General features: G+C 45.1%; 1 protein-coding gene across 3 annotated transcripts; it reads left to right on the top strand.

Moving 5' to 3' along the window:
• The first annotated feature begins 66,176 nt into the window (after positions 1-66,176).
• Positions 66,177-199,510, top strand: Knockout (Stork-head domain-containing protein knockout). 3 transcript variants are annotated; one of them, XM_076830263.1, is made up of 8 exons: positions 66,177-67,149; positions 128,490-128,744; positions 148,569-148,764; positions 193,702-194,157; positions 195,984-196,190; positions 196,893-197,056; positions 197,344-197,817; positions 198,112-199,510. In XM_076830263.1, the coding sequence occupies exons 2-8, from the start codon at positions 128,544-128,546 to the stop codon at positions 199,291-199,293; spliced, it is 2,880 nt and encodes a 959-aa protein (XP_076686378.1). In that variant the 5' UTR covers positions 66,177-67,149; positions 128,490-128,543; the 3' UTR covers positions 199,294-199,510. The 3 variants fall into 3 exon arrangements, with proteins under 3 accessions (XP_076686378.1, XP_076686376.1, XP_076686377.1); XM_076830261.1 differs by having other exon boundaries at positions 196,872-197,056; XM_076830262.1 differs by lacking the exon at positions 66,177-67,149 and adding an exon at positions 111,326-111,465 and having other exon boundaries at positions 196,872-197,056.
• The last annotated feature ends 3,574 nt before the right edge of the window (positions 199,511-203,084 follow it).

Here is a 203,084-nt window from a genome sequence, read left to right as displayed (position 1 = left end):
CGCGTTTCTCGCGAGACCCGCCGGGTATGCTCGCCACGTGTCCCGCGGCCATTTGTTAACGCCGCGATCCTTATTGAAAATTCCCCAATAAGACGAGAATCGTTAAGATCGATCGTTGCCCGAGCACGGGCCCGCGGATCGTGGTCACGACTTTTACCTTTAAGCGGCTCTCCTACGTTTAAATTCACTGCAGGATCGTATCGAGCACGAACCCGTCGCTATTTTTTCCTTTTTCTCTATGCCAACGTACTCGCCGCCCTTCCGCGCGTCTCACGGCGGAAACCAGAAATTCGAGTCCCACTGTGACACTGTTTTTCAGTTTCAGGCTTGATTGTTCGGCGACGGACAATCGCACGAAACGGATACGGGGCGATTGCTCGCCTGAATCAACGCTGCTCCGAATATCCTAAGGTGTAATCTCGTGGCGAGGTTCTTTTGGTGCCGTGAAGGAAAATGTTTGGAAGATGGAAGAGATATTGACATAGGGTAGACCGGGGGCGATAGTAACAGGGGGGCGATTTTAACATGTTAAATACCTCAAAACATCGAGAGACGCGGTAGCGTCTCGACGCCAAGTACATGAAAGACACCATGTGTATGTCGACTGTCGCTACCGCTATCATTTACTCGTCGCACGGCTATTCCAACCTAATATGGAAGTTATTTCATTAATATCTCATCACGCCTGCAATATTTTCTAAATTTAAAGGCATTTTTCTCATGTAAACCGCGTATAAGCTTTCGATCAAGACCAAATTCAATAAAATCGGTCCACGCATGACAGAGATATCGTAATATCGTCCTGTGGATCTGTCAGAAACGGTAAGATTTTTCTTCTGATTCTTCTTGTTCAAGAAATTTTTCGTCAGTGTAATACGTATACGCGATACACGCACACTTTCAGCTAAAAAGAAACTAACACATGTTTCGTTAGTCAATCGCTATCTTCGGTGTGCAATCTACTCCAAATTTTGACAGCTTACCGTCAAGTTAAAACCAAGTTATAAATGTGTTTTTACAAATATGTATCGCTGTACCATTGTATTGCAACCAAAATGCAGTCCCAAACACGAGGTAAGTTGCCGAAATTTGAATTGCGACATATTTGAATATCGTCAAACTGTTTTCTATTTGTAACTAAACTGAGGATTTTATATATATATATATATAGATAATCGAAGCGTAAAATGCTGTGACTGGATTTATCCTTAATTCTGTTCCGTGATAATTTGTAAGTTGTAATATTAAAAATTATCTGAAGTCATTCCCTATGCAAATTATCTTTGTAAAATGATATGAGATCCCCATAAAAAAACCTCGAAAAAGTAAAAAAATTACGCCAAGTACATACATAAACAAGTCGAGGACGAAAAAAAGTATTATCAAATAAATCACTAAAAATAGAAGATAAAAAATATAATATTAAAAATGATCTGAAGTCATTCCCTATGCAAATTATCTTTGTAAAATGAAGTGAGATCCCCGTAAAAAAAACTTCGAAAAAGTAAAAAAACTGCGCCAAGTACATGAAATCAAATAAATCACAAAAGAATAGAAGATAATAATAATTAGCATATAAAAAAAAATGTGAAATCAAAATGACCTGCAAGTACATAAAGATGCTTTCCAACTGCGCTTAAGATGACACAACTACATATACACAGCTAAAATACTGTGTTCATACATTCCATTACCCATATCGCGGACATTTTAATATTGTGAAGATAAAATGTAACATCTAGACATTTGCCTAGATGTCCGCGGCCTGGAAGTCATATACTTGGCGTGGCCAGGCAAAAATGGGTGCTATTTCTGCCACAATGGCGACACCGCATAATTGGTTATAAATTTTACTATTCTCGTTTATAATTATAATTAAAATCAATAAATATTTTAATTTTGTAAAGTTAAATTTGTGCTACTACGGACTCCATGCGATGTTACAACCGTCCCTGACCCCGGGTCGGTTGTAACACTTTCTCCGCTTCTCATCTTTTATTAATAACCGGAATATTACTTGACACACAGCGAAACTGTTGTGGCTCAAATAATCTCAGATAAGCAAGTAACATTTTCAACAAAAAAAAAAAAACTGTCGTTGTAACTGTAATAGTTTTTGCGTAAGCGTATTCCAAAGTCGAAGTGTTACTACCGCCCCCGGTCTACCCTACTGTGTGTCCATTTTCTGCAGAGACCCAGGTTAACATTTTCATCAGTCAGCGAAGTTCTAACGGCGCGACAGGAGCACCCCTTGAATTCGCCACCAGAAATGATCGATTCGAAGACGCGTCGCTACCAATCTGTCACATCGAGAACCCCAGCGTCGCTGGGAATCCCGCTCCATATGATTCCCACGTGCAATCCATTAGGTTAGGCGAGAGTCCCCTTTCTTGTCGCGCGAAGTGTCAAATTTCATGCGGCAACTATCAGCAAATATATATCACGATGCATCGCGAGTGCGAGCTCACGCGAGGGGCATTCGCAAAACGAAAATATCGTATCCACTATCTGCTGAATGTTTTGGCCCTTTTGTCCAGCGTTCCCCCCCATAATCGTCAGAGCTCCTCCGCGGCAAAAGAAAAAGGCGACCAGCGAAGAGTTTACTGCTTCGCCGGAGACAGAACGAAAACGAAGAGTTGGACGAAAGTGAGAGGGATTGAAAAATAACGGCCCACTCAAGGGAACATTGAGATCGCTCGCGGAACTATTCCGCGTGGCGGATGAAATACCTCGTTCGGAGTTGGATGAAGCGGCGAGTACCATAAGAAAGGGATAATGGTCGCCGTAAATCGTGGAGCCTATAAATTTACCAAGCGAGGAACGTCTGGTGTCGCCGTGGAACGGTTAGCGGTGAGCCGTCGATCGTTTTCCAGGGAAGTCGACGCAATATTCGCAAACGAATTGTTTAATTAAGGAACACGTCTAGCAATTTCAGTGGATGCACGCTAGGGTTCGCAGTCGCGGGTTAAATTGTCAAGCGACGGCAGAAAACCTGGAGAGCACATCGAAATCGGGAGTGAAAGTTTCTAAAGGCGCGCTAGGTAACAGATTTTCCAAGTTGCTGGTACCCAAGAGGCTCGCGCAAGTATCTACTTCTATTAATTCGGAGAGGGACTCGCGATTGCGATGAAAATTCGCAAGTGGCGAGTCGGTACGTTGGATCGGCCTACGGGCAAGCGACGCGAAACGAGTTTCGTTTAGTTTTGCGGTTTCTGGCTCGATCATTACGCTGATGAGCTGCGGTTACATAATCGTGACTCCCCCTGCATCCATCATTGTACACTACGAATTCGACAAAGCACTGGCTGCGCGTTCGTTTCTTCCACCGTGTTCCACACCAATCTAACATCTCGAGCACCAAATCGTTCCACGTTCACCCAAGGAGTCATCCCTCATCTCTAAATCCTTAGACACTTGGCAAAGTGTTAATGCCCCACGTAATCACGATAAATTGTAGCCCCTTTTTAGCCACGATTTTCTCCAAGCAAGCGGATTTTCCAGTATCGTTAGTTTAATCGTTTCCACGCCATTGAGTACAGTCGGATCGACGTCTCACTGTTCTAGATGAGAGTTAGTCCTCTAAGGAAGAACCCCTCCTTCGCCCTCCGTCCACCCTTCCACTAGGTTCACCCCGCGGAGGGTCGTAACTCATCGAAATCGAGTCTGGAACACTGAAATCGTGGAGCTCCTTTTCAGAATTCCTCGTGGTGCGCGAGGCCACCCCCGGCACGCTCGGAGCCGCCCCGTACCCTCCACCTCTCCGGGCACCGACAGCCGAAAAAGAAGAGGACCGAGGGCGTGGGTGGACGCTGGAAGGGAGTTTCGCGGAACTGCCGAGAATTTCGGCGTCCTGGAACTTTCTCATATTGATCCTGGGGCGAGTCCGTGAACGGCTCGACGTCTGCGTCTAAAGATGTCTCTCTGCGTAGAAGCAAGTCGTCCCCGCCCTTCCTATCCGCTACAGAATGATGCATTGCGGCAGCCTAGACGCCTCGCCGTGATCCCAGCGAACCACTTCGCTCCGGCCGTGAGTTTTATGTGTCGAGGCTAGGTGCCCGTGGTAATACGAGAACCCTTGCCATTGGAAAATATGCACGCGTCTCTCAGTTTTAGGTACGCGGCTGCAGAATATCCGAGGAAATAAACGGCGTCGCGCCACTCTCGATCCGTCCGCGCAGCAGAACCATATTTCGCGGCGATAAAGGATCGATGGGGGCCGCGGCCAACGACCGGTATCTAAATCGCTCCACCTCTTTCTCATCCTGACAACTTCTTTCGCGTCGAGCTAGCGTTTGCGCAACGCTCGGGGCAAGATTTACGGGAAAGTCGCGAATCCGCCGTGACGATAAAGGGCGATAACGAAGCGGTCGTTAAGCAATCTTCGAGATGCACGGGCAAGTGCACGGTCATATTTACGACGGTGCGTAAAAGTTTCTTCGCGAGGCAGCGCGGTTTACGATGCCCGGCGCGCAACGTAATAGCCGACCGTTCTCCCAAAAACAGCCTGCCGATCGACGAGCCGCTCGAAAGCTTATGCGAACGTTCCGCGCGAATCTTTTCCACCTTATAATGGATCGGCGCGCTATCATTGCCCGTGCTGTCGATATTTATCGACGAACTTACTCTGGTGTCGGCCACTAATAAAGAACTGTCGACAATAATCTAGCTGCAGATTTTATAGGACATACCTACATCCACTTTTGTGCTGAACAGGACTGTGTTGGTGGTCTTTTACTTAAGGGGTTATGCCTAGTCAGGCGGTCGAAAAGAGGCGAATTTTTGTGAATTTTTTTTGAAGAAGCGGAAGCGTATAATTTTACAGAACTTTTTGCGTTTAAAAGAGCAACATTTAAAGAACATTTGGTAATTTTTTCGTAGAAAAATATTTACGTTTATATTAAAATAAAAAGCGACATCCAAGAAGCATTTTTAAAAATTTGCTTTCGCGGTGAGCACTGCCATTCGGAACCAGATTATCTAAAATCAAAAAACAAAAAAGATTTCGTTAGTATATTAATGTATCCTTAGGTTGACGGAGAGAATTTTCCGAAATATTAAGTTAAAACAAAATGGCGACTATTTAAAGTTGAAATCCTGATTTTTTCGCGGGATTTTTGCACGGAAAAATCAGGATTTCAACTTTAAATAGCCGCCATTTTGTTCTAAATCAATATTTCGGAAAATTCTCTCCGTCAATCGGAAGATACATTAATAATCTAGCGAAATCTTCTTTGTTTTATGATTTTAGATAATCTGATTCCGAATGGCAGTGCTTACCGCAAAACCAAAATTTTAAAAATGCTTCTTGGATGTCGCTTGTTATTTTATTATAAACTTAAATATTTTTCTACGAAAAAATTACCAAATGTTCTTTAAATGTTGCTCTTTGAAGTGCAAAATGTTCTGTAAGAATATATGCTTCCACTTTTTCAAAAAAAATTCACAAATATTCGCCTCTTTTCGGCCGCCTGGCTAGGCATAACCCCTTAAGGGGACTAGGCAGTCTAGGTTTTTTCTTTTGTTGCATTTTTCAAAAGTACCACCCTTCCCGAGTAAAATGCCGTTTGGTTTATGTAAAAATTTGCAAAATTAAGGATTTTACAGCGGAAAAAATCGAGCGCGTCGTAAACCGTTTCTGAATGTACGCAGGTAGACTAATTCCTCTTTCGAAACTTTAAACGCGTTTTTCTCGGAATTATATTTCCTCACATCCTCGCCGTCAGAATGGACTGTTGGTGACTGATCCTCCACGAAAATGAGGCTAACTTATTCGCGAAACAGTCGGCGTGATTGTGGTAGAGAAAGGGGTTGTTGAGTTTCCCGACGGCGGGATCGTTCGTCACGTGGGATCGGTTCAAGGTTGAGATTTTCCTCGGCGGTGAATCTGCTGGCCGAGGTGTTCGGCGAATCGGTATTCCAGGATGGGACGGGTTGCGTGGCGGGCAGTCAGACAAGTTTTAAAAATACTTTACCAAACCTGTGCCGTCGTGTCGGAGACTTTTTGCATGATTTGGCGCCAGTTACCGATTCGCGCTGCCGAATCTGGACTTGCTCGGCGCAACACGGCCACGGGGAGGTGCAATGAACTCCTTCCACCAGCTCATTGCGCTGCTAATGTGCAAATACTCTGTTTTGCAAGAGCAACATTAACGCGCACGCTCGGCTGCAAGCATGCAGCTCTACACATTCCCCCGAGAATTTATATCCTTTCGGTATATATTCATTATCGAATTTTTGCCAGGCCGCGTGCGAGTTAAAGACATTAAAGGAATTATCGGCGGTAAAAGAAAGTACTTGAGGTAAAAATTGAGAGAACCAAAAGTCCGCCGTTACATAACGGGCGTAATTTCTTTGCAAGGTGGAGACTTGTACAGTATTTAATTTTCAGTCCGTTTTACTGCGCTGTCGAATGTGAACGTGGGGATGATTTAGAAGACGATGGCCCTCGGAACCGAAGTGGAGTCATGGTGAGGTGAATGTCCCAATTTCTGCTCATGTCTCCATTTCTGATCATTTCGTATTTTTCTTATTATTATATGTGTTACGTTTGTAGTATAGTTGCAACAGAATAATTCTAAACTATTTAAACATTTACGCGAATGTCGCACGAGCTTGGGGTAATACGTACATCGCTATTTTTCATGAGCAGAAATACGGAAATTTCTAATTAAATATATAATGCTCTAAATGTAGAAATAGGTGCTCTGAAGGATTATGCAAAAATAAGTGAGAGAGGTACATAGCTTCCAAGGTGAATGTTCCAATTTCTGCTCATTTAAGAGCTAACTCGTCATAAAGAAGGTGTAAAAAATTTGTTTGTGATGAAAATTTGCAGAGTAATTGATTAATTCTTTAGTAATAAATCAACCAATTCAAAAACTGTTTAAGAAAGATATTTCAAGATTATTAACTCTAAATGTAGAGCATTATATATTTAATTATAAATTACTATTAGTTAACAATCTTGAAATATCTTTCTTAAACAGTTTTTGAATTGGTTGATTTATTACTAAGGAATTACTCTGCAAATTTTCATCACAAACAAATTTTTTTTATAACTTCTTTATGACGAGTTATCTCTTAAATGAGCAGAAATTGGGACGTTCACCTTAAAAGCTATGTACCTCTCTCACTCATTTTTGCAGAATCCTTCAGAGCACCTGTTTCCTCGAATGAAGCAGACCCGCGCCGAAAATCCTGCGAAGCCGCGTGGAAAGAGACGACCCGCAGGAAGGATCGCCTGCTGCATTCAAATTTCAGAATACATTAAGGGGGGAACCTTATGTAAATGGTCTGTTTTTCAAGAATTTTTTTTTGGAAAATGTAATGCGCAGATTGATTTAAAATTTGAAATACCATTTATTAACGTTATAATGTAAAAAAATATATTTTTTATAAATTTTAATTGTTAATAATAATGGTGCAATGGCGGCTTGAAAATGGCATCCTGTAAATTCGCCGTGCAGTGTACAATGCACAAAAATGATCTGAAACAAAAAAATCAAAATGGAATAGTTACTTTATGCAAAAACGCTCAGCATGACATTTTTCTTTTATTAAAATTTTCAAAATTGCAAAAATGGCGAAGTTTTGAAGAAAGAAACGGATTTTCGGTTATGAACAATTGTTAATAACAATATTTTACATAAAAAATAAAGAAATCGGAGCTCGTCATGCTGAGGCCAATTATTTATAGAATATATATGCCAAGTTTCATAAAAATCGAGTAATTAGTTTTTGAGCTACGTTGCACGGCATGCGAAATTTTGCGTTTCGAGAAAAATGCGTTTAAAATTTGAGTAACAGAAAAATCGTAATTCATTTTGACTTACCGCAGTTTTTTGTTAATCTGCGATTCCAGGGCCATAAAATAGATCTTCCTCTTCTTCAAAAACTTGTAACTCAGCCGTTTTTTCTTCTTTTCGAGAAGCACAAGCCTCTTTGGCCCAAGGAAGGCTGCGGCGCTCCTGCTGTTGAATACGGCGTTTGTCCTCATTTTCGGCAAACCTTTTGCTCTGCTGTCCAATTACTATGCTAAGTTGTTGCATTGTTTGAAGGACAAACGAAAATCCTTCGTTAAACAGGCCGGCAGCCAAAAAAGCAGCTATTTCAACAATTTTAATACCGCAGTTGAGATGTTTAGGTGCTAAACGCCAAACGATAGCGTTAAAGCTCTCGTTAGCATTTTGCGTATGTCCACCTAAACATCTCTCTAACAAATCATCCCGTGACAAGTCTTCATAAATTGGGCGAATATGTTTTTGTACATCTTCGTGTAATGGAGGTGGATGATCAAATTCTTGCCCCGAGGCTTGTGCGACGCGCCACTTACACCACGAATCGGCGCCGGGGGGACAATCGTCGTGCTGCGGTTTTTTATTTGTCGAAGATAGGTGATGAAATGTTGCCATTATCGCCTTTCTCATCTCAATCACAGAATCACTGTTACGCCTAATAGCGAGACCGTAGTATTTTGTTAATTTTTTTATTAACACGTCTGTCAGTTTTCCTTTTCCTCCTAATTTTGCACTCTTTTTTACATTGCGCAACCGACTGCCCATCCTCTTTTCCACATGTCCAATGCACTCGTTCTTTTTAATTTTGAAATTATGACCATACGGTTCAATATCGAGTATAGCCTTGAACGTCTTAGCGTCACCGTCTCCTATATAATTACTGTAGCGTACTCCGTGTAATTCTTCAGAGCGAAGAAACATTTCAACTACAGCATCTACTTCCATCTTACCCGAAGACCCACTGTGATTTACTGCACAATGCCCATCTTCTTTGTGCTCTAAATATTCGGGATTCTTTTTATCGTTTTTATAAAACGTACATATTTGGCAGTAGCTACTTTTCACCAATAAATCGATGACTTTCCCCGTGTTATAACCGATGAGCGTCGTTACACCGTAGTGTGAAGAAAATCCTCGCTTTTTCCAAGAGCCGTCTCCAGATACTTTGAGTCTTGTCAAGGGTTGTTCCTTTTTTTCATTCAATTGTTTTTCTTGTTCAACAGCTTTGTGACACGTGTCATTATACATTTTTTGCGCTGCGGTATGTATATGCTGTATAATGCCGTCATAAGCACTTACACTCAATTCACAGCCTAAATCCATCATGCCGCAAAATATATTTATTCCTTTACGTGCCACGCCTAGTAAACGCATCACAAACACAATTCTGCGGTTAATTTCGAAACTATTATTTAGAAATGGTCCCGAATTGATTAAAACAGTTCCACACGCACATGTAACGGCGATTTTAAAACCTAATCCACGGCTGCCTGTTTCTCCATATGTTTGTTTTTGTTTACACGTTTTGCACACAGAAATATCTGATATTGCACTAAAAACACTTATGAATTCTATAATTCGGTAACAATGTGTAAAATTAATAATTACATCTGCCGACGTAGCTTTTATTTTCTTAGCAGAAGAGCTCGTTCCTTCGCCTCCGCTCGTCTTTTCACTTTCTATCTCAGCACTCTTAAATTCGAATTTTTTAGGAGCTTTTCGCCGTCTGGGACGATTCGGACGATAATTTGGATTATTATCTTGCAGCTTTCGACTCATTTTCAATTTATTCGTATATATTCGTATAAGGCTCTGTAAACGACCGATTTCACTCAAGAGACGCTGCTGAACTGACAATGAGCGAGGACCCCTCGCCGAAGGGGCATCTTTTTCAAAACCGTTATACACACAAATGTACACGTATAGACGCCGAAAAAGGCAGTGCTATGGTGGGTCTAACAACTGGTGTACATTAGTATAGGTTTTAACACAGTTAGAAGGGACAGAAAGGCCGAGCGCCCGACCCCGACGAAGGCCGACTACCTGAGCCGCTCCGCCCAATACAACCGTTCACTTTATTTTGAAAATAACGTACAAGAACATCTCTGATCACTTTCTAACTTTTCTACCGTATTCCTGAGGAAATTTCCTATCGATTTAAACAAAAAAAAAAAAATGTTCAAAAATTTCATTTTACACAAGGTTCCCCCCTTAATACAAACTGGCCCCACGATTCAGTGAACGCGACTTTGCTTTCTTAACTCCAGCAGACGCGTTGTTTATAAAGCACGACTCCGGTATGCGCTCTGCGTCCGCGCATTCTTTCTTCCTCCTGAAACGCACGGGAAACTTTCGCGAGTGTGCAAGAGGACGGCATATTTCGCTGTCGCGATTCTTCCCTTTCGTTGCCGTCATCGAAAGAATGCGACATCGTTCAACCTTGCCCCTTCGATGTCGCGTTTAAGATGCCGCTTAAAAAGAAGAAACACCAGTTTCGCTGGCGCTTCGACTCGTCCCTGTCCCCGGCGATAAATTATTTAACATCGCTTACGTAAGTAATCTCGTCGTCACGTTCAGTGGCTAAACGCTTTGAAAGGCAGAATTTTCGTGACGATAAAAATTAATTAAAAATTTGAACAACAGAATATTCAAACGATGCAGAAAAAGGTATGCAGGAGAAAAGTGTGCGTCGAAAGATGAAGATGCAACACCGCTGTCGCAATGGCTGTTAGAATCCCCCAAGCGAGATCGTAAAGCCGTTTCTCGCCCCATTGCCGTGCGTCGCAGGGATTGTCAAAGTTGGAGCACAAGCTGGAGATCAGCTGCGACAAAAGGCCGAGAGGCGAAGTCGCTGGGAGTGGCGCGAGCACATTCGCGAAAGTTGTCGGCCGGTGTCGCGCGCCTGTCCGAGGGGGACGTTCTTTATTTTCGCTGTCGCGATACCGCGCACGAAAACACGGCGAACGAGCCCCCCTCCCCCTCCCCCCCCCCCCCCCCGATAAAAGAGGGGCCGCGGAATTTCGCGGGAAGTGACAAATTAGCCTGGCCGCGCGCAGCGGCTCGTAGTGCAGCGCGGCCACTTATTTATAGAGCGTCTCGCCGCTAATGGTAATCCAGGTGTATCCACGGCGACTCTATTTTCGTCCGGCAGTTTATCTCCGCGGCCCACGGCAATCGCCGCGCCACCTCTTTTTTTTTCCCTCCACTCCGAACCCGGCCGAATAAATATAAGCGTGGACATTACCAGATAATGGCGTGATTGTTAACCGCAATTCATTTCACTACCCACGTTACACGCCGCGCCGCTCCGCGTACACGCGCTGCCGAGATTTATCGTTAAATAAACGCTCCGCGGAAAGAGGGACGCGATGTGCCGCGGCAATCTGGCCTCGCGAGGTTGTTGCGATTTAATTACCACTCGTGGCCAACGAGCATAATTATCGAGTCCGCTGAGAAGGTAGGGGAGACTGAGGTAGGGGAGACCGGGGCTAAAAGTTCCGGGGGTAAGTTGTCCCGACGGCGCTGTCTTCAAAATGAAAAGACCGTTTTACTTTAAATTATTTTCTCCGCGTGAGTTGACCACGCCACTCTGTCGCCCACTTTAAGGGGTTATGCCTAGTCAGGCGGTCGAAAAGAGGCGAATATTTGTGAATTTTTTTTGAAGAAGCGGAAGCGTATATTTTTACAGAACTTTTTGCGTTTAAAAGAGCAACATTTAAAGAACATTTGGTAATTTTTTCGTAGAAAAATATTTACGTTTATAATAAAATAACAAGCGACATCCAAGAAGCATTTTTAAAAATTTGGTTTTGCGGTGAGCACTGCCATTCGGAACCAGATTATCTAAAATCAAAAAACAAAAAGATTTCGTTAGCATATTAATGTATCCTCAGGCTGACGGAGATGTTTGCTGCCCAAATTCACTCTAAGGGGATGTAATTGACCACTGAATATCCGGTTATTTTCCGATTTTGAGTTATAACTCGTGAACTGTAAAATATTTTTTTTACCAAATCATAGATCTAATTAAAAGAAGTAACTTTTGTCTTGAAACTTTTTTCCTATCTCCTACAGTTTGCAAGTTACAAAATAAAATCGGAAAATAGCCGAATTTTCAGGGGTTAATTCCACCCGCTTAGAGTGAATTTGGGCAGCAAACAAAAATTACGTTGTAATCAGGAGGAAATCCCCTACATATTCACAAAGTTTCAGAATTTTTTGAATTTTCGGGTTCGGGATCTTCCCTTGTTAGTAACAACTTACCCCAATGCGATAACAACTTGCCCCATACGAAGTTCCGCTTCAACCAGCCACAAATAAATTACATTTTATGAAAAACCTAATACAATATATTAAATACAAGCTTAAAATCATAAAATATAATAAATTTAACAAGAAATTAGTCAACAGTGAAGAGAATAACTACATTACCATCTAGTTATTTTTTATGTTTTATCGAAATCGGAACTTTTAGCCCCGGTCTCCCCTACATAAGAGTGAAAGATTGCGTTGGTTTGCTAAGTAAGCTCGTACTTTCGGAAACTAATTGCTTCAGACAGAATAAGTCCTTCGACTTGTATAATACGGGTAACCGAAGTAAGAACTTGAGGGAATGAAGGGCAATACGAGTTGCTCCACGAGCGAGTGGACTAATAGGTAGTAGACCGAACAAAGGAAAGTCAAATCGATCAGAAATCCCATGCGAATCATGCGCGAGCCCCGACTCCAGCCCTGATTCCTCAGCTGCTCAGATTCGCCAGCACGATTCCCAGACGACCACGTCTGGTGGTCTCGAAAGTACGGTCACGCACCGGTCGTGATTCGGGTTCGGTGACCCCGATGCCGACGGTCAGAAATGGTCCTTGCGAGGTGGCCGAGACGCCGGGCCGCTCGAAAAAGGTCCTCGCGCGGGCTGAGTCACCGCGCGGGTTAGCCTGCACAGGCGTAATTCAGCGGTGGAACGTGTCGCCAGCCTTATGGGTGTGCGAACGCGTCGAACCGCGGTGCGTAATATCATGTAGGTGGCACTAAAATGGGTGAAGGTAGCCCCTGGGCACAATGGCTGCTGGTATACCGATATCTCGCGACGCAACAAGTGTTAGCCCACGCGTTTCATCGAGCACACAGTGGCGCAGATACGCAGGTAAGAAACCAACGATGGCGGACGCTCGACGAATCCGTGATATTCGCCGAGGTGTCTCACCCCCTGGCCATGTATCAACGAACCTTTCCTTGGATCGCCGTCTGTTTGCCCGTCGACGGAGAAAGGCTCCCCCAAACCAACGCGAATTTCGCGGCGCGGAGCGGATCCGCCGCGGATCAGATAACACTGCCCATAAGCTGCCACGTATAAAAAAAACTGCTGCCCTATCTGATCCGCGGCGCAGAGCGGATATTCGCGTTGGTTTGGGGGAGCCTTAAACTCGGCGTGCAAACGCCAGAAACACGGTGGCCGCGTCGACGAAACCGCCGCTCGCATTTGCATAGAACCGCGCGCGTTGCCATCTCACCTTGGAGCCGTTTCTCGGATTTCTAAGCGCCGCCAAGGTGACTCCAGGCTCCCGTTCTATCTTTTGCCTTCCGGATGGATTGCGATCGGAGGCTGTGGCGTGAGAAACGCCGGAGCCTGCGTTGCTTCTTTGACACCGACACCTACGGAGGCTTTCGGAGCGACGTGTTTTGCCCTGAGAGAGAACTCCCGCCCTTTCTACCCGCGAACTCTGGAATTTAACGCGCGCTGGTAGAGTGACGTACGGTCATAGCTGCTTTCGCGTCTCGAGTACTTGCACCTGCTTAGCTTTCAATAGAGAGTTTCCAAATTTCAGTGGCATTTCGACACTTGTTTGTTTACTGGGGGTTGCCGTTTGACGTTACAGCGGTGTCTGAATTACTCTTCCTTTATTATCAACTTCCGAACTTGTTATACTGCTCGACACTATTTTTTGCCGAATATATGATTGTGTATACATTAAGGGGAGGTTCCGGTCTAGAGCCCCAAAAAATAGGTGATTTTTAGGAATTTATTAAAGGAAAACTACTAAATATAATTTAATGGGACTTTTTGCATTGTATTAAGGATATCTTAAATTATAGAAATATATTTTTTGTTTTATAATTAATCATTACAGACGGCACGGGGGAGTCGTTAAAGTCAAGGCGTCAAAGAATTGATCAAAATCGGTGGGACCTGTATCCCCAAAAGTTATTATCCGATTCGACTGAAACTTTTCTTATTTTGAAGCATATACTTCTAGCTAGGGGGGAAACCAGAACAAATTACAAAAATAACATTCTTATTAGAAAATAACGACACTTGAAGTTTGAAATCACTTTTTCCCTATATTTTTCACCCTTTCAACGCCTTTGAAATTAATAAATTTTCAACTTTTTGTATTTTTTTCTGGTATTCCTCCTAGTCAGAAGTATATTCTTCAAAATAAAAAAAAGTTTCATTCGAATCGGATAATAACTTTTGGAAATACAGGTATCTTCTTAAAAATCCTGTAAGTAGTAAATCAGATAAAGAAAAGAACTTGAATACACATTTATTCTGCCTGTCATTTAAGAAGGAACCCGTTTCGCGCATGTAGAATGTGCTCATTGGCTCCGAAAGAAGCGTTGGCGGGGGTACAGCCAATAGTGGCTTCTCCCGGCGCCAATGAGCGTCAACCTGCGCAGAACCGATCTAAACTCGTCGGTCGGCAGGTTCCTTCTTAAACGACAGGGAGAATACATACATTCTTAGAAAACTTAAAACAAGGGCTAATTTATTGTTGCACATTTTTTGACGATAAAGTTAGTCGCTTTGAATACTAACGTGACTATTACCTAACTTTAGTTATTTACTAATCCTTAAATTTGAAACAATACGCCATGTTCGTCTAACTAATAATGGATAATTTAAAACAATGCCATCACTTTACATGAATTTAGTTTAACTTTTCGCCACACCGCTCGGCAAAAAATATTCTCCAGCAGCACAAGTGTCTCATGTGAATAGAATACTCTAATTTCCATCGTTTTAGTCACAAGTATGAAACAAATCCTCCGCCTCGCAATTACCATCGTTAACCACCTCTTCGACCACGAGCCAAGGTTAAACACCACCCCGAGTAACTCGTGATTAATTTCCCCGCGCTGAACGCCCGCTACTCAGTGAATTATTCCTCCCATCTGGAGACCTGCGCAAGCACAGATTCGGCCCCGCAGACTCTCGATAATCCATGCCGGATTTTCGGAATGACTCTTCGTTTCGGCTGGTCCACGAGAATTAATGGCCTGCCGCACTCCCTCCACCGCCCCATGGGCCCGTATCATTTTCACGACGGTGAAACTTTCACCTGAGAGCTCGGCAAAGAGACTCCTTTTGTTATGGGATCGCGTGCTCTCGTCGCACTCCACCGTTCTCACGTGTTTTTCGTGCCACCACGCGTTACTCGCGAACAGAACCACCACGACCATGCGCAGTTTAATTGTTTCCACGCTTTCGTCGCGCGTGCACGCGCTGAGAGTCTTTGTAAATCGTTTCCTTTACGCGCAGACTGGTCGAAACTACGAACAGAGCAATAGTAAGTTGCGTGATCTTGCACTGGTGATCGACGGCGCAATTTTCGCACGAAAGGGAAGCCCGAGGTCCCCGTGGAGGCTGCGCCGAGAGTTTGATTAAACGTCCCCATTATTCCCAGTTAGGCATGGTTTGTGTAACGCAAACAAACAAGCCGACGCGGCGTTAAACGCGCAAAAACGATATTTCGCGGCATTAGAAGCGGCAGAGTGGCGCTGCGGTGGCTCCGCGCGGGGAAAAGATCGCGCGAGCCGCCGTTTAAACCGGTAAAATTAACCACAGCAGGTGTAATTTATACTGGTAAATTGCTGTCTCTATACGCTTCACGATCCCGCGCGTGTAATTAGACGTCTCTGTCTATGCGCGCGTTTAAACGTCCGCGAGCGCGCGCCCGACAACTATAGGTACATCCAATGACGGCTCTTTAGCGCGGCCGCTTCCGCGCGATTAACATTTTAATATCTTATTTAGAATCTGACCATTCACGATCCACCGTGGAAACTAACGCCTCAACGTCCAATTACTCCCAGTTGCGGGAAGAATTATGGATACGCGGAGATAATTCTTAATCGTTGGATCGACGCTCGCGATAGGAAAGCTTCACGCGGGTGATAAAGCTGAATTCTTTTAGTGGGAATGAATGAAGAGGATTCGAATTAAATCCAAGCCCACGGTGTTACACTGTTTCCAGGATAAATTATGGGGTAAGGCGAAACATGCAGTTTCCGTGCATCGAAGCAGATAAAAAAGATATTACCACTATGCAATCTGTGGTTTCGCCTGCAGACGTCGTCTTTTAGTGCGCGCTACTTAAAGGACTGTGACACGCAGGAGCAACACAAACGAGTGCACTTTCACGGGCACTAGTCCGTTAACAGTAAATATAGTAATACGTTGCGCAGAATTTCGACTGGAAATTTGGAGTAGGGGAGATCGGGGCTAAAAGTTCCGATTTCGATAAAACATAAATAATGACTGGAAAATAATAACGTAGTTATTCTCTTCACTATTGACTAATTTTTTGTTAAATTTATTATATTTTATGATTTTAAGCTTGTATTTAATGTATTGTAATAGGTTTTTCATAAAAAGTAATTTATTTGTGGCTGGTCGAAGCGGAACTTCTTACCCCTTTATGGGGCAAGTTGTTATCGCATTGGGGTAAGTTGTTTCTAAGATATAAGAGTTGTAGTTAAATGAAATATTTCATTTTCTAAGGAAATAAAACAGAAGTTTATTAATAATGTTTATTTATGAAGGATCGGATCAACAAAAATGTATTAACTTTAAAAGAAAACCAAAACAATATAATAACCAGAAACATTACGTTTGCTATAAAAGCTAAACTCTACAAATCAGTCTTACATTCAACTGTTTGTGGGTACCTATTTACAAGGGAAGATCCCGAACCCGGAAATTAAAAAAATTCTGAAACTTCGTGAATATGTAGGGGATTTCCTCCTGATTACAACAGAATTTTTTTTGCTGCCCAAATTCACTCTAAGCGGGTAGAATTAACCCCTGAAAATTCGGCTATTTTCCGACATCAGTTAATAATCAGGAGCGGATTGGGGCGAAATAAATTGAGAAAGATAGCAAAATGCTTTTGACTCTAACTTTTTATTTTTATTTTTAAAATAAAATGTCCATTTTCGCTGACACCGAAAGTGAGGGGTGATCTTGCAATGCAGAGGCTTGAGGCAACTTGAAACAATTCACTTCTTCTTTCGTGCAGCGAGTTGTCATATTGAAATCGTAAATATTATAATTGTCTGCTGAAACATTAAAATTGTCTCAACTGTTTTAAATTAAAAATTTGATGGTCTTTCACGGAAATGACGGTAGACGCTTGTTGTTGTATGATATTATTTTACGGTTTGCTTTTGTAGTTTTCAATATCTATGCAATGTAATTATTATTCACCATATGTGATGTCATTATTAATCACAGTACACGTAATTGTTAAATCCCGTTAACCGATTTTATGGCGGAAGGTGTTGCATACCTACGCCACTTAAATTTATGTTTCTCTAGTTTTAGTCATTCCTTTACTTCTACAGATAGCAATAGCAAATATCCTAAATTCCTTTTCCTGTGATTTCATCCGTCCCTTATTACTCACCCTTGCACCTTGATCTCTATGCCTCGTCCCTTTCAACCCCCACCTTCTGAACCACCGAAACCACCTGCACATAACACGCAATATCTCTTTCAAAACACTCTCGTTCCGAACAGTCTCGACATCATAGTCTAGCTCTAAAATCTATTAAGCTGTATTTCGTCTAAGTTTCCGTAAATTGTATTTTCATATTGTTATACAAAATAAATGGAAATATTATAATTACGGAACACAACATTGTTAGACTAGATGCTCCAAATCTCCAAATCCGCTCCTATTAATAATTCTAAACTCTAAAGATTGCCGAACACTAAAGAAACATTGAACTTCTCTTGGTATATAGAATTTGCATGAGTCGACTTGTTCTTCAACGCAGGGACATCCTGCAGGAATTCAATGAAAATCTTTAAGGTTGCAGAATTTCTCCCTTTTGATACTCGAAATACCCCCCTCCCCCCGCCCTCCCCCTCCTCCCACTTATTTAACGCCGTCTCATCTCAAGCAAACGCAATTACGAAGAACTTCTGTTGGCGACTGAATGCAACGAAGTGGGACATCCACTTCGTTCAACAATGCAATCGCAAAGGGTCGAGCTGAATCGGAGTCGCATTTCCGTTTCGCAGCGAGAGGCAAAAGGCGACCGCGGTGCATAAAGACGCAGGCCTGACGTTGTGTGTCATCGCTCCTATCCCCGTCCCCCGCGACAACGCATGAAAGCACGGCATTGTTTCATTAAAACAACGTTGCAATCCGCCGTGAGTGCGATTCTGGTCGAGGTTACGAGGATCCCAGCCTCCTCCGCTTTCGCAACCATCGATTCTTTCTCGCGACGTCCGCCTACATCGGCTCCTCCCTTCCTCGATCGTGACCTTAGGCATCGTGGGTGGAAGGAATATAGTGAGTGAGGTCGTTTCGGCAGTGGAGGATGGAAATCTTTCGACCGTTTGACTCTTCAGAGCCAAGAGACCCCAGGGATGGATTCTGCATAGATTTTCAATACCTCGTTAAACAGCGTTAGACTTAAAAGAGATCGCTGTATCATTATCCAAGTATGCTTTATGCAATCACGCACACCCCAATGTTTCTTCCATACTCGATACGTGCGAGATTGAAACGCACAGTCATCTAAGCGGAGTTCCTAAGGCGAGTCACCAATGATGGCGACTATCGCAGAGAGTCAAGTTCAAGGAAAACCTCCGGTTACTCTCCTGATGTTACTTACATACCTCGCCCGTTCCCATGAAACTGCCGGGAGAAAGGCGCGAAATGTTGCAGCAGATGGAATAGTTTTTCGACCACGAACTTCTGCCTGCTGGATCGATGCTGCTGATTAAAGACGACTCTCCTGGAATTTCAGCAAGACTCCCGCGGCTGCATCTCTCTCTAGCGTGGCTGTCAATATAACAGACAAGTCGATGTTTCTTAATTCGAAGTTACGAGGGTATTGTGCGGAGAACGTGGGAATTAGTGGGCGTGTAAGCGGCTAACTGAATCGTTATTGAAATTAAACGTGTTTCAATGGAATCGGTGTATCAGTTGGTGTATAGGGGAGAGTGGGGTAAACAGGAACGCGGGGTAATCGCGATGGTTACGGCGTTTTAATAAATGAAAGCTGATGTTCCCTCTCCACTATCTAATAGTTTAGGGGAAAGGAGGACGAAAAATGTTGATAAAGAAGTTATATATATCTGTATTTATTGTGATGAAATATATACACACCTACCCTCTGAAGACTGGATAATGTGTCAAGGTACGCGTCCACTTGACAGAACTCGCGCAAGTTACTCTCGATAGTTACTCTCAAATTGTGTGTCCACTTGAGAGCAATTTCGAAAATTTTTACTCTCAGGCAGGCGACAGAAAACTCGTCGAGAGCTTACTATCCGATAGAACTCTCAGAACCGTGTCCACTAGAAATTGGTCTGCGCCTAGTCTCAGCAGATTCTCTCAGCTTCTTTTAAGCTACGAACGAAGTGAGGCCGTGATTATGGATGTGTAAAAACTTAGTGCTTTGATTATCGCTTATAATACTTTAAGAGAAAGAAGCAGCGTAGAAAGTGAAATTGCTGGGTGGACGAAAAGAAATAGTTATATATTTTGAGTTGATTACAATAAATGGCGTACATAAAATGTGTCTTGCCACTTGGCTGGACGCAGACTGCGTAGACCGCGCAGTCCTCGCGGCTAACCGCCTAGCAGCACTTCTCTGGCAACCCCGTGCCTCGCAAGTAGGGAATTCATTCCCGGGATCCCGGCTGTTTTTTGGATTCCATTTTTATATTTTTCAGTTGTTCGTAAAGTAATTTACGTTTGTAAAAATTCTCGAAATTCTCGGGATAAGTTATAACTTGATATATCAAATTCCGGGAGTGTCAGAATCCGAAAAACAGCCGGGATTGAATTCCCTACTCGCAACGCCTATCTGGCAACGTCGTGTCTGCCGCGACGCGAGCCTGCTACATAACCCAGTAGACCTACTATCGCGACAGCACTCGCAGAATACGAACCTGGTTCGTATTTCGGAAGCAACTGTCGGATAGTAATATATTATGTATCCACTCGAGAGCAAGTTGCAACGCGTCCGCTGTCTGAGAGTTGAACGTCGCTCTCCGACAGTCACTCGCGGACGTAGTGTCCACTTGCGAGAAATACTCTCGAGAGCTTCTCGCGCGAGTTTTACTCGCAAGTGTACACGTACCTTTGCGAATGTAACTTATGGGCACACGAAAGATGCAGCGGCAGCAGTGAAAGCACATCTAGAGGCTTTCTGTGCAATTTCTGCGATATATAGCCCTGTTCGAGATTACCCCATGCAGTGTTCGCGATTACCCTACGGCAGTCGGGTAATTACGAACACCAAGGGTTCGGTTTTTTCATTATAAAGTTAATTTTCGTTAAAAATTTTCCAAAATTCGTTACAGTAGTCTATAGAGGAATAGTTTCGGTATGTTTGTAAATGAAAAAACAAATTCGTGTCTCACATAGTTTTTGTTCTGTTTGCTTTTTTGCTTAGGTGTTCCCAGTTACCCGACTCTCCCCTAGATAAGCTGTGACTCGATACAATAATAATAATAAAGAATCGTCCTATTCCACACAAGATACAGAAGCAATAACAATTAGTACAGGAAATAATTAACGGAATGGGCGAGGCTCAGCGTAGCTGCTATTATTCCTGACCCGAAATAGAATAGGAGAAAGAAGAAGGAACAAGAACGAGAGAGGGGGTAGAGAATAGAAATAAGACGTTATAGGGACTCAGGGGTAGGTCGCATCAGTCCGGTTAGTCCTAGGTTATGCGAGGACGATTGAGAAGAAATAATATCATTTTTGAAAGAGTGTAGAGCGGGAAGTGAACAGGTAGCATCGGGAAGAAGATTATAGAAATGAGATGCAGCGCAGTGAAATGAACCGGAGGATTTAGCGGAATGGGAAATAGGAGTGGAATATTACTTACGAAACAGAGCACTATGGTAATAAGATCGAGCAAAATTTCGCTGCAGTTCACCACCAAATTAGTCAACTCTGAAAGCACGAACTGCGGCGGTGACCGCAGGTTACGAATCGAACGGACTGTAAATTTCATCGCGACGCCCTCGAGTGTTACGATAACCATATATAAAATCAAAGGACGTTAAGTGACATTACGCAACCGCGGCGCGTCGCGTCACGCAATATTTGCATACCAATCGCACTTCCTCCTCGATCGCTGTTTTTGCAATGACATAACGCTTCTCGCCGAAGCGTTTTCTCGCGCGACCCCATCCAGGGGATTCTTTCTCGGCCCCCTGCGCCCCCTCGTGCAGTTTCTCCTCCCCCGACAAAGAAGGATAGCCACGCCTTCGCAATGCTCTTCCTCCTTTGCGTCATTATTTCGCGATAATTATTGCACAGTCCCCGATTTCCCCACTCGTCTTACTTTCGTCACATTGGGAAAAGATCTCGGGTAAAAAGCGTAATTACACGGTGCCGATATTGCTTTCTCGATGCTCACCTCTCGGCGCGCTGCCCTTTTCGTGCAACAGCGGAGTCGTATAATTGTACGGTTCCCGTTAAATTGTTTATTAACGCGTTCGCCGCCGACAGGGATTAACCGTGACGTTGATGCACCGGAAAGTACGCGATCGCCGAACATTCCGGCGATGTTTAAAGTCAGTGGGAACGAAAGGGGGGTTGCAGATTCGATCGATGGGGTCCGTTGTGGTTTTAATTTTTAATTTATTTAAGTTTCTTTAAAGATATCGCGTCGCGCAATGGAATAAAAAAAAATGGTAGGTACGTCGGACCGCTAAAGATTAAGGAAAAAGTGATTATACAATTGCATCGAGCGTTTTGTTGCTACGTTATCGCAGAGGACGAGGATCCTTTCCACGCCACGCAACGATAATATAAATTGCCTCATCGTATATGGAAACGATGAAAGTTAACGCGTATTGTTATACCGTGCGATAGCGCAGCCGCGTAGTTGAACGACTGGCCGATATTAATCGTGGTTCAGTCAAAAATGAAATCACCTTTCTACGGGGACAAGCGCGAGCAGCAAACAACTTTCCCGCCCACAGTTTCGCGTTTACCTCGTAATTACTCGTATGATAAAAGTGATGAGGATGTATGGTATCGGTGTGCAGATCGCAGCGTCTAGCACCAGGCGGATTAGAAACGAGCCTCACGGACATGATTTCGTCCATGATCCTTTCGATCGCTCTCTATACAGCGGATCATCCGTAAAACATCCACGGCCGAGGGGATATTTCCTACTACCGCAGTTTTGCCATTATTTTCGGAGGGTAACGTTGTAATCGGAGTTGGACATTATTCGTAGAAACGTTTTATTGGGAATAAAAGTTTATTCGAGGCGAATAAGGGTTTCACATGGCATGAAAAGTTAGTCCAATAACAGAACGTTTGTTCTGATAGAAAACCATGGAGATGGCAGGGATAGGGTAAAGAGTACAATGGTTGGCCACTTAAGGGGTTATGCCTAGTCAGGCGGTCGAAAAGAGGCGAATATTTGTGAATTTTTTTTGAAGAAGCGGAAGCGTATAATTTTACAAAACTTTTTGCGCTTCAAAGAGCAACATTTAAGGAACATTTGGTAATTTTTTCGTAGAAAAATATTTACGTTTATAATGAAATAACAAGCGACATCCAAGAAGCATTTTTAAAAATTTGCTTTTGCGGTGAGCACTGCCATTCGGAACCAGATTTCATGATTAGAAAATAGTTGCCGGCAACCCGGCCAATTATTGCTATTCAACATTATTCATATGGCAGTTGTTGGCCTCCTGTAATTTTCATAATATGTGTATAATTTTAACAAATAAATAATTTTTTTATACAGTTTTGACCGTTATTTATCAATATACACAGAATATGAGAGATATAGTTATCACAAATACATTAAACTATTCGGAAACTTTCAACTGTACTCTTATGATTTTTTTATCGAATCGCTGTAATTTTCAAGCTGTAAAGCTGAGTCTCCTATCTGCTTTTAAATATAATCACAGTATACAATGAGTGAAGAAATATTGATTACATTCGAAGCAAAAAAGTACAAGGAATATGAATATGTTCATTTAAAAAAAAAAGCATAACATTGACATTTCTTTATATTTTTTAATTTCTCAAAATATGGCCAATCACTGTCAGGTGGCCAACCACTGTACTCTTTACCCCTATTTCGTACTTAATGATACTTTTCAAAGGAAGAATACGTTATTGAAATCTCTGGAATCTTTTCGAAGGAACACAGCCCTCGTGAAGCACAAAATTGACGACCACCGACTCCGAAATCCAGACTGCAGTGCCTACCTTCTGGCGTCGCAGGATTCGAGGAACCCAACACCAGCGATCTCTGACTCGTAGGGCTCGATGCAGACATCTCGGTGCTCGGAGGGATCTGATATCTCGTAATAAGAATTCACGATAAAGTCGTCAGCAACGTTTCGACGGAGCACGCATTACCCTGATAAAATTGCAATCTTCGTTGCAGGGACACCGGTCGTAAGAAAGTAATTTAATTCGTTTCACTCGGCTGCACGGTAATAAAATTCTTTCGAAACTTAATGACCTTATATAACAGCCCCCGAAGAAGATATCGACGCGGCTCTGTTCCAATCAAATCTCTTGCGCCAGAAATAATTGCTTCATACTTCGTCGACTTTTAATTCACAATATTTGCGCCGGGGTTATTTAAAATTAATTAACCCCGCCTCCTTTCGGCGGCCTACTTCTCCCGTCGCTATTTTCGCGAAATTTCACAACCGCCGGTATCAGAAGTTCCATCACTTTCCCCGGAATTCGACGACAATATTCCTACCCGCCCCAACGAAGATACTCGCGCGTGATTCGCGGTGACGGAGGGCGAAAGTGACGGCCCGCAATCTAAATCGACCTGTTTGATCGCGGCGGCCGATTCGCAGGACGAAATCGAGTCCACGCGAGGATTCAACGATGAAATTGTATATTTGAAACGTGCTACGCGTAGCTCGCCACAGGTGCAACGATATTTAATTTTAGCACGGTAGGCGTTATCCTTGACTAGCCGCGCATGCCACTTGAAAGGTGTGTCTACACAGGTTTCGCATACGATCGCTAAACGTATTCCAAGCATTCCACGGCGTCTCATTAAAGCGTTTGACGGGAATAATGGAAGAGACGTCCCGCGAGTACGACCGAGAAATTTATGCAATACGCCGCTCGTTAACGGTGACTCGGCCATTCGAACACCCAGTCGCACGAGTTATTCGAAAAATCCATGATTGACTCACGGGCGAAAGAAACACATGCCACGGGCCCAGGCGAAATCCCATCGAGCCCGATCGCTAACGAGACATCGCGGGTAAATGGTGCGCGTTGTAATTAGGAATGTTCTATTTCATTCGCGCAGGTAATAATTGAAGTTGCACGGCGCATTCATCGTTCATGGATCGAACACTTAAGTCATAGTAATTACACGACGTTCGGTATGCGTTTAAGCATTTAATCGCGCAGTAGATAATAGGCATCCACTCAGGTTTTCGTTCGAAATCGTTGGTTGGCTGAAACGATTGGCGATATTCATCGTTCAATACCCAAGAAATGTGTTACTATCGTCTTTCAATGCAGCGAACTCCCGCGCATCGAGTCATCTGAAAAAAAAGTATCGAATGAAAGAGAAAAATTGAACATTCGAAAGAATGGCGGCACTTTGAAGTTTGACTATCGGTTTTTTCATGTTTTTCTTTTTTATCTTTCGCGGACTAAAAAGTGAGAAAAATTTTAATTAAGAATCACTTTGCTTCGTCTATTTCAGATGAACAGAATAACTGGAATCACGGACACAATGGAAAGACATTTTTTTTGCACTGAATGCATGCAAACGCTTGCACTGGCATAGATTTTCATTATTTCTCTATAATAAAATTTACTGAAACATGAATAAATATATGAACCAAATTGTGACAGAAAAGGTTGTATAGATGCTTCATAAAAAAAATACCAAAAATTCTGTAACAAAAGCGTCGTGTTACGGTAGAATACCCCTGTAAGGGGGTAGGTAACCCTCAACAGCCCAAAATGAGGCCCTTTTTCAAACGCATATTCCGAAGTAATAAATGAATATAGAGTTAATTTTGCTTTTAACTTTGAATCGTCATTTCGTTGACTTCAATGCACAAAAAGAAAATTTTAAATATATTTACAGGGAAAAAAGTTATAAATATAAATGTGAGAGCGTGTGCGCGATGCACCGTCTGCTGGCGAACACGATTCCGGACAAGTGAATTACCTAAAACACAAAGTAAAGGCATTTTTCTAATCTGTAGAGACAATCCCCATTTTGTGTCGGAAGCAAAATTCTGATAAAACAATTAATACAATTTCTATGTTGATGTATATGATTTTATCATTTTTGTGGGAAAAATATTTTGTATCTTTTTTTTTAAGAATGTATATTGAAAATGTGCTCCCGACATATCGCGGGGAATAGTTTTCTGCACCCCCCTGTAAATTTCCATTCAAATCGTTGGAGCGGTTTTCGAGATTTTACGTTCACCATGTTGGAAAACGTAGTTTCTGGGAAATCACTTTCAAAGTTGGACAAGCAGTTTTATCTACAAGCGATCACATATGCAGGCTCGTAAATTTTTGGCAGTAATTCCTTCAACTTTTGGAATTTATCCAACGGTATATGCAAACCTCCCAAAATCGAATTTTCGAAAATTTGGAGGGTTACCTACCCCCTTAATATTCGTGACGTTAAATCGAAGAGTTACTAATAGCTACCCTGTTCGCTGCGTTCTTATAAAGAAGATAGAAAAACCCTGCAACAGACGATACCAGCATAATTTGGAAGAATGAGCGTGATTCCTCCGCGGAGAAACCTGCGAGCCACTGAATATTCCGTTAATTTACCCTCAATCCAGAAATCCACCTTCATCCGCGTCCCACTGGCTGTCGCAATACGCTTCGAATTTATTTAAATCCGCCGCCAACGCGACCGGGACTGCGCGCGTCGCCCAGGGAGCGTGGTTTATCGCGGCATCGCGATTTCTACAATAGCTGGCCAGCCTCCTTATATTAGGAAAGCGGCGGGCATCGATCTTTACCGTTTTGCACGGTGGGTGTGCATATCTGGGAAAGGGGGCGGAAGGAGGGTAACGGCGACACGAGCGTAACTCGTCCGTTGTAAAACGGCGCATTAGTGAAAGTGGCGCGGCCGATTACACCGATAACACCGTACCGGTCCAACGTACGGACGTACCCTGCTCGAACGATGCTTTATTGGTGCGATCGCCTTCCCCGATACTTTCCTCATGCTCCCCTCGTGACCTTCCGCAGCCGATCCACGAGAGCCGAGTCTTTTCTGGCGACTTCTCCGCTTATCCACGATCGTGGGTGCTCCCTCTGGTGGGACATGGCGCGAGGTTACGCACCTAAGTAGTTCGGTGAAAATTCGCAGGTGAGTGGGAGCTGAGGGAACACTTGGCCTCCGATAGAATTCAGAGAGCTACATAGCTTGAGCCGGCAGGGCAGGATTGGTGAGAGGCCTCTGATCTTTCAAAGGATCGGAATCTACATAGGTACGCACACTGGTGGAACGAATCAGAACTCCTGTTTGATGGATTCAGAATCGGATTACACTGTCTGTCAAAAGTGTTAATCCAACGGGAAGGAATCTTCATTAGCGCTGATGCGCCGCTGGTAGCCAAGGGAGGATTGAAAGTAAAAGCGCTAATAAAGGCCTGCGCACACATATCCGTTCCGTGTCAGTTCCGTGGACGTACAAGGTATCGGTTGCTCGTTTTGGAATGGAGCAGCGCACACTTGTCAGTTCCGTGAAATTCGATGGTATCTCCGTATCCGTCAGGTCCGGGCCGTCAGGATCCGTGTTAGAAAATATCGTTTGCGTGCTTTACAACGGAGCAGCGCACGCTTGTCCGTGTCAGGGCTGTCAGCAGATGTCAGTGTAGAACCCCTATCCGTTCGGTGAAACTGAAATTCGGTTGCCAACGATATTTGGGCATTTGGACTGACGGAGTCCGGAAATCACGGGAAGGTCGACCTTCTTTTATGACCGTGAAAGGATCTCGGGTCGAAGCTCTCGCACCACGCGCTTCAGGGGTCCTAGACCCTAGAGTCATAAAGACAAGGACAGCAATAGGCCAGTCAGTAATGAAAATGGTAATTTCTATAATTAATATTAGATCTCCATAGAAATGCCACCAATGGACTGCTGGAGTTTTTGCAATGAAAATTACACCAAACATGATATAAGTCTGATCATTATTAATGATTGTAACGAAAAGATTGATTTTTTTCGAAAGGACGAAACACGCCACCTACTTAGGAAACTAATCCTTCTAGCTTCTAAAAAAAATCACATCGTTTGAACCAATTTTAATGTTGTTATTCTGTTTTAAAGGGTGTCCGAATACTTTTATAGCTCGAAGCAACGTTAACCGATTTTGATGAAATTTTAGGCACGTATACAACTTACTGTAATCTACAAACGGTTTCTTTTTTAATTTTCATTACAAGCTCACAAAAAAAAAGTTTAAAACTCGACCTTTACTATTCTTTTCGCTATTCCAACCAAATACATTTTTTTTCAAAACGACGGAACGCGTCAGTTAGCAAACTAATCCTTCTAGCTTCTCAAAAAAACTCAAGTTGTTTGGACCAATTCTAAAAAAGTTATGCGATTTTAAAAAGTGTCCGAATATTAATGCGAGCCACTGTACATTGTATACAAAATTACAAGACGACGCCAGTAAATTCTAGTCACTGTAGCAAATTCTCCTTCACCGCCCCTTTTCGTCCACGCTTGGTGGATCCACAGCCTTCTCCTCTTTTCTACACTTTTTAGTCTTCGCACATTTTCTTCGTCTTCATCTAAAATTAGCGCAAGTATTGCTGATTCTTCCGTATCGTTCCGCGCCATAACTTTAATGCACTACCGACACAAAGTGGTGTTTCCAATACGACAGGTGTCACGCTACTGACTGAAAGAATTGCACAGCAGGCTTGCAGAAACGGCTGAATTGGGACTTACCGGGCCAGAGCAGGCCCCCTACACAGCTGTCAGTGAAGTTAGGGACACCGCAGGGAGACGGAACGGACACGGAGACGGATACGTGTGCGCAGACCTTAACTGTCCGCATTGCGCTCGACAGTTAGAAAGCCATGGAAACATAAACGGACGAATGATTGATTCGGTATTACTCAATCGTCCCGCCGAAGCATACGCGTGGATCGTTAACAGATTCCTCCATCGACGCATCTATTAAGCAGCTATCAACGTCCCCGGTGGTTGCAGCCGCGCGAAGCGTTACAGCTCGATCGGACATCTGTTTCAGCGCGGCGCGGCGCGCGAAATCGATTAAAACGAGCCCAGTGACAATCGTAACAGAAACGTTAACGGGCTAGCCGGCCTAAGCGGCTAGTTAAAACGAGCAATTCGGAAGGAGGGAGCCGCGCGACCGACACGCTTCGCGAGCGGACGCGCGGCCAAAAGGAAAGCCGCGAACGGGGTGGTTGCTCGATCCGTTGGAAGAAGCAAAGGCGAACGACGACGCTGCAGTGAAAGTAATTACGTAAACTCGCAGCGGCCAGCGACGACGACGGCGACGATGACGACGGAAGCCGAAAAACCCGCGACAATCAACGTGACGGTGCAGCGACGCGGTGAATGTCCCCCATTGTCTGTACTTCGGCGCGATCTTCGGCGGAGAGGGTCGTCCAGGCGGAGCTGTCGACGGAAAATCAGCGGGGCTCTCGTTGTTTCCAGCTGGTGGCGAGTTTCCTATTAGCGGCCGCGGACCTTTCACCGCGAGCGGGCGAGCACGATCACGCTCGTTTTTCTCTTTCGCATGAAATTGTTACATCGCGTCTCTCTGTTATCTGGGTCTCCCAGCCGTTCCTGGGTTTCACCGCCTTGAAAAGGTCGCATCGCTGCACGATAAGCGTCGGGCCTAGCGCCGGTAATTGCGCTCGCGCTGCCCGCTCCTGAAACCGTGAAAGAGAGATCGAGCGTGCCTCCTCCGGGTGGCGGAGGAGGTCTCTGCGTCGGAAGCCGACGAATTTTAAACTTCGGCCGAGCTTAGAAAGCGGTGCGCCGGGAATCGAACGCGTTCTACCTGCCTCGGACGTTAATAATTCTTTGACGACTTTCGCGGCGGCTGCGAGTGGACTGTATCTCGCAGCCGGCAATATCGGCGTTTACTTTCGACGAATTTCACGGTGATTCGTTTGCGACGAGATTAACGAGTTGCGGGGCCCGCGCCAGAGGTGGCCGGCCGATTCCCACGTAGAGCGACGAGCGCTCGAAAATTCTGCGCAGCCTGCCGAGTGAGATCTGACGCCGCATTTTCACCGCTGGCCACGCTACAGGGTGCGTCAAAGTGGCAGTTCTCAGTTTCAATTAGACCGTTCCCTCTGTCAGATGTTTGAGGAAGCTTCTTTAGTCTTTATCGTACATTTACGAGGTGAAGGTTCGCGTGCCTCTGGCAGCGATGCTCTAAAAGTTAAGCTCGACGAGCTTTATGTTACTTCGCCCGCTACAGACCGTGGAACCTCGGGCCCTAGCTTTCGGGGCAAAAGAAACGGATTCTCGTGACGCCGGTATCCATTCCGGAAGACAGGCTGCCCGGTCGCGTCCGAGATTAATCGCCGGCATTAGCGGGATTTATCGGGCGTGCATCGTTTCGTTCACGATGCACGGTGGCCCCCGGCGGCACTTCGATATCGTCTCGTTATTCAAAACGGCGTTTCGACCGTTTCCACGCTTCTAGGCTCGCGACGATGCCCACTCGGGCCGCACGAAATCTCACGCTCCTGGGCTCCTCGATGTGACATCCAGATGAACCCTCGCCACATGGGAACGCCGCGGAAATATCGTGTCGCACGTTCGGCTGTGTGCACGTGTCCTCCTTATTTATAATAACGAGTGTCTTTATTACACCATTTCAATTGCAGATTATAATGGTGAAGGGGCTGTGTTTAGCGTAACTGCTGCTCCACCTACCTAACTCGATGAGACGTTTAAGACAATAAAAAAAAGTAGAAAGGCAGGTTAGAGGAGAAAGGAAGGGAGGATTAAGGATGTCTTAAGGAGACCGTGGGAGGATAACAGAATTTCTTTCGGGAAGTGAAATTTTTGGAGATGGCACGTTGGTTTGTAGCCATTGAATGCTGAGAGCAAAAGGTTCTCGAGGAGAGGGGAACTTTGGGAGAGATTGCTTCCGTAAACCAAGATGTCCTCGGGAAATCACTTCGGGCTGGTGGGATGAATGGAAAGTAGAGACGATCGATTTTGCATCACCCTGTACTTGCACGTTGCCCACTACGTATATCTTCTCCCGCGTTCAAGCAGAGTTTCATTAAGCATATCCTGACTCTGCTTGAGAATGCCACATTGTTTCGGAAGTACACCCTTAAACTCTGAATTAAACGACGAACGGATGATTCAGCCTGAGAAAGAACAGATATATCTACGCGGCAGAGAATGCACCACTCACTGTGCGACCGCGGCAATCTCCCGCCATCATCCCCCATTCACGATTTCCCTCGATAAGAACATTCACACCGCTCGTCGACGCGTCTACTGCGCTATTCAAGAAATTGCTCTGCAGACCATAAACTTCGCCCTCGCTGTATGAATATTTGAAGCAGAAAGAGCGACAATCGGAAGAAATGTTTGGTATAGATGGGGTAGCAAAGTCCGGGGAGATTTTTCGTAACTCCCCAGTTTCCAAATTTCTAAATAAAATTGTATAACTTGAGAAATTCGACTAGCCCCTGCGTCTTCATCCACCATATCGACCACCTGGCTGCATATAGCTTCGCCAAATGCCCCGGGATCATTACTATGCACCCTGCTGTGGGATATTCTACATGGACTTAAACAAGCAGAAAATTTATTCGAATAATTCATTTATTTGTTTATTCATTTAAACGGGATAACAACATTGGAGATTAATCTATTCGATTGCTCTGAACTCATGTGCCTTAAAGCGCCTATTAGGGACCTGAGGATTCGTCCATTATTTAATTCCACGCTGCCGCAGTACAAGCATTACTCACGAGGGAACATCTCGAACCCGGAAATTCGAAAAAATCTGACACTTTCTGAATATGTAGAGAATTTCCTCCTGATTACAACGCAATTTTTGTTTGCTGCCCAAAATTCACTCTAAGGGGGTGTAATTGACCACTGAAAATCCGGTTATTTACCGATTTTTAGTTATAACTCGTGAACTGTAAAATAAGTTTTTTACCAAATGCTAGATATAATTAAAAGAAGTAACTTTTGTCTTGAAACTTTTTTTCTGTCTCCTACAATTCGCGAGTTATAACACAAAATCGGAAAATAGCCGAATTTCCAAGGGTTAATTTCACCCCCTTCGAGTGAATTTGGGCAACAAACAAAAGTTACGTTGTAATTAGGAGGAAATCCCCTACATATTCACAAAGTTTCAGAATTTTTTGATTCGTCGGGTTCGGGATCTTCCCTTGTCAGTTGATCCGCTGAATAGGGCCATGTTAGTTGCGAATTCACTTTTGGATCACATTGATCTGTTCCCATGCTCATTAGACTTCTTGCGCATGCAGCTGTTGAAACGATTGACTGCTTAAGGGGTTATACCTAGTCAGGGCGGTCGAAAAGAGGCGAATATATGTGATTTTTTTTTGAAGAAGCGGAAGCGTATAATTTTACAAAACTTTTTGCGTTTAAAAGAGCAACATTTAAAGAATATTTGGTAATTTTTTCGTAGAAAAATATTTACGTTTATAATAAAATAAAAAGCGACATCCAAGAAGCATTTTTAAAAATTTGGTTTTGCGGTGAGCACTGCCATTCGGAACCAGATTATCTAAAATCATAAAACAAAGAAGATTTCGTTAAAATATTAATGTATCTTCCGATTGACGCAGAGAATTTTCCAAAATATTAATTTAGAACAAAATGGCGGCTATTTAAAGTTGAAATTCTGATTTTTCCGTGCAAAAATCCTGCGAAAAAATCAGGATTTCAACTTTAAATAGTCGTCATTTTGTTTTAACTTAATATTTCGGAAAATTCTCTCCGTCAACTTGAGGATACATTAATATGCTAACGAAATCTTTTTTGTTTTTTGATTTTAGATAATCTGGTTCCGAATGGCAGTGCTCACCGCAAAACCAAATTTTTAAAAATGCTTCTTGGATGTCGCATTTTATTTTATTATAAACGTAAATATTTTTCTACGAAAAAATTACCAAGTGTTCTTTAAATGTTGCTCTTTTAATCGTAAAAAGTTCTGTAAAAATATACGCTTCCGCTTCTTCAAAAAAAAATCACAAATATTCGCCTCTTTTCGACCGCCTGACTAGGCATAACCCCTTAAATATTGGGAATCAAACTGATAGGCTTGTTATGTAATTTTTTTTCTTTGTTTCGTTATCATTGTATTCCAATGGGGTTATCCTCTTTAAATAAATAAATAATGCCCAACTGTGACAACAGGGTAGCAGTTCCGTAAACGAAGACCCGCAAGTTGAAGGCTAAGAGGCACGGACGCGAGGAAGCAGGACTTCACGATGCACGAGGGCGGAACTCGGAATCGCCGCGCGTTTCCTGGGTCGAAATTAATGAACGGCGCTGTACGGACACGGGTCGTGGCGCAAAGTTTTAGGCAACCCGTGGCAACATCTCTGTGGAATACAGGTAAACGAACCCCGCGGAACCACCTGTAGACCGTAGACCGGATAAGGCAGTAACGAGTCGTACCACTCGGTTATAATAAGGGAGCTGGTGCACGGTACACTGAATACGAAACATCCGGCGGCGTCGATTTCCCACACGCGCGCGCGCACACAATACACTCGTCGGCTTTTGTCCCGCGATGGCCCCCGCGAAACGCTCGGGGACCTTAAAGCTCGCTCCGAGGATCGACTAATTAATCGACGTTCGATCGGAGTTCGCGGCGAGTCAAGGTCGCCCGGGTTGCGCTGCCGCGCGCTTCCGGTGCTTACGGTGAAAGCGGTGACGATGAATTAATTCGACAAGCGGCGCGTAATTGCGAAAATAATGTTGATTTATGGCGCGACAGAGGGAAAAACCGGACACGGGGCGAGTATCGGAGCGGTGGCCGTGCGCCGATCACCTTTCTCTACCCCGGCTCGACTGTATGCTAATGATATCAAGCGCGAAAAAGCCGCTGTTAATGACGGCCGAACGCGCGTCTTGATTTATCAGACGGTAATTGGATTCTAAATAGGCTTTACCGGCTATTTAGAATTCACCTTCGTCCCATTAAATCCGAGCGCGAGGATGTGCTCGCGGTGGCCTCCTCGACCGGCCTCGCTCTTAGATAAAAGGATATGCATGGAAAGCGCCAGGGAACGCGGATGTCGCGCACCGAACGCGCCGGTATTAATGTCGCCGCGAGGATTTCTGACCTACTGACTGCATGAAAACTGGCAGACGCCAGAGAGCAAGTCCCGCGGTAAATCAATTTTACCGCCCTCCTATTATCCGCATTCTGCGACGCTGCAGGCGTAGATGTTTTATTACCGCCTGCATCTTTTCTATTTTAATTGCACGATTCTTGCCTCGTGGTAGGGGAGACTGGGGCTGGTAGGCCAGTTTTTCAGTTTTTGATTTTTAATAAATTATGCAGACGAAATATCATTAAACCGGTTAGTATATTTGATAAGGCACACATTTGGCTATCTGATTAAATTATTGAGGTTGACTCAATGTGACAACAATTATGGTACCTACTGTAATGTTTTTCAGAACACCTTCCATACTGGTGAATCAGCCCCATGATCGGGGTAGGTAGACTTACGGTATGGGGTAGGTTGACTAAAGGTACATTAAGTTAAAAAAATGTTATTAGCAACTTGTCTTAGAAAGGAACATCCGGAACCCGGAATTTCAAAAAATTCTGAAACTTTGTGAATATGTAGGGAATTTTCCCCTGATTATAACACAATTTTTGTTTGCTGCCCAAATTCACTCTAAGGGGGTGTAATTGACCCCTGAAGATCTGGTTATTTTCCGATTTTCTGTTATAACTCGTGAATTGTAAATTACTTTTTTTACCAAATGATAGATCTAATTAAAAGAAGTAACTTTTATGTTGTAACTTTTTTTCTATCTCTTATATTTCGCGAGTTATAATACAAAATTGGAAAATAGCCGAATTTTCGGGGGTTAATTTGACCCCCTTCGAGTGAATTTGGGCAGCAAAAAAAAATTGCGTTGTAATCAGGAGGAAATCCCCTACATATTGACAAAGTTTCAGAATTTTTTGAATTTTCGGGTTCGGGATTTTCCCTTCTCAGTGGTAATGCAATAACACAATGTCACAAGAGTTGTTTCATTATAAAATATTAATTATCTTTCTTTCATATTTTAATACTAAACTGAAAATGTTTTCAACTTAAACATAAATTATACTGTATTTATAACAGTGAAATTTAAACAAAAAATAAAAATCGCTTTCTAAATAAGAAAATAACAATTTAAATCTTATTAACATTATTAGTCCACCAGCCCCGACCTATCATTTTAACTTCAACAATATATATAGCCTTCAATTATTTATGTATAAACAAAAATACGTCGTGAATAGATCGCCTAATAAACAAAGTTTAAAATAGTCCCTTAACATTCATTCTGTTGTAACTATATAGAGCGTGAAAAAATAAAATCTTTAAGAAAAAATCTTTACTTACGTAGTCAATTTTTCGACAAACGCATATAACTGTTAAGGATGTATCGGAGGTACAATATTAGACAAAAGTATATGAAATTTGAAATACTTGAATATCTACGTCTTATGCATATTAAACTAGGTATAAGGAACTCGAACACCAGTTGAAGTCTTATTCTTACTCCTAGAAAGTTATTTTCCACTTTACAAATGCTTTTTCAAGCATTATTTGCTAAACTTTTGGTGAAAATGCCCTGAAATGACCATTTTCTCAAGTTATAATTTATTTCTTTAAAACGGTGTACTGAAAACAATTGAAACTCGGCAGGTATTTTCATCTATCCATATACCACATGTACAAAAAAATTGAAAACATTAGTCCCATTTCTTCAACACTTTATCAGCTGTTTTATCTGTCAAGATCGTCTTTTTCCATAAGATTACGTGTAAAATCAGTGAGAATTAAAATCGTTATAACTCAGCAACCGTTTAGTGAATTCGTTTAAATTTTTTGGAGCACATTAGGAAGATTAAAAAGACCAATTTCACAACTTTTCATCAACTTGGTGCCATTTTGAAGTTAAGTTCGATACATCCTTAAAAAACGTGCGATCTTGGGGTCGGACATAAATGCATGGCGTAGTAGAAGTGACTTCTGTCTACAGTGAATCGTTCCGCAGTAGAGCGTACGTCGGTGCAAAGTGATTAACAATTAGTCAACCTACCCCTTGGGACAACCAGCCTCGGTCTCCCCTAACGAAGCCGGAGTAGCAATGTGAAGAACCTCGCCGTAAGCTTCGCAACTTTGCGGAACCGATACCTTCTACGTTCATTCTTCTACCACGAGGCAACTACGTTTAACTTTGCACCACGATGAAGCTATGGAATTAACATCCACAGGCTTAAGGCCGAAGTTGCGGATAGGGGAACGACAGGATCACGTCGAATCCGAGCAACCGCTCAGTTTCAGTTGCGTGAACGTAATTGCGGGCAACCTTGGCATTGGAGTCCCTCCTTCTCGGCACCCTGGTCCCGTCTCTCTTCCTCTTTCTGTGTGAACGGGTTCCATTCATTTACGTGGCCGGCGTTCCTCGAGCGTTACGAAGGCACACGTTCCCTCGCGCGCGTGTTAAGCCGCGCGTAGATCCCAGCACGGCGAAATTCAAGGGGACGGAAGTGGCGAACGGCGGTGGCCGACGGTGAGGATGAGGACGGGACGATGGCCCCTGGGACCACCGCTGACAAAGTCGCTTTACGAGCGCGCGGCTTTTACGACGTGCTTTCGCGACCTCCACGCGACAACTTCCAGTTCCACCTTGAACTTCCTGCATGAGGTAACCGCTTCTTGCGTATCGTCGCGACCATCGTTTCCCTGGAACGATGCCATTTCGCTGCGCGTGACTTTATCGCGATTGCACCGCCAGATAATGAGCTGCAACGCGAGCTTTTTGCGACACGCTAGATTAGTTGGATCGGCATGTTCGGTTAATCGGGGATTGATTCGAACGAATGGGAACTATTGTTTATTAACGGGCCATTACTCTTTGGCTAATATGTTCTAATCTTTCGTGTTGCTTCTGCAGGTGGAACATTGTTCTAAGTACGGTAAACTCGGGTAAGTACGTGATAGTTTTAGAATTTGTCTATTAACTACTAATGTTTACATGTTCTGAAAGTGAGTCTAGGATATTATGATAGGTCAGACATCAGAGAAACAAATACTAGGTTAACAGAAATTTACTAACAAGAGAAGATACCGAACCCGAAAATTCCAAAAATTCCTTAAACTTTGTGAATATGTAGGCGATTTCTTTCTGATTACATCGAAATTTTTATTTGCTGCCCAAATTCACACGAGGGGGGTGAAATTAACACCTGAAAAATCGGATATTTTCCGATTTTGTATCGTAACTCGTGAACTGTAAAATAATTTGTTGACCAAATGATAGATCTAATTGAATAAAGTAACTTTTGCCTTGAAACTTTTTGTCTATCTCTTACAGTTCGCGAATTAAAACACAAAATCGGAAAATAGCCGATTTTCCAGGGGTTAATTTTACCCCCTTCGAGTGAATTTGCGCAGCAAACAAAAATTTCGCTCTAATCGGGAGGAAATCGTCTACATATTCACAAAGTTTCAGAATTTTTAGAATTTTCGGGTTCGGGACCTTCCCTTGTAAGTAGATTTAATTGAAAATATACAAAATTACGTCATGACATACTCTGGTAACTCCGTGATAATTCTCGCTAACCCGTGATATGGCCATCAGCTACTTTCTTTTAGATTATTTTAGATTATTTTATATTAGTTTATATTAGTTTATATTATTTTATATTATTTTTTATTATTTTATATTATTATTATTTTGTGTATAATCAATCGTTTCAGGATCGTTAGATGTCTGAGGCGTAAGGAAACATTGTTTCTGGTATTGAGCATCCAAATTTCTCAATAAGCGCAATCGGAAACGCAGTCTCAGGCACACGAAAAACAAGAATGTAGTCACTTTTCATAAGCAAAAATAACACTGATGCCTTATTGTATGACAATTTCAAGAGTGAGACTTGTTAAAGTGTCATTTTACCATCACTTACCTGCAGTTTGAACTTTCCATTTATCTTCTAAAGCACATATAATACATAAAAGATCGTCCACAAGTAGCCCGAAAAATTTCACGAATAACGCGCTGCTGGAACAAAATGCTCTCTCACTCTATCACCCTACCTTCAATTGACTAATTATTTTACCACAACATAAACTAGAAGATCAACGCCGTCCGTTAGTGTTTGTTCCATCTAAATTCAGTCGGACAATTTAAAGTTACAGATAAAAGAAGAATTATCACGGAGTAACCTGTACCACGAACTTACCCGAGTTTACCCTATGCAGAACCGTTGACCCGTACTTGGCAACGATTATAATACAGAAATGTGGTCGATTACCGGGAAAGTTGTCCCGGGTGCGTGAGAACGTCGAGAACGCTGCCTTCGGACGACCGATCTTCGTTCGGTTATTTGGAAAATTATCCCGATTATGCAGGGATATCGGACAGCGTTCCTTAACGATTGTATCGATAAAGCGTCACCGCTCGATTATTTAGAAAGCTGTCCCAATTGCGTGCGACCGTCGAAACGTGCGCCCCGAGGAACATCGTACGTATTTGGCTGTTCAGAGAATTATCCTAATCGCATAGAAACGTCGGTCAAAGTATCTGGGAGATTACATCGAAGATAGAGTTGCCAATTTTTTTCGGATGCTGTCCGAATCGTTAAGAGATATCGAAAGGATCTTATCGGGGCGATCGTTTCGGAAATACGAAATTCCAGACGACTCATTTAGTCCGAGATTTGCAATTTCACTTGGCCGATACGTGTTCGAATAGGAGGCGTTACTTCATTAATCGCGATTGTACGTGCTGATGACGTTATGTGCGCCGAGAGAGACGTTCCACTCCTATTGACCCGAATTGCACGATTAAATTCAAATTATACTTTGACCGCGTTTTCCATTTCTCAGCGTGGCGCGACGGAGCCGGCGCAAAAAGCAGCCGCGAACGTATACGCAAATAGACACACGGGGGAGAAAGTCCTCGCCTAACAATAAGTGGCACCGTTGAGGCAAATTAGCCGGATGGATAATGGACTAATACACCAGTTCTTTTCACGCTGGGAACGGTAATTATCGCCGGCACGCAGGAAGGTCGTGTAGCCGCAATCGTTTCGCCCGGTCATTGCTGCGTTATACCGCAGTTGGTGGAGCAGTTTTCCACGCGACCGTGTCGCCGTATACGCGAAAGTGTTAAGACACTTAACCGGATCGCGATGTATCTCGATGATTCGAATCCGCAGGCAAACGCCCAGGTAAGCGTAGAAATCTCAAGGAGAACCGAATGATCCTTCGAGGAATCAGGAAGCAGCGGCATACTTCGCTCGGAAATAATAATTACAGAGCCAGATGCGATAAATCCAGAAGAATCGTTCGCTCTAAATGGAAATATATTCTGAGACCTGTTTCAACATCAACGATGCATCGATTAGCGCCTTATTTAGACTCCTCATCGCGCAAACAACGGCTGCGAACGCTTGAATATTTCATTACGACGCTAAGAATAGTCGCCGCGACTATAAACCGACTATTCAGCATCACCAGCGCTACACGAGCGTGTCCAAGTGCTAATAAAAAGTACCGCGGCAGGCGAAACTGCTGTATTATCGTTAATCAAAAGCGACGTTTCTTCGTGTTGCATAAAGGTAGAATGCTGGCCGCGGGGGGGGGGAAGAGGATCGGGCTCCCTGAAAGGACACGATTTCCTAAATAATTGCCGACGGGGTCGGGCCGCCGCCCATAAATTACCGCGGGAAGACGATGCAAAAGAGGACGGCGAGAAATAATTTTAGCGCGGACGCGGTTTTTCATCGTCGACGGACGCCGAGGTGTTGCGCCACGCCTCAAGAAAGTCATCAAGGAGTCCGTCGAGGGGATCGCGGACGGCAAAAAAATAGTCGCCGTTACGGCAACGAGCCGCGTTGCAAATCGTTTTTACCCCACCCCGGCCCGACGTGTGTAATTGCTAGTTACGATCGAGGAAGATCGGTAGATCGTACGCCGCGGATGGTATCCGCGAGAGCGGAGAGCCGGGGACGCGTGGCTGGTGCCGCTGACTACGGAGGCTGCTGATGATTACCTTATCAAAACGTATGGGCGAATGCCTGTGTTGCTATTATTTATGCGTGGTATTAACGCGAAAGGCATAAAATCTGCTTAGAACGAACGTGGGTACAAGATAATTATTAATAGGCTTCTAGGTCAGAACACATACCCACGTACATACACTTGGACCGTCGTCAGAGATTATCACAGAGATGTTTGCGAGTTCAATGCATGCGTTTCTATTAAAGGATAGAAGAGATAAAAGTGGTGCTCTTAATAAAAGTTGAGATGTTGGTTGTGCAGGCTTTCTGCAATCAAAGAAACCGCAGTTCGCTGATAGTAATTCTGAACTTATTCGACTTGCTACTTGATTATTATCGAGGCCTTTTTCTCGGCTGTTTCGCCTACAACTGGTAAAGAGGTAATTTGTCGGATGCGCTGTGCACGTAACGAGCATCCATTTCCCGGTGGAACGAGACGATCGGTTTAATTATCGTTCCTGCCACGTCCAGGTCTGACGTAACACCTGACAGTACTACTCTGTATGCGCCGCTAATGCGATGCGGATCGCGAAATCCATAGTTGGTAAACAGAGTTGGTAGACGGTTTCCTATTTCTTTAGCGAGAAGCCTTTTCGGCGCTGCTGATGCGCAGCAGAGTTTTACAGGAGAAAAAAAAGGATAAACACAATGGTAAACTACACTGAACAACAAAACTCCAATCGCAAGCAAACCGGATCTACGATTTATATTTCCCTTGAGGGGTTATGCCTACTTACTTACAAGGAAACATATCGAACCCGAAAATTAAGAAACGATTTTTTTTCTGCGGAAAAACACTCTGAGGGGGTGAAATCAGCCCCCAAATTTTCAGCGATTTTTTTGTTTTTCGAGTATAACTTTGTAACGGTGCGAGGTAGAAGAAAACCGTAAATGGACAAAATGTTCAGTGTTTGATGCCGTATAACGCGCTGCACAAAAAAATGTTTGTACGTCCAACAGTCAGATCGCTCGAAAATCAAGTATTTTTTGCGAATTAATTAGAAGGAGATGAGTACAAATTGTGACTAATACTTTTGGGTAATGTTTGTGAATACTATAAACAGTAAAAAAAAATGATTTGAATAATATATACATATGTATGACAGCGCTATAGTTGCCTGATATATACGTTTTTTTCTGGAGCCGCTGTTATTTTGCAGTGATTCTCGCCGCAAGAAATTGAATTGTGAAATATCCTCTGAAATTGATACTTTTCCCTGACCCTCATTCTGCTCTGAACGTATTGAAAGAGAAAAAAATTCAAAATTATTAAAATGGCGGCTGTAAAACGGAATACTTTAAAGAAATTTGATTTTTCGCCAAGGAAAAGAGCCATTTTATTTTTTTTTTTTTTGTCAAAACAGAAGTTTTCACAGACTTAAGCTTAGGTTCAGGTCGTAACTAGACATGTTTCACATATGCTGAATTTTTTTCAAATCGACTTGTACCTCCGTTTTTTCGCAATTACTGCAAAACGAAGAGGAAATATGATTCTGAGAAAAACACGTTTAAAGTTTCGAAAGAGGAATTAATTAGTCTACCCTTTTCGGCTGTAAAATCCTTAATTTTGCGAATTTTAACATAAACCAAACGGTATTTTACTCGAGAAGGGTGGTACTTTCGAAGAATACAATAAAAAAAAATCGAGTTTCTGACTGCCTATTCCCCTTAAAAGAACGTGCGCAAATTAATAAGCAGCCCTTCCAAGAGCAAATTTAATTGATTATTAACCCCTCTCTCCTCCTCGCACCGCAACGCGTTATTTTTCGTGCAACTTCGTGTTCATCACAGTAAATGGGCATATACATTCTTCGCCCCTTTTTTAACAGGCGACAAGGAATAAAGTATCGACAATTTCTATCAACTATGTCGTGCATACTTAGACTCGATCTCCAATATCTTTTGCATGAATGCCATACTCATGCACCGATCAATGTAAGTCAGTCGAGTTTTACGACACGCTCCAGGTCATTCGATTTAATTTTGCCCGCAATCAAGATCGTGCTGGTATCCTGATTTTCTCGCCTTACGCAACTCCTCTCGAGGCCATTCAGAGTTCGAAACGTTTCAAAAGGCTCGCGTCTTCTCGGCCAGCGGTCCGGGTACCCTTTCGAGACGCCCAATTTCACTCGGCGCGTCCAGAGTCGCAAAAAATTCGTCGGTCCCGTCGTTGCTGAAGAGCGAAGCGAGTGTTTGGCCACCGCGAGTCCTACGACCGCCTAATCGTATGAAACGAATCGGGACGAGAGCGTGCTCGAAGATCGACCCACGGCAGACAAATGCCGCGGCGCGACGGCGACGTGCCGTACGAGGGTTCAGCCCGACCGTCGGAGAAACACTCCTCGACTTCCGTCTCGAGCTGAAACAGCTGGCTTAATTGTACAAAGGAGAAAGCTAATTAGTAAAATCCAATTAGCCACGGCATCGCTTTCGCGCGTCCCGCGGCTTACGGTCCCTAATGCGCGGTGCGATTTCGGCGGTGCCAGTAATTAGCTCGATCATCCTCGTTGACACCGCAGACCATCTTCTCCGAGTGAAATTCTTGTGAAATGGTACGAGATTCGAACGATCCCACTTATGGCCCCCTTCCTTCGTTACCAGGCTAATTAGAACTGCGCGAAAATCCTTTCAAGATCTTTCCGATAGTGGAAAGTCACTGTAAACTGAATTCGTCATCGATCTGGAAGAAGTTACCGCGGCACCATTCGAAAGATGCTGCCGTATCCAAGGATTCCCACGGGACGGCTAAAGAACTTTCGAATCCCAGGACGAAAGAGCCTCGGAGGGGCGAGCGCGCGGTGCACCAGCCGCGTTCCTTGATCCTGTAAGTAAGCGCACACGCCCTTCCCATAATTTTTCCTCCGGTAGTGTCGCTGACGTACGCGCGGCTGGAACCCGACGTCCTCGCTGGAATGCATTTCAGGTACCAGCGGCGCTGTACCGGGAATTGGGCCCGTCGCCCTCCGTGGAATGCAACCGCCGCTCGGTAATGTCGTTTCGCGATTATGCTCTAGCACATTTTCTCCGGGACAAGTACGTGCCTCCCCGTGGGCACCGCGTTATCCCACGTGCCGTGGAACTTCATCGCCACGTTGGCGCTACGAGGCACGCAGATCGTGCATCCAGATACCGAATGGCATACGTGCCCGGGCCCGCTTCCACATGGCCGATCTCCAGTTTCGTTACCATGCAACCCTACGCTAACCCTGGACGCCTCATCTCGCCAGGGCATCCCCGGTTTCGTCCTCGCGCGGGACCGTTCCCGACGTACCGGGCGAAACTCAGCCGACGATCAATCCAGTCCCGCTCGATCCACAGATAAAGCTTTCTTTTTCTTCCCGAACGCTTACTGTCGCTTTCTAAGATACCGATGCAAGGCGAAATTACTCGTCTGCTTCTAGTTATCCTAGATTTCGTACGATAAATAACGAGTTTTAGCTTTCTTCTGGCCGCCATTTTACCGTCTCGGAGACTAATGTATGTAAGCGAACTGTTACTTATCCGGGAACGGTTCGTTGCGATGTATCGGCCAAGCAGGATGTTTGCGAATGCAACTTAGCTATATCGCTGGTGTCGGGGCTGTTTAATCGGTCCAATTCGTTTTGGGCTTGTTTCGGTAAAAACGGGTAGGAATGTTCCTAAGCTAGTGTTACTTTCTCATCCGGACTATTGGCGAATCGATTTCTTATGCTGCGCACAGGAGTCTCGATTAACCGATACAAAACGATACCGTCCCGATCGTGTTCAGTCGGCGCACGTCTAACAATTGGAATCCCGCTGGCGAATAAGCGAGCTCGCTGAAACGGGAGGAATTTAAAGCCGAGCGGTCCCAGCGCCCCCTCGGAAGAAGAGTCTCGAGGCGGGGCTAGAGAAAAAGGATGCAAGAGCAGCGGGAAATTAGATGCGGTTCTTGCGCCTGTCGATTAACAGCGATACGAGCGGACACGTGACGAAGAAACAAATTCGCGTCTACGTTGTCCCTCCAGCTGATCAGCTGTTTCCTCGAGGCGTCGAAGCGACGGTTCAGTTCCGCGAGGTGGGTTCTTTTTTCCTTCGCTGGTAATAGTACACGCCTCGTTGCTTCGACTCGCGGGTCGGTCAAACGGTGTCTACAAGCTGGGATTTCTTTGCGCGGTACTTTGGTGTTGCGTTTGCGGTGATCGAGAGAGAAATTCTACTTCTTATCTCAGACCCGTAACTTCAGGAATCAGCAGTTGCAGCGAACACAAGTTACAGCGAACTCTGACTCTATGGGAAATCTGGGATAAACAGGAAAAGCCTACTCAGTGGAAATGGCATCAAAAGGGAAACCAATATCTCCGTAATAAAAATTGCTACAGTAGCAGGAAACCTTCCAATCAGCTCAGCTTCTTTAAACTCTCTTCCACGTGGAATTCCTTTTAAAGGCACCCGTGTGTCTCTTAGAATTTCTCTAGAATTGGATTTACAAGTATGGCACAAGCGTCTAGGATACCTATTCGCGGAAAAATCCACCGTTTACCTGGCGTATGCGAAAGAGGCGAGGATCCAGGAGGAGCGCGCTAACAATATCGACCTATCGACAGAGGTGGATGGTTCGACCTTTCGTCCAGGTGACACCGCGGAGCTCCGGGGCACGGCCCGTTTAATCGAGAAAATAATAAACGAGGGGAAAGTTCGGACGAGTTATCCCCTGCACGATTATGTCTCTCGGCTTGCCTTCTGACTCCCACGTTGTGCAGCGGCGAGGATTCGCCTCGGCTGTAATTTACGGCCGCTTGACATTATCCCGTGGCCCTAGCAGGCGTGACCCGTGTGTTCAGCGTCGGCTACACTGTCACCGCACCAACGACGCCCGTTAGATCGGGCTAGGAACCCTAGGCCGGCTGAGTATTACGAGCGAACGCTTGACAGAACTGCCGAAGTTCAATCGGGCTTGCCTTCGATAGAGATGAATTCGCACGGTTAAGGGAGACCGGGGCAAAGTGAACCTCGGGGTAAAATGAGCTTTCTTAATTTATTCTTTAACAGTAGAATATATTTACAAATTTTGGTGACGTAATAAATGTGCGTAAGACCACAATGATAATTATGCACATTCAGATATCGAAAAATGGAAATTCATTTAAAAAATTAAAAATCAAGTTTTAGAGACTTCCAATTGGTTTTCTTTTCAATTTAGCTTTTTGGATAAATGAGTCTTAAATGTGTTATTTCAGCTCACTTTTTGAACTTTGAAGTCGAATAAAATTTTTCCCTTTCAATAAAAATGTGTGGAAATAGATTTATAATATAATTTGAACATTACTATTGATAAATTACGAATAACAATACTTAAAATAAACTTAAAGTATATTAAAATTCAGCTTGAAAAAAAATGCCAGAACGACCACTTTACCCCATATATTAAAATTCAGCTTGTAAAGAAAATGCAAAAACGACCACTTTACCCCATATATGGCATTTTCTTTTCAAGCTGAATTTTAATATACTTTAAGTTTATTTTAAGTATTGTTATTCGTCATTTATCAACAGTAATGTTCAAATTATATTATAAATCTATTTCCACACATTTTTAATGAAAAGGAAAAAAATTTATTCAACTTCAAACTTTTTTCGCGTCACTTTGCCCCGGTCTCCCCTACAGAATATAGCGTTCCCCTTTCACCCTTTGCAGAAGCATCACACTCACACTTTGTACAAGCGTCTCTGTCTCTAAGCTCCGTCTATCTGATCTAATGATTCTATCCTGAATTTAACAGCCGAATATTCTACAGTACATTCTCGGAGGCCTCTTCAGCTTCTCCACGCAACTCAATCAGTCGCTGTCACTCAACAACAGTTCACAGAGAAAGCAGGAAAACCCTACCAACCGTCAGTCAGAAACCAGCAGGATTGAAACTTCAATTTTTGCTAACTGTGCACTTGCAGTCCAGCTTCCAATTTAACCATAATGCAATCAGACTTTCTAATTAACCCTCGATACCCGTGAACTTTTGACACGTCGTGACGCGTGGGCATCCATCCTTGCGCCGTGGAGATCCCTCTCCAACAATGCAGGACTAAGAGGATACCAGCGGGGAAGTCGCGCGGCTCGTCACCCGTGGGTCACGCAAGGTAACCAGAAGAGGACGATGCCCCCCGGAGATAAAAAGTACACTTTCGTCTGCTAGCTCCCCAGGACGGCCAACGACCAAACGTGCAATTAAAACGTAACTCGAGCGTTCCTCCGCGGCCCAGGGAACGCGTAATTTCTAGGGGTCTCGCCCGCGTGCCGGAGCTTCGTACTTCTCGTGACGTTGTAGTCCTCGCGCCACAGAGACATCCAGGCGTCGATGACTTCGGATTATATCACCAACGACCCAACTCTCACTTTTACGAGAACGGCCCGAGCCTTTCGCAACGGCGTTTTGGGAATTAAGGTCCTCCGCGTCTACGGCGGGAGGGTATCCAAGGAGCGGGGCGACATCGGGCCATAAGTTTCGGCCCCGCTCAGCGAGAATTGAAAAACATCGTTGGCCCCCCCTGTTTACGAGCTCTTAAACGAGCAATAAACCGACAAATTTATTCGCTTAACAGCTCGAGTCCATGGAATGAAGCGGTCTGCGAGTGGACGTTAACCGTGGCGAATATTAAGCCTGCTCTCGGCTCCAGTCGGGTCGCCGGGGTCTCTTGCATGATCTCATGAACGATCAATTTGTAACGATAACGAATACGTACGTCGACACGGCTCTATTGGCTCTTCTTGTAAACCGGAGCACTGCCCTACAGGATTCCCTCGTAAATCTGTTGCAACGCTACTTCCTCAACTGCAATAATTAATAGCTGAAGCGCATTCGCGGCCGAAGCTGAAGCTTCCTCGCGCCTGTTCCCGGGCAGGCTCGTTGAAGTCCAAATTAGAAAGTGCCGCTGTTCCCGTGTCGCGTGGAGGAAAAACTCGAGGCACTTTTGCGCGGTCGGCGCGCGTTGCCCGTGACGAGGTGACGAACGCTGCCGCCAGCTCGCCTGACGCGAGAGACGCGAAGCGATCGCCAGCAGGAACGAAGCGTCGAGGATGCAGTGGAGGTCGACTCTCGGCACTCGGGAAGCGGAAAGCAAACGTGTCTGCCCGACATTTCTCCAGGTAAGCCGGGCGTCTCGCTGTCGATGTAGGTGACCTCGTCTCTTAATTAACATGGGGCCCTCGCTCGCACGTAAGAGCGAGTTTAACTAACTTTTACATCGGGCCGCCGCTGGTTCGTACGGAGAGATAGCTTCATTAGCGCCGCTTCATCCGCGCGCCGTTTAGAAAGTGGCCGATGAACGTGCAATATGTAGCAGAGCCGCCAGCGGCGAGCTTTCCTCCTCTAAACCGGGAAAATCCTGACCGAGCGGGCCTAGCTGACATCCGAGCTTCCTGGCGGAGGGCGCCGCTGACAGATAGAAGCCGCGAAGGTGAGAGACGATCCTCCTCCTCGAGCATAGCATTTATCGCGGATTTTCTACCGGCTCGCGGTTCTTTACCGCGTGGAAATAGACGTGTCGCCGGTGACTGGCAGATAAGCGTGCGCTAGCGAGGGAAAGTTTCGCTAATTGTCCTTGCGACTGAAGGAACCGCGGGTTTCAGAACCGAACCGTGCAGGAAGCGTCTACGATGTCCAGTTAAGTAAGTAAAGAGATTTCGGAGGTGCTGAAGACTTTTGTGGACTCCTTCGAGGATCAGCTTGCGCGGCAATAATAATTGCATCACCTTGCAAATGAACTGTGCTCTCAGCTTTACGATGCCACGGCTGATGTCCGCAGACCTCGCGCCGGTAAGCGTGTCAGACGTTGGGCGTTTCTCTGTCAGCCTTTGGGCTTTCCAGATGGACCAGAGGATTTACTAACACGTGCAGGGAAGAAAGGACTTTTAATCGGATTGCTGGTTGGGGGTTGTATATCCTGCTTGCTGGACACCTGTTCCAAGCGACGACGGGGAATTCTGCTCTGCTAAGCCTAATGCTCCAAAATGGCCAAAGCCTACCCACCAAACTGGAGGACGCGGTCAGTTCTGCGCACTTTGAATTTCGACGAACATTTTTGGGGCACGGGATAGTAGGTACTGTAAGACTCTCTGTTTCCTCGAGAACAATTCTCTGACACTGTTCCTCTAATTGTACACTTTAAGGAGAACCGTTGAAGCGAGCACGGCTGCTAATGACCATACGCGCAGCTCGAACGGGGGCCCTCTATTCTCGATGCGATTAGCTCACAGTTTCTCTTTCCGGTCGACCCCTTTCCCGTCGATTTCCTGAGGCACCTGCGTCTGTCCACGCCAAATAAGCCGAATAAGGCCGTACACCCATCTGCGTAGCGGACTCTCCGCGCGCCAGCCACTTCCAAACGGGAAAAACGAACACGAGCTGCTTCTCCGAAACGCGATTTCGATTCGACGACGGCGGGTCTTCGATCGAGACTTTACGGGTAGCCGAGCAATCTGTCGCCGCATTTCCTTCGTTTGCTGCCCTCCTTGTTCAGCGTATCGTGGAAAATATTGAACGAGAGGACGCGCTTTGCAGGAATGTTAATGCACCGCGTCGATACGAGACAGATTTATCGAAAGCCTGACTATCTCTTAGCCTAATAACATTTCTTGCAGAGACAGTTTACGCCGCTCCATAGATAGGTACTAATGAAAAACAGCACGGCGCACCGAAGAATATGGAGCTCGATTTAAAAAGGAAGCTCGTAAAGGTGATGCGGTTGCAATTGAATGTCATGGAGGACATTTTTGAAAAGAGGTTCTTATCAATCCAGTGATTGCGAGTGAACTGGTTTTGTGAGATGTTCTTATATAGAGCAATGCTTGTAAAAGAACCATCTGTAAGCTGAGAATCATAGTAAGATCAAGGATACAGGCAGGCACATAGCAGCACGCTGCTCATTCTTGCAGAAACCGTCAACATAGCCAGCTCTCTTCCCTCTCTCTTAAATAGCATCGTATATCTTTGCAACAGGTACGATCGTAACGACCTTGATACGATGATACTCCTTTACTACACTCTTGAGAAACTGCGCTTTAAATTTTCGAAGAATGGCGAACGTATTATTAGGACTTGCCTCAGGAATCTCCGCGAGATGCTGATGAAACCCTGTCACGCAACACAGTTTTACGATTTTGGGATATGCCCACGCGGATCGAGGCTATTTTTAATACGAATGCTAACAAAGAAAGTTCGCGTCGATAATTCAGCGATCTGAATGAATCTGAAGAACATGTATCGAAGACAACATGTTATTTAAAGAATATGTATAATCCTCCACAGGAGTCTTGCAGAACAGTCCACTGTAGCGGTTTGAAAAATTAAGCTATTTTTAAAGAATTTTTCTCCGAAGATACAATATATAATGCAATAAATCTTTTTGGTATTTATTAAGCTACTATTATATTATACAACAAAAAAATTAAAAGAATTTTTTTAATTTGTTTTAAAACTTTAAACGTGTTCTGTATACTCTCCATCAAAATATACGCTGCGGCAAAATCGTGTTTGTCGAAAAGTTGTGTTAATCCCAATTCAAAAAAACAAAAATATTTAGAAACTATAAGCCTACCTCTGTTACATGACGATCAAAATTAGTCAAAATCGCAAAAAATTACAAAATGACGGACCACTGCAAAAAATTCATGTTTTGGGAGTGCAAAATTGGGGAAATGTTGATAACAAAATAGAAGGAGGTAGTTAATTAAAAAAAAAACTGATCGTCAGGTAATAGAGACGTGTTTTTCATACCATAAATGCCCCTGCTCATGTCAATTGGACGTATAGTTCTCTGTAGACCGTCAACGCGGTTGAAAAATGTCATTCTGAGGAAACCGCGTTCAAAGTTCCGCGCAGCTCAGTCACGCGCTTGACACCGCTTCATCGAAAACACTACATCTCCCTCAGTTTTGCGAATTTCTTCATAAAATTTGGATAGAGCATTCTTGAAACCTGCGTCTTTCAGAAAATGTGAAAAAGAAAAATCTTTCCCATTTTTCCGATTTTTTACAGTGGTCTACCCCCTTAAAGGTAGATTCTCACTGTCTGGCTGGCAGGCATCAGGCTACCGTCCGTCGAAATATTCTCCAATCGGTTTTATATGGGGACGGTAGACGGTCGTCGGGTGGCACAATGTGAATGTCACCGTACAGAACCCATTGGAGAATGTTTCGACGGACGGTAGCCTGCCGCCGGCCAGACGGATAGCGAGAATCTACCTTAACTCCGCAAAATATTCCACGTTCGATGGGATCCTCGACACAGAGCAGCGCCAGCAAAGATGGGATTCCAAACATCTTTTATTAGTCTTTCGTATTACTTCTCGGTTGCTGAGCACTCGAGACGTCACCGCTCCTCAAACAGAACATAATCAGGTCGAAACCGTGTCAAGAGCACGATAACGAGAGGGACAAACCGAGCAGCACGCAAACGACGACGCGACGGTGACGCCGGAGCGTTGGATCCTGCATCGTAAAATTCACCAGGCATCTATCCGCTCCGTTCACGAGGCAATTACGTCCTCCAGATCGCATCCGTAATTTCTCGGAACCCCTGCAGCCGTCGGTTCCTCCGTGCTTCTACGTTAATTACCCTGGGCTGGTATCCTCTTTAATCGGGGGAGTTGCACGCTCGCGGAACGCCGGCCAAGCATGTGAATAGAACCGTAAATTCGTGTACCTACGGGTAACTTCTTTTCCCCCGCCTAGAAAAGCCTGTTACGCAACTCCGGCCTGTCACCGCGGGCAAAGAACCAGGATGTCGAACGGCCGTAATCACGCGACAAATAATGGTGGCTGGGATAATAATAAATACGCAAGCGAAAATGTCCTGCTTCTGGTAATCGCCGGGGAAAATGTTGCTGGGGCTGGCAATTACACGGCAACACGGTGAAACGAACACGTCGAACGGGATCAGGTCGAGGCTCTATCGAATTGTTGACGGAAATATTTGTACGTTGATCAGCGTGATCGAAGGATTTCATATCTCGAATGGGGTGGTTAATAGTCTAGCTACGTTGCAGTAGCTTCTACTGAGCAAAGAGTTTGGAAGGACCGTTGTAACCCATCAGCCACGTCCTCGCTCCTGTTGCTCCTAATATTTCATCAAACTTCGCGAACAACCCTCTCCTGAATAATCGGCATTCCAGTTTTCGCTCCTTTCCCTCCCACCCAACGTCATCGAGAACTTTCATCGAGATACCAAAGCGTCGCGTGGACAGTTCACACGGAACCTAGCCATTATCCTCGCTCCTCGAACCTCGAAAACGCCTGGGCTCGGCTATCAGCGCGGCTATCGGTGCCCGAGCTTTCTTATTCAAGGCGTACGACTCGCACAGAAATCGACCCTGTCCCCGTGTAATGGTCCGACCTAAATCCTATTGTCGACGGTGCCCGAGCACCGCTCCTCTTCAGCCGCAGAGCCCGCGCGGGGAACGAGCTAAAAGATAGCGAGACACAATGTAACACGGCCGCGCTGCCCTATGTACAACATCAGCGCAGAAGAAAACACTTGTTCCCTATTGTTCCGCCGATGGCACCTCGCCGAGGTAGGATCACCTACGGCCTGGCTTCGCTTCTCTTCGGCTATCTTCTGCCCGGCGCGCCTCTACAGCCCGTGCACGCTCTCGAGAAGCCACGAAGGTCACTCTAAAGAGAACCGCGGCACCGTGTATCCTATCTTGTGACGCGTGTCACGCTCCTTTGAATGCGGAGGGACGCGATTATGCTCGTCGGCCGTTTTGTCACCTGCGAAAATAGACGCGGCGAGCGGACGCGGAGGAGAAAAAGAATCTGGCCACGGCCGCTCGTCGAAAACAACGCCACCAGCCGTGCGTTTTCCTTTCATCCTCTGTTCGCCTCTTCTTCGGACGAAGAATAGTAGGATTATGAATTGGTGAGGTCGCCCCTCGCAGGCAAGTGACGTCAATGTTTTTCTCTCGAGCAAGAAAATAATTGTGCAGGCAGTGAGACTCGCTGAGTGAGTTCAGAGCGCTGCTAGGGAATAGTAATGCTTACGTACATACGTAATCCAATGCACTTAATCAGATTCAAGATGCTTATGCGCTTGTAATGAAGTCGGCCGTGGGGAAACCTCCTTTTAATGCGTGCCATTATCCAGTTCAGTTACTGCACGACGATTCTGAAACACTCCGCACAGCTTCTTGCAAGCACAATTAACGTTATCTCCCAGAGTGAAAGCGATATTGTACTTATTATAGCCGTGCCAATAATCAGCAAACCGTAAGCCCGCAGATTTTGCAGGATCGCCGGCGAAACGAACGAGTCGCGGAACGTGCGCGCCTGGCAGACCTGCTCGAATATCATTTATGGCATTCCAGCGGGCCCGGGGAACAGCCTGATTAATAAACTTGTCCGCGGGGAAGACAAAACGTTGCCATTTCGACCGAACGGAACGGACATTTCGCGTTTTACGACCGAGTGGCCACGGCGATTTCACGGCGGGGCATTTTCGCGTGGCTTTTCGTGCGCCCGAGGGCTCCGCGGGGAAAGAGTCTCAGCGCAGAGCGGCATAACTCGCGATCGGAGTAATTCGTTTCAAGCGAATTGACACCTCGTAACGAGGCGTATCGGGCTACGTTGTTGCGAGCTATCGATACACCGGCAACCCTTCCATCGGACGTTAAAGTATGACAGAAGTAATTGAACGCGACGCCGGAGATTTATAGGCTGGCCGATCGGTAAGAAATTCGCTAATAATCGTTCGCCAAGAATGGAGTCGTTTGCGTAAATATCGGGCCCGCGTTCTTGCAAGCCAATTAGCCAGAAAGATCGTTGCCGGCGTTGCGACGCGTCCGTTTCTTTCGCGCCGTTTCGCCACACTTCACCGTGCACCGTCGACAACGGCCGCTAATTGGCATTAATAGTAATTCGAGCCAAAAATGAGAACCCGTTCCCGGGCCGGTGCCCCGTTACTCCGAGCGGGCACCGACGGACCCTTTAAACGGAGTTGCGAAATCGAGCCTGGCCATCATCCTCCGCGCGCTTCGGCCTGCGCCGCAGAAAAAGAAGCGCTCGCTCACAATGCAGGCGCGTTTCAAAGAACGAAGAAGCGAGCGAGGCTGTGCGCGAGGCGCTCTTTCGATTTCCATGTCGGTGAGGTCGACCGTGTATCGCAATGTGTCACGAGGAGTTGAAGTCACGTAGACACGCCTCGGGTCTACGTAAATGGTTACACTTCTAATTAACTTATGTCTACGTTGTGCTTAAAAGTAGGACACGGTATTCTAGAATAGACTATTTGCCGGCTGTTGAGAGGCAGAAAATCGAGGAAACTGCTTACAGACACCGGTGGAGTTGCCACAAAAGCTCGGGGGAACAATCCGTGGTTCGAGTGATGGAGGTCGCGGACCTTAACGGTCGCCAGCCATTTCGGGAACGATATTTCTGGGTGACGGTGTTTGGCTACAGAGGAGGACTTGAATCGAGCATTGAAATTTGGCGTTTTAACGCTTGTCGCTACAAAATACTTTCAATTCTCTGCAGTTTATGATTCCAACCGGGACAAGAGATCTGACGCTGGAACCAGGTTAAAAGGAAACAAATAGGGGAGACCGGGGCAAAGTGGGACGAAAAATGTCTGAAGTCGAATTAAATTTTTCCCTTTCAATAAAAATGTGTGAAAGTAGATTTATAATATAATTTGAACATTAGTATTGATAAATGACGAATATCAATGCTTAAAATAAACTTAAAGTATATTGAAATTCAACTTGAAAAGAAAATGCAAAATCGACCACTTTACCCCATATATGGGGTGAAGTGAGCTACTCTCTGGGGTAAAGTGAGCAGAAATAAAATACGTGTTTTAATGAAGGATATAATTATAAAATCAACTTTATTAGAATTTTTAAACTATTTAAACTATTTTTTTTTAAATATATTTCATTAATACAAGCTTAATGTTAATAATTTGTACTTTGTAACTTTGTACTTTGTGTTACTAACCTAAACTCATTTTTTTTTGAAAATGTGTTTTTAAAGGAACTTTGTTTACATGAACAGTCTGACATATTATAAAGAAAACAAATACATACATAATTTTTAATAAAATACGTACTTATAATATCACATCACTCGCACATCTTTCCTTTGCAGCTCAGTTTACCCCGGTCACTTTGCCCCGAACGTATACTCAGTGGAAAATTAATTATTTAATAATGTTAGGATTAATATTTTCTCAAACGCGTGTACGTGTATGTTTATAAGCTTGTTATAAACACGCAGAAAAAAATTGGAGTTAAAATAACACATTTAAGATTCATTTATCCAAAAAGCTAAATTGAAAAAAAAACAATTGAAAGTCTCTAAAACTTCATTTTTAATTTTTTAAATGAATTTCCATTTTTCGATACCTGAATGTGCATAACTATCATTGTCGTATTACATACATTTATTACGTCACCAAAATTTGTAAATACATTCTACTGTTAAAGAATAAATTAAGGAAGCTCATTTTACCCCGGCGTTCACTTTGCCCCGGTCTCCCCTATTGTGCTCCGTGAAAAAATGGCCCAAGTGAAAAGCAATCTCGTCTGGCTCTGGTTGATTAACCAGTTCATGGGATAATTACGGTTAACGAATGGAAGAGGAGCTGGTCGCCGCGAATTCGACTTTCTTCTGCCAGCGAAATTGTTGTGACATTCAGAGACGACCGATAATAATTTTAAACGCCAATCCGCGCTTGCCCCATAAATGGATCGCCGTGATTCAGCCGGTCTGGTTTCGAGCGACGCAGAACTTGACCTGCTCGTCTTCCCGTCGCAGCTTGTCCTCGACTCTTGGACTTTCTCAGCCAGCGTTTATGTTTTTGCCCGCTCGCAAGGCTGTCCTCGAAAATTAACGAAAGCGTGGAAATCGTTACACTAATCAGGCAACCTATCCTCTACCACAGCAATATCATCTTTGTTCAGCTTCTGCAGCTTTTTCAGAACTTTCTTTTAAACAGAAAGTCCTTTGACATTTGTTTACGCTTCTGCGGGTTAAAACAAGTAAAACCTCAGGAAACTAACAAAGGCAGTGGCGCACCCAAAGTGGGGGCCATGGGGCTCTGGCACCTCCAAAATAAAAGGAGATTAATGCAAAAAAAATATTAATTGTAAAAAGAAAAAACTGTACTTTATTCCTTAAAGAAATTTGTATAGTCACCGATTGAATCTCATTGAATTTGCGTTACAAATATTTTTATCCGTTCGACTCGGCTCCCCCGAGATTTAACCCTGAGGGCGCCACTGAGGAAAGGATTCCAGTGCAAAATACACAGCGTGGAATTTGACACAGAAGACCTCGAAACTGTAGCATCTGTCACACAGAAATGGAGTCGACGAAGCTCGGTATAGACGAACAGGAAAGCTTGTTAGAAATTGATGGAAACAAGTTTGTCGAAGCAGAAGTAGGTATTCCTAAAAACTGCGAATACTTTGGGGCATACGACACCGACACTGCTACTCGATTATTCAAACGGAGAACTGTTATCCCGGCCTTAAGTCATATATTACGCAGATGTCCGCGTGTTTCGCGACCGAACCCGTGCCACCGAGTTCGCAGCTAAGCCTGAAGAATTGGAGAGAAATCGCAATGACGGAATGCAGCTTTTGATTTATACACTTTATCGTGTCTAACGGTCGCCACTTCCACCGCGACTGGTCACATTATTATTAACAATTAATTACCCGTTTAACGCCGCGGCCCCAACGTCCAGCTCCTTCTTTTGCGCGCGGGAAACATCCTACCGTGTGAGATTTGCATACGACTCCGTTTCGTTTCCAGGACGAGACGAGTTACGGGATTGCAAAAAGAAAAAAAAACACGCGCGACGATTTGTTACTCTTGCATTCGCTCTACATGTGAATGCATCCCAAAGAAGAAGCGATGCCTGCGGGTCGTACACCTGCAGGTGTACAAGGATACTTCCTTATCACTTGCAGTCGCCCCATTCGATCAACGATTTCCAGCATAAAGAATGAAGGATCGAGAACAGACGAAGGGAGAAGCCACGTAACCTAACACCCCCATCCAGCATTTCAGCTTCCACTCCGTATCCTCGGATTTCCCAGTTCCAAAAATTGCAGCATTCGTAAGATTTCCCGCGGACGTTCCGCGAACGCTGCACCTCGATAGCGTCGAACCGCCCCACGGTGGGACGAATCGCCAATTTAGGTGGAAAAAATTCAAGTCGTCAATATTTATAAGAATCGATATGTTGGCTCAAAAATGTCTAATTACAGCAAATCCAGCATATTATCTTTTTAATGTACACCGTTTTCGAAAATCGGTTCGTTCAAGTTCATGTGTTTGAAGGCAAAAGTCGATCCTGAGGAAATTGCTTCGAAATTAGAGCTTTTTTCGCATTAAGGTAAGTGTAATATTTAAAAACCTTTTTATATTATAAAAATTTAATATGTATTCTTAATTTAGCATATTTTGGTTACTTGGAAAAACCTCTATTAATGGTAGATATGGGGCACTGACTATGCAAAATTTACAAGGTCTTTTTTAAAAAAAAAAACTTAATTACTAAATGCCACAAAATGCCACTGTAATTCCATTATAATTTGTAAGGTTATTACGGATAGTTTCGATTTATGCTAATTTGAACTGCTAATATGTGCTAATGGATTGAAAATATAATTATATGCAAAAGTATCACAAGCTCAAGTTAATTCGCGCGGCGCTTCTTTTAAATATTACCATGTTTCATACGCTCGTATTAACTTAAAGATGAAAAATAATTATGTACAAAGCTATCTGCGTAAAGTGTATGTCAGTATACGTTAGAAATTTAGTTTTGTTGTAATAACAATTTAGGGATAGGTCGAGTAGTCAACTAGACTGATAAATTTGTATTCGTGGTATTTTATGCCTGTGACTGTACACAAAATACTGACACACAGTGTAGATGTCATAAAGTCTTGTCTACTGCCAATAGGGATGTTATCAGAGGAGGCTCAAGAAGCTCGCAATAAACACTATAAGCGATACAGAGAATGCCACACCAGAAAAATGTCAAAGGTTCTTACAAATAGGGACATATTAAACGCGTTACTACTTTCTTCAGATCCGCTTATTAATACTTTCAGGGAATTACCATATAAAAAGAAGGAAGCTATTCCAAAAGGTACATTGCATTTGCTGAAAGGACTAGAAATTATAAACAATCCCTATTCTAATCAAAATGACGATAGTTTAAATAGACTTTCAGAAGACTCGGATTCTAGTGCCAGCTCATCGTACGAGTTATAACCCTCTATCTTTAATTCGTTAATTAAACTGTTATGTGAAAATTTATTAACATGCGTTTGAAACAATAACAATATGTACATACACTTCTGTATTCATAAAAAAAATATCGCTCGTCTTTTTCAACCTGAAAATTATAAAAATTGGCCATTACTTATTTTTTTCCACCCAGTTTCGCGATCCGCCCCACTGTGCGCCCGGCAGAGAATTCGTCGGCCGCCGTCCGTGAAGCCGAGGGACGCCGGCGAGGCGCGCTTGCTTCGATTCATCGGCGTGCGTGCGAGGAAATTCGCGACAGCCGTTAAAAAGCCAAAAGGTACAAACGAACGGGGGAAGCTCGCTGGAGCGTGGAGACACGAGCCTCGGGCCAAGTCAACGCACTCCCCGTTCAAATAAACGCAGGCCGGATATCTATGTACCCGGTGTGTATCTGGACAATCCGTTGTTGCGCAAGACGCGCGCGGAACACCGCGATCGATTCAGGATTCAGAACTCTCGCGTCGAACGCTCGCTCACGTTGACAAGTTATGCATTGTGAAACCCCATCGGGAGCCTTTCCATCGGCTTTATCGCCGGCCGTTTCCACTCGCGATTACATCTATTCCCTTAATTGCTCGTTAGATGCTGCTTCTTGTACGCGCGACCGTGCAAATTTCCCGGCGATCGACCAGCCCATACGGAACGCGATTAATTGACCGCAAAACAGGGTGATTCCCCTTGACAAAGGAGATTAATGAGTTTCAGCAGCGGCTTTTAAAGTCCTGCACCTTGCGTTAACACGTTCACAGTCACCTGACCCATTTACGCGGTCATGAGTCTAGGGGTGAAGTTACCAGGCTGAAGTAAAGAAGGACGCTGCTATTAGACTCGCATAAACCTGTATGAAGAGCTTTATGATCCTATAAGTCGGCGAATGGTGTCTCGCAGTGAAGGTAGTTTACTGGTACTAGAAGCTTATCCTCCGTCTAAAGGTGCAAATGGATGAAACCCTTAGTAGCCAGTATCGTGGGCACGTTAAATCCCATTCAGCAAGCAAGCTTTTTGCCTTCCCGTCGGGATAAAGAGCTCAATGTCGTTGCTCCAAGTGCGAAGTGATTTCATCCTCCTCCCGTCTAAAACGTGGCGCAGCTTTGCCGCCAATAGATCGCTCATTAAACGCCCGGCAGATTATTATAATAATTATGCAAATATCCCTGCTAACCTTGGGCAGGGGCTCTAGGGCGCGGCGAGAGTGCGTATTACTCTCGCTGGTTAAGGAAGCCGTTCCCTTCAAGACTTTCGTTGGTAATTAAAGCACCGTGGAAGCCCGCGACGCTGAAAACGGTAATTTATCTCCTTGTTTCTGAATCGCCGGGGCCGCGCTAGTTCCACGATCCTTTTTCCCCGCGATCGTGACATTAATCACTGGCTGCTAGAGCTCTTCCTCCCTGAGAAGTGCGCGTCCACACCCAGGCCTGTTAACAGGCGAATGTAAAATCACCCCTGCAACACATCGCGTCTTCATCTCCCGATTTATCAATTACCGCCTCCTCTATTTTCATCGGGCAACATCGTTTCGCTGTCACGCCGCTGCGCCGCTCTGAGGTGCATTCAATTTCGCTTTCCTTTTTAATTCGCCCGAGACGAGGCTCCGAGAAACTCGGCTACCGGAACGGCGGCAATTACCAAGAAAATTCTGAACGCCTTGGCAATAAGACAGATATAGAATATCTGGGTGTGACATAACTAGATAAGCTTCGTTCTACCTACTTCGCGCAGTCTATTTTTAGTCCCAAAGATACTAGTTGCTGGACGTTGCGGGAGTAAGTGATAGAAAGGGTTTTCCTCAAGGCGAGCTACTCGGGACTGTGGCGGATGCTGCGGAGCGTAGAATCAGCGGCGATAATCTTTCCAAAGAAGATTCTATGGCTTCGGTATCTAATGCACCTAAGTAGTCTCTTCCTCGTCACGTTTCTCTCGACTTTACTCTGATTATATTATCCCAGTTACGAGGCATTCCCTCTGGCTCCTCAGTGTTACCACCGTTCTCCGATACGTGCCACCTCTAACTCTCCGACTCGACGACAGCGCCATTCCTCAAGTGGTATTTGAGTTGCAGTGGCATCGATGGAATCCTCAAACGCTCGCCTAATGCACGGATACGTAAAGCGGCCGTCGTTGTTACGGGGTCAAACGGGATACATACCGTTGCCTCTGTTAACTTAACCCGCAGCCTCTTGCGCAAAGCCGGCGCGGCGTATTTGAGCGGCGGCCTCCTGCGCTTTCCTAATAGCGCGGTTTTTTTTATCCGTCGGTTCACGTGGGACACTCGGACGACGAAGCTCGTAGCCGGATTGCATTCTAATCTTGATACAGGCGGCCACTTATCGCCGGACTTGCGCAGGGTGGTCGAACGGTGTCTTGATTGGTTCAGCGTCCTGTGTAGGCGCGCGTAGACTTCGCGAAGTAGTAAGTGGTTTATCGAGGCGATCGACTTCTGGGACGGCTGCGCGCGGCAATTCTGCGAAAATGAAAACGCCAGCGAGACGATGGCAAGTTTCCTTAGTTAAATCGAGGTAAATGGACCGTCATCGACGCGCCATCGACTGCTGGGTCTACAGTCCCGCGTCGTAGACGGCGTTCCGGTAAGAAAATTGAATGGACGTTGATTTCAAGATCATCAGCACCTGATTCATACCATCAGAAGCTTGGATTTAGTACAGTGAATCCACTTTCCAAAAGCGCTCCTCGCGAATGGAGAGTTTCTTTCGCAAATCCCCGCGGATTCACCCGTAGAAGCCATGACTATTACCTTTTTTTTTACCACCCGTGCAGAATCTCTTCCTACCACTTTGCACGGCCATAAGAGAGCTCGCGTTCCAGAGCACCGCGAGATGCTTATGCTAATTCCTCCAACGAGTCTCGCCGTTTCAGGAGAGTCCATCCCGTAAATAAGGCTGTGCAGCCTAGTCCCGTGGCCGTTGTATTCATATAAAGTCGTTCCCCCGCGCCAGGGGCGGGGGGGATTAAATTTCCCGCGTTTATGGCGCGTTACGCGTGTTCCGCCGAGGAGTTTCCCCGCGGAACCGTGCCGAGCCAGCGCGTAAAAGGCTCCGGCGAAATTGCGCGACAGTCGCCGTCGAGCCGAGTGTTTTCATGGCGCACTAAACAGACAATGATGCTGCACGGGCTGCAGGATCGTGCGAGAAACTCGTACGCGCCGCAAAAAGTCCTGCCAGCCTCTTCCTGACAATTTCTCTGGCTGACGTAAGATCGCGGCGGGCGAGAGAGCCGCAATTAAACGAAACGAGCCCGGGCCGCTCGGATATGGCGAAGCCAGGGAAACTGTGTGAAATCGTGATCGCTGGCATTTGAATCAATACGGATCGGCCGGGAAATCTGCGTTTCCCCGGCGTTCTCACCCCCTTTCCCGGCTAATTGGCGGATTTATTCGGCGGCCGGCGCCGAAACCGAGGAAAAGTCGCCTCGTTACGATTGTTCGGCGAACAGTGCCGCTTTCGTACGAGCGACGCCGCGGGACCGTAATGAAATTTAGATATCCGAGTGGATAAACGCCGCGTAATAAGCTGATAAATTTAATACGGAGCGCCGCGGAGCGCCGCGGAGCGCCGCGGAGCGCCGCGGAGCGCCGCGGAGCGCCTCGCCCCATTTCCCACGCGTTTCTGGAGCGACGCGCGAAATTAATGCCGGGTGTGCATAAATGTATTATTCACGGACGGCGAGCGGCATCGCAACAGATTCCTCAAATATTTGAAAGCGGTTCGGTTTCGTTCGCGGATTAATAGGCCGCGAGTGTTTGTTCAGCTGCCACCCCGTTTGGCTTCCAACCTTTTTTCGACGGCGAGCGGCCGATCCGCGTGGGCCGGCAGCGTGTAGCGAGGAAAATTTATCGGCGCTGCGTTGCGGTGTTTTCGAATTCCCAGGGAGGAACATTGCAGAGGAATTCGCAGAGTAAACAGGCCGAACAAGAGGCACGTGGAAATTTTTCGCCGCGATATGTTTCTGCGATGTGCGCAGGGATTTATGGACGTCCGACTCCTGTTTCCACGCAAGTGGGGTAGCTGGGATCGTCGGGAAGTTAAATATTTGTGGAGTACTATTCATAGATTTTAAGGGTGGCTACTTAGACGACCTCGGCGCGTGATTCGAATTAGTTGAAGCTCATAGAGTAGACGGTCGTCACGGAGTGAACTTTCCGACTGACACAGTCGATCTGTAAGAACGTGTAACCCAGCATGTTCCTGCAAAACCGATCAAGCAACATTTATTTATTTATTTATTTATTTATTTATTTATTTATTTATTTATTTATTTATTTATTACGGGACAAGCCCAATTTGTACAATAAAGAAAAACAGTGGCATACGTACAAGAACTAGAAAAAATAAAACAAATAAAAAAAACTAAGTAAAGTTAAGTACTGCCCCTATCTTAATCTATGACAATTTGGTGCAGATTGCTTTTGAATGGCATACCGAATCAAAGGCTTTGCTGAAACCGGTGAAAATGGTGTCCACCTGCGATAAAGAGTCAAGGGAGGTCGTGATGTAATTGCAGTAAACAGCCAGGTTGGTAACAGTGGATCGACCAGACATGAAACCGTGTTGCTGATCGCAGATGATATCAGAGAAAAAGTGCCCCAATCTTACAGTCATAATGTCTTCGAACATTTTAGGCATCACATTGCTAATGCAGATGGGCCTATAATTAGGGGAGACCGGGGTAAAGTGAACCTCGGGGTAAAATGAGATTCCTTAATTTGTTCTTTAACGATAGAATATATTTACAAATTTTGGTGACGAAATAAATGTATGTAATATAAGAATGATAATTATGCGCATTCAGATATCGAAAAATGTAAATTCATTTAAAAAATTAGAAATTAATTTTTAGAGACTTCCGACTGGTTTTCTTTTCCATTTAGCTTTTCGGATAAATTAGTCATAAATGTGTTATTTTAACTCCAGATTTTTTCCGCGTGTTCAAAACAACCTTATAAACATACACGTACACGCGTTTGCGAAAACATTAATCCTAACATTAATTAAAGAATTAATTTTCCTCTGAGTACATATTCGGGGTAAAGTGACCGGGGTAAACTGAGCTGCAACTGGCTGCTAAGAACCGATGCGCAAGTGATGTGCGCAATATCCTAACCTATCAGCTGGATAATAAACCATGCGGCGTAGTGGAACAGAAACTAACCTAAAAAATAATGAAAAATCTGCCACAGTTTTTGACAACCACGGTGCAAAAAAGCAAGAAGCTGCCGTGCCACACATGTTATTCCAGCGCAAGGGGTTAATATTTACCTGTATCCTTAATTAAAGTTCTTATTTTGTTGCATCTCACTTTACCCCGGATAGGAGTATGGGGTAAAGTGATACAACTTACATCATTTCTTTCAAGTTGAAATTTAATACACTCTAAGTTTATTTTAAGTATTGCTATTCGTCATTTACCAACAGTATTGTTTCAATTATATTATAAATCTATCTCCATGCATTTTTATTGAAAAGCAAAAATTTTATTCGACTTCAAACTTTTTCGGGCTCACTCTACCCCGGTCTCCCCTACTAACTTCAGTCGCGCTCCCGGATTTGAGAATGGGAGTAATCAGACTGACTTTCCAGCGCGCAGGAAAATAACCAGCCTTTAAAGAACGATTAAAAATAATCCCCAAAGGACGTGACAATATAAAGCAGCATGATTTGAAAAATATTGGAGGAATACCGTCTGCCCCAGGGCCCTTGTTCACATCCAAAGAGTTAAGCCTATTGAAAATGCCACTAATATTAATGCGAAGGTCAGCTATACAGGCACTATACCCATTCTCAGATAAGGGATTGTCAACATGTACCGCGAACCCGTAACCTCGCCGTTTTACCGCTGCAATTACCCCAAGCATCGTTTCCGGTTTACAGCGCATCGCGACCCGTCTACAGGCAGGAAGTCGAGCAGTTCACATACTAATCTCGGCCAATTAAAATGCACCAGGCGTACGCTGAGTCTTTTTTAGCGGCGCGATGCGACGCATTGAGTCACGCTCGCGCGACTTACCGAACGGCAGAAGATATCGCACGATTTTTAACGCGTCTCTGTCCGGGCACTGTGCTAAATAATATGCTTAGAAACCACCCCGGAGCCTAATCGCCGAAGCGAAACGCAGAACTGCCCGAATGCGCTCATCTAGCTCGATGAAGATCGTCAGGATCCAGAATTTGACAGAACCGCCGCACGACTGCCGTGACTTTCATCGCGATAGAATGCACGAGGTACCGTTCCCTCGTGTCCAGAAGAATGTCCGCTATCTCGCGGAACCCTGAAAACCGCGGCGGAAAGAGTGTCCGCTGAGAGCACGACAGGGTACCGGATTAAATCGCGGAGCGAAGCCAGGAACGAGCCTCCACATGCGCGGGGTTGTACCGGCGCGGATAGGCGGACGGGGACGGCCGCGATCCGCGGATTCGTAGCGGGCCAAAGCAGGAACAGGCGGCCGGAGCGAAACAGGTTCTGGCGGGCTGGCAGAAACCGTAGATCCCCGAGATGTCATTGAGGGCGAATGGTAACCAGCCTCGGCCCCGGGATCTCACCGTAAATGTCAGGCGACGGCACGTGAAACGTCCCGGCCAATTTGATGGAAAGCCGTTCGTCCTGGAGAGGAGCGGGGGCAAGTTTGGCGCCGCGACTCGCGAATTATCCGGCCACTCGTGAAATCGCCGGGACGTTTTCGATCTTTGCGCCGATAGCTGCGCGAAACAAGTGCAACTGGCCGATAAGTCGCGGGCGGCCTGCATCGCCGAGTGCGAAAGTTATAAATTCCTTTGGTCGCGCTCAGGGGGAATCATTTCGCTCCCCCTTTTCTCTCTTCCTCTCTCTCTCTCTCTCTCTCTCTCTCTCTCTTCCCTCTCGTTCAACCTCTTTTTCTGTCTGTCCGCCTGTCTACCCCTCCCTCTTCACCCGCCTCTACCTGTCCACCTCTGCCTCCCCTCTCCCTCTGGGCGAATACCTTCGCCCAGACGTTAACGCCTTGAATGAAGTACGGTTACTCCGGCTCTGGTTCTTTGGTATTTTATCAGGCGACATTATTATTCCCGCGTCGCCGACACTATGTCGAATTTATAGGCCGCCAGAAATGCCACGGCTCGTTTCGCAATCGGCATATTTCCCTGCGACGAGGAGGGGCTTCGGCGGATGTATCCGAGCGACGCGTTCTCTGCTCGAGGGGGGCGCAGATTTTCGGGGCGTTGGATCTTGAACGCCGGGGCAGCTTTGAGTCAACGGCGATCATCATCTCCCGTGTTAGGAGAGGGTCTTCCGCGAACCCTCGTCGGGATTCTTCCCCCTTGAAATCTCATGGAAATCCCACCCGCACACTCGCAGGCACACGTACGAAGGAATAGTCTGTTTAGTGGACCCAAGATGGTGTTCCCGGTTCGCGCTGCTTGGAACAGCTGTCGACGCATGGTTCCTTTATATCTCGCTTCCCTCATCGTTGGTGGGGATCGGACTTTAGGATATTAAGAACGAAAGTTGGGGAGAGGTTGGTATCTACTAGAGGTCGTGGCTTTTCACGTGTATTTAAATACACGTGTACACGTGTCCCGTGTAAGGTGTGTTGAGGAATTAAAAGTCTGTGTTCTAATACACGTGTAAGTACGCGGATTATAAGTACACGTGCACTTCTGTTCACGGATACCCGTGTAGTTCTATTACACGTCTGCACGTATATTTAAATTGGTTCATCGCGATTAATTTTGCGATTGCTTAGTTGGTGTAGGGTATACCATCCAGTAATTGACCGCATACCAGTGAATGACCATTAGGCAAAGAAATGTCAATTATAAATTTAAACATTATTATATGTTTATAAATAGAGTGTAGTTGCACTTTTAATATCCTATATTTTTAGTTACGCGTATTAAGCAAACATTAATAAGTACAATTCTTATTAAAATTATGCGGTCATTTACTGGGCTTCTACACGTTTTGCATTTTATAATTGTTTTTCTTTTTAAATTACGATAAGAATACTTAATTATATTTATAGAAATTTCAAGAAAAATAAATTTAAATGCAATTTCAACAGATGTTTTGTTGTTATACATAAATATATTCAAGTATTAATCTCAAAGGTCCATAGATTCAACAGTTCGGTCATTCACTGGTTGGTTTACCCTATCTCTTTTGTCTGTTTAGCATTATTGTACGAATGGTCTCACAGATCTAAACACTGCAGTCTGCACGCACCCAAATACTTACTACATACCTCCATCGCATCACACTGAAAGATGCGCGCGGTCCTGAGTTCGACGCCATCGATAGTTAGCGACGTGACAACAGAGTATGCACATATTTCTAATTAGTCGATTGTACGAGGCGGTATTTGGCCACCATGCTATTTCTCTGCACAACTATACCTACGCGTATATTAATTTTTAAATAATTATTCGATTTGTGTAATTTTCGACGTGTGAATATCTGAGTATCTAAATACATTGGCCCGCTTTTGCAAAAAACAAACTAATCTTCAGGTTACAGTTAACAATAATCAACACATAATCAAATTTCATAATAAAATTGAATCTATTAATTTTCTATTTTGGTACAAGAAAACTGAAGTATCGACATTTTCAAGTAATAAAGTAAAAAAAAATTAATTATTTTAATTAAATAAAATTTCAGTGTGATGCGATGGAGGTATGTAAGTATTTGCGTGCGTGCAGACTGCAGTGCCTCATATTTAGATCTGTGAGACCATTCGTGCAATGCTAAACAGACAAAAGAGATATACAAACTAAGCAATCGCAAAATTAACTACACGGGTATCCGCGAACAGAAATACACGGGTATCCGTGTATTAAAAATTACACGGATTGAAGTTCGGATACGTTTACTACACGTGTACACGTGTATGTAAATGCACGTGAAATAGGGACCTCTAGTATCTACCGATTGCTGTGGCTAGCATCCTGCGATTGATGAAGACTATCGTATCCCTGAGTCGATGAATCTGCTCCGTTCGACGCGTCGTTGGAGAACCTTCGAAATGACAGCTCGAACCGCTGTACGCGCGTCCCGAAAACTCAGCAACGATGGAAGCAGTGCTCGCGCGTCCAGACGGCTGCGGTAGGCATTTTTCCAGGTCTGGGAGGCCGTGTGCCGGCAAGCAGGGAGCCCGAAGCGTTCTCCCTCATCTCGAAACGCAATGGTTTTTGCAGCCGGTCCGGTTCTGCGGCGGCACCGACCTACCGGAACGCGTGGAACTCGCCCGGCATCCATCGAGGACCGGCTACGAAGTGGCGGGATATCAGCAGGATCCCCGTGTGCTGTCCATGAGCAGAGAACTCACGGCTCCACGGCTCCTCGGCTCGCAACAGCGCGCGGAGAATGAATCGAGGGGAAAGGAGTGGGCGAGCAGTGATCAGGCTGGGAGGGGTTTAAAGAGGGGGCTCGCAGGGGGACAGCGGACCCGTCAGACTGTATGCCGTGCACGGGCGTCCGTTCCCCCACTATCGTCCAGCCAGCGGAGCGGCCGTTGGGAGAGGGTAGCGCGAGGGACAGCGGCGGAGAGCAAGCGTAGAGTGAGCGCAGAGGCTGCGCTGGCTGCGAGTTTTCGGTGCCGTCGCCAGTGGTAGAGCCAGTTTCTCGTGTAGCATCGTCGGCCCGGCGGCGTCGAGGCGCCCCTTCAGTATGAAGCCGACGACCGTGCCAGCTGCAGCTGCTGCACCTGTCGCCCCGTCACACCGCGACAACTACGCTGGCCGCTCGCTCGGATCATCTGCCCGGACGCTCATCCTGATCGTGGATCCTTGTTACGCGCGACGACACCGATACTCCATGGATACCGTGTTCTCAGCTCCGATTTCGTTCGCCTCAGAAGAACCGAGCGCGTGAGATACGCGTAGCTGGCACCGCTCCTCCTCCTCTGGATAAACGAGGATCGCTCGCTGGAATATAGGTAGGAGGATCGAATCGAGCGAGTCCTCGAGAGATCCCGAGTTCCCGAGACGCCGCGAGCCCAGCGAAAAGCAGAGAGAGACAGAGAGGATCGCCCGTCTCCCCGTGAAACCCGTTCTCTCTCTCTCACCCCGTCTTCCTCCTTCGTCCTTCTTTCACCCGGTTCTTCCTGGACGTGATCGGTGATCGGCTTGTGTTCCTCCAGTGTTTCTTATTTCCTTACCCACGCCGGGTAAGGTTGCTACTTCTTCTTCTTCTTCTTCTTCTTCTGCCTCTTCTTCGTCGTCGTCGTCGTCGTCCCCGTCACGGTTGCCCTCCGCCCCCTTCGTCTTTCTGCCCGTCGCGAAGAAACTGTGATACGCGGCAAAGAAAGAGGAGACACGCGTGCGGGACTCCGTATAAAAGTGAAAACTCGTTCCTCCGGTGTCGTGGTTTCGGAGCTGCTCATCCTTCGGAGAACCCGCAGCCCTTCCCCTTTACTGGATATTTCGGAGTACCTGGAATTCGGGTTGCTCGGGCACTGGAGACGGCTGGATCGAGTCCTGCCGGCGACGCCGACGGATCGAACGACCGCAGCGTATACGTGCATCAGCGGCGAGGTGAGTCCTTCGAACGATAAATTCCAGCACCCTGCTACACTCGAGGGTCAAGAGCGGTCAGGCATCTCGCGCGTCGACTGGTTTTCGAGTTCTGAGGCCCTCGATCACTTTACATATCGCTTTCTTCTTCCAACTCCGGCGCTCTCATCTCCTCCCCCTCCCCTACTTTCCATTCAGAATTCCAGGAATTCCTTTTCGAGTTCCACATGATCCTGGGTCGCTGCTTTAGCCCCGCACCCTTGAATTTCACCGAATCTGTCGAACGCACCGATGATAAATCTACGCGATCGCCCTGACCGTTGACTGAGCAAATTACCACCGTCATCCTTCATCCTCCCATTATCGGGCAGGCACGACAACGTGGGGGATTATCCTGTCGCGCGGCCGTGGGACGATGGGGTTGCTGGGATCCAGTTTTGAAAAGTGAACGCGGTGATAGGTTCGCGAGCGTGCTCGGACGCCCGGCCATTGGAACGAGCTCCGCGGAAATTGGCACGATGAAATTAACGAGGATCAACAATGTGCCCGCGATCATTCGATTATCGTGTGCTTGAGCTGCGACGCGGCTGAGCAAATAACTGCGGGAAATGTATGGATCGACGGACTGCTCAGCTGTCATGCGATAATGCTCATAAAGTAATAGAAATAAAAAATAAAAAACGCAGGTTCTCTATGAAATATTCAGACAGCATCGATTTCTTCCACGTTAACTACTTTCTTTCTGACTTTTTTTTTACGCTACATCAATTTTTTCCTTTGTGCTTTACCACTCTACTGAATTCTATCAGCATTTACCTAACGACGTAGCGAAACCCATAGACTTTAGATGCCCGCACGAGTAACTGGCAAGAAGATAGCCAAAGTAGTCCATTCAAGTCTTATCGTCACTCAGGTGTGCTCCGTTTAACCCTGAAATTTCGTCCGTGTTCCATGGAACACCTTGTATCCCATTTATCTCGCGATTACTTTCGTTCTGCGCCCGCCGGCTCGAAGAGTTTCTTAATTAACTTTCTCGATAATTTGGAGAAACGAAGGTGCCGACATAATTCGAAAGTATCCGTAACGCGAATTTGCGCGGTGTCAAGTTGCACGGTTACTTTTGGGCAACTTTTGCCAGCGCCAGAGGTCCTGCGGGGCAGAAACGAGCGCGTCGTAGGATCGATCGTAATAAATCATAGTGACTGCATTAAGGAGCAAGGAAAATTGCCCGGCGTGATCTTTCATCTTCCCATTATCGTTCGAGTAGCACGGTCAGGATCACGTTGTTCCTTGTTCTACCGCTGGCACGATTCAATTGGCTTCGAGAATTACGCGACTCGCCAGTTCGCTACACGCAACGAGGACCTGTGGGTGCGCGGTAACGAGACGTTCGATCAATTGGATAATTTTTTGAAGACACCATTGGCCTTGGCAACTTTAATGGGAACTTCCAATGACTCTAATTTTAAATTCTAAGCATTCTGAGCTGGCAGTCACTCGTGACCTCTGTGGAACAGTTGCTGAGGGAAACATGGTGCCCCAACTTCTGAAACTACCACTGGTAGTTTATGTAGGCGAAGGATGGTTATCGAGCATTCGAGAAATCGTCGTGAACGTTACTGCAGAGAGATAGTATCCAGAAGCATCCTAATTATCGTTTCAATAAAAGTGGAACGACATTCTCCTCGAAGGCCGATGAACGCAACGCACAATCAACCATTTACAAGCCACTCGTCGTTCCATTGGATCTGGCCTGAACAACAACGCTGGCGCGGGTCAACGTTTTCAATTAGTCAAGTGAGAATCGATCCTTCGAGAGCTCGCTGAGCCTGTGCCCGTCTCGTCAACAGCTTCGCGTTCGATCGCTCTGATGACTCCGCGTCTGACCCACATAAACGTCCTCGAAGCCGCTGCAATCTTTGCGAATTTTTCCGGATTACGTTTCACCAAAATAAAAACTGTCCTGTCTAACCGAAATTCGCAAATTTATCACGCTCCGTGCTTCTATAGCTCCGTTTCACCTAAGAAGATGGACGTTCTGCGTTCCAAGGTCCAAACAACTCGAAACACTTCTTCATAGAATGCATAGGCACAATAAAGGCACTTTGCCAACTGCAGCAATGTTCCTAACAAACACCTTCGAGCACCTCATGATTTCCAAAAACTCTGAAGAATACAGACAAGTGTCCGCCTAATCATCGTCCTCTACCACTTGATTGCACATCGGACAATGCTCGTCACCCAACTGGCACTGTGCACGTCGACGCGCCATGGGAGAGCACGCCACTACCAAAACGACCTAGGATGTCTGATTCAGCAGAAGAGTGCAAAGGGTTAATCGATCGCGATCAGGAACGGACCAGCGAATCCTTTCGCGTATTCTCGCCGCGTTGAAAGAGCCGGTTGGATCAGCTTCTTTAGATCGCTCTTCAACGGAGGTGAATGGCCTCTTTTTCTACGCGAGCCCACGAATCCCGGTGCTTCCCCGACCTCGACCTCGGTATTATAACGCGAGATTGAGAAAAGAGTGGACGTAACGCGGCGGAAGGTCTCAGAGGAGATCGCGTTATGATCGGTAGCCTCGAATCTGCATCGGCATTCCAAGCGAATAGCAACGATTCCCTCCAACGACTCTTTCTCCTGGTTGAACAATGTAACAAAGAGTTACGGTCCCCGGGCAAAAGTCGGTCCCCGGTTAGGTACCGAAGCAGCCGCGCCTCCGCGGAGCTCCATTTAAAACCTATTTACATTGTTCCATGCTAGCGAGCGTCATAACAGTAATTAAACGCGATCTACGCTCGGAACGTCTCCTGGGAGCGAGGAGACCGAGGACGAGGGTTATTAACTCGAAGCTGACAATAATTAAGCCCGATTGCGCCCCTCCTCCCAGGAAAGCGGCCTAATCTACTTTTCGTCTCTTTAATTACCCATTGCCTATTACTCCTCGGGTGGCTGGCACGTTTCAAAGTTTCGATGCGGGCCTTTTCTTTCCCTCGGCGGGACGTTTGTCCCGGTAACGCGGGAGATCGAGGAAAGTTAAATGAAGCGAGGGTGAACGGAGGCAGTTGGGAGTACGCGTTAGGGCAAAACGCTGGAGGCTGATGAGAAGGATCGGCCGTGGTCTGGTGCGAAGCAAGTTCACGGGGAAACGGTGACTTAATGTCGCGGTGTGATCGGTATCGAGGAACGCCGTTGCTACCCTGCAATCTTCGTCCTAATCGACGATTCGTCCGCGAGGCGGAAGAGGAATGCAAATGATAGATCTGCAGTGGCGGGTGGCGTAACGAGCGCACGCGTTTCGCGGTCAAAACGTGCGACGCATCTATGGAGGATGAAAGTCATCAAGACGAAGACGAATTGGGTCTTGCGATATCTGCAAAGGTGGCTCGAAAATTCTCCGGTTATTTGACGGTATTTAAATCGGTAGCTGACGAGGCATAGCTTCGCAAGGATCTTGCCCGCTAAAAGCCTCTCCAGCCTGCTGAAGGAGGCTCGCGATTCGAGTCCACAGAAATCGATCGTCAGCGATACCTAGGCGAAACGTCGTAAAAGATTAGCGCTGCTCGAGCGCCATCTTCTCCGATGGTAGCAAAGAAAATTACCGTTCGCGTTGAGCACGTCGTTTATACCTTTTACGCTCCGGGACGCGAGTCGCCGTTTAGGCGCTGTTTACAACGATCCTTAAGGCAGCGAGCGCAAGAGCAGGGCCGGCGGGAGGACACGGTTGTAATAGAGCCGCCGGAGATCGGCTGAAAGTAAGTTAATCCGAGGGTTACCGGTTGCCGTCGTCATTCACGCGGACGGGGAGAAAAACCGCGCGAACTCGGGCGTGAACGCGTGATCTGTCTGCGAAGGCTGATTCTAAGGTTCCACAACGATCGACCTTCGCGATCGACTTGTTTCTTTCACGGTGCATGCAGCCACGTCATGCGACTGCGACCCCTCGAGCCCCAGCGAACGCCGCGCTGCTCCACAGTCACTAAATGCAAGCGTAGTGAAGGGTATTACGAAGACGGCTACAAGGAAGCGATCGAGCTTTGGGTATCGAAGAGCAGAGAAAGGGAAAGGATAGATGTTCCAAGCTCCAATTTCTGTTGACGAACGAACGAAGCCACCATCGGAGGAGCATAAACGCGAACTGAAGCAGCAAAATTGCCGGCAATTGGTCCCATTGTGCGGCGAAAGAAAGTTTACTGTCTGCCGACAAGAAAGTTTCCCGGCGAAGGTCACCGCGCGTGTATGCGCAGCGACACGAGGCAGATTTTAAGGGTTGCTGGAGAAAGGCAGACCAGGAAGATTGGAGACGTTAGAGGCCAGTAAGCCCAGAGTAAAACGGCAAAATCGCCCGCAATTAATTCAATTATACACAGTGAAAGGAAGTTCAATGTCTACTAACAAGGCTCCTAGCGAACGTCATCCTGCACGCGTTTATCCCTCCTCCTTTTAACCCGGGAGTAGGCGCATGTCGGTCTTATCGACCGACGATTTCATATGTTTTGAAACATGTTGCATAGCGTTCGACTGTTTACTCTTTCCGTAGAGCCATTCCTCTTTGAAGGAGTTCTTCACTTATTTATGTTACGAAGCGACACTTACCAGGGAACACCGCGAACCCGGACTCACCGATTGTAACGCAGCTTTGTGGGTTTTTAGAGTGATTCAAAACAAGAACAACGGTGTCCTTCATTTGGGCCCTATCGCCCTTTAAGGGGGTGAACACTAACCTCAAACTCAAATTGGCACTTCCACTTTTTCGCGTATAACTCCTAAAGTACAAGAGACAGAAAAAAGTGTTTTGAACAAAAGTTTAACGGTGCAATAAGCGCTACAAACTGCCGTTCGCAAAATTTTGAAAAGAGTTTTTTCGTCAGTTATATATTTTTTTTTAACTCTTTTCAAAATTCACGATACAGATTCGGATATTGATTCTGCGGATATAGAGATATCAGATGTAGAGGAGGCGTGTACTTTGAGCGAAGGAAACGTAAGTATTTATTCTTTATTCTCAAGTAGCAGTTTCTAATCCGAGGAAAATATAAATATTTAATACGTTTATGAAACCATAAATTTATAAGTATAATTTATGAAAAATAAATATAAATATAAAATATATTAGATAATTGCTATTATTGAAAATTAAAAATCAAGTGATAAATTCAAATTGACAAATAGACAATGTAATTTTATATTCTGCATTCGCACAAATTTGTATATAACATTTTATTTTTAAAATCAATTACAATGCATCATTTGTATAAAAATAAATTTTCCAGAGCTCATAATATTATAATAAGATTAATCGTTTTATCATAAAAAATGAAAATTATTTACGTATAACGATTCTGAAGTAAGTAAAATACAATGTTATGCATTATTTATATTATATCAGTCCTTTTATTAAGTTATTTCTGATTACATTATCATCGTTCGAAATGACCGACGTGCGCCTACTAACGTAAATTATTTGGCGCGCCTACTCTTTTTTTTTTAAAGATGTTTTTATTGAAAAAATGTGTACATTATAAAATAAAATTGGTAATAAAAACAAATAAGAAAAAACATAAACCATACATTCTAAATTAAGAGAAAACTAATTGTTCCACTTGTGGAAACTCTTAGTTACACAAATTCGTCAAAAAAAAATTTTCTTTGGTGTTACAATATGAGGTAAAAAAAAATAAATTCTCAAGAGAATTGCACGTAGCACATCAATTCTAATTCATTGATGATTATTAAAGAGGGGAAAAGCCCTTCCGCCAGAAGGAAGGTGGAAAAACCCCCCCACCCAGGCGCGACTACTCTCGGGTTAAGGGGGTATACCCGTTTGAACCCTCGGAAAATGTATACATTTTGTGGATTTTTTTACAAGTCAACGGTTTGATGCAGATTTCCCGTTTTTTAACTATGTTTACATAGTATTATGAACTACTTATAAAAAAAGTTTCAGTTAAAAAACTATTGTTTTTCGGAAGTTACGGATACATGTCCGAAAGTCTCTCGATTTTAGACGGCTAAACGGTGGCCCTAAAAACTCGCGCTACATTCAACCAATTTACTTCAAATTTTGCATGCAGAATCATAATAAGATTCCGCATCGTCCAACGAAGGCTTTTTTTATTTCGATTCCCCGTTTATTATTTATAAAGGAAAAAGGTGGATTTTTCTCTTAGAAAAATTTAACTTTACCTTTGATCTCTCACCATTTCTTTATTTTTCAAAATTTTCAAAATCGCCTTCGTTGGACGATGTGGAATCTTATTATGATTCTGCATGCAAAATTTGAAGTAAATTGGTTGAACGTAGCGCGAGTTTTTAGGGCCACCGTTTAGCCGTCTAAAATCGAGAGACTTTCGGACATGTATCCGTAACTTCCGAAAAACAATAGTTTTTTAACTGAAACTGTTTTTATAAGTAGTTCATAATGCTATGTAAACATAGTTAAAAAACGGGAAATCTGCATGAAACCGTTGACTTGTAAAAAAATCCACAAAATGTATACATTTTCCGAGGGTTCAAACGGGTATACCCCCTTAAGCAGCCCAGCGCCTCGGTGCCCGCTATCTACGAGTGGCGCGTGAGACAAATCTGCCAGTGAAATGGTAGTTGGCTGAAAAAGCCGCGGCTTCCACGTTCGGCCTGGATCTCGTTGGGGCACACAGACTCCCCCGTGTCTGCCGACTCGTTTCACTTCAGTCATCGTGGGGAAAAAAGGAGAAGTGGACGGAAACTAGTTGACGTGCCGTGGCGGATCGAATTTAATATTCCAGTATGCGTCACGAAGCGTGACGTAACGCGATTAGATGCAAACGGCGAAACAAAATTCCCAGCCAAGGTTGCCCAGCCACGATCGGCACTGTTTTCGTGCTAACGCGCCGTGTCGCAATAGGATTTCACGCAAATGACGGTGCTCGCCACCGTTCGACCTCCGCGAGGAACGTCCTTGATGGCCGTGCGCGACGAACACGAATAGTTACGAGCCGAGTACGCGTCGCCCGCGTATTCAATCTCGAATCCCCCGTTTCCCGTCGCCCATTGATCCGCCATTCCGCTGCGCTATCCGGCCGATCGCGACAGCGTTGAAATTTAACGATGCGTCCCGGCTGACAAATAAAGAATAATTGCCGCGCGGACAAATCCGCGCGGGAGGGGCCGGTCGTTTATCATTTTTTATCGATTTCAACGCCGCGGAGACGTGGACAAAGCGCGCGATAATTGACGGGATCGAACGGCCGCGGCGCGGATCGGCGGCGATAAGTTATTTTCTCCGATCGCGGCGGATCGACGCGGTGACGGTGATTAATAAAACGCGGCGGCGTAAAAAGGCATTCCGAATGCTGCTTTTCCAGCCCCGAGGGGGGGCAGCTGTCGCCGCAATTACTTCTAATCGGTTTAGAAAATCCGCGTGCCGAAACATCGCATCGGCCGTCCAATTAAGGAGCATCCTCGGACGATCGTAATCGATGGCCAGTTCTTTCGCCGCGGCCCGACTGGCTACGATTCGGCCCTTGATTTCACCTCTCACTCGGTAACAAGCGGCACTGAATGCCTATTATAGATTGACCAGGATTATGGGCGAAGGGGACACGCGGGCCCTCCTTTTCGCTAGACGGTTGCTGCACGGGAAAGGAAGCTCGCCGGCTCTTGTGACAGCGGGGCAGAAAGTTTGCGCTTCATTGTTCCCCGTGCAGTTTCCTAGGTCTGACGAGTAGAGGCTCGTATCTACTGAAACGCTCGCCCTTCGCTGCCATTTATTATGGATTATCGAATGGTTTAGGTGAACGACAGGATAATATATATCACAGCGAGTCCTCGTGGCTTGATCTTCCTCTTCCTTCGTCATATTTCAAAGTCGAATGGAAGATGTTTGCTTTTTTACCCTTGACCGGTGATGTCCCGGTTTGTGACATACGCGGGGACCTGGAGTCCCAGTGATTGCTGTTTAATAATTTGACATTGCCAAGCCTAAATTTAGTTTTAACATATACTGGAGTTATTAGTTACTTTAGTACATATTTGCAGTGGCGCACTCAGAGGAGGGCCCAGGGGCACTGGCACCCTCAAAAGAAAAGGGAAACAGGGGTTAATGTAACCACGACTGGAGTAATTCAAGAGCTTTGTGAAAAGAAAAGAAAACTGGATTTTATTCTTTGAATAAATTTTTATAATCGCCTACGGATTTTTATTGAATTCGCATTAACAATATCTGTATTTCTTTCAACTCGGCTCTCCCTAAGGTTAAATCCTGAGCGCCTGTAGATTTGAAAATATGCGCATTCAAAACCACTGAAAGCTGTCTTTATGACACGGCACATTGTGAAACAAGGTCGAATGAAAAGAAGGAAAGTAGAGGAAAAATAATTCTGCAAGAGTCTCAGAGACTCCATGTTACCAGTTAAGGGGAGGTTCTGGTTTAGAGCCCAAAAAAATAGGTGATATTTAGGAATTAATTAAAGGAAAACTATTACATATAATTTAATGGGACTTTTTGCATTGTATTAAGGATGTCTTAGATTATAGAAGTATATTTTTTGTTTTATAATTAATCATTGCAGACAGCCTTGGGGAGTCGTTAAAGTCAAGGCGTCAAAAAATTCATCCAAATCGGTGGGACCACTATCTCCAAAAGTTATTATCCGATTCGACTGAAACCTTGTTTATTTTGAAGATTATTCTTTTGGTTATAGGGGGAAACTAAAAAAATGACAAAAATTACATTGTTTTTAGAAAATAACGACACTTCAAGTTTGAAATCACTTTTCCCTGTATTTTTCGTCCTTTCAACGCCTTTGAAAATTATAAATTTTTGATTTTTCGTAATTTTTTCTGGCCCTCCCCCTAGCCACCGTTTTGAGAACACTGTTTCGATAAAAACGCATTTGAAGTTTTACGTGAGCGCCGGAGTGGACGGTTGTTGCCCATGCATTTGCCGCTACTCAAATGCCTATAACTTGGGGAATTTTACGAATTTCAACAAATCCTTTTGAATACGTATTCCTAAAAGGTTGAACATTCGAAAAATGAAATAAAAAAAAATCGACATTTAGACCAGAACCTCCCCTTAAGGGGGAACACCACTGTGACGGCCGGAAAAGTAAGCCATTCTTAAGAATTTTTTTTCAGGAATAATTTACAGTTTTCATAAAAAAAAATGATTACCTACCTTAAGTACGCTGTCTTAAGAAACTATACAAAAAAAAAATAGGAAAACATCCATAAATTTTAATATATATTAATTAATCTACTAGACCCCCCCAGGCGAGCTGGTCGAAGGTATAACTATGGAACAGCAGGTCCGAAATCAAATTTGATTTTTTTTTTATAAACTATATGAGTGTAGTTTCCGTTGTACGTGCCGATTTCTTAAACAAATTATTTTTTGTAAAAATGGTGCGCTTTAGAAGAAAAGTTTCGAAAATCCGCGAATAAGATGGACAGTTTCTCAAGCATATTTTAAAAAATTTGTTTTCAATCAAAGAATCCGTACGTACAACGGAAACTATACTCATATAGTTTATAACAAAAAAATGAAATTTGATTTCGGACCTGCTGTTCCATACTTACGCCTTCGACCAGCTCGAGTGGGGGGTCCAGAAGATAATTAATACATTAAAATTTATAGATGTTTTTCTATTTATTTATTTGTTGTATAGTCTCTTAAAACAGCGTACTAAAGATAGGTAATAATTTTTTTTATGAAAACTGTAAATTATTCCTGAAAAAAAATCTTAAAAGTGGCTTACTTTTCCGGCCGTCACAGTGGTGTTCCCCCTTAAAGGTTAAGTAGTCTTCATGCCCAATTTCCGGGGAGCACCTCGGATCACCAGAGATCCGCGCAGCGCAGGACATGTTAATAAATCTTCCTTACGCTTCGCAGCGAAACATGCCACGCACCTTCCACCCGTAATTCGCACACTCATTACGCTACTTGCAGGTGGAAAGTGCCTACCAGTCAGCCTTCCTGTTACATCCTTTACCAGAGCCTCCGCGGATGGTAGTTCTAACCGTTCAAAGATAAAGCTCCTCGAAACCGGACAGCTGACAATCGATTGCCGGATCTGTAATCTGAAAAGTCTACTTCCTTCCCCCCTGGAAGGGTTAATATCCTTGAACGGCGAAAAGGAATCCATCGACATCCTCGTAGAAAGCAACGGCCGGAGTGTCTCCACCTGCCTCTCTCTGGCGCACCGATTCGGTCGCGTTTCATTTCCCGAACGTAAGCTTAATGTATGCCTGCGTTTTAGTCTGTGTAATTACCAGCGACCGCGCAAAAAGCCGCCGCACGGTGGATCGTTAATAAGACGCGGCTCGTGGCTGGGAAAAGTCTCCGCAGGTTGGCGTTTCGTGCGCGCCACCGGTGTCGCCGGTGAGCTCCGTGGCTGAGATAATTAGCAGGCTCGGCCGATTAATAAAGAGACACACGATCGAGGCGGGCTTCCGCCGTCCCAGAAGAGTCGTTGCTTTTTCAGCTCGCGCCAACGCAATTATTTCTAATCGCTTTAGAAAATCCACAAGCACGGCCTGCGCCGTTGCTGGCGGTTGTTGGCTGTCGACTCGGCTCCGCTCGGCTCGAGTGTGACTAAGCCGTCCTTCTGGTTTCTGGCCTCGTACATGGTTTCTTCGGCGCGTCTGCCTTAGCCATATCTGGCCAATAATGTCTCCCGGCGGTTATGTAGAGGAGGAGGGCATCGCCGGTGCCAGGGGAAGGAGGGATTCGCCGATCGTTCCTCTTCCTGCAGCCGGTCTTGTTTTTCCCGCGGAATCGAGCGTAGGAGAAATTACCCGACTCGCCACTTCGAAAAGCCGACCGACGATCGTTCTCCCATTAGCCTCGTTACCGTCGAGAATGGGTCGAGGAACTCTCTCCCTCTTTTCTCTCAACTCGTTGTCCCTCGTCCTCTTTCTCCTCCCGATGCCTCGACCTCGTGTTACGATAGCACCGATAACGACGATAGCCGTGTAGACCGGGCTCTGGTCGCAGGCGCTGTAGGTGGTACAGCCAGGACGGCCCGAAATATGTAAATCAAAGTAGTTGGAACCGGAAGGAGCGTATAATTGCGAGGGGCTGTAGGTGTACAGGAAATCAACCGTCAAGTTTCTTCCTCACTTAAGGGGGAACAACACCTCGAAGCCCGGAAAAAAGTGCAATATTTTGAATTTTTTGTTAGACATCCATACTTTGTAGGAAAGTCATTGATATGGGGTTTAAGTGTGACAGAATATACAGTTTTAATCAAGTTATAGAGGTCGCTGTAGAGCGCGACGCGTCGAACACGATCTGATGGTTTCCCACTTTATTCACGTCGCCTTCATCTGAGAAAAAAAGGAGAGCATTTTTTTAATCTGTATTAATATAGTTACAGTTAAGCGTGCGGAAATTTAATTACAATAACTTTTGGAGAAATGGCGGAGCTTAAAGGGAAAAGTTCTAAAATTTCGAGTCGGTTTAAGGAATAAGTCAATATATTTTGGGGTGGAAAAAATAGTAAAGATAATTTATTTTTAATTTCCATACGCTTAACTGTAACTATATTAATATAGATATAAAAAAAATGCACTCCTTTTTTTTTAGATGAACGCGACCTGAATAAAGTGGAAAACCATCAAATCGTGCTCGACGCGTCACACTCTAACGGCGACCTCTATAACTTGATTAAAACTGTATATTTTGTCACGCAAAAATTCTAAAACACTGTCCACTACATGCACATTTAAACCCCATATCAATGACTTTCCTACGAAGTATGGATATCTAACCAAAAAATTAAAAAAAATTGCACTTTCTCCGGGCTGCAATGTGTTGTTCCCCTTAAGCTATTTTCAGCTACGAACAATTCTTGAAAAATCGTCGAACTCCGTTCCAAAGGACCTGGTGATCGTTAGGTAGATGCTCCAAGTTGATGTTCTGGAACGCATGAAATTCTGGGCCAGGATCCTTTGCCTTTATTCGGCTAGCTAGTTGAAGGCAGTGCTTTCAGGTTCAATTGTTCCAGAAGCAATTCAAAACTCCCGTATATCGGTGGATATTGTCGAGAGAGTTGGGAGATTTTTCCGCCCCGGAGCGAGGAAAGTTTCTTCGCCGCGGAAACTTCTCCCCTCCGATAAGAATGGCAAATCTCGTGCGACGCGAATACTTCGTTAAGAAGCTCGCCGGACCGTGTGTTCCCTGCGAACTCGCTGGATCGCTAAGCGACCTGTAAAGTTCGCGGATTCGTCCGCACGGTTCCCAAAATGAAGAAGAGCAAAGAGCCGCGCGCGTTTATCCAGCCGCCAATCGGTAGACCCTGCTATTTATCACCGGTACCGTAAGCTGGTGCACCTTCACCCTCAAGCAACGACCCGATTTTTCTGTCGTCCATCGGCGCTCTGTAATGCCAGTAATCGTTTGTTTGCACGTACACCTGCGAGGATCGTTCGCGGAACAGCCAAGGGATACGTGATTTGACGGATTTGAAAGTTTCAGTTAAACGCGATGGCGATACCCGCCGATGCTTCTGAAGTTTCACTGTGATCGATCACGTATTTCGTTGGAATTCACGTGTCCTGGAGCGGGATGCTCGTTATCCCATCACACTCCGGCAAGTAGAAGTGGAATTCTTCTTACATCCATGTACGGTCCACTTTGTACCGTAAGTAACAACTTAATCGTTGCTCGCTTTTCAATCACTACGATCCGAGATTTCTCGTGCTCGCGCCTTTGATCCTCACGGAGGCTTTTCGAATTCTGCGGCAGTTCCGTTCCGCGGTACTTGAAGTAGACCGAGGTCTCCTTGTTCTCTTACGAACTCCGGCGATAATTTAGTCGCCGCGAAATACAGGGCTCGGTGTCTATTTCGCACGCGGGGGCTCTTCTGATTCGTTTTTCCAGTTGCGGTATATAGTCGGGGAATCTTCATCGAGCGGAAAGTGTAATAAAGCGTCCACGGAACCGTAGCAAAGTTGTAAATCGGAGATTTACTAACTTTCTCGGGACATCGTTACTATCGATCACGCGTAGTACGATGGAACTGTTTGCGTGCCATTTTACGAGACCCACGCTCGCTCTATTCTCAATGTCCGCGAGCCCGTACATGGAAAGTGCGTGAAACGTGCTCGCACACGTACGCAATGGGACGTGCGCATCGATCGAGAATAGAGAGAAACGTTTTCAACTGTTTCCTTGATTAAATTCCGCGTCGCCTTTGACCTTACCGTATACAATTACCGACCACGCACTTTTTAATTAAACGGGAAACCAATTCGTGCGACTGATTTCCCACGGTACTCTCGACGCAGATAACAACGTCACAGCGCTCAAAATCTCTATTCGACTAGCGTTTGTCGTTTAAGGGGTTATGCCTAGTCAGGCGGTCGAAAAGAGGCGAATGTTTGTGAATTTTTTTTGAACAAGCGGAAGCGTATATTTTTACAGAACTTTTTGCGTTTAAAAGAGCAACATTTAAAGAACATTTGGTAATTTTTTCGTAGAAAAATATTTACGTTTATAATAAAATAAAATGCGACATCCAAGAAGCATTTTTAAAAATTTGGTTTTGCGGTGAGCACTGCCATTCGGAACCAGATTATCTAAAATCATAAAACAAAGAAGATTTCGTTAGTATATTAATGTATCTTCCGATTGACGGAGAGAATTTTCCGAAATATTAATTTAGAACAAAATGGCGGCTATTTAAAGTTGAAATCCTGATTTTTCCGTGCAAAAATCCCGCGAAAAAATCAGGATTTCAACTTTAAATAGCCGCCATTTTGTTTTAACTTAATATTTCGGAAAATTCTCTCCGTCAACCTGAGGATACATTAATATACTAACGAAATTTTTATTGTTTTTGTTTTTATTCACTTTTAACTTTTAAGGGTGGTAGAACAATTCAACAAGGGTGGTAAATGGTGCTTTCCAAACAAATAATAAACATTTCCACCTAACCGATGATTTACGTACGACCTGCGTCTTTTCTCCCGCTAGATTGTTATTGGACAGACCACTGTGCACCGCAACGATATCACTAAAATTCCCTGACCAAACAGAAACGTGAATACGTTCGTGCAGAACGCTAGGAAACTGTTCCGCGACAACAGAATCGCAGGAAAAGGTGCCAAGAGTTTTCTTCCCAACATAAAGTCCCACTTCCGTGGATCTAAATCCCAAATAGAGAGTGGCGCGATTTCTACGGTGCGCCATTCACAGCCACCCCGCGATTTCGGTCGAGGACGTATTAATCGATGGCGCGTCGATTCGCGGACGGGTGAAAAAAGAAATGGGGGACGTAAATCTCGCGGAGCCGCCTGCGAAGTAAAGGGGATGGAGGCGCATGATTTGTGGCTGCTCCTAACAGCGGTTCTCGTAGAAAGCCAGGAACCATTTATAACCTCGCCGGATAGAAAATCCCAGGTCGCTTTTCGCGAAACGTCCAATCACGTCGATCAGTTGACGCGCTCGAGCGCCGACCACCGTCAAGTGTCGCGTGTCTGAACTTCCGTCGCGATCGCGATGGGACGCGACTGGAGGTGGCAGTAAATCCCGCGGAATTACGTATAAACAACCCCGAAGGGAGGGGGACGGGCGACGCGACAATCGAGAAATCGAGCCGGCGAATTTACGACCCGGCTCGCGCGACTCCTAACGCTCGTTGTTCCTTGATCGTCGCATGAAAATTGTGACCGTGGAATTACGGTAAATCATCGGTTACCATCGCGCTTCCTGACTCGAGGTAACGTGTCCTTTAGCCGCGAGGAAAGTGCACGCACGTCGACGATAATCCCGCCGTCGACTGGGCCATTTTAGAGGGTATACGTTTAACCGGCATAATCGGGCGTGATCGTTTGGAAAAGCGAGTGGCGACCCGCTGTCGGCGCCATGGCGGGACGTAATTTACCGGGTAAGCACGGCTCTCATAGAAAGTAAGGGAGCAAGTGTGATACTCCATTTGCTTCCGTGCCGATGTTCTGAAAGCTTCGTTTTGCGTGGAAACGGGTTTCGCGGACTCTTCAACAGCGCCGATTTCTTTTGAAAATCGCCACCCTTGCGCGCTTCGTTGCTTTCACTGCAGTAGAACTCCATCGTAAAGGGTGGTTGACTCAAAAGTTAAAGAATCCTTTTCCCTGAGTTGTTTACATACTTCCTATTAAGGGGAGGTTCCGGTCTAAATGTCGATTTTTTTTATTTCACCTTTCGAATGTTCAATCTTGCAGGAATACGTGTTTAAAAGGATTTGTTGAAATTCGTAAAATTCCCGAAGTTATAGGCATTTGAGTAGCGGCAAAACTTTAAACGCGTTTTTCTCGAAACAGTGTTCTCAAAACGGTGGGCGCTGTATCTCCAAAAATTATTATCCGATTCGACTGAAACTTTTTTTATTTTGAAGAATATACTTCTGGCTAGGGGATGAACCAGAAAAATTACGAAAAATTAAAAATTTATAATTTTCAAAGGCGTTGAAAGGACGAAAATACAGGGAAAAGTGATTTCAAACTTGAAGTGTCGTTATTTTCTAAGAAAAGTCATTTTTGTAATTTTTTCTAGTCCCTCTCCCTAGACAGAAGAATAATCTTCAAAATAAAACAGGTTTCAGTCGAATCGGATAATAACTTTTGGAGATAGTGGTCCCACCGATTTGGATCAATTTTTTGACGCCTTGACTTTAACGGCTACCCAGGGCCGTCTGCAATGATTAATTGTAAAACAAAAAATATATTTCTATAACTTACGACATCCTTAATACAATGCAAAAAGTCCCATTAAATTATATATAGTAGTTTTCCTTTAATTAATTCCTAAATATCACCTATTTTTTGGGGCTCTAGACCGGAACCTCCCCTTAAACGCGCTGCTTTTTCAAACCTGGAGCTTGAAGTTCCTCTGAAGAATATGGGAAATTGTGCCCATCCACGAGATTCGCCGTTTTCGGCAGCCTATCCGTGCGTTTGCCTACACTTTCGCTGCTTTCTCTCGCGAGAGGAAGGACGTTCGTTCTGAAACCTAGAATGTTGCACGACAGAGCTTTCATCGGCGATGCGCAAAGTTTGAGCGCAGCTCGCTCGGTGTTTGCTGCTCGAAAGTCCGGTTCCCCGGTGAAAAGCAACAACAGCGAGGAGCGGATTTGCGGCGCGGTTCGTAATTTGTTTCGACGTACGCGCGAACACCCACGTTCCGCGAGAGTTTCGTGGGGGGGGCTCTCGAATTTCATGCTTTCTCCTTGGCAAAACGGAATTCGAGATCCTGGTCGGCGCGGCGTGAATAGACCCGAGAGACTTCCGCCGATCTTTTCGGCCTCTTTGAGGCCAACTGCCGGCAATCCCCGGCAGCTTTTAGCTTTACGGGTCCCCTGACGTGTCGCTAAGTCATTTCGCGTCGGCTTGCGAATAGAAATGCAGACGTCGAGGTGAATTATGTAAGATTGTCAGGTCGCGTGTACACCGCTCAAAACTCTTGATTAGGGAATTACTTATTCGGATGACTTCATCGCTCAGCAAGACATATGCAACGCGAGACCTTGTTGTGCCGCGCGTGTAATTCATTTCAGATAACCAATTGATTCTCCTGGGCTATCCAAGCGAGTGATCTGTTAATTTTCACCTGGCTACTGCAGAGGTTCAGAGTAGGAGAGACTGGGGTTAGTTGACACGCTTTTCAGTTTTCAATGTTTTTAATTTTTGTTTGAATTAATTACTTGGTAACAAATTTGCTAAAATATACTTTGGTCCTTCCTCTTTAATATATTGTAAATGAAAAATTGAGAAAATGCACACAAAATGAATGAAAAAATGTTATTTTGGACGATCAACTTGGATGTATGAAAACTATATACTTTTCCTTTATATAAACGAAAACAGTTGAAAAACGATTGTTAACGTCAATGTACACACACGTACGCTGCCCTCCGTAGTTAAACTGTCCTATTTAGCATTTTTTCATTTCTTGAGATATGTTGAAATATTTAAACTTCCACGCGTCTTTTACCTTTTAAGTAAAGTTAGAAAACTCTACGTGCTTTGTAAAGATTTATAAACAGTATAATGTATTTAACCTAACTTCTTTGCAAATGGTTATAATATCCTATATAAAACAATTAATTAATTGGTACGTTAATAATACATCACCTAGCGGTACACCTATTGCAAAAAATTATATTAGCCTGTTACGAAATAGTGACAACATGTTTTAATTTGAATGAAGGAAAATAAGGACGGTACAAAGTAAATGATAAAACTTCAGTTTTCTCGGTTGTTTCAAAATGTTAGATAGGACATTTTAACTAAAGCGGGCAGTACGCTGGATCGTAGGAAAGAATTGAACAACAATTTTCACATATCTCGCTCAAATGGTACATACATATATACGGTGACGGGATAATTCGTCTGCATCAACTTGCCCCCTGTATCAACTAGCCCCGGTCTCCCCTAATTTGGAGACTTTCCACTGCTACGGGCCGAGGCTGAGGGCAATGAGAGTGGCGGCTGCGAGGCCGAGGATTGAATTTGTTTTTTAGAGTTTGTTAGTAGCGGACGAACCGGGGTCTGGTATCCCCGGGAGCCGCTAGAAGGAGGTTGGATGTCGTGGACGAACCGGGGTCTGGTATCCCCGGGCGCCACTAGGAAGGTAAAGTTTCACGGACGAACCGGGGTCTGGTATCCCCGGGAGCCACTAGGAAGATGGTTGTTGTGGACGAACCGGGGTCTGGTATCCCCGGGAGCCACTAGGAAGGTGGATATCGTGGACGAACCGGGGTCTGGTATCCCCGGGAGCCACTAGGAAGATGGTTGTCGTGGACGAACCGGGGTCTGGTATCCCCGGGAGCCACTAGGAATGTTAGTTTAGCCTCGTAACTTTATAATGTGATACCCCTTGAGCGGTAAAGAGGTATCTCTGTGGGTTGGTCTCAAAGAGGAAATTCGGATGGTGATTGAAGAGAATACTGAATTTATAATTACTAATTATATTCTGTATATAATAACAGTCTTTTACAGATGTTTACGTGTTTTTTGTCGCGGTACCTAGGCCCACCTCTCGGTTTTGACGCACTGAGAAATGCGGGGGTCTCAAAGAGCTTAATAGTTACAACACCTATCAGCAACTCTACCGTATGGTTTAGGTTGAAATAATACTCGAAGGAGAATGTTACTCGATCTCGCAAGCCTCTTTCGTCTAAACGTACTAGACTGGAAATGAGCCCCCGAGTATTGATTCGTGGTCCTTTTTATATCGTGAAATTCGGCTAAAAAGTAGCGGGGATATGAATACCTTCATTGAATATTAGGTTTCCCGGGAAAACTCGGTTGCATCCCACCACTGCAGGAAACTGTGACCCCGCCGGGTCACGCGCATTCCGGACACCCGAAAGGGTTTAAGAGTTCAAAGATAGGGCTGCGTACGTAACACCACCATTTAGTGGATTCGGAGTAAACTGTGATATCCAAGCTAACCGCTCCATTTCTCTGTGACAGGGGTGTCTTCGCTTGCGTTATCTCGCGGTTACCGCTTCTTCGCGACTGCGCGAGCAAAAATAAGGCCCGGGCACCGCGCAGCCACAGACCTTCCCCCCTCGATGGCGTATTTAAGCGCAACTCGCCCCGAGGGCATTGCCAGATAAGCATCGGCTAATCGTGGCTTCGAGGGTCGATAAAAAGCAGTGCAATAGTATCGCGAACGAGAGCCACTTCCCCTGAACGCAGCTCTCTTCAGCAATGACGTCATAAGCGTCGCAATGCGGCTTTCCTACTTGACACGATTGCGTATTCGGACTGGTTTTTCCATGGCGAGTGGAGCTTGGAAAAAAGCCGGGGCACGCCACTCCAAAGGTCAAAGCGTTACACGCGCGAAACGCCGAACGTTAATATTAATGACTGCGGCGGTAACGTTCGTGTCGAACTATGAGTAATTAGTAATAATAAGCCACGATCGTCTGGCACTATGCGTGCAGGTTAACGATCTGGAACAGACGGAAGTTGGGCAATTACGTTGTAACGTATACCCCCGCGGCATGCTCGAAATGATCTCGCAATGATACGCGCGATATCGATCTTTGAATGCTCGGGAGGGGGGAAGGTAAAGAACAAGGAAAGGATTGTGGGAATCGTGATTTCAGGACAAAGCGCTCTTCGTCTTCTTTCGCTGATCGTGAGACTCGTTTTGGGGGGGAATTACACGGCATAGGGCATTGCATATGCTGGCTATTCAGCGACTAGTCGTGCAGGCTTGATTATAGCTTTTTCGAAGCTCCGGTGACTTCTGATAGACAACTATATTGCAGGGGGCATCTTCAACGCCGCGCATGGAGTCGCCGGAATATCCTGTCGACAATAAAAAGCCTGTTTGAAGGGTTGCGCGGTACTAGAGGGAAGAATGTATCATCAAATGCACGGAACGCGTCATAATTGAAGAGCTGCGTGAATGTGAGAACGTCGGGGCTATGACAGATAGTAATCAACGGGGGAACGCAGCCACGGAAATGGTACTTTACACCGAAAGTTTTCAACGGCAATGGAGATGCTTAACACCGAACGATTACGAAAGATTTCTGTAAATTGCTCGATAACCCTGAAGCCCTTGGTTATCTCGTCACTTGCCGCGTAACTCGGAGATAAACGTCTGCGAAGAGAAGGCTCGCGTGAAAGCGGCGTAGGCACGTCAGAAAAATTTGAGCACGGACGAGTCGCTACAGTTTTACGTAACACGAGATAGTCAGCCTAAACGCGTCCCCTTTACCGTCTCTTAGGTAATTCTAATTAATTTTTACGGAAGAAACGGCGATTGCGCAAGACAGTTACGCGGGACGAGGAGTCATTACGCGTTAGCGTGATCCCACCAGATGGATTCTAATTAGTCCACCGGCAAATTTCTCGCGACTATCGAGCGCTAAACATTTACATAGAAAAATCACGGAGAGGAAATGGGGGTCTTGCGCAACCCCCGAGACTTCCACGCGTTGCTCCGAGTGATAAAAGTGTATAATTAAACCGACGATTAACCGTACAACGGACACGTATGCATTACTTTCTTCTGCGCGAGTAGCAAACGACACGAATCCAGAGAGAAAAAAAGAGCGACTGCAAAAGTGCGAACGGTAACATTAACATGTTTCCTGTGCAACTCGCGACCTATTTTATACGATAATAAACGTCGCTTTATGCTTTGCACAACGCCATTCACGTTTAGACATTCGGCGCTCCATTGGGTGCGGCTTTTTACTGTTCTCATTAAGCGATAAGTAATTGACGAATTCATAAATTCTCTGCTACGCACACCTAAGCCTTGCCTCGTAACTCTACGCGCTGCCTACTGGCGGGGTAGACAGTCTCCTTTCAACCGACTGCCCAGTATGTCTCAGGAGGACAGTTACCATTTTTCCTGAGCCCTAGCTGAGCAATCCTTCCAAGCAGCAGCGGCAAAGATTTTCCGATCGGTGTCCACTCATGTCCCATCCTATGTTCCGTGTACGAGTAACCTTTCCGCCTAGGTGACACCTATCGCTGCCCCGAGGGGCAATTAAACGCGCGCGTCTCATCGAACAGATTCGATTTCTGTTGGTGGCACGAAGCCACCGCGAGGGAACCGGTCGACAAAGAGCGTCGGCCATTGACTACCGGTAATCCTTGACGATCCTTTCTCGTCCTGGGCATCGGATGGTCTCCGCAAAGTAATTCACGCGGCTCGCTTGCACGCGACACAGGATATCCTTGAAGCCTCCTAACGGTCCTGCCGGGACCGCCCTGCGCCTCCTTTAGCAGTTGCACGGGAACCGCCACGGAAATTTTCCCATAGGCGAGCGGGCGATCGCTGGCGTACACGGGCCCCGCGTACACGCGAGAGCAGATAATATTCAAACGCGAGCCTTGTCGTTGGCACGCTCGTGCACCTATACACCTGCCACGGGGGGGCACCTATTCCAGGTAACGGTCGACACACGGGCCTCGGTTTCGACCACGCTCTGGTAGTGTATGCACTCAGCGAAGACAGCGTATGATTTTTCAAATCAACATCTTCGTCACACGTTTAAGGGGTTACCTGCCGTCAGGGGGTAGAAAAAGAATCGATTCTTTGGGGATTTATTTCAGGAAGTACATGCATATTTTTATGCAATGGCTTTTCTATTCAGATGAGGGACACTTTAACAGGTTATTATATTAAGTTTTGGTATAAAAATATTTAGTGCACAATTACAACTGATTTCCCGGAAAACAAAAAAGATTTCGTTAGTATAGAGGCGAATATTTGTGAATTTTTTTTGAAGAAGCGAAAGCGTATATTTTTACAGAACTTTTTGCGTTTAAAAGAGCAACATTTAAAGAACATTTGGTAATTTTTTCGTAGAAAAATATTTACGTTTATAATAAAATAACAAGCGACATCCAAGAAGCATTTTTAAAAATTTGCTTTCGCGGTGAGCACTGCCATTCGGCACCAGATTATCTAAAATCAAAAAACAAAAAAGATTTCGTTAGTATATTAATGTATCCTCAGGTTGACGGAGAGAATTTTCCGAAATATTAAGTTAAAACAAAATGGCGACTATTTAAAATTGAAATCCTGATTGAAATCCATGAAAATCAGGATTTCAACTTTAAATACCCGCCATTTTGTTCTAAATTAATATTTCGGAAAATTCTCTCCGTCAATCGGAAGATATATTAATATACTAACGAAATCCTTTTTGTTTTTTGATTTTAGATAATCTGGTTCCGAATGGCAGTGCTCACCGCGAAAACAAATTTTTAAAAAAGCTTCTTGGATGTCGCTTGTTATTTTATTATAAACGTAAATATTTTTCTACGAAAAAAATACCAAATGTTCTTTAAATGTTGCTCTTTTAAACGCAAAAAGTTCTGTAAAAATATACGCTTTCGCTTCTTCAAAAAAAATTCACAAATGTTCGCCTCTTTTCGACCGCCTGACTAGGCATAACCCTTTAACCTAGCGATAAGCAGAATGCAGTACCTACTCTACTTTCTCACCACTCCGCACAACTTTATTTACTTTACTTTCTGTTATCGTTTTTTCCCCGCATTTTTAATCTACCCTCCGTTATAGCTATGTAATAAAGGTTTTTGACAAGGCCGTTGATATCAAGTAAAATAATAATAATAATAATAAAAAGTGACGCTCCCGCACATAGAAATGACAAGTAACAACGGCACGCCTGCAGCAAGAAAAATGAGGGTAACGGCACGAATCGTACAGGATCACTGGTACGCGTGCACGTGGACGTGTTTGTTCAAGGGCACGAGCCTACGTTTGATTCCCCGCTATGAATCTCCAGGGCTTAAAGGGACCCTTGCCGTTTTCATATCCGACCTATGCACGTTCCACAGCGTCCGCCGAGGATTTTCTCCGAACGTATATTGCTTGCCTGCATTTTACGACGCCTTTTTTTTTAATTGATTCGTGCATTGTGCTGGCTGGAGCCCAGTAGTCATTTGCATTGCGTATAGAATCAGCTTGCATTAACGTTTCCTCGCGTCTTAAATAATCGAGGAATGTATAATTTCATCGTTCCCGGCGTCGCACAGTGGTTCGAGCATACTACATGCTAGCTGGACAAAATTATTTTTTCGCGGTATTGGGTTTATATGGAGTTGAAATTGTTAGAAACAAACCTGATTCGTACCACAGTTTATTATTTCACTAAAAATATCAATAAAATAAAAATATGACTAATTCAATAAAGGAAAAAGATCAAAACGACAGTATTGTATTTTAACTATAATTATCAGTTACAACATTATGTTTATTCCTGTAATTTCTGAGTTTTCTGTGGAGTTTTAAAAAAATTTCGAGCCACAGTTGACTCGCCTAATATAAAATGGCTATTAAAACAGTGTTTTACTATATGTTCCACGTCGTTCCACGCAACAAGGGTTGAATGTACGGAAAGTATAGACTTTCCAGTTTTTTTTAATCACACGATCGATTTGCAAAAATTTGTAAAACTATATTTTGTGAATTTTTTTCGAGTGCGACGCTCGGCAGAAGAGATAGCACTGTTGTTATATTTCAGACTCTATAATGTAATGTAATGTAATTAACAAGAAATTAATAGTTATAAGGCACACTTATAGTTATAGTTAATCTATAATACGTATAGAGTCTGAAACATAACAACTGTGCTATCTCTCCCGCCGAGCGTCGTACTCGAAAACAATTCACAAAATATAGTTCTGCAAATTTTTGCAGATCGATCATGTGATTAAAAAAAAAACTAGAAAGACTCTACTTTCCGTACATTCAACCCTTGTTGCGTGGAACGACGTGGAACATATAGTAAAATACTGTTTTAATAGCCATTTTATGTTAGGTGAGTCAACTGTGGCTCGAAATTTTTTTTAAAATACCACAGAAAACTCAGAAATTACAGGAATAATCACAATGTTATACCTGATAATTATAGTTAAAGCACAATATCTACAGTCGTTTTTTTCTTTTTCCTTTATTGAGTTAGTCATATTTTTATTTTATTGATATTTTTGGTGAAATAATAAACTGTGGTACAATTTGAACCCCACATAAACCCAATCCCGCGAAAAAATAATTTTGTCCAGCTAGCATGTAGAATACTCGAACCACTGTGCGTCGACGCGTTGCATTAACAATTTCCTCTCGCCTCGGGGAGGAGGGGAAATTTATTCGTTCCACAGACGGACGATTTCGTACGAAAATAAACGGCACGGCCGAGAAAGTGTTTGGGCGGTTTTCCAGTCAAAAATATAGCACGCGCTGCACGCTACGGCTGTATCATTTTCCACGTGGGCGCATCTTACATCCGGAATAGGGGAATATTAATAGAAACGCCGGCCTTGATAGTCTTAGAGTCTTCGGTACACTTTGTCTGTTAATTACTTTAATAGCAACCGTTCGTAAACCCTGCGAGCTCCTTTCCTAGTCTGCTTGCATTTAAACGACTCGCGGCCGCACGTTACGCAAGAGCGGAATGTAAAAAGTGAAAGAAGCGTGTATCCCAGTGCTCCAAATTTGAGCTTCGCTGCAATTTCACTTGGAAATACAGAAGAGATGGTAATTGACGCGCGGCTAGTGGGACCATTGCGTAAGATCGAACTCGTCGTTCTCGCCTTTCTTTCGACTCGCGTCGCCTCTCCTATCGTGCAATTAAGTAATTATTATCGCCTATTCCACCCGTGGGAACGCGTACTCTTCTATCAAAAAGTCATTACGATTTTTAGCGGAGATAGCGTGACGAAGCGGCGCGTACATTATCATTTCCTGCGCAGCCATCGATTTCACGAAATCCCCCCGTAATTTGCAAAACAAATTCGTCCAATTACGAACTCTTGCTCTAATTAGTATCATCGATTGCCACGTTATCAATTACCCTAATGCTTCATTCAATTAACATTCCTGCTTTGCGTGCAAAACTTGCGAGATCCTTCGGGAGATACCGGCCACCACTTTATACTTTCTACCTTTTTCCTTTCTCTCTCTTCCTCTGCTTCACACTTTCACGGTATTTCGCATTCCCCCTGGATTTTCCAATATCCAATGGCAAGGCGAATCCCAGCCCCTGGAAACTGTGCCGCTTTCCTCTCATTCAGGAATACCGGCGTTTCGAGCGTTTCCTCCTGCTTTACGCAACGGCAAGCTCCCATATAAACTTGATTGCGAGAACTGGCTTTGTTGCGGCCGGCCATTACAGTCACCGAGAAAGACAACCACCAGTTTGTTTCCCCCTTGTCATTCCTCATGCGTGCACGTACTTCGTCCACGTCTCCATTGTGTCTCCGGAGCGATCCAGTTGGTGATTTCATCCGGATCTCGAAAGTGAACACTCTATTGCTTCATCAATTTCGAAGCGTCGCCTAGCTTCCAGCCTCGGGGCCGCGCGCAAACTCACGTAAACCCGCCGCTCCGGCGTGAACGGAGAAGAGCAAGCAGTTGGTCCATTCTGTTGGCGATAAATCGACGATTAAAGCCCGGTTCACGACCCAGCGATCGCTCGGCGGAGGTACCCCTTTAGCCCGCGGCCAACGTCTTGAATCGGGGAGTGACGGTAGGCGGAGGGAGGCGAGAAGAGACGACGACGCTTGCCTCCGACTTCCGGGAAAAGGGAAAATCCGCCACGGCGTTGCATTCCCCTCTCCGTTATTTCTCCTGCGGACATCGTCCACCGTGATATTAATTGAGTTAGCGCTGCACCTCTGCAGAGTAATCGAGAGCTGAGAGTTCTCAGTCTCTCGTACCCTCTTGCGCGGGGTTGAATGCTCGCCGCGATGCGGGAGGATTCCTCTTCCCCCATTTTCTCGGCTCGCGTCTCAATTCCGCTCGATGTGGGTCAATCGTTCCCTCGCAGGTTTTAAGCATTCGTCCACGGAGTTGACTGCTTTCGCGCGGCGCTCGACTTTCAATATTCTCCGCTCGACCGTTGCCAAACGGCAGGTTCAATCGACTTTCGGCCAAACTGCCCTCGACACGCGCAACGGCTACCGCGTCGGTGTATTTTCTTACTGGGTCCCTTCCCCCCGGGCCCGACGTGCCCAATTTCGATGATCGAGGATGATCGAAAGCGGATCCGTTTCGGGGGCCAGACCGTGGCCCCGAATTCTGGAGAATCCAGTTCAGGACAGGCATGGGACACACCGAGTTCCGCGGCTGGCCGGCTCCGAAGCGTCCGCGCGGATCTCGGTCGCATGCAAATTACATTTCATAACTCGTTACCCGTGGCCGCGTCCGCGGCGAGTTTATCGGCCCAATCTTCGGCCCCGAACTCGTCGCGGTCTTCCCTTTGCATTTTTCCACGGGGGTTTACGCGCGTGCGTGTCGACACGTCCCATTGGCGCAACGTTTACTCCCCGATCGAGCTGCTGCTCGGCGAACGGTTTGGTGAACGAATGGCGACCGATTCTCGGCAGAGGGACGCGCAAAGTAGATTGTAATTCACCCGGTATAATATGTACGTAGGATTCTTTTTGTAGTTTAAGCTAACTCACAGGGATCGCAAGATGAAAAGACAGTTTATTAATATGATGGGAAAAAATATAATAGAATAAAGTAAAATATGCGCAATGGTTCATGCTTCGGAGGCTTCCGATCGACGACTGCCTAAGCACGCCACCGTCGACGCCGATCGCCTCTTGTCGCCGTTGCGATCTTCTTTCTCTTTCACCATGGGCTTCTCGACTCACTCATCTCAATCGCTCGATCCTTCATGTATACGTATATCACTTGGGGGAGTGATTAGCAGAATCTAATTCTAGCACAGTCACGACGATGGAATTCAGTGCGCCTACGACGGTCGCGGGACATCTGAATGATAATGGCCCCGTAAAGACGTTCAGCTGCATCCGGTCCCCTCAATTATTGCCACGGCTGACCCGCATACCATTAATTAGGTCGGTGGATCGTGCAAGATCAAAGATCCGCTCGGGAGAAGCTTCATCGCGCGCATCTATAAGCCGCGCTCTCCCCGTCCCGCTCCTTATCTCGCGATACTGTACTCTCACGACTGTCCTAGGGTTCACCTCCGACCTCCCGTCCCGGCGCGAATGAAACCGTTGAAAATCGATTAAACGGCGAATCGATTCTCCACGGTGCGCCGCGACCACGCGAGCGAGTAACGATAAGAAACTCGGGCTGGCAAGTAACGGAAACCGTGTCAGAGCCAAGAATCATACGTCCCCTCCGAAATCTCCAATATCCCCGAGCCTAACCTTACCCGGACACAGTTTCGCATTCTTCGAAAAAAATCCTCGTTCCCCGAAGCGCCTCGGACCTGAACGAAACTGCAGTCAGCTGTCCAGCCCATTATTCAGCGGGCTCGGGTTGAAAGAATTGCCTTCCAGCGGCGTGCCAAGGAGCAGAGACCCAAGGTCACCGGAAAACGAAACTCCTCCGCAACTTGAGCAGTCAGCGCAACAAATCTTTCGGCCCCTCCTAAAGGAACCGCCTTCTAGTCCCTGAATAGACTATCCGCGATCGGTATCGTTCCGAAAAACTACCTTCCCTTCGCTCTCTGCCTACCATTCGCCACCCTAGAGCACCGAACCTGTCCTAACTTCGTCGATCGGCCAGGCGCTACAGGCCAACCTGGGCTCGTGAGAATCGTGATTAGGCCGGCGAGTAGCCGCGGGTGTCCGAGAAGGTTGCCCGGCTATGCTGGAGCCGCGTATACGATCTTATGGAAACAAGTCCAACCCGGTGCGGTTTCGCGCGGTGAGAATCTAGCCAAGAGGAGCCTGGATCTTGGGCGATGTTAGGTTGGGTTAGCATAGGGCGCGACCACCGCACTCTCGTGCCACCCAAGACTCTCCGCTCTCTGTCGGGTCGCACCGGGTAGAACCTGAATCTCAAAGGTTCTCAACCGGCTCTCTTCTCTTTCTCTTCGTCAACGACCTCACCAGAAGGCTGTGTATAAACGCGCCACGAACAACTTCTTCGCGTTATTAAACCGACGTGGACGCGAGCGCGTTCGACGACCGGGTGAATGGAAAGCAAGTTTCGGCTACCATTTTGACCGCGAGGACGGGCCTCTGAGGTAAGGAGGACGTTCCACGCGTTTCATGGGAGGCACGCGGTTTTGGATAGAACTTCTGTTGTTATTCTTGGTGTTTTGGGGATCAATGATGAATGCTTAGGGCGGGATGAGAGGGACTAGGGGATCTAGAGGAATAGTAACCAAAAGATATTAGGGAGAGACAGATCTTTTACTGTTCTATGCGTAGGAGTAATTATGGTGTTCGTGACTCCATGAGTCGCATTATTTCTACTGTTAACCGGTACTTTGAAAAGTACTGCTCTGGGATAGGGTAAGGTTAAATCGGCTCGTTAAATAAATCTAATAATAATAGCATAGGTGTCCGGATTTATATACTATTAGAGTTTGTACCTAGCACTGTACACTCCAGAGCTCTGAGTGTTTTTGGAGCTCGATGTGGGACTGCATTTTGATGGATGATTGAAGCTCGAATGGCTAGAATGACGGAGGAGCCGCGGAGAAAGTTTGATATACCGTTTGCTTTAAAAGAAAGCGTTTAGGTAAATATCTGAAATTGGTACGTTACTACCGGCCATAAATCTGTGCACTTGAAGGCCAAATTACACGATTTCATCCTGTATAGGAGTTTAAGTAAAGTGAATTGCCTGTAAGTTGTAACTGGCCGCTGCTCGTTGCTTTACGAGAATATCGCGCGCTCCGAAATTCCTGGCAAAACAGATGCCGGGGCATAAACAATGTTTACCGCGACTCGTTAACCCGAGGTTTTTCTTTTTTTTTTCTTTCCACGGTGTACCGAGAATTTTTATGGGGCGTCGTTTCGTTAAGTGGAACGGCGACTGACTTTACCTCGCCGTGAATTTTTCGTCAACGGCCCCTCGGTGTCCCGCATTACCGCCACACCTCGGCTCGGTCTGCGCACCGCGGGCGAAAAAGAGGCAGAGCCGCGCAAAAAGAAGGATAATTAACGACGGGTGTGCGATTCTTCGCCAAAAATGGACGCGTGTGTGGTGTAACGCGTCCACGGTTACATAAAACGTCGCCGCTCCGTAAAAGGACCGTGTCAATTTGAATGAGAAGGATTCGCGGCAGACGAACGCGCTGAGGAACGTGTTACAATGATACAAAGCGTGATAATAAAGTATATATATATATGTATAATGTCGTAACTGCATACTCGAACGAGGAACTGTGTTTTCAATGAACGCAGAGTTGGAGGACTCGACGTGGCTTTCTTGTAAATGAAAAGAAACTGGCAAAAGTTGTCGTTCACTGTTTTATTAGGCTTGATAAAATTGGAAATTTTGTAGGGTATGTAGGGGAGACCGGGGCTAGTCGATACAGACGAATTATCTCGACACCGTATATGTGTACCTCCATTTGAGCGAGATATATAATAATTGTTGTTCAATCTTTTCCCACGATCCAGTGTACGTATGTGTACATTGATATTAACAATCGTTTCTTTTAACTGCTTTCGTTTATACAGAGAAAAAGTAAATTGTTTTGGTACCTACATCCAAATTGATCGTCCAAATAACATTTTTTCATTCATTTTGTATGTATTTTCTCAGGTTTTCACTTACTATATATTAAAGAGGAAGGACCAAAGTATATGTTGGCATATTTGTTATCAAGTAATTAATTCAAATAAAAAATGAAAAAAATTCAAAACAGAATAACGTATCAACTAGCCCCGCAGTGGGGTAAATTGATACATTTTACCTTCGTCCGAATAACATTTTTTCATTCATTTTGTATGTATTTCCTCAACTTTTCATTTACAATATATTAAAGAGGAAAGACCCAAGTATACTTTAGCATATTTGTTATCAAGTAATTAATTCAAACAAAAATTAGAAAAAAATTCAAAACTGAAAAACGTATCAACTAACCTCGGTCTCCCCTAGGGACGAATGCCACTCATCTGACGATCAAAGCTTCATGGACGAAAGTAATAATTCAAAAAGGATTTCGTTCACTGATTTCCCGCGTGCCAACGTGAAATTCGATGAACTCGATTTTATTTAAATGGGTAGTTGTATATAGATGACGGATCCAGCGTAGGAATGTGTTCCCCCAATCGATCGGGGTAGGTTTAACATTTAACCGACGCGTCCCACATAATTGACGAATGATGAGTATGTATTAACGACGGCTACCTTCTGCGGTCAGGTGATTAATGAAGCCCGCTAATTTTTCTTACTCATTCAGTTTCGTCCATCACCGATGTCTGTTCTCGATACACGGTGCATCGTCTTGTGCAACACTCGCACCAAGCGGCCCGTCCGATTTTGATTGGACTCTCAGTGTTGCGACCCGATCACCCGCTTCAACGTCTCGTTACGGATGAGATTTCACGTTTCATTAGGATACCTCGCAAGGTCTGCCGCGTATACAGTAATTAATCGGAGGCTACGGCACTTTCATCTTCGACCTTTGACTGGCTGTTGTAAGATCGACGTTTATTAGAGCGATTCATCGATGATATTTAATTAAATCCTATAGAACACCTTCATTCCCTTCTCGACAACCTCTGATTTGCGAAATTCGTAATGACAGAATTCAACCAGTTAAAAAAGAAAGTGTAACCGGACGACTGTGAAAGGCCACCGAGTCCAGAATTACTCGCACAGGCATCTGATTGGCGCTACCTGCAACCCCTTCTAACCCAAAGACGAATGTGCCAAACGCATAGTGGGTCAAGTCCCTCGGAGGTGCCTCAGGGGTGGCTTTCCAGAGACCCTTTCAAAGACTCTCGAGCCGCACTATCAAGAGCACAACCACGGCAGAAGATCGTCGTCCCAGGGGCCTGATCTAATTTCCAATCGAACGATTCCTTCGAAGGTTCGGCGTCTGCTCGACTCCTACTTTCCTTCCTGCATTTAGGCACGCGTCGTCCGGCAGCTGGACATATCTCACTGCTGCACGGTCGCGTGTCCACCGAGACGGATAGAAAGTGTACGTCTCTGCGCGGAACCAACCTCGAAGACTACCTGCCACGACATCGCCGAGAACAATGCAGCCGGCGTCGAACAATGTGGGCTCGATGCTAGAGGAAATCCTCGGCCGTCCGCGTGTCGCTTTTCACTTGGATTTTGCCGGTGACGCCTAGAACGTTGCTTTTGGATATCAATGGAGAGCGACGTGAATGGACTTGGCTCGGCGAGCGTTCCTGACTGACTCCCGAAGGGAGGCAGCCAGCATTCTATGGTAATCTACTATTCTTGATAATCCGCTATTGTGAGAGGTGGATTACTATTTGTTACCTGCCATTCTGGCGGCAGCAGAGCCATTCGTCACTCCGCCATTGTAGGCAGATTCTGAGATTGCTGTTGCAGCACCATCGCTAAAAGTCCAATGACTCACAAGGAATGATCCCCAACCCGGAAATTCAAAAAATCACCAAACTTTAGGGATGTGTGGAGTATATTACGGAAGTTTTTTGTCCCCCAAATTCACTCTAAGAGGATGAAATTGGCCCCTGAAAATCCGGCTATTTTCCGATGTCCTGTTATAACTCGCGAGCTGTGATAGATAGAAGAAAAGTTTTCAGGCAAAAGTTACTTCTATTAATTAGGACCACACATTTAGTAACTCGCAGTTCTCACAGTTCGTGAGTTATAACACAAAACCGGATAACAGCAGAATTTTCAGAGGTCAATTTCACCCCCTTCGAGTGAATATGGGCGGGAAAGTTTGCGTGACACATATCTATATATCTTTTACATATCTCGCAAGTTTCATAATTTTGTTAAATTTTCGGCTGAGAGATCTTCCCTCTAAAAGATCCGCCGCGGGAGGAACTGGAGCATCGGACATCCGTCGCGGAAATCTATCATGGACAAGTCGAGCTGTCCATTAACCTTAATCAATTCGATTCATTGATTCGACGTGTCGATTTAATTCCCGCGCGAGCAAGTGGCACCGTTTAAATGTCAAGCGACGTCTGGCACCTGCAGCCCCGTGCCTCGAGGGAGGATCAAAAGGTTACCCCCCGTTCCTGTCCCGCGGCTTCCTCGTTCCTCCGATCGGCTTATATGGCAGAAACGTTCGACGTACCGGCATGTAGCTGGAAGCATCCCGGCGCACTTGCGCGCGGGCCTTTGGTCGCGGCGTAAACACCGGCGGCTCATGACACCTACGTTATCGAGTAAATGGTGCTAGGAGCTTCTTTGATTCGACTCGGTGGCCGTGAGTGGCACAATGATTGACGCTAAGAGGTGACTTTCTGAACGATGCACTCGCCGGCGTGTTTTCTCTTTGCGATATACGTTCATCGAGAAGCGCTTTTACCTGTTTTTACAGCCGCGCGTCTGTTTGATTTTCCAGCCTCCCGTCGCCGTCCAGCTGGCCGCAAGAACCGCGATCAGGGTCCAGATTTTCTCAGAAACATAGATTTCCTTCGAGAGCACGTCCTCGCGACGTTCGGCGCTCCCCGGTTTATCGGAGCTCCCGACGCTTACTCGTCTCCTTGGAGCTAGCGAGCCCGGCGCGGCCGAGGAACACTTTCACGAATTCTATTCGCAGCGGCTTCCTTCCTGCTTTCTCGATAACGACCCTAATCTCCAGGATAAAGCCAGCATTGTTCGATTTAATTGTTGTTTAATTAGTCATTGTTGCGGCTGCCCGGCCGAATGGATCACGGTTCTCTCCGTCGAGATCAAGGCGCTCCTCGACCTCTGACGCAGCCCTCGGAGCATCTTCCAATCGATATCGATCCCGCCCCTGATACCGCGGGACGATCGAGCGTGCCGATAGAAACGCGCGCGCAGGATCCAACTGTCCAGGCGCAACTCGTACCTCCACTGCGATTTTCAAACAGGCCTACGCGCGATGGCCTGTCGGACCATGTGTCCACGGTTTAAAATCTGTTCCTAGTAAGAATCGCGGCACCGCGATTGCCCGCCACGAGGCCAATCATCCGTAAGCAGAGGCAAGCAGCTATAAATTGAAACTCAAGGTGCAGGCCTTTGCTGCGGAGGATAAACGCGGTGAGCGGGCTCTTCCCGGAAGAGGAGATCGGAAAGACGCCGGTGGAAAGAAAATCCGAAAGCTGGGTACGCGTGCGTGGATATTACATCGCCCTGGGGTGGTTGGATGTGGCTGATCATAGGATAATGGTCGTGAGAAGTTGAGCAGGAAAGACGAACGAGGAAGATAGTTTTCTCCCCCGATGCGTGGAGCGTCACGCGAGCCTCCAGCTAGATTATGAGCGTCGAAACGGAGCGTTACGAGGCACGGCATCGAAATAAAGGGATAACGGTAGCAGCCTGGTGGGGTATTATGTGGCCGAGCCGGTGTTTCATGTCAGCCCGATTCCGCAAGAGAGACTCGAGCCGAAACACTGCCAATCTAGACCCTGAGAATGGCACCGCTCATAGGTTCGAAGTGACGTGCCCCGGTATATTGTTAATTACTTTTTCTTTCGCAGTAGGAAGGTGTAACTATTCTCCAGGCGGCTGCCTCTGGTGTCGTTTATCGAGGGCTCATCGCCGAGCGTAATCGAACGGGGAAGTGGACGTTAACTAACCGTGGGTGACGACCAGGAATCTTTGATATCTGGCTCGGCCACGTCCGCCAGGAGGAAAAGCAGCGGGTGAGCCTGGCCACGAGATATCTGCCACTTCTGGCGAAGCCTATCGTTGCGAGCATAGCAGGCGAGCTCGTCTCGCCTTTGGGCATCGATCTCGGCGAGCTTCCCTCTCGTATCTCCTCTTTCGTCTACGGCGCAGGCATTATCCTACGATCGACCACACCCGAGCCCTCCAGCGAAATCCGTCGTGGAATCGCAAGCGCGTACATCTTCCTCCCGAATTCCTCTTTCGGTCTGGCACCGCCACCCGTCGCTGCACGCCCTCGCGATCGAACGCGCAGGGGATCCTCCTTCCCGTGCCTTTTATTCACAGCCTTTGTTGCGTGAGAAGCTGCTCCTCTCACCCGCTGCGCAATCGCTCGGCGGGGACGTTTGTCGCAGGACTTCCGTGCGAGAGAAGTTTGGCTTAAGGGAGATTGCGCCTCATTGGGCCGAGAAATAGGTAATCCTTTATGAATTTTTTGTAGAAAAACGGTTCGACAAATTAATTTCAGGTTTGGCAGGCTATTTTATTAAATCTTGAACTATTGTTCTGAATTTTTGTGTGACAGTGAAAAAAAAACATGGCAGATTCAGAGAGAGCTTTGAAATATAATCGAGTGGCCCTCGCATTGACGAAAAGTACTGTAAGGGTTATTCGAAACAGAAGAAGGAAAAGAGATTCCTAAACCAGAGATTGTAACCCGCCCGGACCGGGTTACTAGTAACATAAGACAGTCTGGTTTCAATATTTATGAATTTTTTACTCAATGAATAACAAATATAATCGTGGAAAACTTTTTACATAATACTCAACCAATTGTGTTCTGCTCATTTTTTCGGTCAGGTGACCAGAGTACTCCCTTAAGTGCTGTCTGGACTAGACTGTCTTATGTTACTAGTAACCAGCTCCGAGCGGGTTACAATCCATGTCTTAAACTATATGAATGTGGCTATGGGTGGTAGTAGATTTATTGCCGTATCTGTTACCGTTACTTTTTTATTTAAAGAAGGTTTCCCGATTTTGAGGCAAAATCTTTCTTAGACTCAAATCAGGGTGCTGCATTTTCTTCAAAAGGCTGCCATTTTAACATTTTTTTTATTTTTCTTAATGCTTCTACTACCACCCATAGCCACATTCATATAGTTTAAGAATCTCTTTTCCTTTTTGTGTTTCGGATAACCCTTATAGTACTTTTCGTCACCGCCAGAGCCACCCGATTATTTTTCAAAACTCTCTCTGTTACTGTCATGTTTCTTTTTCACTGTCACACAAAAATTCAGAACAATAGCTTAAGATACAATAAAAGAGCCTGCCAAAGGTCAAATTAATTTGTCGAAGCGTTTTTGTACCAAAAATTCACAAAGAATTACCTGTTTTCGGGACAAGGGGAGGACACCATGTGGTAGATACCGATTTTGATGAGCCTTGGCACGATGGATCTATGTCGAAAATAAGTAAATAGGTGCCCGAGCATTTCTACCAATGGGCCTTAATAATAGAGATATTAAAAATTTCATAGTGACCGTGGGGTTTTAATGGGTAAAAATCCCACACTACCCTGGCACCCGCGGGAGATTCCCTTCTGCAGGCGTCGGGGTGCCTTTTGAAGATGTTTCCACATTAAAAAAAACTTTATAATCTTTTTTTATAAATTATATTTTTTATAAATTATTTTTTTTGTAATTTTTTTTAACTTAGGAAAATCTTCAGTAGGCACCCCGACTCCTTCAGAGGGGAATCCCCGCGGGCGCCAGAGTAGTGTGGGATTTTTACCCATTAAAACCCCACGACCACTATGAATTTTTTAATAATTTCCATGCAAACATCTCTATTATTAAGGCCCATTGGTAGAAACGCTCGGACACCTATTTACTTATTTTCTACATAGATCCATCGTGCCAAGGCTCATCAAAATCGGTGTCTACCACATGGTGTCCTCCCCTTGTGAGTTCCAAAGTCTGTGGGGAAGGACAAGCTAACGGAGTCGAGGACATCAATGGAGATGTCTATGAATTAATACGTAATGCTTCATTTAGTGCTGCGCGATGAAGCACGCAAATGGAGTGAATTGTATCTCGAGAAAGATGGCACAGACAACTCAATTTGCCATTCTTTAACCGTTTCAAAGTCGTTACTGCTTATTCCAATTCGTAAAAAAGGAGCCGCTTACTTGCTGCAAGGCGATTGTCGTGACGATCGAACCGTTTCATCCGCTTGGAAGCGAACCACAGACGTTGGCGGGGTATCCGCAAGATGTGGATTCCCGGTGAAAAATCGGCAAAACGGCTGGAGCCGTCGGCGCCTATAAGCAGACAAGAAGCCACCAGGGGAAGAGCTCGTTATCTTTTCTTTGAACGTCCGTGCTAAACAGCGGCTCTACATAATTGAATGGCCGGGTCCATTCAGGACCCAAGGATCTGGGATCATCAGGGAAGAACGGCGCACGGTTTTTGCCCCGTTCTGCTATTCTAACCTTCCATTGGAGCTGCTGGCACGTTAGAGGGAGAGAGAGGGATGATGGAGGAAGATCTTTCCCCAGCCGTCAGCGCTAATCCGCCGAAAGGAAGGCGCGTTTCGCCGCTCGCCATTCCGCGGGCCTGAGGAGGCAATAAGGCCGCGTCTGTGTGCTCAGCTGCTTTCAGCGTCCGCTCCGCGTGGGCGGGTGTAATGAATGGACGTGTCAGATTTGTAAACATTTGACATGCGCCCGAGCGATCCGCATCGCGCACTCCCGTCCAGTTAACGAATGAATTGATCCGCTGCCGCGCGGAAGAAAACAACGCGACGTTGTGAAACGCTGCGACCCCTTTCGCGTCCACCACCGTTTGTCTTAATGCCGATTTAATTCGCCGGCCAAGAGGGACATCTGCGCCAGTCGTTAGACGGTGTCATTCTATTATGAATATTCCGCTCCAATCGTAAAACTTTCCCCGGCAAGTGTCCCCCCGAGTAAAAAACGGCGGGCAAAGTCTTATAGTAATTCCGTAGCATCATCCAGCCGAGTGATGGAAGATTAATGCAGCCGGGGTGTCACTTTAGCCAGATAAAGTCAAACTGATCCCACGCTCGACGAGAGGCCACTCGCAGAAATAGCTCGTGGCTCCATGACTTCCTCTGTCATAACAAAGCACTTGATATATTGCGCGCCTCCAAGCTCACGATTTAATATCGATACATCAACGATAAAGTTGTCTGCGAACTGACGAAACTTTTACTCCACCCTGGCCGATCGAGATAGGAGTCTCGCTCGATTCCCGAGCGTTCCGACGAACATATTCGTCGCGGACGTTCGTGTGATCGATCACGGGTGGAAGGACGACGGAGAGCCACGGTCGCTCGCCCGTTTTCACCGGATCTTTCCCATCCGCGGCGGCAGCCCGTTCCGCCGCTAATCTTTGTTGGTCGCCTCCTTCGTGCCTTCCACTGGCTCTCTGTCGCATGTACGTGCGTGCACACGCTACCCCTGCTCGGCTATAAGGTTACAGGGGAAGGCCAACCGCACGTCAGACAAGAGTCAACTAGTAGTGGAAGTGAGGCATATTTGGAATACTGTTGGTAATTTGGAATACCGAAGGGGAAGGTAATTTGGAATATTCCAAAGCTTAGCGAAGCTTTTGTTTCACGCGTAACGGGTACCGCCGCGTCGGTTTGGGCCAGCTCTATCCATTTATATTTACCTAAGATTGTTCCTATACGGTGAATGTCCCAGTTTCTGCTCATTTAAGAGGTTACTCGTCATAAAGAAGGTGTGAAAAATTTGTTTGTGATCGAAATTTGCAGAAGGATTGATTAATTCTTTAATAATAAATCAACCAGTTCAAAAACTATTTAAGAAAGATATTTCAAGATGCTTAACTACTAGTAATTTGTAATTAAATATAATGCTCTAAATATCCGTATTTCTGCTCACGAAAAATAGCGATGTACGTATTTCTATTCACCGTTTGAACCAATTTCGGCTCACATAATGTGTTGCCTTTTCAGGTAAAAATAAGTTACATCTTTTATGGAGATGTTTTATAGCACAACAGTAAAGGATAAAATAATGATTAGCAAGAAATAAAATGCCTTCGAATAGAAATAGAGGTTACAGCATATATTGAATTGTGAGATTGTGTTACTAAAATTTTGGTGAGTAGAAATGCGGACGTGACGGTGCTTCAGTTGATTCTAAACCTAAACCCCTGTTTTCTACTTAAAAAAAAATAAAAATAGTAAAAAATTTACATCCAGAACACAATACGGTATCTGTTTTCGTTATTAAATAAGAACTTTTACTGCAAAAAATATTTTCTGCCCAATTATCGAATACCAATAGTGACGCTGTTCCTTAGTACAACCAGCTAGAACACGATCGAAAAATCCTGAGTCTCTCATTTTAAAAGTTTTTCGTTGCTTATGCTGCTAAAATACGAAATGATCAGAAATGGGAACATGAGCAGAAATTGGGACATTCACCTTCTTGTGATTTTTCAGTCTGATTAGATCATAAAGGAAATAATTTTATTATCTACATGTTTTTTTTTTTGAAGTTTATAAAGTGAAGGTAAACTGGAACACCGGTATTCCAAATTACCTGCACCTCAACGAAATCGATACTTGCTGTCATTTTTCATCTAGACCAAAGTTTCAGCTACTTTTTGTTCTTTATTATTAAGATGACTGTCCCAATTTCTGCTCATGTCCCCATTTCTGCTCATTTCGTATTTTTCTTATTATTATATGCGTTACGTTTGTACTATAGTTGCAATAAAATAATTCTAAATTATTGAAACATTTACGCGAGTGTTGCACGAGCTTAGGGCGATACATACATCGCTATTTTTCAGGAGCAGAAATACGGACAATTAGAGCATTATATATTTAATTACAAATTACTAATAGTTAAAAATCTTGAAATATCTTTCTTAAATAGTTTTTCAATTGCTAGATTTATTATTAAAGAATTAATCAATTACTCTGCAAATTTTCATAAAAAACAAATTTTTTACACCTTCTTTATGACGAGTTGCCTATTAAATGAACAGAAACTGGGACATTCACCTTACTGAGAGTTTGAGATACAAAAGTTTATTAGTTTCCCTATGATATTACGCAGAGTATGGATTCGTTCCCATCTTCTGCCGTAATTTTGTATTCCTCTTAAACAAACTGGTATTCCAAATATACTGCAGTTCCTCTAGAAATCTCATCGACGAATATCACACGGCGGGCGTTAATCGCGCTCGACGTACGTGAAGCGTCGGCGTTAAGCAGGGAAATCGCTCCGCCGTTCCTCTCCTTCTATTTTGCTTTCCACCACGGTCCCGTCGGCCTCTTTGACGATCCCGTTCGACCAGCGTCCGATTCAATCTGGCAGCTCCGCTTGACTTCTCCTCCGCTCCCTCAAAACGCGCCCGCCACGGCAAGAAAGCGAGGAGGATGAGCACGGCGAACGGCACCGGCGATCACCGCTGTTGCGTAAGACCGCGGGGAATTGTGTACGAAAGTGTGACGTGGCGTAAACCAACGGTAATTAACAGTAATCACCAGGCTCAGTGTTACGATTTGTTGGTTGCGAGCAAAATGGAAAACTGCTCCTTGAAATGGGTCAGCGGCCCAAAGCGAGACTTCGCGTGAAATTTAGAAACCAAAAAGGGGACCTGCTCCGATAAATTTCGCGGATCAGCGTTCGCCAGGCGTTCTTGCCTCCTAGAAACCCGCTGTTCCGCATAACCGACCAATCTGCACGCGTTTCTTTCACCCCAGCTGGCGAACATTCCACGAAACGCGATGTTTCTAAACGCGCGTCGAAGATTGCCTCTGGACACCTACCGAGCCTTCTCAGTTCTCCATTTCATCCCTAAATACACACACACGTACCCAGAGCCAGCGCGGAACGCTGCCGCGACTGTCTGGCGCGCGGGTAATTTTCACTTTTCCCCGCGAATTCCAGCCGTCCAAAACGAGAAAGGAGAGGTCGAAAATAATAACGGTGCGGCTGGAAACACCTGGGTACTCGTATTCCTGGTATTCGTCTGGCAGGAGAAAGAGGTCTGGGCCCGACCGCCGCGTCGGAGAAAGGCTTCTGGGGGCCTGTCCTTGCGATTCCGCGCGAAAAAAAAAGTAAAAAGGAAGAGTGATTCTAACCGAGAAACTCGCGTGTTCCGCGTCTATCAAGGTCTTCGCCCCGTTTCGTTCGCACAGCTGCCAGGCTTAATGCGGCTGGGTCTCGTGGATCAATTACCTTGTTGAAAAGAAGGGCAATATATAACGCGATGAGTCTGTAAATGGGATTCCCCGCTGCTGCTGTACCGGGACCGCCGTCGTGCACAGCCGTCGGGACGCTTTCAGTCGGCGTTAAGCCGCGTATCCACCTGCGCATTCGCCCCGAATGTGCATTCGGCGCGCACCGATTTTTTGCTCGTTCGGAGCTCTGCGCGCGTTCGCCGCGCATTCGGCGCGCGTTCGGGGTTGAGGGAAATTTGCGGCGTCCATTTCATGGTATTGTTCGGACCCGAATGCGCGCTTTGATGGACCGCCAACACGCGGACCGGCCCGAATGCGCGCCGGGCCCCGAACACGCGCCGAACACCGGACGAGTAAAAAATCGGTACGCGCCGAATGCGCAGGTGAATACGCGGCTTTACGCGGCGAACGCGGTGCTCAGCAACGATACCGTCCCGACGTTGGGTAACGTAATTTAATTACAGCTCAATTTACCATCTCGCGCCGGTGTCGCGTTTCATAAAGCGACTTTTTTCCAACGGGCCGGGCAGCCGATTCGATCCGCCTCCCACGGAACGAAACGCGCCAAGGTATCGCTCTGGCGCTGGAGTTCCGGGCAGGTAAACTCGGCCGTGGCGGATCAGCCGTCGATCGTTCGCGTAATAAACTCATTTCGCGGCCAACCGGGCCCCGTAATTAGTAGTGACGAACGCCGGGGACAGCGCGCAACTCGCCGTACGTTTAATGGCAATAAGGATCGCGGGATCCCGCGGATTATTTTGCGAGCCGGCAGCGGGGCTCGCTCTATAAATTTCAGGGGAGGACAATCCGTGATAAATCATTTTCTGGCGGCAGCGAGCGACTAACGGTAATTGGTCTAGTCGCTGCATAAGCACTACCTGGTCCGGGAGGTAGTGATATTAATGATCGGCCAGCGGACGTATAACAAAGACCCGTTGCTCGTTTTGTGGCTATCGTCGTGGATAGTCGGCGCTCCGAGGCCTGTTTTCCTCCTACGAGCACTTTCTTCTCTGAAAAGCTAACGGCAGCGCGAGGAAAAGGCACTCGACTCTCTTACGTGACGTTATTACGCTCCGCGGGAGGGGGGGGGGGAAACAATGGCATTTAATCGGCCGCGATTCACTCGATGCCGGGATAAATTTAGTAATTACGGCTACTAATTTCAACCGGTTCCACGTGTACGTGTGCGTTCGCCGTTCCGCCGCGGTGCAATTAATTATTTCACCGGCGGTTGCCGGGGTAATTTCAGCGGGACGACTTTGTGCCGCGTCTGCTTTGCGTCTGCGGCTCCGCTGGCGGGAAAGCGATTTGGAAACAAAGGCGGAACGCTGTCGTGGGAAAAATTGCGATACGGATTCTTCGGCCGCGCGGTGCTTAATGCTGTGTGACCCCTCGAGCTAACTACCATTGCAAACTCGTTGACAAGGTACATATTGGGAATTAGCATTGTAGAGGTTAGAAGCGGTGTACACACTCTGAAATATTCTAACAGGGGAATTAGGTAGGTACGGCAGTAGTCGAGGGCACTAAAGTCTATCAGTCGATCGATCTAATAGATATGTCACGAAATCAACAAGAAAAATTAAAAAAATTAAAAAACCCACTTTACGACTGCTTAAAAAAACATTTAAAAAATTAATTTTTAATTTAATTTTTTTATTAATTTAATTTTTTAATGTTTTTTTAAGCAGTCGGTTTTTTTTATTAATTTAATTTTTTAATGTTTCTTTAAGCAGTCGGGTTTTTTAATTTTTTTAATTTTTATTTAATTTTTTCATTCGCATTGCGAATGCTTGCAGTGACTCGCATTAATATTCGGACACTTTTTAAAATCATATTTTGTATTATATAATAAACAAAATTCTTAATTATTTTTGGTGCTTTTACTTTAAAATAGACCAATTTAACATTACCACGCGTTTCATATATATACCGTTGCGTATTATACATAAAAAATATTGGTGTTTCTCGTCAATTCGTATTTTTGCGTTTGGTTCCAAACTTATTGCGAGGGGTTGAATATAATCATCTTTGGGAGAAAAAGAAACCTGCAGACACGAATACTTTCCAAATTTTTTTTACAGTTGTGTTTGGTTAATCAAAAGACAACTATCCCTCAGCCAGGTCAACTGAAAATTCAAATTTAAATTTTCGCCTGTACAGTATCGCTCCGCCCTATTATACACGTCGCCCCTTGAAGCTTCTCCTCAAGCAAAGAGTGCACGCACGAAGTAGGAAGAAAAGTTCAGCATCGAGGCTGTTGATTGTTCAACAGACATGTGAGGTCATGAAAGATAAGCATCGTACAAGAGAAGCAGACAGGAGATTTCAGCTATTAATCGCAGCTCCGTGGATGGTGATCCTCCTAGCTGCGCAAGTTCATCGCGCGCGTTGATTCCCGGCCTCGTTTACGCGATCGTCGCGCGGCCGATGGAAAGTGAAAACGGCCGGAGCTCCTGTTTCCGTCCGGCTAGCTTGTCACAGCCGTAGGACCACGACGCGTACGACGCACCGATAATGATCCACGCGCCTATAATTAGCCCCCGTGGCTGTACAACGTCGATTAATCGCGACGAAGAAACGAAGGAAGAGGCCGGCGCGGATGATGCGGCCGCGTAATGATCGGCGTGCACGCGCGAGGCGCGCTCCCGCAATTAATAATGTATAAGCCGCGTCTACACGATTCTCAGGCATTTTAAAGATCCCCAGCAACGATGAACTGCGACCCCCGCAAACCGACGAAGCTTTCTTCTCTCCCGTCACGTCACACTTATTATTCCCCTCTACCCGCCACGATAAACTAATGAATCCGCCGCGTTTCCGCGTTCGACGGCAACTCCGGGAGTCGCTTAGGCTTCCGTGCAGGAAAAAGAACGCCTTCGATTTCTTGGTATCGCGCCATCGTCGTCCAGTCGTTTGACGAGAACATCTTACAATCTACCTCGTACGTTTCCCATCGCGGTCTTTCCAGTCCTGGAGTTTTCATCGGCACTTTCATCTTTCATTCCTCCGTTAATTTGCCATCAAGCGACAGGTGTAATTAGTCTCTGTCCGCTGCTCGAGATTTTAGAATCACGTTCGAGAAACGTCCTTGGATGTCCAAAAGACTGCAGCGGTTACCTTTACCTTCCAGGCCCGCGTTAGCGTTCTATCTGGCTTTTATCAATGTTATTCGGGCCGAGGAATCTGGAGCTAGGGAGCAGGTCACGCCAGCGTGGTCAGAGATCTCGCCTCTCCTTGGGCCCGACGCAATTTATCCTTCCAGCTAGTGTTACTCCCCTGACAACCGGTAGTCACACTCGACTGCAGTTGACATCCTTTACCTGGATACGTTTCTGCTTCATATTCCTCGATTTACGTCTGTTCGTTAGCGAGTCGCAGAACCTGATCTCCGCGATGACATTTTCTAGCTGCGCAAAACCTACGGTCGGAACGGGGTACATCCGCGAGGATCCGCGAGTTTCCTTCGCGCACCATTTACCCCGCTAACGATTCGCCCGATTACAGCCGCGGTTTAATTCTTCTCGCGTCTTCTTTCTTTTGTTGTTCGCCCGTCCGGAGGAATCCGTCTTCGTGTCTTAATGAAAATTCCAGGAGCGCATCCAGCGCGCCTCTGCTTCGGCCGACCTTCGCGTGAGCAAGCCGCATAAAGTTTACCGCGTTCGGCAGAAAACCGCCGCGGCACAATGCCGACGGGGGGATAATTTTATGGTAATGGCCAGGCAATTAGTGCCTAGCATCGCTGGCGCGTATTACCCGGCGACTTATAATATGCCGCGGCGGTACCGCTACGTTCGCCTATCGCCGATCAAAGACCCAGTTCCATAAATCAACGCATTAACGGCCGAATTGAGGCTGGCTCACACGCGATCCTTGTTTTCTTCACTGTGCTCAGAATCGATATCGCGATCCGCTCCGGCGATAACAGTATGCACGAACGAGGATCGATCGCTGTTACTACGGCAGATTTATCAGTAAACTCAACCTTTTCAGCGGAACGTCCATTCGTTGCTCGGGCAAACAATGTCTGAGTAGCGAGATCTTTCCGTTCAAGGCTGTATCCTAGACCTCCTGCGAGGCCCCACAATGCCCACGATACACCTCAATGGCGCGGCGAAGAAAACTGCGCCCCGTATTATTTATTGTGCCTTGATCTATCAAACACCTTGCACGCTCCAGCCATGCCTACCGCCAGTATCAATCTCGGCGTGCCGATACAACGCGATCCATCAAGCTCGCGAGGCGGAAGGTCTGCGCCGAGTTTCCGCGGAGAATCGTAATCGATTTTCGCGGTATCGTCGACGCGACGAGCAGAGACCTGCTCGTTTACGCCAGCGACGACGCGCGAACCCTCCTCCTGGCGAACCGTGTGTGCAGGAGTACGCGGCCAGGGAAAAATTGAGGAAGGCAGCGACCGGGGTCACGAGGGGATACCACGGTACCCGGGGCTCCGTATCTCCATAATGACAAGCAACGGTAAAACCACGGATGACGAGGATGACGCCGGGAGAGGAGCTGATGCATTCCCGACTAAAGGATGTCAATTGCGCCGTAGCCGCTAGCGCGCGGGTCATCGCGGGGATGTGGCTCGACAGTATAAATTGCAGCGCACGTGAACATTATTGAAATAACGAGAGAGCGAGAGGAAGGCTCACCGGAATCGTTCGAGGTTGTCATAGGAATCAGCTTTGCTCAATCAACTCGAAGGCGTGTCAGGAAGATCGCGTAGGGTTTAGGTTTAGACCGTGAAGATGCGCAGATTTTTGGGAACATCGGTAGAAGGAAGAAACTGTGATGGAAAAATGTCGCGCGTAACAAATGGCCCGACAAGTCTAAAAGTGGCGTTTGATCGTTCGAAAGGCAAAGAGAGGAATAGAAGGTGAATGGAGACTAATGGTGACGATATATCCACGCCAATTGCGAATAATCTATGATACACGGCGTAAGATATGGCTGGGATGATGAATATTTTGCACAAATCCAATCCTCTACCGATCAGAGAACTTTGGATCGATAAAGGTGGAATGTAGAAGTGACTCGGAAGATGACGGGAACTTATAGACCGTGAAGGAGAGAGCTTGAGAGAATTGATCTGGCAGGTATGTGTATCTAGCAAAGGAGTCCTATCTTTTATTGATACAACTGTACGTATGTGCATTGGAATGTACATTTGAATGTTTGTTAATAATTCCGGCGCCCTTTCGCACTTCTTGCGTCCCATGGGATCTGTACGTAGGGTAAAGTGTAATGGACACAAGGATAATTTAAACTATCGCTTTTACGAATAATACTTATAAAGATATTTATTCAATTTAAAGTAAGAATATTGGAGATTGAACTGTTTTAATTTGACTCCGTGACTGACACTGGTGGCTTTTGGAATAGTAATGCTGTAGGACAGGCCTTCCCAAGTAGGGGAAATGCACTCCTAAAACAGATGTTTCGGTTCTCCCTCCACCGGTGCGCCTTCAGCTAAGGTGGGACGACTCCTACAACCCTCTCTCCGAGGAGACGGTAACGTCGCTGGGAAGCATGTTGGGCGCTTTAGGGCGAAAGTACCAAATGTGTCAAATTTTTATAGGAAATTTCATAATGACTTAAAAGCAGTAGGAAAAATTAAAATTTAAACTAGCATTTCAAAATGACGTAAAAAGAATTACAAAAAATGTATTACATACATTGTTAAATTAAAATTTAAACTAGTTTAGATTTTAATTTTTAAACTACTTTAAATTTTAATTTGTAAACTAGTTTAAATTTTAATTTGTAAACTAGTTTAAATTTTAATTTTTAAACTAGTTTAAATTTTAATTTTTAAACTAGTTTAAATTTTAATTTTTAAACTAGTTTAAATTTTAATTTTTCCTACTATTTTTAAGTCATTATGAAATTTCCTATAAAAATTTGACACATTTGGTACTTTCCAGCGACGTTACTGTCTCCTCGGAGAGAGGGTTGTAGGAGTCGTCCCACCTTAGCTGAAGGCGCACCGGTGGAAGGAGAACCCAAACATCTGTTTTAGGAGTGCATTTCCCCTACTTGGGAAGGCCTGCTGTAGGATAAGGGACTGTGCTGGGTTTTAAAGGTTTCTGAATGTAAGAGAGGGGATGACGGGATAGGGCAGAATTGCAGGATTTTGGATAGGTTACGCATTGGCTAACATAACGATGGGTAGCAGGGATAACGCAGTGTTTACATTTACGCAGCATTTGGGTAATTAGTGTGAATCATGTTTACAGAGAAAGTCGGAGAAAAACGATAAGAAAGGGTCAGTACATTACAAAAGTATCGGAATATGACGACCTCAGCTAATATGAGACCCCAGCTTATCTCCGTTACAGAACTCTTGAATGTTATAACGATGCTATTTCTTTACTAACTAACCGTGTATTTGTTGTTTTGTCTCGCTTGACTCTAAAGTGGTATAATGATTTTCACAAATACTGTTACTGTTTCACAAATAAAATGATGAAGACTTAACTTCGAAGCTACTTAATAGTTATCGTGTTATAGTTACCGAATCTGAGACCCCGTGAGAGTTCAACTGATGAGAGTGAAGAAGAAATTCGTTCTGAATGATGAAAGTGATTGAGAAAGAAAATTATGATACAGAATTCTTGTTTTGCACAGGTCTTTACTCCTCAGGCAAGTGTTCTGTCGGGCGTGGTGGGCCCGTGAAGACTTCGCTGGTGGGCCCACGAAGATTGCGGTAGTGAAGAAATAGATTTCACATGCCGTATTTATAACAAAAAAAAAAGAAAGAAAAAATAAGTTTCAGGAAAAACAAACTGGGTCTCACATTAGGATAGTACTTTCCAGTAGTTTGCTAAACAGTACAAGTTCTACTTTTAAAACGTAAAATTTTAATAAAAGTGTTCTTAGTCAAGAGTTATGACGTTTTTAAGAAGTGGGTCTCATATTCGGCTAATTTACCCTACAGAGTTCATCTCGATCCTTTTGAAATTCAAATAGCTTCTTCGCTGATAAATCGTAGGTCATAAATTTTCGCTCGTCTCGACGTAGGAGACCCACCTGGACGTTAATTTCCCCGCGACCCATCGGACAGCCTCCCACGATTTTTTACGTAATCCGCAAAAAAAAAACGTGAAAATCGTAGGATTACCGATTTCCATTAGCGGAGGTGCGTGAACACGCTGGAACGAGCCATTTGCGCTAATCGTTCACGGCACTCCGCAAATTACGAGAGATTTTAACCTTCTTTTAGCGTCTGCTCGCGAGCCCAGCGTACGTTCACGTCTAGCGCACTCGATCGTTCATCGATACCGTGGCCATCGCGGCACGGATAAAAGCCGAACGTCTCCGGAGCCCGGGCACAATATAGATGATAATTAAATCCCGATAGACGCGACGGTGTCGTTTTACAATTATTTACCTGGCGGGTTTAATGGCGCCGCAGCTTTCCCATGTGGACGTATCGTTAACGAGGGAGCCTAGCCGTGGCACTCTTGCGCGCAAAAGCGTTAAGGATAAATAAAACAACAAATGAAATGAAAGTAAATGCATAATGCATGCAGTAAGAGTAACGATAACGCCGCGCTCTATTTCGCCAACGAGGACGACCGTTTCAGCGGACAATCACAAGCAATTTCGCGGCAACAGAATTATGCCGCGCTTTTGCACGTTTAATGGGAGAAATTCCCAATGCCGCCGCTAACAATGAGTCGAAACGGATAGGAAATCGATTAACGGGCCAGAAGGTTGCGGAGTTGTCGGGGCGACGCGAACGCGAGGTACGAGACGCACGGCCGGCGATGAGCTAGAAAAGTTTTGTCATTAAACAGAGCCAGCCTGCCGCGTAGCTGCTAAACAGGAAAACGTAAATCCACATTAATTGAAAAGTTCCTGGAAGACCGGCGCCGATAGCACCGACAAGTGCAAATTAGTCCGCGAGGAGGGGCGTAATAAATAGGAATTCCTGCCGTCTCTCTCGCGGCGATGCTAAACGGCGCCGATAGGTGCGAAATTATTTTCATAGACGGGTGTGAAACGCGCGGTTTCTCGACGCTCGCCGCGGAAGTGAATAGCGCACGCATCAAGGCCCATTAAGCAATGGAAAAGGACAGACAGTAACGTCAGCGCTTAACGATGATTGATTCGCATTCCACATTAACGAATAATCAAAATCCCGAGTTACTCTGGAATTTCAAGATCCCTGTACCCTATCGCTTTCAAATTTCACGCCGGGTTTCCTTCATCCAAGTGAATAAATAATCTGAAGATTCAAAATTCCATCTACCAAGCAAATCCACATTAACCCTTAACTGCTATACTGTTTTTTTTTCAAACGTAACTGGTATACTGGGGTCGTGGCAGACCCGAAATAAAAAAGGACACAGAAATTTTGTAGAGTCGAAAATAGAGCAACCGCTGTGAATATTTGTTCTTACACTACATTCCCCCTTAGAGCGGACTCGTTCCGCGCAGGGAAATACTGTTGATTGGTAGGAAACCGGCAGGGAAAGTGCTACGACCAATCACAATAGTGCTACGGCCAATCGCGTACGTCAGATCCGTGGGAGCTGCGCAGATCGGTCGCAAATCGGTAGGGGCGCAGGTCCGCTCTTATATGGAATGGAGTGTAGGTAATGTATAAAAATAATAGAAACGTAGGAAGTTAAACTGTTATTATGAAATTAATTAGAAACTCAGTTTACAAACTTAGACAACCAGCAATTTTGCAGCGAACTTTGCGTGCTTAGAGTCACGACCGATACCAGTTAAGGGTTAAGAAACCTCTACACTACAAAAATACCAGCACCCCTCTTCAAACCACTAAAATCCAACTCATAAGATTCTTCCAACTCTTCCACCTCCTTAGATCTTAAGGGGAGGTTTCGGTCTAGAGCCCCAAAAAATAGGTGATCTTTAGGAATTAATTAAGGAAAATTACTATATATAATTTAATGGGACTTTTTGCATTGTATTGAGGATGTCTTAAGTTATAGAAATATATTTTTTGTTTTATAATTAATCATTGCAGACAGCACTGGGGAATCGTTAAAGTCAAGGCGTCAAAAAATTGATCCAAATCGGTGGGACCTGTATCTCCAAAAATTATTATCCGATTCGACTGAAACCTTTTTGATTTTGAAGATTATTCTTCTGTCTAGGGAGGGGGGACTAGAAAAAATTACAAAAATGACGTTTTTTAGAAAATAACGACACTTCAAGTTTGAAATCACTTTTCCCTGTATTTTCGTCCTTCCAACGCCTTTGAAAATTATAAATTTTTAATTTTTTGTAATTTTTCTGGTTCCTCCCCTAGCCAGAAGTATATTCTTCAAAATAAAAAAAGTTTCAGTCGAATCGGATAATAACTTTTGGAGATGCAGCGCCCACCGTTTTGAGAACACTGTTTCGAGAAAAACGCGTTTAAAGTTTTACGCGAGTGCCGAGTGGCCGGGTGTTACCCATGCATTTCCCTCCACTCAAATGCCTATAACTTCAGGAATTTTACGAATTTCAACAAATCCTTTTAAACACGCATTCCTAAAAGGTTGAACATTCGAAAAATAAAATAAAAAAAATCGACTTTTAGACCGGAACGTCCCCTTAAAAGACCTAAGCCTCGCTCTTCGATCTTCCAATCGCCATCAGCGAATTACCCCCAACTGCCGCGACCCCCCAGCGGAATAATGGCCGCAGAAAACATTCAGCCGCGTACACCTGCTGGTCGCGACGTCAGCACGAAGATGAACAGAGGGAACGAAGGATCGAAGACGAGGGATCGAAGTGCCGAGGGTGTCCATAAGGAAGCATTGAACGAGGCCCCGTGTTCCTCGGCCTCCTCTGGCTCCCTGGCCGGCCAGGCGTACGGGCGTAATGGACGAATGGGCAGCTGCTGGCAAGGATTTAACGCGCGGGCCTGGGTGGTCCAACGGATAGATACGTATTCACGAGCGTTATATGTGCTCGCGGCGCTACGTATTCATAACCTTATCCACGCTCCGCAGAAAATAATACAGCCTCGCTATTCATTATGTATACGTATGCGGGGTGCGCGTCCCAGGGTCCGCCTGGCGGATCGCACGCGGCGCGACTTTTCCTCCGGTGCCGCCGTCGAAAGGGAGCGTGTGTACGTGCACGCTGGCTCCGTGTATTCGACTTCATTGACGGGCATCGCGACGCTTACAATGAGGCCCCGGTGAATCGATGAATGCTAGATAAAGCCAGTCGACTTAATCAATCACGAGCGGATTTTTACAGACGCGCTGGTTTTTACTGCCAGCCCGGCGGCTGGATTCCCACGAGGAGTTCGATGAAAGTGTATTTTTTTTATTTTGAGTCGTTCCGTACGGGAGCTGGACGCCGAGGATGTTCAACCGCGGTAGGCTTTGTGCATCATTAGTCTTCTTCATTGGTCATTCTTATTGGTGGATTCGTTTGGTACTTGGCGCGAGGTGTCTTGGCGCCTTGTTGTATAAGCATGAAGTTATCTCCGGACGCTGAATCTTTTTTTTCGACGAAGAGAGATGGCACTGGCAAGCTGTAGACTTTGATGATGGTTTCACTGAGGATAGGAAGTGCAAGTGAGATTGTGCATTGCCGCACTTGCGCTAGCAAGGATATCTCAGAAAGCCTTTCAACAATTCCTCCCAGCAGTATCTCGCTTATAAGATCTCTGAAAGAATCGCTCTGAATGGATTCTTTTCCCGGGGCCTTGTCTTCCCAATCAGTTTCGCTTCATATCCCCCACGTTCCGCTGCCATTCGTTCGCCGAGACCCACGTATCTGGCGAATTTGTCAGGTATCGCCGCAGGGTGAACTCGAGCGTAATTATACACCGTGCCGTTCATCGTTATATAATTACACAGTCGTAGATACAAATTTCAACCGTAAATACGTACGGGCAGCAGCTGGCCGCTATCTGCGCGTGCACTCGTCCGCACGAGTTGCACGCGGCTCTGCAGGTTTTTCCGCGGCCGCCAGGGGAGAGGGTGGATACACGGTCGTGCACCGAGTAGACAGCCTGGACTTCATTGTTGTCCCTCGCAGCGCTTACAATGAAGTCACGTTGAATCGATGAATGCAATATAAACCGGCGTCGTCGGCCTGTTATCTGCTATCCGATTTTAATAAACCACGAAGGCGCGCATCAGTCCCATCAATAATAACGATACGCCAATGTACCAACCCTCTGGGAGCATTAGGTACTCCGCAAACGATATACCACGCCGTGGCTAATGGAGTAGCAATAACCGATAGAATCGTGAATATCAAAAGCATACGCTTCGTTTCTCCTTTAACGACTTACGAGGCGATCTGGAAAAAAAGGCTACGCTGAATAGAGATGGAAAAATGAGCGAAACGAACAATGACCAACTCGGGCGGTCACAATGAACCCGCCTAGTAAAATGAGAATAATTTTCGCGAGCCGATCGCGCTAACTCGGCCACTCTCGATACCGAAGCCTTCCGCCCGCGAGCAGATCCACCCTGCAGCCAGGCGAGCGGCGATCCTTCAAAATTACAGCACCGAACGTTCCCGCCGACTCGCTTTTAATTACCTAATTTCTCTTCGCGAACGTCTGGCTTTATTTGGCGTTCCATTAGCCCCGCCGTTGCTCGATCGTGCCCGTTATACGCGGTTTACGAGGAATACCGCCGCAGAGTGCTTTCTAGACGCTCCACCGGCTCGGCGGAGCTCGCTCGGCTCGCGAGAGTGCCGGTGCTACATCAAAGGTCCGTTGGCAACAGTTAAATGTACGTGTACGCGAGGCTCTCGTCGCGTACTTGCCAGGAACGCGATTCGACACCGTTCGAACAGATGGATGAGCAAACGACAGAGTGGCAAATTGATGTTACGGCGGGACCGAAGTACCTGCGAGTGATTCATTCCCCTCGTAAAAATGATATTTCCGCGAAACCCGCGTAGAGTAGCTCTCTGGGTCACTGTGAGGATACAAGAATGGATAGCGAAGCGAGCGAAGTGTTTCTATAGCGCATGCCAAGTGCAACTCAAAGGCTGTCCCCTGATAATTGATATTGGTGTGCTCATTATGTTATGATAGAAAGGTTAAACAGCGGAGGAATGAAATCCACGCCGCCAGTTCGAGATTTCCCTTGCCAAACTCGTTACCTACTTCATACAAATTGATGCCTGGGAGTTTATAATATTGTACAATTTCTTTTCACTCACCGACTTCTGGGTGCTGAACCCTGCTCTGTCGCACCCTGGCCGCACCAGAGTTGGGCAAAGTGTGATCTAATTACAAATTGGAAATTACGATTAAACTGTAATTGTGTAATTAATTACAGATTATTTTCTGTAGTCGTTCGTTTAGGTAGTTGATCACTTGGTTTTGTCAACTATCTGAATGAACGATTACAGAAAATAATGTGCAATTTATTACATAATTACAGTTTAATTATAAGTTGCAATTTGTAATTAGATTACATTTTGCCCGACTCTGGGCCACACCCTCTCCACCGATCTTCTTCGTTCTGTAAGACCAAATAAGCTTGCGTCAAATCAGCACTAGATTCTTCGCACTACTGCTAGAATTCTGTTGCTGTTGTGGCGACAACAGTGGCGCACCCAGAGGGAGGGGAGGCAAGGGGCCCAAGTACCCCCAAAGAAAAAGGAAAAAGAGGATTAATGTAACCACGACTGAAGTAATTCAAGAGCTTTGTAAAAAGAGAAGAAAACTGGGGTTTATTCTTTAAATAAATTTTTATAATCACCTAACGAATTTTGTTGAATTCGCATTAAAAATATTTCTATCCGTTCAACTCGGCTCCCCCAAGATTAAATCTTCACTGCGCCACTGGGCGACAGCCTTGGGGATTGGGTGGATTCAAAAGTTTTGGGGGTCGTTAATATTTCGTTACCGAATTTCAGGAGTACTTTTTATATTTAACATCCTTGTGTGCGAGAGCTTCTAACGCATTCGACCACGATAGACCATCGAATATTCGTTACGCGGAGGTTATCGCGCGCGTCCTTGAAGAAGCATACGGCGAACGTGTGTCGAACGTATTAAAAAGCCAGCTGGTAGCGTTCGTGCGCGGCCAGCAATTAAACGCGTAATTATCCTGTTGAATTTTTACGTGTTACAAGCAAGATAGAAATTACGGGGCTTATCCTGCCGCCGATCCATCCTCGCGTTTCCCAAGCCACGGCAGACTTCACCGTGGAAGATGAACCGGGCGGCCTACTTTTTCACCGTACCATGGAACACCAGAAGCGATCCAACCCACCCACCCACGATACGCTCGAATGTGGGGCTCGTGAGATCTCCCGATCGTCCCGTTATTATAGAGCAATTAATCGCGAGTTCACCGTGGCACCTGGGTCGACAGCCGCCGTGCCTCTCGTGATCGATATGGGAAAACATCGCGCGAACAAAAACGAACGGAACCAGAATGCTGGAGGAAAGGTGCAGGAAAGTAACTGCCAGTTAAAGGTCGTCGTTAATAGCAAGCTGGTGGGTTCATGGTCTCGTTTTTTTTTTTTTCAAAGAAACGGGAGATGGATAAATGTCAGGGACACCCGACGACTACCATCGAGACCGTTTCACGAAATGATGCAATCACTTTCTTCGATAAGGCGGGGTATCCTTCCGGAAAGGCAGGTACCTGACGTAAGGAATGCATTTAAATCGCTCCATTGTGAGAAAATCCCCGGTTCTACTCCCGCCGATCGAATAAGCGGCTCTACCCAGCTTTGGGACTGCAAACGTATCGTCTGGGACGTTATGCTGATAAGATTGTCAAGCCACGCGACAGCCGGGGAACGTGGGAGGAAGTTTTATCGCGAAATATGCTTCTTTCTGTGACTATCAATAGATAGTGTGTTTTCTCTCCGTACCTTTCGGCGTCGCACAGTGGTCTGGATACCTACTTTTAGCGGCCAAAAGTCTAATTTCTCTCAAGCTTGGTGATCAAGGGTTTCTGAGGTGACTGATAACGAGTCTGACACCAAAAGTGACAAATTGAAGATGAAGGATTCAAATTTATAGCCAGAATTTAAAACACCTTTATATCGATTTTTTCCAATGCAAATTCATTTTTGTATCATATAATTCGACTATTTATCGCAAATTATTATTAAAAAAACACTATTATCACTAACAAAAAAAAATTCGTGGCGAAAATTAAATATCAATTTTTCCCGCACAAAGTATTATTTTATCACGGAATTCAATTAAATACTTATATTTTTGTAAAAAGCACGTCTGCACTAGAGAAGACAAGAGGAGAAAGAATCAGTTCTAACACTATCTTTAACTAACAAGGGGAGGACACCGATGTTGATGAGACATGGCACAATGGATCTATATCGAAAATAAGTAAATAGGTTGTCCGAGCGTTTCTGTCAATGGACGTTAATAATATAGATACTTACATGTATTATTATTAAAAATTTCATAGTGGCCGTGGGGTTTTAGTGGGTAAAAATCCCACACTACCCTGGCGCCCTGGGGGATTCCCCTCTGAAGGAGTCAGGGTGCCTTTTGAAGATTTCCTCAAGTTAAAGAAAAAATTATAAAAAAAATTTATAAAGTTTTTTTTAACGTGGAGACATTTTCAAAAGACACCCCGACGCCTCCAGAAGGGAATCTCCCGCGGGCGCCAGGATAGTGTGGGATTTTTACCCACTAAAACCCCACGGTCACTATGAAATTTTTAATATCTCTATTATTAAGGCCCATTGGCAGAAACGCTCGGACACCTATTTACTTATTTTCGACATAGATCCATCGTGCCAAGGCTCATCAAAATCGCTGTCTACCACGTGGTGTCCTCCCCTTGTAAATAAATACAACTAAACAAATAAATAAGTATTGTACATATACACGCAATGAAAACATCTGGCAATGTCTATGCAGCTAGACGCGTCTAGGACGCCCAAATACCTCGAGCGTGATTTCTAAAAGTCTGCATAGAATTGAAGACTGCAGGAGACTGCACTGGAAATTTGCGTGCACTTGTTAGCAATTGTGTAAGCTTTCATGTAATAAATGTCCGGCGTTAATCACTCTTAATCATTTTTTTATAAGCCTTCTCAAAAATCTCAATTGATATAATCATTGCACTCTTTGTACATCGACTAAAAAAATCGTATGGCGCATATAAATAAGTGAAATATACTTCTTTACCTCTATAACTGCATAACATAAACACGTATTTTAATGTTCTATAATGAAAACAATTAAAACAATTAGATTCACATAAAATCTCATGATTTTGTCTTCGTAATATTATATCTAATCAAAGAATCATCTGAAAAAGGAAAGGTACGCGGATTTAGAAGCTCCGGAACGTTGTCAACTCGTACAAAAAGAAAAGAATTACTTTGTAAAGTTGAAATTGACAGATTGAATTTTGGCCTCCCTCCAGACCACTGTGCGTCGGCACGATTAAGTAGGTACACGCTTCTTCGATGAGGAAAAATATACCTCGGTTGTATATCTCGTTTGCAATGGGTCACCGTGTGTCGACGGTGATTTTCATAGAAGCAATAAAACTTTATAAGACCCGGCTTGAAAATAACGCGTTTGCTGAACGCTTTCACTCGACACGCGCGGCACCAAATGAATAAACGAACGGAACGAAATTGGGTAGCGGCCTGAGGAGATCGTTGAACGCTTCTGGGATCAATCTATTGGCAGATCTAGATGGCCAGCTTCAGAGACGTGCGGTTTATAGCGGAGCCGGCATGACTGACGGCAAGTTAATGAGATCCGTCGTGATGTAAAGAGACACTGGTGACTCACGCCGCAGGAAGTCTCCGGTGCGCGAGCCGAGAGACCGGATGTCTTCCGTTCTTTTAAAATTGGCACGAGGTGAAACGGAGTCAGTGACATTGCCGGCGTTCGCCTTTTTTTCCACTGAATTTCTGATACACCGCCGCCATTATCATTCGAACCTCCGTTACTCGAGGGCTCCGTTAATCGAACGTTCTTCTCTCCAAACGGAGGATGTCCTTGTAGCACACTCGCTTTCACAGTCAAACTAACACGGGAACACCACGAACACGCACTCGCCGATTGGAACGCAACTTTGTGGGTTTTTAGAGTGACTCAATACAAGGACAATCTATCGCCCTTCAAGGGGGTGAAAACTAACCTCAAAGTCAAATAGCCACTTCCACCTTTCCGCGTGTAACTCGCAAACTACTACAACAGGCAGGAAAAAATGTTTCAAACAAAAGTTTAATGGTGCAATTAGCACCGCAAACTTGCGTCAACAAAATTTTTTCTTCAGGTATTTTTTATTTAAACTTTTTTCAAAAATTTGTTAACACAAATTTGCAGTGCTCATAGCACCATTAAACTTTTGTTTGAAACGTTTTTTTCTGTCTGTCGTAGTTCGGGAGTTATGCGCGAAGAAGTGGAAGTGTTTATTTGACTTTGAGGTTAGTTCTCACCCCCTTAAAGGGCGATAGGGCCCGAACGAGACACACCGTTGTTCTCGCCTTGAGTCACTCTATAAACCCACAAAGTTGCGTTCCAATCGGTGAGTGCGGGTTCCCGGTGTTCCCTTGTAAGTGGTAGATGCCTCCGATCACGAAAAATTCGGTTCGACTGAACTTCAGCGCCCATGACGATGGAAACAGTCGGCATAATTCGATTAGAACGATTCGAAAGCAGCCCAACAAAATCACGACCTTCGAGTCTGCAATCCCTGAAGCTCGATGACGGTTCACGGCTGTATTACAGACTGCGCTACTTAAATAGAGCGGTGAGTGTCGCGGGACAGATCCGATCGGTCATAGTCTCCGACATTCGTCGATGAATCACACCGCGACGAATCCATTCACCCCGAAACATCCCGACGTCCTTCAATTACCCGGCTCGTATAAATTCGCGAGATCCTATCGGACGGGTTGCGTCGACCGTTTCATTTTCAGCCCGCCTTGCTCGAGCCGCGCGACGGCTGTTTGTATTTCCTGCCTTGTCGATCTCCGATAGATCGTTTCCTCTTACACCACGAGGAATACCGTCGGCGCGTTACACTCGCCAGGAAAGTGCATACGCGCCGATGAGTCACGTCGGAGGAAGTGCCCTCTTTCCCTTCATCTTTCCCTCCTTTCCGCGATTTTTAGCCCGGCGATCCCCGGCCCGGCGAACTGGTACAAGGTGAAACGGAGGAAATTAAACGACCACACGAACAAAAAACAAAACGGAACAATTTTGCCCCGGCACGGATCGCGTGTCTATCCACCGTTTACATCTACGTTTCTAGCATTCAATACACCGGCCCCGCGGGAGAAAAGTTTCGCTGGTTCTCAAGATCGCCATGATAATAAAATATGACGAGCGACCCGCTAATTGAATACTGAGAAAGTTACATTATTGTTCTATCAGAGACGCCCGTAGCCCTCTTCCGTGGAAAAGTACGAGCGCGGTGGGCGTTCAGAGGGATACTAAGTGTTCTAGATGTTTTATTTCACGCTGACAATCGAAAGGTCGTTTCGAAGGCCATTGGCTTAACGCCGTCTATTCTGATCGAAATACGCAGCTTACAAGTTGGGCCAACTGATGTCTTTTTTAGATCATGATTACACCCTCATTATGGTACCGCAGAATGGTCGCAAGCCTGTCTTTTCTATCTCGAATACTAAAAGGCCAAGTTGATTGTCCACCCCTGCTGGAACTCATAAAACTATATGCTCCATCCAGATCGCTTAGAGAAAAACCCTTATTCTATTATATCGTGTACAAAACGAAATATGGATCTTCTGACCCGATTAACCGGCTACTACAACAAGCAAACTTATATGCTGATGCAGTTGATTTCTTTCGTGAATCTGTTGACGTATTAAAGAGTAAATTGCACAGAATGCTAAGAGCGAACGATCAAAATACCTGGTAATCCGTTAACGCGACAAAACTAAAATTAATAGTATAGTATACACTTTTAATTCCACCCCTCACTTTTCACTTCTATTCTATTTTCTATGTATTTCTATTTTCATTTTCGTCCTCATTCTTATTTTCATTTTCATTTTCATTCTCAATTCTCAATTCTCAATTCTCAATTCTCAATTCTCAGTTCTCAGTTCTCTCAGTTCTCTCAGTTCTCTCAGTTCTCTCAGTTCTCTCAGTTCTCTCAGTTCTCTCAGTTCTCTCAGTTCTCTCAGTTCTCTCAGTTCTCTCAGTTCTCTCAGTTCTCTCAGTTCTCTCAGTTCTCTCAGTTCTCTCAGTTCTCTCAGTTCTCTCAGTTCTCTCAGTTCTCTCAGTTCTCTCAGTTCTCTCAGTTCTCTCAGTTCTCTCAATTCTCAATTCTCAATTCTCATTCTCATTCTCATTCTCATTCTCATTCTCATTCTCATTCTCATTCTCATTCTCATTCTCATTCTCATCTTCATTTCCATTTTCATTGTACATTTTTCATTTCTCATTACTCATTCTTCACCTCTATTTTTTCATTTTTCTCTCCATTGTTAAGTATAATGTGATATAGTATGCATATATTTAGATTTATTTTTATTCAACACGCATAATGTTATGTATCCTTGCTATATAATGGGTTCTAACCCGTTTATGATAAATAAATAAATAAATAAATTGCCTAAAATTAATGCTAAATAAATCGTTCATTTCAAATACTTACTGCACAGACGTTGCCCAGGTTTCTGTGCCACTTTTCTTCATTGACGTACGGACAGCGAAAAGTTTGCAGGACCGTCTTCGAATTCCAAGGAACATTGGAAGTTCGAAGACCAAGCGAAAGCTCTCCCCGGAGCGAAATATTCGCGGACGAATACCGGCGTCGCTCCAATTTCTTCGGGCAGCGTGCAAGCTGCAACACTATATTAGAGAAATTGTCTGCATCGACCGCGCGGTGGCAGGCCGCCAAAGGGGCGAGATTACTTCGTTGATTCCTTCCGGGCCCCACAATTCGATGCGACCGTAATTGCCCAGCTTTCGTGCCAAATTTACGGTCGCTCCATTCTCCCCGAAAAAGGACTAGGCATTTTACAGCGTGTACCTTGGCACGTTGTAAAGCAATGCAATATTCAACGGCCTACGATCCTCGCGCTATCGCTGCGCCTTCTGGCAATATCGTACCCTGAGGGATCGATGTCGCGACAGCCGAAATATGTGTGCAGCCTACCATCAATCTAGAGTCACCTCAATTTATGATCCTTTAGCACTGCTCGAGATATTATAGTTCGAAGTAATGTTATCGTTGACGATTTCTGGGTTAAGCATGACCAAACAGCCACCGTAGCAAATTTTGTTGTTATTGTTTGCCAAACAATGCTCCTCACCTAAAACACCGTTCTGTGAGGTTTCAGATCTCCGAGAGGCTTCTCGTGTATAGGGTCACTCCACTGTGACGGTTTGAAAAATTAAGCTCTTTTTAAAGATTTTTTTCTGCGTAGATACAACATATATTGCAATAAATCTTTTTGGTACTTATTAATCTACTCTTATATTATACAAAAAAATTTAAAAGATTTTTTTTTTAAATTTGTTTTAAAACTTTAAACGCGATTATCTCAAAACGACATTTTTTCGACTGGTGCAGGTGATTGCAAAAAAACTATTTGACTAATCAGTCTGACATTTTTACACGCTATTCAGCACATCAGTGGCTATGGCTGGGAGTAGGATTATATTTACTGATAAAAAATTAACAAAATGGCGGACGTTTGAAGTTTAAGTGTCGAAATACGGTGAACTTTACAAGCATTTTGCCTTGTAAAAAGTATGATATATTTAATCAAAAAATGTTTCCGTAGTTCCGGCCATAGCCACTGATGTGCTGAATAATGTGTAAAATTTTCAGACTGATTGGTCAAATAGTTTTTTTGCGATCACCTGCACCAGTTGAAAAAACGTCGTTCTGAGATAATCGCGTTTAAAGTTTTAAAACAAATTAAATAAAATTCTTTGATTTTTTTTGTATAATATAAGCGTAGATTAATAAATAACAAAAAGATTTATTGCAATATATGTTGTATCTACGCAGAAAAAATCTTTAAAAAGATCTTAATTTTTCAAACCGTCACAATGTTCCCTTACGAATAATATAGAGGTAAAAGTCCTTAACATTATCATTTTTTCCCTCGGTTATTATTTAAGATAAATAGCTGAAACAAACGAGGAAAAACCACATATTAGCTGTGCTTCGTATATTTTTTTTTCGGAATGGGAAATCAATTATTACGAGTGGAAAAAAATAATTTATGCTTTTAGCTAACACGTAACTATCTGTCCTCTTTCGTTTCATCTATTTATCTTAATCAGTAACCAAGAAAAAAATTGATAAAGTTAAGGGGTTTTACCCACACATTATTCTTAAACGAGATGGTGAAGATCTGAAACTTCGCAGAAATGGTGCTTCAGATGAGGAGCACTGTTTAGCAAACAATAACAACCAGAAACATCCTCTGGTTCCTACGTCAGTGCAATCTGGATAGTTTTGGAGGAAGAAATATCTTGAAAGAGACAACCCCTTCTGCCAATTTCTGCGTCAGAACCTTCGCCCTGATGCAATCATGTGCCCCTCGCACATAATTCATCCGAGAGACGTCTTCTCCCCTTCATCTCGCGCCTTTTTCCCCGAGACACGTCCCAGCGGCCACGTGGATTTTCGTGGATGAGATTCCACCGTCCTGCTGATGACTGAAGGGGAGGGCGTAAATCAATTAGGCGGCCGACGTAGGAGTTGTTGATACAATAAAGAGAAACCTGACGTTGCCTTATGGCCTGCAGGAAATGAGGAGCGTAGCGAGAAGCAGAGGGTGGATCGAACGTGTCTCAACGGGAACGAGCGTTTCCGCATCACTCGATCGACTTTATCCTCGCTCGGCCCGTGAATTCCTCGAGGAGGCTGTATTCCGCGACGTTCCATTTCCTTTAAAGACCAGATTTCGTTCTAGAAGAACTGAATCGGAAACGAAATCCCGCCGATAATCATCATCGGGGCTTAGAAACCTGGAAGAACTGGCGGCTGGAAGTTTAACGTATCGGAACACCTCTGCTATTAAAAACTTTTTTATCAGGCCGATTAGCGCGTAAAGTATCTCGCGAAGGAGCCTAATTAATTTCAAAGAGCATCGATTACTGCCCGTTAACGACGTGGATCTGCCAAGTGGCTCGAACCACTCGGCATAATGTAACCAACGCAAAGTGGTGCTCCAACACTCCCCCTTGACTATTCCGCTCAACCGGGCGATGTACTTGCCGCATGAAACTTTTGCGAACGTGGATAACGGTACGGTGAACTCTGCGGCGTTATCTTTCCGCCACGTAATCGTAGATAAGCGTCGTCGCGAGAAAGTTGCGCGCAGAAAAGTATTCATATCTGCCCAAACTTTGCGACACAGTTAAACGAGGAGAAAAAGAATCGTCCGAAGAACAAACGCCACTTTTATAGTACATACCTAGATACATACACCCTGTCTTGCCTGAATTCTTTATCCTCTTTTCTTTGCCGGACTACACTTAACACTTTGACTGTGGAGAAGGTGATCGCAAGGTGTGAAGGTAGGGTCATTCCGGGAGAGACGCACCTAGCGGAGAGATGCACCACTTCCTATTCCGGCCACACTACATAAGTGGCAGCACTGTTTCAACCCTTAAGACGCGTGTTCTTATCTACAAACATAACCTTATTAAACGAATCACATCGATCGTGTGGTTTAAGTTCATTAAAATTGAAAAAACTTTTCGTTGCGTTGGATTTCAGGTGAAAAATTTGTGCGAACGGTTAGTAAATTGGATTCGTTGCCCGGAGTGCTCAAAGTGGCTCCACGAAACATGTACTATGTATCCTCCCCTCTGTAATATGTGTAGAAGAGAAAAAAATGAATGAGAGTAGGGAGAAGAGGGTAACAATAAGTAGATGCATCACCCCCGAATCTGAAGTGCATCTCTCCCTCAGGTCTGGGGTTAGATGCACTTTTTCGAAGTTTTTTAGAAAGCGTATTTTAATATTAAAATAAGGTTTTCATATATTTAATATGTTATTATGTGAAAGAGATTGAAATAAACAATCAAACTACATTTACCTAATTTTTCAGTTGTATTTATTTAAGACTTTATAAGCAACCGAAAAAAAGTGGTGCGTCTCCCCCCGAAATGACCCTATTACGCGAAAGTGCCATTACAAATTCTGTAACACCTCTGTTCCGTGTTTTCCAGGACTCGTGATGCCACCGCCGAGTCGTCGGGATCGTTAGCAGCTGGCCAGGAAAAATGGCCTCGATCTTGGGAGACGGGACGGGCCCGGGGGGCTCAGGGCCCTCCCGATGCCTCTTGCTTCTTCAAAGGTCCCTGGCGATTCAGCTGACCAGGGGTCCGCCTCCTCAGGTTCTGAACCCTGGCCAACGGGAGAGTCCCAAGGAGCATCCAGCCGACGAGATGTGGATGTACGATAAAGGTTACAATTTGTTTCAGGTGAGTCGACGCGCGCTGCATTATCGTGGATTATCTAGGTTGCACATAGGCGCGACGTAGCGCTGAGCATTCCTCTCTTCCAGAACCGGAATTTTTCCATGTAACGATCTGTTACAACCGTGACTACCGTCCACCCATTATGCCGCGGTAGTTTCTCATTCGGGGGCAAACGCGAGTGGTTGCACGCCGGTTGTCGGTTGTCCGGCTTAATCGGGGCAGCTTCGTCGCGGGCTAGCTAGCGGGGCTAGCGTTCTGTGCAGGTCAACGGACAGCGGAGGCGGCCGCTAATTTTCGAAATAATCCACCGAAACGCCGCGACTTCCCTTCGCGGTGACGCGAGAGAGCGACGGAGCGGAAACGTACCTCCCCTCCCTCCCTCCCTCCTACCCGGCCGGGCGCTCGCACGTTTTTGCAACTCAGCGTTTCCGAAGATTGGCGTTGATTGGACGCACCGTTATTGCGGAATGAGACAATATGAATTACGAGCAATTTCGCGAAGCAACCTTGACGGAGGGATAGGACCGAGCTAAACGGCGGATGTTCCATAGTCCTGCCAGCTCTTCGACGTGTCGCAATCCTTCTTCCTCCTCTTTTCTGTCCGTTTTAATTTCACGCGGGACACCAGCCGCCCGTTGCAGCAAACCGCGGACACGTGGAAGTTGCGTAAAAATGATTTGTGGAAGTCTTAGTCTCCCTCGATCCGGAATTTACGAAATTCAAAGTTTGCGGCCGCAGTCGTCGACCACCCAGCGTCGGTACCTTTCTCCCTGGATGCTTTGTCGGGGGTTAGATACTTGGATAGGGATGCTCGCGTTGCCGGCCAAGGGAAACAGAATTGGGACACGTCTTTCGACGGGAGAGCGCCCTTCAGTTTCAATGAGCACTCGTTTCCGAGCACCCTCCGAGGGAAAGTTAACCACCACTGCCCCGCGCGGGGCAAAGAGACGGGATGATACGTAGTTTACGGAGCCCACACACTAGGGATTGCAAACCGGTAAATCGGTAAATCGGTTTGAAGTTTTTTTTTACTGATAACGTAGTAGATATCGACGGAATTATGCGCTACATATATGCGCTACATTGCTATACGTAAAATTTTTACCGGTAATTCGCCAAATTTCTCGCGATCTACCGGTAAATATCGAGAAATACGTAATTTATCGAATTCCCGGTAAAAATTTGGCGAAGTACCGGTAAAAATTGTATGTATAACAATGTAGCGCATATATATAGCGCATAATTCCATCGACATCTACTACGTTATCAGTGAAAAAAAAACTTCAAATCGATTTACCGATTTACCGGTTTAGCATCTTTGTGCAACCGAACTGGCTAGACTACTACTTCTCCGTAGCTGTGACTCTCACTGGCCCGCTTTAAGGGGTTATGCCTAGTCAGGCGGTCGAAAAGAGGCGAATATTTGTGAATTTTTTTTGAAGAAGCGGAAGCGTATATTTTTACAGAACTTATTACGTTTAAAAGAGCAACATTTAAAGAACATTCGGTAATTTTTTCGTAGAAAAATATTTACGTTTATAATAAAATAACAAGCGACATCCAAGAAGCATTTTTAAAAATTTGCTTTCGCGGTGAGCATTGCCATTCGGCACCAGATTATCTAAAATCAAAAAACAAAAAAGATTTCGTTAGTATATTAATATATCTTCCGATTGACGGAGAGAATTTTCCGAAATATTAATTTACAACAAAATGGCGGCTATTTAAAGTTGAAATCCTGATTTTTCCGTGTCAAAATCCCGCGAAAAATCAGGATTTCAACTTTAAATAGTCGCCATTTTGTTTTAACTTAATATTTCGGAAAGTTCTCTCCGTCAACCTGAGGATACATTAATATACTAACGAAATCTTTTTTGTTTTTTGATTTTAGATAATCTGGTTCCGAATGGCAGTGTTCACCGCGAAAGCAAATTTTTAAAAATGCTTCTTGGATGTCGCTTGTTATTTTATTATAAACGTAAATATTTTTCTACGAAAAAATTACCAAATGTTCTTTAAATGTTGCTCTTTTAAGTGCAAAAAGTTATGTAAAAATATACGCTTCCGCTTCTTCAAAAAAAATTCATAAATATTCGCCTCTTTTCGACCGCCTGACTAGGCATAACCCCTTAAATGGGTACTCTTTTAACACCTGCTCCGGGGATAAATTCTCTAAGTGACGGCAGGACTCTTCGTGCGAGTACAAGGTCGTAGAAATGTGAACCCTGAGAGAAAGGTTTTCGACTCCCAGGGTTGTCAAAGCGTGGAGGCTGATCCACGAGGGAAAGTAGCGAAAATTGAATCTTTGGAATATTTCTTTTCCTTTGACTGATATTAGCTAGAAGCTTTTACCTTTGGGAACCTTTGCGGAAGGTAAAGGAGTCCTGCTTCTGGGAAGCTTTCTGCTTGGGAGGTAATGAAAACGTCAGGCAGATAACGAAATACTTAGCGAATGGTTTTTTGATTCAACTACTGATACTAAACTGAATTTTTCTATTTAAGTAAATTTTTATAATCACCTAATGAATTTTATTGAATTTGCGTTAAAAAGGTATTTCTATCCGTTCAACTCGGTTTCCTCCAAGATCAAATCCCGAGTGAATCACTGAAGTAGATAGTACATTTTGCTTAATTCTTTCGTCTAAATGGAAGGAGATCGTGAAGATGAATGCCACTCGAATACCAATGGCAGCGTAACGATGGTCGACGCGATATAGCCGGCAGTAAACGTCTCGAAATAGTGCGAAACGCATCCACGTTTGTTCGCTAAGGAAGCATAACCTCTGGGGAGCCAGTGAATTGGATCAACGCGCCATAAACGTCAGACTAATTAGAGTTACCGTAGGAACTGCTGTACTTACAGCCGGCGTTATCGTTTCACAATGCGGTGACCAGCTTGTTTATTACCACGGTTAATTATCGTTCGCCACAATTGACTTCACGATATTATCGGCATCCGACGAGCGAGCCGCCTGGAATGGTTCCATCTCGTTCGCGTTCCTTTAGGCTCTCCCCCCACAGTTTCCCTTGCAATATTATCTATCATTGCGAGCACGTTTAGATAGATATCGAGTAAATCTAATTACGCTGTTGCTCGTGAGCGCGGTTAATCCGGCGGACCGAACTTTGGGACAATTAGCGAGCAGCCGCCCGATTAGGAGAAGGCATCCGGCTCGTTTCGATCGAACGGGACCGAGACTGCGCAACTGTAACTGAAGTCGCTCGGATAATTGGAAAAACGAGGGCGTATTATAATTAGTAATATCTGTGAAATGATCAGGTATGAAATTAAGCCTGTCTCTCGCGGAGTGAAAGCGCGATACGCGAGCGCGACGGCCGGCACTGCGTGCAATAAACATCATTGAAACGCAATGAAACTTGAAAGGAAACTGGGGCTCTTTCGAATCCAATTGGAAATTGAATGTTTACTTCGCGGTGCAGGTGAATGGCTCGGTGTAAACATTGGTATTATAGTAAACACCGTGTCTATCTCATAATTACGTCGCTCTTAATATCCCGCAACAAGGGAAACGTTCCTTCTCCACGGTACACGAGAAAGATCAGAATCTGCGGTTTACATAAGGGGTGAACGGTTTACCCAGGGTGACCGTAGTCAAGATAACTTTTGCCGATCAATACCGAGACGTACTTTATCGGTTACCCCCGACAGTGCCATCAGTTTTATTCAAGAAGGGAATCATTTCGTGGCGGGGTAATACTTGAACCGGTGCGCCTAGCTTCCGCCGGCGATGTTTTCCCGTTTCGTTATAAACACGTTGAATTTCAGTGCATAAACAAGGCGCGTGCACGCGTACCTGCTCCGTTCCGTCTTAGGAGTGAAACCTTGCTTCGTTTTATTGCGGATATTATGCCAGGAGCACACATATTTGCAATACATTTTCCGCTGCAGCGTGAAACACGATCTCGGGGCGGACACCGTTGCACACACAGCCGGGCGCGGCGTGTGCATCGCTGGATGTGCCGCGGAATCGTGTTACTCCGCGGGCTTTACGCGGAAATGGATTGCGAATCGAGATAAAGCCGTTGATTAATAGAAATATTGCGGTATCGAGCGATCTGGAAAATAGATCCCCCTCGGAAAACATAGCCAAGTATTTCTCCTATCGGATAGAAGGGGACGCTTCATGTCCTTGCATTATAGAAGCGCGTCTCGAGCAGACTAACCGCGAAAAAGGAGGCAGCAGCCCGAGCGCCGGCTAGTCCAGCGATATACAGTGGCTCGCATTAATATTCGGGCACTTTAAAATCGCAAGTTGTATGGACCAATTCTAAAAAAGTTATGCGATTTTAAAATGTGTCCGAATATTAATGCGAGCTACTGTAATTCTGGGACGCCTTCGTTATTGATCTAATCAAATCCATCGGTGTCTATGATCCTGTGGTTCCGGTACGAAAATGCCGGCTAGCCCGGTTCAACGATAAACGCCCAAGACAGTGGAGCGATGCTAGGGCGCACCATTGTTTTTGCATTCGGATAACATCCTGCAACGGTAGTTGGGCTAAATTAAACCGCGCCGGGTATGGAGTAATGCTCAAACCTTGACGCGTGATAGATGTCCCATGGTATCGCTGATACTAGCCGCGCTAAGAACAAACCAGTGTACACGGGGCCCATTACGTAACAGCGCCGCATGCCCGGCATTACGCATGCAAGACGCGCGTAGATCACATTCCACTTGTGCCCGGCATCTGAAATAAGCTGTCGAAGCATGGCGGAGGGACGACGTTGGCCACGATTCCGACAACTTCTAACCATCTAAACGGTCTACGTGCATACCGTATTAACGGGCGATCAGATAAGCGGCTCTGTACTTTCCAGGGACTGCCTGGCGTTTCGTAAAATTTCGCGACGAAGCATCCTTGACCGACTGAGCGGCAAGCACACGGGGAAATTGGGTTCTTTTGGCCAGCGTTGCGACAGCCGGGCCTTGACTGACGAATTTATCCCTATTAAAGCTTCTGGCAATTAGCCTCGCGGCCACAGGCGATGTGAAAGCTTGAGTAGCGGCCCTGGGTTTGGAGTATGGTGGATGGGAAACATAGCGGGATCCCACGGGTCTAGGTCCTGAACATTCCAGAAGCGGGATATGCTAAGTTTACAGAACGATAGGGGCACTGTACGCTGTAGAGTCACGGAACGTTGGGGCTTCTGTATGCTGGTCAGAAAATGTTGGGGTTACCGCGTGTCGGAGAAATGCTGGGTCTACTATATGATATATCTGTGTACTGGAAATAAGTCACAGTTAAAACCAGAAGATCGATCAAAATGTTAAGCGAAAAAGATTTCCTCGACCGATGGGACTTGGACCCAATATCTGTGGGTCTTTCGTGGCCTGGCCAACCGCGTTACCAATTCCCCCATCGCCGACTCGCGGACCCTACTCTTTTCCGAACGCTACGCATACCCAAACTAACGGGGCGCCACCTGTGTGCCAATCGCGCCGTGGGCCGTTCCCAAACGCCAAATGCCTACGCAAGTGTTCGCCTCCGATAACTCCCAAATCTTCTTCCTTGAACCATCAGTGGCAGATTTAAAGGGGGGATTCTCGTCTAACAGCTCCAAAAGTAACTGATGTTTAAGATTTTTTTTTTAAAAACTGTGCGTCATATTGGATTAAACTCTTTTGGGATGTAAGGAGGCATCTTTAAACTTGCAGAAAATATTTTTTTATGTCGATTCTTCTTATTATTTATTAATTATTGTGGATTCTTGTCCACCTCTTCGACGATGTAACCCCTGTTGGCGTAGTGTGTAGCACCCATCAGACTCATCTGATTGCAATAAAAATAGAAGTTTCTTAATAGTTAGATAGTTTACGCTGGGGTTGGTCCACTATAAAGAAGAGAAATTGAAAGAGTTATAGCGTTTGAAAGAAAAAATAAGTTTTTTCCTTAGACAACCTGTTCACATTCTTTACGTCGACGAAACAAGTAATATAAATAAAAACTAAAATTAAAATGTTATGTCCAGTCCCAGCGTAAATTATTTAACTTTCAGAACATTTCCTCCTTTTTGCAATCAGATGACTGTGACAGGTGCTATACCTGCCGCCAACATCGTCGCAGAGGTTAACACGATTCCACAATAATTAATAAATAATAAGAAAGATCGACATAGAAAACAAGATTCTACAAGTTTAAAGATGCCTCCTTATATCCCAAAACAGTTTAATACAATATTAACAACAGTTTTTTTAAAAAAAAATCATATATTACGGGGGCTGTTACACGAGATTCCCCCTTTAAGGTAAAAGGCCCAGGTGGCAAACGTTCTGATGGGCCCATTTTATCGGGAAAGTTAAGAGGTAGCTTACTAAAAACGGGCTCAGTGTATTAGTACAGAAAAAATAGTGTTTGGATTAAATCATAATTCTTTCTTTGAAGCAGTGGCGCGCTCAGGATTTTATAATTTTATTTTGGGGAGGGGGCCGAAATAGACGACGCGCGACGCGTTGCTACTTTGTCTCGCTCCGTCTTTCAGGCGCTTGATACAACTCCGTTCCTTCTTCCTTCTTTCTCTTTTAGTTTCTGGACCCCCTGCGTGCGTCGCTGCTTTGAAAATGGGGCTTTCTGGCTAGCGGCACAGGCGGCAACTGCTCGTCGGCCGCCCGTTAAACCCGCCACTGTATTACCACCTCTCTATTCCCTTTCAACGGTGCAGAATACTTTCCAAAAACATTGCAAATATTCAGGCTGCCCGTAACTTGGGGCTACAGATGCCGGCGTCCCGATAAGACGGTAATTTCCTCGAGAATGGACCTCGTTAGGCCGCAACGGGGTCTTCCGTTTCCCAGTGGATCTCGGAAATAGTATCCCCGGCAACCGGTGGAGCGAGTATCGGCCGCTGAAGCACGCGTGCGGCCCGCCATGTTAGAGCACGGGCGCATGCTCACGTGCACGCTGCATCTCCGGGAAGGTTTCCAAGGCGCAAACCGTAAAGCCGCAATGCGCACACGCGGCCGAGTTGCCCGTTTCCGCGCGAGCATTCGTCCGACGCGAAACGCCGTGAAATATGCATAAAGATAAGGGACGCCCTCTTCAAGGCGAGGAACTCCTTTAGTCGCTTACGGTGGATTACGAAGAGGGACGAAGGCTCGCTGCCCCGGGCGATTTAGGATCCGTTCAGGCTGATACGCCGTGAACCCCGTAACCTCTCCCCGGCTGTACTGTCAGTTTGAGCAACAATGCCCTCATGCTCGCGGAGGAACACAATAGGGCTTGTGCATCTCCAGCGTCCGGGCACCTTTCACAGTCTACGCGTCTCGAGGAGGGACGTTTCAGATGTAATGCTGATAACGATTGCAGGAAAAATCCCCGGTTTGATAATCTCTTTCTAAACTCCCATTCGACTTGCTTCTTCGCATTGAAAGGATAGTGCGAATATCAAGTGGAACAGCTAGACGGAAGACAGGCGTGCGCTTGACACTTCCCAAATGTTCCCAACGGTGCTCAAAGAAATGCAAATTGCCACGTCCCCGTCGAGTTCCCGTTATTACTTACCGCGGTCTCGCCTCGAAGAGACAACTGCCGCGACCGCCAATGCGCAGATGCTGAATACAGATCCACCGATGACGATTCGATTCCTGACCACGCATCGGGCCTGCTCAGCTTATAATCGCATTTACATAACCGCGGCGGAACCTCGCGGACCATAAAAAGGACAGTTGGACGGGCGGAAGAGCGTTTACGCGGCGACGCGCGACTCCTAATTAGGAGTTAATCCCTCGCTCCTATGTCCCCGCATCCTTGCCGCAGGTACGTAGTGCCCGAGCAGAACGATATTTACCACGCGTTCCCTAGTCAGCTCGCGAGCGCGTATCACCGCGAACTCTCCTTAAATGACCGTTATTACCATACGTTGATCACGTTACCTTGAAGATGCGGCCTATGCAGCAACCGAGCGGGCACTCTTCATCCGCGTGGCGATTTCTGCCACGAGCAACGCCGCAAAAACACCGCGCTTTGTGCCGGCCTTCTCCGCCCATAACCGCACTCTGACCAAGGATATACCAGTTTGTTACATTCACTTCTTTATGGCCCAACTACCGAGCCGATATTTCATTACAAACACTTCCTATCGGTCACGCCTGTCGAGCGTTTAGGGCGCGATATCTGCGGGCGAGGGGACGGGAACGACGGTTCAACGAAGATTCCGCGAGAGTTCAGCGAAACTGGGAAAGGGGTCGCGGGTTGTTTTAGAAGTTTCTTAGCGTAGTCGCAAATATCCTCGCCGTCATCGCCCCGAGACGCTCCATTACCCGCGATATTAAGGATCTCGGTCGTGATTGCCGGCAAAATCTCTTCATCAAACACACAATTTCCGAGCGCGTTAATCATACATCGCGCAACGCCGCGCGCTTCTTAATACGCCGTTCATGCTCGTAATTTCTGCTCCAGAATGCTCAACGAGGCTCGCGTATATAAAACAGCGCGAGTTCCCCATAGGCTGCGTCTAATCTAACCGTTACGCGCGCCGTGAAAAACGACGAGTAACAAGGCAAAACGGGCAGGGGACTGGTTCGGTTTAATCAGATATTAATTAGGGAAAAAGGACGTCCACGCGATGGGACGCCTAAGCAATCGTAAGTATTACATTGAGCCGCGGTTACCTCTTAAAGATTACACGCTTGTATCGACTTAGCGTATCGCTGCATCGAAAGATCCGACGTTCGTGTATCTGTCTAACCGAACTCGGGAGGTTACACGAGGCTTATTCCGTCGCTGTTGCATTCGATAAACTCGCCAAGAAGAGCCTCTAAATGCTCGGGACATATCGACACGTTGCTGGACACGATATTAAACGAGATCCTCTGTCTACTTCGCCTGCATCGTCCCCCTCGTCGTCGACTTCGTAAATCAACAGCGTGCGCATCGCGAATGGAGGGGACTTTTATCTCGGCCGCGGGAACTCGTTTATCCGCAGGATGCCCATTCACCTCGGAGGCGCGTCCTCCTTTATTTGTTTGCCAATTTAATTGCGAAAAAAATGAACGAGCCCTAACCCCCGCTCTCCTTTATCCTCCGAGCTGCCCCTCTTCGGTCCCTCGTGCTCGCTTCGTGTCCCCCAGTTTCAAGTTTACGATCGCATAGAACGACGTTGCTGGCAACCCCGTCAACCATTGGCGTCCATTTCTCCAGATACACACACTGTCTACTGTACATCATTCTTTAACCATTGAAACCTTTGGCGAAACTTTGTCTCCTCGTGATTCTCGATCCGCTGTGAGCCGCCGGATGGCAACCTTCCAGTTTCTTTAAGTTCCAAAGTTTCACTGGACTTTACCGCAGTGGAACTGGATTTTCTGATTCGAATATTCTGTTTATATAGTGATTATGAAGTGAACGTATGGAGTCACGGTATTTTCGATCCTCTTCCTTCGTATCCACGGATTAAACGATACGGAAAGGTCGACGCCAATGCTCGGGCACGCAGTTACACCCGGTTAGATCCCTCGCCCTGCATTTCGCTCTCGCGTACACGCTGCACTCGCAGCATTAGCATATAAATTATATTATCGTGATTTATGCTCGCAAGCCGCGTGCCTGCACAAGCACCGGCGCACAGTGGTCCCAAATATACAAAAGCTGGCCGAAATTCAATTTTCGAAGTATATAGCAGCTTTATGATATTATAGCAGACTTGTTGTGTGTATCAGTGCATCAAATACCGCTTGAATTTCTGAAATATATTGATTGGTTATTGAGATATAGGCCGTCAAAGTTGGCGAAATTTCATGCTCCTTAATGTCTTGAAAATGGAAGCGTGTTTAATGTGTCAGAGAAAGTTTATGTGAAACAGTTTACCATTAAAGTAGGTGCTATAAACATATACTTTCCACAGAAACAAAGTAAAATATCTTTGAATCTACCCTCGTAATTCCCTTCTCAATATGTTATAAATTTAACAAGGGGAGGACACCATATGGTAGACACCGATTTTGATGAGCCTTGGCACGATGGACCTATGTCGAAAATAATTAAATAGGTTGTCCGAGCGTTTCTGTCAATGGAGATTAATAATATAGATACTTACATGTATTATTATTAAAAATTTCATAGTGGCCGTGGGGTTTTAGTGGGTAAAAATCCCACACTACCCTGGCGCCCTGGGGGATTCCCCTTTGAAGGAGTCAGGGTGCCTTTTGAAGATTTCCCTAAGTTAAAAAAAAAATTATAAAAAATATAATTAATAAAAAAAATTTATAAACTTTTTTTTAACGTGGAGACATCTTCAAAAGGCACCCCGACGGCTCCAGAATGGAATCTCCCGCGGGTACCAGGGTAGTGTGGGATTTTTACTCATTAAAACCCCACGGCCACTATAAAATTTTTAATAATTTCCATGTAAATATCTGTATTATTAAGGCCCAGTGGCAGAAACGCTCGGACACCTATTTACTTCTTTTCCACATAGATCCATCGTGCCAAGGCTCATCAAAGTCGGTGTCTATCACATGTGGTGTCCTCCCCTTCTAAGTCATGTTTGAATTAAACGGAAGGAAAACAGAGATGAGTGTCACCGAGCGTCACGCTGTAACAAGTTTCTTGATATAAAGTAACATGTCAAGTATGATATCCAATTGAGAAAATTTGCGGAAATTTGCGGTTTTTTAAGATACTTATTAATTATAAAGTACCAAGTGTATTTAGTATATGAATAAAACAGCATTCGCTTTTCAAACAACACTTATAATTCATAGTTTTCTTTTACTATTTTCGGCAATATACTTGAACTGCGTGACGTACTAAACGCAGAAATGTTGAGTTTTTTTTCACTAGAATCGAGCAAAATAAAATTGTCAAAATAATTTTTAAAAAAGCTTTGAAATTAACGTCGTCATATTAAATTCGACATTCTAATTATATCGTTTTAGTCAAGAATCGGAAAACAATCAATTTTCACAAAAATTAACTTAAAACAACGTTTACACCAGGGATATTAGATCCGCCATTTGATGTTTTGCTATTTTCACTTCAGATTCGTAATCAGCGACCTCGAAAGTTTTACAGTTGTAGGATACCAAGTTTAGACCAAATTTGATATGTTTCTGATATACGCGTCTGCCATATTGGATTCGTCATTTTGTTTAAAAAATTTTGAACTCCAGATTCGTAATCAGCGACCCCAAAAACCCCCGAGCACCGATTTCTTACTAAATTGTAGTACGTTTTGAGAGGTTTGCCGCGTTTAGCGATTTGGAACCACTGTGCGACGAGGGTTGATGATTAAAATTCGACACGTCCAGATCTGACCAGGTCTATCGGGCGACTATGCGGCCCGACCGATGCCTCGATTCTCGTTCGACTTTCCTTTTTCGAAGGAGAAGTGGCTCGCCGTGGTCAGACGTAAAGTAAGACCCCCGCTCTACTCCGCGTTGCTCGCGATAATTTTTTCTAGCTTTGTTTCTCAGTCATTGTTTGGCAATTCGAGCGACTATCGGTGATTAGGATCGGAATCAGCAACGAGGACGTCAATTATCGAGGACAATCGCGTTCCTCGCGGCTTAATCGATTATTCACGATTTCCTATTACGGGGCAGCTTGAATGGGGACTTTGGCGCCCGCCCAAAAGACCTCGGGGACTGCGATAGTTGACATCGTCTAGAATCCTAGAGGAAGGGCGACGTCCGCGGCGATCATTTGCTCGGGTCGTTCGACTCGTCGCGTTCTTACCGGCTCTCGTGTTCGAGAGGCTCTAAAAGGGTAAGCATGCTCGCGGGAGCATGGCTAGCATATTGCATAATAATTAGTGGGCAGGCAACGACCGTATACCCCGTGTAGAGTGAATTGCCGCAAGTTCATTGCCGACAAGGATATAGCAATATGAACGTAACGTGCTCCAAGAACAGCGAGCCGATTAGCAACGCTATTGCGTTATAGCTATCCCCCTTCCCTCTCTTTCTCTTTCCCCTTCGGTATGTACTGGCTCGCCGTTTCGATCGCCATGGACCGTTTCTATGTCTCTCCCTTTCTTTTGCTCCTACTCTTTCTGCCGGTGTTATCGTAAGTAATGGCTGCCCGCGAAGAACGACCGCCGAGTTTACGTACTGTTTACACGGTCCCCGACCGCTTTCTTTATGCCCCGCTCCCAGGCGCGTTCTTTCGCCATGCAGGCGAATTTATGCGACGATCATACTTCCGAGGCGAGTCCCTGCCGATGATCAATGCGGGCACGGATGATTTTTAAGTACTTGCCTGGGATTTGATTAACACGTAGATTCGAAGAGGGATGAATTGAGCGCGAGATATTCTTGGGTGTGATTGCGGGGTGGACAGTGACGGACCCACAGGCCAAGGGGTCTTGGGACCCCTTAAAGAACGGGCTTTGTAAAAATAAAAAATAAAAGTGAGTTTTACTGAATTTGCATTAAAAATATATAATGAAAACACACTCCTATGTTTGAGGGAAAGACGAAATTGCGTTTTTCTGCAAAGACAAAAATTTTATTTACAAACCACGTGTATGTGCAACATTCATAATTCCTAACACAATTTTGTACACTCGTTTACAAGATTAAGAATCTGTGAAGAAACGAGTTTCTCACCTGCACAGACAAAAAACAACATTTCAAGCCTTTAATTCAGGGGCTATAAATTCTTTACAGGCAGTTATTTTACAGTTCTCTGCCTTGATCGTTTTAACTACCTCTAACCTCTTCTTCTCTCCCGTCTCATAAAGACAGTCATGACACCTATTGAATTCCGTCGATAACGCGGTAAATTCAAAATATGTCACTAAGAAAACGACACACTACTATATGAGTGTGGTTATTTACTTTACAAATATTTTTATCCTTTCAACTCGGCTCTCCCCAAGATTAAATCCCGAGTGCGCCACTGAGGCTGGATCTCACAATGAGCTGGGTGAAGGGTAAGTATGAAAATGCCCAGAGTAAGGATTTTTTGATAGAATAACTTAGGAAAGCCATGGCACACATCTACTTCTTCCAACTACGTATCTATCTCTCTCGTAACAGTTACTCGACTCTAAAAACTTTAGTGAAAACAGTTCGTGTGATTTCAAGATATTCCCTCCATGCGCATCAAAAAGTAAACATCCGTTCTCGGTTCACCCACGAAACCAGTTACAATCGTTTCAATCCACCACCTTGAATCGATTCCTTACGCTTTTACGCATCTCTCTTTCGATTGACCGAGTACAAAGCTGAACCGATTTCGATTTCATTACGTTCCACGGTTCTTGCGCCCAGTCCCCTTAAAAATAGCGACGCAACAGAAAGTGTTTCTGTAGTCAGCGTCCCGTTAACCACAGCCAAGCATTGACTCCCAGCCCGCGACAACGTGGCGCAAGAAAGATTGCACTTAGCCACGAAATCGCTTTCGTCGGGCGTACGCAACGGGGCAAGAAAAATGAGCTTTCGCCCGATCGGAGGATGTGTCTTTCCACGGTGGTAGAAAGGGATGACGGTGAGGGAGGGAAGGATGTCGCGAAATCGATCCGGCGCGATCTGAGGCTGTTTATCGCGCAGCCACCCGCTTCGAACATCAGCCGCCGGCTCTCGTGAAAAGGAAGCTTTGCGCAATCCAGGAGGGTTTCACCTATCGAGAACCACGCTTAAGGGGTTATGCCTAGTCAGGCGGTCGAAAAGAGGCGAATATTTGTGATTTTTTATTGACGAAGCGGAAGCGTATAATTTTACAAAACTTTTTACGTTTAAAAGAGCAACATTTAAAGAACATTTGGTAATTTTTTCGTAGAAAAATATTTACGTTTATAATAAAATAACAAGCGACATCCAAGAAGCATTTTTAAAAATTTGCTTTCGTGGTGAACACTGCCATTCGGAACTAGATTATCTAAAATCAAAAAACAAAAAAGATTTCGTTAGTATATTAATGTATCCTCAGGTTGACGGAGAGAATTTTCCGAAATATTAAGTTAAAACAAAATGGCGACTATTTAAAGTTGAAATCCTGATTTTTCGCGGGATTTTGAGACGAAAAAATCAGGATTTCAACTTTAAATAGCCGCCATTTTGTTGTAAATTAATATTTCGGAAAATTCTCTCCGTCAATCGGAAGATATATTAATATACTAACGAAATCTTTTTTGTTTTTTTGATTTTAGATAATATAGTCCCGAATGGCAGTGCTCTCCGCAAAACCAAATTTTTAAAAATGCTTCTTGGATGTCGCTTGTTATTTTATTAGAAACGTAAATATTTTTCCACGAAAAAATTACCAAATGTTCTTTAAATGTTGCTCTTTTAAGCGCAGTAAGTTTTGTAAAAATATACGCTTCCGCTTCTTCACAAAAAATTCACAAATATTCGTCTCTTTTCGACCGCCTGACTAGGCATAACCCCTTAAGCGATCCTGACAGCTTCCCTCGGGGCGGTCGAGGTTGCATCCGTTGCGGCCAGGGAGTTTCGAGATCCTTATTCATCCTTGAAGGCGCCTTGACACGAATAAATTTGTTAAATCATCGCGTTAAGTAACGTCTTACGACGAAAGGTGAAATGCTCTGCCCTCTCGCGCGTTTTGCAACGCAGCGGCAACGCGGTGGAAGTCTCTCGACCCGAGACGCTTTTCTCTATTTCCCGCGATCGGATCGGGGCGCAGAAACGAATCGTATCGAGACGGAGGATCTGTACGGGAGCCGCGTAAATCATAGATAAGAATTCTTCAATGGCACGTAACGATGGAACCAGCACGCGTCTTTGAGTTTCACCGATCGAAAATCAGCCGCGCAACCGCTATCCGCTGGGTTTTATTCGCGAGCGACCGAGCGCCCACCGCGCCACAGCGAGTTATATCCCGATCGAGCTGGAGCAACGGCGCTGGTTTTGTGCCTGTGCACTCGAGCAGCGCGAAATTCCCTTCAATTCGGGATCGTACTGTGCATTCCGAATCGAGACGGTCCAAGCAGATCTGAAATATATTTTAACATCCGACCGGGATGGTATAAAGGATAACTGCTCGCCCCATCTACGTGTTTGCAGTCCATAAGCAGGCTGGGAGACCCTTCAGCCGAGAATATTTCCCGTTTCCGCGATGAATACGGGAAACGACCTACTCGGTACCTCGCCAAGCGGAAGATTGGAAAATAAAAACTGAATGCCTGTTATTGATTTCGCTTCTAGCATGATAGTCTGCATGTGGGCAAGCTCTAAATTAGACGAACTCTGCCAGGAACACTTCGGCGACTAAATTTGAATGTTATTTGAATTTATAAGAATTTTAGGGTAATCCTTGGAAAGGAAAGTAGCATTTTCGTGCAGCACACGTCGGGTTAGGTAGAGAGGTGGACTCGTGTTCACTTCCTCAATGGTGAAAATGGGAAATCGTGTTACTAATACGAAAGAGTGAGAAATACAATATCAGAAAGTGTCTTTACAAGGATTATGTTCTCTTTGAAACGCTTTACCCCTGACACGTGACAGCACTCGCCTCGAATTCGTTGCCATTATTGGAAAAGTGACGCGTGCGAGCTCAAGTGCCATTACGGTCGATACGCTGTGGAAATATTTGTAACGCCTCTTACAGGAGGCTGTGCATAAAGCGTTTTCGATCGTGGCAGGAGGTGAGAAATGTCCTGTCAGGTGCAGCGAGCCGGGCCCCCGCCGAGGGTCCTTCAGCCCAGCCTGCGTTCAACGTGAAACCAGCTGGAGAGGGAAGGAAAAAACGCCGCGTGGCACTCTGCACCAAATTGGTGGTGAGATCGATAACACCGTACGTAGCAAAAAGCTTCTTAACCCAGCGGACAGAGTGTAAAAATGAAAATGCACGCCTGGAGTTAGGACAGAGTTGATAGAAACAAACGCCCAGCCGTTCCGTAATCGAGTTAGCTGGAGTAAAAATTCAAGCGAGATACGAAGCAGCTGTACGTGCAAAACGATCGAGAACTTACAAGCCTTACATCATCGACAGGTGAATTAGCGTTCAGGAAGAAAGGAGGAAAGTGCGCGAGATAGATTATGACAAAAACGTTTCAATTTTCTCATATCGCGGCAAACGTATCTTTACGACACGTTGGGAGCCGAATATGATAACCATTTTCACGAAGCCCAGGAGGACGGTATCTTGATTCCCCGTTGCAAAAACACCGCGCAGTTTTTCGCGGCACTACTGAATCCTGTCCTTATCTCTTTCCTATAATACGTTGCATAAGAAAAGATCAGCTTTCTACCGTATTACGTGAGCGTTACACACATTGTGCACGCCGGAGGACGATTAATTCTCGATTCCGATGAAGCGTCCACAGCTGGGAATTGCATGATTTACGGTCGCGCGTGACTCCTCTTATCTCTCGAGCAGAGGCAAGCATCATGAAAGGGACAAAAGCATAATGCACTGTTCGGTCTGCGCAAAGGGCGCAATGAATCACGACAACTCGTACCGATCGAATTCGGACACTTCCCTCTAATTTCATGGTTTACCGTGAAGAGGATGGGACGAGGGGGGAGCTGGAAAGAGAGATCGACGCTCGCGGGGCCAAAGAATAGGGGAAAAAGGGGGGGAGAGGGCCAATAGTCGGTGAAAATCCTGCGGGGCCATTCGTTTATGAGCACTGTCTGGCTTATTCGACCCCCCATCATGGCTTACGCCTATATATACGAGCCGTAACTACGTGGGGACCGGGGGAAACTACGAGGGTGGCACAGTTTCTGTTCGAGTTACGAGAAGGGTGAGCAACGAGCAACCCCGTGCCAGTAAACACTTAGCGGCTCAGCCGTATTTTAGACGACGAGTCCCCAAGATTCTATCTTCCGTACGACCGTCATCCAGTAATGCGAGATGTATCACTGGTTACGACCTCGCGCCGGGGAATTTCTGCAACTTACTATTTTCGTCCATATGTTACGCGATATTGGAAAGATGGTGGAGGAAATTTAGGGTGATAAAGGAAGTAGAATGGAGAAGAAAGAGCTTTGATTTGAGAATAACACTTAGAAATCTAACAAGGCAAGATCCCGAAGCCGAAAGTTCAAAAAATTCTGAAACTTTGTGAATATGTAGGGAATCTCCTCCTGGTTACAACGTAACTTTTGTTTGCTGCCCAAAATTCACTCGAAGGAGGTGAAATTAACCCCTGAAAATTCGGCTATTTTCCGATTTTGTGCTATAACTCGGAAACTGTAAGAGATAGAAAAAAAGTTTCAAGACAAAAGTTACTTCTTTTAATTAGATCTGTCATTTGATGAACAAAATATTTTACAGTTCACGAGTTATAACACAAAATCGGAAAATAACCGGATTTTCAGGGGTCAATTACACTCCCTTAGAGTAAATTTGGGCGGCAAACAAAAATTCCGTTGTAATCAGGAGGAAATTCCCTACATATTCACAAAGTTTCAGAATTTTTTGAATTTTCGGGTTCGGGATGTTCCCTTGTAAGTGACAATGATTCTCATGAATGCGACGTGTTAGTTCAAGGTTTAGGGTGGAGTGCACCGAACTATAAAATGGCATTTGAGACAATGCGACTGAAGTATTCAGGTACCATAGCAGATGCAAGAAATGTAGTCAGGTACTCGTGCGGTGCGCTACTCTCACGCGGTGCACAGAGCAATGCTCTCAAGGGTACAAGGTGCCAAATGTATTTTTCACCACTTGTTAGTGACGCAGGCTTGAAGCGTCTGCTCGCTTTGGAGCATCCAGGCACTTAACGCCCCGCTGCCAAAAACTGTAGAGAATCTTTCCTAGACTCACGACTCTCGACATCCTAATGCACCACCGTTTCCACCCCTACTTACATTCACGAACATTTTGTGAGCACTTAAGGGGAGAAGATCGTATAAATCGAATGAAAAATAGAAACAAAATTTTTCCAAAAAACGCTTCTAAAACGTTTCGAAAATATAGTCTCAAAGTTATAGGCCGAAATTCAACTGCGTATTGATAATATAGCCCGGTGAGTCAGCGCGCCTCCGAGCTCCGAGCACACCTAAATCGCACTTCGAGAGGAAAACACTTCATAAATCAACCGAAAAATTAAAAAAAAATTGCATATAACGCTCCTAAAACGTTTAAAAAATATATTCTCAAAGTTATAGGCCGAAATTCAACTGTGTATTGATGGGGTTATGCCTAGTCAGGCGGTCGAAAAGAGGCGAATATTTGTGAATTTTTTTTGAAGAAGCGGAAGCGTATATTTTTACAGAACTTTTTACGTTTAAAAGAGCAACATTTAAAGAACATTCGGTAATTTTTTCGTAGAAAAATATTTACGTTTATAATAAAATAAAAAGCGACATCCAAGAAGCATTTTTAAAAATTTGGTTTTGCGGTGAGCACTGCCATTCGGGACCAGATTATCTAAAATCAAAAAACAAAACAGATTTCGTTAGTATATTGATATATCTTCCGATTGACGGAGAGAATTTTCCGAAATATTAATTTAGAACAAAATGGCGACTATTTAAAGTTGAAATCCTGATTTTTCCGTGCAAAAATCCCGCGAAAAATCAGGATTTCAACTTTAAATAGTCGCCATTTTGTTCTAAATTAATATTTCGGAAAATTCTCTCCGTCAATCGGAAGATATATCAATATACTAACGAAATCTGTTTTGTTTTTTGATTTTAGATAATCTGGTCCCGAATGGCAGTGCTCACCGCAAAACCATATTTTTAAAAATGCTTCTTGGATGTCGCTTGTTATTTTATTATAAACGTAAATATTTTTCTACGAAAAAATTACCAAATGTTCTTTAAATGTTGCTCTTTTAAACGCAAAAAGTTTTGTAAAATTATACGCTTCCGCTTCTTCAAAAAAAATTCATAAATATTCGCCTCTTTTCGACCGCCTGACTAGGCATAACCGCTTAACTAGTATGTCCCGCTGTCCCGATTTTACTGTCCCATTGCCTGGACACATGGTGAAACAATTCAGCAATTTGGATGTTTTCTAGGGAAATTAAATAAAAAAAACAACACAATAGTTTTTCCTATTGGCATATTTTTTCTGTATAAGTAATTTATTCAAATGAGTAAACAACCTGAGTAAAAACAATCTATTATTGAATGATTAATTTTAAGATTATGCGTATTCGTGTGTGACGCGCGAATTTTACACATGAATATTGAATTGAATATTATCATTAAAACAAGATAATAAGAATACAAAGTAATAATTGCTAAGGTGTTAAATAACGATTTTAATATTGTGTCAACAATAACTCGTACTTATTTCACAGTTTGCACACATGGTCAGGTTTAGGGCCATTCCGGAATTTCACTGTACCAGTAGATAGACACGCGAATAAAAAACTAATAAGACCTTTAATTTTAATCTTCCAATCAAAAAATAATACTACAAGCTACCAGTTTTCTAAAAATGTATTAGTTGTACCAATATACTAAACATTATTAATTATATTCGCTTAAGAAAAAGTAGGGACAGTTTAGCAAAAAATATGTACATGAATATATTTTATTAAATATTTGAATAATTGAATAAAACAGTTATTTTAAGGATAAAGCGAATATTAAATGTAATAATCAGTATTATTTACACTAGTGTCCAGGTATTGGGACATTTACCTTAAACACGCGTAACTATGTAAAGCAAACGTTTTGGAAGTTTTTGCGGCAGGCGGGAGAAGGCGTGTTACTTTCATGACGCCGTTACGTTTGTCCCCGCTCTCCCCCACCCTTAAAGTTACGAAAGGATTACTTCTTTGCAAAAAATTCTTAAAAATTGATACAAAAAATAAGCCGTTTATACGGGCTTCTCCCCTTAAAGAATTGTCGAAGCCACCTTCGAGCCAACCTGGTCTTAGCATCTAAAGATGTCTTTCTCAGAATGAAAGAAGTAATCGGTGTACGGATTTGTCTGTTTCAGAGCTTCTTGGAGGCGAACTCCAAATGCTGGTGGAACGCAGCCTTGGTGGACGCAACCCGACAACTCAGGTACAAGGGTCACGTGTCACCTGGCGTGCTGATGGTAGGCGGACCACCCTGTGCCCTCGAGGTCTTGAGGGCAGCCTGGGCTCGAAATGTCCTACGACCGCCAGCCGATCATGCTATCACCTGTCTCGGTGAGTGGTCGATTTAAATAATTACTCTCATGACTCCCCACTGTACTACCTACCACACAAGCATCCTAAATGTATCCGCGCACGCATTGATCTTCCGCCGAAGAAGAGTACGAAGCCCACGTAGAACGCTTACGACAATTAAAGGGTGGAGACCCCGATGAAACTCGAGGCGCATCGTGTGTCGGCCGGCAATATTCCGCCGCACAAACGGGCGTGCAATAAACGGAATTGTTATGCCACGCGGTTGTATCTCGAATCGTTAAGGGAAGCCGGCGATAATGCAAATTGGACATGGCGTTAAGTTCTCGCGCGGACGAATGCTCGCGTCGAGCATGCCGCTACGTTTAAATCGGGAAGCCAGCGTATCGGCTGCTTTATCTTTACGCAACCACGGTTCTCGCTTTATCGCCGCTGCTTTACCGCGTTCCTTATAGAAGCATTCCGAGTTCCGTACGGGCTTACCACGCGTTTCTCTGCTCTTACGTGCTTCTACGCGCCGCTAAGTATTGTCGGCTGTCGTCGTCGCCACCTCGCGCGACTGAAACGCGGCTGAAACCAGCTCCCTGCCACATAATGGGAACACGAAACGATACAACGTCGATCGACGGTGTCGCGCGTTCTTTTTTTTCACGCGGGCATTCGTCATTGTTTCCTCTGCAACGTTTCCCCCTTTTTTTCTTCATCCCCCTATCTCTCTCTCCCACTAAGCCCCTCTGCCTTTCACCGTTTCTCACCAAGTTTTCCACTTTTTCTGCCTCGCGTCTGTTCCCCGTGTCCTACGTACACCCACGCACCACCAGCTCGCATACCGAGCGTATATGCTAATGCGCCCAAGTTCCAAAGCGCATTGGCGTAACGGCGCAATTAATAACGCTGCGCGACGCGATATCACCTGCCCCTATTTTTCCCATCTCGCCATGAATCACGTTTTGCTAGCCAGCTCGGTATCGTCGACTGCGGCGGAGGTAGAAGCTTTACACGTCCACACGTTTACCTTGCCACGCGCATTTCATAGTAGATCAGTCGATGAAACGCTTTCATTCCTCGCGAGATAATTCATGAATCCCCCGGTATGGTTTTATCTAGAATCACCTGCACAACCATTTTTCCGCTCCACGCCTCCTGCCCCAGCGGTGGCAGTTAACCCGCCACCCACCATCGCTTACGATCGAAATAATCCCATGGTAATCGCGGTGTCGCGGCTCTGAATTCACCGGTCGCATAAAATCACCCTCCGCGCCGCGCAGCGGGCAAAAATGGGGTAGTTTGCTTCAAAATCAAAGAACTTTTGATAGAAATGAGATAGAGCGATGATTTTTTTTTTAAATTAAAGCTGAAAGATCGCAGAATATGGGGAAATTAATGAAATTATGGTACGAACGTTTTTTACCTTTGGAAATCTGTGTTAAACTTGAAATTTTACAATAAAATTATCTTTTATCCATTATCATGTTCAGTTAGATTTTTTTTTCGGCATGTTGTACATCATTTCCCATAGATTCTGTCGCGCTGATTTCAAATCCGTTCGCACAATTTGTCTACTCCCTCAGGATTTTGAAAAAAATTGATTTTTGTGAAATAAACTAATGAATCATAATTTTTTCGTTGAAATGATTTGATAACCCACTGGTTAGACGGTACATTGAATTTCCATATATTATTACACAATCAAAATAAGAATTTTGAATGTTTATTTTAAAATATTGAATGTTTTACATCTCGTGATCACTTGACGTATCGCTGTCATTGTCGCTGTCATTTGCACATGAATTAAGGTAAGTAGTTAATCTTTTTACCTTACTTCTCATCAACGAATTTTTTAATTTCTGTCGATTCATTATTTTGTTCGTACAACTTTAATCGATTGTTTATTAACATAATTGAAATTTTCGGGTCGGTTAAGTATATTGCTCGATTAAAAACGCCGAACATTCTATTCTTTCGACTATTTTGTCGTGAATGCAATATCATATTTTTCCTATAAAGTTTATGCCAGGATTTATTTGCAGCTTCTGAATACTACGCTATTGGCAGTGGAAACTGTCTTGCTACTTCGCAACCATGTTTTAATAATTTGTGTAATGTAGGACTCATTCGAGCCCACGGAAATAATTTATAATGAAGACAATATGTCTCCCAGCAGAATTTCTCGAGTTCCTTCAACTTTAATGGCTTTTTACATTTAAATTTATTCACGATAAGGACTCTCATCTAGTGTCGCCACAATATATTGTATCTCGAATCTCGACTTGATTTCTTATCCAACAGTACTTTCCACATAGGAACAAGCATTTTAGAATATCCAATTTATAGGTATGCATAAAAGGAAATCATTTTTTGGAATGATTTCGAAGTAGCAAGACAGTTTCCATTACTAATAGCGTATTACTCAGAAGATGCAAATGAATCCTGGCATAAACTTTATAGGAAAAATATGATAATGCATTCACGACAAAATAGTCGAAAGAATAGAATGTTCGACGTTTTTAATCGAGCAATACACTTAACCGACCCAAAAATTTCAATTATGTTAATGAACAATCGATTAAAGTTGTACGAATAAAATAATGAATCGGCAGAAATTAAAAAATTCGTTGATGAGAAGTAAGGTAAAAAGATTAAATACTTACCTTAATTCATGTGCAAATGACAGCGACAATGACAGCGATACGTCAAGTGACCACGAGATGTAAAACATTCAATATTTAAAAAAAACATTAAAAATTCTTATTTTGATTGTGTAATAATATATGGAAATACAATATACCTTCAAACCAGTGGGTTATCAAATCATTTCAACGAAAAAATTATGATTCATTAGTTTATTTCACAAAAATCGATTTTTTTCAAAATCCTGAGGGGTAGACAAATCTTACGAACGGATTTGAAATCAGCGCGACAAAATCTATGGGAAATGATGTACAACATGTCGAAAAAAAATTCTACCCGAACATGGTAATGGATAAAACATAATTTTATTGTAAAATTTCAAGTTTAACACAGATTTCCAAAGGTAAAAAACGTCCCTACCATAATTTCACTAATTTCCCCATATTCTGCGATCTTTCAGCTTCAATTTAAAAAAAAATCATCGCTCTATCTCATTTCTATCAAAAGTTCTTCGATTTTGAAACAAACCACCTCACTTTTGCCCGCTGTGCGGCGGTTTACAACCGGCGCGCAAGTTTTACAGCGTGGCCGGCGCGCGAACAGTTATCAAAACGCGCGTAAAATACGGCATTGGCTTTCCGCGTGCAATGAAACTGGAGCCTCTCGTAACGGTAACCCTTAAGTCGCCAAGTCATCGGATTCTGCGCCGCTGTCCCCCGCTGTTGCCCGGCTGAGATACTCGCTTTATCAGCGCGATTTCGCCCGGCCACGCTCGGACACGCAGCGGGGTGCATCGCGCGCCTTGCACGCGCCTATGCATCCCCGCGCGTTCGCTGCATCGCTACGTGTCGCGAGCGTAAAAAACGTAACGATAGCCCCACGGGTTCTGCATCGTTTATCTGCCTCGGATTATAGAGCATCCGCGGTATCTGGGGACCGCTTTCCTTATATGCCCACTTTTCCTCCCTCCCTTCCTACGCCCCAATCCCTCTTTTTCCCTCCCCCTCACCTTCCCCGTTCTCCTTCCTCGATTCCCTGGTTTTTAGCCTTTTTATATTCCTCCCCTTCCACGGCTGGCTTTATGCCATAGACGCTTGTATACACCTACACCTATCCGCCGTATATCGGGCCTTATGCTAATGTATATGCATTCCAACATGCCCGGGACACGGGCATATAATTAATGATACCTTGTTCTCGCGGGATACTTCTTTCTAAAGGCAGCTTTAGAAAATTATTCGTACATTGTTCGCGACCTCGTTCGTTACCGCGTTCCCGCGTCGAATATTACCAACAATCCCGGGGCCCTCTCCTAATAAGAAACGTCACTCCGCCCCGCGGCCAACGCGAGCCTGAAATTGATCGCGCGTCGCGCGTCGAGCTACTCGAGCATGTAATGAGGTTCTCTGCTACGACGGCCATCGATTGTCCCCGTTGATCTTTCGCATAAATTTCTCGCGCTTACGCGCGCGTCGCGTCGCTGGGACATTTAAAATCCTGCCATCCGCTGGAAATGCCCGCTGTTCGGCGATCGTTCGATGCGACGGGACACGAGCGGGAGTCCGTGAAATTCCAAGTATACGACTCTGAAATGTTGTTTCATGACACCGTCGCGTCTTCCTCGGAGAGGTAACTCCCTTTTTCATTCGAACGCTACGTCTACTCGTAATGGATCGCGCTTGATCCCCACTTGTTTATGGTTTATCACCCCGAGCAGGCATATTTCACACAGTTTGAGCCGAACGTGAAGCAATCGTTCCAGCGATCCCGATATCTCACGGCCGACCCTTCCCAAAAGAAATGTTAGCGATCCGGGGAAACGGGGGAGCCATTGAGCAACGCGGCTTTATCGTGGGTCATTAAAGGGGCACCGATGGGAATGTAAATGAGGCGTGGCGTTAAGTTCCCGTCCCCGAGAAGGGATCCGTGCCAACGGCAGTCGGGAGTGTTTAAATCGCGGAGTTGGCTTATCTGCTGCGCCTTATCTTTACGCGGCTACGGTTCTCTCTTTATCGGTACCAGTTTACCCGCGCCGCGGATAACCGAGCTTGCGCCCGCGTACGACGCGTCTCACGCTTGCACGCGCTTACAATCGCAGGCAGCCGTCGTTTATTACCGATCGCCGCCACCTGAACAGCGGAAATTGATTCCTGATCCAGCGGTTTATCTGTTAACAACACAACTGCGACGGTTTATCTGTTAACGCCGCAACCGTGACGTTCAGGCAGCTGCGTTCCTTGCTCCATCGCAGAGCACGGGTGATAGAAGTACCATTTTCGTATAAGACGTATCTGAAGCTTCAAATTTTCTGTACTCTTCGATTCCGCAGCCTTTGAACCATTCTTAACTTACAAGGGGAGGCCGCGACGTCTGGGACACGGATTTTGTCCCACATGTTGGGTCCACTACCCCAGAGTTTCTGAAATATTAATAAAAAAAGGTGTTTATGCGTTGACGAAGAGAAGAGATAGCGAAGTTTATTGTAGTGATTAATAGCGGCGCGTGTAAAGGGCAGGTCTCGCACCGGAACTTTCACCGGTTCGATTCTCACTGGGAGGATCCTTTCTTTTTATAAATGTATTTTGTATTGTTTTATTCCTCAACAGATAAATAAAGTACTATTTCTTACATTCTAAAATATGACATTTGTCGTAGAAACAAATGAAACAATAAAATTCACGACACCACGCACATCTGATAAAAGACGTATGGCCACAGGTACATTTTTTTGTTCTAATCCTGCAAAAATTTCTTATGTTTATACGAAACGACGAGTCTGGCTCGTGTCTGTCAACGGAACTTATCGGTGCGGAACGTGCTCGCTATAGCGGGACTTTTATAAGCAAGCTTAGAAGCCGTGTAGGCGACGTATTTCCTTTTGATTTAAATCAAATGTAATGTCCACTAGAAACTAATTGCACAATTAAAAAATGTACCTGTGGTCATACATCTTTTATTAGATGTGCATGGTGTCGTGAATTTTATTGTTTCATTTGTTTTTACGATAAATGTCGTATTTTAGAATGCAAAAAAATAATACTTTATCTTTTGAGGAATAAAACAATACAAAATATTTATACAATACAACTATTTATAGAACAAAAAATGATCACAGTGAGAAGCGAAACACCGGTGAAAGTTCCGGTGCGAGACCTGCCCTTTACACGCGCCGCTATTTATCACTACAATAAGTTTCGCTATCGCTTCTGTTCGTCAACGAATAAACACCTTTTTTCATTAATATTTCGGAAACTCTGGGGCAGTGGGCCCAACATGTGAGACATATATTGGTCTGCTACACCTAAACTACAACATATTCATGAAAATCCGTGTCCCAGATGTCGCGACCTCCCCTGTTAGTCAAACCCCGATCAACCCCAAGAAAGTTCAAAAGACTTTGATTCCAGCTTCGACGTCACAAAGAGTATGAAAAGAAATAGGACCCCGGTGGTAATTCAATTTTCCATCTTCCTTTCAAGTTCCTAAGGGACTCTGCTCCCTCCCTGTCCCTTCCGAGTCTTCGGTTACCTCATTTGCATACCCAGCGTCCTAAACTCGGCATAGCCGCGTTCTCCGTCGTCAGGAACTGCCGCGTATCTCGTCCACCAGCGATCCCGACGCTCGCTTTCGCTCTTCGCGTCCAATTTTTTCTTTCCTCTCCGCTGTCGCATTCCTCTCCATCCCCGCACCCCTCTTCACTGGCATTCTTTTTACCCTCTTTCCACTTTTTTACACCGCGCTCGCTCGTATCTATACACGCCTACGCGCGGCTATCTCGCATACCAGGCTTATGCTAATGCATGCGCATATCCACGCTCACCGGCGTAGGAGCTGAGCTTAATATTACCCGTGCCTCGTGTGACCTTATTTTTACGAGGCAGTTTTACGAAATTACGACCCCCTTCTGTCTCACTCCTCGCCTCCTGAGACTTTCGTCCTCCTCTCGACCGTCGTGTTTCCGTTCCCCGGGAAAGGAGAGGAGGGCCCGTTTGGACGGCCGCCAACCGTGCAGCCAAACAAATCTCCATGCCTATCAAACGCTTATCTGGAGAGCCTCGATTGTCTATGCGAGGAGATTCCAGGGTTACAGAACGTCGGGGACCCTAGACTCCGTTTGTGCATTCGGACGACGCCACAGTGGGGCACGTAACATAGGATTCGCGGAAAAAATGTCATAACTTCGGTGTTTCTCCATATTTTTGAGTAATTTTTTTTTATATTATTTGTCAATAGCCAACGGTTATATGGGCAGCAACATAAATTAAATTGAAGCATCTTTAACAAGTGAAATAGTAATAAACCGAAGAAACGAAGAGTGCACAGCGCACTCGGGTGATTATGTATTAATAACAGCCAAAGTTGCAAATAGTTGCAGCCAATTTTTTTATGGCTGTTAGTAGACGGTATCTGCTTTCAATTAGTACTACCTAGAGCCCGGAGGAAGGCGGAGCTTTGTTTATAAGCCTAAAAGAGTTAATGAAAACTTGAAATACTGGGTAGCTCGAATACTTAATTTTTATTTTTTATTGTTTTTTTTTTATTTAGTGATGATAATACTATATGTCCATACAATCTGAAACTATCAAAAATATAAACTATGCAAAAATAGCGAGAAATACCACTGTGATGAGTTTCTGCGAAATCGCATGCACAGCGCACTCGGGTGATTATGTATTAATAACAGCCAAAGTTGCAAATAGTTGCAGCCAATTTTTTTATGGCTGTTAGTAGACGGTATCTGCTTTCAATTAGTACTACCTAGAGCCCGGAGGAAGGCGGAGCTTTGTTTATAAGCCTAAAAGAGTTAATGAAAACTTGAAATACTGGGTAGCTCGAATACTTAATTTTTATTTTTTATTGTTTTTTTTTTTATTTAGTGATGATAATACTATATGTCCATACAATCTGAAACTATCAAAAATATAAACTATGCAAAAATAGCGAGAAATACCACTGTGATGAGTTTCTGCGAAATCGCATGCACAGCGCACTCGGGTGATTATGTATTAATAACAGTCAAAGTTGCAAATAGTTGCAGCCAATTTTTTTATGGCTGTTAGTAGACGGTATCTGCTTTCAATTAGTACTATCTAGAGCCCGGAGGAAGGCGGAGCTTTGTTTATAAGCCTAAAAGAGTTAATGAAAACTTGAAATACTGGGTAGCTTCATTTGAAGTCGTATAGTGGGATTACAGTGAAGAATTTTCGAAAAATATTTACGTCACAAATAAGCCGAGACTCTACACATTCGAAATACACGCGGTAAGAAAATAAAAATATCTAGAGGAATTCAGAAAAAATTCGACATTCTCGTACGAATATTGACACGTTTCCCGTTGGAATACGAAAGGTTAACTTCAGATCAATTTTTCTTTGCAATTAACATGAATATGACATATCTGTCATATACGTTAGATACGTTGGTCTACTGGCTTTCAGGATATAGTGATGGATACATAAAAATACAACTGTCATTTTAAGACTTTTATCCTCTCCAGCCCCACTGTGCGACGTTGCTCTATTCTTTCCATGCTTTTCGCGTCGACGCGAAGGCGCATATTATCTTAACGCGTTCGCAGTCTGGTCTTCTTGGATTCTTTGGACAGTCGAAGTCACGTATCTCGGAAAAGCGAAGGCTTCTTCGCAGGAATGTTATTCCATGATATTCATTGATTTATTTTTCCACAAATAATCGCACCTTTCCTTGCAGAGGTAAGTTACAAAGCAATGGAAGTTTCACGCTAGGCAAACATAATTGCTCTGTCGTTCGCCCCGCGAATACCGCGGCTTATCCGATCTCTCTATTTACCCCGTTCCATCGTTCCCTTCGTCAAGAACGCGCCACGAGCTCCCGAGGGTCCATGAACGTGACGGTAAGTCGCATGCCTTCGCTCGACAGTTATCGAGCCGGATCAGTAGCTTCCTGAAAGACACGCATTACGCGCCAATGCTAACTACGGCCTTCTTCGCCGATAATAAAACGAGAGATCCGCGATCTGCGTGTCCCGGGCTGCTCGTTATAGAAATCGTGCTTTATAGAAACGCGCGCGCCACTTGTCGTTCCGCGTCGCGCGATTTATCTCGCGAAGGTATCTCCGACGTTCCTGCAATATTTAACCGACGACGATTCATTGAACCACTAACGGGAATCGATGCGACTACGATTTTTCTGTACTGCAACTACAGTCGCAGGGAGATTAACTGGTCCTCTTCCGAATAGAAAAGTTCAATATCGAATTCATTCATTGGACAGAGCACCGTTTTTTACAAAAATTCATTTTTAAAAAAATGACAGCTAGGTACTCAAAGTCAAGCACGTGATTTTCGACCTAAGTTTTCATCTTCTTTTGTTAGTTAAATACTAATAATTATCTCTGTATACTAATCGAAAAATCTCGACAAACACCAGATTGGAGTCTCAAGAATAATCGTGCAAAATTTTATTCAAATCCGTCCACTAATCTCATCTTAATTTATTTTTGTTATTTTATTTTATATTATATTATTTTATTTTATTTTATTTTATTTTATTTTATATATTTATTTTTTATTTCTTTCTCTTATTTTTATCTTTCTATGTAGTAATGGTAATAATTTTGTATCTCTGTACACTAAAGTGTTTCCCGATAATAATAATAATAATAATAATAATAATAATAATAATAATAATAATAATAATAATCTCTGAGATATTTTCGGTACCGCAAACGCTAAGAGCTGCTACGATGCCATTTCTTAAAATATCAGATTCCTTTTTGAAGAGAACACAGCTTAATTTACACACAACAAGGTGTATATCTTGATTTTTAAATACGACGTTTCTTTCTATGAAAAAAAAATTATAAAAATGGCCGTATTCTCCGACCGTCCAAGGTTACATAACCCTTTAAATAGAATATTCTTAGACCGTAGAGGACAAACGAAATGTATGCAAATCGACACAGAATAACACCTGTCCCGAGATAAAGAGCAGTTGGAAGTGATTCGCTCGAATAACTCGAACAAATCGGCCAGTCGTCGGAGCGACTGTAAGAAAGCCCAGCTCATTACTTAAAATCGAGTGGTTAGGGCAGTGAACCAAGCCAGACACATTTTTCCTCCAGCACTCGGACAGCTCTATCAACTCCCAGCCGTCGCCGGCACGCTGGCTCTCCCACAGCAAGGCGAACTTCTTTCCTGTCGCGTAACTTCACAAGTTTCTGCCAGCCTCCGCAAAGGCCGTTTAATCATAGAAACGTTAACATTGTCAGCGTCCGGGGCGTTCGATCAGTCCCAGTCGTAACACGCGTTCCAATACCCGTTCGATAAGCATCTCCGTTACTCGGCCAGGACGAAGTCGCGTGAACCTGTCCTGTCGAAGCCACACGAGTGCCAGGCAATTGTAGCCCACGTATCCGCGCGCCGGCCCGATCCAACCCTCCCCTACCGTGGGGAGCAGCGAAAGGGACGCGGACGCCTGTGCTCCCTAGAAACGCAATCCGAACCCCCCCCGTTTCCCGCGCCCCCTCGACGAAATCCATACGGTGGACAGGATCGACGGCGATAAATCAGCCGGCGAGCCTGCATTCCGGGCCAATTGATTAAGCTGGCACGGCATTGGATTAATGCGCGCGACAACCGGCGCGTTTCCATGCATAAGTTTCACCGAGCGGTGCACGCGTATCGAGCGTTTAGGTGGCCTGTTGATAATCCGACTTTGAAGCGACGCATTAAACAGCCCGGTCTGCTAAAGGTCGGCCGCCGACGGCCATTATTCATTGATAAGTCGCGGAAAGATTGCCGACTGATTTATAGAGACGCGGCTCCGCGGATAAGTCGCGCCGCTGCTAATTAGGATATCCGCCGCCGACCAGTCGAGTTCGCGCTCCAGTTCTACGCGACCGTCAGCGCGCAGCCTGTCGCGCTCCATTTTTAACCCACCCGGATGAGATGTTGCTAGACCAGCCGCGCTTTTGGATAATCCATCCGGCCAGCGATCTCTGTGATTTATTGTTATTCCAGAGATAACAGCGGCGCGTAATTCCACCCGACACTCGCTGAGCCAATCGAGCCGGATCGATGGAAATTAACCGATTACCAGGCTTGTCCCCGCCGTGCTCCTTTTCCTCCTTTCGATCGCTCGCGATCAAGGCTGTTATTTCGATATCGGGACGATCAATTGCCGGTGTTATCTCGTTGAAAAGCCTGGGCACCGGGCCCCGTAATGGACGGTTGCGACACGGGCCCACGTTCCGCGCGTGTCTGTCCCGCCGCACCGTGCGCGACAATGAAACACGGCGACGAACGCACTTGTACTTTCACGCCCGGCCAATCTAGCCGCGCTTCCGGAAACAGGCGACGGGGACGGAGAAACGTCTGATTCGCCATAAATATCTCGCGGTATGCAGGCATTAGCATACGGACGGTGCGCGAGCCGCCGCTTCGGACACCTGGAAAGACGGTCCTCCGCTCCCCTCCCTGTTATCGCCAGCAACAATGAGCGGCACCCCGTTGCACGACTTGGAAAGTGGTTTACGAGCCTCCCGCGATATCCCGCCGATTGCGCTCGCGGGATCGCGAAGGCGATCCGCTCCGCTTCACCACTCGCCGGAATTGGCGCATTCCGCCCGGAGATATATCGATACGCCGCACGCTTCGGTTACTAGCGGTGCATGCATTATGCTGATAGATACTTGTTTCGAGGCTCCCCGGTGGCACGTGGATCGCTCGAATGGGAATTCCAGATGCTAATGCCGGGACAAGTTAATACCTCAGCCCAGATAAGAAGGGGCCCTCGTTAGACCGCAGATAATTCATACGTCGTGCCGGAAAGAACAACGATCGGGCCCCGTTCGGTTACACGCCTGCGCCTCTACGCACGGTTAATTCCCGAGCCGGATTAACGGCGGGCCCGGCCGTGCACGCTGCAATTAGATCGTGCATTTCCGCCGGGAGGGAGGGAAAAGAATCTGTTAACCGGTAGCCTTCGTTGTTGTCGATAGCTCCCTCGGCACTGCTGATTAAGGCATCCTCTGGCTTTCACCTGTGCTCTCTGGGGCGAGAGATGGAGGTCTGACCGAAGCCTGACGGATGGTTCGTTTGGATGATGCTTGAATGTCCCTTTGGAAGTTCAGGCTGAAGGGGGCAGGTAGAAACTAGATGGGGATAGAGTTCCTCCATATGTATAAGTACGCAATAAATATTGTGTGCCCGAGACAGTAGACCCGAGTGTGTAGACAGCATATTGCGATGGTGAACTTCTTCCTGTGTGGACGAAGAAGTTCAGGCCAGTTGTCAACGACACCTGTGATGAAGGATTCCACAATGCAGAATTCGCTGTCGATGCCAAGTATCTATGATAAACAAAGTGGAATAATGTTTGTATACCTTTTGTCTAAGTTTAACAAATTAGACAACGTTTAATCACCTACACATTTGTTCACAGAAGACAAGACAGTGTCTTTCACAATTAGTTAGCCTTCTTAATTTAGGTGAACAAACCTGTGGATCACTGTACATAGTCTCCGATTGATACGCGTTAAGGGGACTAGGCAGTCGAAAAATCGATTTTTTTATTGCATTTTCCGAAAGTACTATCTTTTCTGAATACAATGCCGCTTGGTTTATAGTAAAATTCGCAAAATTGCAGATTTGGCAGCTGAAAACGTCAAGCGGCAACCTATAGCGCCACCTTTGCCCAGAAACTTTAAATGCGTTTTTCTTGAATATTTTTTTCTCTTCATTTGTTCCTGATTGCGAGCGAATTGAGGTTCAAATCGACTTGGAAAAAATTACAGGATGTGTAGAACGTGTGTCATTTCGGTGCAAACCTCTGATATGGTCCGTAAAAATTCGTGATTTCTTAATTTTTTTTTATGAAAATCTCGAATTGGTCCAAGGCATAACGTCCGCCACAAAACATGCATATGCATGTGTGGTATCGGAAGCTTCATGAGGAATTTCGATGTGTGAAATATCAGAGCATGAGTTTTGGGACTCATTACCCGTGGGGCCATATTACCCTCCATTATGGGGGGCCAATATATCAACACGCATAGTTTTGGAAACTTTAAGTTTATATTTGAAAATATCCAAGATTAAGTGTCCTTACTTATAAATATCGATTCTAAGTACCTTTTATCAAATATATCCCGACACACAACACTTTAACTTTCTTAACCTACAAGAAATGCCTACCTCTTCTTGGGGACGACGAAAAACTTTCGTTTCGTAGGTTATGTTATTTATGCTTATTATAGCTCCATCCAGGGTTTACCCCGTTGATATACTTAAATAAATAAAGAAACAAATCTAGTGTCATATGTTTTTCTCTGTGTATATAGCTAGTAGATGCATTGGCTATCGCTATTAGCCGCTAGATATTTTTGTTTTTAATGTGATAATCATGGTGGGCTGAATTATCAGCAGAGGGCCATAACACCACCTTTTCCTCTATATGCAACAAATTCACTGTTTCTTTATGCTGATTGAAAGTCACATTTATATCTACTTCATAAATTTGTCAAAAATAATATTTTTCTTCACTGTGTGTCCCCGAATCTTACGTACCATTTTTACGAAACTTTTTGTTCTCCAAAACGCCAAAAATGGATATGCAATATTTCTGCACTAAGCCATCGATATATGTATACATATTGTACATGACGAAATTGAATGACGATTGGAATCGTCGCGACCCTGGTAACAAGGCTCCAATGTATTTCCCCCTTCCTGTCCCCTAGCGTTCGTCGACCACCCCCACTCGATCGACATTTCCTCCGCGTCCACGTCTGGGATTGCTTTCGGTTCGATTTCTTTCACCCCGAAGCTAATCGCCCGTCTCTATCCGCTCGATACTCTTTGTCGCGCCCGCCTGCCAGAAGTGTGACGGCAAGGTGATTACAGTGATCGGTGGAGGAGCCACGGTCGCGTGAAAGAAGTGTCGCCGGGAGGAGAAATTAAGACGAGGGGCTGGCATGAGCGTAATGTCTAGGAGATCCCAGCGAGGGTGATCAAGACCGCGGCGTCGTTGTGTCAAGGCCCTTGGGCCATCGCTGAATCCACGCGCAATCATAAGGTCAGCCTCTCACGCTAGGGTCCATCGTCTCACGATTCCCCTGTCTGCTTGATCGAAATAAGCTTCGGCCAGCGATTATCCACACACGATGAAAGAAGCTTTCATCGTTTTGTAACCCGCCAATCTCAGTTATTCACTGGAACTCCCGCGATTCCGTGAATCCTGCGCAATCCTCTCCTATTATGCCAGACCCAAATCACGCGTCTTACCCAATCCTGGCGTCCTCACATCTACCCGAAACAGCTACAAAACCTCATATCCTCCTAACACAGTGATTTCCAAAGGGTGGATCGCGACCCCAAGTGTTTTCTGGAGGAGCCCTGGTTCTTTGTGTGTGTGTTTTTTAAAATATTATTAAATTAGAATTATATTCAGGAATAACTATTTTTAATGTCTTTTCTTTGCTTTATTAAATTTACCTTACCTTATACGTAGGTCGCAGGTTATTGGAATATTACAAAAGGGGATCGTGACTCAAAAACGGTTGGGAAATACTGTTCAAGTTTCCATTCCACAGTGAATACCACAGTGAATACCTACAGTGACTCGCATTAATATTCGGACACTTTTTAAAATCGCATAACTTTTTTAGAATTGGTCCAAACAACTTGAGTTTTTTTTGAGAAGCTAGAAGGAATAGTTTGCTAACTGACGGGTTTCGTCGTTTTGAAAAAAAATGTATTTGGTTGGAATAGCGAAAAGAATAGTAAAGGTCGATTTTTAAACTTTTTTTTGTGAGCTTGTTATGAAAATTAAAAAAAAAAGGTTTGTAGATTGCAGTAAGTTGTATACGTGCCTAAAATTTCATCAAAATCGGTTAACGTTGCTCCGAGCTACAAAGTTTAAAGATCGTGCACGTATCACAGCTTGTATACGTTTTGGCATCGATATAATCAAGTTTTCACACTGTGATGGCAAAATTTCTTTCCATGACAGCTTAATGGCTTCCAAAAGTTCATTTTTATTTCTTGGTTTTTTGTCGTGTATAAATTGTTTCCAAAGTGCCCACAAATTTTCGATTGGACTTGAATCTGGGCTATTTGCTGGCCATTTTATGGTTCGAAAGCTTTTTTGTTGAAGGTAGTTTTGAACTAGTGAAGTTGGAATTTCGACCGTAATTTTTTTTTCTAAAAATTAACACAGTTTCGGTCAATTAAAAGAATAAAAGCTAATTTGCAAATATAAGAAGTATCATCTTCCGACGTTTTGGTCAATATTTAGACCTTTATCAACGAAAATTTAAATAACTAAATACTGCGTATGCTTATCGCTGATTTCGGGATTTTTCGCGACTCTCGACCTTATTCTGCGATCTTTAAACGTTTATAGCTCGGAGCAACGTTAACCAATTTTCATGAAATTTTAGGCACGTATACAACTTACTGCAATCTACAAACGTTTTTTTTTTTTAAATTTTCATTACAAGCTCACAAAAAAAAGTTAAAAAATCGACCTTTACTATTCTTTTCGCTATTCCAACCAAATACATTTTTTTCCAAAACGACGAAACGCGTCAGTTAGCAAACTAATCCTTCCAGCTCCTAAAAAAAACTCAAGTTGTTTGGACCAATTCTAAAAAAGTTATGCGATTTTAAAAAGTGTCCGAATATTAATGCGAGCCACTGCACCCCGGTAGGCAGGCCCTAATATTCAATATCCTTGATCCGCACGAGTCACGAATCACGATCGAACGTCTATCCCCGCGCAACCACCTTAAAAACTTTCGAAACTGGCGTTGAACGATCCTGGTTGGGCATAATTCCTCGTCAACGGCCGTGCGCAGTGTGCACAGACGTGTGCATGCAATGCATGCGCCCGATGCGCCAGTTAGGAAGCACGCAAGCGGCGTGCTCGCGAAATTTAGAGGCAGCTCGGGAGTGCATCGCCTCCTAGCGAGCGGCACGGGGGCTGGGGCGAAGGGGAGGGGGGTGGGACGTTCGATTCTATCTGGAAAACGGTAGGGAAGAAAACGAACGACACGAGAAGGTTCCGTCGTGTATGTACACATATAACGTGGTCGGGTTTGATGCATACACTGGGCCGCGTGAGGCGTATACATCAGCGTGTTGCACGGCCGAGCAAGCTCGAACGCGCGTTCACAATACGCCGAGTTATGCAGATACGGGGCCGTGGATCACTCGCGATCAGCGTGTATCAAATCGTTCCTAGCCGCGTATTTATTTGTTCTGCCACTCTGGCGAGGGGGCCCCGTGGGACGTTCATGTAAATTGCCATTAAGTACAGCCGCGCGCGGCGCTGCTTGCCCATAAGACTCCTAGCTGTGGCTCGTGTGCGCGCGCACGTATATGTGCACGCGGGCTGGAAACGAGTCCCACGGTTCCCCTGTTTGATTCTTCCGCCGGCACCGGCGTACACGAATAAAATAACAGAGAGCCAGGCCCGCAAGTAGCTATCTATTTGCCGCGGTGTAAATGTTTATGGGACCATCAGCCTGGCCCATGGCGTTTTCGAGTGACAACTTCCTGTCGAGTGGCAGCTGCTTTCTCACCAGCTAACTCGAGTGACAATTGAGCCGATGACGGTGGGATGGAAACGCGTCCCCGTCTTACTGCCGGGCTTCTGCGGGAGCTGCTTTTAGAATAACAACCTTCCTGGTGGCCCGGGGCGGCGCGCGACGCTACTGGGGTGTCTTCGGGGTTTGGGAGCCTTTGGTGCTTCATCGAGGTCTGGGGCTAGATGGAAGACTGATCTTTGCGTATTTTTGGCATTGAGGGCTCGCGTTAAGGAGGTTCGATACCGGAGCAAAAATAATGAGAAATCTTTGAGAATTGTTTTGATCTAATGTCCAAAGTGTAGTCCGCATTGTGTGGAAATTTCAAGTCGATTGACAGCACGGTTTATGAAAAAATTGAAATCAAAGTTGCGCTCTTATACACAGGCTGTTATGGGAGGAGCGATAAAATTTCTATAAAATGTTACACAGAGTCCTTAAAAATAGTGGGAATGTCCTAAAAAATGTTGCAATGAAAAGCTTAAGTATTCCTATGAAATTCTAAAAAAAAAATTGGACATTTACCGTACGGTTTATTAGATAATTGAATAAATAGACAGCAATTTGCTCGTATTTTTGGAACTGCCTGAAGGCACTGTTTGAAACGTGGCAACGCTGTACGCCAGGTAGTAATCTATACAGTGTATACTTGTACAAAGGATACAGTAAAAATTTGTAAAAACACTGCCAAGCTGTAAACGTGTATTTAGTAATTTGTTGCGAACCAGTACGAACGCGCAAAGGGGACGCCACAAGTGTAAAGTGGAAAGAGAAAAAAAGATGGACGCAAAGCTACGTTGCCGCATTTCGCTCGCATACTTTACGCTACTTTTAATGAAAATATTATATTTCTAACTGCATTAAACATACTTTTTGTTTAATTGAATTCCAAAACAAAATATGTAGTAATAATTTTATTAGAAACAGACATGTAAATAACATTTTTGTCTACATAATTTTTTTTATCTAAGATTGGTATCACTGCAGAGCTCCCATATATAAGCATAGGCTTACCCCTCTCGCCGCCTGCCCCGCAAGTGAGTTTATAAATTTCGAAACTACAAGCGACTCTTAAGTCTAACATCTATAAAGGGGGTAGTTTAGTGTAAGGACCAATTTTTCAACGCCACCTTCGGGAATTTATTTAACAAAAACTATAAGTTTATACTATCTGGCGTTTTGCCTGCATATTAAAGTATGATTGACGTAATACTCGGAATTTTTGTTGATCTAGTTTATTGCACATAGACTTAGATATAGTCGGTGGCACAAACTTCTTAAAAAAAATCCTTTTTCGACGGGCGTTGATGTGGGAACTGGTCTAGTCATTCAAAATGGAATAACTCAGATTTACCTATTGTCTTTATTATGTTCCTCACTATGGTTGGAACCACAGACGAGTCTCTATACTGTATAAAATTAATTCTGCATAACGAAAACAGCTAAATTTATCAGCAAAAATTTGACATTTTTTCAAACTGCTGTCATTTCGCAAATTGTTATTGTTAGAGGACCTCTGTGGTTGCAGCCATAGCGACAAGCATAATAAAGATAATAAACCATAGTTTTTCCATTTTAGAGGAGTAGAACAGTTCCCACATTAACGTCCGTCGGAAAATAATTTTTTTGGGGAATCTTGCGCCACCGACAATATCTATGTACATGTGCGATAAAGAAGATAAAAAAAATTCTGAGTATCACTTCAAACATGCCTTAACATGCAGGCAAAACGCCAGATAGTATAACCTTATAGTTACAATTAAATAAATTCTCAAACGTGGCTTTGAAAAGCGGACAGTTATTCCTTCTCAAGACGTTTTCTGAGGATAAATGGGGATTCTGGATAGAAATGGAAAACACCACGCCAAATAACGAAAGACACACATCCCCAGCACAATGACGAGACGTCAAAAAGTTGACACGTGAAATCAATTCCCCTAGTTACTTCAATTCGCTTCCATTCACGTGACCAATTACGAATCCCCTCGTATACACCTCATTTCAAACTAACCCCATTAGATCGGACGATAGGTATAATTCTGAAGTGTACTACCTACCATTCACCGCGGCGAAACGTTACCTCGCCGCGGTCCCCAGCGCAATCCTCGTTGTACCGTACACGTGGCCGGCGAAGATTAGCTTAGACGCGAGCCAAACAGAGCGCCGTTCAATACGGCCGTAATTAAACGATTATTTAAGACCGGTAGCGAGCACCTTTCGTCTAGATAGTACCGACTCACCGCCTTAAATCAACATCGCATTAACCAGACACGCCGGGACGTTGAGAGGCCGGTATGCGTGATTTGTACACGGAGGCAGCGTTGGCTAACGGATAATTGCATCGGCTAATAAATTAATCCTAGATCTCCTTAGAACACGCCCACGGGGGACTATGGTATCGTCTAATCCTCTAATAGGTACCTTGCACCGTCGGCAATTGATCGAGTTCGGGTCAAGGTGTCGCGCTCGAAGAAAAACGGTACCCCCGATCGCCCTGTCGACGTCAGAATACCGTGGGGCTTCAATCGTATCACTCCTAATTGAACAATTCCGCGGGCCAGGTCGCAAATAAACCCGGCCGCACTCTATTCCTCGGCATGATGATATCTGGCAGATTAGCCCGGTCTAATTGCCCGTCGTGCCGTGCGCGGCGTAATTCATTAGCGATAATTGCCAGCCTCCTGGTTAAAAGGGAAAACGACCGGGACGCGTCTGAGGAAAAGGAGTCTTATCGTCTACGATTTTGCTGTTTCCTTTCGCGGCGATTTATATGCGTGGAAGGCGCGCCGCGCGCGAAACGAGCGGCCCGGCTACGTGCCCGCGTTACATCCAGCAACCACCAACCTTCATCGCCGCAATCCAATTTAAGGGCCGCCCCTCGAGTCTCTCGCCCCGCGATTCGGATTAATAATAAATGCAAATTAGCCGGCATGACGCGTGCTTACCCGTCCCGACGAGTTCGACGATCCACCCACCGGCTTCTCACACGTTGTTTGCGCGCTGGCGATGATGCTAGGATGGAGGATCGTTTGATTAACCTGGAACAAGAGTAACGCTGTTACCATCCGTAGGGGAGGCTGGAGAGTAAATATAACTTTGGGGGTGAATTATTTACCCTAGCTATCTGCGTTCGTCAAGTGTAAAATGATATGAAGAATCTGGACTAATATTTTTTATTGCAAGATACAGGGTATCCCTTGCATGCATCCTGAAACTATAAAATTGGGTATCCCTGAGACGATTAGTTCTTGAAGTAGGAACGAAGAATACTCCAACCACAATCAACGCGGAATCGTATTTTCCACCTGTCAGGCGGACAATCTCTCCGTCGCAAAATATCACAGCCCCCATTTAGTCGCGGCTACCCTTCCCCGATCGCAATGCTAGATACGAACTACAATGACACAGCTAGAAATGATTTGACACCCAATCAAACGGGCACGGCGCGCGGTATTTCACGCGGTGCGAAATTCACTTCGTAGTACATAAATCGCAATCACCGTCCTTCGAGCGTCATGGGTCCCGAGCTTCGGGGACGATTTAATGTCACCTCGATCCTCGGCACACACACACACACAGTCTGAACTAAAGCTGCACGACGAAGATCCACGAGAATCCCAGGAATCTGTGGCGATCGAGAGCGATCCACCTCGGATAATGATCTCCGATGCGCAGAGAAAACGAGCGGAAAATTACAGCGAAGAAGGTCCCGCGGTTCGGTCAACGAGAAAAAGGAGGAACACGGCGCTCTGTCTGCGAAAGGGAAATCTCCACGGTTATCGAGTAACATCGCATGCATCTTGGCGGAGCTCTGTTTGAATAAGCTTTCGCGCACTTTCAAGCGCGATGATGCACTATCGCAGTCGCGGGTAGAAACTGTTTCTTTCCCGACGGGGAGCAATTTTTCCGCCATCAGCGGGAGAAACCGCCTTCGATTCTTTCGCCTCGGATCCGACGGAAATAATATACCCGCTGCGCTCGAAGGGAAAAAATAGAGGAGCCTGCGAACGTTTAAGAAAAAAAGGTTGGTCTAAACGGTTTTATCGCGGGATCGGGACAGCGCCGGCTCAATTATTATCCCGGCTTGCGGTTTTCACCTGATTGTTTATCGTCCAGAGTCGAAACAGATTTGTAATAAATGGGCCTTCTACTTTTACCGTGTTAGACACATAAATACCGCGGCGCTGGACAGAAATCTGGGCACGTCGCCGAGTGTGCTTAATAAGAAGAGAAGGATAAGGTCTCGTTTGTCGAGGAACATGATGCAAAGAGTGCTGGTTTATCTTGTACGAGTATAACAACGTCCGTTTACTTTCGAGACCACGTTGACTGTTATCGTTGCATCTTAACGAGAATCGGCAATCTTCACAAGAGTGTCGTGCATAGACGGCCTTGCGGAATGGAGCACCAGCCTACAGGGTGTCTTGGGAATATCCAGTCTTACTCCAAACTGTTTCGGCAGGTATCAGGGAAACGTTCGGCCAGGGAATGATTATTGAAAACTTGGATCAACATAAATGGACGTGGAAAGATTGTTTTTGGAGCACCTAGTGATTGTTAATTAGAGAAAGGTGGAGATTCAAGTGTGGATCACAGACTTGGACATTTTTTGTGTAATGGGTAGAGTTATGGGGGTAATCCAATCTTCTGAGTCAATCACAGAAATACAGTAGTGAAGTTAAGGGCGGATCCAGAGGGGGGCGATAGGGGCGAAAAATATTACGACACTGTGTACTATTCTGTATAAATAATTAATGTGAATGTAATTATTTAGGCTATAGTATCAGATAGAGGTATTAAAATATAAATTACAAGGAAATTTTAAATCTTGTAAAGGAAGATTAAAAATTGTACTTATGTACTTTTACATATTTCGCCCCCTCCAAGAAAGGCTCCTGAATCCGCCACTGAGTGAAGTTAAGCTGTATTTGTTACGCGAGAATTCAATAAGTACCAGTTGCCTTTTTATTGTAATTAAATGATAAACGAAATGAGGTACTAGAGGCTTTTGAAATCTAAATGACGTATTTTTAGCGCAACTTTGTGTTCGAATGGCAGAGCTAATTCGTTTTGCATTCTAAGCGACACCCAGTATACCGGACGACTACGTCTAGCGCAACTTTGCGTATTTAAGCGAAACACACTGGATGAAAACCATACGGGAAGATCTATGCACCGATTCAGGTTTCCAGCGGATTCGTAATTGGAGAGAGTGAAAGTGCGCTTTCAAAAGGTACGACCCGATATTCATACAAATTTTCCAAAACAGTACCCTCGTTAACGGTGCTCTGATTGTCGGCAATCACGTCCGCGTATCGAGCGTGCAACGTCCAAACAGAAACAGGAACAAGTACGAGCTACGAAACCGACCTGTACTCTCGAGAGACGCGAAAACCACCGCTTTCCTCCGCATCGAGTCGAACCAATTATCCGTGATGCAACCGAATCGGAAACTTTTCGCCCCGTATCCTTCGAGCCTCGTGCAATTCTTCGCTAATTACTTCGCAATAGTTTTCATCGATGGTGAACATCCAATCCAAACATTTTAACCTGGGTGTCTAGGTGATCTCTGAATAATTTCATGAGTATTAATCCTTCGTGGTCACGCGGGGTGTATCGCACCCCCGGATATATTTTTGACAATATTTCTGTAAATTTTTACACGTTAATAATAAAATTTAAAAATTTTGCTAATTTTAAGGGAAAAAAATTTCAAAAACTTACATTTTTAGAAAAAAACTATTAGAGCATAATTACGAATCAAATCAAATGATCACTGAAATTATTAGTATCAGTATTATCACTCAAAATTTTAAAAATGCAAAAATACGAAAATGGTAATTCAGAAATGACACTGAGGTGTGACCACAGAGGGTTAAACGAAATAAGTGTTGACGGGAAACTGCATATCACCTATCGATAGCGATAGCAGTTATATGCAGGTGATATGCAATTTCCCATCAAACACTTATTTCTTTTAACCCTCCGTGGTCTCACCCCACTGTCATTTTTAAATTACCATTTTCGTATTTTTACATGTTTTAATGTTTGAGTGATAACACTGATACTAATAATTTCAGTGATCCTTTGACTTGAATACTCGTACAATCATGCTGTAATAGTCTTTTTCTAGAAATGTAAACTTTGATATTTTCTTTCTTCTTAAAATGAACTAAACTTTAAAATTTTATTATTAACTTTCTTAGAGAAGAAAGCAGAAGTGAAAATGAGACTCGCCGGACAAAATCAACCAGAATCGTTCCTGCAATTTCTAATATATTTCAAGTAATTCTCACGTGAATGCTGTTCGCACGACGGCCACTCCGAGACGGTGACGTAGAGCCGCGCAATCATATTTACACCGGAGCCCGTCCCCAAAGGGTTAGTAATGGAATCTGGGCGCGATACTCTCCTCGAGGAGGAAACACATTTCTCGGTCGGAGAGCTAGGAAGAGAAAGACGCATAACAGGAACGATCCAGTTCCCATGGATACACGAACGTTCACGATATATACGATTCTGCACGACGCCGCAGCGCAATGGATATTTGTTATTCATAAGCCTGCCAGTATAACTTCTGGCCGGCTCCTCGTTTGCCGATACTGACCTGCACCACCCGAGGCGTTACGCATACCCCATTTAGATCGTGGATCCGCGATCGGTATCTTCGCCGAGCGATGAGTTTCTAAATTCGATACGTCGCGCCTGGCACCCTCGTCCGAGGATGGTAAAAAGCGTTCGCAATGGTGGCATCCAATCGGTCCTCGGGGCCGTTCTTCACGCTGAATCTCGTTCGCGAGGCTCCAGCCAGGTTGGCGCGGGTCCAATGCGAAAATCGTAGGAAACGCGTTTAATTTCCATCGCTGTCCTACGAGCTGTATAGCATTTTCGTGTGACTGGGCGGGATAATTGCATTCCCCTTGATGCGCTTTTGTAGCTGCTCTGTAATTCAGATTGCAGCGGGATGCAACAAACAGGATCAAGTGTCGCGGATCAACGCTCGACCCGAGTGGCAATTCGATTTAAACCGTTCCACCGGACGCGGATAATCGAATCGTTGGCGCCTACTTGCTGGTATAGTTCTCGTGGCACAGCGACGGGGATTGGATTCAGCTTGATGGCATTAGACGTAGGTGCCTATATCTGTGAATGGGGATGGAATTCCTGAATTGTATTATCACGGAGTGTAATTGCAGCACGGCTGACATGGGTGAGGGACGTTTATCAGGAATTCGCTTTCCATCAGTGTCCGTCTTTGTTTCATCGGCTTCCGTGGTCTCATCTTTGCGCAACTTTGTCATCTCCGTATTCCTACTTGCTTTCTTCTCTGAGTACCTAGAGTTGGGGCTAGACCTGAATGAGTATACGCTGAGCAGGCTGAGCGCGCACGAATATTTTGATGTGGACGGGTGAAACGGTGTTGCCAACTTAGATTTTTGAAAATCCGTGGAGAAAAGTTCAACATTCCGTAGAATTCCGTAGATCCCCCTTTGAAAAATCCGTTGATCTACGGATTTTCTTCATAAGTGTTAATTATTACATGTATGATAGAAGCTAATTCTCTTGCTCATGGAAACCATCCTTTCTCGAATCCTTTTTAGAGATATTATATCTCGACCCTCCCCTAACGTCCTCAAAAAAAGTATTGTCACCACGAAAATTCACAAATTACGAAAAAAGTTCGCGTGCAAAAGTTGTGAAATCCACTTTCACTAATTCCACTTCAGTACAAGAGCTTTCCCCGAAAATAATGTTTCCCTGAAAGTCGTTTTCGACAAAGCCTTTCGTCTCGACGTAAATTCAAGAAAAGGAATTAGAAAAGCTCATCTGCAAAGATTCTGAAATCAATTTTGTAAATTCCTATTGTACTCGATTAAGTTTGATGAAAAGCTCTTGTAGTGAAGCGGAATTTAGCTGCCCGCAGTAAATCGGCGGTTCGGATCGTAAAATCAATGGGTCAAATTAAACAGTAAATGATTTCTTTAATAAGAATCAGAATCTTTTGCTTTATCAACTTTGAATTACCTTAGTTTTAAAATTATACATATTAATAGTATTAAATAATTTAAGGTAAAAAATCCGTAGATTTCAGTTTACAATCCGTAGATCCGTAGATAAAGTAAGAAATCCGTAGATCTACGGAAAAATCCGTAGGGTTGGTAACACTGTGCTTCTACGTCAGAAAGGGTGAGCGTGAAAACGCATATGCTAGTGTGGACGTGTCATTCATGGAGAGTGCTAAGTCCTCATTTTTCCAGATCCGAAATTGTTTAAAAAATACAAATCTTCGAAGTTACCTTCTTCGGTGCTTTTTACGAGACCCGCCTACAGAAATTTATTTTAATGACCTAAATTATTGAAGGTATGGACTTGCGTCTTCTTTTTTTAATCACGAAGGATGGATCTATGTGAATGAATTTAATCCATTGCTAATATTGCCATAAACAGTTAATCAAAAATCTAAAAATGACATTTTCAACAATATAATGCAATTACCATATGATAGACTTTAAAGCTCTATTTTGCTGAATAATTTCTCTTTCTTTTCTTCACTACACCCCGCATTGTTCTTAATTCATACAGCCTGATCGACTCGCTGTTGCGTTAAAAAATCACACGAAACTATTTTTAACGAATTCAGCGTGAAATGATATAAATCAATTTTTCACGAAATTTCCTTCATTATGGTCCGAATTACGTCGTTCTTGGTGTTAGTTTCATCGGGGAAACATAAGGAATCAATTGACGTCGTTTTCGCAATCATCTGATGAGAAATGCGGAACTCTTGGACATTTCTGACTTTTTAATGGTATATCAACCGTTTCGACGGTCGAAACCCATAAAATTCGATGAAGCACTGTGGGGGTTGTCCTCGCCGCGGGGTACCAAGTGGCACCTCTTTGACAGGCGTCGCTGAAGAATCACCCTGTGTTGGTAAACAGGATGACTCGGAGGGTTGAGCTGTATGTTTATTTAGCTAATCACAACATCTTTACGACTGCGGAGTGGGCTATGCACAGAAGTTGGCGAAGAAAGATACAATGGCACTTTCGACCCCTCCGCATGCGTCATTCGTGCGCGCTCAGCCTCCTCAGCGTATACGCATTCAGGTCTGGGCCCGGCTTAGGGTAGACGTCCCTATTTCGGTGCCTTTATATTTAAAGCAGCCGTACAAGAATATTCGCATAGATAAATAAGAACGAATTTTTGTTATTAAATTAAATTTATGATGTACGTGTCATAAACGAGAAGGGTGCATTTTTAAACAATTAAAGCATAGTAAAAACGTACTTTTCAGGGCACCGTAATTGGGACATTAACATTGGGAAAAATTAACATTTTTAATCCGAAAAAATGCTTTAATAAAGAGAAAAGTTCAAGAAGCCAATATAAATTTTCACCAAGCAAAATTAAAGTAAGTGAAGCCAGTAATTAATTCATTCGTGAGGAAGCCAGCGTCGAAGCACCGTAATGGGGACACATCTACCCTATTATTTAGAACTACTTAGGGAGCAGTCGAGTAACCTACAGTGGCTCGCATTAATATTCGGACACTTTTTAAAATCGCATAACTTTTTTAGAATTGGTCCAAACGACATGAGTTTTTTTGAGAAGCTAGAAGGATTAGTTTGCTATTCCGACCAAATGCATTTTTTTTCAAGACGGCGAAACGCGTCAGTTAGCAAACTAATCCTTCTAGCTTCTCAAAAAAACTCATGTCGTTTGGACCAATTCTAAAAAAGTTATGCGATTTTAAAAAGTGTCCGAATATTGATGCGAGACACTGTATGCTTCGTTTTGCATTCATCCGCGAAACGTGCACCGCTATCTCCATTAAAACTGTCGAAAACGGTCTAATCTCTATTACCAATCACGCTGGTCGTGGAACGATACGCCGTTTCTTCGATGTATCTCATTGTTCCCTAGGAAATCTCCGGCTCCCCATCGGACGCTTGTCATCGGACGCGAAACAATGTCCGATCGACTGCGGAAGATCTAATCGCGAATTCACAATTGCCTTCGACTCGTCTCCGCGTCATCGATTCACGGCTGCCCATAGATCACCCGGGAATCTGCTTCGTGGATCTTCGCGATCCTCACTCGTCCCCGTGAATTTTATTGCTTTAAACGCCTGTACGTTATCGTCGATAAACTATCTCCGTTTCCCTGCGCGCGCGATATACGATAATTTAGGATTTTCTCCCCGTATTGTCGGTTACGTTGCTCTCATCTTTCAGCCCGAGCCCTCGGTGCACTTTTACGCACTTAATCTCTCCAAGATTATACGGTAAACGTCGCCGCGAAATATTCTCAGCCTGACCTCGGGAATTTTACGAGAGAGCCTGACAATTAGAAGAACGATACCCCTTATCGTACGAACAGGAAGGATCTCCACTTGCAAGTAATAAAAAGAGCTTTCTTTCCTCTCTATCGCTAGGGAATGGCCGAGGTAGAATTGGAAAGTCCCGGCGCACCGGAAACTCGCTCTCCTTTGTAAAGCGCGAGTGGACGAAAACTCGAACGATGCGAGCCGCAAGGTCGCGAGGAAACTTTCCTTATTCTACCGGCGGACACCTGTTTGCATAGTTGCGTCCTTGAATGGCTGAAGATCGGGCAGAAGTATTCTCGTCGGTACTCCCGGCGCACAGAAGGCGCCTCCGAGTGGATTTCCATGTCTCTGCTTTCACCTGCTTGATGTCCTTTAAATCGAGTGGCTTGTCGCGCAGCGAGCAGGACAAAGAGGCGAAAAAAGCCGCGGTCCGCGACAAAAGGTGTACCCTCGAAGCGACGCGCAACGGTTTCGTAACTGCGAGGCTCGAGGCGAGATTCGCGCGACCACAAATCCAGCCTAATTTCACGCGAGACATCCAAACGTCCCTTTCGCAAGAATACGCGAGATCGGGCCGTAAAAACGTCGAACGAGACGTCGATGGCTGCACCCTAAATTAACACGGAGCTCGAGTTTGCCTCTTGCCAGGGGCACCTCGAGAGGCTTCAGGATATCGGGATTCGGAGAATCTCGCGCGGCAGGCAAAAATCGACTCTCGTAAATGTCACGGTGTCTACTAAATATTCTCTATAACGGCGGTTGCTAACTCTGACATTCGCGGGAAGATAGCATTTAGTGGGAATTTTTGCGGAACCGGGTAACGTGTGTGCATAAATCTCTCGCAAATCCCTCGAAAAACAGGCTGGCGATATTGGCTGGTCACCAAATCCCCGGATACTATTTACGTGGGTGGATAAAAATACTGACCTCCAGTACTTTAACACTTTCAGCTAAATATTAATATATATTCTTGTGCCTTCTCCTGAAAGAAATGATCGCTCACGAAATGATGCAGTCCAGATGATATTTCCAAGCAGAACCTGTCGCAACTATCCTTGGCAACCAGTGCGAGACTTAAAGCAATTTGTCGGACAATCTCGTGGGACGAGAATGCCTTATTTATTTGGACATCGGTCAAAATTTGAAGTGTCGGAATTCTGTGCTATAGCTTCACTAAATCTTTATTAAGTGTTCGTAGCATTAGAAAGCACAAAGAAAGAAAGTTTATATTAACATTAGGTTTGATCCAATTGTATATGAATCCGACCTTTAGGAAAATTTCGGTGTTTCTGTCTTTCAGTTGAATAATTAAGCCGGGAATCCACCTTGAAGCTAAGCTAACAAGGGGTGGACACCATGTGGCAGGCACTGATTTTGATGAACCTTGGCACGATGGATCTACGTCGAAAATAAGTAAATAGGTGTCCGAGCGTTTCTGCCAATGGGCCTTAATAATAGAGATATTTACATGGAAATTATTAAAAATTTCATAGTGGCCGTGGGGTTTTAGTGGGTAAAAATCCCACACTACCCTGGCGCCCGCGGGAGATTCCCTTCTGGAGGCGTCGGGGTGCCTTTTGAAGATGCCTCCACGTTAAAAAAACTTTATAATTTTTTTTTATAAATTATATTTTTTATAAATTGTTTTTTATAATTTTTTTTTAATTTGGGGAAATCTTCAATAGGCACCCCAATTCCTTCAGAGGCGAATCCCCGCGGGCGCCAGGGTAGTGTGGGATTTTTACCCATTAAAACCCCCCGGCCACTATGAAATTTTTAATAATTTTCATGTAAATATCTCTATTATTAAGGCCCATTGGCAGAAACGCTTGAACACCTATTTACTTATTTTCGACACAGATCCATCATGCCAAGGCTCGTCAAAATCGATGTCTACCACATGGTGTTCTCCTCTTGTAAGCTATGCGATGCTATGTTATGCCATGCTACGTTTTAAAAAAATTAGCTTCAATACATTCTTATGGAACCGTTTCCTCCAAAAGCTACGTTAAAACATAGCATAGCATAGCTTAGCTTAGCTTAGCTTCCCGGTGGATTCCCGGCTTTATTGCCTAAATCCTATCACTTCATAAGTTCTCAATATTTTACATATTACCGAGCACCTTATTATTAATGACGTTGTACAAAAACATTCTGGATTAACTTGGATTTCATCGCTAAACAACTGTATAAAATAAAAATCCGTCGCACTCAATACTATAATAATTCAACTGATTTAAAGTTTTGCTCAAAGTCGCCCAAGGTCTAAAATACCCGAATTTAATCCTTTAATCGTAAGGTTTTAAAAAGTAGAAAAAATATCTGCTACTAGGCGATTAATAAAATAAATGTAATGTAATAAACATTTCAATTTATACGTATTTAGTCTCGGCCAGCGGACATGCACCGATCGATGAACATTAACAAATAATTACTTTTCTAAATGTATACTTTTCTGTTCATATTTTTAATAAAAAATTTATATTCAATAACAAACCGATGCCTAAAGTGCCTACGACCTTAGTCGTAGAAAGCCCAGAAGAATTGCAATTCCTTCTTTTCTACATCTGAGTTATTCTACTTAACATGAATCGAAAGTGTGAAAATTTTTATAATGGCAGCCCAAACCGTTTGGAAGTAATTGCCATGTCCAGTTACTGTTCTTCCGTCGCGTCGTTCCACCGTGTCTCGTGGCGCGTCATCTCACCGCGCATTAAAGTCTCCAACTCGCTGCCGGCTGGCATTGCTCGTTGCGCGACGCACCGTACATTTTCGTCTAGACGGCGACGGTGGAAAACCGCGAGAACGACCGCGAAGAATTCGGGGCATTGACACCGATAGAGTGGCGCGTGTATTGTCCGTAAACGAAATGCCCCCGGTGCCAATAACTCCTTAGGTGCGACCGCAACAAGGGACGTAATTACATCGGGCGTGTGCTAACCTGTCCATAGAGGCGAGAGGCGTGGCGGAAAGGTTGGTAAAACGGGTCGCATGCACGGCCGCGCGGCCGTAAGACCCATTAATGGCCCATATGTAGGCTAATGTCAAGAAAGCATGACAGGCTGCGAATGTGCGCGGCGGTGTGATTGATGACGCGCATCATCGCCCACTCTATAATGTCCAATTTACTACGTGAGACCAATTCACGGCGGGGAATTGCTTGTTAAATGCGCGATCCGCCGTTCCGAACGCGCATCTCCGAATGGACGGCACACAGACGCGAGCTGCACGCGCGTACCGGGCCCCGTTAACGGAGAAAGTGCGCAAAAATCAATCCGGCCCGAAATCAGTCTAACACCTCGCGGCATCACTTTTTGCCACCACTTTCTACTGATCATAGCGTAATAACGCGCTGACAAGAAGTGAGGAAGAGGGGCCCGATCGTCCGCGAGTTGTCGCGCTGCGCGGTCGAGTATGAGCCGCGAGAGCGCTCCGTCGAACGGCGGCGCGGCGAGCAGAAACTTGAACCTGCCCGGGCAACGTCGATTTCACTTTCCGCGATCGAAGGATCGAATTGTATAATGACAAAAATCATTCCCCCGGGTATTAGTTTTCTATTTAATGGGCCCGACGCCGCGACAGGGGCGCCGATAATTTCCACGCGGCACCGTAACTCGCGCGGGAATCGCCGGCGTTTAAGTATCGTTAAACGCGGCACGCGAAACGGCCCCTCGACGGTGGCTCGTCGATGCTGCTGATACCGTAGCCGCTGGCGCAGTTGCGTAAAGCGGCTACGATCCTCGCGCTGACCGCGGGAACGGTGTTAAATTCGTGATTTGCGACCGGCACCGAAACGCGGAACAACTTTTCCGATTAAAAGCGCGTGTCACCGCGATCGAATCACTCATGCTGGCGCCTTAACGCGCGCCGCAGCGAAGCTGGGACCGCGCGTTACACGCGGTTAAGATATATCGTTAGCCCGCGTTTACACCGGGGAATACGAGCCCGGTTATTAATATCGCCCGCAATTCTGTCGTTGCTTGCGTTATCCTTGATACGTTAACGGCAACAACCGGGGCATAAATTCAGCAACTATCGGCCGAGAAACGTGTTCAGCTGCGCAGGAAACTCTGGCCGTGATTGCAAATGAGAAATTCCGCGCGTCTGGGCTACGTCGTCTCTAGACCGCGTTTGTACATAATTTACCTTATATAATGCGCGCAGCGTTTGACCTTTTCCGCTGTAATTTACGGAAATACGCCGAGAAACGTTTTCCTACTTAAAACATAATGCGCCCGGCGATAATCTACGGCGGGGAAAAGTGAAAATCATTCATTCGCGCGGCGAGCGTGAACGCCTGAAATTGATAAATTAACGGCCGTGTATTAACGCGACGTAAGCAAAGTTATCGCACTTCGTTTTGCAAGATGCGTTTTAGAAACTTGATAGGACTGTGAAATGTGGTCCAAAGGCCAGAACCACGAAGAACAGAGCAATCGTTCTTTTGTATGTACATAGGGTAAAGGGCCCAAATTTCCTCCCCTATTTGTGTTTGACCCTGTAGGGGGTGTATAAAGTATTAGAATGAACTGGCACCTGGCATGAATTTTCTTTGAACGTTTCTCTGTGTATTCCCGAATCGCAGAATGTAATTATGTCTTGTCGATACCAGATAATAAACAAATTGTGCAAACGTGCAAAATGTGAGATCTGAAAGAAGTGTTCTTAATTTCGTCCCCCAAGAAAATGTTTGTAAAACAGGAAATAAATTGAGAAATTAATTTCTTTATTGATTCAAGTGATCTTACAGTTTATATGTGCAAGCAATCACGGCAAATAGGTGAATATCTTTTCGCATAAGGTGAATGTCCCAATTTCTGCTCATTTCGTATTTTTCTTATTATTATAAGCGTTACGTTTGTACTATAGTTGCAACAAAATGATTCTAAATTATTTGGACGTTTACGCGAGTGTTGCACGAGCTTGGGGCTAATCAAAGTGCAGCATAAGCAACGAAAAACTTTTAAAATGACAGACTCTACTATAATGTATTTTTCATATAATAGAGATATTTAAATTTGAACAGACAGATTTGTCATTCTCTTTCCCTCATTTTTCTTTTTTCCCCTGTTCCACCTTTGTCGATTTTTCAAGGTCAGACCAGCTGTTGGGAGCATCTTTAATTCACATTTTTGTGACCTTCGCGACATATACTTTCGATCTTTATATAGAAATCTGCGTGATTCCATCAGCAATTGAATAGAGTTCCTTGTAAGGGTAATGATTTCAATTCACCTGTGCAAACGTTTTCCCTAATGAACCACGGAAATCGATCGTAGCGTTCCCATCCTGCCTGGGACCGCATCGAACGTGCTGCTTTCATAAATCATACAACACCCTAAGCACGTCGTGTTTGTAAACGTAGGAAAAAGGGCTGTACGCGATAATGATTGCTGGTTCGCGCGACCGGCGGAGCGAAGTAAATCGCGAAACGCCAGCCAGACGCCGAATTCAATAACTCAAAGCCGCCGTGCGGGTAAACTATCGCGCGAAAAATGGCAATAATCCTCTCGTGGATTGCACAACCTGTTGCCTAAGAAACAATGGCGAGCGGAGCAATAAAACCTCCTTAATGACGGCGGAGCCGGCTCGAGGATCGTGCCCGCGGCACGATCAACAATGCTTCATCGCGGTGGAAAAAGCACGCTAATTATCGCTGAAACCGCGTTACTCGCCGCGACTCGATACGAATCCGGCGGGATTTATTGTTGGCGGCTATCTCCGAGGCACAAGGGCCGATCCCCTTTGCATCGGTGTGGCTCCGCCATTATCGAAAACGATCGAACGTGATCGGCTGACCGGCGGCGCGCCAGCAAAGGGGCCAGACCTGTTAAACGGCCACGTTTTTGCATGAAGTATCTCTCCAGGGGGAGAAGTTGCTGGACGCTTTTTCCCTTTATCGTCCAAACCTCACAGTCGTTTCGCGCGACCGTTCGATATTGGCTGCTGGGATCGCCGATGGAGCGGAGGACAGTGGAGAGCGTATCAAAGTTCACCGTTCAGAAATCGAACGATACTGTTAGGCATTCGCCAGGCGCCGTGATTTCAAATTCGCAATCAAAGGGAAGCAGCCCTTTAATCGACCCATCTCGAGCGTAGAACGTATCGCAGCGTCCTCGCAGAGAACCCCTGCGCGGAATACTCTCCCGCCCATTAAGCACGCTCACGGAATCCGCTTTAATATTCACGAGCGAGCGAAGAAGGCATCTCGTCGCCGCTAATAAACGTATTTGGCGAACGAGGAGACGCCGTTTCCAGCAACGAACCGCATCAGATATACATAGGAACCAACCGGCGGCTACGCCCTTATCGGAAAGAGCTAATGGTACCGGTACACGCGGCGCAACCTCAGACGGCGGAATCCAGGCTAGCAGTCGATTCTCATGGCCTCTCTCGTATCCTCGTTCCGGACGACGAAAAATCCCGCCGACCGGGTGGCTCGTTTTAATTGAATTTTACCGTATCCAGTCGGCGAACCTGACCTACCATCGTGTTCGAGGTCACGCTGCTTTAACTCCAAATCCTCCTTCATATCGATCTCGCTCTAATCACATAAAAACTGGGCTGATCCGGTGAATCTACTTTCCAAAACCCTCGCTCGAAGTCGAGTAGCCCGGTTTCAAGGGCCGGCACGAGAACGCTTGGTTTCTTTAAGCAAGAAATTTTTTTGGCGCCCCATTTTGGGGGTCCTAAATTTCAGCACCTGTTTTGTATTTAATATGTTTTGCCTTTACGGAGTACAAAAAAATTAGAGTTACATTTACGTTTTGTTTCTGTGGGGTTGGATTCCTTGAACTTCACTGCACCCCAGCGTAATTTTTGTGTTAGCATTTTCGTATTGTTGAATCTTCTAGCTTTTCAGTGATAATTATACATTCGTAGTACTGATAAAATAATACTCTAACAGTCTTTTTCTGGAAATGTAAATTTTGGTTTTCCGTGATCGTGGAAAAGAGCGATTTTTTTATTTCTCTTTGGCCGATAGATCTTTGGAAATCGTGATGGGGCGATACACCCCGCGCGACCACGAAGGGTTAAGCGTGCGATATAGCTTTGTTGGCACCCTTATGTGGCACGTAACTTGCATAATGGGTTCCGCCTGCCCTGCAGTGGTTTCCTTCACTGAAGTTACGATGAATCATAAACTAGCGCGCGCTGATGGATATTCGGGAGGAACTACTGACCGACATCGTCGCTAAATGGAAATAGGCTGCAGCGTGGACCCTCGTAGGCAGGCGACCTTTGAGTAACGACAGTCACGAGGAGTGATGGGAGTCGTGATCTTCCTCGAGAATCCTCCGATTGGATCCGGGTCGCGACAATGTGGTTGCCGCACGACGAGGACGATCTTCGCGTTCCTAATGATCGTCGGTTAAGGTCCCGCGAAGAACCAGCAGAGTTCAGGCATGTTTAGGCTATCTTCCCTCGTCGACGAGGAGGGAGGTCGTTAATCGCTGTATTCTCTGGCTCGCTCTTCCCCTCTGATCCTCTTTTTCGTTGCCAAACGGAGAAATTGGGATTTCACGGAGCAATTTTTTCCGCCGTCGCCTCCGTACCGCCATGCTCGCATAAATCAGCTACGCGAGAGATTGGAGCGTTTCGACAGACAATCCCGAGCGGATGTCGAGCCGTAAAGCTAACGAGTTCGTGTTTGCTAAAACTTCTATTAAGGGGTTATGCCTAGTCAGGCGGTCGAAAAGAGGCGAATATTTGTGAATTTTTTTTGAAGAAGCGGAAGCGTATATTTTTACAGAACTTTTTGCGCTTAAAAGAGCAACATTTAAAGAACATTTGGTAATTTTTTCGTAGAAAAATATTTACGTTTATAATAAAATAAAAAGCGACATCCAAGAAGCAGTTTTAAAAATTTGGTTTTGCGGTGAGCACTGCCATTCGGAACCAGATTACTTAAAATCAAAAAACAAAAAAGATTTCGTTAGTATATTAATGTATCCTCAGGTTGACGGAGAGAATTTTCCGAAATATTAAGTTAAAACAACATGGCAGCTATTTAAAGTTGAAATCCTGATTTTTTCGCGGGATTTTTGCACAGAAAATCAGGATTTCAACTTTAAATAGCTGCCATGTTGTTTTAACTTAAGATTTCGGAAAATTCTCTCCGTCAACCTGAGGATACATTAATATACTAACGAAATCTTTTTTGTCTTTTGATTTTAGATAATCTGGTTCCGAATGCCAGTGCTCACCACAAAACCATATTTTTAAAAATGCTTCTTGGATGTCGCATGTTATTTTATTATAAACGTAAATATTTTGCTACGACAAAATTACCAAATGTTCTTTAAATGTTGCTCTTTTAAACGCAAAAAGTTTTGTAAAAATATACGCATTCGCTTCTTCAAAAAAAATTCACAAATATTCGCCTCTTTTCGACCGCCTGACTAGGCATAACCCCTTAAGTTGGTCCCGGGGTTTGTTGCCGGCCGATGGGGCCACGCTTTCTCGCTCGTACGTTCCAGAGGAGAATAGTCAGCTGTCCGTAGAAGAAATTTCGATCCTGCCAGGTGACGTGTCGACGGGCCATTAAAAAAACGTGACAATGCGTCGCGTCGTTAACGCGACGTCGTCGTTGGGGCTACGTGAAAGGTGACCGTGGTTTTCTCGCGGGCGTCGTTATTGCCACCGGTTGATCGCTCCGCTGGCCAGCGCACAGGAAGGTAACGCAGGTATCTGGCTCGGGCGGACGAAAATTTATGGCGAGCCGAGGCGTAGGTCGTTTTAAACTTTAAGCTACAATCTCGCGGCGGCCTGGCCTGCTCGCTTCTCGGTACCTGCCATTTTATGCACTCCCACATGGGGTGGTACGTGCGCCGGTTGCACAATTCATACCCCGCGTGCGCGGGAACGAAAATGTCCCTGGCGATTCGATGATACAGGCCAGGTGTCTTGCTTTAACAAATTTATGCCCAACTTGTTGCCTCTTTGGCCGTGTAATGGAACGCGTGTACGTAACCGAGCCCCTGCACCAATGAGAACATAATGCCGTGCATGCTCGTTTAATAGCTGCTCGTGGCCATTAATGTGTCGGCGGCGAAGAAAAATCTCGCAAAGGTCAACGGAGGACGACGATCAGAGTTCTTTAATCCTCCACTGGCTTGGTTGGGACCGATGTAACCCCGTTTCCCTCTCCTTATTCTTTTAAAGCGTTGCTTCTGGTTACCCTTAAATGACCTTGAATAACCTTGCATATTTGTTAGTAGCGTGCTACTTTCTCGGTATTTACCTCGTCATTCTCTGCGACCGTCCCAGGCGACGCGCACCTCTGCGAAACCGTTTTCCTGAAAGATTCATTAAAGATTAGCCGGCTGCCTTTTTACGCCTTTTATTGTACCGTTAACGAGAGATTTCTGCATAAACGGAGGCCAGAGGGGAGCGTGTAAAAATGATTGAGTAACGGTATTGGCGCGGAGGAGACGACCACTTTCTTGCGCCGCGATCCGATGAACTGTTTACTACACGGGTCGTGAATAACAGAAAGCAGACGGTACAGAGGCGAGCGCCGAGTGTACGATTTCATAAAATCCCTCGCGGGGGAGGCTGCGTGTACTCCCCCGTCGTTGCGACCCGCGACCGCGGAGTTTCACGAACACGGGTGAAAGCTGACGAATTCACGGAAAGCCGGGATTTGCATGGAACTTTACAATGGCGGGCCTTTTTGTCCCTGCGGGGTTCGCTCTTCCGTCGACGATTTTATACCCGAAAGGTCGCGGGTGCCTCGATATGTTTCACCGAGATACCATCTTCCGTGACTGCTCACGCAGCAACGGCACACGGACGCGCCGAGCCACGAACACGCATAGCTGCACAGTATGACGATTCTGCGAGAAGTGCCAATCATCTTTGCAAAGCGGCGCGGCTCAACGAGCCATTGTTCTCGAATCAATATCTATTTGCACAGGCCACTTCTGTGCGCGCCAGTAATGGCAGACGAATTCGAGAAGCCTGTGGGAAACTGACGCCAAGTCGATTCTTCTTTCAGGATCCACGTTCAGAGGTCTCGTTACCTCAGCAAGGTTTCGGTTATTCAGTAGAGCAAGATGTCGCAAGGGGTTGTTATCGACGAAACTCCTTGAATGCTACCCTTTCTTTGCGTAATTCGTGGTAATCTTAGGTGCTTAAAAGTTTGGTATAATTTATGTAAAATTTAATTGAAAATGAAGTAATTTGATAAATTATATTTAAATTTACATGGAGGAAGTAAATATCCTATATAATAAGACGCTTAAGGTGGATGTTCGTTTGTTAGCAAAATCTTTCCAGAGGCTTTTTTTCGTACTTCCCGATGACCTACAAGGTTCAGATTCGACATGAAGTTTCCTCGGCGCCCGAAGATGCTGTAGAAAATCAAAAACCTGAAAAATTCGATAATGGGTAGTACCTGTGGCCTAAAGCAGGTATTTATGTACAATGTAGTAGCCGCTACTGCATTGTATGTAGGCCCGCACGCGGGTCGAGCTCGAGCTGAAAGTCGGAGCGAGACGAAGTATCATGCTTTCTCTCTTCCGTAGCCGACGGTAACGTCGTGTCGACTCTTTCGTCCTCTCTCGCTCGCTCACGGGTTCTCTCACTCTCGACCGAAGGGTTCCAAGAAGTGGTAGAGATACAAACGCGCGCTCAACGCAGAGTCGAAATGCGCCCTTTATTTGGGCTCTCATGGAGGCAAACGGCAAAGCGTTGTTGTAAGAGCGAATATGCTCCACAAATTTCTTTGATTCGGGGTCTTTGTCACACATTAGTTGTAATAATATCGAGACTTATTTTGTTTCTGTGGGGGAGGGGGGTCTCAAATGTCGGCGGGCAGTGAGTCTGGACACGTATGTGACTTAGGCCCCTCGTAACGCCCTTCAGAAGACCAATTAGACAGGGACAGAGACCCTTCTGATACGCAAAAGTTGTCAAATTTCGCATTTCGTAGCAAAAATTGTTTCTAGGAGAGTTTCCAATGAAAATTTTGGTTATCGTCTTTAATATAGGTTAGTAATGCTTGACGAAGATAGGATAAAAAACTAGTTTGATATAATTTACTTAAATTTAATTGAAAATTAAGTAATTTAATAAATTATATTTAAATTTAAGAGGATTAAATATTTGATACAATTTATGTAAATTTTAGTTGAACATTAAGTAATTTGATAAATTATATTGAAATTGAATTAGAGGAATTAAATATTGATATAATTTTCGTAAAATTTAATTGAAAATTAAGTAATTTAATAAATTATAATTAAATTTAAGAGGAGGATTATATATTTGATATAATTTATGTAAAATTTAGTTGAACAATTAAGTAATTTGATAAATTATATTGAAATTGAAATGGAGGAATGAAATATTGATATAATTTTCGTAAAATTTAATTGAAAATTAAGTAATTTAATAAATTATATTTAAATTTAAGAGGAGGATTATATATTTGATATAATTTATGTAAAATTTAGTTGAACATTAAGTAATTTGATAAATTATATTGAAATTTAATTGGAGGAATGAAATATTGATATAATTTTCGTAAAATTTAATTGAAAAATAAGTAATTTAATAAATTATATTTAAATTTAAGAGGAGGATTATATATTTGATATAATTTATGTAAAATTTAGTTGAACATTAAGTAATTTGATAAATTATATTGAAATTTAATTGGAGAAATGAAATATTGATATAATTTTCGTAAAATTTAATTGAAAATTAAGTAATTTAATAAATTATATTTAAATTTAAGAGGAGGATTAAATATTTAGTATAATTTATGCAAAATTTAATTGAAAATTAAGATCCTTCTATTCGATACAATTTGAAGGATGAAACGGAGAAACGGTTGCAAACAGGGCACAGTTATTACACTACCGAACAAACACGTGGTTCGACCGAGGATTGACTAGTGCCCCTTACGCAATCTATTTGCATTCCGTGCCCGGATAACAAAACGGTCGGCTGTTAACTCGGCGGAGTATTGATTGCCGACAGGAATACATAAATCCGATAGCAATGATCGAGAAACCGTGGCCCGCATCTGACCGAGGTGCCACCAACCACACCTTCCTCCAGAGAATCGTAGATAAAAGCACCTTCGGGGGAAGGGATAGAGATCTGAATTCGAGGCTGGCTCTGTTCCTATCCCTTCCCTAACGCTGTAGGCAATGGGTTACCATGATTTTCAGCCAGCAACACCAAAACCATCTAACATTAGAACCACCTCCGACCCCAAAGCGTAATTATCCCCTAATCACGGGAATATTTCCCGGCCAGACTACCGTGCTCCATAAACACGCTATTCCTCAGCGAGCAGAAGTGAAAGGTAAACGCGTTTCCCTAATGAACGCGGCAGACAGCCGACCACGCAAGTGCGCGTCGTATACGATCTATCAAGCTCCGGGGTGAACTTTATCGCGCTTGGGGGAGCCCGTGGAAGACAGTCCGCGTGTCCTCGGACCAACGAGTCGAATCTGTTCCACGATTCCTCCCGGATGCGCGATAAAAAGAGCCGGTTGGCACGGGATCAATGGGCACAGAATGACTCCTATTGGGGGGCGAAATTGGAAAGGCGAAACACGCTCGGTGGAAAGAAGGAAATAAAGAAAGAGAGAGAAAGGAGGGCGGTTGCCCCAGGGCGGAGGGGGACACGGGATAGCATCCTTTGGATTTGCATAGAACAGCGTCGCCGGCTGGTAGAGGATAGGTACGGGACTCAAAGGTCGCCTTGTTACGAGGTGATTCCTTGCAAGTGGTCTTTGCCATTTCCCATGGGGCAGACCCATAAAGCGGCGGAGGTCGGCGGGCCGACACGATGGATCACGGCGATAAGGATATATGCATCGTGTTCTGCACCGTGTACCGGTACACCGGAAGTGATCCCCCGGCCGTGTGTCTCGAAGTTCGAAGTACGCTCGTTCTCGATCACAAGGTCCCCCTCGCCCCGGGCCTGCCTCTCTTTTCTCTCAGGCCCGAGTATCGAGGGCCCGATATTTTCGCGTAGGCGAATCGACCGAATACCAACTTCTTTCTCCCTTTCCCTCCCTCTCTCTCTCTCTCTGCTTGCCTCTTACCGCGAGATCGTGCTCGCCATCTACGTGGGCCGCCGGGATATATTATAATAAAGGCCCCGCGGAATGATAGAAAGGTACGGCCGGCTGGTAATAATAGTCGCTCGCGAGACCCACCAGATTGGCAGGTGTTCATCCGCGTCTACCGAGAGAGGCCGGAATCCTCTGACCACCTTTATCGTTACGGTGAAACAATAAACCGCGGTTTATGGCGACGCACACGCACCACGATCGATGGGCAGCCGTCCGTATGCCCCGAAGTGTCACACGAGGATTGAAATCCGGGGATGGAAAAGCTTCGCGTAAGGACGACGTTCCACTGGAGAAGCTGGCGAACCGTTACGCGACGAATTTTCGCGAAATCTCGTAGGTAGCAATAACGCTTAGTAGGTCATAATAACTCTTCCACTATGTACGAGCTGTAAGCAGATCGCCGTGTCGAACCAGTTCTCGCAATCAGAATCAATTACTGCACCGCAGAGTTCTCTTGCGATCTGCCTACAGCTCCTAGATTTCGTTACAGATCCATGAACATGGCAATTTAACCTCCCTCCCGGAGTATTTAACACCCTGCAGCCTGGAGTATCTATTAAGCGGAACTAGACGTCTCCAAGGGAAATGTGACTTTTGCTATTCCCAAGCGTGCCACTTTGAGAAGAGCCTGGCGAGGGTCCCCGCTCGCGCTACATTACGTACATTGGCGTACAATAACGCGGAGCGTGGAAAGCATTGGAAACGCGTGTCCGGGACAAGATTCTCACGAGGAACACGATGTTCCACGCCCCAGAAACCGACGTATCGAGTTCCACGATCCAGCTGGCCTCTCCCTGCCCTCCATCGCGTTCCATCGTCGCCCCGACAGCCCCGTCGAAAATTGTGCAACCCGAACGTTTCTCGGTTTCTTCGTGATATCCCCTCCGCCACTTCCACCTCCCCCCCCCCACCCCTCCGCCGTCCGTGTGTTGGCAGCTCACGGTGTAACGACACGGGTATTATCCCGGCTCTTTTTCCGAGCGGTGCCCCGCGCCGGATAAGATCTCGTAAACGAGATCGAAACTGGCCTCTCCCACGCAGGCATTATGCGGTCTTAGTTGGGCCATTTACTGCCCCGTACACTTGTATACACACGCTTCCACGCACCGAACTGTCCGCGGACGCGGCCCCGGGCGAATAAATTTCAAGAGCCGACGCGTACGCGTCCGCCTCGGCCATCGGCAACGAAAAAGTCGTATAAATTCGACGCCCGTACTTTATTGCCGGGACTTTATAACTTACTCCGGCTTTGTTCGGGGAGGAAAGTCCTTTTCATAGTCGCCGGGGCCATTCCGCCGCGGCCGGTGTCGTGCTGTGCGTGCGTGGGAAAGCGTTTCGACGATTTTTCTTCACCAGGAACAGGTTACCGAAGGATGCAGAGCGCACTAGGAGTTTACGAAATTCTGCTCTGATTTTAATTCGATAGCGGGATAATGTAAGTACGGGTGAACGGGTGTTCTGCAAGTGCAGGTAGATTGGAGCACGGATAAGGGTGAGGAACTTGAAGGAGATGAAATTCGGTGACACAGGGTTTAGATGATGTAAGGATAATTTGGAGTTGAAGTGGAATGTTGACTTTGGGGATTAATACTCGACTATGTAGCAGAAGTATTCCAAAATACTCTATGAGTAGTTAGAATAATGGTATAGGGGTAGAATAAAGAAGCCATCGTTATCAAATCGGAACAGTATAGATATATTTTCTTCTATTTAGGCTTCTGTTTTGAGTAATAATGACGATTAAAAGCAGGGATCGAAAAAGTTCTGGAACTCCTATTTTTAAACAAATTCTGTTCGAACTTTTATGTTTCGTTTAAGAAAATATCTGTTCCTGTGGAATTTTTGTTGAAAGAAGCCATGCTTTTAGGAACGTCTTTAAAAAGTGGTCTCATGGAACAGATATTTTAGAACTTATATAATAAACGTTCCATGGAAACAGTTATATTAGAACATTTATTAAAAAAAGTTCCATTAGGTAAAGAAAAATACTAAACTATTATTTATAGGTACTAGTTTTATTTGACAATATGTATAATATATTCGTCATGTTTATTGAATAAAAATTATGATAATCATAACATAAGTAATTAATAGTTTCATAAGAAGTATTAAACAGAAAAAAGAACTGGTCAAGAATAATACCTAAATAACATTTTCAGATTCTCTACGTAGGTAAATATTACAAATAAATAACACATTCAGACTATCAATTTAACTGTAATAATTATTTAGTATTGTTGTAGTGCCTACTATTCATTGAATAATATTCAGTATTTGTTACGACAATTGAGAACTTTTTTAATATTAATCAACAAAATATCTGCAACTGTTGTAGAGAAATTTCTTTTTATATTTTATAAGTGCCATTCCAACTGGAACTTTTATTTTCAAGAACCTTTACTTTATCAGTTCTCATGGGAACTTATAATGTGAGAACATTTTAAAAAAGAGTTTCACGCTACATGTTTCAAACAGAACCTATTAAAAAGTTCCAGAACTTTTTTGATCCCTGATTAAAAGTTATAAAAATATAAATATCTCATAGCACGAAGATTCCACAAAAAGTGAGGAAATTCAGCTGGCAATGAAACTGCCTTGTCACCCAACACACTTTTCAGACATTCTACCCTCCAGCATTTTCTTAAATCCCTCCGAAACTTTTAAAATGAGAAAGTTTGAAAAGCGATGAGCAAGTCATCCTAGCGATAAATGGCTTCTTAACATGGAAAGGGAGCAATTCGAGTGGAAAACTGTCTACAGAACCGGATGAAGCATACATATACGATGTAGCCAGACGAAGTAATAAAGAATTCTGCTGTGGCAAGTTTCATTCCCCATTTAAAGGCAGACAGGACTTTCCGGTAGGCCCAATACGTTATCCCGGACTCGATATATTCGACGATTGCGTTCGAGTGATTTCATTGGACTGGTAATTCGAGAAACGCGATAAACAACCGCGGACGGTAACCGGAGCCCCACTTGCCACCTATCCTATGTTCCGTCCTAATACCATTTGGCGAGGGCGTCGGCGATAGTCGGCGCGAGTTAACGGCCGGTGCCAAAGGGGCCAGAAAAGACGTGCCAGTTTTCAAGACGAGGCCCGTCGCGGTTTCGCGCACCTGTCGGTGCCCTCGCCCCGCTCTTCTTCATCTGCTCGCGACCCGTCTCGGTTGGTTCCTTAAATGGCGCGCGTGGGTGGCCACCTCCTTGCATAATTACGTATGCAACGCCGTCCGTGGGCCGCGGTGAAATTCCAGGCAAGTGGGCAACTGGACCTCGCGTATATAACGACCGTTTCCAAGATTTCCATTGAAAGAGCCGCGCGATGCGTGCCCCACGAGAAAGTAGCGATAGAATCGTCATCATCGGCGATCGGAATCCGCAGGGCACGTGCACTGGGACGGCCCCGGGCCGTATCCATCATGGACGCGGTAGAAATTGAAAATCTAATATCGCCCGATATATTACAATCGCCGGGATGATGATTGTCGGGCGCAAACAGGTTTAGCGTGGTCGTCGAGAAAGGATGCCCAGAGGAACGGACAGCCGAGACGCTCGTTAATTGAACAGACGAGAAAACTGCGGTAGCGCGAGAACTGCGCCGAGGTCTCGCCGGTAATTTCATAGAGAGCTTGTCTGGCCTATTTACGACAGCCCTTTAACAAGAGCGGCCGGTGTGGGCGTTTTCTGGCGTAGTCGGACACATAATTATACAGCTCTGCTCCTTCCTGCCTGTCCGCGAACAAGGATCCAGAGCAACTGGGGGACTAGAGCAGCGAGCGGGCGTCATCGGAAATGGCAGTGATCCGTGCTCCCGACCTGTTCCACAGGGTGGATTCATTGTTACGTGGGTGGTTAGCGATATTGTGAAGCACGACCTTCGGAAACTTTCATCGATCCACTCGCTTTACATTTTTCGAACCTGTTATCACCGCAAAATACACTGTAGGGCAGAGTGGAATTTAAGCGTATGGCCTGCTGGGTATAAAAATACCCCTGAGATTGCGTCAATCGAGATACCCCGGCAGACGATTTGCCAGATTGGATAACGATGTTCCATCAGCGGCGAGGCTGCTACGTGAAATATTTCACGGGACATTTTTCAAGCTCGTATGACACGATCAATATCTGCCAAAGGTCAGCGCAATATCGCGTGCACCGGCACTGGCTGCCTTACGAAATTCGCATATGGCGCGCGGGGGACGAGGGTGGAACGTATTAAAATGCTTTCGATGGCCGGCCGTGGCACAAAGCGAGGGTGAGCGTGTAAAAGTGTGACTTCAGTTTCAGTGTGTCACGAGGGCCCGGCGGTGCGCAGAAATGATAGTTAACTTTCATGGGACGCGCTATCCCGGCGAGGCGAATTCACGTGCCATCTGCGCCGTCTGTTAATCCACCGGCGTAAAAAAAAGAACGGGACGCGGCATCGCTGGATTTATGCGAGGTCGTTTCGGATGTCACCCCGTAATCGCACGACGCTTTAACAAACTGCGATTACCATTGGGAATTGAACGTGCCGCCGCGAAAATGTTCCGCGCGTTAATCCGAGGAACGGTGTCTGGAACCGCTGCAACTATGACTTGCTAACCCAGCTCCGCAATTCCTTCGCCACTCGCAACACTCTTTCATTAATCCATTATCGTTGGACGCAAGAGTCCGTTCGAAATTAAGTAAAGGATAATTTGGCCGAACTCCAGATTCTGCGGCGAGCTGCGCTAATTCGCCCAGCCGATTTGCCTTTGGTTGCACCAGGTGGTCGTTAGATACGCTTTATGCCTAAAATGGGGATTGGAGAAGCTGCTAACGATTCATGTAGGAATACTTTATTCAGATTTTGCTATTCATCCGCGCGGCAGAAGTGTTTCTATAACCCTTCCACAATATGTTGTGAGATGTAGTCCCGAGAATTTGTAGATCAGAATCTGCTTCGCAAGCACGCTACGAGGGAGGTAATTAAGACGGGTGGAAAGAGAAAGTTTGAAGCAGAAAGGGCGACGTCTTTGCAATGAAATTGAAGGATCTTTGCCCTTCCTGTCACGTTCTAAGGTGACTTTCCAACCCCTGAGTCTTCGCGTCCTCGTACATCTGGCCCACGCCCATGAAAAGACGATGGATTATTCTGATCTCGCGACTTCGGGGACCCCCAAATTCTCTTGGTATCCGCAGGCTCGTGACGGGAATATTTAATGCCATCAGAAAGGCAATGTGTAGCGAGGGTCCTCGCGACACAGCACAAACGACAGTATCTTTCGCGAGGGTGTACTGTATCTTTGCTTCTCGCCAATCCTCCATTTACTTTTCCCGATCTAACGACGGCTTTCTTCGTGTTGCAGGCGACATCGAGGATTGCTTGGTCGCCCCAGTGGCCCAAGGCCAATTCACGCCGCTGTCGGAGGCCCTTTGCTGGGCCATCTTGGAATTGACTTCTCAGAGGCAGGCCGCGACTTTGGACACGCTGAGGAACGCGCTGAGGAACGCATTCCCAGCCATGCAGCGACCGAGCCGCGAGCTCGTCTACGACGCGCTAGCGAAGCTGATGCAAGAGCGAAAGATTTATCACACATCCCAAGGCTACTTCGTCGTTACGCCCGAGACAAGGAGGCTCAGGCGCGATTCAAGCAACTCCAGGAGATGCTCCCGCGAGGTGAGCGGATCTAGAGGCCAGGGCAGCATGCTGATGACCAACGACGAGGCGATGGCGCTCGTCCACGGGGAGATGCTCACCCTCAGGGACGGCGATGTAACTCATCAAGCTGTACAGACGAACCTGGCGGACGTAATTTGTGGAGGTAAGCGAAATGACCTGGGGAAACTATGAAGCTTCTTTAAACAACGATACACAACACGTTACACTTCGATACGTATCTCGACAGTTCTCGTAAAATCCTCCTTACGCTTTTACTACTAGAGTCCAGCCATCTTTGCAGCAGAGTGGTACATATAGTCAAACCGATCGTTTCCTCGTTTGAGCCTAACAATCGACATATAGGGGATAATCGAGACGAAGTGAGGCTTGCTTTCGTCGCGCATATCACGGGTAAAAGGATAGCCAGGAAACGAGAAGCCCTCGTAAACCCGAAGGGAACTCGCTCGCGCAGACTGGTCGATCCGGGCAAACCCGTTCGGCACGTGTTCGGGAATCGTTCCGAGTGTCCACGAGGAGTTCGCTAGCCGCGCTTGGCAGCCTTTTTCTCTCGACTCGATGGACGAGTCCAGCGCCGTTTATGTTGTCGTCGTCCTTGGCAGCCACGCAGCCCAGCGCCGGAAGACCGTGCATTCCTCCTGGCGCAACGAATCGGAAAAATCCTGCCGATTCGATTTAAATTGCGCCACCTTATCTCGGCATTTAGAGTGGCCGTGTCTCCTCTGTCGCGAATTTATGCCCCCGCTCGGCGTCGCGCCACGGAATTAGAAATTCAAATGGAGGACGCGTATCATCCGGCTCGCATAAAGAAAACTCAACATTTTCGTTATCGAGCATCCGTGTACAGGCCGAGTATGGCGAGCGCGATTTCAGCATTGTACGATAATACGTTTCCATATACTGCGCATCAGCGTGCATTTGCCACCCAGGGCTGCGAGCGTGTAACGACGTCACATTGTTACCTGCGACACCGTATGCGCAACAAGTACGAAACCCTCGCCTGAGATTCGCTTCGCGCGGGTCGAGGGGTCTGAAATAATACGAAATCCTCTCTATGGGAACCACTTCCATACAAGTCTCGTGTATCACCATGAGGAATCTTTTTTTTATCAAATGCAACTTCTTATCGCGTATCCAAGTACCAGTTGCTCGGTTCCTTTTTTCTGTCTCTTTTCTTCACGCTTTATATTCCCCAGCTCGCACTCGAATCCAGTGAAATGAATGAATACGGCCGTATGCGGAATTGTTGGCCGAAGTTTCGGAGTGGAGCGCGAGCTGGAAATTTTCTGGCGCATTGACACGGAAACACCTTCTCGACACCTTGCATGCTTCGCCTCCTCTACATACACAGCCGAGGCCTGGCGTGGAGGGACGTGTACGCGAGGATCGGTCTACACAGAGCAGAAGGCGAACAGACCATGCCAACTCGGCGATCCCTGGAAAGCGTTTAGCGCAGCCGATATATTAGCTATTGGTCACGACATTGTCTACCGTTACACACGCTGTCGGGATCACGTGGGGGGCCACGTATATAATCTTCCTACTTTTCTCTTACTCGTTTCCCGGGTGATTCTCACGCTGGGTTAACCCACACTCGGCCGTCGCCACCGCCTCTGGCTGTTGCGCTGCGATGAAAATCAGCCACCAGGGTGTTCCACTTTTTGAGGACAAGATGGGAGCTCTCGCGTGCCGCGCGTTTCATTCGGACGATTCGGGGGATCGAAAGGATACGAATTCTTTGGATCGCTACAGCTGGGTGATCGATTTTGGAGTGGCTTTTTCTTGGTAAATCTGGGAGAAAAGGGACCTCCGAATTTTACGAATTTAGCAAACCGAAGGTCTACGTAGAGAATTGATCGAGATACCGCACTTAGCACACTGACATCAAATGTTTCTTTTTTGAAAGCTTAAGAGGAATAGAATCAGAGAATGTGGGATCTGTTTAATGAGGACTCGATTTTGATCTTGCAGGTAACCCCAACGACAAGGTCCTGTTCGCAAGATGTCGATCGATGCCAGGTCGCCTCGAGAGGCGACACTCTCTACGGCTTTGGGGCTCAGCCAGACGCTTGCACAGAAGTGGAAGCTCGCGGTCTTTACCACGGAGGCCAGAGAGAAGCGACACTTCCTCGAGCGCGGAATACGCCAGCACCGACAGCGCGCCCCACAGTCCAACCAGTGAGTCGAGTCGGGGAAGGGATTGTTTTGGTGATGGGTGATCGCTTAATCGGTACGCGTTGGCTTTCCTTTCAAAGCTCAGGGACCACTGAGAAGCCACGCGAGGCTTCCTGATTCGTCTGGTTTCTGTTTCTTAAATCTCCTTTCGAGATTTAGATGTCGCAAAGAAAATGTTTGAATCCCTGTTTCGATGCATATTTGTCAAAGTTTGGTCAAATCCTTTGAAGTACTGTTTAAGAGCGCTCGTAGAAGCGAATTCTCGCTTCGCGGGAAAAGTGCAAGAATAGGTATACGGAAAGAACTTGATAAGCGTAGAGATAGAAGACACATACGCTTATCAAGTAAACACACCAGTGGCGCAACTTTCAGTAATACGAAACTTTCATTCCTCCGATGCTGGATGTCTTTATCCGCGACAAGTAAATTATTTAACGGTGCTTTCTCCGCCGTCTCCTCCATTCATCAGCGAAATAAAACTATCGAACGGAAAGTTCTTTCGATAGCCTGCTGCCGAGCGAGAACAGAACCGAAACGTCGATCGCCCAGAAAAGAAAGGCAACCGCGACCACCACGGCTGAACATCCAAATCGATGCTTCTTAGTTCACCCTTAGCTGGCAAGCCCTTCCTCGATCCCCCGATCTCTCAAAACGAAATGCAACATCTGTGCCCCTCTTCTCAAGGTTTCTCCGGGATTTTTACAGAGAAAATAGGTCTACTCTCCAGGCTGTTCCGACGCAGTACACGGAGGAAGGGTGCACCGTTGATGGGCACGTTCAGCGCCCAGTACCCCCCTACCGAGTGGTTTAACCCGCGTGTCGTTCACCTACACAGCGTGGCCACGCAAACCAGGGCCGCCAGCCCTTCGGTGAGTTCAGTTTAAACGCAGAACGCTCTTCCCTTAACACTTTATCGGCTGGTATTGCATATGTTCTAAATGGGCAAAGGTACCTGTGGGTACTAGCTCCACTCACTACGTGGGGTTAACAAAGCTATAAGAATATGCTGCGGCGCGCTAGACTGAGAAGAGTGGTTCCCGTTCTCCAACGCACGGCCGATAAAGTGTTAGAAATAGTGAGGAATTGAAAGCGAAGCTCGCGACTAAATTGAATCCTATCTCCGCGGTTCAGAGGGATAATGAAGAGACGTTTTCAGATGATGGAGGGTTTAGATCAATCTCAGGCCAGCTTCCAAGTTTGGGATGACTCGAGCTCCGTGCGATCCGCTACTCTGCCCAGGCGACACCGGCGACAAGCTAGTGGCGATTCCTCTAGTTTGTTGGCGAACTCGACGCCAAGGAGCTCCAGACGACATCGATCACCGTGCTCGACCCTGCCTCGATCAAAGTGTTCCAGCTTGAGCAGATGCACGTCCCGAGCTTCCGTCCTGCCACCCAGCACCAATCAGGAATCGTACCAAGCACGCAATCAAACGCAAAACGGAAAGAACTCGGCTAACTCGTCGCCAAGCAGAAGCGGCGGAAGCTCTGGTTCCGTCAGGACCACCAACGCCAGCCCCGCGAAAACCGCCACGTTAGGTAGACCCAGCACGAGACAGTCGAACTCTAGGCGACCCAGTCACGATTCAACTGGCAGCGGTACCAAGTCGAACGGATCGCCTCAGCATAAGGTAAACCTGTGCTTTCGATGACACTACCTGGTGCCACCAAATGTTAGATTGCTGTGTACGTAAGTGTTGAATGATACAACCGTTCAGTATGAGGCAATCAGACCACTTTCTATTCAGAGTGATTTGAAAGAGAAGGAATTATGTCCGAGTCAAGTTCCGGTAGTCTCTAAGCCACGAAACTCATTTAGCAGGGACGTTTCCATTCAAATGGTTCTCATAAACGACATTTACTACGCAACAGCCTAATAATTGTCACCACAACGAAACCTACTAAGTATTCATTTGCCTCGACAGATTTTACAAAAGACATCGTCCGGTCACTCGTCGCACTCCAGCGGAAAGTCCATTTCCAGCGGTAAACTTTCGTCGTCGCCATTAAAAACCTCAACGCTGCCGGCCAAATCGTCGCCCTTGAAAGTGGTTCAGCAAGGATCCCTGACCCCGTTGCAGGAAGCGCAGAACTCGATAACCCTGCAAGTGTCGACGAACCTGACCCCGGTCAGCCCAACGCAGGAGCAGCGCGGGATTCAGAACAGCGTGACATTAGCCTCGAACGCCACCAGCACCACAACGATTTCTGGATCCCCCGGCACGAAGATCTACGTGCAGCAGAACAATTCCCCGATGAGGTCCGTCATCACCTTCGAGAACGGCACGGTGAAGACGAAACTGGCCGACAAGGAGCCGATGGACTGCAAGGAGAAGCAGGACCGTGAGGTGATCGGCGAGAAGGTCTACAAGACCAGGATAGACGAGGAGAAGCTGTTCAAGTCAAAGCTCGACGAGGAGAAGCTGAACAAGTCCAGCAAGCTGGAACGCCCTTCCTCTCTGTACGCCTCCAAAGAATCAAAACCGAGCCTCCTCCTCTCGGAGTCCGACAAGGAGAACAAGCCAAAAGTCGAGGAGGAGGTGTCCAATAAGCTGAAACTGACGAACCGCTTGAACAACAGCCAGGCGCACCTGATCGACGGTTCGACCAACAACATCGACAAGAACTCGCTGGTCAACGACCATCCGTCCGCCAACTTGACCAGCACGAAGAACACCAACGACGCCATGAACAACTCGCGAAAGCTGAGCCTGTCGTTGTCCAAGGACGCGCTGAGCTACAGAAACCTGTTGCGCCCGGGTTCGAAGAACAACATCGCCTCGAATCCGCCGTCCCCGACCAAGTCATTCGACGGTTTCGGGGGGTCTTTCAACAACGTCTACATCGAGAATCTCGAGGCAACGAAACAGCAGAGAGCGCCGCAGGGCTCCGAGCCGAATCTGGAGAAGACGGTGAGCCGAGGCGACCTGTACTCTTACCCGAGCCTGAGCGACATGCAGGTCCAGTTCACCAGCCTGGCGGCGCAGAAGATCCTCAAGGGCTGCCCTATCAACAGCGTAGACACCTTGGTGGAAGTGAACATGGCAGCGGCCGACAAGCCGAACAACTGCGACGTTACCGTTCACACCGACTTTGGGCTCGTTTAATGCTTCCTCCGTCGACCAGGGAGCGCCACCTCCGCGCGTTTCGTACAGTGAAAAAGGTCGAGAACATTAGCACGATGACGCCCGTATCGGTATCTTCGTACACCCCGCGCCGCGATAGACGGACGTCGGTTAGCAACGGATGAACGCTGTACTGCTTAAGCATATAGAGAGCATTGTAACAGTTACCAATAAATAAAAGTTTCGTTATGTTCTCACGCATGCTGTGCTATCACGCGTTATCTCTCCACCCAACAAATCATTACGATCTGAATCGTTCGCGTCGAGCATCGTCGGTTTTCGGCCAGTCTGTTTCCATTTGGTCATCTATATGCTTACGCGGGTGAACGTTCGGCGGTATTGTATAAATGAAGACAGCCATTCCACAGGAAGTATTCCTTAGCTTATTAATAGTCGTTTAGAGCCTATTCGAGGACCCGGTGAATCGCGCACTTTGGCAAGCCCATTCTGTTTTGGGGAAGGCTTCGAACGCGAGGGACATCTGAACACCCGTCGCATTTCGCCGTTTCATTTATGGTGCGGCCACTTCCATTCGAAGGGAGCGCGGCGTGATGTTCGCCCACTGCTCGGGACAACCGGAGGATAAGGTTTCTCGTCCGTTCAGGAGAGCGAAGGGGATGACGGTTCGATTAAGACTGAGGTATTCGTACAACGGGTAAATATTTATTTCGGATGAATAGTATTTAGTTCGAACGTGACTGCGAGTATTATTTCGGAAACGTCCATCAGCCAGGCGTAGAATTGTTCAGAACAGCTGATTATTTCGAGCAGTATAGTTACGTCAAGCACGCCTCGCTCAGCCTAACTTTCATAACATCGAACGGCTTAGTTAATTCGCTTCCCTTCGCGAAAGCTAATGTATCGCGTGCGTCAGATTCCATCGTGCCACAGCTGACCCCTCTCTTTTTTTTTACCATAGTCTATCGTAATGAACAAAATCAACCAGAAACGGGTACCACAGCGTCGTAACGTTGGCAGTTTTGCATCGCTTTACCGAGCTAAAGCGATTTGCCAAAGCAATACTTCACGTACGATAGCCTGACAATTGCCTTATTCGAGCGACCGAGAGGGAGAGAGTGAGAGAAAGAATGAATATGAATGAGGGAGTAAATGAGAGGGAGGGACGAGTATATTTTGTGCGAACCCAAATACTGCCAATTGTTGTAGCGTCGACTTAGAGTAACGAAATACGCGAGGAATACTCGAGTTCCCGAGGACGAGCTGTAAAAAGTGGTAATTTAATGTGCACCAACCTTTCTTATCTAATTACCGGTCACTCCGGTCGGGCGTCTAGGAATATTAGACGAGATTTTGTTTCGGTCGATATGCCAAAGTAGGAAGGAAGCGTAGCGCAGTCAACTTCACGTAGGACCTTAGGCATAGTCATTGACTATACACGTACGCAAAGGTTGCGCGATTAGAATTATAACGTATTATGACCATCGTACTCGTAATGGACTTCCGTCGAATGCGAAATTCAGATAAACAACCACTTTACGTATAAATCTCCTGCCTAAAGTATACCATGGCACACCTCTGGCTGAAATCGTAAAAAAAACAATACCAAGAATCTTTGATCGGGATTGTCGTTCGTAAGGCAGGGCCGACCATCTTATTTAAAAAAATCTTTGCGCGTTCGCAAAACACTTATGCAAGTACGGATTACCGATATTCAAAGAGGTTATAAGGGCAAAAAATAAGACGAACGAACTCTTTGATTTGTTACGCTGTCGTGGAATTGCTGCGCCCAATACGCGCAATACAGGGGCGCATTTCCCTCCCCAGGAAATAAGTGGAACCATTTTATAATTAGTGCAATCGTAAATCTAAGTGCCAAAACCGTTGTTAGTACTTAAATCGCCTTAGAGCCGCTTGCAGCGCTACCTGGTGGCGCTACGCGCATCGACGCCGCGCTGCGAGCCTCCGTCTAACATTCGAAATATAAATATTAACCGTAACCGTAAAGAACGTAGCCGTAAGGCGGCAGGTAATTGAGCACCACTGCCGTGCCTGCTTTGTACATTTCATACGTTGTATCGCCGATTAACCGATAGTGATTTCGATACATCCTTACGTCTTCCGATTCTTACGACAAATGGAAGCGCACACGAGCCTTTTACGCCCTTATTTCTTATCAAAACTAACTTGTAGAGTACCATTCTGTAATCTTGCTCTATTGTAATCATAACAACGAATGCGTATGATATTAAAAGAGACAAAAAATACACGCCCTGCATTTTTTTCACTCGTCATCGAAATGTCATACTGAATTGCCATGTACACAGTAAGTAGGTTGCTGTTCAGTTTCCTTTGCGGTTGCGAAGGTTCCAAAGTCAGGTGAGAAGTCGGGAAAAGAATCAAAGGTTGCGTGGTGGAAGGACTTACCAAACATTCAAGCCATCTGCCATTACGTTCAATCAACCGGCGGAACGAAGTGCCAGTCTCCAAGCGTCGTCTCGCGACATCGTCGCGATGTTATCTGCTAAAAGCCAACGGATGTCTTCGCGTCGAGTGTAATAATCCTGTACGTGGTCACTTTCACACCACTAAATTCTAAATAACGAATGACAATGCGAAATTACGTACAAGAATCAGTCGCTGAATTGCCGCATTTCGGAATGTTATAATCGTTCGACGAACGAGTGCAACCTGACGACGAATCGCGAAAGTTTCGGTTTGCTACTACGTCGATTATGTCGAGAGTACGTTTGGAAAAAACGCAGACACGATTTTTTCTCGTTCACTTGTTCTCAAGACAAGCCAATTGTTTTCTCTTCCGTGGGACGGAACACGTTTATAAGACGAACAGCCTGTATAATGCAGCTTCTATACTTTTCGCGGTGATACCGGCAGCTTTACCCGTGTCACAGACGAGGTATAGAATAGACCTATCAAGCAATGTATTTTTGTGTCCTAGGACCCCCTTGCCATTTTAGTGTCGCATGCAACGTTACCGGTGAAGTCTCAAAACAGATTGTAACGCTGCGCGTGGTAGGAACTAGAATTAAGCACGAGTAAAACTAGTTTATGTTTTGAGAGTCAATGCCCGCGATTTACAAATGTTTCTGTTAGAGTAACAATTTAAAAATCGTCTTATGAACATATTTCGTTCAACGGAAAAGAACGGAGGAAGAAAATAAAACGATATCACATTCGTCTTTTAAACTTGCTGTCCTATTCCGGTTTATTTAACGCAAAACAAATTTATTTAACATACAAATTTATATAAACAACAACATTATTTGTGGAAGACATGCTTTCATGATGTAATGTGGAATACCTCGCAAAGGAATTGTAATTTTGTATATTTCAATAAAATGCTGAAGCAGAGAGGACTTTAAAAATTGTGAAAAACTCAACAGTTCCAGTATCTCGCTGAAATATTCCAACTTGCTCTTATTCTTCCATCTTAACACTATATTCGTATTCTGGGGTTCGGTAGGAACAATCGAACAACATTTTAAGTTACATATTTTATTCTTACATTCTACCATAGTATTGCAAGTTAAAGAAATTCTTATATACGACTAGAATATTTGACAATCGCAGCCATCGGCTCGGTTCTCACCGATTACCAGGTCTCACCGCGAGGAGGTTGCTGCGCTTGGAGACCCGTAGAGAGATAGATGGAATCAAAGTTCCATCGATCTCCCTGTACATGAAGCCTACTAAACCAAAGAGATGGATGGAAACAAAGTTCCATCGATCCCTTCGGTTTAGATATAGAATCTAGGGAACTGCCAAGCAATCACTCGATTAAAAGAAATTCAGGA

This window comes from Andrena cerasifolii, chromosome 2, assembly GCF_050908995.1.
Source record: "Andrena cerasifolii isolate SP2316 chromosome 2, iyAndCera1_principal, whole genome shotgun sequence".
In the NCBI taxonomy this organism is placed as follows: Eukaryota; Metazoa; Arthropoda; class Insecta; order Hymenoptera; family Andrenidae; genus Andrena; species Andrena cerasifolii.
The sequence above is the reverse complement of the archived record's forward strand: the minus strand, read 5'-3'. Positions and strand labels throughout refer to the sequence as shown.

Excerpts from the sequence above, each read along its gene's own strand:
- Knockout (XM_076830261.1), top strand. The coding sequence starts at position 128,544 with ATGGCCTCGATCTTGGGAGACGGGACGGGCCCGGGGGGCTCAGGGCCC. Across the intron at positions 197,057-197,343 it reads CCAGGGCCGCCAGCCCTTCG|ATGATGGAGGGTTTAGATCA; the intron begins GTGAGTTCAGTT and ends AGACGTTTTCAG. Across the intron at positions 197,818-198,111 it reads ACGGATCGCCTCAGCATAAG|ATTTTACAAAAGACATCGTC; the intron begins GTAAACCTGTGC and ends TTGCCTCGACAG.